Source organism: Pagrus major, chromosome 16, assembly GCF_040436345.1.
Source record: "Pagrus major chromosome 16, Pma_NU_1.0".
In the NCBI taxonomy this organism is placed as follows: domain Eukaryota; kingdom Metazoa; phylum Chordata; class Actinopteri; order Spariformes; family Sparidae; genus Pagrus; species Pagrus major.
In genome coordinates this window covers 14,061,260-14,341,874 of record NC_133230.1, presented here as the reverse complement: position 1 = coordinate 14,341,874, position 280,615 = coordinate 14,061,260, and the positions used below count along the sequence as shown (strand labels likewise).

Genomic DNA, 280,615 nt, shown 5'->3' with positions numbered 1-280,615 from the left:
TTTATTTTCTAAACAATGGCCCATCTGATTTGCATTCTGACAGAAAGTTTTTCTTGGAAATCCAGAATCACTCACTCACAGTCTTCACAGCGCATATAAAAGCCACAAAAGTAAGATAAGCCCTGTGCTATTTGCCTGTGACATGTTGTAACACTGATATCGCCTACAGCACTCAGCATCCGCTCGAACTCATGTCCTCGTTGTTAACACGCGCCAGAAGAAATGCAGTGAAATAGTTAAGCTATGGAGGCATTTAATGAGAATAAGTCGTCGGAAGTCGACCCCGGACTAAAGTTTTCCCGTATCCACCAACAAAACCAAAGTGACACAGCAGAGGCCACCCGCTTGACAAGGAAATTAATAGCAGAGGAGTGGTTCTCGCTGAGTGTCACCATGCCTCATAAGCCCGCATAATCCTCCCCACTGCCATTTGGTGGCACAACACTCGGGCTGGGTGAAGAGGCCATCCTCATTTTTTATCGGCCAATTAGCTCAGAAGAGGGGGACTAATTAGCAGGGCTGGCTGGGAGACAGGCCAGGATCCTGCGGTTGGCCAGCGCTCATCGTCGGAGTATGCTGGTGATGAAGAGGCCTGGGTGCTGTTCCAGAGGGCTGCTCCTGTCTTTGTGGCTATCGCACTTAATCCACAGCTAAGCAGTGTGTGTAGGAAAGTTTTGTTGACTGCGAGAAAATGCTAATTCTGAATTGTTTGTCTGTGGCTAGTTTGGTAATTTTACAGGTCATTTCCCCCAAATTAGAACAATAATCACCCCAGCATTATTTCATAATGATATTCTGCTATTTTTCAATAAGCGGTAATTAGACAACGTACATTTCCAGGAAACTTTGAACTGGTTTCTGTCTAACTTCCCCTCAGCAGGCCACTAAACTAAAGTGAGTAGCTTTAGTTTCTGTCCAACTTCCTCCCCAACTTCTGCAGGCCATGAACTGAAATACACTTTTTAACAATTTACATTCTCACCAATTCAACAATCAACAATCAGGCTCTTTCTGTCTCTCTTTCCTGTTATTTTCTAATGAACTGCTGACTCAAAATATAGAGTGACATTTAACTTTGGTTGGTGTGAAGACATTAATGTGAAGACGGTAATTAGCAATTTATGGTGACTAATTTTTGAAAAAATGACATTTAGGAAAATTGTGTTCCAAAGTTGGACTGAAGCTGAAGCAACCTTCTTTTTGTTGCATCTTTACGTTGGTAAAGGTCGTGGTTTGGCTTGAAATGCCTGTTTTGGGAGATGGTCCAACTTCCCTTGAAAAATACCAGGTTATAGTTGGCACAAAAACAGCACCAGGTGTCCTTAAAACCATCCAGTGGTGTGACTCAAACTGTGGTCGGCTGTTTGGCAGCCTTGTTGGCTTGTATCAACCTAACCTGACCTGCAGAAGTTGGACAGAAACTAATTGAGCTGCAACAACTTAGCGGTCTAGTGACAGTAAGTCAGACGGAAACAGGAAGTTTGAGGTTTCCTGGAAATGAATGCAGGAAATTACCAGCGGTTTATGAAACTGCATTGAAAATTGAAAAAATGTAAGAATTTTATTTTAGATTTCTTTGGGGTTAATTTCAATGAAATTTGAGGTAAATAATGTGATAACTTTGGGGTAATTTAAAGAAATTTCATTGTTATTGCTCAGTAATAACCACCTACTTATCAGGAAATGTGTGGACCTGTAAAAAGAAGTGTTACTACCATTTTTACACTCTATAACCGGCTCTACTAGCCTTTTATTCCTTCAAAGTTTCTTCGTAGCTCTGAACCCTGATGGAAAGGCCACACAACTGGCAAAGTTACCACCACTACATCTCCTTAGAGAATCTTGCTTTTGTTTATGCCTGAGGGACTTTGCTCTTAATTGCTTGCAACTCTAATGGGACTAATGTCTGGATGCTAAATGACACTTGAAACCAGAATTGTGTTAACCAGAGAAGATGGTGTAATCTGAATAGAGCTGTTCTCTTGAAAAATGCTCGTGTCTGTTTAATGCATTGCGGCGTTGCTCACATCATTAAGCATTTGTCTTGATTGCAGGTGAGGAAGAGAGAGGAGCTCGAGCAGAGACTGCAGTGTTAACTGCTGCACCATCAAAGGCACCATATACTCCCGGTTTATCCTCAATAAACCAGCTGTTTTGGAACATTTCGGCGCTGTGTGGTCTCTGCACGACGGCGGTGAAGACTGGGAGTCATTCCAGTGAGCTTCGCCTCTCTCCACTCCTTCATCCTTCCTTGTGTACACTTCTAATATTTCCACCCCAGAAAAATTCCCCTCTTCAATCACACTTTGGTCTCTCTCCTTCACAGGAGTGTAGCAGGTCTGAGTTGTGAGAGGATGAGAAATCCCAGCCAGCTGTGAAACCTTAAAAGCTGGACTGAGTGAGATTGTTATGTAAAACACCCCCTTTTAATCTGCCAAAATCAAACAGTTGGGTTTGATATATAGAGGAGCGGATCTGTGTGCTGTAGACCCTCCCTTTCTGCACAAATTAAATCCTGGTGTCAGGATGGGTGTGAGTAGGAAATTGCCCCACTTGTGGAGGTGGAAAAATACAGGAAATGACTAATTTTTGCACAGAAGGAAGAAGTAAGAAACACTCACAAGTTGTGCGATGATTAGTTTTCTATTACACACAACCGCACGTTGATGGCACTCCAATTTTTGTGGTACCTGTAGTTATATCTCCCAGTGCCAATATGAAGAGTTAGAGTTCAAATAAATAAAGAACTAGCAAGATTAAATAATCTCAATAATGCCCCAGTTTGTGGCTCTCACATATTACCTTTGCATTTGAGTCACAGAGCTAAGCGTTCAATTAATTTTGTATTTTGTTGCTTTGAAAAAGCGAGAGGGTCCTCTAACAGCACTTACCGCTGTTTTGAAGATATTTCCTGATTCCTCAAGGACACTTCAAACCGTCAGGATGAAAAAAATATTCTGTCTGTTATGCACTAAAAAAGATTTTAAACTGGTTTCCTAAGTTGTTTTTCCTCCTCCAAACAGAGACGGCGGCCAGACATCCTTGCTCAACACGAACTCAAATTAAAAAATGTATGATCGGTATTCAGTTCAACCGTCTACATTTTCAGACACAATAACGTGCAAATATTTTGTTTGTGTTTTATAAACAGAGCAAGGAGTTATGTCATCTCCAGCTTCCTGTGTTCGGAAATAAAGCTGCAACTTGATAAACAGGCTACAAAAAGAAGTCATTCTGTAGTGCAGCCATCCCAAAGGTTTCAATTAGTTTCAATGAGGCAAAACATCTTGTCGGCCTTCATGTGAAATCTAGAGGGGCATTTCTTTCACACACAGAACCGGGTTTTTAAATGAACAGGCCTCATTTTTATCTGTCGGCAGTGTTGTAAAAAGTTACCAAAAGTCATATTAAATGTTAAAATTCACACATATTAATAGCACTTGAGTAAAAGTCTTAAAATGTCTGATATTAAATGTAATTAAGTATCAAAAGTAATTTTCTGGCAATACATTTAGTTTAAGTATTAAAAGTACATCATGGTATAAAAGTCCCGATCTGATATTCATATTTATTTGTAAGTATAAAGTAGGAAAAAAATTGGAATATTCAAGTAAAGTACAAGTACCTCAAAATTGTACTTAAGTAAATGTACTTAGTTACATTCCATCACTGCCTGTCGGTTAGCATTGATGAGGCTCTGTATGTTGGCATTAACACTCGCTTGCCATTTAAAGATCCAGTGCATACGATTTGGTGGCATCTAGTGGTGTAGCTGCAGATTGCAACCAACTGTACACCCCTCGTCTCACCCTTCTCTACCTGGCCTTCTCTATAGGCAGTGTTGTCCGCTCTGGGCTACTGTAGAAACATAGAGGTGCACCATGATGGACTCTGTGGAAAAAGAACTGCTCCCTCCGTCGATATAAAAAGCTCATTCGAAGTCTCAGGTGATTATACACAGATTAAATCATAATTATGAATATTATCTTCCATTTCTACAGATTGATTAAAAGATAAGACCGTAACCAGCACCAGAAAACACAATAAGTTTAATGGTTCTTTGTCCTGACTGAGTAATCAAACCAGAGAGTTGTTGAAGTAAAGATCCGCATTACCTGTGGACTTGCTTTAGTTCTCCTGGCGCTGATATGAGCATGTGTAAAGCACTTCCCCTCAGTGATGGCAGGCAGCCACGATAAAGACTTGCAAATTCAGGCCATGGTAAACAAATACCCACGGCTGGAAGGTAATCTGTGGGTTCAGGGAGTTTCAGGAGAGAGGAAGACAAAACAGCCTTTGAGAGTCTTCAGGCTGCTGCTGATCAGTCGCTGATAAACTTCCCTGTGGATGATGTAACGAGCCGGGCTCCTGCAACGACAAAGGGCATGTGTGTGTGTGTGCCCAAAAAAATACTGTATCTCAGGGTGTGCGTTCGGGTCCGTGCACCTGGCTTGTGTATGCACTCGAGACTCTATTTTGTGGATGCGGTGTGACTACAGGTCGCAAATCCAATTGAGTTTACTCTTTTAAAGGCTTGTGAAGTTCCTCCTAAAACCTGAGAATAGAGTTGCTCTGATGTAGTGTGTAATCTCACCTGCACAGTCTCAGAGGGAGTGTGCTCTTTCTTTGCTGCTTTTATTTGGAAAATTCACAAAACAAGACAATGGTTTTCAAGTATTCATGGCCAATTTTTAGTCTCGTCACCTGCGCTGCTATTTCCCAATGCTAATTCCTGCAAACTTTGAGAGGTTAGGAGTTGAGAGAGGGACACAAATGAAAACATACTGTAATGAAATGCCGGTCAAAACACTGGCCGGGCCTCGACCCGAGGCAATGAATTAATTCCGTGTAGTTGTCTCTTCTCAAAGCTGACAACAACAAACGGTGCAATGACAAACAGGCCCAGAAGTTTAGCTGAAAGAGCAATGTGACTGATGCAGCCATGGCAAGTGAGTGGGAGTCAATCTGGACTTGGACTTTCTGTTCTCAGACTGCCAGCCTCATGGATTGCTTCAGGCTACTGAATGCTAAATGGTGTAGCCTTGGCTATCCTTTCAAAGTGCTGCTCACTCCGTGTGTGGGATGCCTAGTGATCTCCCCATTCTTTATTTATTTAAAGTGACCTTTCGACTCCCGAGCTGAGATTGCTTTGGGCAAACTGAGCTGGGTTTAAATGTTCGGGGGTGTGGGAGGGAGGCCATCGTTTGTTGCCAGGGCCCAGAGCGAGCGGCGCTGAAACTCTACAATTTCAACCCCAGAATTCTACTGGGAAGTGCCGGCTGGCAGGCAGCAGCAAATGAAGCGTTACAGGTTAGATGTGGTGATAGGTTTTTGTCCTCATTAAAAAAGAAATCCCTGCCACCGCTTCCTCATTTGTAATCCACCGCAATTCATTCGAGGTGGATTTTGATTTGAGGGGATTTGGATGGTGTAAGGCCACTGAAGCCAGGAGGGAAAAGAGTGTATCTTGTCGTCTCGTCTTACGCAAAGCCCTGAAAGAGCAACTTTACATACACTCTGTCCTCACCCACCTCACAAAACTTTGTGATTAACCCTTTCAGGAAGGAATTATTTAATCACAAAGTATGATTTTTGTTATGGTTTGTTTTCGACTCTTAAAGAAGTGAAAACCATGGCAATAACAATAATAATTTTGAAGGAGTTGCATAAATGTTGAAGAAGCTCCTCTCTCCCACAGAAAACACTGCTCCTGAAAAGCCTCATCAGTAGTCTCGCCTTTAATTCTGTAACTCTGTGACATCACCATGTCATACATTTGCATAATTTATGCCCAGCGGCTTGTTTGGCACGCAAGAATTGATTTAGCAGAGCCTGCTGGGTCAGGCATGTGAGAGCTGACCAATCAGAGGAGACTGGGTATTCAGTACATCCTACTTCGAGGTTTTGTGGAAATCAGTTCAGTTGTTTTTGGCTTTCGGGATTCGCCTCCGGAGATTTGGATACGGCGCTTCAACTTAAATGGTTAAAAATGGCTTACAAACATCCGTCCACTGTGGGCATCATAGTGTTGAAGACAAAACCTCCGTCCTGTCTGAACAGAACGAACGTACTCGTGCTCGTGAACACCTTCTCTTAAGCACACTTGCGGCTGAACGTGCCGCTCGCTGGAAACGTCGGCCCCACTTCAGGGAGCAGGAACATAATGAGTGTCAGTATCATTAAATCTACCGTGCTGATATTAAATCAGCATCAGTCAAAGGAGCTTCTGCCGGTATCATTGCTTCAGAAAGTGCTGATGCTGCTGTGGGACCTGCCGGCTACAGAACGATAGGATTTTGCATCCATTCAGAGATTCTCTAATTCCCTCAGGGACTATACTGCACAGTAATCCACTTAATTTACAATTACCCATGCAAGCCACACTCATATGGAATGATAAATGGACTCATGTAATCCCACTGATGGAGCTGGAGCATGGAAATTAGACCATATACACTATATATGGTCTGATCCCTATCCTTCCATCATTTGTCTTCATATATACAGCATGTTGTCACACAGATATGAACTGCTCACAGTTGACACGCACACACACGCACACATATTTACAAATATACTGTATATAAGCTGCACGTACCCTATGTATCTCCCCCTGTGCATACTATATGAGCCTCCTCCGTGTCTTTGAGGAGACGCAGGGGTAAAGCCTGGCTGTGCAGGGTGAATGTTAATGTTTTAACTCCCCTGCCAAAGATCAGAGCTCTGCCTGCTCTCTGCGGCCCTTTGAACTCTAACCCACTTCTCACTGTATCAACCTCTGTCCTCGCCACGTCTGTGCTGCTGGCTGCCGGGTGTTCGGTATCGAGAGAGGATTTCTTGGCATGAGGATTGTGAGATAGCCGCGCACAAGCGGCGGTTCTGTTCTTCTACCTGTGGCTCGAGTGTGTCCAAAAAGCCATTCTCAGGGCTGTTGGAGGGGCTGTACTCGGGCACAGGTGGTGCTTTGAGCGTCCAAATTCTGTTTAAGGAGAAGAAATTCAAATAATCTCATTGATATCTAGTCATGTTGCTCATTTTATATGTCTAAATATGTCGTAATTTGAAATGTGGTTTTCAGCTGCCTTTAAAAGGAGCATTATGTAGCTTTGGAGGAGAAATTCAGAATTTACAAAAAAGTAGAATTCTACAATATTAATGAGGTAATAATACAAACACTGCAATATTTATGTTTCCCATAACTGAATAAACAAGCTGTTCTCAGAGGAAAATAAGGTCCCCAGAACAGTGTTTGAAGCTAGAAAGGTGGCAGGGTCCGTCAACTGTAAACAAAGTAAAACAGCATGAAATTGTGTTGTCCTTTAAGGTCAGTTTGTTTATTCAGTCACGAAAACAAAGAGAGTTGTTTATTTAGTTTGTTTAGGCTTAAAAAAAAACACTTTCTCTTCCGATTAAAATATCTTGACACTGACATGCGTCTGGGGTCATCCTATCACGAGTTGACAGCTCTAATAACAGGTGTGAACACACCCGAGATACAATAAAAGACTCATTAATATCCCATCACAGATCAGACCCCATTTGGTGGAGGTCACATTCTTTTAGCAGTGTGTAAACAAACCATCTGGGACCACCTACTCAACTGACATCCACTGCACATCAATGGCATCATATCAAAGTGCAAAACAAGAAGATGATGAAGAAAAAGAAGTCACAGCAACAGACAAAAGGGCCTTTTGTGGATGATGTACATACTGTATGCTGTCTGACTGCCATTTGGGCCAAAGAGTCAAACTTGCAAGCTTCTTCTTCTTCCCTGCCTGAGACCTTTGTAGGCCAAACGGCACAGCTTGAGAGATGAGGCAAGACCACTGGCAGTAGCTCACACATGTCATCATTGGGATAGAGAGGAGCAGAGCTTAAAGCTGAAAAATTGATAAAATTACTAGTCAAAACCAAGTTACGATGAGGCAAGTGAACCTGCAGTGCTATGCTATTACTTTCATGGGAGCGGCATGTTTTTCTGTGCTCGCAAAGTAAACACAGTTTAACCTTGATAAAAGCACAAAGGTTTATATTTCTTATAGCAGCTGCTGTAGTGGATGACAATTTCTCTACTTTAGAAGTTACAGAAGCTACAGTCAGGATCTGACATGGCCGTGTTGGTGTTGCTCCTGGATCATCGTAGCAGCTGACCAATGGCTTTTTTGTTTTTGTTTTCATTTTTTTATTGCCACAGCTTTGTGACTGGAGGCCAGAAATACATACACATTGAAGAAGTTATCCTTTGCGAAAGCGTCTAACCATGTTTTCCTAAACCTTACCAAGTATCGTTGGTGCCCAAACCTACCTCAAGGAAAATAAAAAGTGTATAAAGTATCATCATCATCTGATCCAATCGGGATACAAACCACAGCTTTGTGAGTGGGAGTCTTACTTTGTTGCAGATGCTGACTCCTTCATAAGATGAAATGATGTTCCAGGAGCAACGGCAGTATGAGTCGCAAAAACTATGACATCACAGCAGTGTGATTGTTCAGTCAACATGAATTATGATGTTCTAGGAAAAACAACAACAGTGCAATATCAGACACAACATGCTGATGTTTAGCAGATATAATGCTTACCACATTCACTATCTAAGTTAAGGATATTAGCACGCTAGTATTTGCTAAATACTCTCTAAACACAAAGTACAGTTTTGGAGATATTTTGTCAGTATTGGACAAACTGAACATTTGACCTCATGATGGCTCTCAATGAAAAATTGAGCTAATAAATGAATTACATTACAACTTTATGAATGTTTTTGTTTGCTATTGATATCAGGGGTCATCAGAGTTACTACATTTCATCCTGATCCCTCCAATATTGTTTTTCTATTGTAAGAAATTTCACTTAAACCCACTAATGTCAGTCTCAGAAAAGTCCAGAGATCAACAAAGACAGAGGGCTTCGTCCTGCGTGGACCGCGACTGCCTGTACAAATATTCCTGGCAATCCATCCAGTAGTTGTTGTGATATTTGAGTCTGACAGACGGGTATTGTCCTCCCTCGAGCCACACTTTTTAATTCCTTCGCTGTGATTTCTTTCCCGCGTTTCCACTTTGTTTCCTCCATATTGCAGTTTTCAGTTTAAATCGATCTTTAACTCTCATCGTCTGTCATTTTCTGTGTTTCTGTTTCCATACAGCTTCCACCTCTGATTCCACTCGTTTGCTCTTACAATTCTCTCATTTTCCTTTCCCACACACATTTGATTGGCCCTTTTTTTTCAGTTTCTAGTCAAAGATACGCAAATCAATCTCCTTCTTTCACTTTTTAATCACTGTCTCTTGCTCCCGTGCTTGTTCTTTCTTTCTCTCTGACTTAGCCTCTTTGACCCTTTGACTCAGTCAATTGCGCTCCCTCTACCTCCGCACTGTCTCTGCTTTGATTCACACATTTTAATTGCCAATTTCCCCAACTCCGGAATTAATGAAATCTTTACCCAGACGGAGATTTATGAAGATTTAGGGAGATGGTAGAGGAATAAAGAGAGGGAAGCAGAAAACGACACAATATGCTTGTTTTTTTTTTGCTGAGAACAGATGTTGATAGCAATGATTACCCCATAGCCAAATAGCTCAATCACTCCTGACTAACAGGGAATAAATCACCCTCAACAAAAGCAAATGAGAAACACATTTTCCTCCCTCTGTTCCAAGTATCATTTGCCGTCCAAAGCCTTTGAGAGAGACGCTGTGAAGGAAACACAGCAGATCAAAGCCTTTTTCCCCCTCGCCCTCTCTCACAGCAGTCCTCACGCAGGAAGCGACAGATCTGGGTGATGAGTCGACGGCGGCGAAAATGATGCAGGGAGAAAGGTTAGAATGACATGTGAGGACATGTTATGACTGCTGCCTTGACTTGACAGTGCAGGGTTAATTATGGATGGCCTCCTCTGTTGGCAGGAGCTCAACACTAAGTCGCAGAGACGACTGAGGCTCGGCTGCCTTCTGGCGATGTGCGCTAGGTCTTCTTATGTTTTATTACTGCTGGAGGTTGCGTCGGAGTGGTGGAGCTCCACTTAGGATTTGAGACGAGCTTTCTGACATGAGCAGTTAACAACTGTTTTCAGCTGATGTTTTATGGCTGACCCATTTTACTCAAGGGTTATTAGCAATACACATCCTCTTGAGGACCACAGGGCCGATGTAACGACTTAACCAACCGGACTGAACAGAGGAGCCAGAGTCTTACAGGGGAACACCAAAATCCTCTTCCTTTGCTGGTTATAAGTGTATGTCTCGTCATGTCTCCTCCTCATGGTATTCTGGGTTGCTTTTTTGCGATCGATACAACCTCATGTCTCTGTCAGCATCCCTATCCCTAGCCAAGCACGCAGACTGGAATCCTTTCTACAACTGACTCATTTATTCAAAGTATCTCATTTGTTTAACCCGATCATAACATGAAATGTAACAATAATTAGTCTTTTTTATTTCTTGACAAGCAACAGGTTATCCCTCAACCAATCACATGGGTCGCCAGATAAGGTTGTTGAGTACAGGTTTCAGTCTCTGTACAGGCACGGTTGTGTCAAACCTGGCAACCTTGCTGTGATGACCCCTCTGAACACCGTCACTTGTCGTTTTTACGTTTCTTTTCATCTGCAGGTAAAAAAAAAGGCAAGATACAATGTGTTAGAAAGCGGTTTTGAGGGTATCGCGCTACAAAAGTAACCTGTCACAGTCAGTAATATATTACTGTAAGCAGTAATATAGTGTTATAACACATTTGTTATAGGATTTTGTCACTATTATTACAGTTACTGTAAGAATGGCTGCAGAGTCAACAAAAATCAATCTACTACTCACTGGATTTTTAACCTCATGACACAGTTTCCTAATGAGTTTATGGTCTCAGTGGCTAGTTTCAAGTCTTCTTCAATAAAACATGGTGTTCACTTTGTAAATTTTGGTCCCATTCACACTAAAATAGATGATAAAGCAGGGTACGCTTTAGGATGTGGCTATTTTACGATTTACAAGCAACAGTGTGTCCACCCCAGTCCAAATATGCTCACCTATGGCTTCAAAAACCAAGACGGCAACGGCCAGTATGCCCAACTTCAGGCTTTCAAAACAGTAGTAGGCCACAAACCAATGGCTGACATCCCGGTGGGTTTACCCTTTGGTTAAGTGACAGAGAAATGAGAACAGGCATTGATGGTGGACATTGATTTATAAAGAAGGAGATCAGGATGAATGAGAGCCCTTTTATTGCCATTTCCTCCCCTTTTCTTTACCCACACCCTACTGCGTACGTGCACACATATGTTGTGTGTCAAGTCAAGCCACATATGAATTTTTATAAACTTGCTCAAAGGAAAAAAGCAATTTCCTTCCTGTGCTTTATCTCATTCCACTCTGCTTTTCATTTTGCTGCTACATGTTCAATCAATCAGGGATGCCAGGCTGACATGGCTGGCACACAAGCTGAGCTGCATTGATTTCTTAAAGGATGCGAGGCTCTCTGTGGTTGCTAAATGTGCCTCCGAAGGATCTGTTGTGTTCTCACATCGTGGCCGGGGCACCGCGGTTTCATACACATTTGATTGCCCAGATGCCATAATAAGCTCGGTCGGGGCAAACAAGCACTCCGAAGCGGTTCACTCTGAAGTGTATCTATTTAAGAGACCTTTTTTCCGAGAGGTATGGATTGGAATAAAGTGATGTCAGCATGAAACAAAAGCTTGAAACATTTAGTCGATTTACTGTCCTGACCTGGCGAGGGGGAAAGTAGCTCAAGCCAGAAAAGTACTGGATTTGTCTCAATTGTCTACAGAGTGGGAAGTAATTTGCCTGCTGCGTCTATGTTTGGGGAAATGGGGGGTAGTTTTTGCTTTGTCATGGGGAATGCGATGATTCATGCTAAAAGAAGCCTAACATCTGGCCTCATTAATCATTTCTTTTCAAGTCTGGGTTTTCAGGGAATACTTTCCTCTTTTCATCACATTCTCTCTCTCTCTCTCCTTCCTTTCCTCTCTCTCTCTCGCCCATCTGCACTCCTTGTCATCTGTTGACATTCTGGCATGCCTCATCACCCATATCACTCCTCCCTCCTCATTTGCTCCCTAATTTGTTTAGATGGCAGAAGAAAAAGAGAGGGATGAGAATGAAAGAGACTAAGGTGTGGAAGGAGAGAGTGTGGGAAGAGAGGGGGGAGAAAGAAAAAAAGAAAAAGTACGGAGTTGTAAATCAAGTTCAATGAAATCCGTTTGCATGCCGTTTAACAGTTAGGGAGTTTCTCATTAGTCACTGAGCTCTGAGTGAATGCGGTGACACATCCACATAAATGCCACATGCTGCAGTGCCTGGGGCTCACCAACACTCTGATAAGAACAACATTTTCCATTCGCTGTGATGACAAAGCCCCCACACGCCACTCGTCAAACATTCACAGGGTTTTGGAAATCACTGCTCTCCAACCAAGTTCCCATGACCGCTGTCTTGTCAACTGACATGTTAGTTAGTCTTTATTACATTTTATTGCTCACTTGGCAATCCTCAGGGACTTGTTGTTCATGCTGTTGACAGATAGAGATTAACTGTGTGTAATGTCAGGAGTATTAAAACTGTGGATCTCATTCAAGAAACAGATCAGAACATGTCTTCTGTCAAATAAGGGCATTTCGATCAACTTAAACCTGGGAAACTGGCTTTTGAGTTGATGAAGATTTCCCATGGTCCCTCAATTGATGGAGTTCTCATGGAGATATAGTAGAGCCAAGTCCATGACAAACGCCATCAGCCAAATAAGACCATGAGTTGTTGTTGCAGACATAAACATTTAAACTCACAGTATGTCATTTCTGCCTCTAGGGTTCTTTTTTTATCAAAACAAAACAAAAAACGTTTGCCAAGTTGGGTGCAGAGCTCAACCCTCTGGAGGAATAAACATCTGGAGTCACATCAGATTCTGCTTTGATGCAGTGTGAGGAGAGCTCAGAGATTACTTTTAAACTTTTGGGATTAAAACATCGAGTTATCTTCACTCCTATTTATTAACCTGACTGCAGCAGCGACCAGCAGAGGTGACCTCCTTTGTCGGGTGTCGGTTATGTGCTGTAATGTGGACTGCTGACTGACTGGAGCTGGAGGGGAAATGTTACTTTACTTTCATGAACGTAACGTTACAGAGAGGAGAGGGGAAAAAGAAGAGGGATAACCGGGAATTCAGTGAGAGTTGACCTGAATTCAAACACACAAATACACACGCCGTCTATGTGTCGTTGCTTGCCAGCTTACGGCTAATGTACTGTCAAGTAATTTGGCTATTTGTGGCAAATACACACTCATAAATGATCCTGCGGTCAAAATCGCTTTGATGGTGGTGAACACACCATTAAAACACAAACCACTGCTGATAAAAAGCTACCTGACAGACTTAGAAACAAATATTCACAAATGAGGTAATGTTTTAGTTTTATTCACGTTAAGTTTAGTTGCATTTGCAGGCTAAACATTTTAATGCAGAGTTCAGTAATAGTGCACTTCAGGGGAAAAGAGAAGTCTGCCCTCCATTGCCGAGTTGCAAAACAACATGAAGCAGATAAACCAGTTCTGAAGAGGCTAAGTAATCATTACCAAAATTGTAAAAAGGGTTCTCAGTGTGGCATTATTTGGCAATTTTCCTTGGCAAAGGGAAACCGCAAGTTGCAAGTAAAAGCTCAGGAACACTTAGTGAGAAACAAATGTAAAACACAACACAACTCGAGAATTGCAATGCCGGCAGGAGAGAATCAACATCTGTTTGATGCAGTCGTGAGCACAGAAAAACGTACATTGTTGTCATTGAAAACACAAGTTCATAAAGACATTTAACCTGAAGTACGGAGGCAGAAACTTGGATAACAACCGATAAAGCAACGTCTGATAATGTAGTTTTGACACTCGTTCCTGCATCAGGTTTATGGCAGGAAAAAGCCAAATGGTGCTCTCAAACCACAGTCGTCTCCCAGATGTTTGCCAGATGGCAGCATGGAGAAGCATTCATCTACAGGGAGTCATAGGTCTGATGATCACTTTGTGTGCTTGTACAACAGCCAGAAAATATGCATGAGGCTGTTTTACGGAACCAGAAACAGAACCTCACGGTGCAAATAATACAGACAACAGCAACAAACTAAAACTGTTGTGGAGCTTTCCTTTGTATCACACAGCAACCTGCTGTCTTGACAAATCCCGCCAGGTCGCCAGGATAAAAGGTTGTCAAACCACTGATACATTCACATTTGTACATGTACTACTCTGACCAAAAGAGGTATTTTAAGCCCTGACATGATCTTTTCCTAACCCTAACCAAGTGTTTTTTGTACCTAAACCTAACCAGAGCACAAGCACAGCATTGTCATGAGATGTAATTGAAAACTGAACCTATAGAAACGTCAAGTTGCAACATAAAGAAATTTAAAGTTTAGACAAACAACACTGTGGTTTGTAGTATCGTACATTGCCAACCTTTATTCTGGCGATCATTTTGGCTTGCACGTGATCCTCATCACCAGATGGAGTTTTCTCATATTTCATGGAATATTCTCCAAAGCATTTAAAGACTGCTCGTCTACGTTGGCAGTTGAAAGCTCCAGAAGAGCTATTTTGATAAATGGACATTATGGTGAGGTTATGTGTTGGTGTAACTGGTGTTTTTCAAGGTCAAGGAGGATCTTTACTCAGAGATGATTCTCTCGAACACTGCCTCAATCAGTGAGACTCAGATCCAATAGCAATGAATCAATCTCTACGGAAAGCTCCACAGTCAGATTTGAAATGTAAAATCTTATGCAACCCTCAAAGAGCTGGACAATTTCCTTCTTGAAGAACCGTCCATTATCCACTAGACACAGCTCCAGACGTTAATAACAGCAATTCATAGTGGACCGCAAATATTCTCAGGAAAAAGCAAAGCTGATTGGATACTTTATATTCACATACTGTAAGATATCGCCATCATTTGTTTCCACATGTGACTAAAGCACATTCTTCATAAAACCTGCCTGCTCAAGTTATTTTCAAACTCGGTGCGAAGGCAATGCCGTCTGGCTGTCGTGTGATGTGGGAGAAAACAGTTTGAGTCTTCCATTGTGTGGCATATTTATACACTTACATTCAAAATGGCCTCTGAGCTTTCACAGAGGGTAGAATTTGCTTGTTTTCAAAAGCCTGGGCTTTCACAATGGCAACACGCATTGTTTGTGTAATACTTGAGTTTGTTTTATATATTTAAATATAGACCAAATGGAGTCAGCATCTATACAGTCCATTACACTGAAATTAATTCAAATCAAAGCAGAGAGCCAGGCACAAACATGCAAACACATATTCACACACACACACACAAGGACATGGAGTCATCCAATTAAGTGAATTTAATGCAATGTGCTGAACAATAGCCTGCGTCACAGACAAAGTGCTCTCGTTGAAGCCATTAGCACTTACATAACGGTGGTGTGTTTGCCAAGTTAAAACAAACCTCAGTTTGATGCTGCAGTGCAGCGCGTCAACCTCGATTTAAAGGAGCTGCATGTCACACGTGGATGCAAGAGTAAGCGATATCGTCAGGCACTGGCACACTAATGGCCTCTGCACTTGAGGTGATAAATTATGAGTTTGTTTACTTAGAGCTGGAGGATAGTTGTCTCTTCTGCAATTTAAAATGCATTTACAGCCATCTTAAAATCATGTTGAGTTCAGCAGTGAGTTAAAACAAGTCTTCAAATCAGTTAAAGATTAGGTCTTGACATGTTAAACAGCAGCTGTTAAACATTTTCAAACAACTCATGGAGTTGGCACTAGTTGAATAATCTAGCTAGTTGCAAGCAGCAGTTGTCACTTTAGCGGCCTGTACAAATGAGAAGCCTGCTTTTGTCTACTTCTGTCTGGCGCCAAGGACCCACTGTTTAAAAAATGACTAATAATTTCATGTGGTAATTTTGTCAGGGTGAGTATTTTAAACTGCATGTGTGCCATGCAGACATGCAAACCTCCACAGGCCTTGCAACAATAACTACAGGGCTTTTCACACTGCATATTGTTAGCCCAGGACTATCCTTCCACCTAGCCTAAAAGTTGACCTGGGGTTAACTTAGCCCCTTTTCCCACACAGATTGTTAACCCAGGCTTAACCTAGGCCCAGGGCTATATGATTCACTGCTACTAGCCCTGGGTTAAATGACCGAGCTAGTTAATTCAGTAGCACAAAGCACACAGCCCCTTCACGTAGTGCAATAACAAACATAACGTAACGTACGTTACTTAGGTAACATACGTATGTTTGTAACAGAAGTTACAGAAATAACAGTGATTTGAACACAAACCATGATGTTTTCCGAAAGCTAACCAAGTAGTTTTCTTACTTAAACCTAACCGGACTGTGACCGTACCATGAAGGACGATGTGGTATGTGTGTTGCTGTTACGCTGCAATGGACATGTTGTTTTGGAAAACTGTGCTATATGTCATTTATGTCGACTCTGACAAATGACCTATTCAGTCTTTTTAGTTACGAGGATGTTTTGAACAGAGCTGTGATGGCAGAAACACCCTCCGTTAGCAGCTAATGTTAGCACAAAGCACACAGCTCCTGAGCCAAGCTAATCCAATTAGCACAAAGCACACACCTACAGCATTAAGGAGTAACTGTCACACCAGGTCACCATTTTTTCTGACTGATATGTGTTCATGACGGCTATTTTGCTCGTGTTTATTGTTTTATCAGACTAAAAAAGCTAAGAGAGCTTGTTGAGCGTAGCGAGCTAGCTGCTAACACATCTCCCTGCTGGCCAGCAATAGCTATGGGTCTGTGTAGTTAGGCGAATGTACATGTTTTGAAGAAGTAGCTCTGAAGAGGCCCGAAGGGACTCAAACTTTAGCTTGCTCTTGCTGGGTTTTACAATCTTACCAACTCCGGCTTTAAGTCCGGCAAAAATAAGGACAAACTGTAGAGAACAGATGAAACCCCTGATTTACGAGCCAGTCAGAGAGCTTCTCTCAAACTGTGTCCTCCACCAATTCAACACTCAAGTACTCAAGAAGCTCAAGGACGATACATTAGCTCCCAACCTCTGACTGTTAGCTTGGTTTATCAGGGCCCAGAGACACACACATCAAACCCTGTCACAGCAATTTCTTGTGAATATTATCCAGCAGGCTATTTACTAAAGACTGAGGGTTGCTGATATCCAACCTCCAGCTGTTTCTTCCGTTCTCTGGCAGAACAAAAGGGGGTCTTCCCGCTGTAAATCACCTTAGTCCGCTGTAAACCTCTATGAAATTGGGGCTCATCCAAACCTGAACATTTGGTGTTGCCTTTTATCAAAATGCCAGATGAAAATGGGGGAGAGGAGGGGGTGAGAACCACCAACAGATAATATATAACGATGAAAGAGGAGAGTGGGGAGAAGAGCGGCAGTGAAGTTGGACAGAATTTATCTCCTACCAGTCGGGCCTGATTGTCTGAGCTGAGACCGGTGTACAGAGAAGAAGAGATGAAACAGTGAGAAATTATTGCAATTGTCATGTGAACGTCTTAACCAGGTTATCTTACCCCGATAAAGGTCAGAAGAAGAGTAAACAAGACTTAATTAAAAGAGCTGAGAATCTTGTCAGTGTCAAATTTCAAATATCTCTCACATATCATATCTCACTGTTACACTGTGACCTGTGTGGTCTGCCGTGTCTTCATCCTACATGTAATATATCTCAGATGAAGTGTTTGCAGAAGAATCTTCACAGTGAGGTCTGTGGGTTTTCTTTCAGTTCACCCAAAAACTTTAATTCAAATTCAAAGTCATTATCTACTCACCTCCACGCTGACGGAAAGTCTGGGGAAGTTTCTGGAGCTTCAGTGTTGCAGCATTCACCTAAATAGATGGGGACTTTTTCATTTTCATGCAGTTATATGGAGCCATTTTGGGTTTTCTTTCAGTTGTTCTTTACTTTTTAAAACAAGTCCCCATCTTGTAAACTGTATAAGGTGTATATTGCGATGAACTGCTCCTTAAGAAGGGCTTTTGCTATTTGATTTTATTGTATTTGCTTTGAAAATAAGTGAACAATCACCTGAACGGGACCAATTAAACCAGCAACATGATGAAACCCAAAAAAATCGACAATTGTGAATACAAACATGTTAAACTAGGATGGCTCTCAGTGGAGCGCAGATCTCCGCCAAGGCCCAACAGTCCCCTTTAATTAAATCGAGCCTAATCCAAAACCAAATAAAACATATTTCAATCCACTAGATACAGGTTTTTATTTGGATCTGATACCAGCCACCTAAATACATGAAGATCCATTCATCATCACCTGAGAAATGAATGAAAATGTCCACAAATGCCCTTTCTCGCAATGTTAAAGAAAGTGAGAAATAAAAAATGGATCTGGATGGATCAAAAACAAATCCCACATCTCCAACAAGCGGGCCCAGCCTTTTTTTTAACGAACTTGTTCTTCCTGTTCCAATCATTGGCGGTAATACTGTTACCCTGACATACAACAAAATAAAGTCCTGTTGCTATGAAACACGTGAAAGCACAAATGGGCATGCCAGGAAATCATGCAAGGCACATCGTTTTCAGGCGTTTGAGTGCCACACGATGTGGGGTCTGAAGGCGAGACAGCTGGACTTATTGTTCAAGACGCGTTGCAGAGCGCAGGGAAAAGGTCGTGCAGCCGCAGAGGACAGAGCGTGTCCATGTTTGCTCGGGTAACAGACGAGGAAGATGCTCCGTGCACTCACTTCTGTGCATGTGTCTCCTTATCTCACTTTTTAATATCAGACGTGTAACTTTATCCACAGTACGTTCGTCAGTGCAAGTCTACAGAAATTTCCTCATCTCTGTCTTTTTCCGTCTCCTCTCGCCGACCCCCTCCTCCTCGCCTCATTCTGCTCTGAGTTCGAGCTTGCCTGAACGGCTTGGCAGGTCTCGCTGTCGCACATTCCATCTACCAACAGCCCTGCAAACTCACATTTCAAGGATTTCCAAACTGATTAATCCCTGACAAATTGTCAGAATTGAGTAATGTAAGGCTCGCTCGAGGAATCTTGTCAACTCATGCAGTGGGATTCAAATTAAGGCTATTACGCATCCTTGCGGCACACGGCCCAGTGTGAGGAAGAGGTGTATGAAACGTGGAACTAATTCTTTTTTACCTCCGCTGGGAGCAAATTGAGGGGAAAGAAAAGACAGACGGGTCATGAAATGCTGCTTCTCGTGACCGTGTGCGTGACCAAAGCAGGTACAGCAAGAACGACGGAGAAACAAGAAGAAGAAGACAAACTGTATCATTGTTTGAGAGTTTATAGTGTGTGAGAGTGTGCGCCTAAGGCTGGAGCGGGGGGGGGGGGGGGGGGGGGATTCCACTGGGGGAAATGAATTTGAGGCTGGTGCTTGCACTAAATGAGGAAAAACAAACAAAAACATATTACGACTGACTGACGGTGGACTAATAAAGAGCAGCGCTGCACTGGAAGGGATGAGAGTGAAACAACTTATCGAGCATTTGTAGCAGTTTAATGACCCTGTCGTCTGAATTTAATACTCAGAGTCATCCGCGGGAAGGCAAACAAAATGCTAATTAAGGTGAAACTGTGGAATGGAATGTAAACTGAGCTTATTAATGGGGTCATATCTGATATTATTAACAAAAAAAACCTCAGCAGATTTGGAATAACAGGAGTTTCACTATAAAAACAGCAGGACTGTGCAGTCATCGTCGTGCCATTACTTCTCGCCAAAGCCAAAATCCACTTCCCCCAGCCGGGACATTTAAAGGCCAAAAGGGAGTCGATAAGAAGTTTCCACAAAGCTTATAACTTATAAAGCAGATAATTGACTTGTTAACTGTCACATTTTATGAAGGTTTTTATATCTGAATTTTAGAAATCCTAATAAAGAGACAATCTGCAAACTCAAGGCATAAGAGGGACTTCTGAAGACATGCATGTTAGAGACTTCTGAAGGCTCACCGCATTTGCAGCTATGAATGTTAATGTGCAGTCAGCAGCAATCAATAAAGTAAAATAATAATCAGTCTGGTGCCTGTGGCTGTCGCAGGCCTCTGATCAGCCCGTCCAATCCTTTCAGTTGGATCGTATGAAACGTTTGGATGGCCTGCCTGCTTTTCTACCTACAGCACGCACCTGCCTAAGGGTTTGGCTTGCCTAGCGCAGACTCATTGCTTCAGCTAAGCGAGCTAGTCGAACAACAATAGAAGAGAAAGTGCAGCCAAAATTTTACAAACACACCTGAGTTATAACTTTAGCCATGTTTGTTGTTTAAAGGTGCAATTCGTGATTTTATTTTAGTTGAAAACAAAGCAAAATTCACTAAAATGTTCAACAGAATGTAAAAAAAAATCACAGTGTTGACATCATCATGTCCCTGTGATCTGCTGCAGAAATATCTAAGTTAGCATGCTAACCAGCTAGCCCTGAGGCAACGCTCGACTGTGAGCTTCCACGCTGGACTGCTAGCTGCACGGCAAACTGAGCTTACTAGCTACAGTTAGTTGTCCGGGTGATATGCTGCCCCCTATGTGTTTCTTACATATTGCACATTTAAATTTACTATGATCATGTTCTGTGTTTTCTTACAGGAGGTAGTTGTGGTTAGCGATGACAATGCGGCGTGCTAACAATTAGGGTTGCTGCAGTGTCAGAATGTGCTGTGACTTTCTGTGCCGTACCGACGCTTCTCACAAGCCGCCGGTGCAGCGATCATTTCCACTTCTGATCTATGTCTCCATGTGCCGCAAGCAAATCTGGGAAGAGAGCAAACTAATGACCTGTAAAAGAAATGTCACTATTGTGTGTGATTGTGTATTTATTCCCCATATTAGTCAGTTGTGTCTGAAAAGAGAGCGGGAGGGACGGGCAGACACAAAGGAGAAAGGCCTCCCTGCAGATTATCACACAGCTCTGCGGTCCTTTGAACGTCATTCTTGCAGAAGCAGCACATGAAATGAGCTATAAATTGATGGTTATTACAGAGATCAGCCTTATGTGTGGATGAGAAAAGAGCAGAATTGACAGGCGCAGAGAAATGTGCTTCTGAATGTGGGCTGACCTGTGGCATTAGTGAGCTAGCGAAAAGCTTAAAAGACTAAATAATGACTGGGCAGCAACTCCTAAAAGAAAAAAACAAAAACACGTTTCCGCATTTCTGGAGCAGGAACATATTTTTGGAGCTGGTCAGGCGCCAGGTGCAGCGTCGCCCCGCTGTATCTCACAGTAAGTAAACTAAAAGTAAACTTCTACATATTTTGGGTACGTCAAGGTTTTGCCACCTAATGTTTAAGCAGGTACAACACGACCTACATGCAGTAAATAGAGCGCTTCTTTGTATCAGCAATTAATCAAAGTGAGTGCGAACAAAGTGCTGCTGTCCTGCGCACTCAGATAAAGGAAGGCACAAGTAATTATGATAGGTGCTGTATGCATACATCCCAGCCTGATATTCCCACCGAGGGTTTTTGTGTTAAGGTGGGAGGACGCTCACCTCTCCGTGCATTACAGCTCAACCTGAAGATAAAGGTTCATAAATAATGTTTCATCTTTATGTGTCTGTCTGTCATCCAGCCTACCTGCTCTCCTGGCTCAGCCTCAACACAAGTTACAGGTCCCAGCACCTGAAATGAATTCATCTCACCCGTGCTGCACTTATGTCACTGCACATTTCCTCTCTCACGGGCTTGTATGTTGCGTTATTGTTTCTCTTTGCTGTTTTTTCTTTTTTTATTCCGAGGCCTGATATGCCGTGGTGCGTTTGCACAAGTGTTGTCACAATGCATGAGGGTTGCTCAAAGTGAATGCGCGGGTGGGCGTGTGAAAAATGAATGCCATTTTGAATGCATGAATGCCGCTGTGTGCGAGTTATGTATCATCGAGAGGGGATGGCCTGAAATGTTGATCTAACCTCGTGCCCCAGCTGTTTTTCATTCCCTATTCAGTAGAGTTTAATATTGAGGGACTCAGCGCTGTCAAAACATATCACAGTCATGACGTATATTCTGGTACATTGTGCTCGGCTGAGGCACATTTTTCCATGTTGGAGGATATGTTGGGGGTAATATCGCTCGCGCTGGATGGATGAGTGGAAAGATCAGAGGTGTGTTCCTATCTAACTGAACAGATGGTCACTTCTTGTTTTCTCCTCTTGTTCCTGTTTCATTTTCCCCCGCTTCTTCCTCTTTCAATCATACGCAGCTTCTCGATTTCCAGTCAATAGAAAGTGGTGGCCAAACTTTTTTGAGTGGGCCGTATGCAGAAAAATTGAAGGAAACAATAGTGAATGTGGAGTTTAACACTGCAAAAACACTGCTTTTTCTGCTCTTAATCCATATTTTTGGCGTTGTTCTTAGCTGAGTTTATTCTGGCTGCTTCTGTATGTCTGTTTCCTTGATAGGTTTTAGTTTTTAGTGTTGTATTACAAGGACGGCAAACAATGCACATTGAATTGATTGCACTTTATTTTACCTCCATGAGTTGCTCCTCTCAAATAATCCAAAACATAAATAAAGTTTGACATTACAGTCGTGGAGTAGACATATGGACGTCTTTTGATTCTTGCATTTTCTCTGCAATTCTTCTTCTTCTCAGCTGAGATAATTTTTTTCATCGACTTTTAATCATTGTCGGTCAAGTAGTTGTTAAAAAAAACGGCAGTGACCTCTAGTGTTTAGTCTTAGAAGTGCAATTACAGAGCTCGCCAGCAGTTCAAGATGACAACGACAGCTAGTGTGTAAACTGGGACGTGCAATGTACATCCCCATGTTGAAATTTTACATTTCTTTAGGTTCGGTTTTCAATTTTATGCCATGACAATGGTGTCTGCTTCGGTTTTAGGCACAAAAAACACTTGTTTAGGGTTAGGAAAAGATCATGTTTTGGCCCAAAATATCAGTTTTGGTCATCGCAAACACAGCTGGAAATCTTCTTACCTGTAGCTCCACCTCCTGACATGAAAGTCACGTCATAAACATGTCATGAGAACATGATATGACATAGAAATGACAATCTAGTGTGTAAGAGTAACAACAGAAGATGCATTCTGGTAAGTTTGACAAGAAGGGTGGATGGCATACCAAATCGCCCACTGAAAACATCCAAACAGCCTAAATAGAACTTGAAAAATTGGTGGCGTTTCCCTTTAATTGAACCAACAGCATTTTAAGAATAAAGGTTTCAGCTCAAACACCAGAGTCAGCCCTGTCCAACTCAATGAAAAGTGTTAAAAAGGACAACAGAGTGTAAAACTGCATCACATCCTGACTCAGTTCTTTTCTATTTTGAACCGTTGCTCGGTAGCCAGCCGTACACTGACAAATGAGGCGAGTCGGACAGTCAGCATAAAAAAACCTCCGAGGTTCCAGCTCACCTCCGCTGTTCCCTGATCTACTCCCATTAACCTCCCTCCCTCCCTCAGCGGCTCGCGGCAGTCTTCGACCTCCGTGACATCAGCCACCCAGCGTTCCAGAAACCATGTCCTCATTTTCGGCTCCCCGATGCCTCGAACCACAACCTGTGAAACCGGTGCCTATAAGTCACTAATGTTTCCTCTGTGAGTTTGTGACTCAGTATAACTGTAATGGCGGCACATTTAACGTTAAGAGAATTATGTGCTCATTATATGAATTTTTGATTTTGAGAAAGCAGCAGGGAAAAAATATGCTGAAATATATCTTAATCTGGAGTAGTTAATGAACTGAAAATACAAAGCCTTGTAGCCATGAAATGCAAGGACACTACATTAAACATTAATCTGTGCCTTTTTCTGTTTAAGCATATTTAACACTAAACACTTTTTCTATCCCCACAATAAGAAATTTGTCCTGTTTCCAAAGCGAACTGCGGTTAATTTCTTCTTTTATCTGCGTACTTATTCACCACCCGCTGAAATGGAAATAGGAGAGTAATTCAAGAGCTGCTTAAACTCTGGGATAAAAAAACCTAATAATATTAGCTGATTAAGAATTTTAATGGACACAAGACATATGAAAGAGAAGTGCGTGTGACAATAAAAATAAGAAGCTCCAACTGATTGAGCCATACAGAGTGTTTCGGTTTCATTTGTCTGGAGTCTGTTCCTGAAGAGTTCAAGCCTATTGCCAGACATGAATGTTGATAATGGACCATTCTGCAAAACCCTGGACCTAACGTTCAATGACAACGTGTTTTAAAATAGTACATATGCATGCATTTATGATTAAATCTTTATAAAACTCACTCATTTAAATGATATCAAGGCTTAAGGTTATGCATAATTAGGTGCAAGGCTGTTTTCGAGTGAAAGCCATCCATTGTCTGCCATTCGGTGCGAGTAGCATTAAGTGGGGTTTAAGAGCTTGTTCGTTGAGCGCACGCTTGCAGGGTTGAACATACAGAAATGTAAGTACATGTAAAGTTTAAACATATCTGTGGTTCGCAGGAAAGTACAATGCGACCGTTTATTCTGGTGACTGAGTTGACGGACCCCACGTGTGTTATGAAGAATATGAAATTGAGCCGTGCAGAAAGTTTTTGTTTAGTTCAGCTCTGTTTTGAGAAACTTGTTCCCAAAAAGTTGATGAAAACCTGCCTTTCACACTCATCGTCTGTATGAAAGCGACACTACAGTTAAGTGAGAAAAAGCTTTTTTGTAATTTGAGTGAACAAACCCTTTAACAGCTACTTCCGGGCCTAATTCAATCCTGCACAAAACTACTTCCACTTCCGCCCTGTGACGGGCTTTTTCTGAAACTGCATCCCATCTCTTGCCTCCCATCCGATCCTGCGTGTCCTCCTGCTGTGTGCATGCATTTGTTCGGGGAGTTGTGTCTTGGTTGGCACCCAGGTCCCAGCTGTCGCAGTGGAGCGAATTTGCGCCAAGCCGGATACCCACGGGGCACACTGGAGCCAGAGGCTGCCAGCTGGCCCACCACTCTCCTCCCCACCTCCCCCAACCACTCACACACACACACACACACACAATCCTCCCTCTATCTCACACCCAAAAACTCCTCCATTGACCTCTCAAAACTTGCCCACCACCTCCTCCTCCTCAATACGCACATTTAGACACACTCAGGGTGGGCACACGCCCAAGTCTTGGCATGTCGGAGCTGTAAAGGCGACAGGAGTGTCAACAACATCACGCCGCTGCTACATAATCCTCCTCATCCTCCCCGAGCACGCCAGCGCAGACACACGGCCGCAATCAATAAATCAGTCCTCGCACTCAACACGTCTTAAGGAAAAAGAGGCGGGCGGGAGTGTTCACACCGCCGGGACAGAAAGTGATGTCATCCTTAATTCTGGTCGACTGTTTATTATAACCATGCCAGATGATAATAGCTGAGATTAAGTGGTCGATTTGGAGATAAATATGCAAGTGTAATGTGCGAGGGAGAATGTAGGCCAGTTAGACAATCGAGACATTTAGATGTGGCCGAGGGATAAGATGAGAGCGACTTTTGTTCCTTGATTTGTTGTTTATTCCCTGTTTTGTTGCCATAGATCCTAAACTGCACAGTCATATTGAAGCGGTTATTGTTCAGCGTTATTTCAGCCCACACATTATGCAAATCGCGCCCGAGCCAATCAGCTGCAGAGGCTCCACAGCGCTGGGTTCTCAGACTCAGAAGAATACTTGTCATCCTGCGTTACCGTGCTGGATGGTGGTGAGAAAACTGGATGTGTCTCGCCATGTTGGGTTTGGTGCGACTTCAGTCTCAGAGGTGTGGACGGGGTGTCATCTCCTTTGTTGCTTTGACTGCGAGGAACTGATGCCAGTTTGTGCCGGTGTTTGACTGTTCACACACACAGAGTCTCAAGTATGCACGCCTTGATGGAGAGACATTTATTCCTTTCATACCCACAAAAGGCACACAAACAGAGGCACAGACATACTAGTCACGCAGTCGAGCTCCAAGCGCAACGTCAGGTCAGTCGTTGCGGCCGTCATGCCAGGATCTGTTGACGTCAACACAGAAATGCCAAAATATAAACACGTTTGAGTTTATAAAATAAAAAGTTCATTTAGCAATATTTTCTACCCAACAAAGTTTTGTCAACACAGAGGTAAAATTACAAATCAACATGGTCGTCTTCCAACATTTTCAGGCTTGCATGTAAAAAAACAGGACTTTCTCGTCTCTCATTATCTACTCACCGGCATGCTGATGAAGTTTCGTAGCCCATAAACATTTCTGGAGCTTCACAGCAAAAACACTCAAAATTATACATGTTCTGAGTTTGACGACAAATACTCGTCCACGTTTGGCACAACTCCATCTGGGTCAACACACAGCCTGCAGGATGACAGGCCGAACCTTGTAAATGTTAATTTTCAGTGTAACGTCTGCTGTTTGTGTACCGCCCGATCCCACAGATGTGGATCGTGGTTTATAGATGAGTGAAGGATGACATCAGCCGTGTCTTTTGATGTGGGGTTGTATGAGGTACTTATCCCTAATCAGTGTGTGCAGTAGATGACCGTCACCTCTCCCTCTGTCTGAAGCAGCACGTTGCAGGAAGCAGAGCATTGTACTGCAACCTAAAAATATATATATATATATATTTTTGGCGCTTTACCTTGCTGTCAAACAGCCTTTTTCTTTGGCATTAAATTCCCTCTACCGTACAACGTCAATATTCCTACGCACAAGTGGAATGAACATATACAACCCCTCATCAGAACACCTGAACTACCTGAACATGAACGAGTTCCCAGTCGGCAATTTCAACTGGAACGCCCCCTGAGGTCAGATTTCCGACTCAGAAAGTCGGATGCACCTCACCAGCCCTGACATCGAAATCCAAGATGGCTCCTCCCATTATCAACAGCTGTCAAAACTGTTGATTATACTTTTTATTTGCACTTCTGTCTTGTTTGTACCTGTCTCAGACACAGTATGGTGCCACTTCTAGCTGTGAACACGTTGCTTCGATGTTAGACACCGGTTAATACGGTTGATAACGCTAACAATGATTAACAACTGCTAACCCGACTAGAACTGGTATTCTGAGTATTCCACGCAGTCAACACAGTATTTTTGGTTTGTACTTTTGCTTTTGTTCTTCAAGTTCTTGTGTCTTGTTTCCTGCCTTTTGTTGCTTCCATTTTGGATTTTGGATTTTTAGCTTTTGTTTTTAAAGCTCGCTTATGTTTAGTTGCTCGCCTGCCTGTGTGTCTGCGTTTGGGTCCCCTTTTTGAAACCGCGACATGTTTTTTTATAAATAGCAAATTCAAAGTTTGACTTCAAGACGGCACGAGGAAAAATTAATCAATCACCTTATTTACAGGTTATTTTTTGGCTCGGCTTTGGTGCTAGAACGATGTAACGCTCCTTCCCCCTTCGCTTCTGCTTAGGAAAGATTATCATTTGGTCACACAACAGAAAAATGTACACATGGGTTGTTTTAAGCATGCGAACAAATGATTATTCTGTAGGTTTTCTGTTGAATCTTGAATCAATCACGACAGACTTACCATCTTGTTTTCTGGACACAAATGTTGCGCAGCCCCAAGATTAGAGATCTATGACTATTAAAAACAAATCAGAAAAAAATCAAATGCATGAAGGGTGATCACATTTGTGTAACACTGTTTTGGAAAAACGATTGCCTAACAATTGTGAGAGTCTTTATCAGAAGATCTCTGGTTAACCAGAACCCACATACAAGGTTGCACAACAAGGTAGGAGGAATGTTTCTGTTTGTTCCAAACACCCATCTATTACCTGCAGCTGTCATGAATTTTGCATAAATAAACTGCGAGAAGGTTCAATTTTCTCCGAGAATAGATGCAAGCAGGCAGAACTGAAACACAATGAATGGATTACAAATTTCCCTCACGTCCTAGTTTCGTGTGGGCGGAGGTTTGCTGACCGTAAACGTCCCCTTTCTGTTGGCCATCGACCTGTAAGACAAATATGACCCGTGACAGACAAACTGCGTCTGTCTCAATAACAATTCTGGTAAAAGCGCGAGTCAGGACACTGATGTTAATCATTCACCGGGACAGAAATACCCTGACACAGACTATCCCCTGTCCAGGTGGGGAAATGGAGAATGAAAAGCCTCTAAATGAGTATTGACTCATACACACAGTGGATAAAAGTGAGGAGGCCATCAAACAGGCCCGTACTTTAAACCCCTCAGGATACCAGCGCCGCCACGCGTTTCACTCTCCCAGTGCTGTGCCAGAGTGAAAACAAAAAAAGACGATTTCTCACCAAAGGCAGCGTGTTACATCACTTCTTCTGTTCTGTCTTTTTGTTCTTTTTTTTTGTTTTTCTTTTCTCTTTTTTTCCACATGGTTATTAAGCCAGAGTGAAGCCATCAAGCCAGTCACTCACATACCAGACAGATCAAGGCCCAGCAGTGTGAAATGTGTCGGCCATTTTGGCTCTGTCAGAGCTGGTGGCACGCAGAGCAACTGCTCATTAGAAGGCGAGTGTGACAGAGCCTCTCTCCCCTTCACCAGACGGGTTCGACTTCCTCACCCAAACAGAGTGAAGGAGAGAGAAGAGGAGGGGAGGAGGGAGGAGGAGGGAGGAGGAAGGAGGCAGATGGCGGCGGCGAATGAAAGAGTAGGGAAAGCAGGAGCGGGAGGAAGGCTGGAGGGGGAGTGAAAGTGGAAAGAGAGGGAGAGACAGAGCGCGAGAGAGGGCAGGGGAGAGGAAACGTGCCGGCGGATATCATTAGGGTCGGGAGCAGGGCTGTTTAACGAGCGAGCTCACAGCACCCCTCCATCCTCGGTGGCGCCTGCTGGCTGGAGGCCCCCAGGTTCTGGCTCCGCAGTAGGGGCTCCTGCCTGTTCCATCACCGCCGAACACGGGGGGGAGCTGAGGGTGGAGATTTATTTTCTCTCACTACCTGTGGAGCAAGCAGCACATTTGCACAGACACATGCACAGACTCAGAAAACAACCCGAGAAACATTCGCTCAGGATCTCGCTCACACACACACACACAGCCTCGGGGAGGAGAGGTTTACCGCATGCGCTCTTCCCTCTTTTTTGCTCCTGTCAGAGGTATAATTGACTCAGCCTGACACATAAACATAGTGGTAATAACTCCGGCTTCCCCTTGAAATCGAGTGGCAGCGCACACAGCTGTGCGAGGCGCTGGGAAAAGTCACCGGGCAGCGGGCGCCTGCTAGCTTGTAGCATCCCTGCCGTGGCCTGTTCAACTGTGTGACTGCGTCGCCGCCATGGGAGGCTGACCAGACAACATTTGCCTGTAGAGCCATTTCGTGTTTGAATACGTCAGAGGAAAGAAATGGAAAATGGAAATCACAAGGCTGAGAGGTTACGTGGGTTTCACAAGTGACACAGGCAGAATCGCCAGCATAAATGCTAAGGTTAGGTTTAGGCACAAAAACCTCTTGGTTAGGGTTAGGTTAACATCATGTTTTGGCTACAAAAACCTGTTTTTGTCGCCACAAACAAGGCTGGAGATGTCCTGATTTACTGTCAAAAATATCTGACTTATCTATATTTCGTCATTAATCTCTGTCACTGGCTCGGCAGCCTTGTCACCGCCTGCAGCTCCACCACCATCCCCTCCACCTCCCGACATAAAAGTCAGGAAATAAACATGCAATGTGAAAACTGCAAACATTTTATCTCGGTGATAAGAGCAGGGACTCTTAAAAATAAAAATAAATAATAGCTGTTAAGATAAATTAAAATCCACAAATGTGTTGGCACCACGGAGAAAATAATAAATAGATATAAAGCTTCACAAAAATATGACACCTACTAATTGGTTGCACTGATGAGTCTAAACACTGCATATTATCTCCTTATTAAGATGTTTCCTATTTGTCTCTGCAATTAAATCCAGCTGCTCGGTGCGGTTATAACATTTTTTTTTTATAAAGGATAAATCTTGTGATAGTCTGCATGTTTCTAGTTATCAAGAAATCAGACGACTAAAGGCCAAAAACTAACAAGTATAGTTAACAACCCTTTACATATCCTATTACTCTGTGCTGTTGACCTCCTCTGTAGTCAAAAACAATTAAAAACACATTAATGAGTCACACTGTTGACTGCACTGGCTGACCTGTTGCTAGGGGCTGTAGTTTATTCGGCTCCTCTGCTGTAAATACTCATTAACCAAATTCACAGCTTAAAAATTAACAATTTGCTCCTATTTGAGTCACATTTCATGAAAACACCAGGGTCAGGCCAAACTTAACCCTTTTAATTAAACTTTATATTTGAGACTCCCTTATATAAACTTACCTGCATCTTTAGCAAGAAACAAAAACGAGACAGGGAAGACGGAAGGTGCTGACAGACAGGCTGACATGTTTTGATCTTTTCATGGTAGCAGCACAGAGAAATTTCACACAAACACGGGTAAAAAAGCTTTGCAGGATAACAGAACATTCAATGTCCTGGTTTCTTTTAGCTAGGCCTTTATTTACTGGCATTAACGGCACATGTGCATGAATAAAAACAGTTTATTTACAGATCCAGCAGACATGGAGCAACATTATCATTCATTAGTCGTGTTTCTGGCCACCTTGCGAATGTAAGCGCAACGTTCACTCTGCTTTCAATTTCAGAACACATCCAGTAGCCTCTGAAGACCATTTAGCCTCTGGGGGCCAATGTTTTAGTGTTTATATCCTTATATATAGCTTAGCCTTATACTACTATGACTACAAACAGGCTGAAAAAGACTTCCAATATCCAATCTTTTTTATTGCCTGTAGATTCTGGATTCAGGATTTCCACTTTTAGTTTTGTTTTGGTCTCCACCAACTTAAAAATATGTACTATATATCCACTTTGTTCCCCAGCTTATACTTTCTTAATCCGCTATTTATTTGCCCGCTAATACAGGCACAGTGGCGCAGTGGTTCACACTGTCACATCAAGATTCAATTCCTGGCTGGGGCAGGGCCTTTCTGTGTTGGGTTTGCATGTTCTCCCTGTGCTTGCGTGGGTTTCTTTCCCCCCACCATCAAAACATGTGTACTGGAGATTAATTCTCCAGTCAGTGCCCTTAACCAAGGTACTAGCTTAGATCTGGAGTTGTTCCCTGGGGGCCGTACGTTGGCTACCCCCTAGGGTGACCAGACGTCCTGAAAAATTCAGCAATGCAATGTCCCGATCCACGAATCCACTGCTCGTCCGGGATGGTTTAAATGCAGAGAACCAGTTTCACTTCATGTTGTACATTTGATCTTGTTCTTCTTCTTCTTTGGTGCTGCACAGTAAAGGAGTATATTAATGAGAACTTCAAGAAAAACCTGCCTGCTCTTGCTGGGAACTGTCGATGAGAGCAGTGAGAGCGAACCAAAACATTAAATTTGCAAAAAAGGTTAACTGAAAGACACCAAAATGCTCCGCAGAGCTGAGGAAAACTGCTGACTTGGTTATTAATTATCGGTAGGTTTGTCTATCCAAGCGAATACTTTCAGATCTGACCCTCTGCATTTATATATAAATATTGATTCGTGCAGCTTTAGGAGAAGCTGAACTGAATGTAAAGGTTTTCGGATGAAACTTTGCCAGTTTTCTGACCCACTGCTCTCGCTCTGTGTGCACACTGCGGTTGTCCAATTGATTCGATTTCGCAGTCTTCTTATTTGACCTGAAAAAGACCCCTTAAACTTTGAAAGGTTGCCACAGTAAATCAGTGTAACGGAAGTGTGCATTATCCCCTGCAGTGCTGACACTGGTCGTGGCAAAGCTGGCAAGATAAAACCCCTTAAAAAAAAAAAAAAAAGTGGCCACAGAGCGGGGACTGGGAGTTCACGACCGGATGGATGTCGGCTCGATCTGCACTGAATCAACACCCAGCGAAGGTTGATAAGAAGGCTTAAACCCCTCGGCCGGCGAAAGACACTCTCCTGATGCCAACTTACATGCGTGTAAAGAAACGCTATGTACATTCAGCGTGGAGAGATAACGGCACACACAGCCCTCTGAGATCCCAGATGATCCCCGGCAAAATAAGCGACATCAATTGCTATGAAAGGTTTTCATATCAGTCATTTTGACAGGATCAGTGAGAGACGGATGAAGTGGGAGAGGATGGGTTTTAGATGAAAGACAAAGAGGGACAAAAAGCGAAAGAGATCAAAAAGAAGAGAGAGGAGAAAAGTTAAATAAAAGCTTAAAAATGAAAGCGAGAGGAGAAAACAGCGGGGATGGGCGGAGGGGGGTAAGAGCATGAGAAAAACAATTTTGACACAAACCACTGGCTGAAAACAACACGTAGTGAGAAATCAAACAAGATAAGAGAAGGGGAGAGATAAGACGGAGGCAGAGACAAGGCGGGCGTGAGAAAGTGAGGGAAACTTTTCTTTGGTAAAGCTTTAGCGCTGAAGGAGGCTTCGTTCCTACGACAATAAAAGATGAAGGAAAGCAGATGTGATAACCCTCGCTGCTCCGTGTGATACAGTGTCAAGCACACTGGCAAACAGTCGCGGTGTGTGGCCAGAGCCCCCCTATCTGAGTACCAGTGCTCATCCTGACACTCCAAAGGGGCTCAGCGTGTGCACCGTCTAAGATGTTTAATTCATACAGCCGCCTGCTTGTGCTCGACATGAATGTGTGACGGAGGAGGATGGGAATGCGGAGAGTTATGCGCAGCAAGCCGGGGCTGCTGAGGATGATGCAGAGACACAAGAGAGGGAGGGAGGGCTATGTAAATATAGAGAAGGAAAGAGGTAAAAGCCAGTGAATGAAGAAGAAGAAGAGAGGAATGAAAGAAGGTGATGGAAAGAGGAGATGTAGAATGAGTGGTAGGTGGAATTAGAGCAGCAAAACAGAAAGAGAGAGAAGATTCAGGACGGGGAAAGGTGCGAAAGAGTGGAGGGAAATTTCGCAGACACACACAAAGACATAAAAAAACCTGTGGAGATCTCATCCAGGCGGGCGGTGGGAGCCCAGAGTGCTGAGGGTGTGTGTTGCAGGTCTCACGAGGGGCAGGCCGGGGACTGAGCGCTAGCGATTTTCTGTCATATCTCTCTTTCTCTTCATCCCTCACGCCTGTTATCCTCCTCCTCCTCCTCCTCCTCCTCCTCCTCCTCCTCCTCCTCCTCCTCCTCCTCATGCCTCACCCCAACCTCGCCACTGCAGCACGTGTAGAAGCAAAACGTACTACAGTATGTGTGGTGTTTGTAGGCATCAATTTCAATTCAATCGATTTCATTGTGGGATTTGATAGTTGGCCTCAATGTGAGTTTCTCTAAATTCAGAAGCTTTGACTTTGAGAGACAAACACGATTTTAACCTACATTTTAACATAATGTACTTTTTAGTTGACTAAGTGCTGTCAAAACTGTATAAATGGTGGCTGTATTAAAGGTGCAGTATGTAAGAATTTTAGTTTGAAACATTCGAAAAATAAAGTTTTGACATTATGTTAAAGATGTATTGTAGATTATCTACTGAAATTATCATGCTAACCAGTTAACCTCTTTCTCCCAGTGGTAAAAAAAATCCTGTGCTAGTGGGTTAAAGACCAACTTTCTGGCTAGCTGCACTGCTAACTGAGCTAACATGCTAAAAAGTAGCTAAAGTCGTAAAGAGAACATGATTAGCACATGGAATGAATGTATATTGTTTGAAATATGAGTTCAAGAGGTAGTCAACTCTTACATATTGCACCTTTAACTGTTTGAAAAAATCCCTTTCACCTGTGTCTTTCTGCCTCTAGCATATCTTGCCTTTCTAGCTAGTTCTTGTTACTGATCTTAGTATTAATGAATTCATTATTAAAGGTATAGTTCAACAGTTTGCTGTAATACTTATTATCTTGATACCAGAATCATGTCTGTCCTTTCAATAAAAAGCTGAAGTGAGCAGGTTCTTAGCTTAGCATACGTTGGGAAACAGCTAGCCTGACTCTGTTCAAAGGAACAGAGTCAGACTATCTGCTTTTCAGAAACTTGAAAACTCACTGATACTTGTTTCACGTTGGACAATAACCCACTAACATCTGGCTTTTGTCAAATGACTCTGCAGTAGTCCGGGATGTTTATCTGATTGGCAGTGATGGAAATCTTACACCGTGGTGGACACGCTAACTGTTGCCCGTTTGTCTGCAGTTATGCTATGACAGACGTTGGCATGTTAATAGGTTTCCATCTGTCTCTGTTCAAGCAGCGTTCAAACATCATTCAGTTTCTTGAGCTTGACAGAGTGACTGAAGTAAAAAAATTTTTTTTTTAAAAAGTAACCACCGTAACATTTCCACAGCCTTTATACTGTTTTCTACTGTTCCCTGTTTTTCTGGCCCAATCGTGGCATCAAACGTGTCACACCAGGAGAAAAAATTAGATGTTATTTCTTAGTCTTAGTCTTAGACTTTAGTTTTGCCAGGCTAGCCATTTTCCCTGCTTCCCTTCCTTATGCTAAGATAAGCTAGCCCACCCCTTGCTCTGGCTGTACTGAACGGACAGACACGTGAGTGGTATCAATCTTATTTAACTCTCAGCAAGAAAGAAAAGAAGAGCTCAAATTCTCAACTGTTACTTTAACATCATTGTACATTTTCCTTGCAGCAGAAAGTAAATACACCAGAAGACATGTTGCAGAACAAAAACACATTAAACACACACAAATTAACATAACCTTCCCTCCTAAAAAACAAAAATATCAAAAACAAACTAAAGCCCTAGAATTAGAGGGCGGACATTTTGAATTAACAGCCTTGAACAAAACATGTTTGCATTTGTTGCTTTAAATTCAGGGCAGTGTAAACGACAGTTTCATATGTTTGGCTGATTTTTTGAAACATTAGTTAGTCCTTATACACAGAAATGAAGTCTGAGGTGAAGAACGCCACGTCACGGCCAAACAGAGACGACTTCTGCTGCCGCTGCTGCTGTCTGTGGGAAGGTGGAAAACCAACAGCGGCATTTCAGCTCTGTAAATGCTCGCCATGCGTTCGTCATGTCACTGTGAATACACAAAAGCCCAAAAAGTGTGAGCACTCGCAGTCCTCTACAACTGCGATCTGCAGCGTCTCCTGCAGGGTCCCGAGGTCCCTGACGGAGGCTGCTGCGTGCAAACCGAAGGAGACCTGACCCCGAAACTGCAGCTCTCCCACCACAACATCTGTCACATCTGTGCGGTAAATCTTTTTTTTTTTTTGAAAATCTACATCTGCTGCGTGTGAGGAGATGTACACACACATCAGTGTGCGCAGCAACGAAAAGAACAAACAGAACACACGGCGAACACATTTTACATGAAGATTAATCTGTTTATTATATATATACTCATCATGATATCAATATCATCATTAATATCCATCATTAGGCACCTTATATGTAGATAGACTGGGAGTAGAGACTTGGTCTGCATGCCTGTTGGTTACAAAAACACTCAGAACAGAATCGAAACATGCTGTCAACACGGCAGAAACTAAACCCTTCGATTTGTAGCCTCCTGTTTAGATTGTGTTCGAGGCGTCGCTCGCGTGTATGCTTCAACACTTGTTTATGCATAACTAATGAGAAACCTGTGAGCGGCTGTGCCTGTGTTTACTGTTAATTTGTTGAGAAATGTGTGTGTACATAGTGTCACCGTGTGTGTGTGTGCGAGTCCTTTTTTTTTCTGGGTTTGTGTGCATTTCTTCGTGCGTGCCAGCATGTGTGAACAGTTCTTGTGCAATAACGTTGTGTGAGGGTTCAGTCTGCCGTTGTGAAACTGTGCGCTGTGTATCAGCATCTATGAGTGTGTGCCAAACCTCTTACAGGTTTCTCTGAGCCAGTCCGGGCAAGTCCTCGGACATTTTGGCACGGTTGCCAGATCTTGAGCTGGTTAAACCTGGATGTCAGGGTAAGAAATACAGTGGAAAGTTTCCCTCATGCCCCTGGAGGGAAATCTATTCCCTCACTTCCCTACCTGCAAGCCAGGAGCGAGCACACACTCTGGAGAGAAGCAATAAAGAATCAATATTTTACTGCCTACACCCAGGGTTATTACAGTGCTGCAGCCAGGGATATGGATCACTAAAACACACTGCTACATTTGTTAGTTTATAGCCTGCATGTAAATGGAGGTCTTGACCCGAAGTTTAGACTGTCTGCATGAAATTTGAGAAATTTTAATTTCAAAGAGGCTTAGAGTACAGCACTTTCAATAATCCTTAACAGGCACACTAGAGTGCAGACCTGCAAATTTAGCTTGAATACAGACGCTACTTTCTTTACAGGGCCACAATCAAAAATATGATGAAATTCAATGCAAGTGGTTCATATACTGTGAGATCACAAGAAGTCAGCCTTGTGTCTCTGTTCCCTCCGGATTTTAAGAATGCATGGTCCTTAGTTTTGTCAGGCTCTTTTGTGCACGTCTTAATGCTTCAGACCATATCCGAGCAAAACTTTAGGATTTAACCAAAAAGAAATAGTTTGACATTTTGTGAAGTATGCTCTTTATCCGTCTTGCCAAAAGTAAGATGAGAAGAAATATACCTGTCTGCTGAATCTGAAGCTTGACCTAGCATAGAGGCTGGACACAGAGGGAAACAGTTAGCCCGGCCCCGTCTAAAAGGTAACAAACCCGCCTTTCCGCACCACTAAAGCTCACTTATGAACATGTCATATCTCATTTGTTCGTCAGTTTTTGTACAGCTTTAGCTGTGGTGGTGGGCAGATTTTGTTACCTTTAGACAGAGCATGTATAAACCAGTTTGACTTTATGTCATCTACATATTGTGTTGCAGAGATATCTACTGAAGCAATCACTCCCCTGGTGCTCCAAGCTCCCAGCCCAGACCGCTAGCTGCATGGCTAACTAAGCTAACTAGCAAGGACAGCTACAGTTAGCAGCAGTTAGCCGTTACTTTGGGGATATTGCTGCACTGTATTTGTTTTGAGAATGAATTTGACAGGCAGCAAATTCCTACATATTGCACCTTTATAAGAACATAAGAGCCTGACAAAACCAAAGGTACTCCCCTGGTTTCCAGTCTTTATGCTAAGCTAAGCTAACATGAGAGTAGTATCAATCTTCTCATCTCAGTGTGTTTTCAAGTGTTTTCCCCAACTTGCCAAACTCGTCCTTTGATGCCACTTGGAGGTTATATAACAATATCATCATCAATATCAGCTCATTTTATTGATGAAAATAGTTAATGATGTCCTGCTCAGGGCCGTTTGCATAAATTTAACGAGATCTCAAACTCACCAACCTTTCGCCAATTCCCCACCCATATCTGAAATCGAGGGAGTGGACGAATCCCAAACTTGACGGACGCTCCAGCTCCTCTCCTCCCTCCTGTGGCCTTGACAGACATGGACACGGCATCGGCACCCGACCGTGAAATAGCCACTTGTGTTTTAGCCCGAACAACTCCATCCCTATGTGACTGTCAGCACACACTAAACACACACACACACACGCACTCACACTACTCCTCGAGGCATTTGTAATCCTGCCGGACCGACTGTATGTCCTGAAGAACTGATCAATACTATTCAATCTGCTCGCAGGTCTTTGCCGCATTAGGCTACAGCTGCTATCCAAACAATGAATGGCTGGACACAGAGGGGCCTCGTGTACAAATGAAATCCCATTAAAACGCAATGGCTCTCAGGGGCCGACGCTGACCCCATGTCCCCCCCCCCCCATCCCCCCGTGATCCGCTACTTTATGCTCCACCTGATTGACAGCTCCCGTCCAGGAGAGGAAAGATGTTGTTACCATGACAACAGCTCATGCTACACCGGCGTGGATGCGAGCTTTTGATAAATATCACTCCAGAAATCAGCGGCTGATAGTAACAGGTCGTTATATACTGGCTACAGGGTTTTTATAATGTATTTACACTCACAGACGTGGCGGAGGAGATGACGATGATCCGAGTTTACAGCGGTGTTGTTTCGTGACGGACACATGTGCTTTTGAAGTGCAGTTAAAATACCTATAATATCAACAGTGAGAGGCCATTATTCACATTGACAGAGATTGGAGTTTCTCATCAGAGATAAATAGAGTACAGTGTTATCTTCCTAATAGGCTGACGGACAACATTTCCATGATGAGCTTTTTTTTTTTTTTTTTTTTGCGCACAGCACATCTCCTTTCTACACTATTTTCAATATATCTCATCTAAAAATAGTTTAAAGCAGACAGAGCAATAAAGAGTCGGCGATACAGAGGGGAGGAAATGAAAAAAGGCTCTCCTTTTGTTATCCGTGATTTCTTCTCTTCTTTTTCTCTCCTCATTAGCGCTGAAGAATTTCAAGTCGGAGTCTCTCTCCATTTGCTTTTCCTGCTCCTTTTCTTCTTCTTTGTTTTTTTTTTTTTTTTACACTCCAGCCACTCCCTTTCCCTTTGCTTCAGTTTACCTACTGGCAGCTTTTAGGGACACCGAGGGAATTTCCTTCACGCAGTTCATCCCCCTCTCTCTCAGGTTCTGCTTCATCTCCCTCAGATTGCTTTTTCGCAACGACGTCGTTCATTTCGCGGCAGCCAACTTAACCGTACCTAATGTGATGCCAGGTTCGGTGTTTATTCCCCGACTAACTGTTGGTTGTTTTCACAGTGAAGTTCTCTCTCAGTCTATCCTGAGAGAGCGATCCACAGTATGGAGAGTTGAGGAGGGATACGGACACGTCGCCGTTTACAGGATCTATGCACAGAATGAGAGAGAGAAAGAGAGAGAGAGCACAAAAACACATGTGGTTGGTGTAAAATGTCTCCTTTTTGCAGATATGGAGGAAGAACACGGGTAGAGGAGGTGTATACTGTGGTAGTGGTCTTGTGGACAGTCATTAAGCAGCCACTACTTAAAGTCTCAGTGCACCACAAGAGTGCTCATGGGAGAAAATACACATTTGAGGGCTACGATGAAGGAGCTAACATGCCACAAACAGACCAAGAAGTGGATTATAGGTGTCACTCTGTACGGTGAGGGTTCCCTAAGAGCACATCAGCGCACACACACACAGGAAACCACAAGGCAATGGCGAGAGATCGTCTTCGTGTTTAAATGCTTTTAGGAAACCCAGCCAAGCAAGTGTTTAACTCTGGGTAGATGATGGTGAGAAGGGCTTGGCTTTCCGAGGGAGAGGGAGAGGGAGTGGGAGTCGTAGCGTGAGAGCTCTGGTGGAAGTTTGGCGGCAAAGGTCAGAAATGACGGCTGTAACGGAAAATATTGGTCAGATTCCAGGAAGCGGTGAGGAATTGTTTGGACAGCGAGAGGAGAGACGGCGAGTCACAACTCGTGGGAGCGTCGCAGGAGTGGCTGGGAAAGAAGAAGGAGAATGAGTTTTTTTTTTTGTTGTTTGTTTCCGGATCTGTCTTTGGAGGAGGACGGAGACCGAAGGTGTGAGACGGAGAGATGACAAAGAAGTCCTGGTGGATGTCGGCAAAGGAGGTGGGCGACCGCGTCCTTCCTGCTCTGTCCGGCTACGGTGAAGACGGAGTGCACTCCAGAGAGGCTGCGGACAAAACAAAAGAACAGAAGATTGGAAAAAGTTAATAAGAGACAGATAGAGGAAAAAACACTCCTGTAGGAAAAAAAAGGGAAGAGGTTGAGAGAAATGGCAAGAAAGAGAAAAATAAAACACAAGAGCAAAAAAACAATGACGACCATCACAGGAAGAGCGGGAAGATGGGGGGGGCGGGGTGCAAAATGAAACCGAGCGGAGTGACGTAGATGAGAGAGGAAATTAAGAAGTTGAGATCAAACAGGGGGAAAAAAAGAGAGAAAGGGCCGAGATAACAAGCATGGGCACAGTGAGGCATAAAAATGGATCGGGGGGGTGGAATTAGAAAAATAGAAGAGAGAGGGGGGGAGAGATAAGAGAGACAGGATAAAAGAGAGTGAGAGGGGGAGGACGAATAAGAAGAGGAGAGACATAATTATAAAATGGCACGAGAAAATCAATGTGGTGAGCGTCATTGTGCTTGCAGGCGCCGTACAAAGGGAGGTGGAGAGCAGCAGTGTGTCCATCAAACAGCACCACCACATGTCGGTGTCACACACACACACACACGCACACACACGCACACACACACACAGAGGCATTTCAAATGCAGAGTGAAGACAAGGAGGATGAGTCAGGCAGATGAAGCGGAGAGAGACAAGTGACATTTAGAGCTCAGTCGGAGCATGTGATGACAAGGCACAAAGATACATGCCAGCGCCGACTCTGACAACAGCTTGAGTGTGTGTGTGTGTGTGTGTGTGTGTGTGTGGGGGTAAGTGATCGTGTGTGTGTGTGGAAGCAGAGCTTGGTGTAAGGAAACAGATTTTTTGATTTTGTATGTCTTTTTCTATATGGCTGAGGGCAGTCAGCCAACGCAGAGCCCAGGATTCATGTTAATATTTTGAAACTTGGGGCCAAAGTAAAAAGATGTAGTCAGAAAAAGTCTGCAGATACACTTTTTTTTTTTTACTCTTTACTTTATATTTGTGGTGGAAAAAGTATCCAGATCATTTCCCAGAGAGCTTTTCTCAGTTGAAAAGACGCTTAAAAAACGGTCACTGATTAAAAAGTGAAAGTTTTTCCACCAAGTTGCATGCGGCTTCTCACTCAGTCTCTAAAATAACATTTGCCTCTTTTTTTTGCACTTTGGCGAGGAGAATAAAAGCAAATCCCGCAATAACAAATGCTCGATCGATGGACGGCTGCTCCACTTGTTGTGCCGTCTACAATCCTACTGCGTGAAGCCTCATATTTACTTCTGCAGCTTGTGCACAAATCCCAGTTCGCACTAGTCAGAGCTGTTTGTGTGATGTTTTGTTGACCCATCCATCCAACACTACTTCCTCTCTTTTATTTTTACCATCATTCTTCATTTGCTCGTCATAATGGATGTGGATGCTACAAGTCCTCGTCACTTGGACATAAATGTATGTTTTTGGGTACTGTAGCTATAGCTTTCAGGTAAATGTAGTAGTGTAAATGTACCCCATGACAGGGTTTAGAGGGTCTTTGTCTCCGCAACACGGGACACGGGCCATATTTCAAAGGTAAAACATCATATTTGAGAATCTGTTAGCTAACGTTAGCATTCAACTACTTTCCTACGATATCGTGCAACACCACCAAACAGTAATGTTAGCTAGGAAGAGACTGAAGGCTACCATTAGCTGTTGTCTAATGGAAGCTTACAGGTTATCAAATGTGTTGGTTTTCGACTATCCATTGTTTTTTTTACTGTTACTGCACTACGTTTGATCGTCTCACCCTGAGCGTGACATCGGAGGAAAATGGCCGCCGTGTGAATAAGGTCTTATAGAAAATAATAAACAGGACACAGAGACAGAGAGTTAGCGAAATAAGCAGCGACACCTCTTGTCTTATGGCAACTCGGAGGTGACACAGCACTTGATTGTGCTCTGTGTTGAGGCGTCTTAAATCACAATGCTACAGTGATACAGGGCTTAGAGCTTGATGACTGTCAGCCAATCAGTGCTCTAATATGTATTTAAATAAAGAAAGATTCTCCCTCTAAAATGTGGTGGAATTGACGTATAAAGCAGCATAAAAATGAAATATATGGTCATATACCTCCAAATTGTACTGAAGTACAGTACATTAATACATGTAATTAGTCACATTCCACCTTGGCTCGGCTGTTATTACACACACACACACACACACACACACACACACACACACACACACATACAGCCATGCAAATTCAACCGCGTAATATTCATCATCATTATTGGCAAACACGGCGATACATCAAGCTATTTCTGCTGAGAAGCATGTAAACACCATGTCAGCCCACACACGCACACACACACGCACACCATGTTAACTGTATTAGTGCCAGGGCTTATCAGTGCAGCGGGACCACACACCACAAAGGGCTGAAATTCATTACAGTCGTAGGAGGGCCTTGACGAGCTGTCAGCATGTTCGAAAGAATCTTCAAACCCCCCCCCCCTCATCTCTCTGTCATCGACAATGGTGAGAATACTCAGAGCTCGGATACCCGTCTCCTCTCACACACACACGTACACAGTACACGTGTGCACACACACACACACACACGAGTAGTCTCCTGGTCGACGTCTTCATTTCAAGGGTAGTTTGAACACGCAGCCACACATACACACCGACACAATAACGCAGAAAAGTGTTCTGAGTTTTAATTTCATGGGTAGTTTACAGTGACTCTCTCCATCACACACTTGCACACACATGTACACACACTATTCTGAGGTAGTGCAGAATGGAGAGCAGGCCCGGAGGTGCAGTTCAATGACATACTCTGTATTTCCAATTTATGCCCGCGTCACTACACTACACTTCACACACACGCACACACAAACACACCTAACACTGTGCGTCTGGGGTAGTTTGCCGTTATGGCTGTGGTTACATCGATAGGAAAACATTTTCGGATGATCAAGGAGATTATTATTGCCATAAAACAATGCCGAACAATAAAACCCTGGATGCCTTCACAACCTTTATGTGAACATATTTTCCAATCTGGTTGAACAGTTAAGTAGCAGAGTGAGAAAAAACAGGAAAGGGAAAAAGGAGGAGTACGATCATCCTTCAGCGGGCGACGTCTCAGTCTTCAAGGACGGAAAAGGGCAAATTACTCGGGAAAAATCTTTTCTTTAGCGTAATTACTATAATCTGCCAAACCTAAATTAAACAGACCAGTGTGCGAATGCCTCACTGACATGGAGTGTGGAGTGTGTGTGTGCTGCAGCGTCTGACAGAGAATTACAATTTCCAATGTTTTAGTGGTGTGTAATTGTGTGTGTGTGTGTTAATGAGAGGCACAGAGCAGTCGGTTTGTCTCCAGTTATTAAACTAACCAATTACAAAGCCCACTCATCACGTTTACGTCGCAAACAAAGGGAGAGTTGATCTATTATTAATGTACTGTTCCGCAGTGTAATTCACACATGGATTTGGTCTCATGCGTTCACACATGAATGCACGCACATCACACCCACACATGCACACAAATAATGCTCCTTGCAGCAGCTCGCTCTCCCTGTGCCACCGGTACGAATGATGAATGCGATTTGCCGGCATTAACAGATGAGCGGCTTTTCAGAGACAGGTAGTAAAATGTCTGGATCATCAAAATCTCTCTCTTCCTGCCATGCTTCACTCCTGTCTCCATATCTCTTTCTCTCCCCCCTCTCTGTTCATGGCTCTCGCCCATGCATTTGTAATCAAGACCTGTCTCGCTTGTTTAAACTGAGCACAGCTCAGCGTGCAGCCACATATGCCTCCCGCTCTGCCGTGCGCCATGTCTCGTAGTAAAAAAAACGTGCACGGAGACTAATTTGCACTGATTCTGTCCATCCAGCTTTGAAGTATCGCTAATGTAGGCTGGATCCAGGCTTTACCTGGTGGAGTATCCCTGACAGGTTGGCTGATGGAAACCTTCAGATGTAGCTTTTAAAGGATAAGACTGCCAATACGCTACATTTTTCTTTCTTGTACACAAATGCCATGAAGAAAACCCTAACCAACATGCTAGTTGCAGCATTATGACCTTTTAAAATGGGGCATTTAATACATTTTATTGCTATTAGAATCTATTCAATGTGTCTTTAAAGGTGCACTATTTAGTTTTGGGGAAGACATTTTAACCAAAAGAGAAAGATCTTTATTGACAGATTTTTTAAAGGCTTTATAGGACAACACAATTTCAATACTGTGTTACTTTGTTTATATTTGGCAGACCCTGCCACATATATATATATATGTACACTGATCAGCCACAACATTAAAACCACTGACAGGTGACGTGAATAATCTTGATCATCTCATCACAATGCGATGTTCTGCTGGGAAACCTTGGGTGCTGGCATTCATGTGAATGCCACTTGACACGCACCACCCATCCAAACACTGTTGTGGACCAAGTACAGCCCCTCATCACAACAACACTACCTGATGGCAGTGGCTTCCCAGCAGGACAATGTGCCCTGACACACCGCAAACACTGCTCAGGAACAGCTCGAGGAACACAATAAAGGGCCCAAGGTGTTGACCGGGCCTCCAAATTCTGCAGATCCCAATCTGATCAAGCATCTGTAAGACGTACAGGAGCAGGTCTGATCCATGGAGGCCCCACCCCCCAACATACAGGACCCAGAGGATCCACTATAAAACGCCCTGGTGCCAGACGCCACAGGACACCCTCAGAGGTCTTAAGTCCATGTCTTGACAGGTCAGAGCTGTTTTGGCTGCACAAGGGGAACCTTTACAATATTAGGCAGGTGGTCATAATGTTATGCCTGATCAGTGTATATATATATATATATATATATATATATACATATATATATATATATATATATATATATATATATATATATATATATATATATATATATATATATATATATAAATTGTGAGGTATGAAATGATTCAACATGAACATAGAGATAGCGGCATGGATGTGAAGATGCAAAGGCAGCCAAGGTCAAAAGTAAGTAGCATACGAATCAATACAAGAAACTGCATTAAAGGCATGAATAAGAACATTTATATAACACTTATAACATGACATCAGTGACCTGCATTTGATAATGATTATGTTGGTTGTTGAAGGTTAGCTTTTATATGTCAATGCATGTTTATATTTTTGTATGACTCACACTCTTATAAAAGTACGTTTAACATGGCTGTGGTCTCGACATTGATGACTTATCAACAAGCCATGATGGATGCTTGATATTCTTGTATATATTGATTTACATAAAAGAAGCATTGGGAAACTATTTGACCTGAAATTTGCAGCTTCAATGTCATTTTGATGGTACACTGAAAAAGGAGAATGGTAACTCTGTCATTCTCACGCTGCACCCTGTTCTTCCACTATGTAACTGGGCCACAACGGCTTTTGGCACAGCGTCACAATCCACCACTACTGGATCATATTTTATGGTCTTCCACTTGATAACGTCTGGCTGCTACGCCTCACCTCTCTGTGATTTATGGAATTTCCCAATAGACAGACGGCTTTACTTACTAAAGTAATGGCGAACCCCTGCCAACCATAGCAGTTAGCGGTGCTGTTAGCTGACTCTGTCCAAACCGGACTGGGAGCTCGGAGCACTGAGGGAGGGTTGGTGTTTACACTTAACACCAACATGCCGGGGCGAGATTTTCAGGCCCAGAGCAGGGAAATACCAATTCTTTCAAGGTGTTGCTTCAAATGCACAATATGTAATTAATGCTGCAAGGGGGAAAAAAACAAAAGAGCTTGACCTTCTGGAGGCATAAACACCCACGATCAGATTCTGCTCTGATTAACATCTCTTTACTGACCAGAGGAGCTGCTCTGAGATTACTTTTTAACTTCTGGGATTCAAAAGTGGATTTATCTTCACTCCTATTTATCAACCTGACTGCAGCAGCGGTTCCTCGGAGGCGACCTCCTTTGTTGGGTGTTTATGTTCTGTAATGTTGACCGCTGACTGGAGCTAGAGGGGAAATCCACTTTACTTTGGGAACATAACGTTATAGAGAGGAGAGGGGAAAAGAAGGGAGAACCAGAGTCTCTGGTGAGTGCTGAGTTCAGTTGTTGACCTGAATGTAAACACACAGATAGGTACAGACGCTCTGTGTGTCGTTGCCGGCTAGCTTACGACTAAATTACAGTTAAGCAATCCAGCTGTTAATCCAGCAGGTAATGTTTTACTTTTATCACGTTACATTTAGCTGCATTCATGGACTTCCTTCCTCAAGTCTTAGCAACAGGTGACCAAATGACATCATCATAACCTTGACTAAACTTGTGGATTGTTCTGGGTTTGAACATTGTTGGAAAAATTTGGAATAATGTAAATACTCAACTAAAAAAAATACAATATAGAACAAAGGTGTAGTTGTTTTTAATCATTTTAATGCAGAATTCGTGCCTAAATTAAATCTTGAAGACTGCTGTCCGTCCGACTAAAAGGTGTCCAGCACAAACCATAGTTGTTGAAACTGAGGGTTTATTGAAACATACACTCACACGTACTGAACGTACGCACATGCCCGATATATGTAGAGTTTTGAGCCTCTGTGCTGCTCAGATAAGGTTTACAGAGCCTTGTCTCCCAGTGTGTGTTCAAAATAGGTCATCTTATTCTGCGACTCCAAGCAAGCACGCCTGCTTCTGTTCCCTGCCCTGATTTTCGACAACATAAACAACTGATGGGAAGTTCCCCCCCCTCTCTCCCTCTCCTCCATCTATCTCTTTAAAGCGGAGCTCCTCATCAGCGAAACCCAGTGAGGTTAAGTAAATAAGTCTATTTTATGCAGAGCGAGAGACAGTGGAATGGTGGTTTCTCAAAGTGCTTGTATTTTTGGTATTCTAACTTAGATTTGTTTGTTATTGTGCTTTTTCCAGTGCCACCTGCCACCACCGACACACACGCTGACACACACACATTTCCCACACACACACACACACACACACACACACACACACACACACACACACACACGTACACAGACCTTGCCTCCATGCTTCCTTTACTTGCTCAGCGGGGGACTGTCAAACTGAGCTCAGTACCGTTTCTTTACTGCGCTGCTCTATCATGCAGGATATCTCTCCTGACACAGAGCTGTCACGGCCTTCAGGGCTTAAAGATGGCAATGCAAAGGAGCAAAAAGTGGAACAGTAAAAACAAGCCACTCATTTATTCCAGTGCATGTATGCTGATGTCTGCATGTATCTATATTTGTATGGGCGTCTTAGTGGGTAAAAAGCATGGTCTACGTGTGGAGATCTGGCAGGTACGCCTTGAGATGATTCATGGTGTTGAACAAGGAAGCACAACACCCCTGGTTTCACTATGATGCCATTACTGGTGAGATTTGCCCGAGGCTTAAGTAACATCTGTGGCGGTAACTGGTTTGAAAACATGGCAGAGGTCAGAGTATTTCATCACGATATATTACAAGGAGTAGCTGTGACACAACATTTATATCACAGCTCTGAAAAGAAAGTTTATGAAGTTTATTCTAACTCAAACTTTTGCAAAGTCGAGAGATTTGTTAAGGGAGTCTGGGGACTTTCTCCACGGGGGGGACGAAGTAGTCGCGTATATTGGTTACTTTTTACTTTTTGTGAAATTTGACACGTTTCTCATTAATAACACGGCGTCTTCTTTCATAAATTCATTGTAAATAAACAGGTGCTGGATGTTGGATGGACTTTAAACTTAAAAGCAGTCTGGCTGGTACTGCACTGACACCTTTCACATGGAAATGAACAACTTCTCTTTTGCATATAATGAGGGAATTACAAGAAGGGACAGATGATTCAGAATTTGCCGTTACTGTTTCACAGGGTTTTTTTTCTGAAGTTCCTCTTCACTCAACAACTCTCAAAATTACGCGACTCCTCAGGAAGTCTGTGGATATTCCGGTGGTGAGATTGGCTGAGAGGGACGGCGTGTTCACAGACTTCTGCTGCTAACATCAGAGAGCCCAAACATGTAATTTACATTGCAATGAATCACATAGAAATCAGACAGCGTGTAATCCATTCTGCCTGTTGTTGTGGCTTCTTCTTCTTGATTCGCAGAGGATGTCAGATGAGCAGGAGGTCCTTCAGTGTGGCCCAGGACACACGGCTAACAGACCACCTCTGAGTGTGGTCTGAGTGATCGGATCTCAAATGCGTCCTAAATGCGTCTTGAGGGGAATTAACACCTGTGCTCAGGACGCACCAGGTCTGAATGGGGCCTGAGACGGAAAAAAAATATGAACTACCCTCAGCTCTCAGGTCCCTGCTGACACTAGCACCTGAGCAATGGGACACAGTCGAGAACTACGCCATCATTAACCTTGTGAAACCTCAGCCCGCGGTGGTGATTAACGACATCCCATTATGTGCTATTAAACAGCAGCAGAGGAGGGTCTCCTCTCCCATACCAAAACAGCACAATACCGCCAAAGGAACAATGGCTTCTTAGAGAAACTTTCCCTGGAACTGACAACACTCTCCCACAGGGACCAGAGTATAGAAAAATGCAGGCCTTAACATTACACATCCGCTATGAAAGATTTGTTCGCAAGTTGCAGAATGACCCACTGTGGCCTAATATCCTCTGACTGCTGCTTCTTTTGCGTGCCACTTACATGTTTCCCCTCCCTGTCTTGTTCAAAGGCCTGTTATTGTTTATTACAATAGAAGTCGACGGAGTCCCCACAGAGGGCTCAGTGATAAGCAAAATACTCTGACACAGAAAGGAGGCTTTTACCATATGAAAGGCAAGGGAGAAAAGAAAAGAGAAAAACGAAGAGAGAGGGGAACGGGAAACGGATAAAGCGAGAAAATACAGAGAGATGTCGGGAGTGGAGGATGTGTGAGAGAAGGAGAGGGAGAGAGGGAAGAGAGGCCGGGGCGGGAGGGGAGGGGAAGATAAAGGCAGAGCTGTATTCCCTGATGTGGCTGCTGTGTGCTGGCTCTTCGCAGCTCCTGCTCCAAGGATTACTGCATTTACACTTCAGCTTAAAAATAGCCCCCGTGATAATTTATTTAGCTGGAGCACACCATCCAGCATTGTGTTCCAGGAGAATAGTTTTTTTTTTTTCTTCTCGCCAGAGCCTCTATGAGATTCGTCCTCTCTCCCTCTCTCTCACTATATTTTAGCTGTGATATTCTCTTCCTCTTAGTATCTCTTTCTCTTAATCTCCCACTCCCTAAGAAACTTCTCTCTCTCTCTCTCTCCCTCCCAAGAAAGAAAACAACAAATAAACAAGTGGCTATGTTTAGCTGCACAAACCTGGCAGCTGGTTTTACTCCTGTCATAATCTTATTTGCGCGGCTAAATTGGTTACATGAACCTCTGATATCTTTTGACTCAGCCCAACAGTCCACAACGCTTATCCCTAAACATCCTGTCGCAATGTTGCTGATATTTTCCCGGGGTTAAAGTTTGCACAGACAGCAAATAATAAAAAAACGACGAAGATGTTGTCATGATAGTAATCTCTTTATAACAATAATCCAGTCACCCCAATCTGCCAGCAGATGCATAAAAATCTGTGTGTGTGTTCACAACTAAAAATAAAAGCACAAAGACAGAAATATGCACCCATTCTTGTCTGTCATATTTATAGAGCTGTTTGTATTCATGGTTCTGTTGTGAATATAAATGTGAAGCTGGCTCAGGCTCAGGGGATTCATCACTTCTTATTCCACCACAGGTATGTTAAAAATGACTTTTCCTGCATGACTCACTTCAACAGTTTGCCATGGATGTGTGCACGACCGGCCTGTTCTCCCTCCCAACGAGTCAAAGAAGGCAGCCAGTGGCCTGACACTTCTAAGTCTCCCTCCGGAGACCAGGGTTCACGTTCTGTTAGTTACCAGAGTTAACACTGATTTGTTTTAACGTTACTTTAAATAAATAAGTCAACTTATGTAAATGACGGTACTTACATTACTTACATTACGTTATGTGACGTGACTTACAGAACTTGTCTTATGTTACGTAAGTTACAATGAGTGATGGTAGTCATTTTAACCAAAAGCATGATCTTTTCCTACTCCTAACCAAGTAGTTCTGGTGCCTAAACCCAACCAAGTAGTTTTGGAGCCTATTTGCATAAATACATTTGTAGTGTATGTTTAACCTGCTTACGCCAACAATGTTAACACATTAAGACGTGGAGTTGCTTTGAAATTCTCCACGCGACATGAGCGATATTAGCATTACCACACCACTCCAGATTTCTGGACAAGCTCTAGAGCCAATGATGTACAGCACAAGTGAAGAAAGCAAGTCTATTACCACAGTGCTGTTCAGTTTGCCCTTGGGATATGCTTGTTGAGTGTACTTTGAGCATACTTGAAGGAAAAGATCCCCCTTAAGTCGCTCAGCTGATACGACCGACTATCAAGGCTGGAACAGGGGCATGTTCAAAGTCAACAGCACTTAAAAATAAGATATGAGAGGCCTTCAAAGAGCACAGACAAAAAGGCTCGGTTGCTATTTTGGAAGCGAGTGCTTCAGTAGCCGAGGTTAAAGGGGATCATCAGTCTTCGTGGCACAGCGAATCTCATTTTCCGCAGAAATGTGATGACTCGACAGTAGGGAGGACAGCAGTGATGTTAGACGGTGGGTGCAGGGGAAGTGGGGCTCACAATATAGAAAGGATGGCAATGTTTTCCACTCAGCATTTTCTCTTTTCTGTCCGTCTCACTTTCTGTGTCTCTCACAACAGCAACCCTGAAAGCTGTTGGTGAATAATGATGACCTCACATGGCGCCATGGCTCACAAACACTGACAACTTTTATTTCCCTTTGCGAGCGTAGTAATGGGATCTTATTTCTCTGTATCAGGTTTCTGCTCTTCTGCCAACTGTGAGCAGTTCTGTGGTGAGAGGGCGGCACTGCATGTTGCCTTCTGTCCAAAACTCTGGGATCATTCGTCACAAAGTTAGTGGCAGGGGAACAAAGATGCTTTCTGGAGCCACTATGTGATTTGATTTGCCAAAAAAGTGATGTGCTATTTTAACTCGTTTTAAATACTGTACACTCATTTAGATCTGACACTGTTTGCAGCACTGCCATCTCCCCTCAGGTACTGTGGCTAAGCATGTCAAGCTCTACATGGCACACACAGCGCGGCGTTTTCAATGATATCTGTAGGAGATTAACCACTTTAAATTCGTAATCATATTTTAGACAAGATTCTCATTTCCAGCTAGCAGTAGCTGAAATCACTCTCTGGTTTTATTTGTTGTAGCTTGTTAGCTCCTCAAGCTCTACAAGGTTTAAGTTTCGGGTTTTGGTGCCCGTTCAAGGAGACGATGCCACTAACACGACTGTTGGCTGTGTAGATTTTATAATAACGCATGTCCACAGTCTTATATTTCATTAGTTTCATGACAAACTGTGACTTATTGACTCGGAAAATTATCTTTTTAAATTCACTGACACCATATGTGTAGCTCATGGCACAATTCAAGCGGAGTCAAAGGACTTATCATACGTATTTTTTCCAAAATAAGGTCTCATGGTGGTCGACCGGAGAGGGCATGACTTCTGCTTCTCTATGGTAGCAAAAAATCCACAGAAGAGGATCAAAAAACACCTTGAGGAAGAATCTAATAAAACATATAAGCTGGAGAACAAGGAGGGCTGGCAGTGAGGGTGGGCATTGAACTGAATAACTCGTTTTAGACTAATGAAGCTGTTTTGGATTCATTATGCTGGTAGACAAACAGTCTGAAAACAATCTAATCTGGGTTGTTTTGAGGCGACAGCAAAAAGACATGATGGAAAAAAATCACTCGCTGCAATTTAAAATGTATTTCGCAGTTTAACCATTTTTATTGAATGTATTTGCAAACCTTTACAGATGCGAACACTGTGCCGCTTTTATGAAACAATTAAATGACTCGTGCAGAATTATCATAAACAAACTCCCGGGAATGAAAACCCACGACACCGTCTTTGTGTTTTCCTCAATTTCCATTTAATCTGACTCGTGCATCCGTTCTGTCCCTGAAGGCACCGTTGCCACTGATGGCATCACAATCCTCTTTCACTCAGCGTCAACTTAAAGAAGCAGCTTCGGCAGTCGGATGCATTATTGACAATAAATGTTCCTCTCAATCTAACCTGTGAAAGAGACGCATTACAGAAGTGATGTTTGAGTTGTATCTGAGCTGACACTGTGTACGCTCAGAAGAGAAACTTGGGTTTATCACAGCGACATAAGCAATCACCAAGAAAAAGAAAATTTCATTTTCCTCTCTGCTGAAAACTTTTGGAAACACTTTAATTCCCCATGAGTGGCTCTGGGATTTCAACTTTAAGCTAATTTTCTTCTCTGGTAATTCAATAAGAAGTCAATTCAATAAACAATTGGTTCCGCCAGTGCATTTAAGCTTGTCACACTTGTTCAAGTGTTTGTGAGTTTGAGCGTGGAAATGCTCCCGTGTATGCATGCAGTATGTGCATGTGTTCAGGCACAGCTCTGAGTGTGTTTGCTGTGTGGGTGTTGTGAGAAAGAAAGATCGCCTTCTTCGAGATTGATTGCAAATGTTTTTTTGTACAAATGTAGGCACACCTTAATTTATTCTGGTCTGTGCTTGAGCCATTAAAATGCACGATTATGAGACACTTGTTACATGAATAATGCAGAAACGTGTTGATAATTTTCACATTCCTGCCGCCTAAACATTATTTAAAGCTACTCGCACATCTACAAGGCACGAAACCCGAGGACCTCAATCTGCGGTGTCATCGTAAAGACGGTCTTGAGTCGCTCTGTGAGGTAAATATTTGTGTATATGCTTATTTTTTCTTGAGATGAAGGTACATTTGATCACTTGAAGAGATAAAACTGATTGGATGTAAACTCTCATTGTGGTTTATGGAAAGCTTTAACCTCGGATAAACTTGGCATCTGTGATGAAACCGTTTCATCTACCTTTTCTGTGGCTTCTCCATTGATTCCCCACAAAGCATTTGAACAGCACCCAGAGAGCAGGAGCAAACTTGTTGCATCCAATTGGTGTGGGAGGAGTGTGCAATACAGATAATGATAGCAACAGCATAGTAACTGCAATAGAGTGAGTATCTCCAGGCAAATAAGGGCAGCATTATTTCCCTGACTCAATAGACACGATGTTTTGTGGCTGCAGTGCCACAAGATATGTTGTCTATTGTCGGTGGGTGGGGGGGGGATGAGTAATTGGACTCTCTTGTAAAGTTTCCCCAAGTACGATTGCTGAATGTCAGCACAATATGCTGAATCTAGAAAAATGCTTTTGCCCTTAAAGCCGCTCCAAATCAATATTTGTTATATAAACAATGAAAAATGAGAATGTGTAATGTGAAAGGGTCTGTTTGTAGTGACAAACCCACAGATAATTATTATCTGACTCTGCAGTTCCCTTCGGTTAGAAGGAGCGTTTTAGAGTCTTTCAGCTCAGTGTTTTGTTTTCGCCTGTGTTTCTCAGGGAATAATGCACAGATCTTAATAAAAAAAGAAAATCAGGCATATTAAGGTGGCTGGCATCTATGAGAGAGTGCAAACTATATACATTACCAGCTAGAAAATCTGAATTATATTCATCAGGTGGCCAGAAAAAATGACCCCGATATAAAAGCTAATGTTGCTCTGTCTGCTGAAAATGCAAATTCATAAAGACATTTGCCGTAACAAGGTTATACAGTGGTGAAATGTCAGTGTGGTATTTTAAATACAGAATTATATTCTGAGCATCAAAGTGAGACTTTTACCAGTAAAGGTAAGTGGAATAAGGGAGATAGTTCAATATTATGAATCACCAACTTTCAGTAAAATCATACTGTGACGAAGTAACATTTTATTATTTATTCATTGCTTTTCAAAATTCTCTTCCAAATTATCAAAAGAAGTGAAATTAAAAAGCAACAACATTTGATTTTCAAATTAAAAAAGTTTGTTAATGAAAAAAAATTGTAATCCATTCCAAATTAGTATTTTGCTTTTATAATTTATGAGTTTATAATTGTTAATTTTAAAGTTGCTGCTGATGTTGATAATATTTTGTAAACATTTAATATTTCGTAGTGATCTATAAACATTATTTGGATGGACATTATGAAGTTGCAACTGATGTTTTTAAACCTTTACAATTGCTTAATAAATGGTTTATAAAGCATTTCATTATTTGTTAACAGTTAAATAAATATTAACTCAAGTTCAATTAACTATATTTGTACCAATTATTAATTAAGCCATATTGTGATATATATTATGTTGATATCAGAAAACTATTATTAGTATAACACAATATGATACATATTCGTAAATATTAATTTATAGAAACTATATAAGTTGTTATAACAGCTTCTGTTATAACATCGAACTGACTAGACTGTGTGAGACCATGAATCATCCTAAAGAACAGAGGTGAACAATGGCAAAATACAGCCTCCAGCAAACTTTCTATCTTTTAATATTTTATTTATGTAACATCTGGAAAAAAGCTGTTGCAAAATGCCAACTCTTCCCTCCTCACTGGAGTACAGGCTTATCTTTCATACAGTGGCAGCCAGCGTACAGTCCTCATGTGCTGACACTGAAAATCTTCCTCCCGGTCCCTCACACCCTCGCTACGCTTCAAACGAAAACCACCCGAAGTGATAGTGTATTCTGTGCGTGCCGCCCGCCCCTGCTGACTCTGTAGCATTAAACGTGTATTTACCAGCTGGGGGTCTGAATACATGACGAGGCTCCCGGATTCCCAGCAGGATCATACCTGCCACCGCTACACCGCATCGCCCTTGAGCTAGACACCTTAACCTTAGCACAGCACACAGTCGAGCACGCATCGCATCAAGAGGGCTGTGTGTAAATGGATATAATGTTAGTGTCAAGGTGTGTAGGTCCCAGTGGATACAGAGGGGGCATCTGCAGGCAACGGAGGAACCATATGATGAATATTTATCATCATATGTGCTCTAGATCTCGGGGGAGACTCTGGAGATGGTAGTTAAGTATTACCTAGAGGGAATCTACTATATACATTCATTAGCCATCGATAGTGTCGTATCTGCTGCTGCAACAGGCTGCCATGTCCCAGCATGCCCTCTAGCCAGAGCTTCACATGTGCGTGTGTGCATGTGTGATAACAGTGTTCCCTGCTGTGCGACAGGATAGCGATGCTAGTACGGTGTGTGTCTTTGATGACACACACTCTCCTGTGCCTACCTGTAGCTCTATAATACATCTGGGTCAACACGCATTGGTAACACAGAGGGAGGTTAATGTGAAGCAGATAGTGTGTCTACCTCTCTGCTGGCAAACATCAGCGTTGTTTGCGAGATGCATTAGGCACACAGTCAGCGAACGACGCGAGCTGCAGCATCCATTTGGAGATTGTTTTCAGACATCTGACACACTTGAGATGCGATCTGTTTGGATTGCCTGATACTTGAAGAACTTCAGAATTGGGAGTGCCTCTTGAAATCAAGCACGCTCTTTTTTTTCCCACTGAATCTTAATGCCTCATCATGTCTTTTAGCTTGAATCTTAGGGTGTGTGACACGTTAAGCTGAGCAGCTGAGCATTTTTTAGCTTTTTTATCAGGACGTTAAGTTGTTCACATTATTAAATTAAAAAAGTACTTTATCAGCGTTTCATCACGTTCACATTACATGTTTATGACCTGACTGTCCTATCAGGAGGAGGAGAGGATGGTGGTGGAGTTACAGCTGCCAAGCAAGTGAGCACAGTTCAAGGCTCTGCTTCAACATTTTTACTGCAAGTCTGAAGCCACTGAATATTTCACTGTTTTTTTATCACTGATGTTTTATATATCCTTCCCGCTCCTGTTTATTTGTTGTTATTCATCTTGATTCTTTTCTTTCTCTATTATTTTACTGTTTTACTGTCGTCTATCATTTTTGCCAGACATGTTTGCACTTGTTCGGGCTCGATCGTGTCTTTATTGTTATTACCTTGGTTGTGACCATATCTGTGTCATTTCTAGCCTGAATGAATGTGAATTCAGGGCATTGCTGTAATGCTCTGTCAATTTTCAACAGAACAAACAGTGGTTAAATGAATCAAAAAGACCTTGGGGCAACATCAATCTGAGTTTGTGGTGAGAAAAAACAGGTGTTTTTGCCTTGGAATATCTCCAGCCTTGTCCGTGGCAACCAAAACGGGTATTTTATGCCAAAACATGATCTTTTTCGAACTCTGATGAAGTGTTTTTTGTGGCTGAAACTAGCCAGATAATAGGCACAGCATTGTCTTAACATGAAATAGAAAACTGAACCTAAAGAAACGTAAAGTTGCAACATTAAGAAATGGTTTACATAATCGCACATTGCCAACATTTATTCTGGCGACTGAGTTGCACCGATACAATCTTGTGTCAGACAGTTCAATAATCTCCGTATGCAATGCTATAGGAGCAGTTTAGTACAATAAGAGTTGCAGTAAAGAGCTCTGCATGACCTAAAACACACATTTGACCTATTAAAGGTGCACAGATTCCCTTTTAAATGGGGTTACTGTGGAAGTTTTCCTCTACAGACAAAAGCAGAACTGTAGTAGAACAGATTACTGTAGTAAGTGTTACATGAGTACACTACACACAGGCTGGACTCAAGTGCTCCTGCCTGATTCTTCCTGCGTGGAGTGAGTGAGACGGTTATTATATTCATCTGTCCTCCATGCTACAGTAAGGCTTGAATAGATAACTGCAGTCAAGTTGTGTGGTGCAGTCTGCTGGTGTAGGAGTAAAAAAACGACCGCCGGATGCCAAAGTACTCGAATGCAAATGTGTGGCAGCAATTTTTATTTTAAACCAGGACCGGTCTCTTTGGGAAGTGAAAGTGAAGAGAGGGAACATTTGCACAAATGATGACTAATCGTCAAAGCCTTCTTCGCGCACGCCCCGCAAATAAACGTGTCACCTGTTTACACCGCCTACTTGACACTGAGTAATCGCACAGTGAGAGACATCTGCCATGTTACTGGATGGCGCCGTCGCCTCCTACATCCATCCCAGCCAATTGGGAGGGAGGAACTGAGTGCCACAGGAAGTACTGAGGATAGGAGTGACCCCTGTAACACCACGGGAAGCATCAGATGTTGCACAAAGCTTTTTTTCTGGCAAGCAAGTGAACAATTATGTGGTGTTTCTTTGCAGCTGATATCAACAATCCATCCTTCTTTATTTCAGCGCCTTTAGAGGCAAGATAAGCAACATTGCCCTAAATAGTTCTCCTCATCTTGGCTGCGAATGTTATTGTAGTGAAATGTCAGGTATAAGCCCTTCCAGCCACGCAGGAGAACACCTGCTATGGGCCCAAATAATGTACTAACTGTTTGCCAAGTAGAAAGAGGAGGAAGAAAAAGAGGAGACAGGAGGGCTTTGGAGAGAAAAACAACATCAGGACAAAAGAAACAGTGCAAAACAGACAGATGGAAGCAAGGGTGGATTGGAAGGACCCAGAGACATGAGGTGAAAGAAAGTATGGATTGAACAAACTATTAAAGGACGGAGGCAAAGTGGGAGGCATACAAAGCATCAGAACAAGAGAGCGGACTCAGTATAGCATTTGAAAATTAGTTGAGCTAATATGTGTGCCAGATGGTTGGGGTAAAATTAAACAACAAACTGAACGCCGAAGACAATCAAAGGAATGTTCCTCAATATATTCGTTGCATATTTCTGCATGCTGTCGCAGTAAAACTCCACCCAGGTTAAAATAAAGCCTGAATAATTTACTGTGCCGTTTGACTGAGGCTTGCAGGAGAGAGTAAGCTCTATCAATTGGATCGGATGAAATGCAGGTTGGCTGGATAAGAGCCAGAACTCTGATGAAGGGCTATCATACATCCTTCTGTTAACAACCCGGGCTTTTCTGCTTCTCCAAGTGGAAGGGCAAGTCTGCGGAAAGCTGCCTGAAGTACTGACAGAAATGCAAATCATTTTTCTTTTTTTCTAAAGCACCCACTGTATGATAATCGCTCCTCTCCACAAGAAATGAGGTGATTTTAGAAAACCTCAGGATTCTAATTGCTAACCTGAGGAGGAAGGTAACTAAATTACAGTGGCCAGGAGCAGACGAGAGACGAGAAGAATAGTTTTTTCTTCCATTTTTATTCGTGTTCACTGATTTTCTTTTTCCCATTGTCATTAAAACTCAGCATTGGTCGCATTCTGGCCATATCTCTAAAAATGATAATAACTGGACTGGATAGTCTTGTTAGTATGGTTCTCAAAAGTGAGGTCAGAGTTTAAAATAACACCTAGGTTCTTGATAAGGGACCAAGAGAAGGCTGGATACTAGAATGCAGATTGTCAGGACCAATGAAATATCCAAAACATATCATTTCAACCACAAGGAAAATTTTAATGATATCTTTTCAACATTCACCGTTGACATCAAAGTAGCATCTTTACAAGGTTCAAAATGAAAGTTTATAAGCCGTCATTTTCGACATCTTTTCAGCTTCAATTACAGGCTGTCCAAGGTTGGACGACCAAAACATGGTGTTCAATAAAACCAATTTTAGCAAAGGCATTGTGCTTGCTTGTGGGTGACTGTGCCAAATTCTTTCATTCGGTTTGGTGAATGTTTTACAAAGAATCCAAACTTTTCAAAAAACATTTTTTTAAAAAAAAAAGTTTTTAAAAAACTGCAGAATCTGATGTCAATTTTGTTTCTTTTTGTCATCTAACCTTGGAAAAATAACTCATCCGATAAAGGTTTGTTGAGCAAAACATGGTACTCAGTGAGTCTGATCGTGAATGAAGACTCAGTTAATCATTAAGGACTTTTGAATTCAATTATTATGATTAAAGTAGTAAAGCTGAAGAGGTACCCTGGTAGGAGGCTTACCTTGTTTAGTGTCTGCCCCTTTTACCGAGGTTAAGGTTGGAGGTTTGATTTTTGTTGAAGTGATTCCAAGACAAACTTAATAAAAACTTTAATTTTGTACCACAAGAAGATGTCCTTCATTCTGTAATTGAAGTTGAAAAGATGACGTTGTAGAAACTTTCATTTTGAGCCCTGTAAGGATATCGCTTTGACGTCAGTAGTGAAGGTTAAAAAGGCATTTGGAGAAGACGTCACAAAACTGGATGTCTTTTTAATGTTCGAGAAAAGACCTTGAATTGATGTCTTTTAGATATGTTTTGCTCTGTGGGATGTGGCAAAGTGACTAAAAACTGGTCCCAGTATCGATCCCTGGGGGACTCCAACAAACGATTAATTATAGTCCAACGTTCACCCTTCGTTTAGCTCTGTTTTGGTCTCCACCATCTCCTGAGAAAAATATCTTATATTTAAATTGCTAAATGCATCACTATCTTCATCAGCAACATGCTAACTTTTTCTGTTCAGGCTGTTACACCGAAACAATGAGCTGAAAGATGCTAACAGGCTCTGTTATTAAGCTGAAGGGAAGAGCGTCGGGTGATAATTCTTTGTGGTTTCGTCACCATGAAGGCACCCGTCATTTGACCCATTGCTAATATAAAGTGCAGCTTTAATCAATTATTTCTTCTTCAAGTTGGAATTATGTTCATATGGAAAAATGTAAATATGTACTTCCTAGATGCATAGGTGTCTTACAGATATGGGGACTCGAGTTTGCGACTTGGACTCGAGTCGCACTTAAGTCGCTCACTCAGTGACTTTAGACTCGACATGAGACTCGCCCTCAAAAGACTGATGGCAAAGCAAAACATCTCAGAGAAAAGCGTGGTTTTGATGGGTTTCACTCAACACAAACATTTCTTTCAGGAATAAAAGTCAGCTGATGTTTACTGTTAAACAACACAGCCAACTGTATCCACAAAATGTTCTGTTCTGTAAGAAAAGGACATCAGATAGCCAATAACTCCAAAAATATTTCATCATGAGTTTTATATTCATGCAAGGAATCATTTTTGTCACACAAAGAGATTTTTGTCCACAAATGGTAGATATCTCTTTCTGAACAAAACTGTTCATGTCTTAGTATCACCAGTTTATGGACTTGCAATATATTTCAGGTAATTTGGCAGCAATAGTGTTTTGCATTTAGCTACTGTAGCTGTGTATTTATGTTGCAAAGCAAAATACAGTTATTAATTTAAAGGAAAGCTTTCATTGTGTTTCAATAGCCAGTTTAAAGTGATCATATACCAAACAACTAATCAGTGCTGATAATACTCTATGCTAATAGATAAAGGATAAACATGAGCATCTCTGGTTATATAATATCAGACTTATATAAGTGACTTATTCTAAGAATTCCACTAATGTGAAGGAAAAAGGTTCGTAAACAAAGTTAATTACCTTGATATTTTTAATTAGTGGGGATTAGAGAATCGTGATGTGATTCAAAAGCAAAGCAAATCTAATTTGGATGTTTAAGGTGCTTTAATGCTGCGGTGTTATATAATTACACCATGTAATTCACACTGCTACTTACGAGGAATGGAAAAAGTTAAAGCGTTTTGCACTCACTCAGCTCACCGTGTGTACGTCAGCGAGTTAAAATGTTTGTGTTGATAAGCACTTGAAAACACGAGTGTGCATGTGTGTGCGACTGAGATCCACGAGGGGCTCAGTATGAAAGGCACCGAGCTAACAACATATGCTTGAATGCCTCTTTAAATGAATCATCTGTCTCAGTGAAAAAGGGACATGGCACATAAGCGAAATCTTCTTGGCCTCCTCTCGGCACGCGCAGAAGTAAAGACAATTGTGTGCTAAACCCACTGCCGTTAAACAAAAAGATTTCATTCTTCATTACCGGCGGAGGAGAAAATTAGTTTGTCTCCGTGGATGAGCGGTTGCGGGGCGAGCAGGTAGCGCACGAACCACCTTGCACCTCATTCAGACAACCACATAACCAGAACGGCTTCAGAAATCAAGCTGAATAACACGCCGATCCTACACAGAGCAAGGCCATCGCTGGCGAGCTAACTGTGATTCAGCCTGTTAGTCAGTTAGGGGGAGTTGATGGAGAAATAAGCATTACAGCCCTCGCCTCTTTATCTCCTTGTTCCGTTTAAGACTGCACCCGTGTGATTGATGGCTGAACGCAGGCCTCGATTCGTAGGAGGTGAAAAAGAGGGGAGTTACAATGCCTGACAAAACAGGAACAAAGGAAGAGGAGATGTAGATAGAATGGAGGAGGAAGGAGGAGATGTGGAGATCCATTGTTAATCCTCTGCAAAGACGGGCTGACATTTGTTGGCGCATTAACAGTACATATATGGTCTTTGTAGAGATTACTCAGTGGCATTCTTCCAACGCAAAGTTACTCATTTTTACCATTTTACAGTCTGTCAAGAGCCGCTCATATTTAAAATGATTACAGCTTACATTTAAGGCCGACCCGAATGCTCAGATGCTTTGAAGCTTCGTTCGTTGCCATGCCAATCAATGCCAAAATCTGCATTCCTATGCTTCCTGTTATTGTTCCAGATTGTGTCTCGACATTTTGTCTATAGAGTCTTGAAGACATGTAAGAAATCTTGAGCTAGCACAGAAGTTAATGCACATGCATAGTGTGTAGTCAGGGTCGGGTAGTCAGGGATTAATTTGGTTCATGTCATTGGTCGAAATCATAACAATTTTCGATTAAGTCTTCAGAATTGTGAACCTGTTTTCATGATAATTATCGGGGCAGTATGACGTCTTGGAGTCTCAGAATTTTAATATTTACTTTATTAATGAGGTAATAATACAAACTCAGAAATATTTTTGCTTTTCCATAGCTGAATAAACAATCTGTCAGAGGAAAATAAGGTCCCCTGTTTGAAGCTAGAAAGGTGGCAGGGTCCGCCAAATATAAACAAAGTCAAACAGTATGAAACTCTGTTGTCCTTTAAGGTAAGTTTGTTTATTCAGTTTACTCAGTCATGACAAACAAAGAGTTTGTTTAGGCATAAAAAAATCTGTCAAAGAAGGTCTTTGTCTTTTGACAAAAATGTCTACTGGATTTCATTTTTTAAAGTCATGTTTTATGGATAATAAAAGTGTTTTATTCCTTCTTTTCCACAATGGAAATGGAGGATTGACACATTGAGTGAGTGCTCCCCTTGTGCTATGAGAGCAAAGTTCTCCATGTGGCCTTGATTTAAAACACAAAAACACATAAGAAACAGCCTCCCTCGTGTTACGGGATACACTGAATACACCTGTAGTTTGTGCCAGTATGCTTTTTAAGGGTAATCTGATTTGACCAACTGTAAACGCTGAAGCTGCAAAGTGCATTTTATTACCACCGGCAAGGAGGTTACTGTATGTATCACCCGTTTCAGTTTGTTGGTTGGTTTGTCAGCAGGATCACATAAACTACTGAACAGATTTTCATGAAACTTGGATGGAGGACAGGTCTCGGAGTTAAAGACCACATTAACTTTTGGTTCGGATGTGGATAAAGGGAACGATCCAGGAATTCTTTTAAGTCAAATTTGATGTGGATCCTCAGAGATTATTCTTCCACAGCAAAATGGAGATTATGGTTAAGCAATTATGGGTAGTTAAAACATTTAAAGTGATACAGGGCTATTGAGTTTGACATTGGATTAGTCTTGATTGGGCTTCGGAGAAGGTATGCACTCTACTGGGTGCCATTGTAGTTTGCACTGAAAATGTTTTGAGATGTTTAAAGAGAAAACAGAATATTTGTGGAAGTCAAATTATTGCGGTTGCATCCATTTTTTAGTCCACGGTGCAATATTTTCAATAATTGATTTTAATGTAATCCAAAAGTATTTCGATTAGATTACATTTGCATCACTAATTCCAAAAATTGCCGTGCCAAACCATGCGTGTATTTGCAGAAAGAAATAGTAGACGAATAATTTGCAGGAACCATCCGAAATAAAGTTGTGTATATTTTCTGTTTCCCTCAGGGCCTCTCCCTGCCCCGAAACAAGTGTCACTGCTGCAGGAGATAAAAGTCTTATAACTCCTAAAATAGAGGAATGAACTTGTCAGAGGAGACTGCTGCTTTGGCTTATAACTTCACGTTCAATGTCATCAGTTGTTCTCCTCCTCCGTCCCCTTCAAATTCTGTTTGCACTTCCTATTTCCCCCAGCTCTTGTTTTTTTTTTACCCACACTCCAGCTGCTATGTCATCATCTTATTTCCTTTCTCTGTTTCCTCTCGTTTTCCTACCCTAACGCCTCCCCCTCCTCCTCCTCTCCTCTCCCTGGGGTCTGCGGTGTGTTTAAGACGAGTAGCTGGCAGGTAATTACTGTCACCGCCTAAAGATCTTAATCATGGTGTAGATGTGATAGAGTCACAAGCTGAGGTGAGCGTTTGAGGATCACTTACGGCACACTTCTCGCAGCAGAATCAACTGTGAACACTCGTAAGATTGTGTACACAAATTTCTGTGTGGGGTTTTTTTTTTTTGGCGTCGACAAGCACACACACACACACGCATACACAATTAACGTGCACTCCGCTCGAACCCGCAATTACAGAAGCAGCCACTTCAGGCAATTTGAAGGCAGTCGCGATAAACCGAGGTGTTTACATCATCAGAACGGCGCTGCACTCGCAGGAGAAAAGAAGAGAGGAAATTAGTGTCGTTCATCTCATGTCAAGATTAAGGAGCGCTGACTTGAGTAAACTCCGTCTTTTCATGTGATATTGATGGAGCCCTTCTCTCGGGTTTACTCACGGCACGTTATCATGTGTAAACAAGTGAAGTAGGGGGAAGTCGCTGCATGCTAAGAAACAAGGGATGTGCTCCGGCTCGGCAAAGAGAGGAAAAGAGGTAAAAAGCGAGTAAGCAAGTTCTCCTCTGTGCAGCAGCGTGGAAAACTAGAGCAGACAAACTGCGGACGAATGTATGTTCACATCACCTGAGAGTCGGTACGAACACTGCCAGAAAATATCAAGGATGTTCAATGTTTTCTGCTTGGTTGCAAAGTATTAGCACCATTAAACATCGCTTGATGGAACAACGCTTTGGATTCTTGTCTTTTCGTCCCTCTCAGCTCTAAAAACTCACAGTGCTTTGTTCCACTGTCACACCGGACTGATGCTGCCTCTTTTTTTAATGCACAACTGCAATCCTACTGTATGACAGCAAACAGTGCCGGTCTCATTGTATAAAAAAAAAAAAAGTGATTAATGTGCCTTGTGCAAACTGCTTTCTTCAGCAATTTGAGCCACGTAGGTTTCATCAGCAGGTGGTATTTGCTTCGTAGTCATAGATCAGTAGATGTTCAAATTTCCATTTTTTTCCAAGCACTTTAAAAGCCATCACGGGCGAGAAGGCGCAGAAATGTGAACGTCTATAATTCCATGACAAACAGCGGGCAAACGCCAGCTGCTTACGAAGATCATGCAGCGTGATCAAAAGCTCAACAACAGCCACTCAAAGGACTTAGAGGTAAGACTGTTTCGTGAACTTGCTTGCTACCCGGCAGCCATCTTGGCAACGTCCCTGGGCAGTTATTTTGGGGCTAACAAGAACAGGCCCCTGTCTAAATGAATGGGGAGAGAGCCCTAACTTCACTTTCACCGGGACATTAAAAAACTGTTTCAAAAGACTGGTGACTTTAGCGCAAAGTAGTCTGACATGAATCTCGACTGTGCTCAGTCTCAATATAATTGGCTGATATGTGTTTTGCAGTTCAGCTGTGATAAAGCAGAGCGTTGGCTTTTAGGGGAAAGGGACGGGATATGTTTTAATCACCCGCCATCTCTGGCACTACAGACATTTCAATTAAAAATGCTAGAAGTGGTTTGTCTCCCTTCTTATAATGGCTCTGCCAACATTTAAGGTGCTATATGTAAGAATTGCCATTAGCAGGTTAGCTCAGGTAGCCATGCAGCTAGTGGTTCAGACTGGGAGCTCAGGGAGTGCTTGTCCTTACACTGCTGGTAGGATTTTTGGACCAGGATGGGCCAAGGCTAGCTGATTAGCATGCTCACTTCAATAGATATCGCTGCAACACATTACATAGACATCATAATGTCAAGACTGCTACTCTGTCACATTCTGTTGTTAATTTTAGTACATTTTTGAACATTTTCAACTAAAACGCTTACATATCGCCCCTTTAAAGCAACATTATGTCACTTTTTCACCTTAATGTAAGAGCTTCAAGATCATGTTGATGGTACAGTGTCTTGTAATCAGGTGAATGGTGTGTCTGTCACTTGTTTCTGCACCATGTAACTTCAGTGAGAGGGTAGGATCACCACGTTACATGTTTACTTCAACATACACGTTTTCAACACATTACATGACTCTTACAGACCTTGGATTTGGATTTAAGAGACTGGTCTTGCACTTGCGCCCCACAAAATGCCAATTTCTACATAATGTTGCCTCAACTTAAAAGGCAGATTTTTATTTTGCCTATTTACAAATCCAAGAAATGCAGAGAAACATGAGCATTCATTGGCAGTCTGCTTTTGGTCTCTACCAACTCCTGAGGGAAATATCTGTCTCTTTAGCTGCCTAACGCTCCACTGTGTTCACCAGCCAGCCAATGACTTAGTCCCATTGTCGTTTCGTGCCTGGCAGGTGGCGTACGTTGGGTCTTTAAAGCTTTTGCCTGCTGTGGCTGAAAACAACAATGTGCAACTCACTGTAGAAGTGATCAGCCTTTGTGTGTTTGTCACTGTTAGCAAGCTCTTTCACATTACACATAGTCATTTGATCCATCATTATTATAAAAATATCAATTATGGCCTCTTTATTATGTGGAGATATCTGTCCTTGTGTTGTTGATCTTGTATTATATTAACATCTATTATGACTGAATATGAATCAGGTAGCATGTCTCTGCTCTTAGAAAGTACAAATTCAGAAACATGTTAATCATAACTTTAATAAACCCTAACAAAAGCTTTAAAGCAAACCTTGAAACCTGGGTCAAAACTGCTGCGCGCTGAGACGTAACCCGTTTACGTCTTCGTGCACGGCTGTAAACATTAGACTTAGACATTAGGTTTAGTTTATGACCTCGGGAGAGGAACCGACTCAGCACTGCTGCCATGTAAGAGCCATACAAGCTCTCAGCCTAAGTACATTTATTCCCCAGGAGGTGCTGAGCTGATGCCGCACGACAGCGACATTCTGTACCCTCTCTGAGGAATAAGCCGGTAAAAATGAGATGCCACTATGATTAATAACCAGAAAAGCGTATGCACACATCCGACTTGAGGTGGCAACAATATGGACGCCGCCAAGCGCACGGTGACAGAGTTTAGCAATTTCTGTTCCGCGGGTGCAGTCGTGCACATCGCGTGGTGGCCATTTTCTTTAAATTGTCATTTTCAGCAGGAGCGTGCAGTATATATAGGTATTCCTGGAGTCCCAGCAATCATGCACCTTCTTCCAAAACACTGCAATCAGGGCGTATTTAGAAATTCGTGCAGTTATTCAGTGTATCTATTTCCATTCGTGTGTGTGTGTGTGTGGTGCCTGCCCGCCTCCTTCACTATTTCCCATCAGGCAGTGTGTGCTGTCAGGCGGTGTTGTATATCGTGGAGCCATTCGATCAGTCACAGGGAATAGAGTGTGTGTCTGTAGCGTGGTGGATGGCCACCACTCCTCTCCCAGGAGCCAGTTCACTTTAATTGAAGCTCCAGTGAAACACAAGCCGGAGCAGTACAGTGCCTCACACAGCACTGTTATCTCCAGCATCTCGCTCCCCCACAGAAATGGAATTAGACTGACAGCCACTGGCCAGCAGAGCCGCAGTGTGACAAACACACACAAAGAAATAGATGCACACACACACACACACACACACTTGTAATAAAATACATTCTCCAAACAAATAAATACACACACTAAACAGCACATACACAGTGACAGAGACAAGAGTGGCCAACACACACACACACACACACACACACACACACACACACACACACACACACACACACACACACACAGTGCGATAGAGTGGCTGTGGCTCTCCATCAACTGAGAAATCTCATATTGGTCTGCTTTATATTGGCCGGAGCTGCTGCAAAGGAGAGAGAGAGACGGAGCGGGCGTGAAAGGAAGGAGACGATGGGAAATGGGAGGATCAATGGAAGGAGAGTGAGTGATGAGAACGGGAGAGGAGAGCAGAAACGGAGGTGAGAAAAAAGAAAGAAAAAAAACGTTCGAGACAAGGAGAGACACGTCGAGGATGGTAGAGATGAAGAGAGCCGGAGCAGAGGGCGGGCGTGTGAACAGAAAATTAATAGTTAAACCTCTTTGTGGTTTTCACTCTTCAAACCGGGTTAAGGCTGAAGGTTAGGAGCTAATCATTGTTTAAGTCTGTTAACCATGAAAGCTGGGCGCGATGATTTCACACACAGCATAAATTATTAAATAAATAAACCTGTCAACTCTCAGGAAGAAGCTTAAACCAGATGTGTGATTTCCTGTCTTCCTGTCTGACATGTACAGAGGTAGCCACGAGTCGGACCAAGTAATAACTTGTTAACTGAGTATATTTAAAAAATGTATCCTACATACATTAATGATGATAGTAAGGAGCAGCCGCGTAGCCGAGGGTGTGTCCTGATGTGCCCGTGCCATCTAAACCTAAAGCTGACACGCCCAACAAATTCATCAGAAACACCAGTTAGCAGCAAATTTCTTATTTCTTACACTTACACGTGAAAAAATAGACTAACAGAGACTTCGGAGATGAGAGGTCATTACTGCGATAGATATCAAAACAAAGCTGGAGAAAGAGAAACTGATAACGGCAGTCAAAAAAAGAGCCGTCTGACGGAAAACACCAAGGCTGAGGATGCTCCGGCCGAGGTCCCGGGACACAATACTGCTGTACCTGTTAACATTACAGATCTGTAAGCAACGGATGAATGTGAGCATGTTTAGTGAGTAGACAACTCACCATTCGACATCGCTGCAACAGTTGTGCTCGCCTCCACCACCTTATTTCTATTAACTATCACGTCACCCAGCAACAGGGCACAAAACCAGCACCCTGCTCATCAATGCTATGTATAAAACTGAGAACAGGCAAATGCTCTAAGTAATGTTTTAATGAGAATGATTTGAAGAATCGCATTAGGAAAGGCTGATGGGAAATGGGAAATCCCTTTCTTTCCTTTTTGGAAGTGGCGGACGTTTAACTCCCAAGACTGATCACCTATCGCTCTAAAAGTATAGACGAAAAGTAGCAGCAAATTAAATCAGTCTCTTAATTGACCTGATGCAACTTCTTACCATTCATGCATTGAAACAAGCAGATGTCAAATTTCCACATTGTTTGTCACCGTTTGAGGTTGGACAGGCGCCCTTTTAATTATGTCATCTTGTTGCGCCCTCTTCTTCTGCAGCGGACTAATGGTTATCTGACCGTAACGGCGCCACCTACTGCTCATCTTTATGAACCAACACCTGCAAGTGCGTAGAAGCGAGCAGTGATCGGCCTTTTCTTTTCACAATCTTTTTCGACAGCTTCTCAAATGTGTTGATTTGATGCCTTTCTCTCTTTTATACGATTATAAATTGATTTTTTTTTTAAATCCTGCATTGTTGAACAAACAAAACAAGCAATGTGAAGACGTCTTTGTGTGCGCTCTTGGAAATTCAGCGTTTTTACCAGTTTTCTGACATTTAGACTAAATGGTTAAGTCAATTATTTAAAAAAGGAACCAATTGTCACAGTTTTCTCCCACAGACACATCACTGTCCAATGATTTGCTGAAGGAAATGTGGATGAAGTAGAACAGTGAGTGAATGAGGAGCCCTCTTCATTGTTATGACACCGATAGCAACAGTATCTCCAAATATTTCAGAAGGTTTAACAGTGTGGGCAGTTTTTGGCTGACGGTAGACATGCTCCAGTTGATTTGCAATGCCTTTTGATTTTTTACACCACCAACAGCAATACAAAGAAGCATTGAATTATTAATTATTAATTAGCCTCCGAAGCCTCTGGCATTTCCCTTGTTCCACACCACGATCTGAGCCTCTTGCGAGGCAAGGTCACATGGTGCGGGCGGTGGTAACATTCCGATAGTGTGTTTCATCACCCTTCCCCCGAATTTAAAATTTCAGATGGTTCACTAATGTATTCCCACCATTAAGGCTTGCATAATGAGCAACGCTGTTTAGCATGCGGTAAACACCTGCTCGGCCCCCAAATCACATTTCACTCTTTCTCGTCGTCAGCAAGTCTTCCAGTGGAGGGTGTAGGAGTTGCTCTGTAGAGGACAGGGGGAGCAAGATGGTGCTATTTGTATTCAGCTAATCCTCCGGTACAGTGCTGCAGAGGGTAATGGGGGTTAACAGGACTTTCACTTAAACACACGCTGAGCTCCTAGCTCTCAGTGAGTTTCTTAGAGGCCAGAGAAAGGTGTGCCGCCAGGTACAAACCCCTCCATCGACCTGCTCACCCAAGCCTGCCTCTGCTCCCCTGATGGGGTTATGAAGGTGGGGGTGGGTGGGCAGAGGAGAGGACTGAAGATGATGGTGAGTGAAGTTGCAGTGCTGGTGGTAAGCTGACATACACAAGATTGAGGTGTTGCTTTGTTTACTTAAAGGGGAATTCTGGCATTTTTAAACCTGGGCCCTGTATTTACATGTTGTGGTGTGTAAATGTTTCACGCTTACCAGAACTTTTGGAATCGATCCAGTAGATCTTCTCAGCTGGCTGGCAGCCACGACACGGCTTTAAAAGCTGCAGTGTAATCCTTTGGGTCAACTCCGACTTGTCACTGACAGGCTGAAGTTGTTATTCTTACATTACAGAAACGATTCAGACAGAATTAGACCTTTTTGTTAAATCGTGAGATCTGTTTCGTCTCCTTCAAGGAGAGGTCTCGCTCTGAAATCTGGCGAGAGGTGAGTGGTTAAATTTCTTGCCTCATCAGGATTGTCAAAATCGGTTAAATAGTCGGACGTGACTTCGAAAATGTTGGCAGTTCCCTTCCATCGTCGTCTTCCTGCAACAAGTCACATCTGGCGGGATTTCGGAGCGAGACTCTCCTTGAACAAGACTTACGGAGACAAACGGATCTTATAATAATAAACAAAAAGGTCCATCTCTGAAGGAATTGTTCCCATAATGTTGTCAACACTTGGAATAACGACCTCAGCCGGTCTGTGGCAGAAATAAGCACTTTTAACGGATGTAACTTTAATTGTTGGAGGTTTAAAAATACCTGAATTCCCCTTTAAGGATCTTCGTACTCCTTCCACCTCCGCTCACATGTGCTCCTTGGTGGTTCCCCCTCCTATTCATTAACTACATATATTTACCAAGTGAGTTATTCATCCATTAGTTATCTATCCATCCATCCATTTTCCATATCCTGTCCATAGCTGCAGAGAACTTGCACTGGGCAATAGGAGTTTTACATCTTGGATGGGTAACCAGGCAAAACACATTCACACACTCATACCTACAGACACAGGGAAGAAGAAGAAGAGGGAGAGAATAATTTCCATTGAGTTTATAATTTTTTTGCAGCATATAGTAATATGTACACCGTGCACACATTACTTTGCCAGAGATTAAAACCAAGATATTATTTAAATGAAGCACTACTGAACCTCTCCCTGTAAATTATTGATTCTGAATGTATAGAACTCGGCGCCCTAAATCATATATTAGTCTTACATTTGCACATCCCATTTACTGATCATGCTTTGGCTTTACATTATGAATTCATTGAGTTGGGGGAAAAGATCTGACCTGAGGCTTGCGGTACAGCCATAAGGCCCATAAAGAGAATATCATCTCTTGGAGAACATGAACTCTTAGTGCTATCGCCGACGCCATCGCGCTATATTATTTTTATTCACGTTGTCAGTGTAGTAAAGATTCTTATAGTCTCTTATATAATGGGAGGACTGTAAAATATCATCATAATATCCATGTTAATAAGTGGCTCAGCTACAGTTTATTGCACTGTTAAAAGTAAGGCACGATAACAAAAAATTACATCTCAGGCAAGTTATTTGAAATTTTCCGATCACGTACTAATTGTGAATGCGTCCCGTCTTTTATATGAAATTTCTTTGCAGTGTTGAAATTCTTTTTAAGGTCCTTCATTCACAGTAAGTGGTTAAGATCACAATAGAAGGAGAAGAGGGAGGTCATTTCTCAAATTACTTTTAAAACCATGTGGGAAAGAAAGGTGGAGCAGTAAGAATGAATACTGCTCTTCAACCGACGACTAAGGTCGCAGCCTCCAATGTTTGCCTTCATTCATCTTGCTGAAGTGTGCTTGAGCAAAACAGTGAATCCCTGTTCGCTGCTATTCCTCATGTGACCCTGAACTCTAGGAGCACTGGGACATCTTTTTCCAATTGTGGACATATTTCTGTTGTTTTGTCACCAATAATACAACCCACCGCTTTATTGTTGACATTTATGTTATTTCTCCTTTGTTAGTAGATCCAGTCTTTGATGTTAATGCTTGGTTTGCTCTGCGTTGTTCTTGTTTCATCCACGCTATGATTGCATTTTATTTCTTATTTTATTATAATTCAATGATGCCCCCAGAAAGATATAATAGCAACCATGTTTTAAAACCCTAATGGAGATAAAAAATAAAAAAACTTTTGCAAATGTTTTCACTAAACCCTACCCTTGGGTTAGCCAATCGCTCAGTCATACCACAATTTAACAACCGTAACCAGGCATTGGACTGTAAAGCTTTTTAATCATGTGGAATCATTGAAAGACTTTGGTTACCCCTGAAAAACCAAAAACACGTTGATAACTGTAAGGAATCGATTAAACAATCTGTTTAAAACGAAAACGTCACGGCCTAAAAATACTTTTTCCCATAAGCTTACATTGCGAAAGAAGCGTCTGTAAGACGGCGGATGATTTTTTTTCATGACTCGTTTCACTGTCATAACTTTAGCCATTCGGTCCAATACATTTGGAAAGTCTAGAAGAGCAGCACGATTAAATCATTTCATCCCCATTCAAGTTAGCCAGGCGCTAAACAGGAAGCTAAGTCTCTAGTGTGCACGCTCTGTGGGCCCCACAACACGGAAAAATATGTATTTTTATCGAACCATTTTGGCTTCATGGGCCACTGAGCAGCTTTCATAGGAATGAACTGGGCTCCGTCTCCATGGCTGTGTCCAGATATAATGAAACGTCCTTGGTTATTTCTGCCGGCAAACTTGATGGTTGCTGGTAGGAAATGTTTTGAAATTGTTTACCTATGTCTGAAATCAAGGAGCCATTGTTTAAAAAATTCTAATAATCTTGGGTGGTAAATCTGTCTCTGTGCTGTGTGAGGAGCATTGAGTCTGAGAGGCACAGGAAGAAGAAAGAAAAGAGAAAGAAGACTGGAACAAACTTGCTGAATGATATACAAATGTATATTTAGTAGTGTTTATAGTATCTTCCACTTGAGGGTCTATCTGTGATGGATAAGGTTGTAAAAATGCCTTTACTCCAGATTCACTCCTCTGATGTGCTTGATCGCTCTGACTGTGAAAAGGTAAAGTGAGGACGTTAACAGACTACACATCATCAAGGAGCCCGAGAGAATAGTAAGACTCTTAAATATAACATGCGCTGCGGACATTCATTAAAATGAGAGCGATGTCAAAAGAATAGGGTAACCAATATGACTCGCAGGCAGGAAAGGTTGATTTCAAAGCGTCGGAGGCTTCAAAGAGAGATATACTGTGAAAAAGGTTCGTTGAAAAAGGTCTAATCAACAAAGTACTCAGAGAGAAGCACACTGTATGGGAAGACCGGTCCATCTATCCCTCTGTAAATGAAGAAAAGAGAGTACGCCTATTTCTCTTATAACCACAGACTGCACAATACGAGGGAAGAACCAGTATCTCAGATGAATGGCATGATATTTCAAAGAGACTGAACTCCCCATATGGAGCGTTTTATTCTTACTTTCCGCCACCAAGAATGCTGACACCGCCTAAATCCTGCAGGTCTACTCCCTTGTGCTTCATGAGCCGAATTCATCTTCTTCACTACTCCTTTTCTATCTGTGTTGTGGTGAAACCCTTGAGGTGCACAAAAGATACTCACATGTCTCGCTATTTCCCGAAAGAGTCGGTGAAACCACCCACAGATACTTCATCTGCTGTCGAAAAACGTCGCGATAATCTTGAGAGGTTACATTTAAGAATTCAACAGCACAAAATTATGAGCATTTTAAGGTAAAGCAGTACCGGTGAAAGTCATTTTGGTTGCATGGATCAGTGACGACTGAGTGACTTTTCATCTATTAGCCTGTAAGTTTGACAGAACTGGAGTTAATTTCATGAGTACTTCAACACAGAGAGCGAACATTGCAAGTCAAAAAAAGTGACTTCTTTCAGAACGAGATTGACTTTGATTGCTGAGCATCAACTACTTGTGTTTTACAAAATGGATGTCAGCTCATTATAATGGCAGATCTGTTGATTGCCTATTTGGTTTGCCATCACCCTCGAATGTATCTCAAAGGACACAAAATCATAAAAACAATGTGACAAAGGTGACTTGAAATGAGACTGCTGTGTGAGATTTTCCGACGACAGAACTGAAGCCGTTACATCCATCTCTGCTCTCTTCGAATCCACCATTGAATCATTTTACCTCACATGTGCATTGCTTTTCTACCGCTGCCTCGATCGTTTAGTTTGTTGGGGCTTTGGTGTTTTAAGGTATCAACACATCTCAACGAACCCGATGGACTGAAGTCCCGGGACAGCCAGCTGAGATGAAACTGGTGAATGTGACCTCTCTCTGTACCGGTCAGTAAGCCAGTCCGTTGCATTGTGATGATATACTTAACGCGACAAATGTAACTTCCTGGGGAAAGACAGTTGATTGTTGAGTCTCATCCTCAGGCTGTCCAATACTGACGCTTGCAGTCGGCGTCCGACCCGAGCTGCCAACCCAAAGCATCAGCATTTAACCATCTGGGGATGAGACTCAACAATCAACTGTCTTTCTCCAGGAAGTTAGTTTTGTTACTTTGCATCATTTAACTCGTATGTGTAGAATAGGGTCTCCTCGGTCTTAATACATAAACATGCATCTCTCCGTCTTCCTCATTAGAAGCCCTTTGCCATTTTGTTTTAAGAATAAAAGCTCTTTAAACACACTTTTAAATCAAGTAGCCTCCTGATTTATTCATCGATTAAAGAGCTCTACCAGAACAGTCTCTCTCTGGGCTCATTTATAAATGAAGATAACGCTGTTAAAAAAACAACCTTCCTGCATCAACCTGAACCTTTACTGAACTTTTGTTTCTCATCGCAAGACAAGACGGCACTTTGTCAGTGTCTCTTCAAAAGCTGCTCTTTTCTCTCCTCAGACTCCGCCCTGTATAAGGTCACCAGTGAGCTTTTCAAAAGGTGGTTTGGAGGTAAAGGTCACCTTTTCAAAAAGCAAACCCTCCACACCTCAGACAAGAAGATGAGCCCTTCAGTCACGTTCTGTGTCGTCTCTACCGGACTCTGGAGAGTCAACATATTCTTACTGTTTGCCCGCTCCACCCGGTGTCACAGCCTTTCTTTTCAATAAGTCAGTTTTAATTCCATTTTTGGTACTTTTCTATAAAATCAGGTTCTAGCTGGATACACGCATCCACAGAAATAGCAAGGGATCCGCGCTCAATATCTTTGTCAGATAGTATTGTAATTGTGTGGGGCTAAGGTGGCGGGAGCACAGCGCCTTGGTTTGGATATTGCCTGGTTAGATTTCCCTCGAGCCTGATGCAGTTTAAGTAGTCTCTCTAGGTCTCTCTCTCTTGCATCTGTATGTCCCGTCCTTGCTCTTCAGCTGTCTCTCTGACTTTCTTTCTTTAGCTGTCTCACATTCTGCAGAAAAAACGTGTCCCGCCTCCTTCTGTCACACATCAGATGGAACATTATTAACCTGAGAAAATGAATGTGTTAACGCACATGCAGGAAACAGATCTCCCTGTACGTGTCTGCTCTTTTGACTTACTTTCGCAGCAACAGCAGGTGATTCGATTGTGGAGGAAGCTTGTCATTGATTACAAGAGGTACATTAAATAGGAGAGGCTGCATCACAATCAGTGCGTTACAGGAGGGAGGTGATAAAGAACATCTCTCTGTGTTGTCAGTGGAGGGGAGGTTGCAGAAACGAGGATAGATTGTCCATTGGTTAGTAGATCGCAGATGGCATCATTAGTTTGGACGGATAGGAACCAAAAAAGTGAAAAATGCTAAAATTGGTTGCCAAATATAGGCTACTTGGGAGTCCCGCACAAGTAAAGTCTATGTGTGGGAAACACTGGGTTAGCTTAGCTTAGTTTAGCATAAGCTGGGTGATATGGCCTTAAATTACAAGTGCAATATATTAAGCTTATATCACTAATTCGACATCATAAATACAACGGCTGGGCGACAAAATCAAATATCGCAATATTTGTGACCACATACCTCTATATCGATATTGCAACAATATTGTACAGATAACACTGATGGTACATTCACAAAATATTAGCACCATGACTACGTGGATAAAGGCAATTATTAGAACAAGTCGAACTGTCTGGCAAGATCATAAAATGACATCACTTTACTGTAATGCAGCATTTTAAACCAGGAAAAGACACCACTTATGCCATATCATGATATAACGATGAAAACATCTAGGACGACATACAGTATTAGCCTCATATTACGATAACGATATAATATCGACATACTGCTCGGCCCTAGCTTAGCATAAAGACTGGAGACGGGGAAACAGCTCGCTTGCCTTGAAAGCAGGCACCAAAACCCACCAACCAGCTACTCTAAAGCTCACTATATCTCATTTGTTTAGTTAGTACAAAAAACTACACTACACTGAACGCCCAACCATTTACCTCATCTCCTCCCCAAGAGCTTCTGTGGCGTTTTAACAGTGTCGAACCACTTTCACCTTTGCGCGGACGTTCATTATACACGCGGCCGTCAGAGGTTCAATGTCGGGGAAAAAAAATGTAAACATTTGAACAAATGACCCCTGCCGTCTTTGTTTCTGAAAAGGACAATCTTGCGTTAGAGACATCAGATAAACGCTCCCCCTTATTACAGTCTTGTAATGACATGTCAGATTGAACCGACGAGGTAGACCCCATGGCAACACGAAACAGAAGGAAGTGGCAGAGATCAACAAGACACGTGGTGCAAAGAAGAAAAGGGCGAGATGTTCATTGTGCGAAGGTTATGAAGCAGGCAGTAGTAATCTGGTCCAGGGATGATAATGTCAGAACTTTAATCACTCCCTTTTTACACCTTCCTATCTCACTTTCTTTGTCCATTTCCTGGTGGTTCTCCCTCTCTACCTCCCTCCTCTCTCCCTCCTCTCTCTGCCTGTTCATTCACACTTGGCTGGAAAAGCGAACGGCTGTGCCTTAATTCTCCCGCTGCAGCCCGGACGAGCCTGCTGGAGACACAGGGCCATTTTAGGAAATAGGATTAAGGGGGAAGAAGTTCAAAAGTACAGGAGAGGAGTTAGACAGCGAGTGACAGTGAGCACAGAGAGAGGGATTATGAAAAAGAGATGGAATGTGTGGGAAGGAGTCCGACACGTCATCTCATGTTCTGCTCCAGAAGGTGAAACACGTGCAAAGATCGGAGAGTCAGACAGATCGGCTTTAAGTGCCATCTCTGTGTACGGTCTGGGCTGTAAATATGGAGGTGATGAATAAGTCAGCGTTGTTGGCTGCTAGTCAGAATTAAAGTATGCAGCTGCATTCTTGAATTTTAACAGAGGCCGGATATTTGAAAAGGTCACTTGTTGATGGACCTCACGCTTCCATCCGACGAAGGGCTGCAAGTAAGGAAAAATCTAGCTAATGCATCTTTACGGCATCTCTAAAAGGTTGTGGATGATGGTTTGTAGTTTGAGGGCTTGTGTGTGTGTGTGCATGTGTGTAAATGCACGTATAAATGACGACCTCCTGTCATAAAATGGTCCATTGTGATGAACTTTGAAGCATCTGTCTGACATTTGCCCAGCGTTCCCCAATGCACTGGCAAACAAGGATGGATAGCATCCTGAGAGGCGAACATAATAACAGCTGATGACTATCATCTCTCTTGGTGTTGTGTGAGAGATGTGTCTTCCTTGTTGTGTAATTTGTCACACGACTGTGTTTTCTCTTTCTGAGGAAGGGCACCGAAAAGAGTTCGGGTCTAACTCATCAATAATGAGAAAATGTCTGTAGATTGTCTCAAAATTGAAAGTGAGGCCATATCATTAAATGCTCAGAGCTTCATTAAAAAAACTCATTCGAGTATAGAAATAATGGAGATGACGGCTAAAGACGCAATCAGAACAATAATTGTGTTTATCTTTAACCTTTCGCTCGCAAAGATGAAAACTAAATAAGAAATCTGTGTCCTTAAAATGAGGAAATTTGGACTTTTCAATGATCTGTAACAGCTTCTCTGTCCGTCGGCGATCATTATAATTCTTGAAATTGATTCTTCCAACAACTGATGATCATTTCTTCTTCTTCTCCTCTCTGTTGCTTCATGTAATCAATATGTTGGCAGGATGTAATCACCTTCCTTCCTCCTTCCTTTTAAGACAATCTATTGTTGGTATACACAGATAGATACAGACAAGTTAAGGTCCAATTCTAAATTGAAGATTCTGGATTTTCTGAGCCAGATACTGACATCGTTATGATAACGATACATCAGCTGACATCATTTTTTTTTAAACATAAGGAAACAGTCAACATACTGCTTGTCACTGCTCTCTGGTGGACAAACGTAATGGTGGCCTCAAACCTAGTTTCACATTTCTGTCGTGCCTTTTCTTGTTATTTATCGTCCAACATATACATACTGACAATACATATACATATCGATATCTGAAATAAGTCTCTAGACTGTGTTTCATCCCCCGAAAAATCAGCCCAGGCGCCCGGATAAAATGTCGGCACTTAACGACTCTGCAAACCACATTTCTACGTATCATAGGCTTGACATTTCTACAAAAATTGTGTCAGGTCACGTTCACATTTCATGTTTATGACCTTTACACGTAGAGGTGGAGGGGATGGAGGTGAAGTTACGGGCTGCCAAGCCAACGACCACAGTTCAAGACTGCGTTCCAGCATTTGTAAGTGGGAAACAACTGGATGTTTTTTAAAGGGAGAGCTCTGCAGAATTTGTGGCAACAAAAAACTCACATGTAAACGAGAAGTCGGTACATCTTCTGCTGTGTTAGAAACAGGTATGTTAAGCCGAAATCTGAACTTTTCTAAACCCTAACCAAGTGGTTTTGTGCTTAAACCTAACCAAAGCATACGCACAACAATGTCACAACAAAAAATAGAAATTCTTCAGAAATGTGAAGTTGCAACATATCAACATTTATTCTGGTGACTGCGACCTGCCAGTCATCTCTCCTTATAACAGCAACAACCACTGCAAAACAGTCAAAGCATGACGTAGCTGCATGTTCGTGTTTATTTTAAGAAAAGCTTTTGGAGGCTGGTGCTGCTTGCCTCGACATACATTGTCTCACTAGACATGTGGTACTGAATCCCAGCAATGGAGGCAAATGAGTGGTTAGCAAGACTAAATGGCAATACTTGACAAAAAAACCAAAAGTTTTCTTTGATATCATTGCATAATTTTCTCGTGCACCTTCATCAGCTGCAGCATCTGAGCAAACCAGCCACTGTGTGCAGAGCAGAGCAATGATAATATCTCCTGCAGCTACCGTCGTCAGATAAGCAATTGCACTGACACTGCACATTTTAATTTTGAAGAACAATAAACCTGCCTCTAAATCTCACCTTTTAATAACCTGGCAAATTATGGCAGAGAGAATCATAACCAGCTCCTCAGTCCAATACTTTAATTACACCAGCCTTGCTGTTAGAAACTCCCAGAGGACACACATGAGAGGCAAAATGAAGCCTGTGACTAGACGGGACTCATCGGTGAGGTGTCTAAGAATAGAAGCAGTGATGTAAAATATGCTGGATTGTTGGGCCCATGTTTATCAGATGTGGATGTCATTAAATTTAAGTATTCACATACATAAATTTACAACCTCCTGTCAGGAGCATAAAATTGACGAGGAATCCTCTGAAGCAGCACCATCACAAACCAGAGGCGCTGTGCTGATTTAAATCCCGAAACGTCTTGATTTAGCAATGCATGAGAGAGGAGACCCATACAATATTTCTCCGAATCTTCACATCCAAATGAATTTTATCTTCCACAGACTAAAATAGGTTCACTAATCCTTGAAGAGTACCCTGGGTTCTTTCATTTTCCCCTGTATCTTTTAAAACTTCTTTGTACATGCCACTCAGACAGTGTGTTTTCAAAGATTATGAAAAAGGGCACACTCTGCTGCTAAAGGCTAACTAGTGACAAACAGAAGCTGTGTGCATACACACACACTGAGCAACCACATCGACAGTGGATTCATCTTGTTTAAGTGGTGCAAAAAGTGCCTTGAATACAATACTGTTGCGAGAAACTTTTCCAGCGGTAGCAGGAAGCATTTTCAAGCAAAAAAGGCACCAATTGACAGACAGAGTTAGCGATTAGCTGGTGAAGATAGTGGAGTATTTAGCAGCAAAGAGCCAGATATTTCCCCCAGGAGTTTGTAGGGACCAAAAACAGAACTAAAAGAAGAGTGGATTTTGGACTTTCATTTGCCAGGAGGCCAAACATGAATCCATATGAATGCTAATGTGTTTAGGATTAAGAGGGTATGTGGCAGAAATGGAATGATATATCTATAACCATGTTTTCATTAGTGTATAATCACCTGAAACTAAGAATTGTTGTGTTTCTCGCTACCTGAGAATTAACATTAATCTAACATCGTGTGGCCCAAAGAGCGTGTTCACTAAAGACTTCTCCTGGCTGAGCTAGCTAAGCTTATTTCCGTTTCAGCCCCTGGCTAAGTGGTAAAAAATTCTAGACTTTCTAAATGTTATGGGATTATTATTGGCTTCAAAGCCTGGCGCTCCTCCTCGGGGGATTTGTCTGCCATGTTTCTCCAGTAGCCTATAGACACACCAAACACTGGCTCTAAAAAGGACCAGTCATGTTTATTTCCCCCACAATTTTAGCTGCATATGGAAAGGTGAGACGAGGGGTATGCAGTTGGTTGCAATCTGCAACAAAACAGCTACGGTAGATGCCACTAAATCCAAACTGTGGCATTCTTCAGTTGAAAAATTTTGTTAAAGGTGTGCCTTGTAAAACAGGCCTACATGGTTGTGATGGTGGAGAAGCACACAGAATGGACACTGAATGCAGAATATAGCTTTAATTTATTAAGTTAAAAACGCCTCGGGGGCCTTTAAACTAAATCTAAATTTAGACAAAATGTAAATCGTTATTCCCCCTCTGAGAGGCTTGATATCACGCCATGATTAAGATGCTAAAGGAAACCAGGTCAGTGATCCCAGATTAACATTCTTATTCTGGGAAACCGAAGGCATCGTCCTGTGGGTCCACAGTCCAAATGAGTATGCACAGATCAACACTGACTCACTCACTCCTACTTGTACGATACCTTCCTTCTGACACGTTTATGCAGTTCGTGTGTGACAGGGAGGCAAGGTACCGCTGCTGCAGAACAACCTTTAGCTCCGAGAGGGTTAGCGAGTGAGGTGTAGGCGTGAAATATATGAGATGCAGCGGTGAAGTTTGTGCAGAACATTTAGCAAACAGTGCGCCTCGTATCCCAATCAATATGAAACTTGCACAGGTCAAACTGATGTCAGGAGATATTTATAAAAACAGACCAGCAGAGAAACCTGTGCTGTTAATTCCCATAAAACAAATCCAACCGGGAAACTAGTGTGTGATGTGGTAACTGTTGGATAAGAGGCCGTGATATCCTTCTTTGCTATGATTATGGGTACTTTGATGATGCTGTTCCTATTGCCCTCTCAGGTATTACTGCTGTAGTCAAACACGAGAACCAGAATGTCCCATAAAAGATCACACAGCGGCTGTATCCTCAGAAGGGCGGCCTCCTCTCCGCTGGGAAGTGGTTAAGTAGCAATCTGTGCTATGTCTGTCAGAGTCAAGCAGGCAGAGTTAGAGTTAAAGGCACTCAAAAGTGAACTACATCCAAGTCACTGCGGTAATGGGCAAATAAAACTCTGAAGCAAAAACAGGAGTTCTTGCGAATGTTTTCAGGCTCTTGGGTGAAATCACACAGATGAGAAAAAAACAGAGCGAGCGCTCGCCTAATATTTCAACTTTTGATTTAATGTGTGCATAATGAAAAATAATATGTCTCTCATAAATATCTGCTGGGTAGATTTGGTGTCATGTGCCCCAAGTGTGCACTGTATCATGATATTGCCGTGCCAGGGTAGTAAATGGCTGGCATAGCCGAGCATGGCCTGCCTGCCTCATTCCGCTTCTTATGGTTTCTCAGCGCCCATTTTATAGTGGCAGCACTTAAAACACTGACGTGCCATAATTCTGCACTTTCTGCAGCCAAAAGCCGTAACGCTGATAGTATAGAAAAGGTGGAGGTGGAGATGGAGCTGAGGAAAATGTGTAAAGAACCAGGGAGGTGACAAAGGCTGTGTGTGTGCGAGCGTAAATTCACGTGTGTTGTACATTTGTTTTACAACCAAATGCCTTTGTTATGAGTCACTGCCTGAGGCGGAACAAATTACTGTAAATGGAACTATTAGCGAAACATGGAGGGTGAAAGGAGGAATTCAAATTAAAGTGTTGCTCGCTAGCCACTTACTTTCTCTCCATCTGCATAATTATGGTTAGGACACCAAGCAGTCATGTGTGTGTTTATGGATCCGGGAGTGTGTGTGTGTGTGCGTGTGCACGTTCAAACTGAATATCAGAGGTCACAGAGGTTTCCTTTGATACGCCAAGGTTATAAACACCGACCGCGTTTCCCCCCATAATCAGCGCACACGCAACGATCTGTTTTAATTACAAAGAGCTGGTGTACATGACAGATGAGCAAAGGAGAGGGGGTCGTCTATACACACACCACTCTATACTGTTTGTTCATCCACATGCACATGCACACTCACACACACACACACACAGATGCTGGGAACTAAAAGCAGTGACCGTATTCAAGTTGGAAAATTACAACTGTACTAAAACAGTCACAGGTGGCCGTACCATTAGATGCTGGCTCATTAAAGAGTCACCGGGTGTGTGCACACGTCGGCAGTGTGTTCGTGCACGCCTGTGATGATTTTACTCAAAGCTAAATGACTCTCTTTCTTGTTTCGACAGTCAAATTGACCTCTCACCTGTATTTCTAAACGGCTAATGCGCTACGCTGAGACACTAGACGCTTTGATGTTCACAATACCGCCGCCTGCAACACCTCCGCTGCCACCGTGTACGATATATTGAAGCTGAACGCAATGCAAAAGCACACATTCGCTGAAAGGAACGGCAGCTATAGCTGTGCAGATGTGTGTTTTCTTCAGGGATTATGAAGAATAATGCATACACGTGTGTTTATCTGTAAAGCACCTGCAGAGAGAGGGTGCCTGTAAAAATGAGCACACATATAGAGTTTGATTCGGACACACATGATTCAGTCGAAGCTGCAGCGTAGAATGGAGAGAACTCAAGACAGGAAGGAAAAGAGGAGTATACAGTATATCAATACTACTCTGCATTGGTGGGAGCATACATTTCTGCTTGCTCCTGCTGAACTGACAACTTTATGGTCCGCTGGTTTGACACCGAAAGTCAATCATTCTAATGGAGAATGTTTTGATTGGCAGTGGCGGATTGGCCGTTGGTTCTGCTGACTCATGGCTGAAAAATGTTTTGGGTTTCTCTAAACTTCATCAGAATTAGAGCGGAAGCAATTTGTTGATTTATGTATTAGTATTCCAAAGGGAAATGAATTGACCATAATTTGATAATCAAAATTGTTTAAGTCATTTATGAAGTAGAAATGCAAAACATTCTCAAATTTGAGGCTACGCTCCATTTCTCTGTTTTATATATTTGTAAATTGAATGTCCTTTAAGTGGTTGGTTGGATAGTTAGTCAGCAGTGGTGGAAGGCATTAAAGTGGCGATCCCACAGTGTAGAAATGCTTTGTCACAATTCTGCATTTAAAGTTTGGCAGATGTAACAGACGGGAGCGGAGGGACAGACGCTGGACTAACAAGCGACCCTGTTAGCGTTAACCTGCAGACAGCTGCTGGAGCTGTCATGTCCGGGGGAGACAGCCGTGAGCAAAGCCCGGAGCATTAACACCCACAGATGAGGAGAGCACAGATTTTTTTTAGAAGACTAAACCCATTTGACAATTTTTATACTAATAAAATCATAAAATATATAATCAACAAATAAATTGCCAGTGAAAATAACTTTTTACTGCAGTCTTAGTTATTTTTCTGTGACTTTGTGCTATTCAAACTAAGTCCCAAGGTCATGGTGTATTGTTTCTTTTTCCAACTGAACTTAATGTGTTGTTCCTTTTATAATGTGATTGTGTAAACGTGTCAGCATTGTGAAAAGTACTATATGAATAAAATGTATTATTACTATAATTATTGAGTCAAAATTGTGTCAATATCTGTATTTTCATTAACAGAATATGATGCAGAAGAGGCAAAAAAAAACCCTTTTCCGGACAGTCCTTGAAGCTGCGGTAAGAAGGCTGTAAATGTCGGGTATTCCTGCCCATCCCAACCTACCACACTCCTCTGAAGTGCATGTTACCATCTGTGCATTTCATAATTAAGCTTAACTGATGCACTGTGACCATGTTCACATTTTTATTTCCAGAATGTGCTATATGTCAGGTTTTAATGTCACGTCACAGAGTTATGCATGCGAGGCTGCGGTAAAAACACATTTCCACATGAGGAATTATACACCTACAACTACATCACTGCTAGATTGGCGCTGTTATTTAGCATCGGCTCGCTTGTCTCCAAAAGACCACAGCATAGGTAGGCACATTAGTCATAGAGTAAACTTCATTATTTACTGTTTCTTAATATAGAGGAATGCAGCCTCAGGTATGAGCTGAGTGAAACAATAAATCAAGGTGTCAGCCAGCAATGGGAAACACTAGGCGTCCCTCATTAGCTGCAGCAGGAGTAGCGGCTGGCAGACTTGTGCTGCATCAGGACCAGGCCATCCTGGGGTCAGTCTGGAGGATAATCAAAAGCTGTAATTATATCAGGAATGTCCCTCAAGCACAGCGACTGGCAGGGGCAAAAGATCGCTGACCACAGACAAAGACAATGAGACAGAGAAGAGAGAGGGATAGAAAAAAAAATGGAGTAAAGTTAACATGAAAGAGAAAAAATAGTCTCGAGGAAGCACAGATTCTCGAGCCGCTGCTGGAGAAAAGGGCTGCTTCTTGTAATAATGAAACAGCAATGTGGGAGGAAGAGAAGGACAAAAGTGGAGAGACAATGAAACATGAGACATTGACATGTAAATAGACAAAACAGACACAAACTAGCTGTGAAAAGAAAATCAAGAGAGAGAGGGAGAGACAAGGGGACCAGCTTGGCATCTGTAGCTGGCGTATGAAAGAGGGATGGGGGCTGGGGGGGTGGAGGAAGATCAATCATGTGGAATAGCAAAAAGACCTTTCAACAAACTGCCTTTAATCTTCTGACAATGCAACAAACTGGTCCTGATGTGAAACTTCTTCCTGAGGAGCAGGGGCCCCTGCCTCTAATAACTCCCCTCTGTGAACAAGCTAAATCTTTAATGGAGGGCAAGTTCAGCCCAAAACTTCTCTCCCATAGCACGCACATAAAACGCAGGGGCAGGAGGCATGGGAAAGTTAAAAGCAAACACTACCTGTTCGGAAACGCATGTGATTTCATATATTATTCTGTTCTCACATCCAAACATATAGGGCACCTACCTACACACACATGCAGACACTTACAAGTATCATCAACACAAACAAAATGGATCTGTGTGGAGAATTATGTGAGCTATTTACAAAAAAGCCTAATTTATATTTCATCCCTAAGGCAACTGTTCCCTCTAAATATTTATTAAGTAATTAAAATAAAAGTTAAAAAGCCTCTGAAGCTTGAGATCCTGTGGCGCTGTTGCGGGTATAAAACCACAGTTCAGTTACAAGCAGTGCCATTTCAAACTATATTTGGGGAGTAAAGTATCAATCATGGGGTCAATTAACGTTTTGCTGGCAGCTAATGCTACCTTAGTTTAGCGTGCTAATATTTGGTCATTAGAAGGAAACACAAAGTTTAGCTAAGGCTAATGGGATGCTGTATTTGGTCATTAATAACTTAAGTAACATGTAGGTCTACGCAAAATTTCAAATTTCATTGTCACAAATGCATTTAACAGTTTGAGTCGGCACCAAAGTTTTTGGGATTGGAGCTGTGGAAAATTTCAGGAGGATAGCGTACTAGCTCTCATCATCTGTCATGGTTACCGCTCATTTGTCCTTATTTGTCAATCATCCATCATCAGAAATGTATAAAATACATGCGAAAGACAAATGCCCATATAAAAAGAAGCTCTGACAGAGGCAAAGGAGTGATATATTAGAAAAAAATAATGACAAGGTTTGGGTTAGCTAACTGACTGCTAACAGTCGGCTAATCCTGTATAAGCCTATTTGATCAGCCAGTATCTCACATAATGAAAGCCTTGACATTATCCTAGCTTTGTGTCTGACTGTATACAGCAACATTTTGTTTTCAGTCTGATTCAGTGTACAATGTTTTGTGCGCTGTATTCATTTGATGCTTATGCAAACTGAACATTTCCTATTGCTGCAGCTTCACATTAAAAGTATTTAACTGACAAAGCTCGAGTTACCTTTTGTCACAAAGAACTCTACTGCAATTGATTATCAAAAAAGCGTCTACAGTGCAAAACAACGGCCCTTTTCAGCATTTGTTGACAGCAAATCAGTTTGACATATGTCTAGGAGCAGTTTTATACAGTCTTTGGGAGTCATGGACCAAGAAGTAGCCGTTTGACAGGCTGCACACCTCCAACTTCTCAGTGATGTAACTAACTCCTTTCCCTCATTAATGTTATCAGGTTTCCTGCTAGCCATCATCTTGTCGGACAACTCTCTCTACATTTCACATGTTGAGTGAAATGTGCCTCCTCCCGACTACCACAGCAAATCTACACATATCATGATATAACCTACTGTACATAACTAACAAAACTGCTGGCCAGTTTAAATTGATACGGGGTCCTGCCTGCTGGGAATGGTAGAAAATGGTCAGAAAATGGGCTAGACCAGGGTCAGCAGCAGGCAAATACTCCATCATCACACGTCCTCTTATTGACCGATTCAATTTCTACTCTCTCCATTCGTATGTCTGGTATATTGCTGTGTACTGCGCTTCAGACCACTCTGTTGCCTTTGCTCAATAAAATGTCGAGCATGAGTCATCCAGAACATACTGTTATTTCTCTGTCAAATTTAATAGCTTTCATCATGACCCAACACACAGCGGGCACAGTACTGTGCAATGTTCAGGAATGAGTACCTGCACTGAGGGTGTGCTTTAAAACAACAAGCACCGCTTCGCAGAACTTTCACCACGAGTTAAAAACAAACGATTACAGAAAACTTTTTTTCACGTTTAAAAAAAAATTAAAAATTATGAAGTCACCCACTTGGCACTGAGACAAGCAGACAATAACTTTTAATTACTGACAGTTCGGGGGGGGGGGAATGCGACAAGAGGGAAACAGATAGGCTGACATTTTGGCAGGCAATCAAGCATAAAAAGACTAATGGCACCAATTACAACTGATGTGGGGTGGGTTGATCTGTGTTTCTTATGCAAGGCTTGCTTTTGATTTTTAATTTTTCTCCAATTGTATTTTACAGTGAGTCACTGCCATGTCTTTTCAGTGAATGTGAGAGAGGAGCAATTAGGGTGTACAAGAGTACAATCACATTAATTAGAATTGAAGTATTCCTTGGGAGCAACAGGGCAGCTTTGCTGATAATTTGCCCATATAGAAACAGATTAAGGCGCTGAGCACTTGCCCTAAAAATGTGCTGTACAGTGTTGTACAGTCTCAAAGCAAATATATTCAATAAAATAATACACATTTACGTAAACATGTACAGAAATAAAGGCAAGTTGCAGACAAGATACAAGTTTCTTAAAGGTTTCCTCAAGTTGTAGAGTATTTTCCATGTTCTCTTGATCCATTTTTTTTCAGTAATCGGTTGACAAATGCCCTTGTTCTTTTCAGTCCAGAACCAATTGCAAGCACCGCCTTTTTAAATACTGTGTGTCACTTTTGTGGTAATAACAATTTCAACCCAAAGTCATTAACAGCTCCCCATCAATCATGTCTGCCCCCAAAGTGAGAGATGTTACAATAATAATGGATGATCAGGTGTGGCGCCGCGCTGTTGCAGCGTACACCGCCATAAATCCTCCGTACACAAACCATGATCCCGGACTAGCGTAATATACATCATTTCCTTTTATGTACCTACTCGTTGCACCCCATTTCCCTCAAAATGTCCTTGGTAGCCCAGTCTCTTTTTTTGCTCAACACGTTTCTCTCGCTCTCCTTTATGCATCCTGAAATGATTCAGTGAATAAATATTCTTTTTATGTCTGTCACTCTTGCTCCTGACTTAGATGGCTATGTCTGATTGATGGTCACAAAAACATACAGCAATAAACTGCAAAGGAGGAAGTCTTTTATTAGTTAAGCACTAGAAAACTGAACTTTTGATACGAAGATCTGAAATGTGAATTTACCCGTACACTCATGGGCTCTTTTCAAATATATTTTCAGTGTCATTACAATATTTCCAATGTGAATGCATCTCCTTGATGCACTGCTGCCTGCCACAACAGTGTCAAGGAAGTTTTTATGAAAGAGCAGAACATTGAATAGAAATACTACATCCTTTAACACCAGATGAAGAAACTTGCAGCTATTAACCTGAGAAAAATTCCATATAATTTGTTGAAGGTCTCAAGAGATAATATAACATATCGGTTAATATGGTTAATAATATAAATACAAGTTCATGCATTTAATCACAAAAACCTCATTTAAAAGGTCCCATTTTGTAGATTATTACATTATATAGATATTTTGATGCCTTTTTGATCATCAATCAGGTGTAGCTGCTATGAAAATATTGTAAAATTATCAAAACGCTCAATGAATGAAGGAACACATATGGCACTGATTCAGAAACTGTGCTTTCAAACAAGCCGTCGGGAGTTTTGTGAGGTTGTGATGTCACAACTATACAGTCATCGACGTCAGCCATGTCCTTAGCACAGCAGAGCTGATGAAAAAACACAGCCTGCTCAGGCTTTTGAATGCTGACCAATCAGAGCAGACTGGGCGTTAAAGAGACAGGCACCAAAATGGAGCGGTCAGACTGAGGGTGAAAGCATATTAATATTTTCTAGTACAAACCCAAAATAAACAGGAAAACCAGCATAATATGGCACCTTTAAGTCTAGTCTATTAAGTTCATAAACATAAATATGAAAAACAAAGGTCCTTATTTGTCCATTGTAATATAAATAATAACATAAATAAATGAATGTTCTGACCCAGGACTACTCAGTCTACAAAAAGTGTCTCCAGGACCAAGAATGTGAGCCAGTGATGTAAAGTGTGGGGGTGGGCATGCCCCTATTTCTGGCTCCCTTGCTCAGACTGTGCCCATCTTCCACCTCTGCCTTTATTTTGATTTAAACTCCACACCTGTGTAAGGTTGTTATCTCTCTTCTCCGACACCTGACATAATCTCTTCTCTTCGATTTGCCCTCTCTTTCACTGTGCTTTGCATGCTCTGGGCAAAATAAAATGATAAAATAGACTCGAGCTCATTTTGTGAGTCAACATGTTGACTTCCGACCCATGGCTCCTCAGTAGTCATTACTACATTATTACATTTGTATGCAGTACAACTGGGTCGGACCACACCTGACTTTACACTTGCATGGTTGTGATCCTATCACCTTAACAAAACACCTGTTCACTGACTAACAATCGTAAAACAGGTAATTGAGTTCTAAACACAAACTACGCTGGAACCTTACATAACTGTGCCATTATCTTATTTTCAATCGCAAGTACCAGGGAACAGTGCTATATTAACACATCCAGGTGTCTGTTCTCATGATGCATTAACTGATACGCTCATAACGGTTGCCCTGGCAACGGAGTGGGCAAAACAACTTCTCGAGTGCCATATTTCTCTTCTCCATTACACGTACGTAGAGTAAGTCTGGAGCCAGTGCTCCGGCATGTTTATGGGGTAATGGCCAGTCTCAGAGTACCGTAAGTGTCCTACGGCTATTGATCCAGGTTGGTAAGACCATGAGCGAATGCTGGGAAGCTGAAGGCGTGTGCCCAGGAGTCTGGCCTGTCCGCGCCGTCTGGGCTCCTGGATGTCCGGAGGTGGTCAGGGAGGCTGGAGACGGCAGCAGACTGAGTGGAACCGGCTGTGCTGCCGGGCGACCAATACAATGACTTTTTAATGGCTTCTCATTTCACTATAAACTAATGAATGTGGCTGTGTGCAGTGAAACCTTACCCGCTGCTTCTGGCTTGAAAAGGCATAAAAGAGCAAACTACTGAGCGCTTGGGTTTCATCGACCAGCAGGGTCGTTTTTGTTTCATAGAGTTCAGGTTGTGATTTCACACCAACATAACATTTCTGCAAGATGCACGAACTTCATTAAGTTTACATGACTGACGGGATCCTGACTCTGCCGAGACCCGCCCTTTGTGGCCCGAGATCACATCTATACAAAAAGCATATTGACGGTTAAGCTCTCTGCAAACTTCCCCTTTATAACAATCACATTCTAGGGCTACAGTAGTGCCTCAAACCCGACTGGACATCTGGCAGCCAAGGACTCTCCGGAGACTCTGGCAAAAGAGCAGAAGATTTCATGTGATGTCAGTGGACCTGTCAAAGCAATCTGTTTTCCTCTGCCATGGGTCAGAGGCCAGATCACTGAGTACTCATACACACTCACACACAAAACAGAGTGCCGGTACTTCGCCTCGAGCTATTCCACCTGTGCACCTTCTCCTTCCTCTGCCTCTGTTTATCTTTTTTGATTATCTCCCTTTTTTCATGTTCATTTCCCCCTCACACCGCCCTGAATTCTGCCCGCGCCCTCTTTGCTTCAGCTTCATTAAGAGATCTGCACTGGTTGTTCATACTCGGCTGCATCCTGCTCTAGTGTCCTTGAGAGGCAGAGTTGGAGGTAAGAGTGGGTTTTCGTTGTATTCCTGCATCCCTCTTTTGCTTCTCCCTGGGTAGAACTAGATGAAATGCGCTATGGCTAACCTTGACGTTGCTCGACTCCCTCTCTGCTGTTTTACGCGCTGAAAAAAAAAGGAGAAAATGGCCGACTGGCAGTCCAGTGTGAAAGCGTTTGGAGAGAGGAGAAAGTCTGTAATTGGGGGCCCTGAGCAGGGAGTCTTCACTTCATGTCAGGGAGAATTATAGCTTGAGGATATAAAAAGTATTTGTTGGGGAGAGGGGGGGGATTCTTTTCAATACGGCACATTAGTTATGCTCATTTTCCTTTCTCCTTCCTGCCTTTCTTATTTCACAAATACAACTGGACTCCATTTACTGATTGAATGAACGCCTTCCCAGCTACAGGGCGCCTGCTCTACCTTCATTATTAAGACCAGTTTCAATTAATTCCTTAACCAAAGGAGCCTTTGCCTGCACAACAGGGGCTGCAATTACTCTTTGTATTTCATAACATTATCACCATCAGAGGTGGGTAGCTGTATTGTGGATGTCTGCATTTAGGCTTTGAGACCCTGAGAGACCCACAGCGTTAATGAGAAAGGTTAGGGCGCACGGTGTCATCTGAGCAGCGAGGCCATTTGCTCCTTAATGACATTTCCTTTCTGAGAATGAGCCCATATTAGCTCCTAACGTGGAGAGAGTCACCCAAGGCATCCACATTGTATTCATATTCAAAAAAGAGTAAAAAATGAAACTGCTGCAGACTTTATTAAATGTGATATTACTGTACACCTTATATATCTGCATGGATAAGGGGAAAAAAAAAACATTATTCAGTTTGTCAGACACAGGTATTCACTTTGTCTTCACCTTAATCACATCTTTCAGGCACGGAGCCATAGATGGAGTCTCCGAGGGAGGAATCTCACTGACAGGAAATTATGAAAAAGAATTAATTTGACCTTCGCTTGCAGCAAGGAAAAGAGAGAAAAAGAAAGATGGAGAGGGAGAGAGGACGAGGAGAGGAGGGGCGACAGACGGGGAGGGTGGATAGAAGGAGTCGAGGGAGTTTTAAGGAGGAAGTGCCCCCACAGAGGGCAGGATCCTGAGGAGAGAACTGGGATAATGAGAGCTCTCAGCTCCCCACACACTGGAGCAAGACATCTGATTCAATGAAAAGCCCACAGGAAGGACAGTAGTCACCCTGAGCTCCTTAAGTCTTCAGAGTGAATGGTTTCAATAAAGACTTTGGGGTGGGAAAGATTCTCTTTTACTCATGATGGCCAGGTTTGCTCAGGAAATGTGGGACTTCCTTCACTAAAGACCCCGGCCGGTCGACACAGCCTGGTGAAAGTGTTGTTTTTATCTAACAGCAGATCAGATGTATTATAAAAACTGTTAGAGCTACTGTTTATGTGAGACTTGCTCCTTGAGACTTCCTCCTTTTGTGCCGTTATGGTTTCTTAATGGGAAAGGCTGTGAAGAGTTGTAGATATGATCAGATATGATGCCTTTGTACATTTCTAGGTTTCGATCTTTGGCCTTAATAAAGTCAGAGATACTAGAGGCGTTGTTTGTGGTAAAAGTTATTCTAAGCCAAATTTTGTTAATTTAATTTGAAAAGCAGTTTCCACTAAAACCTCACACATTTCAGGTACAAGTTGGATTACTGTTCAATGATAGGCTATCATATTTGAGACCTTCAGTTGTATTTTTTTGTATCTTTTTCTTTTAAGCCAAACAAAGTCTACAAATGTATCTTTTCTCAATATTTTGTATCGTTTGCATCCAATATTTCTTGATTTTCAAACAGAACTGGTTCTCCTGAAAAAGAAATTGTGCAGTACATTTATATTTGAAGCTAATACAAAGGGTCAGATCAGTGCGAGTTTATTGGCTGGGCTGCAGGCAAGTAGGATCAGATGGGACGTGTTTTCAGATCTATTTAGGGCAACTTTCAGATGTCCAAATAAACTGGACGGGAGCCAAGTGTTTGCTACTGCCACCGCCAACCGTCAAGCATAAAAACTTGGTCTCCAAGGTCTTACACCAACCTCAAAATCTGGTATCTATTGCTGAAATAGCTGTTTGTAGTCTGGGATCCAGACAAATTTGCAAGCTCATGTTTTATTTGTCACGGTCATTTGTCTGATAGGGAGGACAGGACTCGAGGAATCAGCTGGGAAAAACAGCATGTAGAACCAGAATTAAGGGTGAACTTCAACTAGTGTTGGTGATTGTTTGAAAAGTCGAAAGACTAACCAAGATAGTTTCATTGAATTTTATTTTATTGTTGATTGGATGATGTGTGTTTTACAAAATTGTTATATTTCAATGGAGTCTGGCGGCTCAGTGCTCTGATTGTTTGGAGGTCTATCCAATTTCACCCAGAGGCATTTTGGTCCGTGCCTGTCGGTTATCAAAAATGAACCGAGGGGTTGAGAGTAATTCATGTTTTCAAATTGGTATGGCAATGCCAGGCTAGGGCTGTTTGTGGGTTTGGCTAAGCATGCCAGTTATGAAGTGTAAACACATAAATTGGAGATATGTAATTTTTAAAGAGCGACTTTAAAAAGGTACAATTTGTGGGAAAGTTTATTTCTGAGTTTTATTCCCAACTTGTCAAATACCAACGCTTTGGGATGGCGACCGATGCAACCTTCAATCCCACAGCCTCAAAAATCAACTTTCTTAAAATTTTGAAGGACAACTAAAAATTTATTTTGCTGACCTTCACTGGTTTGACACTGTGACATCTCTTTTCGGCGTGGTGAAAGCAAAAAGATCTATCGAACAGGTACAGGATAGGTAGTTCAACGGATCCTGCACAGGCTCGCAGGGCGCCTTGCTTCTTCTGAGGCAAGCTGACAATGTCCTTTCTTCAGGCCTGTTAAAAGTTATTGATTCGGCTGCTTGTTATCCCACAACCACCCGACTGTAAAATGAAGTGTTAATCTACCAGCTGGAGAAAAAAAACACGGAACCCGCCAGTGTGCAACTCTTGCCTTTATTTGTGCTTCGCTCAGTGAAGTTTCTCTAGTCACTCAAGATCCTCATGTCAGCAAACGCTCCATGTTGAACTAGTTAGAAATGGTGGAGAAAAAAAGACAGAGGAGGACATCCTGTTCAGTGAAGCTCTCTGACTGAAGAGATTTCCTTTATGAAGCCGTGAGCGGAGGGAGATAATTCATTAAGGTGCCCGGAGCAAAGGAACCGAGCTCTACTAAAGCACAACAGGAAAGCTTCCTTCATTTACTGCCCCGGGGCCACAAAAGCGTTTTTTTGAACTTTTTCACTCTGGGACCTGAATAAAGAAATTGAGACGATTGTATCTGAGATTCAGGCTCAGAAAAACGGTTGTAGCTCTTGTTGTCTGGCAGCATTTTTTAATCAGGAACAACACCAACACTGAAGGAATCTTTAACTTGGATTGAAGCAAACAAAACTTCTCACCAACTTTAAACAAATGTTACAATCCTGCCGGACAATAACAGGCACTAACAGACAAAGTGAAGGAAAGCGAAACTGTGAAGCATCTAGGTCTAATTTCTTCCAAAGTTGTCTTCGTCTCCTCTTTTAAATGAGACTCTGTTACAGTAAATGAAGCATAAACAGCGGGCCTGTGTCTACATTCACAGATTAGCACTATGTACTCAGAAAGCCACTTTCGTACAGCTCTGTCAGCTGTGTAATTCAAGTTTCTTTTAAGAGTGATGATTTCACAAGCCAGTAATAGCATATTTACTGGCATAGGGCTGTTATTGAAAACTCTGAAATGGTTATAAGCATGAAATTGAATACAGAATAGAGTAAAATTAGATTTTTTTGTGGAGGGGGGGAGAAACACGTCAGCTTCACGGCTTTCGATCACTGTATTAGAGTTAATTCAGAGATTCGGCGAGTTCGCCAGAGGATTTTACACACAACTATCTGAAGGTTTTAAATGCCATTATCGAGAAAACAACCTAATTAATCAGAACGTTCTCATTCCCTCTTTCCCTTTGTCTCAGAGTTTGACTTTTTAAGCTGTCAGAGGGGTTAATATGAAGCAATAAGTCACCAGAAGTGAGACAGATGCTCGAGTTTAAAACCCTGCCCTCCACATTGTCTCAGGTACAGAAAGATCTTTGTTTGTTTCTATGGATACAAACATTAAAAGCTAAATATAAACTGCGCAACGGGCATGTCTGTCTGAGACGCCGACGTTTACAAGAAAAAACACAACGCCTCGACTAGACAGGAGCTGTTGCAACTAAACCTGTATCATGTTCTGATATCACTTCATAAAACTCTGTTTTATTAGTTTTCTTCTATATATTGATCTTTTATTAAATGTCCTTCCTTTTCATATTTTACTTGTTTTCTAATATGTGTTGACATTTTATAAAAGCTTTCTCTATTGATTTTATCTTTACTTTTCATTTCCTCCCTTTCGAAGCACGGCTGAACTTGACCCAAACTCTTCAATACAAAACATCTTACCGTTAAAGGTGCAGTCACCAATTCTCATCAGTCCACTAGACTTTTTTGTCAAGATCAGTGATTATCTCCTCACGGTCTGCTACCTGTCCCTTCAACAATAAAAAAAAAGCTGTATTCCAGCCAATCAGCAGCAGGGAAAAGTCACACTCCAACCTCTGTCTGTTCTTTTGCTTCTGCGATAGTAAACAACAGATTTACAGACGTCTCTGTTATAATGATACTCCGTGGGGAAAATGCTTTTTGGGCCACAGGGGAATATTTTGTTGTAATACCATGGGTGGCCACTGGGCAAAATTGGAAGTAAGGCTGAGCAGCAACTTTGTATGCATGTCTATTGTACTGTATGTACACTCAAGCCTTAAAACTGCATTCTTCCAGATGACCAGCATGGGAGCAACTCCATTGGTTGCAAAAAGGAGTCAGATTGTATGTAAGCTTATGAGAAAATGACCCTACTTCTCACTTGCTTTATTACCTCAATCATTTATATACAATCTTAAAATTGGAAAGTTAAGGACGGAAAGACACAAATTTATATTTTCACTTAGTTTAAACGTGTGCGCAGGATGAAACTCTCTCTCTCAGTTTATTGTCATTGAACTGTTATCACGCCACGCCTCACTACCTCAGCTTCAGTTCTTAAATTCGACAAGCACTCACACTTCATGCAGCAGTTGGGCAAAGAGTGCAGAGTTGAGAAAGGAAGCAAAGTTTGAACTCTTTATTAAGCTCTCCCTTTTTTCACGCTTCACGCAACACGACGTAGCAGTGAGAGAGAAACGTCGGAACCGAGTGCCCTTTTTGCTTTGCGCCCCGCACAGACTCCAAAGTGCCACTATCTGTCCGTCCACTCAAAACTCTGAAGGCCGCTGTTGTTGTTGTTGTTTGGGTATCACTTTGTGTTTGGAGTGCCTCAGTCCCTTCTCTGTTGACTGTAAGCAATAAGTGATGAGCCCTCACCCTCCACCGTCCCCATGGCAAAGAGAGAGAGAGAGGGAGGGAGAGAGAGAGGGGAAATCTAATTATTTCCCTCCCATGGCCCAGCAAGCCTTAAAGGTTAATCACTGTCCGTCTAGCTAATTCTGTCTGGGTACACTGCAGTAATTACAACACCTCGCCCGCTCTCCTGCCTTTCTCTCTATTGTGTACCTCGCTCGCTCCAGCGCTCTCCTGTGCACCCTCTCTCTTCATAGACAGTGTATGTCTCTCTCTCTCTTTCTCTGTATCTCACCATGTCCATCCTTCTATATAGATGGTCCACCTCTCTCTCTTATCTTCTTCGTCTCCATTAACCATACATTTACATATTTGTACATTATATTTATATATATATGTTTTATCATCCTGTAATAAGACTGATATCGTGACACTTTAATCTGTTGTTGCTTTTTGCTGATAGACAAACATGGAGGGAGCGCTGAGTTCAGACTAACGCAGTGATGAGACTAATCTGCCGTTTCGTTCATTCAGCCTGACACTGTGTTGGTGTGCCGCTTTCCTGTTTGAAGGGTGGGGCCATTTTGTTTTGTTTTGTCCCAACAGTCCCACCAATGTCACTGAAAGCAGTCGATTTTCTGTCAGTCGACTTCCAACGGCCTGCAGAACTGTGTCAGTGTCATCAACGACAGCGGTCTCCTGGGTGAAAAGTCACGCCTCTGACCTCCTCCCTGTGTGGACCTTTCTTGCTCTTTGTACTACTTCACCCGACTTCCTCCTTTGCAGCTGTAGTAGTGACTGGTCACTAGAGGTCGCTGCCTAACAAGACACGTAAATATGGGTTGTAATAAGCTGCTTTCACAGTTGAACTATATGGTTGTTTAGGATTGTTGGTAAACATATTTTGTTCGTCATTGATCGTATTCTGATTTTACTTATGTTCAACGCAGCGTCACAACTTTATCAGGATATGGATTGTACTCTTTTTATGCTTTTGTGCGGCCAATTTTTTGTCACTATTTTTTTTACGGATGTAGCTAAGTGGCTACCCGGCTATGGAGAGAGTCAAAATCATTGATACCCGACAAACTGGAGACGTGTGAGGTCTGTTTACCTCCTGTCTTGATATTTTCAAGTTAACATACATTTCCACGATGCTTATCCCATCAGTTCTATCAGATTCACTACTTTTGTTAAACGGTTATAACTCACCAATTTATTCCACTTAGACTGTAACCCTGTGTCACATTTAATGTCTTCCAGTGGCTCAAATGGCATTAAAGCCTGCTAGACTTTTAATGTGAAAACATCTGCAGGAAGTTGCATTTTACTGATGAAGACAAAACCCCAGCGAAGTCGAGAAGTTGGAAAAAATAATGGATAAAAACAATACTTTTGTGAAGAAGGAAAACTCTCTCTCTCTGTGTTACGCTCATGGAATAAATGTCTTTAGTTCATTCAGGAAACTCAGCCATTATTTGAATCCCACACCTCCAGTTCTATAGAAGAGTTATATTTAGATATTTCATAGATATAGAGATGTTTTTGCCTCCCGTCAAATTTCAGAGGGAGGAGGCTTTCCTTTTCTCACCTCTTCTCTGTCTTACACTGCTTTTCTCATCCTGCCTTCTTGTCACCTATTGTCTCCCCCTCTCCCCACTCTTCTCACCATCCCTCCACCTTCTCGTCTTTCTCTCCATCATCTCAGCACCGCTCCCTGCTGCCTTCTCACTTCATTTCTCTCGCTGGCTCGGCTCCTCACTGGTTACAGCTGTATTCCCCTCCAGCAACAGCTCGAGGAAGTGCGTCTTTGGGCCCGCAAAACACTCCAACATCGCTTCTCCTTACAGTTTCTCCCTCCCTGCCAAAAGCATTACCAGAAGCAACAGCTTATTGGGGACTCAAAATACTTCTGTTTCCTTCTCCGCCTTTTCCTCGCTGTCCCAATTTCCTCACCATGCCATCAGTACTTTTAGCGATACAGCTGCTAAATACAGGAAAAATAATGGTTATGTTGAAGCAAAAAACATCAAATAAACAAGATATTTCTGCTCGTTATTCCTTACAAGACCCTATCATCACTCACACCAATTTGTTTTTACTCCCTGTGATGAGTTGAAAACATGTACACCCAATTTTCTCAACTAAAAATGGAAAAAAGACTCCACCTCTACACCTTCTCTCTTTTATTTCCTCATTCCCTACGTCATCCACCGAGTTTTAGTCTGTTCTGTCCCTCTGTCCGTTCTCTCCGAGGCCCAGAAGGCTCATCCAACAGGCTGCTTCCTGCTGAGGCCAGCAGCCAGTAGCTGCTAAGGATGGTGGGTTGTCGCCTCTCATATCATCAGTACCGAGGAGACAGAGGAGAGGAGAGGAGAGGAGTGGAAGAGTGGCGAAGATGAGACAGAAAGCATGAGGAGGGAAGGGACGGGAGGCTGCGAGTAGCCCTTAGCAAAGCATCATCACTCAGCTAAACTCTCTCCGTCTTTCTCTTTTTATTCTCCACTTGCTAGGGGACCCAAACAGCAGCGGGGGGATGGCCGCTGCTTTATTACCCTCCAAATGTTTTCCAAGAATTTTCGAGGAGTGACAAAGATCCCTAGAATTTGTTTCTCGGCCCCCGCGGCAGAGCCCCGCTCGACAGTCTGTGGGCAGGCGGGTGCTGATGGAAGTGGTGGCGGTGGTGCGAAGTGCTGCTCGTAGCGGATGATGGAGGAGGGCAGCTGCTAGAATGTGCTGAGGAAGAGACAAGGGAAGCTAAGAATCACGGGGCGAGATGTAGAAAGCGAGAAGCGGCCGGCTGTTGTTATAAAACACGCTACAGAGGACGCAACGTGCAAAGTGAGAAGCGAATTTTGAGTAGAGAGCAGAGAAATGAGGTTACAGCAACAAACTGCAGGGTGCCACAGTGTGCATGTAGGAAAAGATGATACAGGAAGGAGGACGGGGGTCTGTTTTGTAACAGAAAACAGCAGAGTTGAATGTTGGTGGAGCGAATGACTTGCGTCTTTGATGAAAGGACAAATTAGTAGAGGTAATATATATATAAATATATATATATATATATATAAATATATATATATATATAAATATATATATATATATAAATATATATATATATATATATAAATATATATATATATATATATAAATATATATATATATATATATAAATATATATATATATATATATATATATATATATATATATATATATATATATATATATATATATAGTGCCTCGTGTGAATATATGGCATGTTAAATTTTTGATCATTATGGTTTGGATTTCTACTGACAGACAGAGGTGGAAAGTAATTGGGTACATTTACTCAAACGCTGCACTTATTTTCACTTTTGAGGCACTTAAATGCACAGTATGTTATTTTCAAAACAAAACAAAAGATGCAAGAAGCGAGGGATCATGGGAGTTGTTGTCTTCAATGTCAAACGACCACCACTGCAGATGAAAATCTGTCTGATGGAAACATTCACTGACGATTTACAATTTTAATCATTTTATGTTTAGTCACATGTGCCAACATCCTTCCTCACTCTCCGAATTTCTCCCCGGATGTTACAGCGACAGGTGACCAAATGAAATGTAGCGTTACCTTGATAAAATGATGGATTTTTCTGGGTTTAACACTGTTGTAAACACAACTCAACACAATATAACAAAGTCTTTTAGACATTTTAATGCAGAAATGTTACATGTTACGTCTTTAAGTATTCCCACATTAGGAAATAATGTCAATTTTTATCTAACTACATTTATTTAACAGGTGTAGCTACTAGTTACTTTTCAAAGGAAGATTTTAAATACAAAACAAGACGATCACCTTCTAAAATATGATGCTTCATTACAGATGTTCATACTAACAGCATTAGGAAACATAAAACAGCTTGATGTAATAATAATATTGATCCAATAACATAATAATATTACACTGAGAGGGGCCCCTCTGCATTGTAACTAGGGGGGTTTTAATAGAATATTCTTCAAACATAATAAACTGCTCATCTCTGCTTACAGTTACACATTACACAGCTCTGTTTCCTTTTTAAAGTATTAGTCTCAAAGCATTGCTTACAAAATCTTGAAGGTATTTGTTCTTCTGTCGACGTGCCAGCACTGATTATCCTCGTGCTTGCGTTGGAGTGAAATAGCACCTACACATATTGTGCAGATGAGTGTCTTGGATAGTCTCTAGACTCTACAGATATCCTGAAACATGAAACACCTTCACAGCTCAACATTCTGAATAATCACTTCCCACCCTGGTGCAGGTAAGGAAAGTGGTTGAACTTAAAGGCGCCCATGTTGAGTCTTTAACCACTCATAGTGCTGTGGTGCAATGATTTGCATGTGGACAAATGTAAAAATAACGACCCTCAAAATGGCAGCCACCAGGAAGCGACATTGGCTTATACACACGAAATATGAGGGGCCACAAGCTTGGTGACATAGTGACTAATCGCAGCGCTTGTTAGCTGACAAGCTACATGGGCTAACTAGCCTGCTCCTATAATTTATCTCTATTTTCTCTGCGCATTATTTATTCCAATAAAACAGTGGTGTACAGAACAAATTTGTGTGCCGAAGTTTAACTTTCAAGTTCGCGCAGATTCATTTTCTCGGGCGAATCCTCTGATACCGGCAATTCCATTGGAATAAATTACATTTTTTAAATTTCTGTGTTTTAAATCCTTAAGGCGTCTTCAGGCCATAAAGCTGTCTGTGTTCATTTTAAACCAGAAGATACCAAATGAGAAAATTAGTGCATAACTCTTGTGGTTGCATAATCATTTTTGATTCATCACTTTACTGCCAGCTTTAAAACATGCAGTGATTGCCATGACTACAGATGGCATGCACATAAATGCTGCACAGTAAATGGTTTGAACATTTATCAGAGTGTGAGATGTCGCTCTCCTTGTGAAGAATCTTTACCCGGGAGACAAACAGAAACAGCATGTGCTCTAAAAACCTGTCGTGTTTGCAAGCTTGTGTGAGCAAATTATATAGTGAATGAAACAAACTAGCGTTGTTTTATATATGCTATGGTAGAAAATGGGTGAAAACGTTAGATTTCTACCTTGTGTGAGAAGTTGAAGGGTCCTGACTTCCTCCCGGACGCGGAGCTGCAGGACCTGCTGCAGGATGTGCTGCCTCTGGGCTTCCTGCATGATGCCCATTCTTTCCAGCTTTCTGTCTGTCAATCTCATCAGAGCCCGCCCTAAACAAAAAAATAAATAAATAAATGAAAACAAGGGTAAAGGTTGAGGGCCAGAAGGAGCCGGATCCCAGTGGGAATTCAATATGCACAGCTGGAGACACTCTAAAAGGGTTCGGATAAAGCATTTATGTCAGTGGAAGAACAGGGAACCAACACAAACAAACATGGCCGCACATTACAGCCACGCAAAATGCGCTTGGTATGAGCGTTTCAAGGTTGCTCCTGACATAGAGACTGTTTGTGAATGCCTTTTTCTATTATGTGAAATTTCCATCAAGCCGAGCACAACTCAATGTGAAGCACATTCTTCTAAAACACGGCACACGTTTTATATAAAAATCAGTAGTGTACATCCCCTGAGCAGGAATCCCTCACAGCTCCTTACTTAATTGCAAATCCTTGTATAAAATCCATAATTTAATCATCCAATCAGTTTCTATGAGGCAGGGATTTGGGCTGCTGGTAGAAGGCGAGCAGAGTGTGGTGTAATTATCAACGCTTGTTATGAGTGCCTTTGTAACATGTGGGGTGGTAAGCAGATAGGATGATAATTCAGGGTAATTACGAGGCATTAGGATAGACCCCGAGAGCTCGCTTTGCTCCTCTGCCCCGATGGCTGCCCGGGCAAGGGCTCTTATTGGTTCAGAACCAAGGGAAAGATCAGTCCTGGTAGGCTCATGAAAGTAAGTCCTTCACATTCTTCATCCTCGTTCTCATTTTTAAGATCATTAGAGTGAAATAAAATCTTTAAATTCTTTCTCTTATTCAACACCCTTTCAAAACAATTTCACGTATCTCGACTTGTTTGGACGATCTATCGCGGGTCGTTAGGGCACGCAGAGCCCCACGCCGCAACTTTGCTGCCACTGTACAAAAGGGAGTCGTTGGGAAAAAGGTAAGTACCCTTAAACGTTAGTGGTATAACCTGCAAACGACTGCGTTAGGCCAATTTTCTCCCGCCTTAACTAAAAGAAGCTCTTCGCACGGCGCTACAGTCAGTTGGGGGTAGAATGCCGAACACAGTTAAGATGCTTCATGGCAAAATGGTAGTGAAAGTACCCATTACATAAACACTCGGGAGCTAAGTAGCGCCATAAAGGCTCAGAAGTGAGGGGAGCATATTAAACGGGAAGATGGAAAGGACAAAGATTAGTGAGGTGGAAAGAGAAAGTGGACTGATGAATCAAAGGCGAGGCGGAGGGCGGGAACATTGGGGGAGAGGTGAGAAAGAGGTGAGGGAGACGTACAAATTGACAGAAGAAAAAACAGCGTGCGCATAATGCATGCTGTTATGAGTCTATAAATATTGACCAACCATCACTTGGCACCTCATCCTATAACCAAAGATAGATTGGCATGGCAACAGAGGTTCGCTTTTTCTCTACTTCAGTAATGTCTATCCTAAATAACGGCAGATACAAGAGATGAAACACGGCTGTCTGACCAGGAGATAAACAGGTGGTTCATGCTAATCTTTATATTGCAGAGATTTCCTAGTGAGGCGTTCACATGTTCTCCTCACCTTGTTAAAACCAAATATGCAAAAGAGTATTGAAGGGATAATCCTTCCCTTTGCTACAACCTCAAGCTTGATGAAGAACAAATATATTCCTTTGGTCAAAAAAAGGAAAAAAACAGTTTGTTACTCTACATTGCCTTTAGGTTAAAGGTCATATTGACCTTTATTTTTATGTAGATAAATCGTTACCAAAAAGAAAATCTCCAAAGCTTGTAGAAAGGTGCAGAATCTTTTCCTAAAAATGGTGTTGGGTCCCAAATAATTGTTTATTTATTATTAAATAATTGAGGCCAAACGTTATCTTTAAACATGTGGCTAATTCCAGCAGCCAGCCAGTTCAAGATAAATTCATGTTCACGGTAATTTATTTGTCCTTATACAACACACGGTTGCAAAACGAAAAGAAAGTTTGTAACTCCTTCATGCTACACAGAACATTTATAACTTTCACAGTTATTTATATACATGCTGTATACTCATAAACACAGCGTGCATTCTTTGAATTTGCATCAGGCATGTAAACAGCAGCAACAAGATGGTGAAGCTAATGTATTTGGCATCTTCATATTAAAAGTTTGATATCAGGTAAACACTGTCTATACACTTGGACTGCGCGTGAGCACCAAGCATCAATGATGTAAACACTTCTATGACGGCTTGCAACACAGTTGTGAAGTAACTTAAACAATATTAAAGTTTCTTATCTGAGCTATTAAAAAAGGCCCAGGCCTCCAGGACCCCAAACAGAACCTTCCAGTTATGATTGAAAACAGCTTATTACAAGTATTTAGTACAAGTTTTCCCGTGGATGTTTTAAAACATCAGGCTTGATAACTTGAACTAGGAAGTGTATTAATGTGGGCAGGTGTAGTACTGAGTAGGCCTGAAATATGAGAAGCTCGCCGATGAGTGCGAACAAACTGCCAGTTCTCGGCGGTGGATGCCAAAGCGCTGCTCCTTCCGGTCGACGAGGCAGTATCAGCAGGGTGGAACAGCTTCTGAAAGGAGTCCAAGCTTTCATTCTCTCGCCCTGCAGTTCTGAGCCATTGGCTTCAACAATCCCACCAAGCCTCAGCTGGGAATTTTTCAAACCACAATTAATACACTGAGCAGTGTAGCATGGCCATGAGGAGAGGAAGAGGAGGAGGAGGAGGAGGAGGGGGAGGACAGCTGAGGAAATTGGTCAGAGGAAATAAATGAGGTAAGAGAGGACGGGATGGTTGAAGAAAAGCTGACTATCTGGAAGTTATAGGAAAAGTAGTGCACTGGCTGTAAAAGGCATCACACATGCGGAGGTGATGAGAAAAATGTCAAAAAGATCACGACTGGTCCGTGAGGTGGTGCAGACAAAATATTATGTCAGCTTGCTGTTGTGCTGCATGGTTAATATACTGGTGTCCGACACTGTGACAGAGTGTGGCCTCAGTTCATTTGGCAGGTCGACACAAAAAGACGACAGCAAAAAGAAGCGGCGGCAGAAAATCATTAACTCTTGACCCAAAACATATATTTTACCCAGTCGCACACAGCGACAGTGTTATCCACCCCTCGCTTAACAGGAAGGAGCATCTAGTTTGGAGCTTGTGTATAATCATCGTCTTTGAAGGCAACACATCCACTTACTCTCTTCTGTGGTCCTGTCACCATAAAGCTTCTTTTATGACAGAATATTGATTGGATCCACATTTCTCTTTCTTCTCTGACACCTGACAGAGTCTTCAATGCTGCCTCTCTTTCACTGTTATTCATTTAAATGTTTGGCACTTTTAGCAAATTCTTCACATTTGGGCAAAATGAAATGATAAAAAGACTTTATTGTCCCAGTGGGAAATCACAGTGTCATCGGTATAAAATCACAGCAAAACAACAGACACAAATGTGTTCATCAACAACCTATATGCAAATAGCTCACCAATATGTGAGAAGTTCACCCAATTATCTTGCTCCTACCATCATTTAAGGGGAGTCTGGGACTGTAACCTAGTATCATGACAAACTGTAAAAGACTGTTCCACCATATCAGTGTCAGATTCTGCCTTGCCTTGGACTGCTCTTTGGTTCAATCCCATTCCCAAATTTGTACCCCTGGTCCTTGTTTTTGAGTCCCTCCTTGGCAGTTATAAGGCGTAGTGGTTGAAATCTCCCCCAATGAAATAGGACAACCCGTCCAGACCCTCATCCGTCATCAAGTTTGACGTCAAATACGTTTATGTGAAAGGACAGGAACGGACATTTCCAGTGTGCCATCTTCAGTTCTGGTGATTTCACTTGCGTTACTCTAGCAATCCTGGTGTTACCACGATGCCATTTGCCATTTATCTGATGGAGATAGCTAGCTAGCCAGTTAGCTACAGAGACAGGAGCAAATGACTAGTGATTGTTGATGCTTGTTATAAAGAAAAGGATCATAAAACACTGAAACAACAGAGAGCTCTCATAACCCTCGGTTTGTGGTGTGGCTCTGAAAAACCTCCATCCGACAACCATGTAGTCCTAACACTTCATCCTATACCCCTCTAACGTTGACAAGCCTCCGTTGAAAGTGTTTTCTAGTTCCTTAACTGAGTCAGTTGCCACTGTCTGTTGGTTTCATACTTTCAGTCTGAAAAACAAAACACTTCTGGGAAACAGTTGGCACTCAAAAGTCACTGGTGTCAATTTAAATAATGTCTTTGCCACTCTCCCTGAAAGCTCAGCGCCGTCTTTACAGGGAGTACAACCTGCTGTGGCAAAAACAGATGCGTGAGGTTCTTTTTAAATAAAATGTGCTTTTATTGCCAGCTGCAACAGGGTGTCCACTGGTTACTGGTAACTGATAATGACAACAGTGATCTTTTTTTTTGTATTAGTTCTTGCTTTTATCCATTTCTGTATTTTTTTTTTTGTCTTTATTATTGAACGCCGTCTGTAATTTGCCCCCCGGGGACATTAAAAGCTTTATTCTACTGCACTCTAATTATTAATCGAGCCCCAGAAACTCTGATTCATTATGGTGCTTCATTGCTGCTAAAATTACATTGTGTTATTTAGATGAATTCATTCGCAACTTCTGATCGATATATACCCTGTAGTGTTTTTAATCAGGCACTGTGGTGATAAAGACTCCGTCTGGACTCAAACAGAGGATATTGTGATGATAATGTTCTTTATTTTGGAGGCTTTCTGGTGTGTTTAGGAGAGTCTGTTTCCGTCAGCCTTTCTCACATCTTCTCTTTTTCAGCATGTCATCAGCTCCATCGCAGACTCTCTTTTTAGACATTTTAAAATGTGCATAAAAACAAGTGGGTGGAAATCTACTGTCCTGTCTATAGGCTTTCCCCACATATCAAAACACTGTAGCCAGCTTCCCTCTTCCTCTCCAGTTATTTATACAGACAGCTTCTTGACTACTATACTTTTCTGCCCCCCTGGATTGAGATAAATAATTTCTTCCTCTCTTTCTGTGAGGGTGTTTGTGGATCCAAACTCCCAGGAAGCTGCTTCTGCCTTCACTAAACTCTTAAAATATTTCTTCTTCTTCTTCTCACCTATTTCCTCGATTCTGGCAGTTACCTGCAGCTCATTTCTCTCTGATTCACATCCAAGAATATGTAGCTCATCAGACGTGAGCTATATTTTAACTAGTAAAGATCAGAGTCACTGCTCTGAATGCGTTTTTTGGCGCACATGTGTACACACATGCTTTACAGAAACGCGCTGATGTGCGTACACACACAAACACATTGTCCCTGGGAATTAGATTAATGAGTGGAGGGTGAGCAGCAGCAGTGTTGGGCTGCAGCAGTAATCTACAGCTATAGCTTGGCACGTCAACCGCAGCTTTGATGAATGGGAGCTTAGAGTGCATCTGTGCACACACACACAAACACACACACATATATAAGCATGTATAAACTGGGATGCATTCGCCAACTGGTCATATACACACACGATGCATATACACAAACACACTGATCCTGTGGGAGTTCATTTTGAGCTAAAACGCCACACTAATTGTGACCTTGTGTGGGGCAGAAAATATCACAGTTTCACAGTTTCATGGTATAGTGTATTACACAATTATTATTACTAGTAGCTCCAAAAACATAGGGAGCTGCATGTTACAATAGCAACCGACAACTGCTCCCTTTTGCTCATTATCCTTGGCTGAGGCCAGCTACTTTAGCGAATTAGCTCATTAGCTTAGTTAGCCGTGGAGCCAGTGGCCTTAAAGTTTGTCCGCTGATTTTCAGCTGCTCCGACCAAGACTATAACTTCAGGGACTACAACACACGGCAGGCAAGAAGTGATAGAGTCAATTATTGTACATCTTACTCAGTGATTTGAGGATTTATTTTGATCAAACCAGAGACGATTATGCAGAGACAATGACTGTTACGGTGAGTTAACGAGGGAATCAAGCTCGGTAAAAGAGAAAAACTTGAATTCAGTTGTATTTTTCAGTTTAGTAGGGAGAACAGAAGTAAGAGTATTTAATTTCTTGATATTTTGTGGGTTTATTTTGTTCAGTTTTACTCCATTAGCTGGCATACTGTATATCTGCTAGCTGTAGCTGCAGGGGGATATCAGACTATCTCCTCTTGCCGGTACGAAGCTTTGTAGCTAGCTGGATAGCACGCTAATTCTCTCAAGAATAGTCTCTCAACATAACACAATACAGTCTAAATGTCTAAACTGATGCTTCTTCACACCCTGTTGATGATGTTAGGACATTTTTTCTAAAATTCTGGACATATGTTGCAAATTGCAACTTTAAATTAATGAAAACAAAAGGTTTTTTTAATTTTTTTTGGCTGAACAATGCTTTAATTTTAATTTTACCAAATACTTTGTCCTGACAAACTTGATACCAACTTGAAATATATATATTTTTGATAACACTGATATGGTAGAATTCGATACCAAGTGACGACTGGAGCACAAAAGCAGCAAAAATGAACTCTTTTCCCTCAGACTTCAAAAAATCCCTCTTTACAGCCCCGACATGTTTCAGCAGCTGTGTGATGCGGTGCAAGAATGTACTCTATGACTACATCTCCTCAGGTAAATCTTCCACACCGGTCACACACATTTCTCAAAATCTCCCACGCAGCTGTGTGCCCATATGTGTGTCCTCTGGGGATGAATGTCACTGAGCTGCATCTGGCGAGCCGCACTCCAAACCTGCACTACACTCTGTCAAGCGCAGAATAACAAGTGATGTGAGTGTTGAGCGCTGGGTAATAAGTGTACTTTTTGCTGCCATATGCGATAGGATCCCCACTCAAGAAGAAAAGCGGCATCACAGCTTTTGGATTCGACTAGCTGACGATAACAAAACACGGACTGTAGCAGCAGCAGCGGAAGCACCGGGCAGATTCTTCACTGGTGTTCGCTGTGATGTGGCGCAGCTTGAAGTCCCTTACAGTAAATGGTGACTGATTGTCTCAGTCACAGAGTTGCTTGTAGCCCTGCAGCTAAAAGGCTACTGCAGCCGCTAAGCACCTGTGATCCGATGCTAATGCTATTCCTGACTGCAGGAGAGGAGGCCAGTTATGATCCTGGAGAGAACGCGGCTCAGTCTAAGTAATGAAACTAGTCCAGACATCCAGGGAGACACACAAACACACACCCACACACGGATAATAAGCTGCCTCGATTCCTCCACTTGTCACAGCAGCAGTAGCCGCATGCTGATTTCACCACTACTGATCTATTTCAGTTTGCTGATCATTATAGCGCACCTCTGTTGGTTAGCCTCAGCTAACAACCTGTAGACGGCTCGCTGGGAGCTCACTAACGCCGTGGAGTCCATATAAATGACTGAAATCACTGTGAGGTTTGCTGTAGAGCTAACTAGCTGTCCTGAGCTAAACAGAGCACTCTGACTTTTCTGTGGTTATTATGGAGGGACTGCAGGCTGAGATTTAAGACAGCTTACATCCTGTCATATCTTGTTGTATTATTATTACAGGTTATTTTTTATATGATGATATAGGTTAGATGATATGATGATGTTCATGTTATTGTTGAAAACTCCTGTGCCCTGGGGTTCCCTGGTGCATTTTTGTTGCCTTAATTGAATTTTAACTGGTTTTAAATGTTGTTCTAATGAACTTCTTTGCCTCGTGTGATACACTTTCAGTTGCCTCAAAGTCTGGAATGTGCTATACTGTTAAATCTTGTTTGCGTTATATTATTTCATCACTGAAAATGTACAAAAAAATTGTTATTTAAGTTTTTGTATTTACACATATGAAGATGGAAGTCTTGTATAATGGATAAGAGTGGGACACAATTGATGTCCAAGCACATCAGTTTGAATTGTTTTTGCACACACTTGCCATTTGGTGATAAATATTATCAGATGATAACCCTCCAGCAATTAAGCGATGCACTTCCATAAAATTCAAGAATTTGTATATGGATTAAAAACAAATGTTTATAATCAGTGCAAGAAATATCCTGATTTTACGCTTCACCCCAGTAGTATGGGGTCAATTTCATGCCAAAACTTAACAAATTAAACTGATTTATACCAAAATCAGTGATTTAAGTTATAGTTGTGTTTTTGTACAGTAGGGCTGCATTGAATGTCGAAAAAATTATCAATTATTTTGACATATTGCGATATGATTAGTCGAAATGATAATTTTTGCATCACAATTTCTGAAAAAACTATTAATATGTTGATGATGTGACATTTTACTTTAATAAAAAAAGAAAAAAAACATTGCTGCTCTTTGCGATTTGAATATTGCACTTGGTCATTTTACAATCTTTATTATATTTTGATTAATTGTGCAACTCTAGTGATCAGTGAGGCCCATCCCCGAGAAACATTCTGCCATGGTTGCATCTATCATCTACCGTCAGTACCGTCTACCGTACATTTTAGTAAAGGCAGTGCACCGTAACACTATATATACACTATAAAGCATTATCAATGAAAAATATTTTTTGTGTTTTGTATTTGCACACCCCATTGTGTTTGTTGGTGAACGGCAGGGGCATTTGTAAAGATGTTTTTGTTTGTTTGTCGAGTTTTGACAGAATATAAGCTCCACCTAGTTAAACCCCAAAACACAAACAACTCCCTGATGAAACGCAGTAGTTATTTTTTAAGATCCTCTCTGCCTGCTAAATGCCCCTCATTCAAACTTCTGTGATTGCACAACTTCCAGTTCGGAACGCTGGATCATCATCCTCATCCAGCCCTAATTGTAAGTCATGAAATAAATAAACATCTCAGCCTATCTATATAAACTTAATAAGGGCATGCAGCTTGAGCTCTGAGGGCAACGTGGACGCAGTAATTGTCATGCAGGTACATCATCAAGCTTTAGTTACAGCGTCTGTGTGGGAATGAGCAGCAAAATAAACCACACACGTGCCTACGGGCTTCACTGAGGCGCTGCCTGGTCTCAGCCTTTTCCTGTGTCCTGAAGGGAGCTGGTGAAAGCTGTTGGGAGGCACTCAGCACAGTGTGATTACTGTGATTGAGGCTGTAATCACATGACCACATATCGGTCACGAGATGGGTCGTCTTTGACTAAATCTGTAATTTTCTTGCTATGATCATTACAGCAGCCTCACTGGGGACAAGAGCTGTAATGACATGAATATCAAGAGTGCATTATTCTATTTTCTGGCGTCATGTGATTACTATGATGGCTTATCAGGGTCATTGTAGGTAAAATAAAGCTGAAGAGCCAGATGAAGGGGGTAATATTCCTAGAAAAAAAACCCTCCTGAGATTAAAGCGGTACATTTTCAAGAAAAATACTCAAATGTTCTCTGAGATTATAAAGTCATAAATTTGGGAGAAACAACTTTCTCTCACCGTCGAATCATATCGAGTATCTGGACTTTGAAGAGACATTGACGTGAATCAGAAGAAAACAACATAGTGATTTGGAGGAATTTCTTCAAAGTGATATGAAGACGTGGAATCTGGGATAAAATCATGAATATTTCCTTGAATTGCAAAGTATAAATTTGATTCGATCTTTCACTGCAGGCATAAAATATTAACAAACATGTTAATACGTGATGTATTAAACCCCCCCACCCAGTTTTATCATGAATTTGTGACTTTAATTTCTCAAGTTTATAATCTCAGTTAATACTCAGGTTTTTTGCTTGATTTACCACCTCAATCTGAGACCATAATAAAGTTTTTCCTGTAAATTTACAACTTTAATCTCGGAAATTTCTTGTTTTGTCTGGGAATATTGGCTATATTCCGACTATATAATATCCGGCTCAGCGTTTTTTTTTAAACCCACAATGGCCCCTATTATTACGCTGTCTTAGATTACAGCGGTTGACAGATGTTAGAAAAAGGGAATAACATAGAGAGAGCTAGAATTACAGCATCCCAGTTAAATGCCTCCGCACATTGGTCAAGTTGCTGTTCCAGTGCTGTGGACGTGTTTTGCAGAATATTATGATGTCACAGCACATTTAACCTCGGACCTTTGGTTATCAAATTCGTATCAGTTCATCCTTGAGTCATGGTGGGCATTCGTACCAAATTTGAAAAAAAATAATCCCTAAAGGCATCCTTGAGACATGGCGTTGACGAGAATGGGACGGACAACCCAAAAATATGTCGCCAGTACGGTAAAAATGTGATATATTATAGTATCTTTGTTCATCATCTGCAGCATCAGTACACAAGTGAAACTAACAGCGCGTGCTTCATACTGAGCCAAACATTCTTATCTAACTGCTCTGCTGCATGTCGCTCAGTCCCTGAAGATTAATCTCCAAACTCTCCATATGGAAAAGCAAGGACGACATTTCCAAAACATGCAATTGGCAGAAAAGTAATTAATTTTAAATTACACATCACCATATAATCATCTCGCCGATGGCATCATTAACCACGATTCCTTCTGTCTGTGGATCAAATTGTCCCCCAAACAGCTCATCAGCAGCGAGCTGTTCGAATTTCCCGTTCGGAAATTACACAAAACAATGGCCACCAGTGGAGCTGTTCTGTGGCCCGCGAGTTGACACGCAGCCATGTTAGTGCATTCCAGTCATTCACTATACGCCTGTTCCTCTATTACACAGCAGCGCTTTTATGACAGCAGTCTGTGGCGCCGGCAGAATTCATTGTCTCATCGCTCAAGTGCTGTTTAGGCCTGTTGCCGGTTGTCCTCGTCTGGTTTTAAAACAGCGTTTGTCACCTTTCGTCCTGTATTTTTTTTCCTTGGCTCATCAAATATACATTTCATACCCAGTGTGAGGCCTTCCAGTGGATGAGGAGATCACGACCGCAGCGACACGGCCTGTTGTTATTTTTAAAAGTGGCGAGTTGATGGATCCGGCGAACCAGAGGGGGTTGAACTCTTCGCTTTAAGAGAACTGAAGTGGTACAGTGTGAGCCACTCTTCATTAAACCGCTAATATTACAGGCTATTAATTATTCAGAGTAAGGCCTTATGACACTATACATCAGTGGATATTATGAAGCTGGTTATTCATTTATCTGGAGTATTCCTGCGTGAGGAAAAACAGGCTAAATGATGGATGATAGGAGGAGTGGTATCCTCCAGGTCCCAATCCACACTGCACTGCTGTCTCGATTTTTTCTCAGACCTACTGAATCTCCGAATGTTGTTTTGTGTCTCGTTCAGTCTGAGTTGGTCGTATGTGGGAGGGACAAGGTGGCTTTTATAAGTCTGTGTCCAGGGATCCTTTGACTTTATCTGTCAGTGTCCGAGGGCTATTTCACGTTGTTAATTTGGCATTCATTTATAGCACTGAATAATGAAAATGAAATATAACAGTAGCTCTGGTTATACGGACAATATTCTTCAATGTCATTGAAATCATTCTGATTGGTGGCTCCAAGGGAGCTGTTTACATGGACGCTAAATAAAGCAATCTGATGAGATGTGCGTTTATATTTCCCGAGCATTTAATCAGAATAGAGCTTATTTGCCACGTACGAAGCAGTCCTGCCTGCTGTGAAGCATCTAATCTGCCAAAAAAAATATAAAAGAAGAAGAAGAACGAGAAGTTTGGTTTACAACTTAATTGGGAAAATTCAATTTATTAATTTGCTTCGCCTTTTAGTACAATTTTCAAGACAACATGTCCTGGAAACGATATTTTCGTTCCTGGTTTGGGATGGTGGTGGAGATGCAGTGAGGAGAGAAGGCTGCCAAGCTGGTGACCACAGTTTGAGGCTGTGATTCAACATTTTCAAGTGTGAAACCGCTGAATATTTTTTTAAAGAGACCTTGGGACCATCTCCAGCTGCGTTTGTGGCATCGAAACAACTGATATTTTTGACAGGAAGTCAAAATATCTCCAGTTGCGTCTGTGGCTACAAGCTGGTGTTTTCAACAAGACCTTGGGTACTTTTCACAAGGGTTTTTATGTGGTGAACAAAATCAGGTATTTTAAAAGGAGCAATATGTGAGAGTTTTATTGGAAAGCATTTAAAAATTGACTAAAGTGATCAACAGAATGTGAAAATACAGCATTTTTGAGGTAATGACACCTATTTATTGTGTTAGATGGCTAGATGCACGGCTTACCGAGCTTACTAGCCAACAGTCGCTTTAGTTAACAGCAGTTAGCGGTTACTCTGGTGATATGCTGCCCCCTTTTTGTTTGGAGTTTGAGTTAGACTGCTGGCAAATTCTTACATACTGCACCTTTAAGCTAAAGTATCACCTTTTCCTAACCCTAACCAAGGGGTTTTTGTGCCTTACCCAGCCAGAGTGCAGCGATGTCATAAGATAAAATTAAACCTAAAGACATGTAAAGTTTCAACAATAATATATTAAAGACTTTTACAAACACCATTGATGTATAAACCATCTGTTTACAGGTCGACCGTTCTGTATGTTGTAAACTGCTTTATAATGACTTATAAGGAGCCAGTATGCAACAAATATGCACGCTAATGAGCAACTGTTTAATGGTAAATATGTGTACACTTATACAAAGTGTTACCAGTGTAACTATTTATAATCTACAGCTTGTTGTTGCCAAGAACCAGCCCTGTAAATGTGAGTCTTTACACATTGGGAAGTTTCTTCAGCCAGCCTCTACAGCTGCATCTAATTCGGCTTTTTTTTATGCTTTCAGAGAGCCTCTAAATTTCCTCATTGTGATGTAATGATCTTCTCTGACAGAAGATATAACTTAATCGTGACTCACCCTCCTCGCTTCCACCCTCTTACTTTTGATTACCTATGTCATCACACCTTCTGCACTGATTACATCTAAGGTATCGGAAATTGTGTGTTTAACTAATTTATCGTGGCGAGCTACTCCTCTCACCAAAAGAGCTTCGTCCTCGTAATTACAACAGATTAGGGACTAATATCTAATTATGGCGTAATATGCTTTAATGCATTTTTAATGGCAGCTGGGTGTTAAAGTCAAATTCGGCGCTGTCTCTGTTGGGGGGGGTGGGAGGTGAAGATTGAGGGAGGGAAAGGGTTTCTTGGCAGTGGAGGCTGCAGGGAGGATGGGAAACATTGATTTCTTTGGCTGAGGTTACAGGAGCCTAGCAGGGAGGCAGCTGCTGCATACTGAAGTCATTCGACGTTAAAAATGTTGCACCAGCCCCAGATACGCAGTAAAACGCATTTCCCTCGCCGCTGTTTTATGTCAGAGGAGGGAGGACACAAATGCCTGTTTGAATTATGATCTGGAATAGACTGTTTACTGATTTGCTACTTTATGAAGGGATGACTACATTGCCGAGACAAGTGAGATTGAGTGCCGCTGGCAGCTGAAAAGAGGGTTGAGTGTTTTGTTATGGATGGATTGGACAGAAAATACAGTAAAGGAAAGCTACGGTCTGGAGAATCCAATGTGCTGAAAAACAAAAATCAGGCCTATTCATGCAGACACACACACACAAACACACGCCCAATCTTCAAGGGTCAGAGCTAGCGTATTAAAAGCACACTGAGCAAATATTCTCAGATGCACGCCTGCATGCACTTCTAAATGTATTCACACTCACTGTTTGTTTGTCTACACATGATTGTTTTCCACAACAATATTCCATTCATCATTTGTTTCCTCCCTTGTTTATGCTAATAGGGCGTAGAAACAGAAAAAAAAAAATATCTGCATAATATTTCAAAGATTGATTGGGATGCAAATTGCCTTGTGAGCCCAATTGGTGTGGCTTGGCCTGTTTTAATTGGGTTCTGTTAATTAATGCTCGATGTGAAGACAAACTGAATTACTCGCAGGTTTTGCGCATGTCATTATCTCCTAATTGTGCCAGTAGGAAAGCCTGCATGTGTGTGTGTGTGTGTATGCGTGCGCCCTATGCGCATGCATATTTGGTTAACCCTCTCTTCTCCTGTGTGATCCTGTAAAAAATCATTAAAGCCTAACAACAAACACAGGTCGTTAAGCTAATATAGCATTAGGAAGCTAAGATCTAATGTTCTAATCATGGCGAGACTAATAAGAGAAAATGTATTTACAGGTTATGACTGGATGCTTTCGACTTGAATGTTATTTATGAGATATGGACCTTATCAGAGATTTCTACCAAATTAATGACTGGATGATTGCACTTGACATGACTTCTCTTTTATGTAATCACAAACACTGCACAGATGTGATAAGAGCAGCGTCCTCTTTGTCTTTGTGTCTTGTAATTAATCTGAATTGTTACTGCAACAGAAATTATTTTGTGCACGAGATCTGAGTTAATAATCTGCAAAAAAAAGACTCATGTTTCACAAGGTAGAAGTGAGCAAACAAAGGAAAAACACAGGCTACATGAATAACAAACAAAACACAGGTGTACATGGAAAAAGGGCAGGAAAAAGACAAAGACAGGAAGTGCAAACACAAGGAGTGATTCCAATGAAATACAGGTGTACACAGAAAGAGGCAAAGAGAGGAAGTAGCATCACAGGGACTGATTAACTAATGAAACATAGGTGTACACAGAAAAAGGTTGGGGAAAAAGACAGTGCAAGTGCAATGTAAAAAAAATACACACAAGGAGAGGCCTTCAAAATAAAACAGGAAAATCGCAAAACTAAACTCAGGGCCATGACATATACGACAGATGGACCAACAAAGATGTCCTCGGGCCTCATTTATAGAACAGACTTACGGCTGATTTTAATCTAAGTATAAACCACGTCTAAGTGGTTATTTATAAAACTTTACTCCGACGTGAAAATGATCTTTTCTCTAAGCAAACTTTAGACTTGACTCAAGTGATTTATTAGTTATCGCTGCAGTGTTTGTACTGTACCTTGAATGAAAAGAAAACAACATTTTCCAAAATGCTTCTACTTGAAGATGGATCCAAAATGCAGCAGCGGTTCAGCGGACATGCAATGAACTGTGGGTTATCTTCTGTACCCTGTGCTGCTGATGAGATATATGTGCAACTTGAGATTCATATTTTCGCACCATTAAACAGAGGATGCTAAATCTCAAAACCCTCCATGCAAACATATAACAGTCAGAATGCATCAAAGGCTAAAACGGGAGCGTGAGTCATTACGCCACTCATCATGACCGCCGAGCGATTCATCCTGCCAGCCAGTCAGTGAGTCGAGGAGGTCCTCGACAGCAACAAATAAACATATTAATGTGATCAGTCGTGCTCTGAGAGCTAGAGAGCACTGCAATTAACGGTCGTCTGTTACTATGCGGACCGGAGTGTCGTTAGCGCCGGGGTGACCTTGAGGAGCCTCGTTAGGGGAGTGATTGACGTGGCAACTGTTGTCAGTGGCAACTCTGACAGTGGGGAGGGAGGGATGGACAGACGGGTGAGCCGGGTGGCAGGGCTGCAGGTGGCAGACAGCGGGTGCAGGGTGCACCTGGTTACGCTGTTGTGAATGAGATCTGGCGTCATCGTGATGAGAGAAGACAATTGCAGCAGAGTTATAAGGAGCAGAGGAGCAGTGTTGCGAGTTTTAATTGGAAACGGATGTGAAAAGATTGTTCAGTGCTTCATGTGTGACTGTTTCTATGGTCAGAGTTGTTGATGATTCTGTTAGAATAGCTCATTTCCACTACAAGAGCGTTCTAGAAGTAGAAAACTTTGGAGGAGCTTGTTTCCACAGCAGGGACCAAGGTCTAAATTACGTTCCAGGTGGGTAGTCCTTTCCAAGGTACTTGTACTTTTCAACGAAAATGAGTGTGGATTGGCTTCTCAGGCAATTTCCAACAACTCAAGGATCAACCACTAATCACCTAGCGACAGCAATGGCACAAATCCACACAGAGTTTATTTCGATTGCTTCTTCCGTGACGTACACTGTTCAGGTCAGTGCGAGTGTGAAATAGTACCTGTGATGTCGTGCTGTTTGAAGGAGTCGCTGTAGATCTGGTGTTGATTGGGACAATGTTTCTTCAGCCACTTGCACACGTCCTGTTGAGTCCACAGGGCCACCGGCTTGGACAGCTTCACATATCCCGGCTGAGAGGAACCAGAAATGAGATGTCAGAAACACACAGAATCAACACACTACTGACGCAGTTATATAAATCCTTCTTTTTACAAGCTTGGTGAACTTTGGCTCTGTTTTTCCAGTTTAGAGATCTCTTCTGTCTGTGCATGTATTATTGAAGCTGGGGGAATTGTTGGTGAACTACCATTTTCACACTTTGGTTAGAGCATACCATCTGGACTTGACTTTCCACTTGACTGATTTTGTTGTATAATACATATCATATATACATACTGGCTGCTGTGTGACCTTTTCCCCCTCAAGGACCAATTAATTATTAATCATTTAAAGTGAAATGAATACAAAAATAAGACATTTATAGAAAGCTGAAGAGAAACTGTACAGTTCAATTAACCTTGTATGTTTTGCATCCACACCTCACTATTTATTCACCTTACAGTATCTTTCAAAAATGACTCATGTGCTCACATTTTACAGTTTAAATCCACTTTTTACAATATGGTTGCTCTTACTGACTGTAAATACAGAACACTGTTCACCATAAAGGTACCCTGGGAGGCTGTAAATGTTTTTGTTTGCATTTAGTTTCTCTCCTGAAATGGTACTGTATCCTCACAAACGTGTAGAAATGTAGGAAAAAGTCCTCTTTTGAATGTTTTGAAACCTGCATTATTTAGAGCAGCTTTTATTGACAGATTGCTGCCTTTAATGGTGCAACACCATCACAAAATCTCTTTTTTCAAACTAGTGCAAAACAACGCTGTCTAAAATCATCATAAAAATGAGACAAGACTGGAGCTTTGCCTTATACAGAGGAGGCTGAATCCAGCAGACTGGCTCCTCTTCTGTGGGATTTGTGTCCTGGTTTTTGTATTTTTGCTGGTGTTATTTTCTCAATAAATCTTTTAGTCTATAAAATCAGAAAAATGCCCATCACAGTTTCCCGGAGCCCGAGGTGACACCTTCAAATGTCTTGTTCTTTCCTCCAAAGGTCTTTCTATTGATTGTCAATAATGGATAAAACAGTAACTGTACAGGGAAAGGAATTTCAGTTTTTATGAAACAACACTCGTCCAGGTAACAACACATCCATCTGCCCAAACAAACACAAACACAGAGCTGACCACAGAGGAGGTATTCTAAATTATGGATGGACAAAATTAAAATTATAAACAACAATAGAGGGAAAATATCTGTAACAGAAAAATATAGTCAATAAATAAGAAATAAGGTGGCTAAAGGTAGCTACTCAGTGGGTTTTTCAAAAATGGAGGCACCGCACTTGAAATGTACTGTAACGAGGATTCGTCCAGGACATAATGTCTCTGATCCACTGTGTGTGGGAAGGAGAGGCAGACTCCTTTCACTTAGGTTAGATAACTTGACAAGCCGGTAAAGAAGTAAAAGCAAACCTGTTCATGCTTCGGCAAATCCAAGTCAAAGGCTGAAATGGCAGTCAAGGGATTTGGCTCAATTTGATGGTGAAGCGTTTCTAAAATAGTTTCAAAGACTGGTGCCTTAAAGGAACATTTCCACTGGGATACATTCGAGATCATTTGGTTTCAGATATGTAGATAGAATGGACAGCTTTAAACATGTGATATGTAAGAGTTCTGCATTAAAATGTCTAAAAACAGCTAGACCTTTGTTATGTACTGTATGTTGTGGAGTTGTGGACTTACATTATCCCAAACAATGTTTAAACCCAAGCAAAGCTGGCAAATTAGCGTAGATAACCTACAAAACTAAATATTGCTTTCAGAAAGCTTTTCATCAGAAATGGAGACTGTTTAATAGTCTGTGTTTTGACCAGGGGATCGTTTGTGTTTATTTGCCCCAAACAGCCAGATTACTAACAAGCAACCACAGGCACCTATGGGAGTTTGTGTGGGCTGAATTCAGGTCAATCACTAAACTCAGCACTCACCAGGGACTCTGGTTCTCTCTCTTATTACCCCTCTCCTCTCTGTAACGTTACATACATGAAGTGAAGTACATTTCCCCTCCAGCTCCAGGCAACCGTCAACATTACAAAACATAAACACCCGACAACGGAGGTCATCTACGCGGATCCCTGCTACAGTCAGGTCTATAAACAGGAGTGCAGATAAATCCACTTTTTAATCCCCAAAGTTAAAGAGTAATCTCTGAGATCTCCTCCCGCCATTAAAAGGCTCTGTATTGGACTACAGTTTGATGGGACTGTGGGTGTTTATACCTCCAGAAGTGACCAGCTCTGATCAGCAATGACCCGCCCGGCCCTCCCCACACAACACTCGGCAGACTTTTTTGTTTTGTTTTGATAGACAGGAGACCCCTAGCAACAGAAGAGAATATTGTGCATCTAAAGTAAGAAAAAGCGTATGTCATGGACTCTAGCCGATCACGGATTAAGTCCCATGTTTCAGGGATTCAGGGAATTATTGCTGAGCTTTAGATGAAAACAATACACGGGGAGGCTAATCAAGTATCTACTTCGCAGATGTGGTCAAAAACACCTGTAGTACCAAGTACTGTAGTTGTAACCACTGTGAACAGAGTGAAGCTCTGACATTTATTAGAGGTTGTATTAAATTACACGCTATAGCACATACACACACACACGTGTGCACTTTTCTGTACTTCTGCACTGCACTGTACTCTTGCTGCAGGATGCCACTCTACTTTAAATCCTTCAGCGCAGTCGCCTGCCAAAGGATCGCTCTTGAAAGTGCTGGCAATGCTTCTGATTTTGATTGAGGGGGCTACTAAAATTACAAACAGAGAGAGGTGATTAAAATTTCACATCCACTCCCTTCCACTTCAGCCTGCTCTCCGGCTGCCGTATGGTGTGGCATAGCAATGGAGGCCTCTTCTCTTCTCCACCCAGAGAAGGCAGAATAACAGGTACTGGCAGCATTTTCTCTGTTTTGCCTCCTCGCTCCGACCCCCTCCTCTCTGTCTCTCATCTCTCCCCTGTATTCAATCTCGCTCTGTCCCTGTCAGATCTATCACATTGTCTTTCTCACTTCCTCTCCCCACATACTGGTGCTCTCATCTCTCCTGTCTCCCTCTCACCTGTTTCTTATTATATGCTCCTACCTCACTCTCTCCTTTCGCTCGCCACGGCTCCTTCCCACTCACTCTATATCTGGCATCCCAGAGAGAGAGAGAGAAATTTGGGGAAGATGTACATGATGCTTTTGGCATGCGGGCTTACATCCCCTGCAGGTAGGCGAGGTGACAGACAGCCAGAGCGGGCAGGTAGGCAGGTAGGCAGGTAGGGCACGGGTCTTAATGCGACCGCTCTGCAGCCTGAGTGGAGAGATGCTGAATCTGCAGGGAGGGGAGGGAACGACATCGCGGGGAAGAAACCACATTAACCATTAAACACAGCTCGACTCAATGCTAATTAACCCTGACTCGGAGCCTGAGGCGACAAAAGAGAGAGGGAGGCCCGGATGCAGAAGGAGTGCAGGGAAGGACAGTGTGTGTTGAAAGCATGTGAGGAGGGAGAGTTTGGAAGGACGACTGGACTGACGGATGAGGCAGCAAGCAGAGGAAAGAAAAAAAAAGAAGCCAGTGGACTCACAGGAGACTCTCTCATTTTTCCATGAACCCATTTGTGAGTCAATGGCCATCTGTGTTTTACATTCTGCACTGATTTAGCCCGTAGCTGTGTTCCCGGGGCCGGTACAATAGGTGAGCTGGTGCCTTCCTGACTGCCAGCCAGCCAACACAGCCAAAAGGGCGGAGAGAAAACAGCAGAAAGAGAGACGGAAAACAGGAGCACAATCATGCTCAAAGAGCTGCGTTCAAGAGACTCCGGGCCAATTAGAGATTTGAGTGACAGCGGAGGGGTGAGAGGAGAAGCCTGCTTTATTTCCAACTGCAATACGCCTGGGAACGGGCGCACACACATACATGTACATGGGCACCACCCACATGAGGAAAAACATGAATGCAATGCAAAAAACCATCCGATTGTCACTTGAGCCGACACGCATTCAGTGTGTCGCCGTAGTCCTTGGCTTTTAATTGATAACCGAAAGCCAAGTGCAGCTCCCAGTATTCTTCACGTTACCTTAGCAACAGTGCAAGGACGACCTCAAAAAAATAAAAAAAATAAAAAAAATTAAAAGACGAGGAATAAAGCCTTCGGGGAGAAAAACGCACAACCCGAACGTGAACCAGAAGAGTGCGGAATAAACATCCACGCATTAGCGACCACAGTGGAAAACTTAACATAATGAAGCATGTAATCGCGCTAACGCTGATAAGCATTTAAAGATCCAATATGAATGTGCTCGGCTGAATTAATCAAGAGGCAATCACATGATGGCCCCCTTTGTGAAGACAGTATTGGAATACAAAGAGAGCCGGGAATTAAAAAGCTCTCAGAGACAAACAGCATGTGGCTCAGAGGGTGAATGTGGCTGGTTTTGTATTATCGTTTCTCTTGTGTCAGGATTTTCATTTTGGCTCCAAGATTGCTGATTGCAGGGTCAAACAGCTTCACACTCAATTAAAAATCTTGACTCAGGCAGCAATTAGCGCATATAATGACATTGTTTGGTCAATAATCTCCTGCATTTAGTATTAAACTGACCACAATGACGTTGGTTAATGCCAAATGGACTCCTAGTTTTTGTTTACTTCACAGAAATAACTCAGACTGAGCCTCAGCCCTGGATATTTCCCCTGACAAAAGAAGTGGGCAGAGTTCATTTATTGAGCAAAATGCGTACAAGGGCAAAACAAATACTCGATCGCTCTTTGACAGCGCGAGAGCTGTTACTTTTTGTTCAGAACCATTACGGCTGTCTGGCAGCCTTCATTAGGAGCGATACTGTTTGTCAGATGAAACATGGCTGTGTTTGGAACGAGGCAGTCCCAAATCGTTGTCCAATCAGGTTTAGAAATACAATTTGAGACGACGGACTGCAAAGTCCATCAGAACAAGGCGGACAGCTCAGTTTCCGACATAATGACTTAAAGGGAGCTCCATTTTAAGGAGATTGGAGGTGTAATGTGTCTCTAATCAGGCAGTAGTTAGCGAACTAGATGTATTTGCTGTTATTATTGGCCTATTACAGACATATAGGTATCGGCGATGTAATATATAATAATAATTGAGATAATGATGCAGAAAAAAGATGTCTGGGATCATTTATAGTTATTAAATTCTTGTTGTTTCAGTCTGATCGTTAAACTGTAGAATATATACTGGAAGTTTTTACTTCCTATTATTGGTATCGGCCCCAGAAATCGAATATCAGTCTTTAATAATATCGCTGACTTAAGCAGTATTCCTTATTACACTTACAACCTCCAGTAAAAATAAGTTTTATTTCAAAGACTGTCTTAAATACCAGCCGGGAGTAGAGGAAGTCTAGTAAAAGTCGTCAAAGACCGAATCAAAGCAGAGTGAAAGTGGCGATGCAGGAGAAACTGGAGGTTCTGCCATTAATAGAAGGAGAAAGCATATCAATTTTGTTCAATTCAGTTCAAAGTGGCATTAAAAGGATGGAGAGAGACGTTTACATCGCCAGAGCAAGTGTGAAATATCATCGATCACATCACTGTGATTCAGTGATGTGATACTGAGAGTTGAAGTTATAAAGACAAGTGATACACAGCGTGATGATCTATGTTGGTAAAGCTTAACTTTAACCCCTATTTTGCTTTCATTAGCTGCATATAAACATATAATAAACTGTTTATATCACATCATAGTGTAGTTAAAGAAGCTAATTGTTTATTGGTGTACAGTATTTTCAACAACTGTTATCATGTCTTTAGTTACTTGTTAATAAAGTAGCATCTGGATATCGACGCTTCCTGGACAAATACCAAATCAATAAACAATTAAAGACCTTTTGGCTGCTTACAATTACATAATAGTGTTTTAAAATATACTTTTTTAATAGTCATATACTGCTTATGGTAGCAGTATGTATAATAACCATTGTTAAAAAATGGTAAATGTATAGTTAATAAAACTTTATGTAATAGTTAATTCACTGTTTATAAACGATGTCATCTTTATAAACCATTTATTGTAAAGTTGCAACTGATGTTTATAAAACTTTGAAATAGTTTAATAAATTGTTTTTGAAACATTTAACTCAAGTGTAATTAAGTATAAATTTACCACTCATTAATGATGGTTATCATTAAGTGTCATTCATGAAAGTAGCACCTGGTTATTGAACGCTTACATCATAAACACAAGAACTTATAGTTGCTTACAATAACACTATAGTGTTTTCTAAACCATTTATTCAGTTATTTAATGTTTATAAACTGCTTATAAATGTGAAACAGCAGTGATGGAATGTAACCAAGTATATTTACTCAAGTACTGTATTTAAGCACAACTTTGAGCTACTTGTACTTGAGTATTACCAGTTTCTGCTACTTTATACTTTCACTACATCTTGGAGGTAAATTTTGTACTTTTTTACCCACTACAGTTATTTGATAACTTTAGTTACGAGTTACTTTGCAGATTATATGCCGCATCAGAGCAGCATGTAAGTAGAATAATCAGAAAAATGCTGAATATCTGATCCAATAATCGACCCATAGTGTATATATGCATACATGTACAATTTACTTTTACTTTTGACAGTTAAGTGCATGTATTGCCAGAAAAATAGTTGTATTTTATATTATATATATATATATATATATATATATATATATATATATATATATACATATATATATATATTTAAAATAATTTACTTTAAGATGACATCTTTACTTTTACTCAAGTATGACTTTTGGGTACTTTTCACAACACTGCTGCTCCTGACTCACCAGTATGTATAATTATAATAACTTTCCTCCATTTATTTAACACTTAAGAAAACCAGAGAACCTGTGAGGCTGCATCAGACTGTGATCCTCTCTGTGTACACTGGACTTGCTGACATCACACCAGTGTGATCCACTGTTACACACTACCCTCTAGTGTCACAACTCAACACTGCAGCCACTTCTTTTTCGAGTGTGACTGGACAGAAAAGTACTGAGGAGGAGGAGGGAGGAGGAGGAGGAGGAGGAGGAGGAGGGCCGCTGCCATTAGTGTCATGTTGACTGAGTGAATGGCTGTTTGAGACACGGAGCCCTGTGTCATCGGCCCTATCTCCACTGCACAGCTAATTAACAGCTCTGGCATGCTCTCTCTCACTTTCCTTTCTCTCTGCCTCGCTCCATTTCTCTCGGCCAAAGTTGGCAGGAGATGAAAATTCCCTGTATTAATTAATCTGTTACATACAGGAGCGGGGATGAAACCGAGATATGTCTGCGAGTGTGTGTGTGTGTGTGTGTGTGTGTGTGTGTGTGTGTGTGTGTGTGTGTGTCCAGAGAGCTGACACGCTATACCGGATGCATTAATAAGCCCTCATAAGGAACCTTTGTTAACAGGCAGAACCAACTTTTACTCTGGCACATCAAAGAGAGTACACAAGGCCCCTGAACGGTGCGCGACCTTGGGATTCGGCAGGGTCCATAAAGCATCGTGGGGTGTGTTAACACTAAACAAGATATATTCACCTTGGGCTTGATATCGATTACGGCTGAGATGAGCTGATTTGCTATGGATGTTACAGCCATCCACTGCGTCTAAATGGCTGTTTTATGCCTCATGTTTAATCTGGGGCTAAGCCTCGGCTCCATTACAAATGGAGCCAGGGAGCAGCTTCGGTCTAATATTCAAAACTGAACGGTGCTGCTGTGATGAACTGAAATGACCTGTCGTATTCTCTTCTATGTACTCTACCGAGGCCTGGATTTATTATGTCTGCGCATTTATTCAGAGCTAATTGAGGCATTACGAAATAGATATGAGATTTAATGCGTCTGATTTTCCCTAAAAATAAAGAAAAACTTGGAACAAAACTTGACATAGTAACAAAAGAAGCTTTTTCTCAGCGAACTGTACCGACAAGAAGTTAAGTTTCTCACCCTGCAGGGAAATTTTTTAGATTACAGATCGATCATGTTGTCAGACCTTAATGCTTCTTTGCGTTTCACCAAAGTGGGTGCATAGCAGCGAGTGTTAAAAATCTGGCACTTTCGAGGCCAGATGTTGTTTGCTTAATGTTTGATCAGATAGTTCAAAGTAATGGTTTGGTGCACGGAGAGGGAAAAAAGTCTGAAAAGCTCAAAACTGCAGCAATGCTTTCAGTGTTTCCTCTGGCCTTCACCAACACATTCCAAAGAACATTTCTCAAAGTCCGATCTTTGCTGGAGTTTTGACCTCTTCAGGTACCAGTCAAAACAAGATTTTGTCAGTTTAAGATATTTTTTTTGGTCCTATTTTGTAGAAAAAACATGTTTCAGGTGTCAAACTCTGGTTCTTCCAAAAATGAAATTATCTGAACATTTCTGGAGCCTCACAGCAAAACAGCGCTGCAGCATTCTTTGAAATAACTGAAGTCAATGTGGACTTTTTTTTATAAAACATAAGGAAGCAATAGGAAAATCTATATATATATATATATATATATATATATATATATATATATATATATATATATATATATATATATATATATATATATATATAAAAATGGCTCCATGCAGCTCATCCAGCATAATCCAAGTCTCCGGATCTTCGCTGTAGCCGCTAAGCTAAAGGCATTAGCGTGCACCATGTCTGAAGTGGTTGGACAAGCTTGAATCAAGGGTGTAAATAATGTCTTGCGGGGCATCGGGAGACTTGGATTATGCAAACCGTATGGAGCCATTTTATATTTTATGTCTTTTCCTGATCTTATCTTATGTTTTAAAACAAGTCCCCATTTACTTCAGTTGTTTCGAAGAATGCTGCAATGCAATTTTGCTTTGGGGTGAGCAGATAAAGACTACATTTTCATTTTCAGGGCAAAGCGTCATTGCAAGAGCACACAGAACACCTGAGTTTGATACCTGAAACATGTTTTTCTACAAAATAGTGCCAAAAAATGGGACTGTCTCAACTCCAGAAATGTTTTGTGGACTACAAAACGTCACCTGACTTGCCATTAGCATTGAGGCGAGTAGATAATGACTGAATTTTCATTTTCGGGTGAAGTTACTCTTAAAAATCTGGCTGACGATTTGATTTATGCCTCAGCAAGCAAGATAAACATATCTTATTTTGTGTCTTTTATCCTTTAGGCACATATACAGTGCAAGATACTGTATTACTACATCAGTTTTAAGAGTGAGCATATCATCAAAATCCCACATGCAACAACAATACGTACAAACAAAAATACAATAAAGAAATCTAAAGTTCAAATCATCTTAATTGTACTAATTGCTCCTGTTATACGCCAAATACTCATTAAACGTCATGTTGAACTTGGGGGTAAATGTCCAAGGATTAGCCGTACATACGGTAGCTACTAAAGCAACACCATAGGAGACGGTGTGTGTTCGGACCTCCGATCAAATCTGAGGGATCTCTGTCAGAATCACGCCCAGCCCACATAACATCTAACTGCTGTTGACTTTAATTGCTAACAGTGAAGTTAATATGCTGCAAACCTCCCATCTAGCTCCTAATGAAGCTCAAACCCTGTAAGTATTAATACATACCATTTGGCCCGTGGCTGTGTTGCATGATAGAACAGATTACCATTCTATGTAATTATAGTCTTTATGCAGTTATTGACCGACTGAATTTCCCCCAAAGAGAGAAACTAATTCTTAACTGCATTCCTGAGACACAACGCGGAGACTGAAAGCTCAGACGGTTAAATTATTTCTGCGAATACAAGAACGCCCTCCAGGTCTCTAATGCAGTTCAGAGACTCAGCTGCAGCTTCATTACATGATGATGCCCACAAAACCCACAGAGCACAGATAGTATGTTAGGGATACTTTATATACACCGCGTATTAAATTGCATTTGCAGCACAAGAACAGACATCTTGGCTGTGTATGTTTGCACTAATTGAACCCAGACCTGTCCGTCTGTCTGTCAGTCTGTCTGGCATTTCAAAAAGCTCATCCAGGATGCACACAGAGGACTACATCTGACTCTAAAGTGCTTCCACTTGCTCTGATTGACAGCTGATTACTGCAGATTTTATACAGAGAAAAGAGAATATGAGAGTGCGTGCGTCTCCTCCCACTGTCCCAACCTCGGTCTATTTCTGGAGAGGAAGTAACGCTGCATAGCTGATGATGGATCCTTTGATCTATTATCAGAAACACAGAGGAAGAGTTGAAACGCAGCCTGAAACAAAAAGCTCGTCTTTTCTTGTTTATTCCCCGTTAAAGTCTTTGTACTGAAGTGCTGGATGTATGGAACATAGGGGATTCTTTCACGAAGGTGGGGGTTTGATTTGTTGCCAGTTTACGGCACTGGGATGTTTTTCGTGCACAAACTGTGATTTGAGCACGAATACAATCATTTCAGTTCAAAGTTAATGTGTTATTAAAGCAATATAACCACTTCAATGAAACCAGGACATCAACATTAATTTCTTGTGACAATAAGGAAACATGAAAATGAAAATTAGACTCAAACTCAATGTTTAGGTATAGGTGTCACTACGTTAACTCTCATTATTTAGCATGTTAGCATCACTGTTAGCAGCAACAGTTGCTGCACTTAACATAAAGTACAACAGAGGATGTGTTCTGCAGGTTTTTGGGCATAAACTGAAGTATGAAATTCACAATTTTCAGTCAATTAGTTGGTTTTATTGCCAGCAACGTCACTGTTCTGCTGCCCCCAAGTGGCCAAAATAAACAAATTAAAGCTTTAAAATCTCTAATTATCACAAACGTCATTACTGTATAAATAAAACTGTAGTAAAACTATATCTGTAGTCTCCCCTGAAATATTTTGTCACAGAGGTGGTTTGGTCTGAGGCTGCATTTTCAGTAACTCGGACGCTGAATGATCACAAAAATATTATAGGAACACTACAGGTAGCAGTGTGTCTCTATCATCCTCTAACTCCTCTGCTACCTGTCACCTTGATCGTGAAGGTGACACCACAGTATATAGGCTACAACCAGGACAGTCCTGCATGTGCCCAGGACAAAATTATCGCCAAAGGCCCCTCCAGTGTATTATTTTAGAGTAAGAAGGACCTGCCATGACCGAGGGCCCAGGACTGCTGACCCTGTGTTCCCAACTCGATATAGATTTGACTATTTATAATACATAGTTTAGGGAATATTATAGATCCAAGACGAAACTGTCAGAAAGGTGAGACTGAGTGGAAAAGGCACAATTACAAACCTGTCTGCTACTTCAGCCCAACAGACATATATATTTCAGAGCAATGATCAGGGTCATAGATTCTAACCTCCACCAACAGTCAGATTAAAGATCAATGAGTCAGGCAGGCAGACAAACTCCTTTGCCCTTGCACTCTCTCTACTACTGATATTACATTTCTGACCCGTTTTCTTAATGCGATCTCTTTTTATATCTCTTGTCAGGAACTTGAAAATGTTTGTCTTTGATGCCCCCAAGTGGCACCATCACAAAAGACACTCCAGGGGATGGACACTTGGATGAAGGGACTGGATTATCAGATTTTTCTACAAACTGACATCAGAATAACTTGGAAGATACAGTTATAAAATCTACATTTCGAGGCCTTCTGGATAAAACAGATGCCTCTTACCCGTGTCAGCTCGGACTCAGAGACGGAGCGGTGTGGCGGTGAACGTCGCTGGTACATGGGGGGGCTGACGTCCTGGTAGCTCGGGCTGTCGTCGTCCAGCAGCACAGCCCCGGCGTCCACCGACTCCTCCTCTTCCTCCAGGTGTGACGTCATGTCTTCCGGACACATCTGGTGGTCGATGCCATTCTGGCTCAGGTTACAGTGAACAGCTGGATGGAGGAAATAAACGACTGGATGAGCAGCATATTACGACTAAATTAGTACTTAGTATGTATAACATTTATGTATCCAGAGGTATTTAGTCTCTAATCACTCTGGTTGTTGTAGGAATGTAAAAAAGTTGTACTTTACTGCATAAATGCTTAAATATAAGTGCTTCTCAGTCTGTTTGGCTTCCAAAATAAAACTGTATGATCTGCTTAATAGTATCCCAAATAAATTCTTGAAGGATTTAAAGGGTTTTTCAACTGCTTTATAATTTTATGTTACTGGATCTACTGATGATATTTTCATCTGCGAGCATGTTGAGTCACCCCCGAGTCCTCCCACGCTGAATGCTATGCTGCAGAAATGCCACTAGATGGCAGCAGATGATACAGAAAGGGTGAGTAGCTGTTGAAGCAGACTCATAATTTAATACTACCTACCAATACCAGACTGTCTGTAATCCATCCATACATTTTATGGATCAAATACTGACATTTTGGGTTGGCAGCTCGGGTCGGACGGGAAACCCAAAAAGTTAATCTGGAGTTGAGACTCTAAAATTAGCTATCTTTTACAGGAAGTCCCATTTTGTTGCTTTCAACTGGTATTACTGCCAATTTCAAATTTGGAAACGTAACTTTAATTTTTGACATTCTTCCTGTTATAAATAAAAAGATGAATTCATGAGCAACTAGAATGGTGATAAAATGGTAGAGTGCATACTTCCGCCAAGGCCCAACTGTCCCCTTTAATTCAATCAAGCCTAATTCAATATCAAACTCTAAATTTTAAACCACCCACAACTGCTTAACCATAATTTAAGATCACCAGATCAAGGTTCTGTCAAACTGTACGCACTCATAGTTACATGCTACCTCAAAACGCCTGATATTTAGCATTAAATTCCCTGAGAAATTAATGAAAATGTCAAAAAACATCTCTTAAACTTGCAATGTTAAAGACAGAAAAAATTCTGCCCCTTTATCCACATCGGCACCAAAAGTTACTGGGGTCTATTCTGAGCCAAGACCCATCCTCCATCCAAGTTTAGTGGAAATCCATTCAGTAGTTTTTGTGTAATCCTGGTTACAAACCAACCAACCAACAAACGGACATACTCTCCAAGACCTGTAAACACACTTTTATGAGAAACCTTCACTTTAAGGGAAACTTGAATGTGTGTCACTGATGTTTATAAAGCTGTCTCCCCACTGTTAACTGTTAGCTATGATAGCGTCCACCAACATCACACTCAAAACTCTTGTAAATTTAGCATTCAGACTTCCTTCTTTGAGCAATTTGTCACTTTTCCAGTGTCAACACATATTTATTCAAAACCCAGAATTAGCATGCAGAAAGGACTCGGGACACAGCTTGACTTTCCACCAGACATGCATCAAATTCAGGACACACGAATACAAATTAAATACGGCGTGTTTGCATAGATTTTGCGGATGTTTGAGTTGTATAATGGAGTTCTCGACCTTGTGCCTTGCTTGTAAGCCGAGATTGATAACCGAGCTCTACGGAGCAGGTTTTTATCTTCAGCCAGAGGGAGGCATCCGTTCAGTGACTGCTGCTAATAAACTGAGCCACAATGAGAGATCAACATTTCACAGCCATGAAATCCGAGTAAAACTCTTCCTTGTTGTGACAAATTGGCAGCCAAGTTCAAATCTCAAGCAGAGGAATTTAAAATAAGGATAGGCTTTAAATCCACTGAGCCATTTCCTATCCAGGTACGGGTGATTATGTTTCAGTGGAGCTCGCAGGAGATGAAGGACAGAAGTCACATATAAGCAGCAATTTCGTCTAGTAAACTCGCATTGTACCTCTTTTCCTCCATGAAGTGATTATTTTTAGTTGTGTTTGTCATACAAAGTGTCAGGCCCAGGCACTATTTTTGTCTCATCAGCCAGTTAACAGGCACAGAAGCGACAGCTAGCAGTGAGTTGTGAGGTGTCACTGAAATAGGCCATTTGTCATCGTGCAGTCTGCCCGCTCGTTCTAAAAAACACCAGCAGGCAGCTCATTTTTGTGGCGCGGGGAGACAAAGACCCTTTTCATCACACCTGAAGGCTGCCTCGCCTTCTGTAGATTAAAGGTCAGAGGAACGTTTTTCAAAGCATCTCGCTACTCGAATGAATCGAAAGCGAGTGAGCGAGAGCGAACTAGAAACAGAACAGAACATCACCGTCGCATACGGAGGTGAACACCCATTGACAGACATTAATGTTGTAAGAAAACAATTTCATCTCAATGATGGGTAACGTGTTGTGCAAATGGCTTCAAATACATGTTCGAATGGAACAAATTGCCGTTGGCTGGGATTAAAAAGATGGCAGCCGTATATCGGTCAAACAATCTGTTTTCTGGCAGGCCCCGCAAGTCCAGGAAAACAGCCAATCAGGGACTTATGTCAGGCCACAGTTGCCGAGAAATTACAGCCACTTTATATGATGGGAAACAAGACAATAACAGCAACAACATCTGTGCTGTCGTTCCAAATAACAGGACTGTGACAGCTACCGTAGGTGGTCCTGTCCTCTGTACAAACAGTCAATACGATTCGGCGAACAGACTGCATTTATTCAAAGCACACCTCGATGAGAAAACGTCCTCCGCCGTGACCTTAAATCACACCCTCACCCCTCTCGGAGCTGTATTGAAAATGGCTCAGGCCTAATTTAAAAAACACTTCTCTGCACCTCCCATTGATTATTCCGGGGATGCATGAGCATACGTACTGTCAGAGAGCACTGAACCCTGCACAGGTTTCTGTTGGACGATTCAAATTAAAAATGGGGGAATTGATGCTTCTGGACGCATTGCAAGTGGCGCGTGTCAAACTGGCCAAAACAAAAAAATCGAAAGTGAAATACAACGATGGGAGTTTTACAGTTTATGTTACCTTATACTTCTACTACCATATACCCTTCAGCGTCCAATGCTCTATTAATGTTTCCTTCAACATATCTACTAAATGTTTCTGATTTAGGTGGATCATGAAAAAACATTACTTGTCCCATGTTGATGAAGGTTCTCAGTCATCCAGCTCATGGTAATTCTAAGATAAAAGCCTGCAACTCTTGGTGAGGAGAGGTGAAACGTCTTCAAGAAACTGAAACACGTCCAGTTGCCTACGATACAGCACTCAGAATTACTCGTCTCACAAACTTCTTAAATATTTAATACATACAACAGCAGCTACAGTTAGCAGCAGTTAGCAGTTACTCTGGGTATCCCCACACTATGCTGCCCCCTATTTGTTTGGAGTATCAGTTTGACAGGTGGCCAGTTCTTACTTATTGTACCTTTAACCAATCACAGTTGTCTTGGGCGGCGCTAAACCTGCTTCAAAATAGCGTTGGCCGAACTTGTTTTGCACGTGGGGAGGCGAGCCCTGACATTAAAATGGCTAAATCACTGCAAAAGAAAAGATAACAGCTGCTAGCTTGTTCGTACACTTATCACTTAGCATTATGCTAATACTCTCTAGGATTATTATTATGATGATTATTATTTTTCTGCAGAACGAGCACTTTTTGCTTATAATACTTCTGCACTTCCATTTAACTAAGGTTGTGGATGCAAGACTTTTTCTCGGGAGTGTTTTCACAGTGTATTACTGTAACCTGAGATCTGTTTTGATTCATCCTGAATGCAGAATTGATCCTGAAAGTTTGTTCTCCAGAGTTGAAAAGCATCAGAATGACACTGACTCACTGGTCTAAAGGCGGACGGACTGATCACAGCGCATTATCGTGTAAAGTGACACATCACAAACATGGCAGAGCTGCACACCTGCTTCTGTTTTGATCTCTGATCAGAGACCCACAGGTCTTGAGATGCCCCATTTGCAAACACACAGACAGAATATACATGAGCAGGCCATGTTTTAAACAAAGACGACTTGAGATGCGTAGCACGAAGCATTGCTCCCTCTCACTGCCTCTTTATTCCTCTCTCCTCGCCTCCCCAGCCCCGCTCTCTCCCCTCCCCTCCTCCTCACCCCGACTCGATTCATGACTGCTGTGCAACAACTCTGGAGCTGAAATGAATTATACATCCCTCTGCTAAAAGCATCTAAACAATGGTACAAGCAGACTAAAGGGCTAGAAGGACTGAACGATGACAAGATGATGAGAGGGGTTAGGGAAGCGGGTGCAACAGCGCACGCAGAGGGAGGACAGTTGTGTTTCTCTCCATCCTTTTAAGGGAGGACGGGTGGGCGGATAGGGGGCTATGAGATACAGAAAATGCTTTTTTTTAACGGCAACAGTTACTATAAATAGCACCATTACATACTCTTTTCCCTGACATGCGCTGTGTGAGCATGGGTGAGGGAAGAGAGATAGATGAGGGAGCATGTCTGCCTCCTTTCTTCCCCTCTCCCTTTTTTTTTTTTTTTTTTTTTCTCTCTCAATGAGATTCAGTAAAACAAAGGGGAGATGAGGGGAAGGAAATGAATGGGGCACACGCAGAAGTGTTAAAGAGCAGCTCCATCCCTGCACGGCTAAATGCATTCCTATTATTGAGAGGAAGCTTAAGAAAAGAATTGGATTAGTCTTACGTAACGCTGTTGCTCTTAATTATTGTACAGGCAGCAATTACCAACCAGTCCGATTTTTATAAAACACCAGTCGACAAGAACACTGTGTATGTGTTTGTGTGTGGTGGAGCGTATAATCAGAATATACTGCTTAGTCATTATAATCTTGTATTATTAGACGGAGATGAAACTATATCCAGACACATTTTCAACGTCTCTGTTACCAAGACCACATCTTAACCAGCTATCAGGACTTTCTGTGCTACGTTAGCTTTCGCCCAAACAGCTGGAAGTTTTATAAACCTTTATATATCGGCAGGGAAGGGTTAGCGATTACTTTTTGAGAGATGCAATTGCGATATGAGTCACAAATTAGTGTTAATGATGGTTTTGGCATTTCGTTCTCACTTAATAAAATAGAAAAATGATGACGTAGTTTTTGCTGGGGTCTGCACCAAACACGTAGGTTCTCTCACGTCTGGAGAAGATGATTTGTCGGCCCGGAGATCTCTGTAGGACCTCCTTATAATAATATGTTGTGACACATTTCACCTTCATCATAAAGTTGCAGCTCCTGTGATTCAGATATTGCACTTTGATATTGATTTTGACTATATTTGGATCATATGTTCAGTCGTAATGCCCACAATCAGCTCTCACCCTGGAGACGGTGCATATGGAGTTTCCATAAGAAAATCAGCTGGATCATAATGTTGAGCAGAATCCTGATAATATAATTTCAATACTCCACATCATCTACAGTATCTTAGTCTGCACGCTGCCATCTGTAGATGTCATTTTGCCAGCGTGAACATGGTTTAGACTCTGAAAATGGCTGGAGCATGCAGAGCATAAAGCAGACTTTTTGACTCACATAATAAATTATGAAATGATTAAAAACTAAAGTCTTTCATCTGAAATTCTTTCTCTCTCTGGTAGTTTCAAGTTCCAGTGCGATTACTGTCATTACTGATGAATCTGCACTCCATTTCATTACTTAATTAAGCATTTAGTCACCAGAAAATAGTGAAACATGCCCGTCACACTGTTCCAGACTCCTTGTTGATGCCTTAAAAATGTCTTGTTCTGTCCAATTAACTAGTGAACTGAGTGAATTACTATAAGATAAAACGCAACAAGGATAAGCTGCAACAAAGAGAGTTGTTGGTAATTTTGCTTAAAAAATGACTCGAGCAAATAATCGCTCATCAAAATAATCGACTGATGGTTTCAGCTTTAGACACTCTTGAGACAGTGGTGGAAAAAGAAAGACAAAGTTCTTGTTTTCACTTTTTGGACTTTTCTCTAGTCTTGGTCTAGGATCATTTTAACCTTTGAACAATTATTTAAATAAAAGCATGTGAGAAGTTAGGCCGCTGGTTTAATAATAAACAATTGGTTGTATTTTATAAACTCATGTTCTGTTAAATACAAAAAATAAATCCAATGACATGCTTATTTCTATGAGGATATCATTGGTCATTATTTGTTGAATATGATTCCATACATATCAGCTGAGTATCTCGGTTGCAGTCTGACGTTCATGTTCGCTCTGTTATTTAAAAGACAAGTTGTAAAGTGTCAAGTTTGAGACTGGCCAAGTGATTCTCTCAACTGAACATTAAATAGGGTTAACAGTGGAAGGGAAATTATTTATATTCAGTTATTTTGGGCTGATATCTCTCCCTATCTTCCCATAAAATTGCACCAATGGCAGAAACCCAGTTGAAAGAAAATGCCTGTAACAAGCTGGGGCGAGGGGAGAAGCCAAACGGCGTTTTTCTGTGCTGACTCCAGAGGCTGTGTTTCACAGCCCGAGCTGGTTCAAAGTGAAACCAGTAGTGGGTCCATAATCAAAAGTGAAGTTTGCTCTGTGTGGGCGCTCAGGCTTGTAGTGATCTCTTTCTCTTTGGCTGACTCTCAAAGTGGAGCAGAATGAATTGTTTGTGAATAGAATCAACTGTGTGACCCAGAAACAAAGCCTGGAGATAGAGGCCGGGGTAAGCCGGGCCAGATGACCGTGGAGATTGTACCAACTCTGCACTGCAGCTACGAGACCTTTGTTCTTTTGGCTGCTTCCAGGACGTTTAGCGAAAAAGGTGAAGCTAATAACAATCGGTTAATCGGCATGTGCACGGGACAGGAAGGACGTGTGGGTGCATTCATCCCCAAACCAACTGTGCCAACAGATGCTCTTGGGAATTTGAAGAGGTGGACTGGCACCAAAACTGGCAGGATTTAGGCAAAATGACATTTCAGTCATCCGCGCAGCTGTTAGTCTTTTTGTATGTTAGCAGTGGCTTGGAGCTGAATCACAAATCAGTGCGACACTCAAAATAACTAAGCAGTTCAGCAATGAATGTGTGGATTGGCACATATTTTTCACAGAGCCGGTCAGCTTCCTCCATCTGTCATCTCTCTCTCCAATCAGCTAACACACACTCATGCATGCACAGGCACACACGCACATATTTGCATGCGTCCCCTATGATTTCCATGCATGTGCATACGGAGACAAAGACGCATGCACAAGCTGCAGAAACGCCTCCCTACAGTAACGCTGCATGCACTGCTGATTCTCACCCAGACTGCTCTGGGAAAGCGAACAAACCTGGTGAATCTACACGGGTTGTCAATTGAGTCCATCGTCTGCTCTCCAGATTAGAATAAATGTGAGAAAGTGTGTGTGAAAGTGTGAATGTGTGAGGAGACTGCGCCTGAGGACCTCGACAAGAGTATCTCCATCAGTGGGGGGAAGACGACACAGTCAGATCCTTGTTACACGCTTACAAAAGTACTAATTAGAATATCTTTGAAGGGTAGAGAGAGACAGGGAGAGAAGCACATCGCCCGCAGGATCGGATGTTTTTGGACAGGAGCCTGTAGGACGAGCTCGCTGCTCAGTCAGATTAAATTCAGGAGAAAGAGGAAATGTGTGTGGATGATCTCTTCTTTCTGGTTTATTCTTTTTCAAAGCATTTTTTTTTAGAAGAAAAGTCTCTCATGCAGTCTTAGTTTGTCTCATGATTGATTTGCTAAATAGCACTGTCTTCGGCGAATATCAGCAACAGCTGAACACTTGCATCATTAGGGCCGGGTATCAAATCTCAATATGTTTTAGAAGTGATCAAATATGTGCATAGCGATGAGTGAAAACTGTGTGCCAAAGTGCCAAACGCTGGCATCAGATGTCCGCTCAGATTTGTAATCTTGTTGACTTAACTTTAATGAGATAATTCCTGAATTAAATATGAAATGTTGCTAATTTTAAACTGCTTTGTGGGCAGAGTTCCATCACGGCTGCTTGTGTTGAGAGAAAAATAACATTTGAGAAATTTGGCATTTCTGATAATTGATTACGATCTTTTTGTGTGACAGATGCCAGTTGGAAACACATGATGTGTTGAGCGGATGCACGTCTTTTCGTACAATTTAGTTTTCATTAGTGAATTAATGCCATACACGCACCTACAGCCGGTCAGACTGCAACAACTGAAGAGGGTGGTGTGTTTACTGGGGAAACTACAGGTCACAGTCCCCTGTATCAGCGTAGAGTACAAGCCGGAAAATTCTCCCTTTTGAGGAGAGGCTGTCAAGTGATGCATGAGTGTGAGTTTTGACGTTTTGACAAATTACATTATTTACAAAAAGTTCTGTCATCGCTTTTCCGGCATCTTCAATCACACAGTCAGTGGTGCTGCTGGACAAACACTCTTTTGCATAGCAGAGTTTTTTGTGACAGTAATGAAAGCTATTTTAAATACCCTGGAGTACTGTATTATCGTATTACTGCCCAATCCTAGTGGTGACATAAAGTGGGTGTTTTTGACGAGAGGTCGGGACATTTCTAGTTGGGTGCCTGGTGATGAAAGTGGGTGTTTTAAGCCAAAAAATGATCTTTTCCAAACCCTTACCAAGTGGTTTTTGTGCCCAGTGTTGGCACTAAGTTATGCTCAGCTCAGAGAGAGAGCCTTTTTATTTTATATTCAAGTGCTTCCTGAAAACAAACAAAACTGAAGTGTCATTCTTTCAACAACATGTTGAAAGTTTACCTAAAGCTGATTCTAAGTGTCAGACCGAATAGGTGTTGCTGCTTTCACAGGAACGAGAGCACATGGTTACATAAGCCCGCTAGGTATTCCGCTCCAGGCCTCACATGGTTTAGGTGTTTCTGTTTCAAACTCTGAAATAAGTAGGGCGTGAGACCGTTAACCTGACGGATCCGCGAGTCACTGCTGCAACGTTAAATGTGTGAGCCAGATCTGCAACCTGATCAAAGAGGCACAGGTGAGCTCAGGTAACGTTCACTGAACACAACACGCAGTGAGTCAGCTCTGCCGTCGCTGGATTTAAAAGCATTCATCTGAACTAATTTGTCCCACTGTACGTGTTATTAGTGGGCTGATTGAAATACAAAATAATGGGCTTTCTGTATTTTTTATTTAACTGTTAGCTTTGTCTTGGTTTCAAGCTTAGCATGTCGGCATGGAAGGGTTAAATTCAAGACTGTTGCATAAGTGTAGCCTGGTGATATATATCTAATGATCCATAACTAACAAGACATGGCATCTGGAGGAATTCTTGTCAAGTTCCTTTTAGGCTTAGTGGCTTTGACGCATTCATTAACGCACACAAAGCCTGCACAAGAGACTCACTAGTCTGAGCTGCCTGAGAATAGAGACACAAGTGAAAACCTGCACAATTACTGGTTGACTAAAATACAATAACACAGTGGGGCAGCATGTAATTAACACAAGAAACACATAAGAGCAGCCTTAAAGCATTGTTTTATACCCATTTTTCTTTACTCATATATGCTTATGAGTTAGTTATCTGTTAATATGTCAGCTGCAGAGACAATAAGGTTTGCCTGCATGACTAACTATCAAAGTGAAGTCATGTAACAAGTTATCCAGCCAACGAGACTCTCTGTGGGGCTTTTAATTCACCCTGACATCCTATCAAAAGTTAACTGTGCTCAAACTTCACAGACTGCCCTCTCCAACCCCGGGGCTGGATCAGCTCTGACTGGTTGGTCCTGTGTCAAGCAGGCGCAGATGTGCTCGGCTTTGAACATTTCTCAGCTGCGGAGAGGGGCGAGGGAGGGATAAGAAGCAAAAGGAAAAAGGAGGGAGGGGATGAGAAGTGAGAGAGGGTGGGAAAGAAGAAAAGTTGTAGGGGGAAGAGAGAGAGAGAGAGAAAGTGAGACTGAGAAAGACAGACAAACTGAGTCAGAGAAGATGGGAGCAAAAAGACGGAGTGAAATGACCCACTTTTACAGCACAAACACACATGAGCTAAATATAACCGCGGTTCACTTTGGCTCGCCGTGAAGCATGTATCCCAGGCATGGAGCTGTTAACGTGCTCTGCTTCAAAGGCAGACAGTAAAAGGGGCGGCAAAAATAGATTGTTTTAATTTAGAGCCGAGTAACATCTATAAATATTTGATAAGAGACACAAACTTCCTCTTTCTGGCAACCGCAACAGGAACTACTGCAGATGAAGGGGAAAGTTTAGGATTTCACCGGGTCTCCACAGTAAGACAATATGTTACACGTCTCTTTAACCTTTCACCTTCTCGAAGTTTGATTTGCCAACTTTCACAGACTTCTGTTCAATAAATACGATCAGACCAAACTATCTCAATGTCAGCACTGATGTAAAGGAATTACAGTATCAGCATGGAGGTGCTGCACAAGTATGTGCAACGTCACATCATAAGATGCACAAGAAGCCACTTTTGACTTTCTGACTTTGCTGATTTGAAATGTTAAATAATTCAGCATCTGCATTTCCTGTTTGTGACATATAAAACCTCACTACATCAATACAGCAGCTCAGTCAGCAGGATAAAATGTTGGCAGTTAAGGTCTCTGCAAACCACCGATACAGTTACATTTGTAAAAGTGTCATGTTCAGTACGATATTGACATTTCTGCAAATTATGTCATATCACGTTCGCATTGAGTGTTTATGACCCGACTGTCATATCTGATTTGGAGGGAACGGTGGTGGAGTTACAGGTGAGAAAGCTGCCAAGCCAGTGACTACAGTTCGAGACTGCGTTTCAACATTTGTAAGCATGAGATCACTGGGTCATTTTAAGGAGACTTGGAGAATTTCCAGCCGTGTTTGTGGCGACAAAAAACAGGTATATTAGCCAAAATATAGAATAAAATCTCTTCCTAACCCTAACCAAGTGGTTTTAGTGCCTAAACCTAACCAGACCATAAACACAGCGTTGTCACAACATACAACAGAAAACTAAACAAAAAGAAATGTAAAGTTTCAACATATTCATGCTTTGCAGAAATATCCAGTGCCATCATTCATTCTGGTGATTGTTTTTAAAAAATGATTATAACTATTATCTTGCAAGTAAGTTCTGGTGCACTTTGCAACTAACGGAGAATCTCTAGAAGTCTGCACAAGTTCACTCGAGGCCCCTTGTGGACTTAACTGTGGTTAACTGAGGATTTACTCAGGCTCTCATGGATTTCCCCAGGAACAGCCCCATTAAGTCCGTGAGTCAGACATTTAGATTCAGCCTTTATTTACCTGCTCTTTTCCCTGCGAGATCGTCTACGATGCCATTCAGCTTTGGCAGTCCGGCTGTCTTCCTCCTGCCTGGTCTGACTCATCATGACCTTTCGGGTGTCTTTGTGGACTTTTAACCGTCCTGCTTTGCCCTTTTTGTGCCGACTGCCTGTCTGTTGTTGCTGAAGTCGGTTTTTATTTTGACCGCCGACACGGTGAACTCTTAAGTTCACTTTTTAGTTAACTTTTTGGCCTCTGAGTCATGCATTTGAGTCCTGAAAGTGTTTTACTAAACCATTACAAGAAACTATGAATACAAACATTACGATTGAGCTCTTAAGTGATTCAAGTGATTAAATTAGTCCTGTTTTAATTAGCTGTAATCTGCTGCCAGCGGATCTCTCGAAACACACGAATACTAACAATTACAATTAACCCTTTTCAATCTGCGCTTTTCAGTCTTTCTCGGCTGCTGTCCAGCTGTTTTCAGACATCTGCAGCACAGCTGTAGGTGGCAAACAAAACTTGATATAAGATTTCTGCATCACAACTTGACATGGAGTACATTTCCTACCTGAATGACCTTCTAAACCCCCTAAAACAGCGTATGCATACATTTCCCAATATACAAGTAAGCATTACTGTTGTCTAAAATTAGATACTGCATGAGCTCCACCCTTTAAAATGTCAGAAGAACAAGCTCTGCAGCACCATTCCACATAATGACTGCCTTCACCTGACCCCCTCCATCTGTGCCCACTCAGTGACACACAAACCATCGCAGATCTGCAGCTTCAATCAGTCAGCAGAACAGAGCCCAGAGAAACTCCACGGTCATCAGGGACCGGAGCTGACAAGCCGCCAAGTCTCTGCACTCGACACAGCAGGGGTGCCAAATGATGCAGAATATTCACAAAAAAAAGCACAAAGGTCGTCGTTTGTGAGAGAGAAAAGAGGGCTGGAAGTGATTTACAACGCTGACACGATCGATGAATGACTGGAGCGATATTTATCTCCTCCCCTGAGTTTAATCTGCCCGACGCTCATACTTCACGGAGGTCGATAAAGCTACAGTGTACTGTAGATTTTGTTCTGCCCTGTTTGGTGACACAGACAAGGACCCACGCTGTCAGCCGGGTTAATGTTGCAGTGCATTAAAGGCCTGAATAGAGGTCGATGCGACAGAGAACTCGCATAAAACAAAGACGAGTCCTCTCGCCATTTAGCCGTCGCTCATCTGCATATTCATCAGATCTAAATGCGGAACAATCTACACCGTTTCCCTCTTTCATCGCTCTGCTTCAGCATGTGCAAGTGTGTCAAGTGCAGAAAGTGGCTTACAGTTGGAGTTGATAGAGCCGTGGCACAACACATCCCGAGGCTACAGGTGACACTTTCACACACCGAGTGAGAGATCTTAGCGCAGGTGCAGCATGAATATGGAAATGACTACAATCCCCAATGTGTTCTCCACCTGGCTGTGCTTATATAAGCTAACAATATCAGAAGAGAATGTAGTTTTCCAGATCAAGTACTAATTACTTCAAACTTACTTGGACTGTCTTCATTGGTGCTGTCTTGGGTTAACCATTGGGGAGGGGGGAGAAGAAATGTAGGTAATGTTAGATGACGTCAAGGTGAGAAGAGACTCTGCATGCTCCGACTGAGTGCATCTTTGCCCCTTCCCTGCAGGCGTTCAAATATATTTTCAACTCTTCAGCACAAAGCACATAGTCGCACTCATTTTTTCTATTAATTACATTTGATGACCTTGTTTTGTGCACACAGTCCCGCTCCACAGGGGCACCCAGCTGAGAGCCAGAGCAACAAAAAACCCCACTGTGAACATTAATAATTTAAATAATAATATAAGCTATAAAAGGCTAAGTTAATTCAGCCCAAACTTTCATTTGGGAGGGTATAAAACCCCGACAAATGGCGCCTATGACTGAGGGATAGTTTGAGGCATTTTGGGAAATATGCTTGTTTGCTTTCTTGCTTATCTTAGCTTAGCCTAAAGATGAGCTAGCCTGGCTCTGACAGAGGTGCTGATACAGTTACAGGTAACAAGAGCTAACATGACTTTTATATCTACTTAAAAGTCATATGTTACACTTGTGTTCGTAACCATTAGAGCCAAACATGCTTGTATTTTGAGTTAAGAGCACATGCCCATCTATAGCTTCTACAGTTCAGGAATATAGGACTACATACTGTAAGACCCATTGTGCACCTTTAAGGGGCATTAAGTCTACTGTGTAGCAGCTACCTTGGTCAGGTGTTGTTGGGTTTGTGTTTAGAAATATTTTGTTCATGTTTCTATGTTTAGAAATCTTTTGAACAAATGTGTACTGCTTTTATTTTGTAAAAAATATTTCTTAAAATGTATAACAATTGTATTAATTGTCATTTTTTTATGGTTTACTGACTTACATAAGCTTTTAGCTTAGGTTGTAAAGATTGTAGAGATATGAAGATATTTGAAGATAGTCCAAAAAATGACATTACAATCAGCATAAATACCAATGTAGGCATGGGGGACCATTTCTATTGCAGGGTTCCAATTAAGCAACTTATTTAGTCTATATAATGTTATAAAATAGTAAGAAAAAAAGAAATTGCTCGCCATTTATGCATATTGTCTTCTCGTTCAGTGAAAAGGCAGGGTCTGGTATCGAATTGTCGAATCGCATTGACTCGAAACTCGCCGATTCCTGATTCAGCATTCCTGATACTGGTATCGTTATGGGAATAAGCCTAATTAAAATCTGACTCAAGATGACACATTCAGATGTCTTGGTTTGTCCAAAACCAAAATATATTCAGCTTCAGTTTCACAACAGATGTTTAAAAACCAGCAATTATTCACACGAGAAGCTTAAAACCGGAACACTTTTTGCATTTTTGCTTTAAAAAACGACAGGCCTTGTTCACAGACGACGTTATCACATTTCACAGTCTGCAATGAAAGGAGGCTCATTGTTTCAGGTCCATTCTTTGATACAGCGCCACGCCAAACAAGAAAACATATAAAACAGAAGTGACAAAAGCTTAGTCTTGCATTACTCTCAACATCTGATTTATTGCTCTGTGGTTCTGTTTCGCTGCCTTGACTCAGCTTTTTTTTTTCACTGGGCATTTCACTGGTGCGAGTGGAACTGAACGAGTCCATTCCCACAAATTCTGCTTGAAAACAAAGTGTCAGTCAGGTTAATCCACCTGGGCACCGCACTCTGTTCTCTCCAGCTGACAGTCAGACACAGCGATGCAAGCTGAGCCCGGCTGAAGCGCTCAGGCCGGAGACAGATCCGATAGAATTGTAATGAGTAGCCTCCTGACGTTTGCTCGACAGATCCTCTCTCAGGTGCGAGGGAGGAGAAGTGTGTCGATGAGACTCTAATGTGTGAATGCTGGAGGACAACTCTGTGCCCAACACGACTTGTTTTTTCCATCTTTTTATTTTCTGCTTAGCTCTCATTCGAAATTCCACGCGGCAGCACTTTAGCGTGTTGCATCAAACATGGCCGTCGGTCCACCCGAGGGAGGATTACACAACGCTGCTCTCCTGTGACATTTCAAACATCTTCTGTCATCTTAATCCCATTTCCTGCTGAGTAAGGTCGGGGCGACGCTCCTTCACCGCTGCGACTCCTGATTAACTCGACTAAAGATGTAATCCTATTCCACCGACTCAAATAAACATGTTTATTCTACTAATTCTATTCCTGGGCCAGATCCCGGGGACGGATTTGAAATGAGTTTTCTGAATGGGTGCACAGGCAGGCGGAGCAGGGCAGGACATATCAAGGAGGCTTGACGCAAGGATGCAAGAGAGAAGGAGTGAAATGAACAGCCTCAGCCACGGGGGTAAACACTGCTGTGGCTGGACACTGGCTCCACTTCTTGCCTCTTTTCCACGACTGTATGCACATGTATACGCATCCGTCGCTTGCCTGAATGAAACATAGCTCTTCATTCTCGCCCTGAGGTCGTGTCGCCCTCTTATAGCCTGCCTGATATGACATTCTGCTGCTGGAGACCTTCCCTGTTTGTTTATACGCTGTCAGCTGTCCAATAAAGGTGAGAATCCACAAGCAGTTTTGCTTAAAATAGCGCCGCATCATAAAAAATGGGCGCGCATGAGTGTGCTGCGATGTATTCCCCTTTGAGGCAACTTTGGAAAGTTATCACAGCAGGCATAATTTGCTCTTTTCAAATAAAACAGTAGAATTAACATAATGCCACACTGTTCATGCTGCAAGGTAATCTACTGGCAATTTAGGCTTATTTGAGTGCCCCGCCAAGTGCTTTCCCGGATGACTTTGGATTGTAAAAAAGATGAAGTCAGGTTCAAGTTGCCGTCTATCTCTGTACCCCTGCTGTGCCAAAGTGCTGGTCTCGCTGGAATCGATGAGTAGGATGCTGAAGTTTTGACATAATGCTACCGGCGGTCTTAAGATGTCGGTATGCTCCGTCAGAACTGCTGACGCACATCTTCCTGTTGTCAAAGTTCCCACAGAGGAGGAAATTGAGCAAAGGTTTGAACTTGCGTCTCTACCTTTCTTTTTTCTCTGTTCAATTTTCACATGTGCAGACACTTTCCAGATTGCAAAAACTGTACCAGACATGGTCATCCGGCTCACATGCCACGTGGAATGATGGCACTTAGGCGGTCCACTCCTGTTTGCCAGAGATTTGGGCCTGTTCTGGTTTATTCAGGTCTCTTTTGGCTGACATCAGGTCACGCTATGGCCTGCTTGTGGCTCAGATCTGGCAAACAGGAGCGGACCACCCAAGCGACATCATTCCACTCAGTATGTGGGCAGGATGAATGTGTCTGGTGTGTGCCAAGGGCCACAAAAATGTTGCAATCTGGGTATGAATGTCTCCATGAGAAACTCATGGTTTCATTTCGGAGAGCTACACTGTGATTATAAAAAACAATTATCGATGCATCTCAACGCAACTTGCTTAAAGTCTTGAGCAAGTCTCATTGCAAGGCATTTTTTCTTGGGCAAGTCAAGTCACAGGTTGTGTCAAGCCTAGTCCTTACTTAAGGTGAGTCACTCCCTGCCAAGATGCTTTAGTCTTACCTGCAGTATCTGATCTTTTGAAAGACAAAAGACAAGACAAGGTACTAGTCCCTGTGTAATAATGAAATTATTGCCTGATTCATCTAACCTGTTCAAAAAGTAGGACAATGAATTGAATCTGTATGACATAAGAGTTTATTTGTTTTCTTTAATTCTGCTCAATCAACCAAATATTTCCTCCCCATCACAATTAAACAGTGAAATCCTGCCAGTCTACAAAAGCTAAACTGAAAACATAAAAAATGAACACATACATTCAAGTCACAAGTCTTTAACTTCCAAGTCTCGGGTCATTTGTTTTCTATCAAGACAAGTTGAAAGTCATCAAAACAGTGACGAGTCAACTCGAGTCCGAGCTGAACAAACGTTCAATCATCAAGTCGTGACTTTGTCCATGTCAGTTGCTATGAGACAACAGCACTTGAGACCATGATGTCTCTGACTGTAATGAGGACTCGAGGCAGAATGATCACCAGAAGCCTCGACTGCTGTGCCTATTTAACACAATTAAAATGATATTAATCTGTGTGTGTGTTTGTGGTTTGTTGTGTCTTCCGAGCGCGAGCACAGAAACTGATGACGTATCCCATCTCAAAGAGGGCATCAGACTTCCTGTCCGACATGATGTAACCATCCCCGAGGCTCTTGTCTCTGGTCTTACACCTCTTGCAGAAGAGTTGTGTCATAGAGAACCAAACATTTTTCAGAACCAGCAGAACATCTTCGTCAAGCGTTTAATCTCTGGGCTAGACTCTCACAAGATCATGCAATGAGGTATTCATTTTTCACAAACACAAAAAGCTGCTTTGCAAAGAGGAAAATGCTCCTTAAGAATTTGAAGTAAAAGCAGCCATTATTGAATTTTCAGATTATTTATAGAACCTGATTAAATTGTTCCCTGGAGTGTAAATTGAAACGCTTGCCAGCTCAAAGTATTATCAGTACAGAGCTCTGCAGAAGGTTGTGGGGTTTGTTGTCGTCTTGCACACGGCTAAGTGAAAGCGCCTTCCAAAGGAACGCTCGAAAATTGGGTAAGCACTCTCCAAAGTGCCGGTTTCTCAAAGAGCTTATTGTCTTCTCATGTGTTATAAATGATTAAATAGTTGACCTATATTCTCTGTCTTCGAGGGGTTGGTGGAGCACTGGAACAGAAAACAGTGACACTGCAGAGTTGTTGTGATTTCCCTCAAACGTCACATCTTAAATTACAAGTGATGGTGCTGCAGTGAGCTCTGTCCGGTCCGCAGGGACAGATTTGCTCGTACCGCATGAGAAATAAAACAAAAGCAGCTTTAATTAGATCCAGGACTTTTTTTTTTTTTTTTAGCAAACTGTGGCAAATTTAGAAATGGGGATCGGTTTGCACTGTGGGAAAACTGTGAGTATCATCCTAGAGGGAACAGAACTGAGATAGGATGATACTCGACATGCATATACATACATGCCAGTGTAATAGATTCATTGTAAGAGTAACTAACATTTCTTTCAACTCATCAATTAATCATTTATTCTACAAATAGCATTAAAAAAAAGAAGATAATTTTGCTTTTTTTGCTCCCAAAAGAATAGTCGTAAACCTCTTGGCTTTTAATTGAATAATATAATTTCACTTGATGAAAAAATTATTTCATTGCCCAAACAGTCACTACTTTACAATCCATCCATCCAGAACAGACACACAGCGAGTCGACCAATCAGTGCCCTCTGGGGAACTGCTTGCAGCTACAGGTGTGGTTTAGGTGTGACAACCGGTGAGAGAAGCAACTGTTCATTGGAAAACAACAATGGTGGCTCATGAACAGGTAAAGGCAAAAATGCTGGACAGTCGGTATGGAAAAGATGTTTTTGCTCTTCTCTCTTTCTCTCTCTTTTCATCATAAGCTTGAGTTTGGTTAGGTTTAGGAAAACAATGTGGTTTGGCTCAAAATAACTACATTACTTATTTTAACTTAAGTCGCGTACGTTCACAACTGAAGGTACATAACTTCCCGCTGATACTCCCTTTAACTCTGAACATGAACTGCAGTCTCGTAGATAAAAGTCCTGTGCTTGTTTGACCCAAACATCCATCCCCAACCTCCTCCATATGCTCTTTAAACTACTTAGCCTGACTTCCTCCTTTGCTGCCGCCATAATTACTTTGGCCACTAGAGGTCGCCACCGAACAAGAAACGTAAATATGAAACATAATAAGCTGCTTTCACAGTTGTTCTATATGGTCGTTTTTATGATGAGGACCACCTGGATAGACAGATGGTTCACCCAATCACCTGCCAAGCATTTTTTGAAGGTGCCTGCTCTTTTCCAAATAATTTCTAAAGGTTTCTCCAGATGGTTCTGTGCAACAAACTATCCCAGGTCAGTCTTTACTTTCCTATCAAAGACTGAATAACTCAATTTCAGAACCAAATCCAAATGATATGGTTAGATGATGGTCCTATCACTGCTGGTAAAGGTCCAGATTCTTCACTCAAGTATCGGTACAACACAATACTCTGTTACAAGTCAAAGTTATTCATTCAAAATCCACCCAAAGTAAAAGTACAGAAGTATTAGCAGAAACAAACTTGCTTCTTAAGGTATCAAAAATGGACTTTTGCTGAAAATTGGCCTGTGTGATTGAAATACTATTAAATATAACATCATTGGGTTGTTAATACTGATGCAATCGTCGCTCATCACGAGTCGGGGCCCCTTAAAAGATTCACAAGATAAAGCTGAGGGGCTGTGAGACGATTAATGGAGCAAAAGAGAAAGTTCTGCTCCACAAATTTAAACGCATTTGGACTTTGATCAAGGATCATTTGACCTCTTCTGGCCATGAACAGCTATTTAAATGAAACCATCTGAGAAGTTTAGAGGAGAAATATTGCTTTGATGAAACTTTTAACAACTCAGACGTCTGAAACGTGACAAGAGGCCTCAATCAGGCAGGGTTGTGTATTTGAGAAGCTCAAAAAATGCTTTGGAAGTATATTCTGAATGTGGGAAGTCACCTCTTTTCCTCTGAAATGTAAACACCCAGATAAAGTACACTGAAACTATATTTTAAGGCTGTACTTGAGTGAATGTACTTAGTAACTTTCCAAGTCTGACTTTAATCCTACTGTCCTCCGCGAGGCAGAGCCATATCATCACAGTCTTCAAGGAGAAACTATTTCAAAGTATTGTATATCAGCCACGGGACAGGATGTTTCGGCTGCTCCGGCAGAATCGGATCCGACCTTGAGTGTTTGGAAGCGCAGGTTTTTCTCCCTAATTCTGTCAGACATATTAGTTATAGCGGCTCCGGTGGATGGGGACGTGACTCATATAATTCATCTCCGTCAGTGACACAGGTCGGTGAATCACGGCTGAATGCACCGAGGTGTCCTATGGCTAGCTGCTTGAACTGCTCCAGTCACAAATTGTATTGATGCTTGCTTTTCAAAAAAGAAGAAGAAGAAGAAACAAAAAACGGTCTTCTACTCCTGAAATGCATTTAACTATCTCTGGTATCTCACAGCAATCGAATAGTTTTGTAAAATATGTAAAACTGTTACATGAGAATGATATAATTTGGGAATTTCATGCTCGTTGAGGGGATGAAGCACATTTCATCCATAACCAATTACATCTAGCTGAAAGATGCTGTTAAAATATTCATCTGTGGGTAAGAAAAGACCAGAAAAAGGATAAAGAAGCAGAAGAAAACTGGTGAAACCATTCAGCTCGGAACAAAGTGTGCATCTGCAGGCAGCCTCAGCAGCCGCCTTTCTCTTTACTGCTTTGAAAGGCGAATCTCGAGAGATGCATGAATGAAACCATACAGGCTGATGTGCTGCTGCTGCTGCTGCTGTGCTCTCTGTATACCATTACAGAAGTATTACATTTCGAGCTCTGAGGCAGGTGGCAATGTCTTTACACCTGTGGGTCAGCTGTCAGAAGACATTTCTTGATCTTAGGAGGCACGAATAGAGAAGCTGTTTAGAGCTTTCAGGTGATCCTTGAGTACAAATATCTGATTTGCTTTTTACTGTGAGTTACAGCCTGGTGAGACAAGAATGATGGCTGTGATCCAGGAGTTCAGAGGTAGAAATGTTGCACTAAAACCAGTAGATTGCTGCTTCACATGTGTCTATTTTTGGGTCCTTACCATGAGAAAATATGCAGAACTAAGGATCACTCCCTGCGTGCGGCACTTCCTGTGCTTTCAGTGCAAATATTGGCATAAAAAGTCCACTTTCATAAATCTCACAAGAGGAACAAGAGGAACAGGAGAGCCAGTTTCAGGTCAACATGTGGACATTGTATGGGAAACGTCCTGTAAGCCTGTCAGAGATGAATAACCTGATCTAGACGAAGTATGCAGGAGTGCCACGGGCTCATACCAGCCATACCTGCATGGGCAAACGCACACCGGCCTGCGCTGGGAAAGCGTTTTAATGGGAGAGAGCCAGCATGCATGTGACACTCCATCCCCTCCACCCCTCCTTCAAACATACCTCTCATCGGATTCTGGATCCACAAGATGCCTCCGATAAGGTGAGGAGATTGGCCGAGCATCCCGGGTCACTGGCCGTCACTGTCACCCTTTTTATCTCCCCTCACCTCCGAAATGTCTGGAGCTCCTTCTCTGCCAGTCAAGAGGAGGACTTCACCCGGTCCACATGTCACACCACCTGCTGCCAGATGAGCAGCCTTAAAACCTGACTGGTTCTCGGGGCGCACACACGGTGCTCTGTTGCGCAACAACCCGCTGGATATTCCCAGTAAAAATTAATTTCCCAGATTATAAAAATCTATCCCGTGCGCCTCACACCGGGGATGATTACGCTTCTCGGTCGCAGACCTGTTAACCAGTCTCCAATCGCAGCGCGCACACACACAGCAGCAGCAGCAGCAGCAGCGATATATATACAGAAAGAGGCTGCGCGTTAACACGGGTCTTTATGGTGTGTGATCATGTACCAAGACCAAGAACAGTGTGATAAAAAAGGAGAACATGAGCAGGACAGCGTACGTAATGCGGAGAGAGCAGAGGCTGCACCATCACCCAATCACAGCCTCTCACAGTTGACCCGACAGTGTCTGGGTTGAGCACATTCAGCACCAACACACAGCTCCCCACAGTCTCATCATGTCAGCTGTAAACTCCTCAGTCTGGTGTCTGTTAAACAGCAGATGAACACACAGGTTGATGCGCTCTTACCTTCCACAGCCATCGTGCCGCTCCACAGATCTGGGCATCACTCGCGCAAAAAGAAAAAAGGGGGAGCCAGGCGAGAATGTAAAAGTCAGCGCTCCCTCATTGTACCTTGTTTGGCGTGTTATCATCACTTTGCTGCGGGCGAGCCGGAGCGCACAGCTGCTGCCGCGCCTCAAAGGATCCTGGGAAGTGTAGGCTCAGCGCTTTCTGGAAGAGGGAGGGGAAGGAAGGGCACGTTTCAGATGTTTTTGCAGAGAAGGCAGGAAATATATGTAAATTAGCAATTATTTGGAGAAAATGTCAGAAAACTTGTAATTAAAAAAAAAAATCTTAAAGATGTAATATGTAACATTTCTGCATTAAAGGTGCGCTATGTAGTGTTGGGGCAGACATTTTAATCCAGGAGAAAGATCTTTTCTATGCATAAACAAACTAAATAAACAAACTGTCTTTGTTTTCATGACTGAATAAACAAACTGACCTTAAAGGACGACACAGTTTCATACTGTTTTACCTCGTTTATATTTGGCGGACCCTGCCACCTTTCTACATGTGGCTCCAAACAGTGTTCTGGGGACCTTATTTTTGACCTTTGTTGACTTGTGTCCCTAATGTTTCCAAACAATACTCCACCACAGAGAAATCTGGCCATGGAGGTTATGTTTTCACCCGTGTCCGCTTGTTTGTTTTGTTGGTTAGTTGGTTTGTTGTCAGGGTTACACAAAAACTGCTGAACAGATTTACACAAAACTTGAACTGAGGATGAGTCTCGGCCCAGAATAGACTCCCCTAACTTTACAATATGTAGACTGATCAATTTAGAGTTAAGTGTGTATAGTATAGTATAGGGTGGTGACCTTGATGCCATGCAACCGTGATTGCTTATCGCCTAATGTTACGCTTCAAAAATTGTAAAAGTGGTGTTTATCTGTGAAGAACAAAATGTGTAAGCATCACAGTCTTGTGTTTCTGCAATAATCCAAAACCCAATAGAAAAATACAACAAGCTTTTGAAACGGGAACAAGGAAACCTAACTTCTGTGTTAGCCTGCAAAAATATCACCCCTGCAGCACTCTGTAGCAAGGGGATGATTGAAAGGGCGTGTCCACTGTCCCAACCGTTATGGTAAGAAGGAAAAATTCAAAGCATTTTGAAACAGAAGCTGCAGCTGGAAAGTGAGATTTCATATTAAAGCCATCACTGCTTAGCTAGCGGGTTGAAGGGCTGCTCATCTTCCTGGATCTGATGCAGCATTGAGTAGTCTGTAGGGGAGTTGAGAGGAGGTGCTGTGACAGTCTAGCACCTCCACTGGCCTCACTCCTAACAGGGTTATAGTTGAAATCAAGGTGACAACAACACTGGCAGCACCTCTGTTCATGTCCACGGGGCAGAACATAAAGCCAAGAAGCCTGTCCGCCACACAACCATAGATTCAGCTTTGTGCGCTCCACTGGTGCAAGCAATAAAACAGCAGCTTATTTATAGAACGGCTGCGTCCAAATGTGCATACCATAATTATCAGGTTGTCAGACTGACAGCTAGGGTAAAGATTTGTTAATCCTCTTTGGTATGCTAATTAAACAGAGCTGTTTTAACATGACACACCTACTATACCCCCTGGAGACGTGAGACATACAGTAGCATATGCAGTGTGTTGTTACTCATTGTGTCAAGGGAAGGATGGAGGAAAAGATGAAAACATCGATTCTGTAACATGTTTTCTGTCAGCCAAGTGGAAACGTATGATCTGGAAATATATGGAAATTAGCGCCTATTTTATAGATAGCACACTATGTAGTTTTGGAAAAGACATTCAAACCCAGAATTTTAATATTTAAAATATTAAGGAGGTTATAATACAAACTCAGCAATACACTCCTCAAAATGAGTTAGAGATATTGAGATATTTTAGTGTTTGTTCTGTGACATATCTGAAACTTTATTGTATACCCATGCACATGTATATATGCACCCATAACCCAATATACCCAACTAATTCTGAGTAATGTATTTATTTTCTCCATAACTGCATTAACAAGCTGTTCTCAGAGGAAAATAAGGCCTCCAGAACACTGTTTGAAGCTGGGACGGTGGCAGGGTCCGCCAAATATAAACAGTATGAAATTGTGTTTTGTTTTCAGTTTGTTTATTCAGTTTATTCAGTCAGAAAATGAAGAAATTCTGTTTTTTGATATCTGTAAGTTACATTTTTAACTCTATCGACCTGTGGAACTTTTCCTTCTGTCTGTCAATGCTGCACATGAACATATTGTACATAATAAGCTGTACCACACAAGAAAAAGGACTCTGGTCATGAGGTTATTTAGTTAAAGTGAAAGTAGAAGAAGCATGAAGCATGAAGCATCTGCAAGTTAGTTAACAACAATATCTCTGAGACAGGACATGCAGTACAGGTATTACAGGACAAAACACGCAGGGCCCAGCCTCTCTGTCTGCATGGTATTTGGTTGTGACCTTTCCATCTCAGATATCCTTGTCTGATAAATCAGATAATGCATGTGACTGTATGAGGAAGTGTGTCATTTGCGGCACATTTGTTGTGCTTAACACGAATCAGCTTCAACAGGCGTGGCTGTCGGTCTGCGCTGTCTTCTTCCTGATCTCTTCTTTTGTTCTAACCTCTGCTTAGAAGGTACATGAGGGGTTTCCCCGGCATCTTCTTCATCTTCCTGCTTGTCGTGATTTTTTGCAGTCACTGTGTGAGTCATGAGTTCTGGTATACTTAAAATAGATTAATGGGAGAAAAACAACCAAACAAAGGGTAGAAATGAAAAGAAAGTTATGGAATTTATGGGGAAAAGTTGCGGTTGTCTGTGAGCACACATATCGTGCAATCTGTGAAAAAGTCAGTAAAGCAATTTACTTCTAATCGGTCACCAGAACACATGATTTTTTGGGTCATTTCCATACAATGTGAAAGTCCATGAAGATAGAAGGTACATTAGTAATTCATCCAAGAAAAACTTCAAACAATGGATGCCTGAGGAAAATGTTTACTTCCTGCTGAGAGTGATTTTGGTGACCTCAGGTCATCCCTGTGGAGAATCCCCAAACTAATATCACACTCTTACTTTGACATATTGATCATAGTAACAAGGAAAAAATCTTTTTTTTAAGAGTTTCTATTTATAGAGGGGTTGGCAGCCTTAATGGCAAAAACACAAAATGACATTTAAAGATTAATTAAAGGTATACTTCTGGGAAATAAGCTTTTTTGCCACAACCAGGAGACAATTAGTGTAACTGAAGCCTTGAAGCAGGGGGACACAGCTAGCCTGGTTGCTAAAAAATATACTATATCTATATACTATATATATATGTAAAAATAAAGAAAGAAAGAAAGAAAGAAAGAAAGGAGTTATGGTTTTACAAGCATTACTTTAAGAGTTAATGAGCTGGGTGGAGTGACTTCCTGGACTTCTGTGAGATCCCTGGAACCTGGACAAAATACATTAAAAATAACTATACTTATAACTTCACGTCAAACCAAATGCTAAGCTAAGCTAATCACCTCAAGCTTATCAGACAGTATTATCAATCTTCTCATAGAATTCTCATTAAAAAAAAGGTGACGGTGTGTTTGTGAAAATTTTAAACGCGCAGAGCAGTCACCTCCAGTTAAAGCCTCTGAGACACACCGGTAGCAATTTTAAGTTGTGTGTTTCCTGGTGTGACGTAGACTGTCTGGAGCTGCTCCAACTGCACATGTCCAAAGTGAAAGTAATGCATATCATAAACAGGTAAATTTCCGCCAGCAGGGGGTGCCAAAAATACCGGAAAATAACATAAAAATCTTGTAAGAACAGTAGCTTTTTTACTTAAAATACAGGTTTTAGCTTTAATTTTAAATTAGATCTTGTTTATTTTTTGAATCAAGGATATTTATACATATAAAACAATGAAATTACCTTGGTTGAACACTGCTATAATACAAAAAATCTGGCTTAAAATTGAAGAGGAGTGCTGTTAGTAGTTGGGTTTGATTGTATAATTTTATGTGAAAAATCTTGTATATTTAAGAAGCATTTAATGTAATACAATTACAGTTTCTGTTAATTTTCACAGATTTAAAGTAATTTATTAATGTGCAGGGACTTCTAATGAGAAGAGAAAAACTTGATTCACTGATTTTCATGACTGAATAAACAAACTGTCATCAAAGGACAGCAAAACTTTTATATTGTGTTACTTGTATTGGCAGCCGTCTAACTTCACACAGCGTTCTGGGGACCTTATTACCATCTGAGGACATCTTTTTTATTGATAGCGCACCTTTAAATCGAATTGTAGTATTAAACTTGTATGTAACATTTTCATGGTTATTTACAGATTTCCCATTTTATTTTACATTTGACATGTAATTTCACAGTCTATTTTTGGTAATGTTATGGGCATGGCTGTGTATTTACAAAATACAGGGAAAATCTGTAAAACGAACAGGAAAAATACGTACATTTTAGATTTTTTTGAACACGGTGATGTGGGCAGTTTTGATTTGCAAGACATTAATTTTTAATAAACATCTAACCTCTTACATGTTTCAAACAAGGACAAGAGCACCGCGTACACAAATGTACAGGTAAAATGAAGAAATGAAACCGATTCAGATCAAAGTTACACATCATAAAAGAATTATACAGTACATGTGTTTGTGAAAGCATTTTCTTCTGTAATCCTATGCTCATACATACTGTGCATGAAAATCAAACAAAGACAGACACTTTGACAAACATGTTTTCAGCAAAATGCATTAAAGCTCAGCTGCTTAGCAGGAGATGGTTCAATTTTGGGACATAAAAGGTTAAGAAACGAACAAAATGCACAACTGAACTGAACTCAGTGCTCCGTGCTGTTAGGTGTACCGACGACAGCCCAGTGTGCTGCGATGGAGGTGATGGCTCCATGGACCCGGCCGCTGATGAAGCGCAGCTCAGCGTCGGGGTGGGTGGGATACATGTTGAAGGAGAAGCCTGAGGGGTGGCCTGCATGCAGCGTGCGGCCCCTGCTAGTTGTAAACACCACCGACTGCACGTAATGGTTATACTTCCCAGAGACTTCGATGATGGCTTCACCATCAAAAAGCTCCATCTCCTTGAACGCGCCGTATTTGCGACCAACGGCCGCGGACCAGATGGCGCCGTAGCGGAACTGGAAACTGAGGACGGGAAAAAGACGCTAATGGTGTAATAATCATAGTGACATAATCAATGTCATCAAAGTTCAGCCACTGTTTAAACACGAAGTCTGGTGCCATTCTACATTTTTCTTTTTAATAATCGGAAAAAGCAAAAACACCAACAAATTGATCCTTCAAAGTATTGTTTGTGTAGCCAAAAATGTATTAAGTAATGTGTGATGAACTAATATGTCAGATATTTACCCGTAGACGAGGTTGCCAGTGTTCTCCCACACTCGGACGGCTGTGATCCTGCCGTCTCCTGTGAGACTGTACGGAACGCCACTTCCTGATCCCACCGCTGCGGAGAAGGAGTACTGAAGCTGAGCTGGAAGTAAGAGAGAAACAAACATTTATGAACTTTTTGTGCAGTCTTCACCAACATGCAGCTGTATTTAAACATAAACAATAAACATTGCATATAGGAGAAGAGTGTGACAAGCTCATATTACACACATACATCCTCAAAGTGTAAAAATACTCGTCCTGCATGTCACGTCTCATTTAAGTATCAAGTATACAGCGTACTTAAAGTACCAAAAGTACTCGTAATGCAGGATGGCCCTGTTCAGAATAATACATATTATGTTATTGGATTATAATTAGAAAATCGTGTAAAACATCAATAATATTATAGCTGGTCTTGGCGTAGCAAATCTTGCTTACTTATATATTACCGGGTGGCTCAATCCACCATAATACATTCTGATTGGCTGTAGAGTGTCAGTTCAATCCTGTGACACCTATCGAACTACTAAAGAAGCTCAAGTGAAACTGTTTGTTCACATTTATAAATAAATTCAAATCTGCAAAAGCTATTTAAAAAATGTAGGTGAGTAAAAAATACAAAGTATAAAGTACAACTTAGTGTACAATGGAATCACTCAATTAAAGTACAAGTACCTTAAATTTTATGTAATGGTATACTAAGCTGTAATTATCCTGCTTGAAGTGTGTGGCGGTGTCTGTATCTGCAGACACCTGCTATCTTCCTGTATTTTTCTATTTCTTAGTATTTTGTTGTGTTCAGGACATTTTTGGGTTTAAGTGTCTGGAGAAACACAGCTGATTGTTGAGTCTTATTCCTCGGTTGTCATGCATCGATGCTTCCTGTTGGTGGCTTGCCAGTTTTGGTTTGTGGTGGCCGAACGACCGTTTATTTATCAACCTTGGAATGAGACTCCTCAATTAAATTTCTCGAGAATCACTTACTGCACATTCAAAGGTCCACTTTGGAATAAGGTTGATTTTTGAGTCAAATACAGTGTTTCTTTCTTTAAAAACTTTCTTATAAAATGGACCTTTAAATGGCGAAAAGTGTACAGATATCGACAAATCCTGCATAGTGTGCTTTTAAGTACAATACTCGAATAGATGTTTTAAGTTACTTTACTCTACTGAAAGTTACTAAAATCTTTAAAAAAAACAAAAAACATGCATTGCATCTGCATAAGAGTGCTTTAAAATTGTCGGTACATCTCTTGACCACACACTTGACTCATAGTAGAGAATACAGTACATAGACACTTACAGGCAGCTAAAGTGGAGTATGCAAGAAGAACAAAGACTGCAGCATAAAGCATTCTGTGAAAAAAGAGAGAACAGTTTTTATTCACGGCATCTCATTTTTAATAATTATCATAGACTGTTGGACAAATACTAATTCACTCTCACCTGTCTGATTTGATGTTTTCTCTGCGATCAGAAGAAACCTTCAGCGGGTGAGACAGAAAATGTAAAACGATTCAGCTAGTTTTGATTTCCCAAATAATGTCTAAATATCTAGGATAGATACTGTAGAAGTCAACTGGAGGTCAAACGAATAGGAAGAAACAGCAAAATTATACTTACAGTTCAGGTGTGCATTTGAGTTACTGAAGCATCAGAAGTCTACTGAAGTCGACCTGCAGTGTTCAGTTTATTTATACTGTGGTGCTGCTGATGTGCCTTCCCTAACTTTTTATTATTACTTCCTTTAAGCTAAGACGTAGCGTGTAGGTGGATGGCGTTGACGGTATGTCAGGTATTTTTTACCAGCCTTCATCTTTATCATCTGTTACCGGATTAAAATGTGATAAAACCAGTCTGACCTCTATGTACCCATTAATGGTGTGTAACCCTTTTAAAAATGTTTGAAATCTGCATTGATTTTGGCTTCTGGTCTCCGTCATTATTACATAATTGTTTTGTTTTTTTAAAAAAATGTTTCTTCTATCACTTCATTTTCTGGCTAATGTCATGGTATTCTGTGCTTATCGATTTTTATTGTTACTCTAGTTGCAATAAACCAGTGTGGATAACTAACAGGTGAAAGTTTTTCTAATAAATAAAGACAACCACTGAATCTTAATGGGAAATAACCAGTGCAACCTTGTGCCAACTTTCTTCCTTAAGAAATTTAAACTGGTCTTGGTTGTGTGGTCAATGGGATCACAGGTGTCCCATTCCTCGGACTCAGCAGCAGAAAATGAGATGAGATCTTTCTGCATAAGGAAGCAAATGTATTGTCAGTTCTTGCGTGACCGATTGTGCTCAGTAATCTTGCAGGAAGTGACAACTGGACATACTGAAAATGTGTGACGTTACCACTTGATGGGATTTTTTTAATGATCTGTGCATACCTCGTCTTGCCTGACATAACTTGTGAGTGTTCCTGACTCTTTCACGAAACCAGCTGAAGGGGAAATTCCTCAGATGTATTTTGAACCAGCTGTGTGTGATAATCAAATAAAACTGCAATCAAACAGACATTAGACAGCATGGTGCTCCACATTACTGCTTATTCTGATCTGAATAGCGTGTATATAAAACGAGAGACTAAAAACAATACCGATACCATTTTTTGATGATCCAAAAAACATCTATGGTCACGATGAAAAGGTGTTCCAACACTGGCTTCAAAAGTGAAAGATTTTTCTCCAGTTATTTGATTAGACATTCAAATTTAAACAATATTTCACAGGGATTTGCAACACTGGCTTCAACTGAGTGATTTGAAAAATGACGAGAGGATAAAAGGCGCCTTCATAGCAAATCCTGCAATAATATTTCACTGCAGGGGTCAAGAAGCGATTTGTTAACCTATCAACTGGAGGACAGGCACTCTACCTGTTCCACCCCAACAGTCACATACACTTCACTTCAGATTTATTTCTTGAGCTGGCGCCCTTCGCTCAACAAGTCCCAGTTGTGAGTGCTTAAAGCTGTAATGCTCTGAGTATTTGTTCATGCGCTTTACAGCAGTGAGCACAATGTCTATTTTGCATAGGTATATAAAAATGGTTTCAAAAAGCATCTTCAATTTAAGCCCAGTCGACAAAAAAAAGATTTATTTTTTTATTAAAAAATGGACTTTTACAGCCATGTTTGTGCCGACCAAATCAGGTGCAGTGTTTTGAGCCAAAACATGATTATTTCCGAACCCTAACCAAGTGGTTTTTAGGGCCTAAACCTAACCAGACCATAAGCACAGTGTTGTCACAACCTAAAATAGAAAACTGAACCTAAAGAAATGTGAAGTCGCAACATAAACAAACGTACAGTTTAAGTATATCTGTGGTTTGCTGAAACATACACAACGTTTTTTGCCGATTGCCTAATTTCTCAAACACTGAAAATATCCAACCACTGCTTCTATGTGGCTCTACAAACTCAATAACTGGATGTGAAAAGGAAAGTTTTCCTTTTCCCCCCCAGACAGCCACAGTCACTCTTTACATTAATCATAACAGGCTCAGTCTAACAGGCCATGAGACTTAAAAGTGCTGTGGTCTGCTCTGTTCCTCTGCATTGTGCCTGGTACAGTATAATGAATGCTGAGCCGCAGCTCTTCAGGCAATGAAACCCTATCTGTGTTTGAGTTACTGCGCTGCGCTACACTGCAGAGCTGCTGGTTATTTGGTACATTAACACATAATCAAGTATCTCATTAATATAAGCCGCAAAGAAAGTGCAAAAGAGACACATAGGAGAATCTGCAGGCAACTCTCAATGGAAACTTAAGCAGCCGAAAGCTAGAGCGCTATCTCCCCCGAGCTCCTGGATTAAAACTTTAAAGTCTTTGGAGATTTCTCAAAACATGTGCATGACAGCTACAACTCAATACCCACAACACTGACATAAAGAGTCTTCAAGTATCTACAAAAATAGCAGCAATCCATTCCTCGAATAATCCACACCGACACATCCGAGAAGCTTTGTAGTCTCCATATTCCTTTGATATTGTTCTGCAAGTGTCCAGTGAATAGACCCAGGTCAAATTGGATTTTAAATCCTTTTCTTAGCCCTGCTTGATAAAGACTGAGGTTATCTCACAAGATCAGCCATGTAGCTGTAAGAGGATTTCCAGTACAACTTTGACCCAGGTGTTAACATCACACCAGCAGAGTAATAATCACTCCGTCATCCTGGCCCTGCCAAAGCATCTCCCCTTCGAACGCCACCTTCCCGTGTTTCCTGGCTCTCATCAGAATCCCCACCACCTTGTCAGAGATCCGGACGTATCTGTCGAACAGCTCTCCGAACGTGATGCGGGTCTTTCCGTCTGCGTCCGGATCGGCCATGGTCCTGATCACGTAACACATGTCGGCTATCTCGCGGTGGATGTGTTGCTCGGCGCGTTTGGCTCTCTCCGCTGTTTGGGTGCCCTCCTTGGGCCGTCCGTAACCCTCTTGGCCCTTCTGGAGGCGGAGGGACATGGAGTAGTCATAGTCGAAATACTCACTGAAGGGGTTTAGTTTCTGGTTTACGGTGTGCTCTGAGGCCCAGTTCTGCCAGCGGCTCTTGAGGTTTCCCACAGCGCTGTATTTCTTGGAGAGAGCGTTGATCTTGTTGGCGTCCTCAGCTTCCTTTTTGTAACTGCGGGGGATGTAAGATCATATTACAGATAAATAAAAAATACACTGAGTATCTGTTTTGATCCTGCAAGGGGCAAGGGGAGTTGTAAATATGCAGCAGTAAGCAGTTGTTGCTTGTTGGTCTTAAGGGTAAATGCAGACCTAATAGACAGGTTATCAACGTGAAAACTTGAAAACGTGAAAAGGCTCATCATCACTAGAAACCTCCCTGTTAGCTCAAACTGCAAAATTAGCTGTTAGCATCAAGCAAGGGCCTGGTGAGAAAGAAAGAAAAAAGGGATCTCATAAGGCAAAACAGCTGACTGTTACTATGTGTTTATGGCTGTTGAATGAAGACATTGCAAAAGCTTGTCAGGCTCTACGAACAGCTGGTAGCAGAACATCATTGTGACATCATGTTTCATATTTCAGAAGTCTTTTTCCTTCTATCCTATGTGGTTGATAATATTTATCAAATCCTAAGTCCTGTATCATAGGCAACTGGACGTTTCTCGGCGACGTTTCACTTCTCATCCAAGAGGCTCATTCAGTTCTAACTAACTGGAGGGGAGTTGCAGGCTTTTAAACTCTCTGTGGGAATGTCCTTGCAGAGTCGTTAAGGACATGTGTGAACTCTGAGTTTCAGAGAATCAGATTAATCCATCTATGTCAAACTGGAACGACCGTCTTTGAACCGAAGAGGTGACCTACGACACTACCTATCACTCGCCTACAATGCAGCACTGAGTTCCCTCCCCAGACAGCTTAACAACCATTCACACCTGGGCTCACGTAGCCCTAGCAACCCACATGAAGGCAGGTTGGGTCAACAACCCACAAGTGGCCCTAACAACTCTGAAACTCAGAGCTCACACGTGTCCTTAACTGTGCGATTATGTTAAAGTCATATAACGTCAGTACAAATATTCAAACAATCCTGGCCTTCTGCATTTTGTCAAAGCTACTTTTAGCTCCCCAACCAACATTTACTATACATCTACGCTTAAGATTGATTCTCGACTGTTAAATGTCTCACCTCAATATCCTGCTTCAAAAAGAGATATCAGATTGAGAAAGACACTGTTACATCTGACAACTTCCTCTCTTTACTTGACATGTACTCACATTGGCACAGTGGGTCTTTTAATCTTCACCGATGATACAGAGTCTTCATCCGACTCTTCTTGTTCTGTTTCTTTTAAAGAGCCTGTCCTGTGTGTTCGAGCATCCTCTATGTCCAATCCCTCCTTCTTTGCCTCGGGGTGTCCACTGTCATCTTTATCACCACCACAGGTGTGTCCCTCTCCTGTTCCTGCTCCCTCTTTTCCAAGCTTCTGCTCCTTCTCCACCTGCTTCCAGCTTTTGGTCAGAGATGACACCATGTTGGAGCATTTCCTGCGGCGTGTAGGCGAGCTTTTCTTCTTCAGAAGCCGGTCAATATCCTCATCTGACGGTAGAGACTCCCTCTTGATCTTCTCGGTCAGGAGCCCAACACCAGCACCTTTCTCCTGGACCCCGCTGGTCACCGTCTTCACCACTTGCTTCACCTTGATGCGAGATTCAACCGGTGGCTCGGCTGAGGTCTTAGGCTCCTCCGTCTTGGATGCAACTAGGGTCTCCTTGTGAGGAGTTGAGATCTTTTTAGCCTCTCCAGAGTTGATGACATGACTTTGGGAGGTTTCTGTTGGTTTGGTCCGAGCGGGAGGAGGCTTCTTTGGGACCCACTTCTTTAAAGGTTCCTCTGTTGGTCCTCCCAATGAAGATGGAGCCCAGCCACTGGGTTCACTGGCCTGCTTCTTCTCATTATCCGTCACCCACTGCTGCCAGCTGCTCGTCAGGCCGCACACCATGCTGATAGTGCGGAGCTTCTTAATGTTCTTGTTGGTGGATGGTTTCCTTTGGGGAGCTTGTCCGGCCTGTTTGTCAGACATAATTATGAGTATTATTGTGTCAATTCAGGCACAATTAATCCCGCTAAGTGATCTTCCTTAACAGCTGTCAGATTAGCTTGATCATATTAATCTTCTCTCCACTAAAATCTTAGTTTTCTGGAACTTTCTCTCTCTCTGTTGCTCCCTAACCACACGCCTGCAGCTACAGCTCTAAAATAGGGAGAGCAACCCTTAACATGACCGTGGAAAGTATTCGAGTCATCCCAGGCTACCAACCTGATCGTCTTTCCCTGACACTGGTCACCCCAACGGACTCATATTTCATCACAGATTGTGGAGCATGTAACTAGAGGTAAACAGGGCAGTAGACCAGGGGGTGCTGAGCTTAATCAGCAAGTGTACTGACACAAATACCATGTAAGACTTACCACTGCTCAGTATCCCCCATAAACAGATACAGAAAATCTCAGAGAAAAATGCAAATATAGGCTTATTAGACAACCTCTTAGCAATCAAGGGAAATGTATTTACAATTAGTCAGCTCAGTTGTTTTTCTAGACTTTATAAAGACACCTACATGTTTAACGTAAGTGAAGAGGACTTTGTACGCTGGGAGATAAAGTAATGATCTTAAGCTAAAGCTAGTAAAGCTACATTTGAACCTGTTATTTTGACTTGTTACCAAAGTGGCTACCATTAATATTTACATAGTCTGGCTTCAGATATAAAATTGGCAATACAACGTTAAAAAAAAAACAATGGTGGATACTCAAATCTTTTACTTCAACTGGCAATAGACAACTTTTTGCTTTGGCTTATTATTCTGAAGTAAATACCGATTGCATGTAGTAATAGCTAGGAAAAATAACACCTGCCATGTATTGTTTTGTTATGAACCTGACTTTAACTATGCTAATCATTCTGCCACCAGGAACGATTCTTCTTGTGAAAATTAAGGACGAAATTGTGCAACAAAAACAAGCAGAGGCATTGTTTTCCCCGGTCGCTGTCTCCAGGTAACAGTGGAACAACTGGAGTATCTGTGGAAACTGGAGAGCGCAGGTGTTTCCTCTTACCACTGGGACTTCAGGTGGTTCAAAACCTGCTTACTTTTTAATACGACTGAGTGTTTTACTCTACCGTTTTCATAGCGCTATGATCAGGTTTTTTTTTTTTAGCGGTAGCAGTGGCCGCGTTGCTAACACTGTCTTTGCAACAGCAGCGCCAACATTAATACCACAGGGAAACACAAGGAGGGGTGACTGTTGAAAAGTTCCTTTTTCCACTTTAAGTAAAAGTAACAATACGACACTAAAATACAAGTAAAAATCCTACTTTTGAGATTATACTTTAAGTAAAAGTGCATTAGTATAAGCAACAACGTGCCCATTATAGCCTACAGCTACTGTATATATTAAGCGCTATTAGTAGAATGTTATTGCTGATGCATTAACACTGTCACAACGGGTTGAGGTAGATCATTTAAGCACTTCTATAAATGGTTGGGTACTGTTATCTACATCAATGCATCTTATTTAACAGGTTGATCATATGCTTTATATGTTAAAACTAATAAATATAGTTGTCCCTATGGCTGTACTTCAGGACAGTACTTGAGCAAATTTACTTTTAAGTCGTTCCTGTTGTCAGGTTTGACATTAAATATTGCAAAGTTTTCAAACGGAGAAGGGAATTAGTAAATTATATGACGTCCAATTGCCCACAATAATTTTTACCGAGATGCAGAGAAAACAAAGTAAGACAACCTAATTTTTATTTCTCTGACACTTACAGTCTAAAATTCTTCCGTTACACTTAAAAATCTGAAAAAACCTGTGTAGTTCAGTGTATTTGCTGCTGTCACTTCGTACTGATCCTCAAGGGGATGCAGCCAAGGCTTCACCAGAGAGTATCACACATGCAAGGAGACACTTAATCGGAGGTGTGAAAGGAAACAGCTAACTTCTGACCAGGAAAGAATGTGATACCTGGGGAGACAACGATCTCCTGCTTACGCATGAAGCGGTTTAGTCTTGCAATGCAGCTGGTAGTGAGATCACAAATCACCCACACATTAAGAGATCCTGACATTAACGCAAATAACATCAACACTATACAATTTTTCAATCTGTGCCTTGACAGAGGCGTTTAGTGCTGTTTTTAAGAGCTGCGCTTTATATGAAGATACATGATGTAGATTTATGTGTGTTGGTTTTTCATGATAGCGTTTGCAGGGGCGGGTTATTTATAAATAGAACTTGGCACACACACATGCACACAGACATGAAGTTGCAGCTGTTGGCAGTCTGTCATGGAGAGTGGAAGTGACTCATCGAGATGTCTTCTCAAACCAAGTCAGAGTGATGATATATACAGATTCACATGCTGGTCTGAGAGGAGGGTCAGTGCTCCACCACAAGGACAAACAGGATCATTACAGTTTCAGGTTCGGCATGAAAACACATGGAAAAACATGGTAACACACAAACAACAGCGTGCAGCTGTAAGGAAAACAGAACAAGAACAGAAGTCAGAGAATCGCAGTGTTTATCAGAAGTTAAAAGACTGTTGTTTTCTCGTTGGAAGGACAAACAACAGGATAAATCATCCCTCTTTCACACGATCATAATGAGTATTTGTTTATCAGGAAGTATAATGAGAAAATAGACTTGATTTCTCAGTCATCACTCATATACAGTATTAAATAGAGGTTCAGTTTGACAGATTGAGCCAATAAAAGGTAAAAAGTCTGTTTTATTAACTATTTAATGTGAGGGTGGCCGTTCACCAGTAGAGGCTGCTATGGTGTCACTGTTGGAGCACTGCAACACTCCGTGAACACATCTCTTCAGCTCTCTATTTCATGTTTTCACTCAGTATACAAACATGTAAATCTTTATACGTATGAATCTGCAACACCCTGATAATGTATACCACAGTTACTTACATAGTATTAAAGAAAATAATCTAATGTGAATCCATTTTTGATTAAAACCGCACCTTATAGAGTGAAAAGTAGAGAATATGAAGCTCTGAGATGCTTCTTCTACACAGATTCACACAGAAAAGAGGGAAAAATTTGCACAAAGATACCAAAACACACAAAACCGGTCTTCAGATGTTTTTCATTCTGCATCCAAAAAGAAGCTGCAGGTGGGAAAAGGCCACTCCGATGATTTTGGCCAAATAGACCGGGTGGTCGATAGACCCCACTTCAGGCAGAGGAGGTCCGGCTGTGGAGAGAATGCACCTGTGCTTCCTGCTGCTTATCAACATCTGCCGCTGCTGCTTGTGTTTACCTTCCACTGCTTGTCCTGAGATTGTTTTATTTGGCCGTCCTTATTGCAGTGCATTAATTGCTCAGGAATGTATCTGAGGATCTCTCGCCGCTGCTCCGACCTCTGCGTGATGCTGGTTTGTGTTATGCTTTGGGGCGTCCTTGCACATAATTGGAATCCTGTTGTTAAAAGAGATGCTCATTGCTATCATCTTGATTGCAGCGGTAGCTTGAATTAAGTCAGAGTTTATTTGCAGGAACCGGTTCCAATAACTAGATGAAGCAGCTGTAACCAGATTCAGAGGATGTTTTCCACTTGATGATTTAATGTGTCTTCACTTCCAGACGAATCAACAATATCATCTGTATGTCAAACATGTGGCTCATGACAAATTATCGGAAATAAATACACAAAAAAACAGATTTGATCCAGCAGCAGGGTTTTTTGCGTTTTTCCACAATGGAATGGTGACCTCGACAAAGAAGCCAGCCGCACAAATCTGTCCTGGCCCCGGAAACGTAAACCAAGATGTAATCCACTAATACTTCCTTCCGAAGAGGCTGTATGTTATTGTTTGGCTGTACCACTTGGCCCCGATGAATAAAGATGGGAAAGACAGTAAATTAAAGTGAGCTCAATACAGGGGTCAGCGAGGGCCGGCCTGGAGGAAGCTTCGATCGTCCCCTGCAGAGGAACCGACAGGATGACAGAGAGTGCTGCCGGAGCCAGACGACTCATTACAGGCTGAAGGGAGCAGTGGCTCCCTGGTTTGGATTCATGTGACAGGTTTCATGGCGATGTTTTACATGACGAAGAGGATGGGAGCAGAAGAGGAAGGAATATGATAAAAGATAAAACAGGAGCTCTTTGGTGTGGCCAGTGTTTACAGTTGTAGAGGCTTTAAGAGAGGCTGTTTTATGTTAGAGATGTTTTTTTCTGTGTCACTGATAACTGCTAATGGCCTTCAGTAACAAGGAGCATCTACAGCCATGCTGATGGCTCTGCGAGGCTGGACTTAGGCAAAGTGGTGCTTTGTCCTCAGTTCTCCCGCTAGCATGCTAATATGCTCATGATCACAATGCTGATATTAAGAGGATACAGTATCATTACAAGGTACATTTATTGTCTTTTTTTAAAAATATGAGGGTATAAAACAAAACAAAACTATGTTGTAGTCCTTTGTGGTACGCCTATTTTATAAAATGGAGCGTTGATGATGAAGTATATATAGTATATAGTATAGTATCCTTCGGTCCTCTTGTGTTATGCGTACAGTGTTCACGTTTCAGTTAGCAATTTAATATTTGCTAATAAGTAATCAAGCTTTAGCGACTCATGGGATTCAGTTACATCCGGTAACTGCTATTTTAGACACATTTTAAACATTGTGAAATGGTCACAGTAGTCCAAAACTACGGAGCCCCAGCAGGGTCACATGGTAGAAAAGAACTGGATGCAGAAATCCATGGGAACGGATTTGTAAACCGTGGCTACGGATTCACAATCCATGCGTGTGGATTTTGCCTTCTTCGGTTCTTCAGCGAATGGACTTGCCTTGCGTGGACCGCGATGACCACATCCTCACAGTAACACAGATTTAACTAATATTAAGTGAAATATTTGGCGGATGCGGTCAACATCAGAATGCTCCTTGGGGAATGCATGCATGCATGTTAGAAAAAACTAAATGGATTGCAAAACCGCGCGCTTGGACTGCGAATCCGTTCCCATGGATTTCCACATCCAGTTTTTTTCTACCATGAGACCCTAGAGGGGCTCAAAACTACTTGGTTAGGTTCAGGAAAAAAATGAAAGGTTGGATTGATTGACTGATTAAGCGAGTCTCACAACTCACTTGTTGCCAAAACCCTCAAAGTGACCATCAGTCACCGTGAGGGTTAATAACGACTCCTAGCCTCAGATTTTCTCACGATATTTCAGATATTTGCTGTGTTTGAAGACTTCTTGCCACTTTTAAACATAATTGTACAGGAGTGTATCTAAATTACAATATACATTCTCCTCACTCTCCATTTTCAAGACATTTTGAAGTCATCTGTGAAGCTTGGTCAGCTGTTTTCTTTGGATTTGATCAGAGTGTAATGGGCAGTTAGTTCAAAAACACATTCTGAGGGAACTGCCAACATTACAATATTTCCTGTTGTTGGGGAATGTTTGATTGGTGTGCCGTGGGCTTTAGCGCCTCAGCCTAGCCAGACTGCAAACATTCTTAGTCCAGGACTAATTTCACTGATACGCTGCGACTTACATGTTGTTTTGGGAGTCCTTGGCAATCAACCTATCGATTTGTTCAGGTATGAGGCTGTGTGGAATGAAAAGGGTCTCCTGGAAAAAGCTAAATTGTCCTCGGTTATTAAATGTAAATGAATATGAATTTGCTTTCTAAAGGTATTACAAGACAAGTGTGTCGGAGTAGTTAGTTCCTTTTTTTCTCCTTTAATGTTGATGTTTGTTGTTGCAAGCCAGTTCTGTTCTTTATTTCGAGAGATATTGTGATTTTGTTATATTTTAGTTGCAGTTTTCACAACTACAAGATAAAACACTAAGGAAGACTTTCATTTGCATTCATCCTCTGTATTTCAGCGATATTGAATGTGTTAGTAAAACATATGGGCTATTTGTTTTGAGACATGCTCTTGTTACCAGAGATCTTATAAAAACATGTTGCCTTTGGCTCGAATCTCTTCAGTCAGCAATCACACATCATTACCTCTGACCGCCGCAGCCTCTGGAGCAATAATTGGCCACACACTTCTCACTTGTTACATCAACTTTTATAATGTTACCGACACTGAGCTCCGAAATCAAAAGCCCAAATTAGGAACGGCGCATTCATTCCTCCACTGTTTCTTTATCCAACGTACTACTTTCTGACCTCGATACCGGTTTCCCGTGTTTTCTTTGCTAAGTTTCCAGCAGCTCACAGGAATAGACAAATGAAATAACACTTAATTTTAGGAATTAAACAAACAAGCAAATGCTCCTTAGCCTGAACTTCCCAGGATGTTTGAACATGACTAAAAAGCCTCCTTCGGATCCAGTTTGCCCGATTCAACCGAAAACATTTGAAATTTCAGGCTGCTACTTTTAAGCTCTTTTCATCCAACTAAGAAGCCTTTATGCTGTTATCAGTTTGAACGGCTCTTGCCGGGGCCTGCAGCCTTTCTTCGCTTCACACCCTCTGTGTACACCGAGTGTCATTCTCACTCCCACAGACCATCAATCATATCAAGCTCCTTCTCAGTTTTTCTAGATGAGGGAGTCCCTCACCTCGACTCACGTTTACATTCTTATTCTACTCCATTTATTTTCCTACACCGCAGGACTTTCTACTCAAAACCAGCAGTACACAATCCTGAATTACTTTATAATTACTAACATAACAGTCTGAAGGGTTTTTCTGCCGACATTTGGACCGAATATTGCTTACTCTGATAACCAATATCTGGAAATGGCAACTATTCTCGTAATAATAGTGAAGAAACTAGGTGATAAGAGTTGGCCTTTGGTAGTCTTGAGAAATCAGAGATCAGATAACTTTGGGATTCTACGTTGGAACTGGATTTTGTGTCAGTTTGATATAAAGCTCTGCACATATGAAGTAAACTGATTTTTTCAGTGAACAACACCAAATCTTAACCCTCTGCAGGGACCACACAGAGGGTTTGGGAGACTATAATGTATACTGCGGTGAAAAACTTGCATTGATGTCAGCATACTGTAATGATTTCAGATTGACTTATATATGCCCTTTTAAGCACCATGCTCTCTGTCGTGGCAGCTTTTTAAAATGCCATCAGTGGTTTGATACAGATGATTTCCTTAGTTGGCGGTCTTAGTAATCGCCTCGCAACATGAAAGCATTTAAGACTTGGTCATTAATTTAAACACGGGCCAAATCGTGTCACTGTCACAGAAAGCCAAAACATGGGGCTTTCTTCTCCCCTCACCATGGGGAAGCCATGCAGCGAGCTAAACGTACTTCTAATGAAGGTTCAAGACGACGGTTGGCCTTTATAAGTCTTTACTGGAGGCACTTCTGAAAGTGAAAACAGTAACAGTAAAACTCAATAAATTCAATTATAGTGATTGCAAATCAGATGAGATACAGGAAACGCAATGACAAGAAAACTGGATTTAAAAAGCGGCTTTAATGCTGAATTCATGCAATGTAAAGAAAACCTGACATTATTTCAGCTAATTTGGCTGCATTAAACTGGAAATATACAACTTTTTTTTATCATTGTGAAGAAAATACTGATTGCACTGTGTAATCCGGTCTACCACAACAAAACGAGCCTGGTGGAATTATGGTACAAAGAAGTGCGTTTGCTGTTGCAAAACCAAAACAGGAAGTGGCATCGTTTTCCCCGGTCACTATCCCCAGGTGACAGTGGAACAACTGGAATAACTGTGGAAACTCTACACTGAAATGTGGCTTCAAAGCCCGGTGCTCTTCCTGGGGGCTTGAGTTAAATTCAGGGGTGAAAGTCTTAGATTGAGACTTTATGATGCATTCAGGTGCACTTCTGTCAGCCCCTGTTGTGCACTCTGGTCACCGCTGTTGATCTGTTTCCTGTGTCTTCTCTGCTTACCTTGTAATGCCAGTAATTTCACATGTAATATAATAGCTGTAATGGTTTGTGCTGGTGCAGATTTCTTCCTACTGGATTAAAAATATTGGAATCAAGCACACATTCTAATGTCATTGTTTAATCAAATCTGATATGAAGTGAATGAGCTAAAGACAGATGCTCTATTTTTACTTTCACTTCCTTCCTCAATGTTTCCTCAATGTTTCCATTCATTTCCATGTGAGCAGGCGGTCTCTTTAGGGAATTGAATGGTCCTGACTGTTCATACTGCAGGTACTGTACTCTATACAATATCTGATTTGGTCGGTGTCCAACACTGACTGTCTGCGTGAAGCTCGGACCTCCATCCTCCGCTGGGAGTCCCATCGCCTCTCCGGACCTCAGCTCCTCCTCAGTTAACAGGAAAGGATCCATTTTCGTCCGAGCGTCCTTGCTGGAGATGTAAGGAGCTGGTGTGCGTACGTGCGTTTGTGGAGATGACACGTGAAACATCCTGAGCGTCCGCTGGAGACAAAAGTACCCTCTGTTTAGAAGTGGTTCTCTGCACCTCCTGTCCTCACACCAACAAAGGTGTTTGCCAGCTTGTGCGGACTCTCTTCACACTCCACTGCTTCAGACTCTCTATAGACCGCATTCCGGTCAGGGTGTCGGGTCAGTGCAGGCGCTGAAGGACACGCAGCGGTTTGCGGGCTGCAGTAATTTGTTTAACCTTTGATTAGGCCCAGGAATGTCAACTATGAAGAGACACTATAAGTCCCGACAGCATCGTTTGACACTTTGGCAATCTGTCATTGCCACTTGCAAGCAAGCGAGCGAGTCACCACTCGAGACAATGGCCACTCCACCGCCCGGGCAGAGAGGGAGCTTTTATGTTTGCACCATCTGGTTTGGGCCTGAAAGAGGCGGAAGAAAGCATGTGTGTCTATCTGTGGGATTTATCTCATGTCTTTCTGTGCAGTAAGCCTCCTTTGCACAACATACAGTGTAGCATTCGTATCGGAAGATTTGAACTGATCCCGAAGATGTTATCAAGAAAGGAAGCTTTTTGAAGTTAGAAAAAACGTCCTTCATGCTTCAAAAAAAGACGTAACGAGGGCCAAACTTTGGGAGCCTGGCCTTAAACCTGCGTCTATCATCACATCAATTTGGCACACAAAGCCCAGCCTAAACGCAGATTGAGAACATTAGTGCATCACATGCTCTTTTTTATTTAATCTAGCAACACAACACTGACCACATGTTACAAAAGATGTTTAAATAAAAATCTGCAAATCTGGAATTTAATGAGGTAAAAGCAGAGTTATCAAAGGCACATTTCTGCAGGGTTATTATCCTAACTTTCACGTCTTATGCTCAACTTCAAAACATCATCGTACTTCTGGCAGAGTGAAAACAGAAAAAGAAGAGCTTTCCTCAGGAAGGCTGCACCACGCACACACATATTATATTGTACAATTTTAGTATGCTAATAAACATGTCAATTGTAGTTTTACAAGTTCCAGATACACTTTATCTTCTCGCCACATGTACCTTTAGTAAATACTCCGCACCAGATTCTGTTGTCGTAAGCTGGAAGTTATGAAATACTTGTTCACACGGATCACTTGGTGGAATCATTCATTTCATGCTTCATATCCAGCTCCAGCTCCTTCCCCCGCCCCCCCCAAAGCTGCATTGATGAGAAACAGCAACAGGCTGGATTCTGAGGCTGTGTCACGTTGATGTCTGTGAAAAATGTTTTGGATGTAACTTGTCTGAATAATCTGCTCTTTGTCTTACTGTAAGAGGTTAGAATCTGATAATACTGACAGGACCGGTCATGAAGTTTAATTATGTCCTCTTCAAAATTCTTCTTTGTCAGTTTTGTACATGTGGGACACCAACCTAAAGGGACAGTTCAACCCTAAATCAAAAACAGATATTTTTCCTCTTACCTGTAGTGCTGTTTATAATGTTTTGGAGTTGCTGAGTCTTGGAGATATTGGCCGTATAGATGTCTGGCTTCTCTTGAATATAATGGAAATTGACGGCACTTGGATTGTGGTGTTCAAAGCGACAAAAAACACATTTGTAAGACTCAGCAGTAATGTTTCCTCCAGAAATCATGACCTGTGGTTCTACAAACGGATGATAGGCACGTGTTCTTGACAGCTCGAGATGTGAGCATTAATGGTGTCCTCCTGAGAGGAGCTGTAACTTTAGCTAGTGTAGCTTCGTTTGAGCACGTCTGCCATCTTGGACAGCTAGGTAAGACAACGCCGCTGGGACAAACCACATGCAGAACTGCAGCAAGACCAGTTTCTGTATGATTATGATGACATTTGCAAATGATTATTTTGGTGCGTCCTTGCCTGTTGTAGCTAGCATAGCATGTTTTTCGATGTTCATATTGTTTTTATTGTTACTTTACGAGCATCTTGACAAAATGTACTTTATTTATAATTTTCATGTCTACAAAGCCCCTTTGAAAGAACTGAATTGAAAAAATGCTAAGCTACGACAGGAAATCAGGCACTGCTGTCTGAGATAATCATTAAAAAATGAAATCATGATCATTTAGTAACTTCACAGAATTTCTGGTTTTACTGCAGTTTCGCATGAGGCTTGTCCCAGTGGTGTTGCCGTACCTAGCCGTCCAAGGTGGCAGACGTCTTCACGCATGCCTTTCTCAGATCTGGCAGGAGGCTAGCTAACTAAACTAGTTAACGTTACAGAGGAGGAAGTCATTAATGTTTACATCTTGCGCTGTCACAAGCATGAGTCTCTTGTCCACGTGTAGATGTTGTAGATTAACTGTCAAAAAAAGACGGATGCGCTTCTCAGATGAGGCAGCCACTCACATCAGGTAGTGACAGATGCATGCTTCCTGCTGCGTGGTGATATGGTTGGAGGGTGTAGTTCAGTAGAAAGAAAAAAGTTCCTACTGGAAACTGCGAGCATAGGTCATGATTTCTGGAAAGAGATGTCGCTACTTTACAAATGTATTTTTGTTGGTGCTTTGAGCACCACAATCCAAGTGCTATCATTATAGCCATTATAAGTGAGAGAAGACAGACATCTCACCAACAGCACAAGGGTGAAGCAGAAAAATGTGTATTTCAATTTTGGGGTGAACTGTCCCTTTAATATAAGCTTGTACATATTTGTGAAAATGGAAGGATCATGATGAACTACTTCATCATTACACTCAGTAATATATTTATCTGTGTGTATTTTTTTAAAATATGCATTACTTGTGTATGCAAATGTGCATTTTCTTCCCCCAGGCGTACCGAGCTGTAACGGTTATGTATCACCTATTATACGCTGCTGAATTAATGTCCTTGTTTTTCATGTTGAGCAGAGGTAAGGTGATCACTCACAATCTGAACCTTGGCAGCTATTAGTCGTTTCTCGGCCAACTACAAAAGCAAATGTATCTCAGTCCAGAATCTAATCCAATAACCTCACATCTTGAACTCTAAAAATAATCACACTCTGTCAAGACAGCTCGTGTGTAATTGCCAGCAAATATAAGTGACCCTTACCTATTACCAAACACTTGCATTGCAAGGTCATTTTGAAACTGAGCGTGTGTTTTATACATAATGCAGACAGAAATTCAGTATACACTGTACAGTACAAAAGACATCTCACTTTGGATAATGTATACAGTTGGGATAACAAAAATAATACTAAAAACACAATCAATATATAATACAATCGTAATATTTGTGGGCTGCGTTCTGTGAGCAACAGTTTAATAAAAAAAAAAGCCACATTTCTCATTCGTCTCCTTGGAGCGGACCAGATTAGCTCTGTCCTGCAGTTTAAGAGTCAGTGCTGCTCTGGTATAGCTGCTTTACATTCAGAAGAGTTCAAGTCCTCCATATTGTTACAACGCAGCTCCCCAAGAAAACTGTGGTTTGACATCGTGCTTGAATTCTCATAGAAGTTGAAATGCAAATTGTAGGCATGATGATAACGCGCCTGTACGCATTTGTCCTTAAATAAGGCCAAGTTCCTGTTTGAGAACAGAAATCAGTTCAGGTGGATCATGCCACGCACTGTCTTCCTCCCCATGGCTGCTTTTCGGTTCATTGTGGGAGAATAGGTTGCAACAGCAGCGGCAGTTTCTCTGGGGAACAACAAGGTTGAATAAAAGATTCATTAGGTGACTCCCGCGGCCTGCGAAATGAGATGAGACAAGAGGATAAAATACGAAGCGTCCCTCTAATGTGCTACATAGCCGTTTGGAAGTTGAAAGTTCGGACGTTCAAAGGACTAGGAGAAGTCCAAGGGGCGGATCATCATGACGGTGGCTCGTAGCGAGTAGCTGGGGCCCTTGAAGTAGTGCCACTTGATACCGTTCAACTTCCCTATGTGTTGTCCTTGGGTGAAGTACATGCCGTTAAGGTTGGACGGGCCACAGGCATCAAACCACCAACCTGCAGAGAGAAAGGACAAGGGCATAAACATTTGAATTTGGACATCAATTATAGAGTTAGGTGATAAAGTATTCCTATTATGTTCAGGTGTAGATAAAGTCACACGTCCTTGGTAAAGGTTGAAAGTTTCCCATGGCCTCTTCCACAGGGGCACGGCAGTAGCTCAGACACCATTTCACCGCTATCTGCTCAATGTGTTACTGTCACTGGGTTCACTGGCATGCCAGTACCTGTTGCTGAACACATCGGTACCTCTTTCTATTTAAAGCAAAGGGTGCATGTGCATGAGCTCCAGCCCTGTGAATGGCATGGGAAACTTTTATTCTACTGCCAAGGTGATACATTTCATGATTTCCTTCACGTACAGTGCATCTGGTATTTAGAGGAAAGGTGGATGTGCTTACACTCAGAGCAGTTGTTTTATTATTAAAGCCAATAAAGCATTCCCACTCTATACTCAGGCCTTAGGTCATTGAAGACTACAGTATTAAATGCATCAGCAGTTAAGTACAGAGAGGCAGCCAACTTTTATTATATTGTAATCTTTTTTGATATATACAACTAAATGTAAAGGACTCTGAGCTGCTATATATGTGTATATATGAACAACACATCCTCATACCTAAAAGACTAAATAGCAATAACCTAAAACTTCTTGTTCAGGTTACAACACCGAAACTACTTGTTTAGGCCCCAAAACTACTTGATTAGGTTTAGACCCTAAAACTACTTGGTTAGGTTTAGGAAAAGATCATGTATGGGTTAAAATAAGTATTTTAGTTACGTAAGTAGTAACATAGTAGTAAGTCATGTAATGTATGTGTTATAAGTTAAGTATATTACTTCAAAACAAGTCAATGTTGACTTAATGTTAATGTCAAGTTGTCATAACAAAGAACATCTTAAACAATGTCAACTTTGGATTAAAAGTGACATAATGGACAAATGGACAGTCATAAACATTCATAAAGAATCAATATTGGTTTCATGTTATGGCTGTGATGGTGTCATGTCTGTCTTATGTCTGTTATTATTATTACAAGCATAAGTATCCGATAACAGATATTTACTGACCATTACATTTATTCCATCCTACTAATCTGGCAAGTCTTATATCTGATATAGTTTACACACCCTCAATGATACAGTCAGATATAGAACATATGCGAGGAATGGCATGTGTCAGTCACACAGCCACAAATGGCAGCACCTCTCCTCTCTCTCCTCTCAGACCTGAATACCACGCGGCCGACAGTATGACATTTCACAAGACCTGTCAGTAATCAGGCTCGATGTTCCACCCTTGTTGCTGGCATGGATCACACATGTGAATTTCCATTTGATTGCTACTTCATCATAAGACACATACGCAGCATAGCACTGAAACTGGGGGACACCTCCTTACATTTCCGCGGCTGCATATAATTTCAGGATGCTGGTGCCAGTGGGAATCAAATGTGAAATTGCACTTGATCTGCGCTGATTTTTTTTACATTTAAATTTAATGAGAAATGACCCTCGAGCTCTTTCAGAGGCGCCTGCTGCACTTGATATCTTTGTAAATGGACCGAAGATGTGGAAGGTTAAAGCTGCTATAGTCAATATTTTCAAATTGCAAACCCACTGGCAGTTTTGGCACCTTGCAAAATCCTACTTTGACTCCAAATACCTTTTTAGTTATATACATTTTTTTTTTACTTTGCCCCTCTTATCTATATTTTATCATTTATATAATTATTTTTATGTGTCCCACCAATTTCCCATGTTTCACAGCAGTAGGTTTACATTTTTCTGAACACCCAAGACACCCTAAGGATAGTTTGATGCAGTTTGATAACAGCATGTCACAAAATGTGTGTTGTGCAACCTGCTGTTTTCTTATATATTTCCCCTTAAACTGCGATACTGAATACAGCGAACACATCCTTCTTGCCATCCCTCATTTGTTGATAAACTGCAGACCACACAACCGCCGACACCCACATAAACATTCAGCGTGCACAGCAGCAATCCTTTGGGATTTATGATCAGTATGCTCTCCGTTTCCAGACCAGAGATTTTTACTGACTTGTAAAAACAGCGGCGATGTCTTCTATTGAAAAAGAAATCTCGCCTTGTGCAGTTTGTTCTCATGATAGAGGGATCCCCCCCTTACCTCCTACTGTCAGTGCCTTAACCCTACTGTATGTTCTGGAGCTGGGTAAATATATACATTACAGTATGTGTGTGTCCACATTATATTTTCCTCTGTGTTCTTGACACGGCATGCTGCATTGTCCTCATAAATGTAGCAGAGAAGTATGTTCCTCTTGTATAGTCCAGACACTTACATCATTTGGTGTCAGCCCTGCTCTTGTAAATGCAGGGAATAAATCAAATGATATACTGAACATACTATAGCTATCCCAGAGCTGGGGTCAGACCAGCCTTGACTCAGGCTACATGTTGTCATGCCTTTCCTTTGTGGTTGGCCATAGGCAGGCTATGAATCAGATCGGGGCAGGGGTGTTGATCAGTGATCAGATGCCAGTTCCCTTTAACCCACTGCATTCACAATGACCTAAGAGGTAATGTTGATCTCAAATCTGCACTTAGAAATGCTTGATTAGTACCAGGTCAGGGCTGCACAGCAATAGAGCTGCCATGAGGTGACAGCGAGGGTCACCGGGCTCCACTTACACAGCAGGAGAAGCAGAGTCATTTTAAATCTCTCTGACACTTGGTGCCGCGCCCAGGGATTTTTATAAGGCACTTGTTTCCAACCACAGCGCAACTGGGGAGGGATGTAGAATATAAGCTAATAGGTGCAGATAGATGTATAAGTGGCCACGTTAGCCTATTGCATGTGTTGCAAGAGTAGGTTGTGATCATAATGACCTGAACTAATGACTGGGCAATGAACATTGTGGGGTTGGTCGTAAAGCCAATCAGAGAAAACTGCTTTTGGGATAGTTACATCATGCCATTGTGTATTCAATTCAGAAGAAAATGCTTAAAGGATCAATCCGATTTATGACTTCTTGGGCCTTTTATTCTAGTTTAATCCATGATTTGTAATGGTAATAATAACATGGTATTCCCCGTGTCATTTGCTGGAATCTGAAAGTAAGAGGACATCGCCGTGGAGAAGTCTGATGGGGTAAGAAAAACAAGAACTTGGACGAGGCAGGCAGGCTAGCTAAACTTATTTGGATGATAAGAAAATGAAGGCCAACGGTGAAATTATAATGTAAAGCTGCTCTAGTCGGTATTTTTTACATTCACAGTGGATCAGAAGACTATATATCATGTAAAAGCTGTCATTGGTTGTGACAAACCTACAGAGAATATCACCTGACTCTATAGACCCCTCAGTTTTATGGGACTTACTAGCATCTTTAAGTTAAAGCTCTGATAAACTGACTAGACTCTTCCTAACCAGCATCAAATAGTAGACAAAGTTATCGACTAGCTAGTCTTGCATAGCCAGCTACAGGTCTAGGCCTTGGTGAACCCATTACCATTCTGGTATAGGGGAATAAACACTTTGTCTTGTAATATCATGGTATAAACTAATGGGAATCCTTAGACGCTAATAGACATATCACAATAGTCTTTGGTGGTGTTAATTTCAGGATGTAGCAATGGTGTCCTTGCAGATAGCTGAAATAGTCAGCCAATGGCAGGCTGATACGCAAGTCCTACTTCATGCGAGTCAGAAAAGCGATTTACTGGTGAACATAGTGGAGCATTAAGCAGCTAAACAGCTGGTGGAGACCAAAAATAGAGTTAAAAGTGAAGAGAATATTGGACCTGTATTTATCAGGCAACCAGAGATACAAGTCATCTGATTGTCTGATCACTCATTTTTCTGTCTGTGTTCTTGACGTGTTCCCTGATCTTAGCAATTACTTTGGTGAGTGCAGTGTTATCGTAACAGATATAATTTATAGTGGAAAAACAAAACCAATACTCAAGTTTTATGGTGAATATGTCACTGTAATGCATTGTTTGGCTTCACTTACCGCCCGTGAGCATGAGTGCACACTTGCACATGCAGTTGTCATTGTCCATGTCCTTGGTGCTGAAGTCTGCTCCGTGGATTACTAGACTGCTCTGTCTGCCTGCAGTCCCACTGTGGCTTTTCAGGAACAGCCTGAAACACATCAAGGAGGGGGAAGAGGAGGGAGTCAGGACATGGAAACACATCAGGAAGAGGAACGGGGGGAGAGGAGTACGGTGGAGTGAGCAGTACAAGTAATAAAGACAGCGAGAAGACATAACATGCTGCAAGAAATGTCCCCCCGAGAGATCTTTATTTTCTTGTTGTGATTGAGTACATGTAGAACACCTGGAACAACATTAACGCGGCAGAGAGAATATAAGATAAAGAGGCAGCGTATGAAAGAAATACAGATGGAAAGTGAGGGAGAGGAAAGAGCATGTAGTGTAAGGAATGTCTGGGAATCACATTTCCATCTGAAGGCCTACAGTACGTTAATTTACACCACAACAACAAAGAAGTCATAAAATACTGCCCTGTAACAGCTACGCACAGTGAAAGAGCAACAAGCAACCTGTTAAACCTATTATCCATCCAACGCTGGATGACAGGTATTTCCCCTCGTCTTGTCTCCTTGTGTTTAAGCACATTGTTCCTGCTGTTCGTTCCTTTTCATGATGACACATTCCTTTCACGAAACTGATGCGATTTTGAACATATGATACTGCATTTCTGCTGCCAGTGCATATATATCTTTTGCCATTTATCAGAGATTTTATATTTGAAAAGCATGTAAGAGCGCTGCAGGCAATAACTGCAGAGTGCATACCGTGCAGAACCTACAATATATCAGTCCTCTTAGGTCCAGCCAAACTGAACATGTTGAATGTATAACAATCACCACTGGTAGGAGATTCAAGCTGCTGGATAGAGATTGAAGCTGCGATCGGCATACAGGAGGCAACTCACTTTAACATTGTTGAAGGGAAGATTTGTTGTTTTGTTTGAATTGCCACTAGGGGGCTATCTATCAAAAAAGAATAAAAAAGGCATTTGCAAGTGTTTTGTGGGGAGGTCCATGCGGAGCAGATGAGTTGAGTGCAGAGCCAGACCTTCTGGAGGTAATAAACACCCAGAGTCACACTGGATGCTGCTCTGATATGGAGCCATTTACCAACTCAGAGATTACTTTTATCTTCACTCCTGTTTATCAACCCGACTGTAGCAGCGATCCGGGGAGGTGACCTCCACTGGCAGGTGTTGATGTACGCTAATGTTGACTGCTTGCTTACTTTACTTGATGAACATACATGTCACAGAGAGGAGAGGGGGAACAAGAAGGGGGAACTGGAGTCTCTGGTGAGTGCTGAATTTAGTGAGTTGACCTGAATTCAAACACACAGACACACAAACCCTGCCGTCATCCGTCTGGCATTGTCGAAGCTCTAGTTCAGGAAAAACTAAAATGATATGTGTCTTTTCTAACTTTTTCTTTTTCGAAGCGCTATTACCTTTTAATTGTTGAGTCATGGTGTCTATACCTGGTTATGTTACTCAATTCCTCCTCGACTCCAAAAAAGTTACGGCATTATTTTCTGTGCAAATGAGGACTTTTTTCTGCAATATAATATGCTGAAAATTTGTCACAGATAAAACATATTCTACAGAAAGCCCATGCTATTGTTAATGCATAGTGGATGCAGATATACAGGTCTGTATAAACTGAATAGTTGTGCTTTAATTTACTAAACAGCTGTTGAGCATCAACTGGTCATTTTCCATCCAATGTAAGGTGACAAGACAGACAGTATTAATATTTCATATGACAACAAACAGCAAGTCTATAGGTCTGATAAGTCGCCACTCCCAAGCTGAATTCCATCACGCACTCAGTGTTCAAAGCACAAATTTAAAACTAATATAAAGCTTGGAAGCATATTTCCTCAGGGTGTGTCCCACTGTGAACTCACTCGTCGTGTGATGGGGAATTGCTGCATGCGGCTCTGACAATTCCTTCATCCTTCTGACAGCTCTATCATTACCATCAGAACACGCCTTCCCGTCATCTGCCGCAACAAACACTAAAAGTCTTTTGTTTCTCTCACGCTCTCTCAGCTTTTGCTTTCTCCCAACAGAAGAGATCTCAGCACCATGCCAATGAGGTTCATTCTCACCGAAAGCAATTTCCTGAGTTCATTTCTGGACAACAGGGGACCAAGGGCGTGTAGTGAACCTTGCACCCAGTTTGGGTTTCTTTTCCGATGAGAATGTAACAAATACAAAATATTTCATGCTTTGAGTCGATGCTGAACACCTCCAGCGTTAGTGAGGCTTCGAGGCATCAGGTTGAACATCTCAAAGAAAGAGACGGGTCGACTCCCCAGGAGAGAAAGTCATTTAACGTGAAAGACTTCTGTATTTGGACAGCTGTGTAAATGCAGTGCAGGTCACTGTGGGGAATTCACAAAGCCACTAAACCAATACGTGTAAGCCTACAATGTAAGGGTGAGTCATGTGTCTAATCAGTGGCACCAAATGACCACTAGACATGGGCAAGTTTGGATAAGAGCCTGTGAGTATATTATAAGCACTTGCGTGTGCGTATATCTTCCTGCGAACAGTACGTCATCTGTGACACATGCTGAAGTATTAACCATTGTCTTCAAGGCAACAGATGTCTTTAGATGTAATTCCCAGTCAAGAGTAAACAGTGCTGCTCCACTTACGAGTAGCATGACTTCTATCAGCTAATTCCCGATTCTGAGGAATAAAACATGCAGTGTCAAGGATGGGGTCTGCTACCGCTCTGATAAAGACCAGACTTCGCTGCACATCCACTCTCCATTTTCCAAAGCTCTTACGACCTCTGTTGCGCGGACGAATCGCCAAGGCACATCATCAACAGGGATTTTAAGCATGACACTTTGACAGGGTGCTTTAAATAGTCAGCGGCTGTGTTTACCGGGGTCGCCGCATATATTTACCAGACCAACAATCCCCAGCTCAGCTGACATCTGCAGTTTTTCCTGCCTGGATCCATTATGCACTCGGATGATAAGTGGGATAATCCAAAGATGGGTAAAGTAATGAACTCAAGAGGAAGAGATGCTTTTCCTGAGGCCTGTTTTCTAAGAATGAGAGGGGAAAAGACAGAGAGATTGACAGAGAGAGTCTAGTAATTCATGTTGATTAAAATGTATCAGGGGAAAGACATCCGCTCGGACAGATCTGGGACGTAACAGGCAATGCGTGATCATCTAGTGGTTCCAGTTAAAGTAAATTTGTATTGCGATTGGTCAAGGCTTATTATTAACCAAAATATTGAGCTATGAGGGATATAATTTAGGTTTACTTGATGACAGGGAGGCTGGTGTCCTGCCATCTTATTCTTCTCCATTCTTCTCCATTTGTTTGTGATCTTTAGTCATATTTAGAAAATTGAAGTAGCAACAGTGCATGTCATCATTTAACCCAAACTACAAAGATACAGTATATCTTTTCATTTGCCCTTGGTGGTTTATTGTCATGCAGTTTGGTTTTATCTACTCAGATTTTGAGACATCTGCTGATCACAAATACCTGTCAAGTCAATATGACTTGGTGGAGTCATTACAGACAGACAGTTAACACAGAATTGGGCACTGAATTCATTCAAACAAAAACAGGGGGCAGTAAATCCCCAGAGTAACCGCTAACTGCGACTGCCGTTAGCTAGTAAGCTAAGTTAACTGGCAGCTAGCAGTCGTATTAGGGGAGTGTTCTTGACATACAAACTGGCTAGGGGTTAGCCGGTTAGCATGCTAACTTTATTAGAAATCACTGTAGCAGAATACACAGTCTGTATTGTATACGCTTTGGATGCAAATGTCTCTGATGGAGATACGTCAAACAATGGACAAATAAAACCAAAACTATTCACATTACTAAAACACCATTTGGGTACGCGAGGGGAGAAAATGTGTGTGTATGTGTGTGATTTGGGTAAACCACCAACGGCTTAACGCTCCGGCTTTGATGCAGATTCAGTTTCAGTCATAATGAGTCTATGCTCTGGAGTATTACAGCTGCAAGCTGTGTACGTGGGAAATGAGTTGTTGCAGGGTCAGGTGAGGAATCAGATATGTTTATCTGAGAGCGCTTCCAAGTAAAACTAGGTTTCCAGGATTTTAGCACTGTATCTTAGGCACACTGTTATCAAACATTATAAAAATATTAAGACCTTTTTTTTTTTTACAGGCTTCACACATCATGTGTATTACAAACACAAGCTTTTGTTGCATAAGACGTGCCACAAAATGCTGAGCTACTTAGGGCTTTTTTCCCCCTAAAGCGCCTTAAAAAAGTTAAGCAAACATAAATAAGCCATCATATTTAAATGCACTCAAATTGATCACATGGACTTCTTCCAAATATGCGTCCCACTCTCCCAACACACAGCAGAGGATGTGTTGGATCGCAGCGGAGCTGGCTGGGATTGGCGCGAGGCCTCAGATTCGCTAACGTGTCGCCTGTTTGCAGTCTTTATCTGACACATCCCATTTCACAACGTTACTCCGAACAGAGGATATTGCTGTCATACTGAAACTCTATGAGGAAATTTCTCTGGAAGGGTTAGTGAAAGGCCGTTAAACAATGTGTCTCATGGAATCTCTGCTACCCTGTACAAAGTTCAAGCCGTTCTTTGAAGAGTACGGGAGAAATCAAACACTGAGATAGTATGAGCAATTTCTGTAATGTGCATCAAATCTTTATTGAGGCTCGGAGGAAAGTGGTCGCAGCCCTTTTTTTAACAATCATCTATTGACTGACAGCTACGCTTGTTTTCTTTCATCTCCATACATGAAGGTGACAACCCAGCCGGCTGAGGGTCCAGCGCGTGCTGTTACACACCTGGAAGTCATTAGCCTCCTGAACTGCAGTCTGATTGGCCCATTGCAAAGGTTAATCACCCCGACCAATGGTTCGCTTCCTACTGCCGGGCCACAGAGGTGTCTGGCTGGCTGAGACCCGCTTGGCTGCTCTCCTGCCACTGGGTGTCAAATAGCTCCATTGAGACACATGTACACATGATGGAAACATTATGCACAGGTTAGCTACAGTGCATTCATGTAGATTGATAATACATGCAATGTTTTCTGCAGTAAAGCTACTGGCTGAGAAGTGTTTCTCAAACTTTTTACATCAGAAAGTATTAGACTCTTCATGTACCGTCATTATGACTCAAGTCAAGTCATGTCTCCTTACTGTTCTGTGCTGTTGCTAACGTTAGCAAGTTCTGTGAATGCTACAGTGGTGCTGCTTAAGTAGCCACTAGCACTTATGCTAGAGTCAATGTTGTCAACTGGGATATTCTCCTCCTGCGACGTACTGCTCATCCTGATAGTTCCCGTTGGAAGCAAAGTTTTTAGTGTTTTTGAAATTTTCATTTTTACCTTCCTTGACTCCCTTAATTTCTGTTTGCTCACAGTTTGAGTTTAGCTCGCTACTGATCGTCATATGTGCGGGACAAGCATGAATATGACTAGGTAGCAGGCTGAAACAAAAAATATTACAGAAAAAATGACGATACTTGACTCAGCAAGATAATCTTTACAGAGAAATACCACTTTAATGATTTTTGAGCATAAAATGCAATCGCCAGAATGATAAAAGTGAGTGTCTGTGTTCAGAATAATGGTGTTTAATGTTCCCTGACAACCTCTTTAGTCTCATCAACCACCCTTTTAAAGACGCTTAAGCTTTCGTAAAAACACAAGTGGGGTTTCTACTGACTTATTTATGTTGTAGAACAAAATGGTTGGTGTCAACCACAGACTTCAGGCATATAATCGAAAACCAATTCAAAAATTATTTCTGGGTTTAAGGACTCATTCCAGTGGCACTTTCATTTGCAAACCATTGGAAATTAAAATCGTTTATAAGCATGAAAAAAAAAACTCTTGACTTGGACATTTGGCATGAGAATTTCCACTTAAGGGACTTTTCACTTTTTTGGAGTATTCAAATGTATTGAAGGACAGTAGTAGTCAGTAGTTGGAGTCTGTTTAGTTGGCACAGATATGGATCTGTTGATGTTTGAGTTCAGTAGCAGGTATGACTGCATCCATATCACCTTTAGTAAGCAGATCCATCTCTGTGAAAACTGAGCAAACCTCACCTACTCATGAAGACCATGTGGTGTGGTTGAAAGCTCTGGACAAAGCTGGAAGATGGACCTTGAGTTAGGATTGTTTTGTGTGTGATCAGTAATTTATTTATTTATTTTAATTTACCTGGATTTTTAGTTGATTAATTTGACAAGGTGACAGAGTATGGAGTCATAGAAGTGCCATAATGAGACAAATTTAAAAAAATGTGTTTTCAAAAAATGTACTTTGGCTTATATTATGGCTTTCCTATGACTCCATAGTAGAGAGCTGAACAATCAACTGTACATTGTGTCGAATTTAAAAGGCCATATCAGAGCTTTGATTACTGATAAACTTTAAATACACAACAGATTTTTCATTTCTAACGAGTCCTGCTGCTGATTCTGTTGCAGCCTCCGATGCTTCGTCTCCGTATCACTGGAAACTGTGGAACCCGATGCTTGCAGGGATGAGATTCAAGTAGACATAACTTGAGATATCCAAGATTATCTCAGTGTGAGTCTTGGAAAATGGAAGGGTCACCATGTTTTGGAACCCACATCTCTGCCAATATCTTTTCTAAATCCTCACATGAAACACATCTAAACGAGGTCTATCTGATTCCACGGGGAGATCGGGGCCATTACCATATGGAGAAATCACTGGATTTAAGAACTTGGCTGTACGAACTGAGAAGGATATTGAATAAAGATGTAATGGCTCGTTCAAAAATAAACATATAAGTCTTTTCTTCCAGCAGGGAGGCACACTGAAAGTACATACCGTACGATCATTTTTTTTTTTTTTTTTTAAATCGGTAAACCTCAACTTGTGTCTGTGCATATATTTAACTACTGTGAACGTGTACCTTACACAATTTTAGTATTTATGGTTCTGTCTCGCGCCCAGCGTACCGCACATCTTTGCATGCGTATTAGTGTTTGAGGTGCATTAAACAGACATTACTCAGACGTTAACTGACCTACATTCCTCTGTGGTAGTTACATGAAAATTTAAATACAGACATTATCAGGCTAAAGTTGAGCAAAGGGTTTTGGAAATCTTAGACAAATCTTACATGTAATGAATTTAATAGAAAGTTATTGGAAAATATGATAATAAGATATATGATTTGTTTATGGTTTAAGTCCACTTGGGTGCAAAATGAGTAGGACATGGCATCCCACATACGAAAAGGTTTTCTATTTCATGAAAATCTTATTGGCTTGCACTTCTTTTCTTGCCTGATTAATGGAAGTTTACTTTGGAATTAGAAAATGTCTCCAGTATACTCATCAAATAATCTGCACAGGGATTTACAATATTCACCAGGCGCCAGAGCTTTGGCTGGTAATGTTTTCAGTTTGTGTGTCTGTGTGTGTCATCATGGCAAAATGGCATCCTGGACACATCTTTTGTGGTGGGAACTCACACAGAAGTGGTTTTGAGTAAACACCGAGCTGTTTACATGTCTTTCTGTGGACAGATTTTTGTCAGCACAATAAAGTCACAACTGTGATACAGTCATGAAAGTTGTGTACAGGCGTGTAGTTGGGATTAAAATGAAGGCTAAGTGGCTAAATGGCAATGATCGGAGCAAGGGACTAAGGAGGTAGGAAGTAGGAAAGGGGACACTTTGTCTAGTGCAGCTGGTATAGCTGCTATTGTTTCCACCTTGTCTGTCTGTCTGTCTGTGGATGGATTTTTGTCAGCACAACTGTGTCACAACCGAGCAAGATGCAGTTACGAAACTTAACAGATGGGCATGGTCCGAGCAAAGGGGCCCCGCTTGCTTTACATCCATATTTGTGTATATATAGTGGGAACTACCACAGAAGCAGTTCGGGGGTATTTCGCCAGGTGTTTATGTCTATCTGTCTGTCTGTGGAAAGATTTTGTAAACACAAGCACTAGAGCTGTGCAAGATGCAGCACCAGTCCAGACAGGTGTGCAGCTGAGATCAAAATAAAGCCTTAGTTTTGGTGTGATCCGACCCATAAGTACAGTTCTCATGTAATAATGTAGTAATGAGAAGTCACGGGTCGGAACATGAACAGCTTGATTGGTGTCGTGCCGGACTGATCCTTTCACAAGATGGTCTCTAGTTAAAATGTTGTACTTACTGAGCTGTACTGCAACACTAAAATACTTTTCAGGGCAAACTCAACTCTTGAATCAACTATGAACATTATTTAGGAGAACAATTATACTAAGTGCCACTTTATTTTTCCAACCCCTGTGTGAGTCGGCCATTAAAACATGATTACGTATATTTATTGTACAGCTCTGAAGTAACCCACCGGAGGGCTCGCCAAAATTCGGTATGTTTGCATGCTTCGAGTTTACTCATTATTTTCACCTTTCCATGCTTTTGCAACAATAATTGTCTTTTCTGTTATTGTCAAATACATCTGTGTGCAAAACAATATTGTTTTATGCTTAATTCTGTTCAGTTAGCCATAAAGAAATCACACCTCTCCCTTAGTGAACTGCAGGAAGCTCCGTTTCCTTGATTCTTAACGAACCACTTTTAGGTTTGTAACAAAACAAAACAAAAATTCAATATCCACCACTACATCATTGTATACTTCACTTGGTCTCTGCTGGCTGACAGATATAATAATCTTTGGTGTTTATTTATTTAAAAAGCCTCTGTCAAAAATGGCATCATGGAAAAATGTTAGAAAGCCACCTATAAATCAAAAAAACGTCTTAGCAACCAGGCCATTCTCAACAGTCCGTGTTTATCTGCGTGACACTGTTTATCTGAGCTGGCATTGTGTATCATTTATTTCAGTTTGCGGCTTTGTCATTTTAAGTTACGTAATTTAGTTTTCGTGTAATGTCTATTTTTCTTCATTCGTTGTCATAATTTCCCTCTGACTCACCTCTGCTTCACTTTTTCTTTTTTCTTTTAATTAGCATTTTTATGTCTCTTTGCTTGACTTTTACTTTACCCCTCCTGTTGCTATTGATATGTAGACACATAGCCTATTTTTTTCCCCCGCAATGAACCTCTGATAAATGAGGGCGATTAGCTGGATGTGTTGATCCGATGGCTATCGTTACAACAATATTTGCAGGTCATCAAATTATATTTTTATTATTTTGCTTTCTGCAACCAACGCTATATCATCGCAACCAAATTAGCTCTGATGATAGGGGGACTTTCTACAGTTGTTTATAAAGACAGTAACCTCGGCAATTATGGTGACCCCACTCACAACGAGGAAAAAAGCTGAAAGAGCTCATTTCACAATATTATTATGAGGTTGTGGTTCAGTGGGAACTTTGTTGCTCTGGTCAGCTCAAATGTACCACTCACAGTGTTGTCCATAAGATTTGTTCATTTAACATAAAAAAAAAACCCTGCTGGTGTCAGCTTACACTGTGCAGATGTAGCTGATGATTTGATTTCTTCTTTTATTCGGTTTCTGTTGCAGTGATGTAGTCGTCCTGATCTGCCCCTGCTCTCAAGTTTTATTTGCAAGACCAGTGCATTGTAGATATTTTCTGTTTTCCAAACCGCACTGAAGGAAAAAAGTTCAAGTCTTGGAGCCAGAGGTGCATGAATAGGCTTTGGCAAAGTTTATAGTTAAACCAAATATTGTATATATTTTCATTTTACATTAATCTGCACTTCATTTTATATATTAATCTAGTATTTGTTTGGTATATATAATGTCAGAAATTTGAGAAAAATACCCATCATAACTTTACAAAGACCAAGTTGAGTCATTCAAATTTTCTGTTTAGTCTTACCAGCAGTCCAAAAAGCAAACATATTCAGTTTGTTGATATACAAGGGGAAAAAAATACAACATTTAAATTTGAGAAACTGGAGCAACCTTAATAAACAACTTAAAGGATAAGTTGACCCTGTCATCATCTCACCTCTATCCCAATGGAAAGTTGGGGGAAGTTCCTTAGTCCAAAAAACATTTCTGGAGATCGTCCGACCCAAAAAATGGTCGAGCTAGGGGACGCATTTCAGATGGGGTGCTCAGCAACCAAGCAGCTGGAGTGAAGACTTCATGTGTAAATAATGTCTTTTCTTATCAATTGGGGATTTGAGCTACCGGAGACTTAGATTATGTTTGAAGAGCTGTATGGAGCCATGTTTTCTTTTCCCCCATTGCTTTTTGCATGTCTAAAACAAGTCCCAATCTAATTCAGCTGTTTAGGAGAATGCTGCAATGCTGTTTTGGGTAAACCTTTCCTTTAAATAACCGGCCAATAAACAAAACTATAGTGTTAGATCTCAATTTTGGTGAAAGCCCTTCAACTTAACAGTGTTTGACTGCATGAACTCAGCTGTGTTAACAAGCTGTAATCAGTTGTCACCTTATCAGTTATGATTCATGGAAGCAAACTCTCTGAGGCCAGGATTGGCTGTGTGAAAAAGGCCTTCAACACAGGCAGAAACTGTAATATACAAATGGTACTGACAGAGAAAAATAATGTTTTTCTAAGTATCGCTGAATTGAGGGAAAACTGATGTTTATTGATGCTTAAATGGGTTTCCTGGAACCTTAAGCACACACATCATAACCATCTAGATATCTGTTTTTGAGATTTACCCCTTTATTGTACTGAATGAAGACACATTGCATAAATATGACATTGATTCCCTGTATATTATTTCATTTCTAAAAGATTATGACCCAACATTTCACAAATGAATAATTGCACACCTCCCTCCCTCTCTGCAAGTTGAGTAATTCCCATTTCACAGCATACTGTGCTGTATGTATATGTATTAAAACAAAGAAGCTGGCAGCAAGACAAACATTTCCTGGCTGCTGTGCTCAATATTGTTCATGATGAATGGCGAGTCGTGCGTGTTGTTAGATCAGCACTATTCAGTTATTCTACCCGGTTTCCAAGTAGTGTTTTTCTGCTCCTGGCCTTGTTTATGTGCTTTTTGTTCTGACAGCCTGTGTGTATGAGATACAGAGAGAGAGAGAGAGACTGTACCATATGAGGTCTTGATAAATGTTTGTCTGACTCACACTGACGCAGACTGTATTCCAGTAAACCACCGCGGATGACAGAAAATAAACCCAAAACCAACTCAAAAGACAAGCCATATCGCTTACAGCTATCTCTTCGGTTTCACAGCAATAAATGCCATTTGGACAACTTGTCATAGATTGTTTGACATTTAAAAGCAGAGAGGTGCCAAAGCAGAAACAACAAGAGTATGTGGCAGCCGCGGTTTGTTTGTGGGCCAGGCCATCTGGTTTGTTTTGGCCCGTGTTTCAGAGTAGCGATGTGTGATTATCATACCGCAACTATTTTTCAAGAACAGATCTATTTATAGAGATCAGCGTGTTGATTCGACTCCTAAACAGTGTGAGCCTGCATCCAAAACAGCCTGGAAGGGTCAGGGGTGTCCTTTGCCATGTCTCAGTGGGACGAAAACAAAATTATTGCTTCCCTAATTCGAAAAGGACAAAAGTTCAAGCATGGGGTGTTGAGAATAAAGTGTAAAAGGGTGATATAAAAGCAAATATAAACTTATGAGATAGTGTCTGTGGTGAGAAAGTGAGAAAGTGACATGAGGAGTTGGATGGTGTTTTCTTAAAGATATAATATGTAGGAATTCTGGATCTAACAACAATTTGTGCACTTACATCATCCCAATGTTTCCAACAATGTTCAAACCCAGAGAAATCCACAAGTTTGTCCAAGCTAACGGTGCGTTTCATGTGGTCGCCTGTCGCTGTTTCCTGGACAGGGAAGTCGGCATACGAGACAAAACTTAACGGCAATAACATTTTAAAACATTACCTCATCTGTGAACATCTGTGCCTGAGTCACATCAGAGAGATTTTCTTCAGCAATGGTGGTTGTTTAATGGTAGCGCAGCGAGTCTGACGGCAGGAACTTCTGTGTTTATTCGTGTTTCTCATGCAGTGTTTATCTGCCCAACACAGCCAGTTGACTTCACTGTATACTAGCCGTAAGCTAACGTTAGTGAGCAATGGCACACAAGGAGGGTGTGTGTGTGTGTGTGTGTGTGTCAAAGAAAAAAGCCAGAAAAGCCTGAAAACGGAGGACAACTCCGGGTATTGCTGCTGCAGTCGGGTCAGTAAACAGGAGTGAAGATGAATCTGAATCTGGTTCCGGATCAGAGCAGAATACAAAATGACTTGAGGGTCTGGCACTCTTGCCCCCACTCCACCCGGCCCTCCATGCACCACACAGCAAACATCTCTTGGTTGAATCTCCAGAACTACAAATTTACAGGCCTGAACTTCACATTTTTGTGCCTGTACATTCAAACCAGAGCCATTAATAAAGACTAAAGGTAACCAGAGTTTCTCTCTGTCCTCACATTGCCGTTACACAAAACTTCAACTTTGCGTTAAATTCAAAACAATGTGATCTTTTCTGCTTGATTGAAATCCATTTCTCCTCAGAGAAAACCCCAGAGCCAACTCCAGGTATAAGCTGCTCAAGACGTAAACCTCGTAAAAGTGAAACCCCTGTCGAGATTAGATATGGCAACAAGCCTAACGGCCCCCCGCTGTGGGGAAACACTTGAAACTTGTAATCTCTTCTAGAGCTTCCAAGGAATAGAATGGCTGAGTTGAAGGCTTTTAAGTCACAGGATCCCGCTCCTTATTTCGTCTTTCAAAAGCTGAACCAAAGACATTTCGCAACTAAAGGGACCTCTTATCAGCGCGAACCAGCCATCCAGTGAAAACTGCAGAATTGGAGATGTCAGACCTTCTCTTCTAAAGCCAGCGATTGCTTGGAACTCGGTGGAATTTGCAGTAGTTTTCCACATCTGAGAGGGCCAAGCATCTGCCATAGTTTGAGGCCTGTTATCATTAACCCCCTCAAAAGAAAACAGAAACCTTCGCCCCCACATCACACGAGGACAAAATGTCGATCAGAGAAGAAGTTTGCAAGAAGGAGACGATGACAAGCGATACATTTGGTTTGGAAGGAATTTGCAATGAGAAAAACGTAACGCCATAGACTTACATAATGGGATCGACTTGATTGAGGCGTCTGGAAAGCTCCCAGTTACTGGCCATACTTCGCCATTATCTTGACACCCTGGAACATTTTGTCTTTCTATTGAGGTATGATTTCCTTATATAATTTCTTTCCTCCTTCCTTCCTTCCATTAGTGACACATGTTAAAGACACAGTTTCACAATCTTCTATATGCAGCGATAGAGGCAAGCAAAAACAAAAAGACTTGTCTAGACAGGAGGCATTTCAGTCACGTTTCCAGTCATCCATCTCACGCACGTCTGATAGAACAAATATGCTTCTAATCATTACAGCTGTCTACATAGGGAGCAAACTCCCGCTATCGGCGTGTAACCACAACCTGACACATATTTTTATGCGTCAAGACTCTTTTCTTCTGTTTTACACGGATCAACAATGATTGTGTTGTGCTCTGAGCCAAAACACGAACTCCACATAATACAGTTTGAATGCATCCCGTGGAGACACTGAAAGCTTCTGTTGCTCTCACTACACAGGCTGTGAAGACCTTGTGTCAAAATCTACAGCTACGCTAGCAGCTCTGTGAGTCAAGCGCTTTGAGCAAAACGCTAACAAAACAGCCATGCTAATGTGGTCACCAAGAACAGCTGAGTCTGATGGGACTGTCATTAGGTTTGCAGGTATGTCTTGAAGGATATGTTCACACAAAAATTTTAATTTCCGTCATTATCTACTCAGCCTCATGCCGATGGAAAGTCAGCCAAAGCTCTGTAGTCCACAAAACATTTGTGGAGCTTCACAGCAAAACAGCATTTCAGCACTCTCCTTAAAAACTGAAGTAGATGGGGACCGAAAAAAAAACAAAAAACCATGAAATGGTTCCATACAAGTTGTCTGGTGTAATCCAGTTATCCGAAATTGATTTTTAAAACACAATATTTACACCTTTTTAGAGCCAAATCTTCACTCTTTCGGAAGTGGGTGGACAACTCGACTGTGCGTAGTAAACAAGGTCTTTTGAAATCAAGTTGGCATCTCAGGATTTTGGATTTTGCCAGATGTCTGGAGCCATTTTAAATTTGGATAGATTGTTTTCTTTGTTTCTTGTTTGTTTCTGTTTTGTTTTTTAACAAGTCACCACCTGCTTCTGTTTTGTAGGAGATTGCCGCTGTTTTGCTGTAAAGCTCCAAAGAACGTTTGATGGACTGAATTTTCATTTAACGTTTTCCTTTGAGGAAACTTAAGAAGGCTAACTTCCCTTGCCAAGTTCCTGTCAACTTTAACAGAGGAGCAATAGAAAACATTCTGACTGGGAACATCACAAACTGGCACGGTTTGTGCACCCAACCCAGCCACAGTCTGATATCTACCGCTGCCATCTGGCAAGAGATACTGCCGTACCACCAGACTATGGAGCAGCTTGAAACCTGAATCTCGCATGACATTTTTTTACCTAATGTCATATTAAAGGTTAATGGATCACCAGAGTTCCTTTAATTTATCCTGAAGGGGACATGAATGGCCGATTCATCCAACAGTGATTGATATATTTCACTCTGGACCAACATTGCCATCGATGCAATGCTACTAGCGTGGCTAAAAATTATTGGTTCAATCATTTGCAGCTTCATCCGTTTATTCGTATTTCAGCCTGATGTCTGCATCACTTTAACATGTGGTGCAAATATGACACCGCAGTTAAAAAAAAAACAATTATCCCCCTCTTTGTCCAAATGAGCGGCATTACCTGTAGTTTTGTTTCTCACTGCCGATTTGGAAGCGGTCGTAAAGTGAGAAAGCCTGGTGTCCATCCCAATCCGTCAGCTCTACACGGAGGGCATACTGCCTCTGGCTGGTCAACTGGTAAACATACTCGTTCCCCAACCAGTGCTCTGCGGTCATGCTCCCAAAGCCCTAAAGCAAAGAAAAGAAAAACAGTGTAATCAGTGTGGAAATAGCCCTGATAATCCTTTTTGTAAATCATAGACCAGAGATTGTTCACTGCTATGTCCTCTCTTTTTCCTAGAATGATAAAATCTTAACACCAGAGGATTGTGGAATGGATGGGAAGGAATTTTCTCATTTATTTATTGAATTATTTTTCGTCAATCAGAAATAAGATCAGAACAAACGGTTCCTCAAATAAATAATGTGGCTGTTTATCCAGCATTCAAAGCATCCCAGCGTTCTTTCTCATTTCTCCTGACATCACTGAAGAAGCCGCGTACATTACTTCGATTGTATATTAATATACTTTTTAAGTTTTAAGTGTACTTTTAGCTTGATCCTGCACGTGTAAAGACTTACCTACCCAAAGTGCCTAAATTGGTACCAGCTGAAATAGACACACACCCTTTTCCATTTCTGTCTTCCACTCAAGTAACACATGTTAAACTCATTATTAAAGACTTCTTTCCCAAAACATATACTACACGCACGGACACTCCTTCAAACAACTGCGAAAGTTCGCATTTGATCAGAGTGGCTCCCGGTCACAGGCAAAGTGCTTCTGACAGCAGCAAGAGCGGTAGATTGCAGAGGGGAATATCGCAGAGCGGGATGACATTACAGCTCTGACAGGATAGTCTGGACCGCTCCATTAAAGATTGGGAAAGAGGGGGGGCAGGAGGAGAGGCAAAGTCAGAGAGAAAGTCTGTGTTTGTGCTAAAGCGTGTGTGGTGATGAGAAGTGGGGAAGGAGGGAAAGTAAATATGGGGCATTCCTCGGGCCTTAGGCATGTCCTGCCGAGTGGGTGGAAGAGAAAGTGACTGGGGCCCATTACAGCTTCTTTTCTCCCTTTCTCCGTCTCTATATTTGATCTCATGATGAGATGTTCCCCTCTGACTGGCTTTCAAGTTTGATCCAATGCCTCCTACTGTGACTGCGGTTTATCTCAAGAAACTCTGGCTGGAGAAAAGGATTGGACTAGAGTTCTGTTGACAGCTTTCTTTTGTATAGTTCCGGTGCCTCCCGATCCTTCACACGCAAACCTGATCTACATCACTCAGATCAAGAAAAGATGAGGAGATTGTTAGTCATATTGTTGGACCGAAAGCTCGGTTTGCATTTCAGTTACACTTGCTGAAATCACTTTTGTCGGGGGAAAAAGTAATTGGAAACGTTGACCGCTGTTCATGTCAGGAGCTGTTGTAAATTAAGACGAGTGTCCGATGCAACAATGGTTCCCAACCTTTTCTTGTCTGACTCACAACCGTATCGGATGAACTGATGAGTATCTTTCATCAGCACCAGCTTTCATATTCTGATGAATGGATTGCAAACGGACAGTTATTTAACAATGCTAATTCTATAACAGTCGCTACAGTTACAATAATCGTTTCATACAATTCATAGGTAATCGGTTGTTCAAGTCTGCATTCATAAACAGGGGTTTCCCTGCCTATCTGACGTGCACTTTTGTATTATTGGCTGTCACATTTGTTTAAAGCGCTGACAAAACCGCAAAGCCTTTTACGCTAACGCCAGAACGATTGTTCCTTTAATCAACTCTTTGTAACTTAAGCCTATTTTTTAACCGCCGGTACTTGACAGATCATTTTAGAAAACAGAAAATCGAGTGAAACTGTAGATTCGACAAACACTGACTCCTGATCCAGCGGCATCTCATTACTCACTTCCAGCCAATGTTGGAAATAATAGGACGGTTAGCTCATCTCCGAGCCCTCGTTCTTAACCACAGGGCTTTGGCTTTGCCATCAGCAATATATAACTGTTTGAATGACACAAAACCAATGCTATTTTCAAGTCCGGTGCCCTTCTGTCCTTTTCTGTCTCGTTTGTTTGTCATTACTTTTAGCTAAATATTCCAACTGTTATCACTTTAAGCTAACTTCTTCAGCTATTATTACTTTTAGCTAACTATTTCAACTGTTATCCAAAACTTTTAGCTAACTTTGTCAACTGCTATTACTTTAAGCTAACGATTTTAACTGTTATCCATCACTTTTAGCTAACTATTTCAACTTTGATCCAATAGCAAATTATTTTTGTCCATAAGGTTCGTTATAGCTAACTGTTGCTGTAAAGCTGTAATCTATTACCTTGAGCTTACTACCAGCTGTTATTCATTACTTTAAGCTAACTATTTTAACAGATCATTACCTTTTTGCAAACATTCATTACTTTCAGCCAACAATTTTATCTGTTTATTTATGCTCTAAGCTAACAATTTCTGCAGCTCAGTGAAGGGGAGCCGTTGCTCTACAAGCACCATTTTCACATACTGATAAGATGAATGTGAGAGTTGTGAATATCATTTTCAAGGTCTCCTGTGATGTGTGGTCCACCGGTAATGTAATTACAAACATGAGATGGTCTTAAGATTACACTTTAATGTTTGCAATAGATCCCTGTTGCCGAGATTCTCTCCATGGTTTCACAAAGAAACAGCATCTCAGCTTTGACTGAAAGATTTACAAATCCTCCCGGAGCACTAAATGTGAGAGCACAAGGCTTCGGAGACCAAGAATGACTAAATTAATAACACAATAAAACGCCATTTATCACCTCTAGTCTTTTCAAGGAGAATAACGGTAATACTAAGCTGTTAGATCAGCACTGGAAATGTCAGCCAAGGTCCATTAGTGTGCCCTCATGTACTGTAATGCACTCCATGCTCTCTATAACACCTGTTCAAAGCTGGATGGTTTCCATATCTGTCTCACTGGTGCTTACAGTGCTTTTTAGTTCACATACTATCATTATTTTCTTTTTCTCCTTTGTCTTTTGTGCTCTCTTTCTCTATCATTTTCATACATTTCACCAGCGTTCACTCCCAGTTATGTGCTTTCATTTGATTTAACTCTGGAGTTCTCAGTCTTTAAACTGGTAAATCGTACATCAAAGGGCAGCCGAGAGAGGGGAAATAATTAAACTGGAAACACAAAGCAGATTACGGTGGATTGAACGAGCACACGAGCAGTCGGTTTGACAATAAACTGACTGCTAGAGAAAGTTATACACAGGTGAATTACACGGCAAACACAAGCAGTGCAACGTCCAGCAATAATAAATCCAATTTCCCGTCTAAACACGGCTCAGGTTGTAAATGTTAACACTCCCATTGCAAATATGCAAAGATTTCCACCTTGATGACAAACAGATGAAACAGCTGGCACTCACACGACGGAGACTAAACAAATTTATGTTTTTACATTTAGGTAATAATTTCCTGCTGGAAAAGAGGAAGAATAACAGCACGCCACCGAAGCCTCGGCTGAGCAGCGAGTCCCACACACCCGAGACGATGTCGCTATTAAATAAAACGACGGAGGAGCTTTTTGCTGAGGAGGAATCATATCTTGCTGAAGCGTTCCAAATGGTCTTGGATCATTCAGTCTGGCCTCTTAGTTTTCATCATGTTCAATCGAGGCCAAAACACACACTCCATTTGTCATCATCCCTCTTCGGAAGTGTGTTTTTGGAACAGGATGTTTTGCTCATCACAGTTTCGTAATTTATGCTTAATGGATATGAATGTGTGTTTCCTCCCTTTCTGTCTGCGTGTTGACTCACTGTCTTGTCTTTAGAGGGACCACCATTATCATCTTTCTCTTAATGGATATGGATGCGTGTCTGTATGTAGGGCAAGTGACCGCGCGCACGCATTTGTCTTCGTCTCACCGTCTTGTACTCCTTCCACGTTCTCTGGAAGTCCACACTGCCGTCCTCTCGCCGCTGGATGACCGTCCATCCACCGCCGGCTGTTTCCATGTTGCAATACACCTACACAATTGAAAAAGGAGGGTGGGAAAACACATGTATGAAGGTAATGGATCACTAATAGCACCCATAGGTATTTGGTCAGGATTCAGAAGATGTAATTCAACTGGAAACTAAGCTTCCAACATTCAGCGGGACTCTCAGCGGCATTAACAAACAATGAAGGGTCAATCATTTGGTTTCAGACACTCCTTTTCCCAGCTTTCATGATGAATCATCTTTGGGAATGCGACGTATCTGTGTCCTCCTCAAACTCAATCAGCGTCCCCTTATCCCTCACCAGCTCCCCAGAGATGTTCCTCATCAGACGGCCTCAATCCGGCAGGATCAAAGTGGAGGTCCTGGGTGTAATGTGGCCCTTAACCTTGGACCTCAGCGTGTGTAAGCTGATAATGCAAGGCTGGTTGCTCTATCTGCAGTGTTGCTCTTTGTTTTGAGGAGGAGACCCCTGGGTGGAGTGGAGAAGGTCTCGCACCTCAGCCGGCCCACACAGCTGAACACACATGAACACAGCCTGGGTATAATTAAGGAAGTACCCTTGACAGAATCATTTTCCCTCTACACCAGCTCATCATTCATGCTGGACATGCACAAATGCACACACGTACAAACGCTGCTGACTTTTAAAGTTGATATGATATAAAAGTGTCTTTTTGGCAATAAAATCAGTACAGCACAGTGTGTTTTTTTTGTACCAACTGACGATCTCATTAGTTGTATTTTTATTCTGCGTGCGCTGGCTCCAAAAATAGTCTAACAAGCATAGTTGACCAGCTATGGGGTTTGGTTGCATTGTCCCGTTTCTGACTTGAGATAAACCTAAGCTACTTCCTGATTCCATGTTGGTCAACGTCACAATTGAAATTGTGGGGAAACCCGAGGAGTGCTGAGGGAAAGATCCCAGGTCCCATGAATGTTAGACGGCTAACACTAGCTAAACCTTCCTTCTTTGAGCTTCCGATGACTCAAATGACCGAATTTTCAATTTTATGTTGTGACATGATGTGGTCTGGTTAGGTTAAGGCACAAAAAACACTCGGTTGGGGTTAGGAAAACATCATGTTTTGCTTTGGTTGCCACAAACACGGCTGAAAATTGTTCTGGGGTCTCTTAAAAAGTATACAGTGGTTTCACACTTACAAATACTGATATTACAAAAATATCCAGGCTACCTAGCTTCCACTCAGAAAACGAGACCTTGTTAGCTACACTAAGCTTAGCTGCTCACTTCCTGAGAGGAATATAAACTTATCTTAACATTTAGTCCTCCTAAACGCTGAATGTTAGTAATCAGAGGTTTGATTTCACAAAATCCTCTTTTGAAGAATGGAAAAAGCCGCAAATGCTACTGATATAGTTTCCTTCAGATCTTTGCTATTAGCCCAGCAGCACCAAGGTTGAGTTTGAGAGACAGTAATCAACACCCATTAACCTTCTGCTAATCTCCAAACTTTTTTAAATCATCACTCCCATTAATCAGGATCATGTAAGCATAGCGTTTCAGGTTGAGAACACACACACATTTATGCACACACTCACAATTGTCACCATCCTCAGCGTCTTGTTTCACGTCCAGTTTCACACTTCACCCCCTCACAAAGCTGCCAAGAGTATTTTCAGCTCTTAATATTCCTGCAGCAGCTAGCACCCATCATTCACACTCATCAGTCCAGCGGTGGCTCGGGGTCTTTTTTCGCTCACTCAAAGAAAACGCACCAAAGCCTGTAAACCCACTATGATATAAGAGCGGCCTAGAAGTGATGCAATGGCAGCTATTTTCACATTACAGTGAAGTGCTGGCTGTAAGAGTTTGCGGCTTCATACCTTTTTGGTCTCCTGAGGGTTGATCTGGATGGTGTAGACTCCGTTCTTATGGATGCCGGCCTGGTAGAGGTCGGCGCAGTCGCGGAACTTCTTCTCTTCATCCATGACCTTTGTGCTATTGGGCACAACTGTGGGAATGGAAGAAATAATGGAAACTTGTGTGACAATATTTCAGAATAACAATCTTTGAAGACAAATCAAACACAGGCAAAGCTACTTGCAGCTCTGGAGCATATTACAAGTTGTGATCTTCATTTCTTAGAATCCAGAAGCTCTATAGATAGACAGATATCTGCAACTGAATGAAGAGTCTGTTCAAGAAGGTATCAGGAGCTTTTCTGTTTGTAGTCCCTTCGGCTATCATGACGACAATTTAGCTTTTTATTAGATTTTTTAAATGAGTCATCTCTAAACCCATTGGCCTTGTTCCAAGTTGCTAATTTCACTTTCAACAATAGCAGAAAAGAGAAAGTCTGGTGCTGGATATCAATCCATGTGCTATCTACACCGGCTACTAGCCCCCAAGAAATTTGCCATCGCCCCCAGAGGCTAAATTCGGATCAGATGATAGCTGATCTGTAGCTCTTACGTAAAAGGAATAGTTTGGTATTTTGGGAAGTATGCTTTTTCACTGTCTTGCTAAGAGTAAGATAAGAAGATAAATACAGCTCTCATGTGTATAAGTTAAGTTTAAAACTGGGGCAAGGAGGTTATTAACTTAGCTTAGCTTAGCAGAAAGACTGGAAGTAGGGTGAAACAGCTAGTTTGGCTGCCTCCAGAGTCCAAAAAATATGACTTCCAGCACACGTTTTATCTAATTTGTTTTACTTGTACACAAAGAGAAATTTCAGAAGCGACAAGTTGTGGTTTTACTAAATGTTCCTTTCTTTTTTTCCTTTCTTTTTTTATGCTAAGCTAAGTTAATAACCTCCCGCCTCAAGCTTAAGTTCATTAGCGCACTGTGATGAGAGTGGTTTCAACCTCTTCTTGTACAAAAATGTCAAACTATGACGATGCCAGTGAAAATTCATGTAGTGTGTAGTGTCTGTGTTGCTATCTGCACCAGTCTTTTTGATATTTGAGGCACCAAAGTCCAAAAAAGAAAGTTTTAAACGGCCCACACCACATTTTGTTGCCACATATCCCAGCTGTCTGTCAGAAACATGAGAGGCACAAATCTGGACTTGGACTAACAGGATGCCAAAACTCAGGTGTTGGTGCTACAATATTTTGTGATGAATGAAGGGACCAAATAAACACCTGATACACCAGACACAGACACAACAGCGCTGTTAAAAAAGAAAAGAAAAGTTCATGCTGTTAAGAATTGTTACCCTTTAAACAACCTCTTGTGTCAGACAAGTATGGAAATCATCAGTTCTATAATGTTTTACGAAATCAGAAATTTCAAACAAACCCTGAACAGGTCACTTTATCATATTTCGGGTCTGTGCATCTCAGAGGAGGAAATATAAAAGGGGTCTGAGGCAGAAGCTGATTGGTGAGGTCTCACTGTGAGTATCTTGTAACGGCCAGATAAAATCTGAGGGCGACTAACTTATTAGCAAGAGAAAAGTAGTTCATCGCCTGGATGATCTCCAAACTCCGAGAGAAGGCCCTTAGACTTTTGACAGACCAGCTGCATCCATTTCCATCTGTAGATAATTATGGCGGCACTATTTTGAAACCAAGCAAGGGGCTAAGGACAAAATACTACAAGCTATAAATTTCAAGTTCCTGTTATAACAAGTGGTTTATATTTACCTTCCGAGCCCTTGTTATATTGATGGAAATTCCTTCCGTTTTTCCTTTTTTTCCCTCTCCCCACTTTCTTCCTCCCTTTTCTCCTCCCATACGAGGGGGTTCATCTCAGTTTTCACACCATTGTTTTTTATTGTTGAGTCAAAGAAGAAGTCAGGGAAAAGTGAAATGTGTCAGCGATCTTTAGCCTTCGCTTTGATCCCACCCCTAACTTCCCCGGTGGAAGCAGTCTGCTTATTTGGGTGTACTATCTGAGCATTTTGACAAAGTATTGAGTGTCAGCGACAAGAATCTCCTGCTGCGACAGGTTGACAGAGCGGGCCCTCGCACTCCAGACTCTAATACAACAAAGAGCCGCCCTGTCAGGCGGTAATTTACCCCAAGCCGGCAGACAGCGGGGCACATTGTAGAGGCCAGGGAGATCATTGTCAGAGGGGAACTTTCTGGTATTCGATCTGTAACCGTGCGGACGATTATTTCACAATCGCCCTCGAGATCTCCCTCGGTGGAAGAAGAGTGGCTGCCGCGGGACTCGATGCTACAGTTTAGGAGCGGCTCCCCTTGAACAGCTTGCTGCCCAGCTCTACAAATATTATTTATGTCCTAATATTTATTTACAGAAAAATATTTTGTGGTTCAGTGGGGACTCATATTCAGTAGGGGGTTCATGTGAAAAGATCAGCAGGGCTTGGGTGTTTGCATAAATCAGTACCCTTGCCAAATGAGCCCAAATAGTCGAACTAAAGAGAGTGAATAATGGCGCTAAATGGACTGCCACAGACATCACAGCTCCCATGTGAATATAATCAGTCTTTAAATGCCACTCAGAGTTTAAGTGATTCCATACTAAATCCAATGAATTTCTCTGGTGTATTCATATACGGAGGATGCAAAGCGCTATAAAATAATAGCAGTTCATTCCCACAGTACATTTTACAACAATGATGTGTAGGCTGCTTAACATCTGAGGAGGATTATGGCTGCTGTGTGAACATTTCTGGGTAATGTGTCCCAAGACTGAGATACAAACTATGTCCTAACTCCTTTTTCTTTAACATACGGCTGGGTAAAGATCAGACTTTTTGAACTATACATTTTGTAGGAATCACATGAATTGTTTATTATGGTTTTTAACAACTTATCAAGGAACATATAAGGGAAATATAGCTGTAGAACGTTTTTTTAATTGGTTTCCATACAGTAACTGCTCCTTGTAATTCACACATTACACTTTTATTGTAGTATTTCAGCAACTCAGTGCACTTAATTAAGTCCACCTTAAATCAAAATGTGTTTTTCTTCTTGTGGATAATGTATGTGAAGAGCTGTTTTCACATTTATTGGTGAAATTTTCTCTGCGCTCACTAGAAAATCTGATTTTAAGAGGCGGGCCTACGAGCATGATTTGTGACATCACAAATAGTTTGGCAGCCAATCCTGGTCCAATGTTTAGCAGACACACACTGAGAACGGACTTCACAGTGAAGTGGGAGACATCCTGTGAAAAATATCTGCATATATTCTGGAAGTTTTAGGAAGAAAAAGAATAGATGTTTAAGTTGACTTTACCATAAAAAAGTTAGGAAACCCAATAGTATTGTTTAGTAGATAATTAGTATGTATAATTACTACATTTTGTGCAAAAACAGTCCGTCACACATTAGAAAACTCTGTTGTATACCTTCATATTGTGTGGAGGGGATCTTTAATGTGTTTAAATTGACTAAACTGAGGCAGCTGAGGAAAATCCTGTGTTTTGTACACTATAAATCTGACTGAGGAAACCTTTTACCTCAAAACTACCGAGTAAAGTAGACCAATCACTTGAAGTTGTTAAGTAGCTTGTACAACTTAAATTTAAGAGTCTACTTTACTTGGTCATTATGAGGTAATCCATTTCCTGACTTGTTTAAACCAAAAGTCAACTTTTCAAAATTTACACTGTAAACGCAAGCAAACATCCCATCGTCCTTCCAGTAAAAACAACAAAACATTTCCTGGGTCTGATAAAAACGAAAGTCACCAGTCACTGTTAGTGAGCAAATACGCTTCTTTTAAACATAACTGACGAAGCAGACTAGAAAACATAGAGTATTCATGTAGTGTAGGAGATTTTCACTCTTGCAATCCCACTGTATACTATCTATACACAGAGCTGTAGCCACGCTGGCTAAATGCAATAAATTAACTCACCAACTCTGACTGCGATCTACTGCCTTAATAAATGGCTTTAAAACATATTGCTCCATTTAAGACTTGTGTGCAAAAGCTGCATATAATGAAATAGTCCTGTTCCCTCAGCGAAAATAAATGCGAATGGTACCCATTACTTTTAAGGAAGGTCGCTGAGGTGACTCACAATAACTGCACACTTAACAAGGTCTTTGCAACAATAGGTGTCAACTCATTCTGCTGGTCAGTGAAGCATAAAAATAATCATGTGCAGCACTTAAAACTTTTGGTCTGGATTGTGAAGGGACGTCTAATGAAGTGGTTTACCACACTGTCGTGTCGGGGTGTTATAACACGCAAATGGCTTTTTTTAAAAAGCTTTCCATGGAACGTTGAAATAATTTCACTCTGAGTAAGCAGCTGTAAAAGTGAAGAATATCGTTCATTTTGTGGGATGATAGAACATTGTAAAATTTAATCATATTTGGCAGCGAGCTTTTTTTTGGATTGTTCCAAATCTTGGGTCAATTACTGCTAATAACAGCGCAAGGCTCATTGCACCCTAATGAGGTTTGGGTAATGATTACAACCTAAACAAGAGCTCCACTGTTGCATCTGGCCACATCAAAAAATCAACTCAACTAGTGCACTGCAAAGGTTGAAAACTCACTGAAACTTTAATTGTAGGAAAAGCAGTACTTGGACAAATGGAAAAAATGCACATTAAAGGATAAGCTCACCTAAAAGATGAAAATTCAGTCATTATATACTCATGATGGAAAGTTGGGTGAAGTCCGCTAAACATTTCTGGAGCTTGGAAGCAAATCATTGTTGCAGCATTCACTTGAGCAGTTGAAGCAGCTGGGGAATTGTTTTAAACATTAAAGAAAACAACCGGAAATATCATAAAATGGATCTATACATCTCGTCCGGTGAAATCCAGAAGTCTCCAGAAGTCCGGCGATCCAATATTGACTTGAAGAGACATTATTTAAACCCTTGATGAGCTTGTAAGCTAACACTTTTAGCTCAGCAGCTGGTGAAGACTTCGGCTTTGAAAAGGATGTAAATAATGTTTTCAAATCAATTTGGGATTTCGGGCTTCTGGAAACTTGGATTACACTGGACGAACTGTATGGGGACATTTTATGTTTGTTTTACTGTTTTAAAACAAGCCCCAGTCTACTTCAGTTGTTTTGGAGGATGCTGTTAAGCTGTGAAGCTTCAAAAATGATTCGTGGACTATGAACAGTCACCGGACTTTCCATCAGCATGGGGGTGAGTAGACAATGACTAAATATTCCTTGTTGGGTGAACTTTTCCTTTAATGGAGCTTTAGTGATAAATCTCCCCTTTCTGAGTATTTTCATCTTCCCAAAGTGGATTTGAGTCCGGGAAAGGCTCAGCTTCCAAAACAACGCCTAATGCAGGCAGACGCCACTCCATGGCATGACATGCTAACCCTTTCCTCAAATAAAAACACTAATCCATTTCCCAAACAAACAGAAGCCCTCCCCTCAACATAGCAAAAAAGAGGCTCTGCTGCTTCTGTGGAAAACAGGGGCAGTGTGTCAGACGATCGGTGAGATCTACCTTCTCCTTCACCTCCTCTGGACAGGGCTTCCCCCAGGAGCTATTACAGTTTGACTTATTCGGGCTGGGGTGAAGAAAGGGGGAGACCTCTGACCTGCACGCCCGCGTCAACCTTCAACACTGCCATGGAAGAGGAAAGGACCAACCACAGAGCAGCAGCGGCCACGTTTCATTTCTATCGCCTCTCATTAAGGCAGCCACCAATCACAGACGGGGGGGATGGGCTGCGATACCCTGCTCTACTGACCCCACAGTCACAAAACAGGCATAAGATACAGATAATTTAGTCAGACTTGGTAGATTATGAAGCAAGTCGCATCAGGACAAACTCAGATCTCAACAAGAAGAATTCAGAGATGATACATAAAGACCAGACAGGCCTACATGGTCTTAAAAGACCTCTGGTAATTAAATGTAACACACACAAATCCAGACTAAACAGTCCGAGAGCAAGCAGAGCCCGGCGTGACCTTTTGCTGCACGGAACATTAAAATCAGCATGATAAATACAAAGCATGTGTTAATCATGTGCAGTAGTTATCCACTCATGATTCCTACATCCCTTCATACCCCTGTTGTTTCTTGTCAGGTGGGAAACTTCTGGGAAGCTCTATGAGGGTCATGGGGCGTCTCCGCAGGAAATCCACAACCAATCCCCTGACACAGACGTTGCTCTCAAATCTCCTGTGACCAATGGGATTTAAGGCCGATGTTAGGATCAAGTGGGTTTGGTTGTTCAAATGGCTGAGAAAGGGGTAAATGAGTTCACTAAGTTGGACCGAACAGGAGAGGTTGCATTGCTGTCGGGTCAAACGCAGGGCCAAAAGGGAAATCCCTGGTCTCGTATTAACCGGGGGGAGAAGCTCTGAGGAATAAAGTAAGCCTATTACTTCATAGCCAGAGTCATGTTTGACATCTCAACGAAGCCGTGTGCACAGACTTTATAAAGTTAAAGCGTGAAAAGTGATTGTTGGGGGGAAAAAAAGAGCACCATGCTGCTTTATGAGAGGCACCAAAGCTCTTTAACAGGAGCACACCGGGTTACAATAAGAACCATGTTTCTCTCTTCATGCTGCTCTCAATGATGCAGAATTTAATAGCCTGTGCATCCCTGTGTCTCTCGGTATGGGGCAAGGTTTATACAAGTGGTGTCATCATAATTTCATGAGGATTGTGAACTCAAAAAAGCTGCAGCTGTAACATCTGACCAGAGGAAGTAAGTAATCCAAAACAAGTTGAGTGTAGCGCCTCGCTGTTTAAGCGTCACGCAGCCAATCCACAAACTTTTGTTCTGCACATTGTGGTTTGGCACGGGTCAGCAGGCATTTTCTTGGGTGAGGGTCAACGCTGTTTGGGATGGACAATATTTGGAGCAAGGAATAACCAACCAAAGGATGACTGACTGACGTGTTTTCCTCCCCTGAAACATAACATAAACTTTTCCTCGCCTGGTTGGACCAAGCCAGCACACGGAGGATGTTCTTGATTTTGCTTCATGGTTTCTAAGTGAATCAGGAATAAATGTTTACAGCCATGCTACAGCTCTGTGAGGCTGACCTCAGCTCACAATGACGATGCCAACATGCTAGAAAACAGTGTTGTTTAGAAAATGTTTACCTTCTTCACCACCTTTGGAAATGGGGTTAGCAGGCTTAGCATTTCCTGATAAACACCTGCACAAAGTACAGCTGGAGCTGAAGGGATTTGAGATTAAAAATTTGATTTGATAATGGCACTAAGTGAAATGGGATCAAAAAAGTTCACTCTTAGGGCGACATCAATATTTTTACCAAACGGCAACCTCCAGGGCTAAAATAATAAAGCTGACGCAGAAGTGCCAAAAACTGCAGTTCCCCAAATGGCCACTTGAGGCTCCAAAAGTGAGTCAATCCCCAAACACCCCTATATTAACACGCCAAACTGTACAGCAGAAATAAACACATTCACAGCTCGGTAAAAAAAAAAATGGCTTTGGGTCTCTACAATTGTTTTTATCCCGTTCGAATTGTGCCATTAATTAGCCTACACATATATTTGTCAATTTAAAGATAATTTTCAATGCAAGACAATCAATGTTGTCAAAGTATAAGATTGTGAAAGTACGTAATTAGAAAGACTACACACCCAACTGTTGTGTCAGCTACGTCGTCTCATTTACACTCAAAGAAAACCTTGTAGAGCCAGTCCCGTTTATTAGCTAGCTGACAAAACAAACTCTCCTTTCCCATAACTGCATCTGTCAATACGCACGGTCTTCTTACTTTTTTTTATATCCAACTCACTCGTTGCCTCAACTCCACCCAGGCTCCATTTCCTTGTCACCACAATGAGTTTCAAAATGGATTTTGTGAAACCCATGGGTGACATCACGGAGAGTAGTATTATGTTTTTTTTATGGTCTATGAGTCTATGTCTCAATCTAATAGTTGCGGAGACATTTCACTCAAAACCACAAATGTCAACCCCATGGTGATGCTGAAAGAAAAGTCAGGGGGTCATCAGCGTCAGGAAGCTCCATCCGATGGGGACCAGGAATTTCTGTGCAGAATTACTTCACAGTCCATTTGACAGATGTCAGATCAACAGACGCACTGACTCTGGAGCCATATTACTAGCATAGCCAAACATACAACAGCTATAACGGCATTGTACCTACACCTAAAGACTTGCAGTTGGTAAATCACAGTCTATGTCCTTATTGTCTGTGATTTCTTGGCACTTCGTTCAACTTTCAAACACAGCCTTGCTTGTAGTTGTCATCATCTAAATCATTCCTGGTATCTCACTGATTGGTCCAACAATATATTGTCAAAGCTATCAGACTTAGTTATACATTTGCTTCAACTCCTAATAGGTTGTGACTTTCTTCTTCTCCATCATCAGCACCATACACATGCCAGAGGGTGCGCTCTTATGTGATAGCTATTGTGTAAATCTTTGATTTGCTGAAACAGTTCCAAGCCTCTCAGGATGTAAGATGTAATTCCAGTGTGCTTACCTCCATCTTTGGAGCAGAGGTTGAGCAGGTTATGGACGGTGTCCATCATCTCCTGCTGCTGTCTCTGCAGGGCCGTGCTGTTTCCCGTGGCCCGGCTCAGCTGGGCTTCGAGTTCTCTGATAACCCCGCTCTGACTCCCCACCAGGGTCTGGAGACTCCCCTTCTCCTGCTTCAGCGTCTCCAGCTCTTCACGGTGTCGCACCTCCATTTCTAACATCTTCTGCTCCAGGAGGCTGAGGAACAGGAGAAAAGGTCAGGAAGAGTTTGTTATGGAGGATGGAGAAGTTGTTAATGATCGTCATTCCTTCAGGGCATCCAAAACTGCTGGACTGCGTTTTGTTTTCACAGATTAAATGGATTGAATATTGTTTTCCAATTTTTGTTATGATGTTGACCAACGAGTGAGCCTACTGCTTATGTAATGTGTAACTTTTTCACTGAATAAGGGCTAGCAGAATAAATCTAAATTAATAAATTCCTCCACTTTCTGACATTTTTACATCCTGCTGTTGGACACTGACGGACACGGCGAGTAATCACAACGTGTTCCCTTCACTTCAAAACTATTTCTCTGTGAGCAATATGGGAACACAAACACGAAAAGCTCCCGTGAGACCGAAATAAAAATAATGATGTCTGTAGGTCTGGTTGCTATGTGTTCCCCGAACAACATATGCTTCATCATGCTCATTGCAAACTCATCTGAGGTAAATGACTAAGCCCTTTCAGTATAAACATTACCGCCGTATAATCTAATGCCTGGAAGATGATATAAGCTGACATCGAATTTATTAGCTAATCATGTTTCCCTCCAGATTCGATAAAAGACGTCAAAATTGCTGAAGCTTGTGGAGATTGCCCTCAGAAATCCATCTCCGTAAGCCTCCACAATAACTTGAAAGTCTGAATCACCGGAGACCACGCTTTAAAACGGTGTTATTTTTTTCTCAAAGTGATTGCATGGAGTCCCAATGGATGCTGCAATAAGAGATGTGAACCGAACCCATTTAAAAACTACATCATCAAGACAATCCCAGAGGACCAATCACCGATTCGGAGACATGAAAATGTATCCAAAAGCCACATTTTAATCGCCTGATTTTGCAACAAACGCTCAGTGGTCCAGCGTGGAAAGCGTATAGCCCCGTGGATTTGAGACTGATTTACTGAGCATCCCAGAAAATACGAGCTTCCTTTTATGCTCTTGTGTACACAACTGGCTCTGGAAAAATGGTCAGTGAGAGCTGGTAGCAAGCTTTTGATTTTGTTTACACAATCCCGCAGAGAACGGCAGGACTTAGAGTGAAAACCGTTTCTGCACGGACAGGATCATCTTTATTTTCTTCAGTCTGGCTTTGTCCAATTTGCCGCAGTATGGATGCCTTCATGAATATGTGTTTTCTTTTGTTTGCTTTAAGTCTTGTCTGTTTACCTGTTCTTGTCATGCAGCTTGCTGATCTCATTGGTCTGGACCATTAACTCTTTCTCCAACTTGTTAGTGGAAAGAGAATTTTCCAGCAGCTGGATCTCGAGCCTGGATGTCTGATTCAGAACCTGCCGTGATAAGGAACACAGATATACAGCATAAAAACATAATAAAGACTATATCATGCCTCTTAAACACCGTGTAAGCTGCAGTAATGAAAGCTAATACCATGCACCAAACTCTGCAGAGAAGCCAAAAACTGAGGGCAGTATTTATGGCTTCCGAGACAATGGAGGAAAAAAAAACACTCCTCATATAAACCATCAACTTTGTTTTCATTTTGTCAAGTGTTCACCCACACATGGTAACACTTAGGAGATGTTCATCTCTGCTATGATTATCTTTTTTCTTCTTTGCAAACAGTTATCTTTTTTAGTGCTCTAGCAAAAATGACCCACCGCTAACTTCACAACTTTCCATCACCTCCTCCTCCTCAAACTCCTTCATTTAAACACTATAAAGGAAGCCGGGCCAAACAACTCAAAGGAGGGGAAAGGCATTTATATAGCATCGGTATTGTCCTTGGCCAATCCTCTGTAACCTTTCTGGGGCAGTTGAACATGGAATAGTTGGGTTAATGGAGCATAGGATGGATGCTCTCAGTGCATGAGAAAGAGAAAGACATAAAAAAGAGTGGGGCACATTTACATTTTACGGGTTTGAGAACATTAGCGTGAGTGTGTTTAAAGAGGCGTTACCTGTGTCTCGACGTCAGTTAGCTTGCGTGTCTGTTCCGCCGTCTGAGAAAGAAGGTTGGTGCCCATTTCCAACATGGCTGCCGTGTGGTTGTGGACGGCGCTCTGCTGCAGTTGAGCCATCTCTGTCTTCATGCTCTCTTTGATGTAGTTCTCGATCTGCACCAAGGAAACCATCGCAGAAAAACTGATTAGACATAGAAGTCGAGAGATAGTGTGGCTGCTATTGAGTGATAATATTTAAAAACAACAAATTATCATGCATCCTTTGAAACACAATTTTTCAGTTTGCCTTCAAATTAGTGTCCAAAGCCAAGACATTGTAACTCAGATGCCATATTAGCATGAGATACAACCAAGTGTAAACCTACAGTGACATCACAACCATTTTGAAGTCTTGAATTTGGCATTATGGCCATTGCCATCATGGTTTTTTGTAGGCAGAAGTGACCGTATTTGGACAACAGGGTGGAGGTGGTTATTAAACTGATTTGATCTGACTCAGAACCCAAAGACAAGCCTTGGTAGCAACTTGTCAATCGCAAAGTAGCCACGCCCTGAGGACTTTTAAGAAGCGATTGAGACCATAAACTTGTGAGGAAACCATTTACTAAGATAATAAATCAAGTGAGAAGTAGGGTCATTTTCTCATAAGCTTATATAAAATCAGACTTCTTTTGGAAACTGGGTCATTCCCTGCTGGCCATTAGAAAGAGCGCAGGCTTGAGGCATTTCTGCATTGGCTTCACTTTTCAGACCAGAAAGCTCCATATATTATATACAATCAATGGATATAACTGGTTCCACTGGCCTCGTATTGGATTAAACTGATTTACGGCTCTTTGCTGTGATCACAGTACGGTTTAATTGTGTGGAAAGATATTTTATAACTGAAATTAGGCAGCTCGCAACTCTAAGAAACATATCTATAAATAATCTAACAGGCATTGTTTTTGTCCCCAATAGTAAAAGCCGGTTTAATCAAGACATGAGAACTTCAAACTAGTTTTTTGATCAACCTTCCTTTGATCACACAATCGAATGGGCACAAACAAACATATTTTTTTCCATCATTTGAGTTGAACTCAAGTGAAGAATTGGTTTAGTGAATATAGGCACAGCCAGATGTAGGTGGTTAGCTTGGGTTGGAAGAGATGAACAGATATTCACTGAAGCTTGTCTGGAAAGAACTTTCATCCTTATCTCCAAGCAATGACAAGAGGGAGACGGAGGTTTATGTCGGATAAGATTTCTCTTATGGACTAACTGTGGACCATCTGTGCATTGTGCTTTGATTCTTAATTTTATTTTCCTCACAGTTAAATATTAATGCAGTAGTCCCCCCCCCCTTTCCTTTTGCTGAGGCTGAGGTAGATAGGTTGAGCCAGCGCTTCTAAGTCTTGCTTACTTTCTTTTACTTTCTTTTTTGAGTACAATCTTTCTAATATTAGATTAGATTATTAGATAAAGAGAGGCTTATCTGTGTATGGTTAGAGCCATGCTTTTGTTGTACAAATAAATCCAACTTGATTGGATTTTAAGTGTCCACTTGTTCGTCTGGTTGCTCTCAAGTCTGAACACATGCTGAGATGATTCAATAATCGGCCGGTGGGGAGATTCTCATCCACTCCATCTTTAAAAGATTTCGTCCGAGTTTAGCTTTGGCTCCTCAGTGGTCTGTAACAGCCATGTTTCAAGGACGCGTCGGCCAAGACAAATCACTGTCAAACGGCACAACATCACCAGTGTTGGTGTCCTTAGCAACAGTTCCCATCCTGTGGTGTAGCTGAGGGCAGAATTGAGTACTCACACTCGAAGGAGAGGAAAGAGGAAGACAAAGTACCTTCAACTAGCCATAACACTAACTTGTCATTAATGCTTATTTGGGTTAAATTTACACAAGTCATTAAAGGCTTGGTAAGATCTCCCATATTTCAGGGCCAAACCTTGACATTTGCATGTTGTTGTATGCGCACAATTTACATTTGATCTAACGATTAGATCAGTGAATGAATAGGTTGACCAAATCAAACCACACAAAGAAGGTTAAACACTATACAAAGTGAATATATATTGGTTTTGGACCCGTGCTCGTGACCGTTAAGTTTCTAAAACTAACAGAAGAATCAATCTATCTGCATGTTGACGCAATAAAATCTTGAAAAAATCTATACTGTAGATATTCCTACTTGCAGGAAAAGAATGGTCATTTTTCTGTTTTTATAAAAAAAAAAAAAAAATGATGAATTGCAACATTTCAATCAATCTCAGGCCAATAGATAATGAAACAGTCAGAGCAGAGATGGATCACTTTGCTCCTCAACAGAAACAGCCAGTTCTCGGCCATTTGCACAGGTCTGCCAAGACGAATTAGCTTTTGAATGTAATATCCTTTCTTGGCAACGATATTAAAGTGAAATGTAACATTTTTTCGGGCTGGATTTCAGGCATAATACAGCTTCCCCTAACTGTGAACTACATAAGGCTGATATAAGTGTCACTTTCCACATAACCTCCAATGGTCTGGCCCGAGGAATTGGAAAGAAAACAGTGAGTCTGGAATCCACGGAGCTCCAGTAATGATGGATTACTCTGCCTGATAATGAACCATAGCAGATGACGGTGTTTGGAAATGGTTTTCAGTCAATATAGAATTGTAAAATCTCTGATCTCTGCAGATGGTGCAGAATGTTTTTACTTCGAAAACTTCCATTTTAACCTCACTGTCTCATACATCTCACAACACCACAGGACAGCGATAGGCTGCACAGTGTAAGTCACCTTGAGAGAAAAGGTATCGAGGGGGACAGATGGCTGATAGAAACTTAAGCCCAGCGATCACTTCATGGTTTGTCTCGTAGGGAATGTGGCTGACTCATGGCTGGATCAAGTGGGGGTCATAAATGGAAAGTACCAAGGAGAAACAAGATTACACAAACACGCCCAATCATGTAAAATCACCACTCGGAACACCGTAAAATAGGTCCATGTGGGTGTTGGGTTATTTAGATGGTTTTCTAACCTCGACTCCAGAGATACGCTCCGCTGTTCCAGTCGGCGACTACTAATCGTAGCTATTGTCAGCAGTGAAAGCAAATACTTGCTTTTACTGCCAGAACTGAAATGCAAATTTGCATCAGTTGGGATTGAGATGGTGAAATAAATATGAGTGCATGATGAGCTTGCAAAGGTTGTGCGGCTATATTTTCTACTGAGATGTGAGGTTCTCACGCCAGCGACTGATTTTCTCCATTGAATCTTAACCATTTTTAGTTGACCTTAAACTGGAACCAGTTTATTTCATTTCGTGGTGCGGTTTTCTGCATTTTCATCAAGAGATAGAGTCAAAAAGCCAATGAAATGACAGAAGCAAGTGGTAGTTTTTCCTGATACTCGTAAATTCTTGTCACGGCTGGGATTTTGAGACTGGAAACAGGTTCCAGACCAGTTACCTTGGCTTAAAAGGCTTTGTGGTTTGGTACACTTTTACATGGAGACCAACTCAGGGTTGAAAAGAAAAAAAAAAGACTCTTTAAAGAGTAAGTCCACCAATTGTATATAGTAAAGTGTGTTTACAGGTCTTGGGGAGTACAACTGCATTTGTGGGAAAAAACAGTAGTTTAATGCCTACAGAGGAAGCTGCATGTAATCGGATAAATTGCCTCCAGTGATGTCATTCACTGGCTAAATTGCATTGTGGGTAATGTAGGCACTGAGTTTTGAAAGGCGGTCCACTGGTCTAGCATCGCACTCCTATAACACCTGTTAGACTCATGGCAGTTTAAAGGTGCAATATGTACTGTGAGAAGTTTAGTTGACAAAATTAAAAACTTAGTTACATAATGTGAAGAAATAACAGTTTTGTTGTTAAGACGGCTATATATTGTTACAGAGATATGTAAACACTAACACTGCCTGGCTGCTCTGTGCCGCTAGCTGCATGGCTAACTAAGCTAACTAGCTAATGGCAGCTAGAGATAGCAGCAGGTAGCAGTAATTCTGGTGCCCCCCATTCAGCCCCCTATTGGTTTTGAGTATGAATGCACAAGGTGGCAAATTCTTACATACTGCACCTTCATCAAAATCTTTTTCCTTTTCAAAACCTGGCGCCTACGTTTCCGACAATGCAACTTAAACACTAAGTGACATGAATTTATTAAATTACATGCAGCTTTAGGCTTTATACTACTGTTTTTATGTATGCAGTAATACTCCCATCTGTTAACCTGTTACCCTTTGGCTATACAGCCGGATGCAGCTATTTAAGTATGAGGAATATCTTTAGATTAGAACAATATGCAGAAAACTCAAAACAGACAGAAAGGGGTCACATTATCTTGAAAATGCTTCAAAGCAGGACCCTTAACTTAACACTGTGGCCATAAGTGAAAACTATGATATGGTGCTAAATACCTATGGTAACAATAGCACAAGTGGAGAGGAGTCGTAAAGTCTGTAGTGTCCGTTATACAGTAATATTTACCTAAAGTTTGCTAACATTAGCCACCATAAGCCCCCGGGTCATACCAGACCAAATATGGCTGCAGCTGCAAAACCCTCGAGTGTATTGAAGCGAGGAACGGTTTTATTGCTTCTAAATTCAACTTTTCACTTGTTAAAGAAAGAACGTTTCTCAAGTTATAGTCTGACCTTAAAACTTCAAGTTGAAAACTTTCTCAACTACCCGCTGAGTGAACATCTCACACCTTAAAAAAGAGACAGGAAACAAGATGAAACTCCAATTTCGTCAAAATAAAGATAAATCCGTTTTTAGATACATTCCAGAGGGTGCAATAACACCGGGCTGCTTTTAAAACGACTAAATCTAGACTCTGGTTTCACAAAATCACTGTTTGCAAAGTGAGAGTCACATAAACACACGTTTATGTTTCCCTAAGTGCTACTTTACACCGAGGCATAAAGGTTTTAAGGTGGTGTGTTTGGCACAGTCTGGCTTCGTGAGTTCCCGAGGACCGCCTGCCTGTGTCTTTACTAATGATGCTGCCATTAGTACCTTAACTGCACCCTCACAATGCAGCATGTACAGACGGGTCCGTTTAGACATTTTATGAGGTACAATTGGCTATTATTCACTCAAGCTACTTTAGGCTGTCTAGAACATAAGAGACGAGCTGGAGAACATAAAGCAGGATGCCGATTTAAAGAGCAAAGGAGCTCTTCATCATGGACAGGGACAAGTGTTTAGGTTACTGAATCAACTGAGCAGCATGTACACATTGTCATGGAAGGGATCGCTGGCAAAAAGCTACAAAATCCATCAGATGACATCCCCAACACGCAAATTCTGTACATTATCAAGGCAGAGCTGCTAAATTGACATCCCGTTAAGAGCCAAGAACAGGATAATCCCTCAAGATGATACTCCCTGCTATCATCGTTACACATTATTGCGAATGTTTACCACTTTTCTGACATTCCCCATTTAGCCGTTCCAAAAGGGGGTCTTGATCTTTTTTTCTAAACAGCAGCAGTGGTGGTGCTGAGAGACACTGTGAGAGTTAGAAAAACGTGAGTCTGGACTGTATAAAACACTTAAAGCTCAAGCTCTGTCACATCTCGGCTTATCTCTGGCTCTGTGTGTGTGTTGGGGAGGTGATGGTGATGGTGTTACTGGGACGGTCTGGCTTCTGGGATGCATCCCTTACGCTCGGGCCTGGATCCATTTCAGACCACTTTAATGGACAAGAGCATCGGGGGGCTGTTACCCACCGCCACCCACCCCCAAAAAGCAGCCCCTCCAGGTTGGGACCAACGCCAGCACATACACTTACGCCTTCTTATCGCCCACCGACAATGAAGGGTGAAGTTGACACACCTCTTTTAAACCTGGGCCTCTATTTCACTCCAGCAGGGCTTTAGGAGGTGTTGCCTTGACTCACTGCCCTGTCACTCGTCAGCATTGTGTAACAAAGATATGGGAACCCTGTGAATGTATTTTAGAAAGCTGTCTTACTCAGTCACTGGCTTGCTTGTTTTAAATCCACCTTGAAACAGCTCTAAGGCTCTCTGTCTTACACTCTGTCAAGATTAGGTGAGTAACAACTCCTTTCTTAGACCTCTTTGACCTTTGTGCCGGTGGCCAACATCCAGGCTTTTACTCAATTGCTGCCACATTTTTTCTCCTCTCATAGGATGTCGTGAGAGAGAGTGTTCATCAGACAGATGAAAATCCAAACAGATGTCCCCCATGTTTTAGTGGACAAAATAGCAGCTGAGGCTTGACAATGAATTGTGGGTTTGATCAACTGACCATTCCCCAAATAATTCTCCAAACAGAAAGTTTCTAATCACAGTTTGGCAATCGTACACAACCAGACACACTGAGAAATGTTTCGATTTTCGCAATAAGTGGTGTAACACAGGACAGCATCTCCTCGATTTTGGCCTTTTCAAAACCACATGTGCAAAAGCGGAAAAAGGAATGGATTTAACATGTGTTCATCTGGTTTAAAGTATGCCCCAATTATTAGCATAAACTGCTTACTGCCTACAGTAAGCGAACTTTACTTGCAAGCCCAGGGGTGTCACTAACTGCGTGACATTAGTTTATTAATGTCACGCAGTCCCTTATAGGCACATCTTGCCACTTTGCAGCCATCTTGGCAACACCCCTCGATGGTTATTCTGGGACAACAAGACCAGGCCCCTATCCAAATGAATGGGGAGAGAGCCATAACTTCACATGGTTTCACAACAGCTCATCCCACCAGTTTTAGAGTTTGATGTCTAATGTGTGATGTGTGGTAATACTGTGTATTAGCATGATATCCCTCTTTTCCGTGCTTATTAGTCCATCCGCATCCGCACCAAATCGGTTGCAACTGTCGGGAATCTCAACTGTGCGCACACGTCAGCATTGAGTAGTATTTCCCCACTGTGTGGAAACCGGCTCTGCGTGCTATCAGCATTTAAGCTTTGAAACGTTAGCAGTTTTCCCTCCAGGCTTTTATATTGCAATAATAAAGTGAGACATATATTGTGTGAAAATAGAAAGTATGCAAGCTAAGCAGCCAAGCAGACGATGAAATAAGAGGCTGATCTTACATTTTACCTCGTCATAGCTGCTGCTAGGGCTAGCACTACACTGCGAAACAAGATAAGATAAGCTTTAGCTAGTGTTTTAGCATGACTGGTGCATATTTTCAGACCTTTTTATCTCAAGATTCTTGATTTTAAAATCAGTTTGAAACATTACAATGTAAGAGAAGCACTGTTTTCAAGGGACTCATTAAGCTAACGTTAGCTTTAACCTGTTTTCCTCTTACCTCTTTCATCTAATAAATAATAATCAATGTTTGCCAGCAAGAAAAGACAAGCCATCTTTATTTTTTTACTCCTGTCTGAAATCAAGGATCCAACACTTTAAAATAAAAAAAAAAGAAACAATTTAAATATAGGGTAGAAACAGGGGTCTGCAGTGAGGTGGGTGGTCCAGGCCCGGCCTCATTTCTTTTGCTCTTTCTTAATGCTGTTGAAGCAGGACGTTCCTGACTGCTATCTAAAAAAGAAACCAGCTGCTGCCAGTACACAGCACTCTAAGACTCTTTTTTCCTCTCCTTTTGCATTTTCCCTCTCTTCTTTTTTCCCCTTTTGTCTTTCTGTCAAGATGCTATTGTGTTGACGTCCATCGCGTTTCAGCTGTGCATTTCCAGAGAAATAATGAGCCCTGTGTACACAACCCGAAAGCAAACCAACTGTTCCTCCGTATAAATCATGGGGTAAATCATTGCACTCACTTGGAGGTGCCCAAAATCGTTTGGCAGGTTCAGAGGCACACCATTTTCCACGCTTCAAAGGTTTTCTGTCACAACGGCTTGTCAACAGGGCAGGCTATAAAAGAACGTGAGAATATTTAGCCAATATTTGAGTAAGGGTTAGAGTTGATTTGTTGATTTTTTCTATGCAAAAACAAATCAGACCATCTAACCTAATGGCAAATAGTATAAGCCAAATTGATTTTCCATGGGTTTTCTTGTTTTTGTCAAATATGTGTGATCTGCAATTGGCCATGTAAATCATTAATCAGTGTTGAGAGTTAAAATAAACCTATAAACGCCTAATTTACTTTAAGTTACAACACTCGAAAACCACAATGAAATAACAAGGCTTGGTTTCAAGAAAGTCGGAGTAAAATCTGAAGAACATTGTGATAAATCATGATTCTGAAACACAAATTGGCAGAAATGTGGCTCCACTTGAGTCAAATTTGAGATTTAAATGTTTATTGAGATGAGGTCAACGACCCAAAAATGTAAAAGCCCTTAAAAGCCCTGAGAAATGAAAACAGACTAGATGTACTGTTTCTGTTTTTAGTTTCCTTTGGGAAAATAAATGACTATTTGAAAACATTCATCTGCTTTTACTGTTACAATCATCACTTTTTCCCTCTGACAAATTTCACATTTGCTGTCCGTTTAGCTTTCTCTTTTATAAAGACTAATGTACCATCACTGTCTGAAGTCACATTACTTGAACGTAGCTTTTTAAATCAAGAACTCTGACAGTGTTGCGTCTACAAGACATACCTTCGGTGATTAACTATGAGCCTCGGACCAAGATGAATCAGAGGAGGTCATCTGTACGTCTGTAAAATGCAAGATAAAAGCCAATTCATCTCAAAAGTCAAATGAGGTACACAAATCAGGTCCTGACATTGTGTTATGAGAAGGATGAACTTTCTCTTAGCATCAAAAATAGTCGGAAACTCTGGGAACTTGAATTCTGAAGCAGTGTGCAGTGTGAGCACATCCAACAGAAATGTTTGCTCTTCTTATATTGATATTGGTACGGTGATGCAGACACTTGCTTGTTTTTATGACCAAAATTCTCTCCGGAAATGAATTTCTCAGAGTTGGTCTCGACTTCTGACCAGAGTCCAGGAGCAGCAAATATACCTCAGGTCATTGATTGCATTTTTGAACATTGATTTACACTATATCCAACTCAGTTTAAATGTTATAATGTTCCCCATCTTTATTGAACTATTCAGTTCCATTAATAGTAATTGACTCTTTGTCACCGTTTCTCCTTCAGCGGCTTCCTTATACAAATTCAAGCCGGCAATGCAGTTTAGCTCCCAGCCTATAGTATATTGTGAAGCCTTCATTCTCATCCCACTACTATTACTCATCACACTCCCTCACGTGTGAGTTCAAATAAATTAAAGCCCGCAATTCAGTTTAGCTTCAGCTTTTCAAATAACCTTAAAATATTCCACATCTTTCATACAGGATTGACAGTATTCCCATTTTAAAAGCCAGCAATTCAGTTTAGCTTCAGCTTTTCCAATAACCTGAAAATATTTCATATTTCTTTCATACATGATTGGTGTTATGCCACTTTTTAGAGCCAGCAAGGCAGTTTAGCACCAACCTTTAAACAGCCAGCATTCACAACTGTAGTTTCAGAAATTACCTGAAATGTAATGAAAGTGATGAAAATGGTTTTAAAGAAGCATACAAAGAAGCATGAAAATTTATATCATACAGGGTGTTAGCCAGAGCAAACCTCCAACCTCCCCAGGTCCTGTTGTCCCAGATTGACAGAATCAACTCTGTTAGCAGGCTTCTTATTTTTAGACTTCATAAGCTGTCTATAAGCCGTTAGCTTAGCAGCTAACAGTGAGCCTGGGTGCTGTCAGCAGAATCAATTGAGATATAACCTCAGCTCTTGTTGATAACTGCTTACCATCGTCGTTTGTCATTGAAAATGAAAAACCTACAGCAGTCATCAGTCACTATAATCCCAATTTGAATGTAATGATTAGATTAATGAAAAAGTCATTTAAGTCATTCCAAAAATATACCCTGAAGTTGACTTATCAGTTAGAATATCAGTAAGTAGCACAGTTAGTTAGTTCCTCATTATTCTCATTTCTTTGGCTTAATCAAAACACAAAAAGTTATGTGTCCATTATGTCTAATAACAAGTCTTGTAACGCCTCACTGGATGTACAGCTTTCATCATATTGCTTCTTGCCTCCCTTGAAGGGAGCAGAAACTCCCTCGAGAAGTAACAGTCATACTGTATATTTCTTTCATGTTTGACTAATACCTCAAAACAGATCACAATTTTCTCATTTCTCAATGAAAATAAATACATTGCATGCATTGCAACATAAGCATGCATGTATATTTTCAAAAATCCTCCAGTTACAATCCTGCTCTCTAATGTAAAAATGGGCCCAAAATTACCCCAATTAATTATGCGTATCTGGCCGTATGGGAGAGGAAGTACTTGCATTCACCCAAGACATGGGAATGCGTAACGAAAACCAAACAACCAAACAAACTCGGACCTGCTCATTCATCCAGAGGTCTTGTAGTGCCAGCAGAGGGGCAGTCTGTACTTATTGTGACGCAAGTTGTCCAACATGGGAATCTATCCTCGGGGAACGATGGCTTTTTTGTGTCAGCGCTACAGGCCACAGGTCAGTCTGGCCCTTTTTTAATGAAACACAGGGATACTTCAAAACCAGCATCCCACGGAGGAGGCATTTTACATCCAAATATTTGAGATAGCATTCCGGGTGTACCCTCTAAACATCACAGCAGGGGATTCCTCTGCCAAAAAGCTGTAGAAGTCGATGCGAGAGGACGTGTTGTTTTAAGGCCAGCCATGACAGAAACACTAGTACGCACACTGCTGTATGTTAAACCTCCTAGCCGGGCAACACTTCAGGGGAAAAAATGGCTCCAGTGTTCCAGTTTGTGTGCCAGCTCTACTATCTATCAAGCCGGTTGTCTCTTCTAATCAAAATGAATGGGAATTTAATGACAGGGGCTGTTTCCTTCAACGTCACATTCGTGTTTATCTTTCATCCTAACATCCCATTAAGCGAGGACTGCAGAGTTTATAAACCGTGGCTGCAGTCGTCCAGGGTTACAATCACCACACGGCTTTACATTTTTTCTCACTTTCTCTTTCTGCGGCTCTTTATATCTCTCTATCTCCCCTATGTTTCACTCCCTCCCTTCTTTTTTATAGTCTCTGCTTTTGCTTTGCTTTGCTTCTATCACCAAAGACGGACTGACGCTATCTCACCGCGTCCAGATTAGATTACTTACGAGTCTCTTTCCACTCTTCCCCTGTTGCTTTTGCTAGTGCCGAACACACCCTGGGCTATATATCATATCGCAGGCTGCGTGAGGCGCTTTTAAGTACGGTGATACATTAAGGCAGTATAGTGTGTGTGTGTTTCCCCTGAGTGATGCCGAACTGACACACAATCTAAACAAAAGAGATGAGCAGGAAGACGGGGTGCAGTAGCCCGACTAACATCTCCACATGGAGCGGCTTCGGTCTGACCTGCGGTTTACCACGGCTGTTGGAGAGGAGGGGAAATAGATGCTGGTGTTAATGATAATGTGCGGCTCACGGCCACTTCTGTATCACTGCCTACAGCAACATTAGAAACATTTGCTGCTGCCTGACCTCCAGCTTATGATGGATGAAAGTGCAGATAACGCGCCTGTTTTCTGTGTCTTTATTGTCTGTTGCTCTTTCTAGAAAAGCTGCAGGATAAATGAGTTTGTGAGTCATGCATCTAAAATTAGTTGAAACAAACATGGCCATCTGACAGCACAATTTGTTCGGCTTTCATTTTTTTGGATAAAGATGCTAAATAAGAGGGAAGAAAAGAGATGGAAGATTTGGAAATGCGTGGATGACACACAGCCTGTTCACTGTCCTTTCATGTGCTCAGGTTTCTGTTTAGTTTTGCATTTCTAGGAATGAAGTGCGCAAGATGTACGTATAAACACAGTCGCGACAACGGATGGTTTAAATGATCAAAACCAGCGCAATTAAACTGGGATCATTATGTTCAGACAACAAAGCAAAACATCCTAGCGCATCGGACAGGAATTCCCGCAGACCTTACAACATCAGCCGGGCTCACTGAAGAATCAAAGCCACCGAACACAAACAGTCTTACAAGCTCGTCCTGTAGTCCTATTTGCCTCAGGAGGTAGAATAGAATTTCCATGTTTTGTGCTTTAATACACATCAGCTTTGGTTGGAAAAATGTAGTTTACTTTCCAATTTCAGTATCAGGATCAGTTTGGTGGAGCTTTGGATGTCCAGAGTTTGAGGACCATGTTGGCTAAATGGACCTTGGAGTGAGACTGTTTTTGTCAACTACTGTTTTTGAGGTGAAGAATCAATCTGTACGTGATTAAGAAGTCCTCATGGTGCTCTGAAAAAATGGAAATCTATATCTACAGCTTAATGAAAACCTAGCAAACTACGACTGTTCAAGGTCATGCGATAAAGATCATGGATACTTGACCCAAACCATCTGAGCCAGGTTCAAAGACAAAGATTTAGAGATGATGTTCGGGTTTGGGTATATATACATATATATATATACATATATATATGGTCTGTACAGGGCTTTAGCTGAGGTCGGCTTTCGAGTCTGGTTCGGACGGAGATAAAAGAACCTGGACTCTGTCGGGTTAGGACAGAAAAATGTAGCTTGAAAGCTCCAGAACCGCCAAAAAATGGACCTTGAGGTTAGATTGTTTTGTCAACTGTTCAACAGTTCATCTGTATACTTCTCTTCAAGCAAAAAAAATTGTGTAGGTACACTCGCTGTTGACTTAAGGACATAAATCAAGACAGGAAGTCACCCGGACATTGTTCAGAAATTCTTTGGTTTGACATAACTGTTACTAATATGTCTTGTGCTATTTTAAACATCATGCATCACTATGATGTACGAATCTTCGTTCATAATAAGAGTGCTGTTTGACAGTCACTGAGAAAATGTCACAGCCTCTCCTCTGTCCGGGCCTCACCTCATGACTGTATCCGGTCCAGAGAACTAACATCACGTTTGATCCTTTACAGGCCATCAGTTAAGCTGAGGGTCATTTCATCCAAACACAGACTCACATGTACGTCAAACACTGTCATGCACTTACACACATGGAGAAATAGACATTAGTGTGACACAGATTCGTAACACACACTCAGACCTCTGGAGGATTAGCCTCCCCATCTCAGAACTGCTGCAAACATGCCAATTTAAATAAACATCAAGAACCATTTGTATTTTTGTTTTAAACCCAGACCAAAAAGCACATCCATCTATTCAATCACTGACAGATTTATAAGCGGGTTCCTGTTGGGTCACCGCACAGCAGCAGCAGTTTAGGACTAGTCTGGTCGGCTACTGCGATACACTTGTACTTTGCGGAAATACAAAGACTATTCTTGTGATGGTAAAAGAACTTCGGTCTGGAACATTCTTGCATTCACTCTGTCTAAAAGCACATTTCATGACACCATTTGAGGTCAACCAGCCTCGTCACACATAATTGTTTGCTGCAGTCGTGTTTAACTGGTTTTGTCATTTAGGGTGTGCAGCATGCCCCTGCAGAGGCTGAACAGCCGTGAATGCCAAACCCGACAATCAGCACATACTGCCATAAAAGGTTTTACCTTGCAACTAAATGGTAAAACAACAAATTAAACGTTGAAGTGTTAAACACAAACAGAAAAGTCATTTATGTGGCTCAAAATTTGTGATCAACTCGTCTGATAGACTGGATCAGCACTGGGAACAATTCTGATGTTGAAGCTGCCCTCAAAGGATTATCACCCGACTCCAAGTTGCCATCAGTTCTGAGGACCATTTCAGCACCTTTCAGGCAAGTGTTTTGGTTTTAAAGTCAGAAACTTTTTGATTCAGTCTCACTGCTCTTACCAGTACCGTTTTCAGCACACAGCAGGCAGCTGTTGTCAAAAACCTTTCTCAGAAACCCATCGTAAGGTACCTCTCCAGGACCAAACAGCAGACAGACAATCTTTTCTATTAAAGTAAGTATTAAGTATTCTGGCCTAATATATTTTGAAGTAATTTAACAAGTCAGTTCCAACAAATGCTGAAAATTGGTTTTGCCTTGTATCACTGTGCATTCACAGGGTCTTTTGTGGTGCAGCCACTTTGTTCACCATATTCAGACATGTTCAAATCCTGCAAATAGTGGCTTTAAAATCCACACTAAAAACATTATTAGCAAGTCTCATATCTCGCGCCAAGATAAGAAGTGATTTGTTCCAGCATTGTGTTATCTTACTTGTTGAAAAAATGGTCAGAATCCAGGTTTTATACAATAAGGTGTACTGATTTTGAATTTAAAAAACAAAACAAAACAAATACATCACCGGCGTACCCCGAGTTTGTGTATCAAAATCAGGAACATCAGGAAAATGTGGGATTGCTGCATCTGAATCTCCATCAAAGCGTGAAACACACAAAGCACAGCAGGTGTTTTCCATCAGCTAATCACCTGCACTGACATCACTGACTGGGGTCTCACCTAAAGCGCAACGAGCTGGAAAGACAGAAGAAAAGAAATGTGTTGAAAGGTCAAAAATGTGATAGCTTTATGAGGGCTTTCGACTTGCACTGCACTATGTTTTGTGGGTGTTATTTTCAAACGGTGGGGGATACGTCTGCAGTCTGTGTGCCAACTCCAGCCCTGGTATTGTGTGGAATGTGAGAAGCCTGGCTCCGGTCCCGGACAGGGAAAACACAGCTCTGGACAGGGTTAGGAGTGTGTTTTCAAAACAGATTTTAGGGTGTGTGTATAACCGTGTGCATGCGCCGCAATATCTTTTTTTTAAAAATATTTGTGAACATGTGCGTGCGTGTGTGCACAGGCTGGTGTCACACCAATCACAGCACTTAACCGATAAGCCGAGACCCGACACGCTCGATTGTCCAAACCACCCACAGAAAACAGAGACAGGGTATAATCAGCCTGCCGTTCTGCAGTTCCAGACTGTCTCCCATCTAGACGTGTGTGTCTCAAATCGCAAGTTAATAAATCACATGATAATCACCCTCACCAGGACAGAAAAAGATTAAATAAATAGTGAGGTAATTCCCCAATGTGACACGGAGGTTTAAGAGTTAATGGCTCCTATCGCACCACCTCAAGAACAACAGGGCCAATCATTAGTCATTTGAGGATCTATTCGGCACAATACTCTTTTTTTTCACCTTTACCTGCTTCCTGTCATCAGTTTTCCACAACTCTGACTGATTCTACAGCCCTTTTCTTATATCCACGCTGTACTCTTTTAATTTTTTAACGCCATCAAATACAGCCTACAGATTTGTGTTTAAAATTGGTCCTCCTGTTGTAACAAATTTTAAATGCACAATTCTGCAGCTAGGTCATAGCTTTGGGTCAGGTGCAGAGCCAGACCTTCTGGAGGTATAAACACCTGGAGTCACATCAGATTCTGCTCTGATCCAGAGCCGTTTACCGATGGGAGGAGAGCTCAGAAATGACTATTTAACTTTTCGAATTGAAAAGTGGATTTATCTTCACTCCTGTTTATCAACCTGACTGCAGCAGTGATCCGCGGAGGTGACCTCCGTTGTCGGGGTGTTCACTGTAATGTTGACTGCTGACTGGAGCTGAAGGGGAAATGTACGTCATGAGTGCTGAAGTACTCGAGAGTTGACCTGAATTTATGTTGCTCGCGGCTAATGTATAGTGAAGAAGCTAATCTGGCTGTTTGGGGCTAATAAACACTGAATAAACAAACCATTGCTGATATAAAACAATCTGATGTGACTCAGGCACAAATGTTCAAGTCAAAAGTTGACATTTTTCTGCATTCTCCAGCCCTCAAACATCTCTTTCAACCATCTGATTGTGATTCTTTTTGTTTCTTCAATCCGAAACCATAGCAACACTCAGTCCACCAGGCTCAGCTCCAAGAAAGGTGAAACGGCTCCGTCCTCTGGAACCTCTGGAAGGCTCCCCAGCGTTGACAGACAAAGACATCCTCTCAAAAAGCAACATCTGTCGGAGAGCGTCAAAGAGACGCTGCGGGGAGAGAAGGCCCCAGAGGCAGCATGTGGGGAGGCTTCAGGAATGTTTCTCCCCTTTTTGCAGACTTTACAATATTAGCTTTGGGATTCATAATTGTCACATACAAGGGGATCAAACAAGTAAACTTCAAAATTGGATGAACTTAAAATAAGGGAAGTAGCGAGTATTACAACTTGCAGTGCATTCTGATTTTTCATTCTCCTGTACCGTGCCAGAACCAGCAATACGAGACATGCATGTTTTCCCAGCGCTATCTTTTCTTGGAAGTTAAGCAGCTATAAAAAACCTGACTGACACGTTATTGTAAATTCACACTGTGTGGAAGTCCTGCGGTATCCAGCTTGAATTCTCCAACACGGGTGTTTTTCAATGCCATTTCAGTTCCCCCGACCTTCATCAAACCTTGATTTACAAGCCCTCAACCTAAATGAACCTGAGGCCTGCAGCAAAATAAATAGCAGCAGATACGGGTGAGTAATATTATCATCCGTTCTGTTTATCAAGAGTCATTATAAAACAAAAATACAACAAAGATAACAGAAGGTTCTGCGACCGAAACAAGTTCAAACACAGTTGTGATTTGCTGCGGGCTGTGATAACACCACATTACTTCCCCGCTAACTGCGCACTCAGATTGACTACAGTGTCTAATGTTTCGCTCTATCTAAGCCATTACTATCTCATATTTGGCTCATAATCACTCAACCTTAGCAGTGGTAGAGATACAGCCACGAACCTTGTGCTTTTGGCAAGTCATCTGACCATAACTTACACTCTCAGTACTAATGACTTCCACTTGGCTGCCCAAAATAATATTATTTATACTCTTTCCTTTGAAAAAAAAAAAGGCTTTTGCTCTTGTTTCAGCCATTTTAGAATAACATACCCAAATGCCACAGTTGAATAAAATATCTAAATGTAATTTCCAGAGCTGAGTAACACACTGCAGAGCACTCACATCCATAATATGTTAAAGCTGCTATATTATCAGTTAACTATGAAGTTAATCACAACTCTACTGATAGTTTTAGCATCTTTCAGCTGATTGTTTTGGTTTAACCACATGCAGAAATTGTAATGTACATTAGAATCAGGTATCACGCAGGATTATATGTAATTCACATGTGAAAATGTGAATTTCTTATGTGGAAATTTACATTTATTTTTGTGAAAAAGTCCTGTGGAATTGTCCAGCTCAGTTCAGTTGCTCAGACAATGAGTAAAAATGTGGGGTTCAAGTGTGAAGAAGCAAATTTAAAGTGGTTTCAAATTCAAATCCACATTTATGAAAAAAAGCCAGTCGACGTTTCATGTTAACAATCAATCAAATGACCACAACATGAAAGTGGTGAGATGTAATCCACACGGGAAACAAGCTAGTAACAAATAAATGTATGTTATTCACATGCGGAAATGTAAAATTCTCATATGGGAGTTTTTATTTCATGAAAAAAGCTTGTGGAAATGTCCAGGTCACATGTGACCTTACTTTATTTTCACATATTACATTTTCAGTTCACGTATGAAAATAGGCATTAACATGTAAAAATGTGGAATTTACATGTGAAGAAGCAAATTTCACGATTTGAAATTCAAATCCATAAATATAAATGTATTTAATTCACGTGACAACGTAAATTCAAATGGGTACATTTTCATTTATATGTGAAAAAAGACAATGTTACATTTGACATTATTTTGTTTTCACATTTTAGAAATTTTAGTTCACATGTGAAAATGTGGAATTCACATGTGAACAAGCACATTTCATGTGATTAAAAGTTTTAATCCGCATGTGAAAAAAAGCCATGTGAAATTTTCATTTACATGCAAAAACAGACAATGTCACATGTTAAAATTTTTGTTCACATGTGCCGATAGCTTATCATATGTGAAAATGTGGAATTCATGCGTAAAGAAGAACATTACACATGATTTCAAATTTGAATCTCTGTTAAAAAATCCCGTCACATATGAATGTATTTAATTCACATGTGGCTTTATTTTTACCTTCACACGTTAAAATTTGAGTTCACATGTATAAAGGCAGACTTCTCATATGACATTTCCATAAGGGATATCGATGTTTAAAGCTTTTTTGGCTGCCTTCAAACGTCCAAAAAACAATTAATCCAGGTTTCAACGGATCACTTCCCTACCTGAGTGACACACTGCAGAGCACCCACATTCACAAAACCTCCGGTAACCAAATGAAGAAAAATTAGCGCCATTACGCGGAGTGAATATACTCGAGGGGGAATGGAAACACAAACCTATCAGTGGAAGCTCTCAATTTATTTCACAGATGCATCAGCGGGTGCCAAGCTACACGTTAGCTACAATGTTTTCAGAAGGAATATCATAAATCGCGTTTAGCCAAATGTATAACCTTGTAATTAAAACAAAATAAATCCCCTCCAAAGTACCCACCAGAGAGTGATTCACTGAAATGACTGATGGAAAAGGAGCCACATGCTTGCTTTATAGCTGTAGTTAGGTAAACTAGACAGATTCAAGAAACACACTTAAATTACCAAGAAATTTCCTTCTTCATTTATTGAGCTTTAAAGATAAATATGTGTACAATACATACATGTCTGCGCAATATCAAACTTCAAGCAGGTTTGGGGTGACTGGCTGCACTGAAATATGATTTCTGGAAAAAAGAGGGTCTCAAAACAAAGTGGCTTGCCATATTGAGCGTGACAAAACTGCTTAATGCCCCTTTTCCTGAAAATCAGGAACATTAACTATGTTGGTCTCCATTTTCACATCCATGCGGAATTACTGTGGCATGGCTGTAATGTTTTCCCCTATTCCCATGACACGCTAAGCAGAAAGCTGTGTTTCCCTTTCGCTCTCAGTCATAGCGCAAGTGCACCCAGGACAACTTTTCTGGAAGCTGTTATTGTAGTGTCCTTCAGCAATTTCCATGGTTTCCTTTTTATAAGTTTGGGGGTCAGGAAGGAAGCGCTTTTTATTCCTCTGAGCATTTCATAGCCTCTCTGCATCGTCCGATTGTTAGTCTTGGCCCGCATTATCAGTGAAAATAAACTCTCATAGAGGCAGTCACCCCTAAAATAGATAGGTTTCTCCTTGGATCCCCAGACATGCTGTGTGGCCCTCTGATAGCATTAAGTAGAGAAACATATTCACCCTTTCCCCGATGAACTCCCAGTATGGAAGGGAAACAAGCTTCTGCCCACATGTCCCCATATCCTTTTAAACCACTGTTTGTGCAGCACAGTCATGTTCGTCTAGAGGCAGAATGATGGGAATTTCACAGGGATAAAACACTGCTGATAGACCCCCCCCCCTCCCTTTGTTCAACAGCTTAGTTTGGCACAGGGCGCCCTTCTCAAGAAACACAGCTTTTAACCACTTTCTACTGTCTCCACCAGGAGGGAAAGGAGAAGATCTATTACCTTCACTCCCGAGAACAGAGCCAAATTTGGCTCGCTGAGCTTCTCTCTGTGCCAAATTTTCATTGTCCTTGAAATAGTGGAGATGTAGAAAGGATGTTCTCAGAACGTGCAGTGAGCGTTTCATCTACTTTCTACTCAATGCAACCTTTTCTTCATCTTAAATGACCCATCCTTTCTTATATTTCCAACAAGAGACTGATCCTCATTGACTCTCAGCTCTCTCAAAGCCCAGCAGCTACAGTAACTGGCAAATGGAAACAAAGACATGTTGCAGCACTCCGTTCATCAGTCCACTTTCTGTCAGCCAGAGGAGCTTTGTATTAAAACTCAGTTGTTGCTTGGTACTGCCCGAAATGTGTCAAAAACTGGTAAGTACCGAAAGCCGATATCTCAGGCTTGTATTTCTTAAATTGTCTTAACATTTCCGGCAATTTCACCAATTTTAGACGGTGATTTATCTTTCGTCTCGAGACATTTCAGAAAACCTTTTTATTCCTTGAAGTGAGGTACTGAAACTGATATCAATAACTAAAACTCAGGTATGGCATCAGTACAAGTAATTCAAGATTCTATTCAGTGCCTGTGTTGTTAGACATGTTGGGAAATTGACTTATTTGCTCTGTTGTTAAGAGGTAGATGAGAAAATTGACAGCACTCTCAAGGCTTGGCGCTAAATATTAAGCAAGAGCGAGGAGACAGTTAGCTTGAGAGAGGGGGAAACAGCTAGCCTGTCTCTGAGGTAACACATAACTCACAAATGAACACTTTATATATTATTTATTTTGTCCATACAATAACGAGAGTGTGAAAAACATCAAGTTGCGGTTTATTGATTGGGAGCAGTAGCTTCCTGGAGTCTCAACTAGTAAACATCATAGCAACGACAAGGAAGTTAAGCTAGAAGTCTCTTTCCTTCAGCTTCATATTTAACAGACACCTGGTTCCTGGCTCAGACAGATCCTATCTATCCTCAAGATGCAACTGTCCTGGTTGTTCCAAAGTTTTAAAAGACCAAAGTTTAGAGTTGTGTTGTCAAGACGTCTCCTAGACTTTGGAACAACCGGCCTAAAGGCACCTTTAAAGTGGGTGCTAATAGCCATCTTTCAAGTTTATTGCTTACCACACTGTGTGAGATGGGTCTAATAGGGCAATCTGCAATCTGTGTCAGACTGTACAATATCCAATTTGAGATGCGCCACATGGCGCAACGAATGCCTCCTGAATGGTAGTGCGGTGATTTATACAGAAACAACAATCTGCTCCAATCTTGAGAAAACGTTGAACAACAATAAGACTGGCATTTCTGTAACCTGACTGGTACCTCCATGATCTTTTCTGGTCTGTTGCTAAGATGGTCAACATGAAATCCAGATTTTGATTTTGAAATACAGATTTTGCTAAATGTGTTTGAGGTAAATGTTGTTAGCGTTAGCATAAGTTAATTCACGTCATTTCATGTTCTATTCCGACTGATTGGTCGGTAAACACGGGTTGCAGCAGCAGTCACATCATGGATTTTTAGACCTAAAATTCTGACCGTCTGAATTGTGGCGCAACCGGTTTTTGGTCCATGAAGCTGTCTCAGAGTACAATCTAATAATCTGCTAATTCATTTCTCCAACCTTCAACTACTTTTGTCTGGGGCAGCCAAAAGTCACACAGCATGGACCGATCAGTTTTCTGCAGCTTGTTGTCTTGCTTTAAATCTTATTCTTGCAAAACACCAAGTAAGTACCGATAAGGAAAATGCTCCCTATCGAAAGGTTAGTTATTGTTTTATATGTGACGTAGCTTGCCTTCTGCTGCATTTTCTCCCTGAGATCAGAGCCACGCTCATCCGAGGCTCCTCGCCTTGCAGGCAGGCCAGGGATGTAATCCTTGGACAAACACGAGCCACCTTTGACTGGTCAGGAATGTTATCAGGGTCCATATACTCTACCCTGGGTTGAGGAAGGAAAGATCTCAGACTTAAAATGCTTCCCCAACAGCTGTTTGCTGCATCACTCTCTCCGTCTACCCCCCACACTGGACTGAGCGCCCAGGCACGGGGGTTACTATCTGGAATGGCCTCCTCCGTCCGCCTCTTTCATCAAGGCTGGCTGGAGCAACATCAGGGCGAGCTCTTGCTTAGACAAGCAGTAAAAACGCTGGCGTGATTAAGATAGATAGACTGGCCAGGACACTTAATCTTCTGTCCAATGAAAAATGTTAACTGCATCCTGATGTTCCCCCCCATGTGGCGCAATTAGGCTGAATTACCACTGTGTGTTTAAGTGTCCCCTCTGAAACGCCGACTCCAATTCCTTTCTTGTGCTAATCTTGCTTGTTACATGTGTTTTTCTGTAGTTTAATATGCGTTTCAATGGCATGCATCCATTGACTTTAACTTAATTCTTTTCATTACACATTTTCAAATATAATCCAATAAACTTTATGCAATAAAATGTTCTCAATATTAGATTTTGTGGTCCTGCAAAAACTCCAAATTGTCACAAGAGAAGCCTGATAGTATCAGTGGTGATGGCAGACGTTTTCACTGGCTCCCCTTTTTTTAACATCTGAGGAGAAAGTCGCTGTAGAGGTCTCATTAGTCAAACCTTCAGTCTACCAACGCTGCCGTTCTGTTTTCATAGTATCACTTGTACTATCACAGACGGATGAGGTCCACTGAGCAAAGATAAAGCCGGTGTTATTTCACCCCTGGCCTTTCTTGACACATGGAACGCTTTTGGGAGCCGTACGGAAACACACACAGGTTTTCAGACTGGACTGGAGTCTGACTCAGATGGTGGATTGGTGTGGAAGGTCATCAGAAAAAAGATGTAGTATGTAGTAAGTCCCATTTGTAAGAATTCCCAACTCGTCAAATACTGACGCTTTGGGATTGTAGGTCCGGTGGGCCGCCGTCACAAAGTTTCAGTATTTGAGGAGTTGGGAATGAGGAACTGGACCTTTAAAGAGATGAAGGTATATTGGTGTAAGGGGTGTGCAATCTGACCATTTAAGATTGTGATTGATCTTGAACGCATCCACGATCTATTTTATAGGAGAAATCGTAGAGATTGCCGTATTTAGCAAATCTGCGCTATGTGAACAAACCAATGCAGTGATGTAGTCAAATAGACGGCTATGCTTAGGGGCCCTTAATTGGGTGATATATAGAGCCTTTTAGTCCCTGTGTCAGGATTACGTAAAGGAAAAAACTGGAGGGTTCACCTCAGGGCAGTAACAGACCCCAAAATGTCAGCTTGTTGTGTTGTTGGGCGCAAAAATCGTAATGGCTCCAAAATGAAATACGGTTGACACTTTCATTTATGAGATGTAGCTTAGCTACTTACCCAGCCATGCAATTGCAGTTCTCCGTCGAGATGTAGCTGTTCGCTCTATTCACAGTAACCCAAGCCAAACTAAAAGCCAGGCTAGGCAGAACTTTGGTTTGAAAATCGGGAAAAAGTTTGCAATTTAGATCCAAGATCGCAGTTAAGATTAAATATATTGTGATATTATTTTTTTGGCCTGATTGCCCTCTGATGTGAAGAGGTTTTGCAGCTTTTTGGGGCTATCTTGCTCTTCTTAACCTTTATATCCACCATAAACAGTAAATTCCTCCTCTAATCTGAGATAAAGTCAGTCATATATATCATATATCATAAGTTGATATAATATTTCAGACATATTTGTGGTTTAGTGAAAGTTGTGGGTGAAGTCGCCTCCAACACTTCACCTCCCTAATTACAAACTCAGTCATCATCTAGCTGTAACACACTGTGACCAACACCATGTTAATTGATGAAGAATGACCATTTCCTCCAACCTGAGGAGTGAAAAGTTTACTTTCTGAGAGTAAATGAAAAGCAGGCACAAAGCAGAGTAACCCAGACATTTTTTTTTGGGAGGGGGACATGTTGACTGCTAATGAACAGACTCGGGGTATATTGATGAAGTAATCCATCAAATCCATCAGGTGTTATCTGTGCACGAATTTGATTTGTGCTGCGCGTTTTGCAGACGACAAACTATTAGCTTCGTGCAATTAATCACAGGTTCGAGCTGCTAATCTTATTTGAGAAGGATAATATTGTGGAAAGTCGAGGAGCTGGAGAGCCGGTCGTGCCGAATTTGGAGGTTTGTTTATTTGATTCATGTATTCATTTCGGCGAGATAGTCTCGCTCTCTTTGGAGACACAAAGTCTCAAAGCTTAGAAAAGCAGAGTGCCTGCCAAGCTGTATCAGCTGTATCAGAGATGGCCTCAGAATTTGCAACTCATTAACATTACATTGGAACCATATTTGTGCATATTAAACACTTCAGTGGCTCTATAAATAAATTGTAATGTGGATTGTTTAAATAAGAGGTATGCATATCAAATCAGCTCATTAACAATGATGATTGTAGGAAAATCAATTTCAGATTTTTGTTTTTATGCAAGTCTGAGTTTTCAAGTTCTACTCGCACGTCCTTGACTTGAATAAATAAATAAAGGCAGCATTCTCTTTCTCTGTCTTTTCCTCCTCCAAGTGTCTCCGGGGACTCTCTCTGACTTCCTGCCATTAAAGAGACAGCCCACTGGAGAACAGGGGGTGACTGACATATAACTACCTCTGCTCTATGACCGACGCGCTGCGCAACTCAACCGGACATCTGTGGAATTTACTCAAAGGGTCATTTACCAGGAAGAAGCCGAGAGAAAGTCGGAAAGACGGAGACCCAACAGTCCATGATGTCCTCGGAGGGCAGCTGTGTCACATCCAGAACAAAAAGTTCAATTCTGATAACATACACAGTTACATAACAGCATAGCAGAGGTATTATAGATTGTGTTGCTTATTCTTGCTTTTGTCAGTTTATAGAGAAGATACCACTCTGTAATCCTTCCAGTCCTTCTGTGTGCATGCTTTCCATGTTGTCGCTGACATTGCGGACATCTCGTTGTGAAACTGGTCGCACAGCCTCGCACAGAAAAAAACAAATCCTCCACATCTAAAGCACATAAACCCTCCTTCTGACAAACACTTTGCCAAACAACGTGTCGGCCAGGAGAAAACAGCAAACACATCCCAGATTTAGTCTGAGAGCCTCATCCAGAAACCAAAACAAGTTATCTTGAGAAGCCGCAAACAGACACTCTGTGGAGACCACACACCCGACGGAAACACAAATATCTCAACAAATATGGCACAAGAGCGCGACCACTTCAGAAGACATCCGCTCTTGTGCGGGGCTGTGAAACATGCGAGACACAACATTTCAAACATGGATCTGATTTTAAAAAACTCCATTGCATTCCTACTTTTAGCAGCAAAATAAACAGCCGATACTTCTGCAGGATCATTCTGATTCCTTACCTTCTGTAGCCACTGGGTATAATTCTCCATAATGTGCTCGAGCTGCTGGATCTTCTGGCTGGGAAACTCTGGCTCAGGTGGCGGAGCGTCCCTCTGGAGAGAGTTGGCGTTCTGCTGCGTGCTACCGGCTTTCGCCTCCCTGCAGGAGCCCCCTCTGGCTCCATCTCCCTCAGGTAGGATGAACGTGTAGGTGCACTGGCCATGTTGGATCTTATGAAAGCGTCTGTTGCTGTAATTAGTATTGCCACTACTTCCGCCACTGCTGCTGCTACTGCTGCTGCTGCTGCTGCTGCCGCCACCTGTGCTGCTGGTGCTGCTGCTATCCGTCCCTCTCCTCTGCTCCCCTCCTCCGCAGCTCACAATCACCAGAAGTGCTGCCAGAGAGAGCAAGTGGTGGTCGAAGTTGCACCACAGCATCATATCAACCTGGGGTAAAAGTTACAGGTGGGGTAAGTTCTTGGAGATGCTCCTTCTACGTTTGGTTGGATGTTCCCTTTAAAGCTGGATCAGACTACGGTGCAGGACACCGTCAGCCTGGAACATGCGCCATCCATCCTCACATTGGACCTCCAGCATCGAAAGCAACTGCTGCTCTGAGCACTCACACATGCTACGTTTTCCAAAGCCCCTTTAAGTTTTGGTCCTGGCAGCAAAAGTTGCACACATCTCCTGCCGAGTGACAAGTCGATTATAAGACTTGGTGTTCCTCCAGTGAGTCAGAGCCAGAGGCGGACTGTGCGCTTGCATTGATCAATCTGTTGAATTTAAAATAGGTGCCGGGTGAGCTGGGATCATGTCGTCAGACCTCCCCTGGTCTCTCTGCCTTCCCTTCCTCCTCTGCTCTCTGACTTAACGACCGGAGAGAGTGAGAGAGAGAGACGCTCACTCTGAAGAACAGTTCCAAGCTTCCAGCACACTCTGCGCCTGCCCCTCGCAGAGCCTGCACAAGAATGTGTGCACGGACAAGTGTGTGTATGTGTGTGTATGTGTATGTGTGTGTGTGTGTGAGCCTGGCAGAAAAGGGACCCCAGCACAGAGGATGTGCTTAGACTGTGAGGATCAGTTTACAGGCGCTCTGTCTGCAGACTCATGCGGTTGACCTGCCTTTTTGCCTGTGTGTTGACACAAAGACTTTCTAATCTATCTGCCCCTCAGACACTACTCCACTCCCTTCTATACTGTATAGTGACAGGTGCTATTTTACAAGTAGGCACGAGGGAGGTGTGTTTTCTAGAGGTGTTTATAGTCTTATTCTCAGCTTTTTATCTGTCCCACGACAAGGAAAAACTATCCTCCTTGCAAGTGAGATCTTTATAGAGGCAATCTTTTTGTGTCCATCCTGCTTTTGGTGAAGGGGGAGGTCTTATATATCATATCAACACCAGTTTTGGACATGATCTTATAGCTGTTAAATGATCATGTATTAATTAGTAGCCTCTCTATGCCAGAGTGTCCCATTCCCACGCTGGATTCATATGGTACTTGAGTCACAGGAAATGATGCATGTACATGCTGAACAAAATTAGGGAGACCAGAGTCGGTTGCGCACATTGCAGCAAATTTGGCTGCATTTATTTTGAGTGGGTCCACTTAAAGCGACAGCAATTTCAACTGAGGGATCAATAGCAGTGGACTTTGAGACGACCATTGCCCATGGCATCTTTTGACCATCCAACCTGACCAAACAGACTGCCCCAAGGAGGGGAAGAGGGAGATCCAGGATGAAAGTCATGCTAGACCAGCTTGGATTTAAGGCTGTTCCTGGCTAATCACTGGTTGCAAGAAAATGAAATGGACAGCCTGGGGCAATGGGAAATCAGAAACTGTTGTGCTTACAGCAGACAGGAGGACTCTGTGTTTACGTCATTGATGCTTGGTGCTCAAATACAATCAAAGTGGATGTGTTTCAAAGACGTTGAATTTTTCTGGGTGCGCCGTCCATATTATCATCACCATCTTGTTGCTGCTGTTTATATTCACCCTGACGCATATTCAGAAGAAGAATGCACCACATCCTTATGTATATATGTCAATAAATAACTGTCTATATGTTCTGTTTGTAGCATCTCCAACTGAGAGACTCTAGTGACATCACTTGAGGCAATTTATCAGATTTCACATAGCTCCCTCTGGAGCCAAAAAAGGCTTTATCCAACTTCTTGAGACTTTGACACGTAAAAATTCACTGTAAGAGTTAAATCAATTTGAGCGTGTGACGCTGCACAGACTGCAAAAGGTTCTGTCGATAAGATTTATTGTCCATCTTTCATCCATCCACTATATCTCCATTACATGCAGATGTCTCTATCTTCATGTATTTTATATACAGTACGTCTCTATCAAACACACCCTCTGCTGTTATGTTTTCAAGAAAACAAAAGTGAAATCCAAGAATGAGCGGGGTGAGAAGGAATGTGTCCTCTTCATTAGGCCAGACGGAGGAGCAGAGTGAGGAAACCCAGCGCTGAAAGGCTCTGGGTCAAAAGTCACGTCCTTGTTATGGACAGTCCATTTTAAAATCTCTGATTCAGGGAGACACAGCTGTCCGAAATTCTGGCCAGACTTCAACATTCCTCTTAAGTCCAAAAACATTCAGAGCTGTGCAACGGTGCATGTGCTCGAGAGTGCATGTCACTGCCTCTATGTGTGTGATATATATGCGAGATGTTCGTTGTGCACACGTATTTCGTGTGCTTTCTTGTTATTCTGTATGTGTCTGCGCGATCCTGCATGTGTGTGTGTTTGATAGAGGGTGTGTATTCAGTGATAGCAGAGGGCTACAGAGAGTTGGGCCCTCTGTGTGGGAGCAGAGGGGCGGTGTGAACGACTTGCATGGAGGAGACCCGAGATAACAAACCCCTTGAATAACCCAGACTGGCCAAGACACAAAGCATGTGCAAATATCTCTTGGAGTGCTTGTCTTTGGTTGACGTACTATACTGGTGTCCTAAAAATCTGGGCGCCAGTTACTGTGTCCAAGGGAAACTAAGTGGGAGATAATCGGCACCTCTGGGCAACCTTGACTGTGCAAAATTAAAGCTACACATCACTTCTGTGAACAGAAAACACACTGATGTATTAGAGAAATCAGGAGGGTAGATGTTTCATCTAATCCGCTGTGAACGATAAATGGACCTGTTTGCTAAACCCTCTCCCCAAAGCAGCAATTATTCCATCACAGTTAGGTACAGTAGGCGGTTAAAGCTTTGGATTTCTTCACATCTCACATCAGACTTTCCAAAACCAGAAGTCTTAGGGTGAATTAAAAAACTTTATTTCCTCTAAGCTGCTGGTTAGCGTGTCTAGCCAACAAGCCAGCGTCAGTGTTACCTCCAAGGCCAAGCACCATTTTGTTCTTACACTGCTATTTCAGAGTTTGGCATAATGTACCAGATCTGTCCTGCTCTTTATTTAGTTAAGCCTTTCCAAAACCAAAAACACAACAAAGAAAAGAGGACTGAATTAAACAATGTTATTCTCTGCTCTGACCTCGCACCATAGTTCCAAGATGTACATCATTAAATAATTAGCAGCCAGTCCTCATCAGAAAAACAACCTTATAGGTCGATTGTGAAAGCATCTCATAAAGACTTATATTTCCGTTTCTTGTTGGGAGGCGACCTCTAGTGACTGAAGCAATTATTACAGCAGCAAAGGAGGAAGTCAGGTGGAGTACTATAAAGAGTGATAAAGCCTGCATAGGCAGGAGGTCGGGGATGACTGGTTGGGTCAAAAAACCACAAGACTCTCACCCAGGAGACCGCTTCGTGTCCAGTGTGAAACTAAAAGTCAACAGTAAGTTATCTTAACCTACTAATGTAGTAAATACTCACGTTACTTATGTATATAACATGTTTTCCCAATCTAATCCAAAGCATGAAAATACAGCAATGGTTCGGTATGCGGGTCGCTGGTTTGCTGCAGTCACTCGTTTTGGGAACAATGATATATTAAGCTAATGCTAGCTGCTCTGTCAACTTTTCATGTATGTATCAATCAAGACACCTTTTTTCTTTTTTTTAAAATAAATTCATGTTTTATAATGAAACAGCTGGAAACATTAAAAGAAATTCAACCGACTCACAGAGCTAGAGCGGACAAAGTCTGCTGTTTACAGTTGTCATTTTAGTCGACAGAATTGACAGTCGCTGCCCAAAAATAGAGAGGCTGTTTATTCTTTGTGTCAAATCAGAGGCTTTTCAAGTGGTTAATCTGATACCGGTTGCCATTGTAAACTACATGACATGAAATAACCGCAGAAACCTTTACAGGCGTACTAAGTAATTAGAGGGAACTTTTTTTAGCGATCAGCCAAATCTGCGTGGGCGTATTAAGTCAGCTAGATGAAGAAAGTTGGTATTTAATACCAAATTGTGGTAAAAATCAACATTCTCATATTCTCATATTTTGCTGTGCAGACAGCTTTACCTTGTCTTAGTTGAACAAGCAGCAGAGCTTGTGAAGAAACACAAGCTGTTTATATTTATGATACGAGTGGTGTAATGTCAGATCTGTATTCTTATTGGAATGTAAACTTATTGAGAAAATAAACCCAGTTTTCAAAGCTATCAGAGTACAGTAACTTGCTAACCCTCGAGGTCCCATGCTGTCTGTCCTGTACTTCCTGTCCCACACATACATTTAATGCAGTTTGGTAAAATGATCATTTTGCGGGTGACAGTCAAGCTCAGTGCGGGTCATGTCAGCTGTAAGAGGCCTTGAGGCGGCTGGCCGTCATGGGAATCTGGTTAATGTTTTACTTGTGAAAAGTTTGGGAGGACGTTTTGTATAATTCAACATCAATCTGAATGACACTGCCTTCCGCATGTAATCTAAAATTGAATGCATGATGTGGGAACATGCAAGATCAGAGTTCTTTTTTTCCATCTCTCCTCGTTTGACCTGGTGTTTTTTTTCCAGAATTAGTTGCAGATTAGTCAAAGAAGCAATTTCCACTGGGGAATGGGGATTATTTTTCACATAACTTTTACAGTTTCAGCTTGATTTACTGACTAAAATATGTTTTGACTGTATCTTCTTACTTTCCAGTAACTGTGATCCAAATGAAAGGAGTTCTGAAATGATAAAAATGTTACAAATGCTCGCTTTCACTTAATATCATGTGCTCATGGCAGTGAGGTGTAAAGCAATAGTATTTGCATTGTAGACTTGCATTGTATATATATATATATATATATATATATAGGAATACCTTAAAGTCATATCAAATATTTGTATTCACTGTTTGGCTTCTCAAAAGTGTGTGATACCAGAATCTACTGTTTGATCTCCTGTCCCTGGCCAGGACACAAAGAAACTCACTCTCTGTGAGTTATAAATGCAGTTGTCACTGGATGTAAAAGGCAAAAGCGTTCCGTTTGACTCCACAGACAAACCTCAGCAACTCATTCAGACGTGCTTGAATAGCTTCAGGACTCTCAGTGTTTGCCTGGTCCTTTTAACCAAGAAAATTTGAATTTGATTAAACGGTTGCATGAGCCAGCCAAAACACTGATGGCACCTTTTCTTTCGCCCCTAAGCTTCACCGTTCGTCATGGTGATGGTGATTAAAGTACACACACACACACACACACACACACACACACACACACACACACACACACACACACACACTCAAACACAGTGTCATGGTAATGCCAAACCAGTGCCAGCATCTATAGCATTGAGTCATCAGCGAAGGGACCCATTTGCAAGTGCTAATGCCGGTCACTCCAGTGTATTATTCTCCTGTTTCGAGTTCTGGGTGGACCTGTCATATTCTGAGTTCCTCCTGAAAGATCCACAGTCCGGTCTGCCAGGGCCTCGAGGGACTTTAATCTCACACACAATAGCCTCGTTAGCATTTAATCGAGTGATGACTTCACTGTTCACACTCAGTGGCTCAAAGGCTGTTGGAGTGGATGTGCATGTGTAGGGAGTAGAGTTACACATGGTGGCTTATTCTCTCAAGCCACTTGAACAACTTTGCAAAAAGCCTACAGAAGTATGAGCTCAAATTTTTAAGCCTTCTTACAGAAATCCTTTTGGAAAATTATACTAAAGGTTCAACCTCCGGCCGTTTCCTATTAGAAACAAACTGGAAAGAATTAAGAACAGAAGGAGACACTCAGCTCAGTATGGAGATAAACAGTGGCCCAGCTAAAGTTAAATAAGTGAAGAAAATCTAACATTTTTGCTGAAATATCCTTTTTTGGTTCAGTGCTAGCTGCATCGCTCTAGGACTGCTAATTTCAGTCTGTCAGTCAGCTCACCATTTAAGCCAAGACTGAAATATCCCATCAGCTATTGTTATGAAATTTGGTGCACACACTCATATAGATATTGTAGTTCTCTTCTTATGTAGCGCCATCATCAGGTCAAAATGTTAATTCGGCCAACACTTTGGTTTATGACCCTGTACTTGCAAATCCTGCTGTGCTGTGTTTTTAGTGCCTATTAGGGCTAATATTAGCATTCTAAATTAAGATGGTAAACATTACCCCTGCTGCATTACACAACAGTGTGTTAGCCATGTCATTGTGAGCAATGTTAGCATGCTACATTAGCACTTAGCGCAAAGCAACACTTTGTCCAACACCCAGCTTTCAGTAGCTGCATCAAGCTGCATAGAGCAGATTGAGCAAGGCAAGAAGTCAGACACAGGAACGGCATAGAGCGCCCTGCCAATTTTCAAAATAAAACACCCCGTGCAGACTTGGAGCTAGAGCAGACTACAGCATAGTAAAGTCAGAAATATTAACTACGTAGCATACTCACCCATGGTAGAAGCACAAAAATCAAGGTAAAACAATGAAATAATCACAATCAAAAACATCAGGCAGGCATGGTGTGATATGAAGCCACGTGGAGGACGTAACAAAACAGCATCGCACACACGAGGTCGCAGAGACATACCCAGGAGAATATAGCAGTAATGCAGCACTTCAGTCAACGTTGGAGGTCGGATTTTCCTCATTGAACTGTCCAACATCTGACCTCAAAGCGTTCCAGGTGCAGGATGCCAAAAGTGGACAAAAACTTGGCCGACCGAAACAAAATGATGTCTCTTTGGCAAGTGTACACACAAGTGAACCCTCAGTAGTACAAATATAAGCAAAATGGAGGAAGAAAAATGACACATGAGGTAACTGACGCCATTATACATTTAATTTTATGGCAATTTTATACTTGGACGCCTCCATTGCTTCCATTGTTGTGTGAGATCAGACATGCTCCCTCATGAAGTTGAGGGAGATGGATTATAAGTCTAAATGAGGAATTCCAAAAAACTTGAGGTCCGAGTTGTCTGGAACGCAGCTTTGCAGTGTTGCTGACATGGTTTTAGACGAGTATTGCTATCCTCTGTGTGCTAAAAAACAATACAAGCATAAACATGCAGGACAAAGAGCCGTGAAGTTTGGCGCATAACCATCAATTGAGGCTCAGAATGAATTCTGCAGCAGCAGCAGATGATTTGATGGATTTCCTAAACAACCCATTGTGACACGTGCCTGCCTGCAGCAATGATGTCATCAGGGTGAGACCGCTGCAAGAGTGACACCGCAGAACCATTAGCACAAGGTGGCTGTCATTCTTCGTTATCCCCTCGGGCCCCGAAGTCTGCGCTCACCACAGGCATGGCCTCTATCTCCTGTCAAAGCAGCCACGGCCAATCCTCGTCCCACCTCAATCCCTCCCATCCTCGACTCATGAGGCAAAGTTCAGGCCGAGGTGAACGGAAAAGTAAAGAGGTTTTCTGTCCGTCAGTATGATGTTAAATCTTTTATTCCAGTCCTTAATTGAAGGAGCAGGTTATTAACTCACAATGCTTGTCCAACAATGTGAGCAAGAGACAGGGAAGGGAAGAGTTCAGATAAAGGTCCACGGTCAAGGTAATCACTCTCCTGTTGGTCGAACAGTTGGAGGTATGACACCATGGTTGCACTACAAAATAAATGTCAAAACATGCACAAACAATAGAAACAGACAAAGGGAAGGAGAAAATAAAAAAGGAAAGACCGCTTTGCTCAAATTCTCCAGTTTAGGCCTCCAACAACTTTTGCGGTTTAGACCCCGAGTTTGTTTAGCCTTCTCCAATTCATCATAAAGCTAAATCAATTTCAAAGTTCAACTTGATGTGTATATTTCTTTAGATGTGCTGTATATTATTGTGTACTGTATGGTACTGATCCCATCCAATGTGCCCCTTTTCCAACTTCTCACTCTTATGCTTCCAAAGGCTGATCATGAGCTGTGCATTCTAGTTTAGTTTGTTTCTATTGTTTACGGTGGGATAACTTTTCTGCAAATCAATGCAGATCAAATTTGTCACAATCAGCTTTGTATGATGTCACATGAACCCTGCTTTCTATTCGCAATCAAAAGCAACCCCACGGGAAAACAAGTGCACAAACAAAGTTGACCTTTGCTGCTGCAATGTTTGGTTGTTGCAAAGGTCGGGAGAGGTTTTGGCTCGACTCGGGGTATCTGCAGTGGTACTCTGGGTATGCTACTCTCTGTTCTGACACTAATCTATGGAGCTGAGTAAACACTGAACAATGTTGCACTGCAGAACACAAAAACACAGAGAGGTGCAAAAATAACAGTCGATGTGCTGTAGAGACACACTCAGTAGACACGTTGCTCAATTAGTCTCTCCAAGGAGGCTTCAGAGCCCAGCTGCAGCTCACCTGGAGTTCAGCTCAGTCACAGGGTTTACAGTTTACACTTTGTGCCCTTTCCACAGTAAATGGGGCACAAATTAGCAGGACAAACTGTTTTAGTGTATTTCCGTTTGGAACACACACATTTGTGATTTTTGTGTGACTTTAAAGTGGAAACAGACAACTTTTGCCTCTGAGTGTTTCCAAGTGGTATTACCCAGATAGCACACATACTGTATGTTTTTGCAAATGTTGGTCCAATTAATAGAAGTTATGTTGGCAAGACAGTGATATGTAGAGTGTTGGCTAATTGGTAAGACGTCTTCAAGAATTTAGCATTTGGACGTAAAAGTGTTTGGATGATGAAGCCAAGCTGCACCTTCAAGCGGTGTTACATAGTCTCTTTAACGGTTGGTGCCATTGTTGCAAAGACAACTGGATCGCCTCCCGCTTTCCCTAGAGTCAGAACTACCAACAACACAGGACAAAGCGAGAATTTATTAATTAATTTAGTCTATAATGGAGGCTGGCAGCCTGGCATCATTTCTAGCTGGTGCCAGGCTGCCAGCTGTCACTCTACAAGCACGACTATACCAACAGTCAGCCTTTACTTTCCTGGAAGATCTTGTGCCTGGCTACATCTCGCAAACATCTTTTACTTCACAATGATACGTTACAGCAAAAAAGTTGTCCGTTGCCAGTCTAAAGAAAAAACCTTAAATCCGGCAATTGCGACTCTGTGGCTTGTGTTAACTTCGCCCTCGGCAATTTTGTAACAGAGATTTGGAGAAAACAACGAATCGCATAAAAGAACATATGTCGGGGCAAGCTGCACAAGCATCCTACAGCTTTTCAAGTCAACATTATATTTTTAATGAATAATTTCAAACACTCTTCTCTGAGTCCAAGTGAATGTAAACAGTAAACAAGTCCTTATTGTCTAGAATCTCTACAAGAGAGGTGGCGAATGTAAAGTTAATGTGAAGTCACAAAGGTCACATTTATAGGAAATACACCAGGTTGAAATATAACAGAATTTCTATTTTACTGTCTTCTAGCAAGCCGACTCTAATTCTAGTCTGAATGTTGTGTTGTTCAATATGAGCTCCTTTTGTTGGGCTGTCAGGAGTAAAAGTTCTGTGTCTGTATGTTTGTGGGAATAATTTCTTTTGTACTGTTTTAATAATTTCAAGCTCTGTTCCCAGCTTGAGTCAGGAACTACAGGGCCCTCACCCATCACATTCCTCAGCCTTTAGCCAATATTCTCTACGTCCACCTTCTTCTGCCACATCAGATAAAGGGAAATTTAACATAGCAGACAGTGCGATGACACCTGATACAAGCTGATGACCGCTGATTTCGCTTTACATATGCAGAGGGTTGCACAATCAGATATCGGTCATAAACAGAAACATGCTCTCTGTTAGTCGGACTGTGACTATCACACAGTGATCTCGCCCTTGGGTTTGTCAGCGCTCCAAAGCTGTATCAAACATTGTTACCTGATTCCAGCATGGATGTGAGGCAGCTTTAATTAGCGGTAACTAATTTAGCCCCAGCTACTTGGACCACTGTTTGACATTAATCATGATGTCACTGATGGAGACCCTTTCTGCTGGCTTCAGAGCGTCATACATCAGAGGAGACGCGGTAAGCTGAGCTATACGTTCTTACTTAGTCTGCTAATTTTACCGCTGGCAAGCGTTGTTTGCCCTCTTCATCTTAATGTGCAGCCAGCTTTGCTGCCATTTGTCATGTTGTATTTTCTCCGGCGGTAATGGGGCCAGTCGATCCTCCTAACACAAGGAAAAAAAGAGCATGACATCAGCGCGCGGTTATTTTCTTTGACTTAACCTGCCTGTGGAATCAACAACATATATTGAGTCGCTTTGTAGGTGTGCGTCGCATGAGATCATACATGTGAGAGCAATAAATATGTTCACTTAGGCTCCTTGCCTTTGTTCTGTTCGATTGCGGGGTTGCCTATCACATTCAATGACTCACACGCAGGAAGTACAGCAGTGTTGAAAATGGATGTCACACACAATTTGCCACACAGAAACTCCCCGTGTTTCACAGTCCTCCCTTTTCTTTTTCTTTCTTTCAAGCCAAGACGAATGAGGAGGGCACTGCGTCAACCTCAGAGCCGTCTCCCCTTAGCCGACTCCTTACGTACTCTATGAAGTATGGAGGCTGAGGAATCTGATAAGACGCCTGGTGAACAAGGCTTCACTGTCCACCCCACCTACACCTTCTCACAGCTCTGTTTGTGAATATCCCGAGGTATGACACAGCCAACACCGCACAGAGCCGGGTTTTGTGGATTCTGTCAAAATGGTAATCCTTTAATGGACAGACGGTTATTTTGCTGAGAGCCAAAGAATGCTCACAAAGTCTTTGCAGTGTCAGGTGGTGGATAATATAGAGACTCTTGAGAGAAGACGGATCGCCACGATACCGCTATTGAGGCAACATCCATCTTCAACCCCGCGTTATCTCGAAGTGATGGAGCGATAAAAACTTAACGCAGCTTACTCGCGGCAAACACAGCAGAAAAATACCAGTTTGATTTATGAAATTCCAGAAAAAATGGGTTAAGGTTCCCGTAAAACTGTGTGAGTAAATGCTGCTGAAGGTCTGTGAAATTTATCACCAATTGTTTAAAGAATGTTCATGAAGAAACATGCACAGCGGTAAAATTTATGTCAGCCAGCATGCTGCAGTTAGTCACAAAAGGTGCCAACGTGGCTTTGGCTCACAGAAAAGATCACTTGCCATAAATTTAGCTGTCTGTAAGCATCAAACAGCTTGTGTCTTCTTAACATATTTGTTTTTTTGTTATTTTTTAATCCCATGGCAGGGCAATTAGCAACAAATATTACATAAATCAATCCTTTTAAGCTTCGGCAGTTGTCATTTTTCATGTGTTGAAGACAGAAATATTTGCTTTGAAAAAAACAAGCTGAAATCAACTGCATATGGCCACCAAGCCCCACGGGACCAATCATGTTCACGTCAATCTCTCTTTCATGGTCTCAGACACAAACAGAAGCATCTGCATCTGTTTACCATCTCCCCTCATCTGTTTCTGGTCAAATACAACGGAGATGGGTTATCCACCAGAACATGTGGAGTGCCGCAGGGCTCAATTCTGGGACCAATTATATTTTCTTTATGTATTTCTCTATGGTTACATAATATGCAGGCACGGCGTTGCAGTTAGATTTTATGCTATTGAGACTGTTGATATTCCTTCCTGTGAAGCCCAACAGCCAAAGTGATCTGTCTCATCTATCTGAAAGTCCAACAGATATGAAATGAAGAAAAAATATAGTGGTCTCAGTGGTCAAATGAATGTGCAGGCAAATATGAAGCAATAGTTTGGCTATGTCTTTGTCCCTAATTGGAAAAACCACACTAACAAGCTTGTCCGGTTATTTTTCAATCATCTAACAAATATTTCAACGATTAGATCACTTCAGTGTGCGATGGTTGTCATACACAGCTTAATTTCTATGACGCTGGACTACTGCAATAGTCTTTCAAACACAATAAGTTTTTTTTCCAATGTACATTTGAGAGACGGGCGTGTAGGAAAATGAAATCATGCAAGAGAAAACACTGAATTCATGCACACTTTTAAGACCGACGAAGGTCTATGACTGACACCTTGTATTTCTTAAAAACTTATGGCTGAGGGTCTGCAGAAATTCAACTACAAACAAACAAAATTAACTTTTTTAACTTTTAACAGTTAAAACAACAGAAGAAATACTTCACAGGCTTCAACTGCAGCTGCTAGACTTTTACATAGAGTTGGGAGAGTACAGATACAGTTATATACTACCTCAATGCCATATGCAAAAAAAGACAAGAGAAATAAGATGAATTATATTTCATGTTGATATACAAGTGTTGTTTTCTGTGAGAATACTCACTTTTGTATTCATGTATTTGGCATGGTTACAGATTAGTATGTCATTTCTTATTTTAAAACTGTCATCTTGTTGTAATCCCCCTTTTTATTGAGTGTATCTGTAATCTAATTACATATTTTTTTTCTGTATCTTTAACTGAATACATTTACTGTACCACTGCTGTTAGCACCACTGCGGTTGCTTCCAATTTGTTGTAGGATTGATTTTATTGAGCACTATTTCATATTTCATATGTGCAACCTGAAATACTGCTGGCTTGTTACTTTATTTCCAATTTGCCTGTTAATAATTGTACATTTTAAAGTTCATTAGGTTCTACACTCTTATGACATAATACTTTTACTGTTTTAATATTCTACTTTATTGTTTTGTGTACGGTTAAGCACTTTGCAGTGTTCTGTGTTAACCTTTTCTAGATTTAATTATGAGTAAAGTTTTCTGTGTGTAGGATTTCGTCAGCGTTAGAAGAGGTGGGTGGGACTTTCATTCTGTCTCTTTCTCTCCCGCCCTCTTTTCTTTCACATAATATGTTCTGTTTTTAATTTCCCCGTCTATATGTCTGCTGAATCTGAATCACCTGATGACAACACAAAGTGACTCTCATATTTTCATTCTCTGCAGCCCTGACATTAATCAGCCACTTCCTTGTTCCTCGTTGATGGTAGATAGCGATACGACTCAGTGTTGGGTTGCCAGTTGAATCCGTCATCTAGCTGGTTCATCTGTACACTTGATCGAAAAATGCAGCCTGTAAATTCATTTTGGTGTTTGCTGCCAACAAATACAGAATATATAGTGGCTTTGTTAACTCATAACTTTGTTAAAGGCCTCAGTAATGCAGCCTGCAATTGTTTTACATTTTCTTCTTATTTAATAGTAGTAGTTTGATGTGTATCGCCGTTGTTATTTCTTTAAGAAACAAAAATAAAATCATTTTTCATCAAAAGGGAAGCAGGTGGTCTGCTGCACAATGTGCTGTCACCACCTCAGACTCATTGACTCACCTCAGGTTACACTATTTGATGAATGCAACGCACTGTGAAAATATTTTTATATGAAACACGTATTTCCATATTTTCATACGCAGAAGTCTCATCAAGTCTTCGGTTCACATGATGAAGAAATGTCACCGCACTGGAGCAAAAATACACTGGGTTTAAAAAGACTAGGAATAAACACAGCTTTTGACATTTTCCTCGTTTTCACATCATGTCATACACTCCCGCAGTAACTTGAAGACAATATAGTGTTTCGCTGTTGTTTACTCACAGCCTTTCGCCACAGTGTCGACCCCACCGCGTTACCACAGAGTTTTTTTCTTCTTTTGTCTGCTGCCTGTATTGTGACTGTGAAGCAAGTTCACTGCGGCCAAGCTGAAGCAAAAAATAGACACCTCGACCCCAAAACTGGGTTAAAAATATCAACAACAAAACAAATAGAATCAAGTCTGTTTTCAAACACTTCACAGTTTGAGAAGGACGTGAGTCACAAGCTGATCTGCCTCAAAAAGGACACGTTCTGTAGCTCTCCATTGAGATTCAACACAAACCATTAAACTGTAAAGATAGCAAGATATTTACGTGCTCTTACCATTTAGGGTGGTTCTCTTCTTTTTTTTTGCAATATCAGCTGCTGACCACACATTTGAGCTGCGATAACGTTGCAGTGATTTTCTTGCTGACTGGTGCCAAACATGCTACTGTGCCAAAATATGATTTACAACACTCTTGAAGGATATGTTTTGAGCTTATAAGATCATATTTTTATGACAACCATATGGAAATCGGCACCCAACAGATATGACCACATCCCCACTAACACATAAAGTCAAATGTCACCGAGCCAAAGCAATTAATTTCTAGTCTTTTGCTGCAGGGTTGATTTTTTTTGCAGCCTCGGAGTCAGTGAGCGCATGGGATCATGTGTAACGTCACACCGATACGGATAAATAAATAACACGTATCGCCGATGTTGATAGCACCTCTCGCTTTGTTTGACAGGACCCTCTGATAACCGGAGACATTTTTAGACTTAAATCAGGGCGACAGGGAGAGAAAAAAGAGAAAGTGAAGTGAGAATTTCCACCTAGGGAAAGCAGAGAGGCTTTTTCTGCGGCCTGTGAGGCATCATTGCGTCAGTGTCTGGCGACGCTTGCCTCAGCCATTAGAAACACAATGAGGTCAAGGGAGTGAGTGACAGAGCGGAGCGTGGACCTTTAACACCTTACAGAAAGCGGGCCTATTAGCTGCCTATTAAGGCTCAAATAGCACACGAGCACGTCTAACATGTCTCACTGCAAACTGGCAGCTATTCACCTGGTGATTCGGGCGGGTGTGTTTCAGTGATCTGTCAGAAACATTGACCGTGCTACAAACCAGACCTTCACGTCCCCGTCCCCCCTCCCGCCACACACACACACACACTTCTTTACATGGTGAAAGACTCGAAGTTCCTTTAGTTGCTGATCAGAAACAAATGTCTCATGAAACTGTCAGCATTGATGAATTGATTCCTCTAAATCAGAGTAATTTGTCCTCACACGACTGATAATTTGACCTGGTCAGGAAACCGGTTCGAAGGTGGAGAAGTGGTTATAAACTTGGCCGTGCTATGTATATGTTTACCAGAGGTCTGTCACATCAAATAAAGCCAGAAGCGCACCAATGGTTTACATCATGTCACTTTGTTGTATGGGTCAGCAGGCCAACACTAAACACAATCAATGACTGGCCTTCTCGCCTCGCCTCCAGGACACACCGGCGAGGGTCCTTAGCGCTTATTTGAGTACTGTGTCTATGAAGTTGTCATGCACTAAAGCCGCTATTACCAAGTAAAAATAAATGGAGGCTAATTTAGCAAATGGGGAAAGAAAGCACCGCCACATGGTACATGACCCCGGTGACACCGAGGTCTGACCAACTTGCTGATCTCTCTGGTTCTGTTTGTTTCTCCTGGTGGTCTAACAGTTGACAGAAGTGGAGCCTGGAGGTGCAGAGAGCTTCCCATTCATCTTAGATTGGCAGAAAGCTGGGGCTCAATCCTTGCAATCTCTACCTTAAGAGCCAACCCGAGTGAAGTAGTATTTATAAGTTCTGCACCTCTGAAAGATCTTCCAAAGCTTGGATTAAGCTAAAGATAGCGGTAATTATTTAAACTGTGTCATTCTGTCATTCAAAAGTATTGTTTTCTCAGATGCAGTGGCGGACGCAGAATGTTTGAGGGGCTGGGGCAAAAACAATTTAAAGGGCACCAGCTGTATGCGGCGGGGCACCAGTGTGCAAAAAGGGCCCTGATTGGGCAGCCTAAAGGAGCTTCACTGCGTCTTCTCCACTGGAAAGGCACCCTATATGGGACTTTATCATGTTTTATCTACCATAGGTGCATCCAATAGGGCACTTTTGCAGAGTTTTTCTGCTCTCATGCACCTCTCTTCTCTCAGTCAGTAAGTTGAGACACACACATCGGTAGTGTATTCAAAGCTGGTTTCTAAACTAAATGTGTTTTTAAAGTATGTATCTCCTTTTAAAGGGAAGCAAAGAAAAAGAGAACGCATGTGTGTGACACAGAGTATGAAGTTTACAGTACAGCTATAGCTCTGAACATAGCAGTCCAGTGCGTGTACAGTTTAGGCTATTTGTCAGTGAATAATGATACAATCCTCAAGACCCAAGCCGAGCTGCGTCCTGCTTCCCACATGCTGATCAAGGTGATTGGGTAAGCCACAGAGGCTCACTTAAGGTAGACCGATCTTTATTGGAACCAGTGGCTTCTCCGACCAACAACCCATAATAAGAGTCTCTTATGACCAACAAGTAGTATGTTCCATGGTTGTGAATGGATGAGACGGGGGCTAAGAAGATTGAACAACTTGGTGTTATCGTGCGTATACCATGGCCCCTTACCAAAATCATGCCATATGTATGCCTCCTCAAATAAAAAATACATAGGTATCTGATTATATGGCTAAAACCTTCCAGCCAATTAGATTCAGGAATTCTCAGTGGCCATGGTAAAACAAGGTATTAGATTGGGATTCATGTGGGACATTTACAAAAACAAACAAACAAACAAAAAGTTTGGCTGGCTTTGGTGTGGTTTGGTGATGTCTTAATAGAGCTCTGACTTCGATTTCTATCTGGGATACATTTGCAGAGCTCTGCAGGGTGACGGCAGGTGGTGGGGAGCCAACAGATTGATGTACAGCATGTCAGTTAGTGTTGAAAGATGAAGAAGATTTAATATGCTGCAGTCTAAATGTGGGACTGAAGATGTTCTTGGGTGTGGATGGGAATAAGGTTTCTTCTTCGGCGCTGCTGATCTCAAAGAAAATTCCAGAGCTGTCTTTTTAATATCGTAGAGCTGTAACTCTGACGCAGAACAATCGATCGAGTGTTGTGCTTTTTGTTTTTGGGAGGAAGAAATGACTGGTGTCACGTCCTACTGAATTTCTGCATGCAATGTAAAATATTTCACAGGTTTTCTTCCGTCCCTTTCAAGCCTCTCTTACATTTGGTAGTGTACGTTAAATTTGATGCAAGTCTATGGCTGGGAATGATTGTTTCCATAACCAAAGCTGAAGAAACATTTTCTATTATCCTAAAGAAATTTCGAATAACTGCACCTTTTCATACATTTATTTCATAAGTCACTTAAGGACGCGGGGAATCAGAGAGTCCGTCACAAACTGCAACTGCACATTTTTTTGTTTAAAACACAGAAATATTCCTCAACTGAGAATAATCACATTATTTGGCCATACAACACTTGTCATAAGTCTTCTTAATGAGGGCAAATTCCAGGATTTCTACAGTCTATCTGAGAACACAGAACACATATGCATCCACCCAAACCCTCCAAATAGATAATTAACAACGAATGTCTGGGGCAGAACCTCTATCGCACCACGCCACACAGGACACTGGAAACCAGCCAGCCTTTCAACGCCACATCGAACCCATACTGCTTTTAACATGCTAGCTCCTTTTGGGTTTTTGTTTTAGCCTTTTTTCCTCCTCGCTGCTTCCCGTGCCATGGTGAGTGAGATGTTTTGTGCTAAGCACCTTCATATGCCGTGCTGCGGTTGCCAGAAAAGCACTCGATGCATGGAGGTCGGCCCAGAGTGATGGCCTCTGTAGGTCGTATTAAAAAGACCAGAGTTGGCCTGTCAATACCACTTTGCGGGTCTTACAAGCACCTTTCCTCCACTGGATGTCCAAACAGAAGAGGTGGAGGAAGATAGGTGTAAATCTCCAAGTTCCTAGTGATGACTGTAGTGCTGCGCAGATGCTATAGCGGGGTGGGCCAACTTTAGAGGGTGATGACCCAGCTCTTTGGCAAAACCACACACGGACGCCTCCTAAGATCGTAAATCAGCCGTGCTTTCTACCTTTGATACCGTATATGCTTTTGATTTCAAGTTCATCTGGGGATTACAGCATGAAAAAACAATGATTTAATTGCAGGGTTACTTGCAATAGTTTTCTTTAAAAGGGACTTTATTGAATGACTCACTGTCTTGTCAGTGTGTACCTTTGTGGGATTTTAACCTCAAGAAAGGCCGGGCAGAGATAAAGTTACGATGGAGCTCTTGACCTCTGACAAATCATGCGGTCGTCACTTTGATTTAAAAAGAGCAAATCCATAAACCAGAGGAAAATAAAGAAGACAAAAGCCTGACGGATCCTAGCTCTGTCCACTTTGGCTCCTCAGGCTCATGCATGCAGCTTCTCAGTCAAAATTTTTAAAGTTGGTTTCTGGGAAACTGGCGCGCTGCAGTCAGTATTGTGCAAGTTACGAAAACATCTAAAATGAGTAAAGGCTAAACATTCACTTCACAGAAAGAGGTGAAAAGCTACAGATATTGTGTAAAGCTTTGTTAGATCACGCTTGGAATTTTGTATTTCTACATGCCATGGAAAATATGCGTAAAGGGTTTTTGGTGCAAATGTAGAGCTGCGTGTTGGTATTCGCAGGTTGTTATATTTTATAATTGTAGCCATAACCAACAATGACTGCTCACCTTTCCCTGTGACTGCTACTTAGGTCCAAACTTAGATCCTCTTCAATCATATTTTACTGTTTCTGTTCAGTGTCATTTCTTGTGAGGAAAAATAAATCTGTCATATTTTTGTGGCTTTGGCCCTATGACCCTATAAGATTTTATGGCATTTGACTCATTAGAAGAGGTTTTTCCTTTAAAGGAAAATCATCTGGTCGTGCCACGAATATAATACAAGGTAACGTTTTCTACCTACCTCTAATTGGTACTTCATTGGATGTTAAGTTGAAGCATGGATGACTAAGAACATTCACAGACACGTAGTTGAAGCTGGATTGTTCACATGCATTCAATCCATGAGTCATTAAATAAGACTGCAGTCGCAGGTTAAACCATTCAGTGACAACCTGCCATCCTCTTTGCACCCTTTTCTTAATTATGGCTATGGTTTGGCACATTGGTTATCACAGTTCTGCAGTGGATTCATCATTATAACTCCTGACTTTTCCTCTGGTGACAACATGTGGTTAATATTTGTGGTTCTGAATGTCTCAGCAGCTATTGAATAAATTGCATTTCATTTGGTGTGCACGGCCCGTAACCTTTTAAATAGCACTATAATTAGTTTAACATTCGTCCTCGACTTTGGTTAACGACTTAATAATTGTAGCACTAATGATAATCCCATAAGTCTTTGGCCCAATCACAATACAACCCTTGCACCTACCACTTAGCCTTACCCCTTCGTTTCGCACGTTCACGCCTAGGTGTGGGGTGTCACGATCCTTGTTGAGCAGGATATGGTGACACTTCACCATTTGGGCTAAATTATGCAAATCTCTGCATTTGACATCGTCGTATATCGCACTGCGAGTGACAGAAAAAGACGCTTTGAAATATGATGTGAGCGTCCAGAGCGTCATGACTGAGGCGCCATCTGTAGAAATTTCAAACCATCTCCAAATGTGGTTTGGATCCAGTTTGCAAAAATTGCATTTCATGTGGTTTTTTGTTGTCCACACCTCGTAAAATCAACCTCTAAGCCCCAGCAGTTTTGCATAAGAACCCTTTGTGAAGAAGGTGAAGGGCAAACAGATAAAGAGCAGCGAGGACGAGGCTGGGAAAAGCAACCAGCGTCCAATCTGTAAGAAAGGGTAGCCAAGGGTCACAGACCCATAAATAACACCAACAGAGGAATATACAGAAGGGCACAATAAGCACATTGGACAGGTGTCCACAACTTAGTTCCACTTATTGAATTATCTTCGTCTACTCCAGTCCAGTCAGCCACCGAGAACATGCACACAAATGTACGAGCTGTAGCCTCATTTGTCCTCACGACAAGGGTAGCCTGAAGTTTGTTTCATAATGACGACCAAAACTCAACACAACCACTCAAGCAAACTAACAAAAGGCGCTGTAAGGACACTGCTGCGCTTGCAGAGCCTGTGGGTTTATAACTGCCCAAACAAATGCAAACAAGACTGTCCATGAAGTTGTGATTGTTTGTCTAAACCCCCAAATATATAGAGTAAGATGTGGAAATGTCTTGCACCAGTTGTCTCATTAGCTCTGCCCCAGGGCAAAATATTTGCAGGATTTATTTTTGATATCCGTCCCTCTAACACAAACCACATCGAGACGTACACATGCACAGGAGGTGGGCGACATGAGGATGAGCTCTCAGGCTGGAAGTCGACACTAAAAGTCCAAGATTTGGCCTCGGATGGTGTTATAAGAGAGAGAGAGGAAATAAGTCTAAAAATAAAGATGTGAAACTCAGTTGGCGCTGGTGCTCCCTTTCTCCAAGTATGTAACATCTGAAAATAATATATTTCTATTATAGCACTGTCTTGAGTAGAAGAGTGACATATTCTCAGTAAATCCAAAAGAGCAACAAAAGTAATACAAATTATTCAGAAGAAATTGGCATCAAAAGACAGCTGGCGAAGAAAAAGACTAATGCTAATGCTGACTCACATTAAAATTTAAAACCTGGAAGATCTTTATCTTTGTTCAATGAGTCCACTGCAGTCTAATCCAATAACTCAGGTTCCAGCAGAGAAAAAAGAATCACTGATTGATAACAGCAAGTTCACAGCTTTTCATGATTCAGCACGTAAAGACAGTTGAACCTCGGGTCAGCGTTAATAATGTCAAAGGTAGATGGTGAAACGGGTGAAACATTTTCATTTTTCTATTGAATTTTGTAGAAAAAATGTCCAATGCTTTAAAAAATCCAGAGGAAACTTTCGGTTAAAGGACCTTTTTCTTGTTTTTTAAAGTTCTCGTGCTGATGTACGAGTTGCGTCGGCTAAAAATGGATCACAGTTTTAAATATATCCACCTAAAATATCCAGTTTTACACAATTGTAAAATGACTGCACTAAATAGACTCATCATGCTCACCCATGTGTTTGAGAGTGTATCTGTGTGTTTACTTGTAACTAAGTTCCCTGAAAGTGAGGGCAGTGTTTTACTGATGTGGTGTGTGGTGACTAGCACCCTCTTGTGATATCACCACAGCCTCGCTGTCACCTTGGAACTGGATAAACTGCCAGATGCAATCCAGCTTCTGCCTGGAAACTGAGAACTGTGGTCCAGCGCTGGCACTGCTGCCAGGCTATTTGTACTTTGCTGTGGTGATAATGAGCAGCCTCAGTGGCGCTGTGGGCAAACTGTGATTATAGAGGGAACAACCTTTATCTCAAAGGCAAAATAGACGTCCCAGATAAGGGACTTGATTCGGCTTGATTTATTTTTTTCTTTTCTATTCTGTTAAGGATGAGCATTCAGAATATTCAACTAAAGTAGCAATGCCACACTGTAAAGCCATAACCTGGGATGTTAGAGCTGGTTGAGGTAAAGCTAATTTTACATACTTCATGTGCTGTTTTATTAACTGAGGTTTTGTATCAACAATCGTAATGTGAACATAACCAGCAACTGAGAAAACTGCGTTTTCTTTTTGTAAAATAATCAAGTACAAGTTTGTCAGATTTGTACTCAAACGCAGCTCTTGGTTTTTAAACTCGAATTACTTTAGTTTAATTAATCAAAAGAAAGTATTTGAAATATGTCACTCGTTTCTTTTCCTTTTCTCACTCAGTCTCTCTCACAACAGTGCTTTTTGAACAACTTCTAAGCCTTGACACACACGTTACATCTTCTGTATGAAGAGGATATGTCGTGCTTTAACAAGCTGCCAGTCTGCAGTGACTGCGTGACGTCCCGTCCTCACAGTTAAGCTGCAACTACGATCAAAGCCAAGTTATTCTTGAATGCAGCCTTACCAGCCAGCTAAGAAGACGTAAGACACAGCAGGTTATATTTTCTATTTCTCATCACAACGCTGTATTATGGATTGGATATGGCTAGAAAAGCAACATGTTCTAGCCTAAAGTATCTATTTTAGTCGCCACAAAAATAGCTGGAGATGGTCTGAATCCTCACGAAAAAAGCCAGTTTTGGTCGCCATTTGGTAGGTTTTGGGCGGCTGGAGATGTCCCCACTGACTCGAATCGCAGTCGCCCGTTCTGCAGCCTTGTAGCTTGTAATAAAGACACCACCTTCCCCTTCACGTCTGGATGTGACAGTCAGCTGTTTTCCACCAGTGTTTTCTATTATTTTCTATTTGTATTGTGTTTCCATGCATGCATTTGTGCTCACAATCAAAAGGAGTGTAAAGGCTTGGCCTATTCAACTATAAAGACCCCCTCCCCAATTGAGGCCCGGTGTCACTGAGGTGACGGGAGATCATCCCCACACACTGTCATGAGTATGGAAGAACAACTCTGTTAATTGTGTTTCATATCTGCTAAAAGGTGTCAGGACAGAGCAGCATGACTGTCTTTACATTCTCTTACACCCTCTATTTTTACCGACCACTGACAGCTGTGCGCTGCAGCAGATCTGGGCAGCACATGGAAGCTATTCAGACAGGTCGGAAACAACCGGATGCCAAAAACCTGTATCCACTCTGATCCCACCACAACAGATTAATTGATTCTCAAATATTGATATAGTCCCGGTTTTATGCCTCGTGTAAAAGCAAGGCCAGTGGAACCCCTCGACTACGTCCTCATCGGTTTGAATTTCACCTGGGGGACTTGGGAACTAATTTCTCAATGGTTACAATAAAAATAAAGTAAATAAAAAACACACCATCAGCCATCATGTTTCATTAAGACAGGCTTCCTTTTTATTTCCCCAAATAATAGACTTCAATGACCAATTTATCTTAATTTATCTAGGAAGTTACGTTGTGCTAACAGACCACCCTTCTGTGTGTGTTGCTTTGGGATGTCCGCGTTTATCTGTAATTATACAATCGCTTTTACAGCTGCTTGGTATTATGCTCAATTTGTTGCACAAGCCTTGATACGAGCCCACTGCACGATGCCACACTCCACCTACGAAATGATGTATTTGATTTGGCATCTGGATGCACACAACTGTCCGCTTGACATCTCTAATGTGACAGAGACAGCTGAACTCACGCCAACGAGCCCGATGAGTGTCAGCGTGATCGATGAAAAGAGGTTTAGCAAAAGATTTTCGCTCTAATTGCAGAACGGTCCCATGGTCTCGACCAACGCGTTGTGTGTCTGTGTGTGTGTGTGTGTGTGTGCGCGCGCATGTAACCATGAGTAAATGTGATTAATCTGAAAACCAACACGCTCCCTTGAGTAGCCCTTAATAAATCTGACCTCAATTTAGCGGTTTAGTCCAGAGAGCTGCTTCATTTCATTTCAGTGTTGTGCTTTATTCCCTCTTCTCTTTGACCACACATACCTGAGCTACGTCTGGCTGTGAGCTGCTTTCCAAGCATATTATTGCCACGTCTCTCTCGAGTGTCCCATACATGGCTGGAGAGATGGCATCTGTGTTGAAAAGATATTTCTGCCCTGGCAGATGAATGGGCTCTTTGTGCGACCGCCGCAGAAACCTGCGTTCTGCAGAGTGTCTCGAAAAGTGCTGCTCATGTCCTTATCTGAAAACGGACAGAAAACAAGTTCCAGACCTTTCCAGGAAAAGTGTGCTATCTTAGATCTTGTAGGTGATTTGTCATCCACTTTGAAGGCCACTTTTAAATTCTGGCGTCGTGTTTTTAAAATGTTGTCATTGTGACGCACACTGAAGAAAGTTGCAAATTACATTTTCATTAGCGTTGGTTTGGTTTAAAAAATCAGATGGCTTGCAGTGATAGGGCTGCATGTAAAGTTTCCCATTATTAAAAGCCCGTGTTGAGCGTCACTTTAAGAGCCTCTTGAGTACATATAATACTCAACATTTACAATTCACTGTCCTGTTTTGCTTTGGGGATTCAGCTTTGTTTTAGACTGAAAAATTCAGCTTTCATCAAAGCATTAAACTTCATAAATCTTTGCTTTCAGCGCTGGCAGCCAAAGTGAAGCAACAGCACTTTGACTCCATTTGCACCTCTGAAAGTGCATTCAAGCCTCCCAATGATAAGTACATTACAGTAAGTACTAAAAAGGCTTTGGAGCTGTAATAAAGTGAGCAGTTAAATCTTGACATAGAAATGAAGTCAGAGCACATAACTCTTGTTGATTATTCTGATATTAAACTAAAGTTCCATTGAGTGTGATCGGACTTTTGAAAATGACCACTTCTGTTGACAAAAGTGATGAAAAGACTGTCTTTGGCAATTATTAAACTTATAACACATTCATAATATCATGGATTTCTATGGTTGAGGATATGCGCTCTGAATCCTCTTGGATCGTGGGCCCATAGCTTTTGTTTTTTGCTTTTGTTTATTGAAAAATGATAATATATCAGTCAGCTACAGCAGCTACAAATGTGTTTCCTTTTTTCCACTGATTAAAACTGTTAAAATGGGTACATTTAATTTTGGTCTTTAACTCTTTTTGTCTTCACTTGGTAGATCACTGGCGAGACCCAATGGGCTGTGCCGGGTTTGGACAAAAAAAATTAGAAATGATGTCCAAAATCAGGTCGGGTTCAGTCAACAGATCATCGTAATGTATGTAAAATTAAATGACATCTGAAATCACTCAGAGGCTGGCGCACAAGTGGCTCAGGAGAGAGGAGAAAGTAGAGAGAGTGTCTACATGATCGCTCATTGGCTGTTGTAGGCTCTAGGGTGGGCATATCAGCTGCAATTTAATCATAAATACTGTGTTTTGGACTAAATCTGTCTCAGAAATGGATCTTACAGACAGTTTTTGTTGGAGTTTGATGCACTACTGATACACTCAGACGTTTTAACTTCATACATGTTTGTTAGCTTGTTTGTTTGTGTCTGTGTTGGGGCTATATGTCTTCCTGTTAAGTGCTGGGGTTTGAACGCAACACAGAGGCTATTTCTTACTTTCCAGGTGGCAAACATTCATTAATTCAGCTTACAATAACAGCGTAAGGCTTGAGTCGGGTTTTAAAGGTCCCATATTATGAAAAACACGTTTTCTCTGGTCTCTACATATATAAACTGGTCCTCCCTGAGCCTAACCAACTCCCAGAATGAGGAAAGCAAACGAGTCCTGCATGGTCTCTGCAAAAAAACAAACACACCCGGTGTAGTGCCGAGAAGAGACTGCTTGCCGAAAAACGACTGCCCCCGACGTGAACGCGCATCAGTTCAGAGGAAGTGGGCGTAGGTCTACTACGGGTCAGCTGGCAGACGCAGCACCGAGAGAAATGTTTTTTTTACTATGCAGTCCTGTAGCCCAAGTGAAGAGCTACGGAAAAAGAACGGCGCAGATAAAAAAAGTAACCTGATGTTTCCATAATGTAGGCTAGTTGTCAACAATTGATGAGGGTAGATGCTTTACCTTGCCACTTTTATTGTTGTTGTTGTTGTTGTTATCGTTATTGCAATGTACACCGCTTTGATCTATACATAAAGTCATAATTCAATATCCCTGTTTCAGTGATTTTATAACGAGGATTAGGAAATCAATGCAGAAAAGAATGCAGGAGTGTTTCCACGTCACATTAGATAGCAATCATATAACACATACTGAGAAATTAGTAAGTGCTATCAGAGGTGGGTAATAACGATTTACATTTACTTCATTACATTTACTTAAGTAACTTTTTGGATAACTTGTACTTTTAAGAGCATAATTATGAATACAATAATGCAGTATATATAGAACTGTAGGCTAACTGTAACGGATTGCCTTTACATTCTGCATAACATTCTCTGTGTTTGCCAGGTGCATGTACAGTGAATTTGGTCAATATCACTGTGTCACTGTGCAGTCACTTTTCAGCAGGGCCTGCCGAAAAGTGACTGCACCCTGTAACTCTGGATTGCAAGGAGTGATATTGACCAAATTCACTGTACATGCACCTGGTTTCCTCTACTATTAATGCTGAAAAGACAGAGAATGTAACCCCTCCCAATCAAGAGTTACAGGGTGCAGTCACTTTTCGGCAGGGCCTGCCAAAAAGTGACTGCACCCTGTAACTCTGGATTGCAAGGAGTGATATTGACCAAATTCACTGTACATGCACCTGGTTTCCTCTACTATTAATGCTGAAAAGACAGAGAATGTAACCCCTCCCAATCCAGAGTTACAGGGTGCAGTCACTTTTCGGCAGGCCCTGCCGAAAAGTGACTGCACCCTGTAAGTCCTTATTGCAAAGGAGTGATATTGACCAAATTCACTGTACATGCACCTGGTTTCCTCTACTATTAATGAAGAAAAGACAGAGAATGTAACCCCTCCCAATCCAGAGTTACAGGGTGCAGTCACTTTTCGGCAGGGCCTGCCGAAAAGTGACTGCACCCTGTAAGTCCTTATTGCAAGGAGTGATATTGACCAAATTCACTGTACATGCACCTGGTTTCCTCTACTATTAATGCTGAAAAGACAGAGAATGTAACCCCTCCCAATCCAGAGTTACAGGGTGCAGTCACTTTTCGGCAGGGCCTGCCGAAAAGTGACTGCACCCTGTAAGTCCTTATTGCAAGGAGTGATATTGACCAAATTCACTGTACATGCACCTGGTTTCCTCTACTATTAATGCTGAAAAGACAGAGAATGTAACCCCTCCCAATCCAGAGTTACAGGGTGCAGTCACTTTTCGGCAGGCCCTGCCGAAAAGTGACTGCACAGTGACACAGTGATATTGACCAAATTCACTGTACATGCACCTGCAAACACAGAGAATGTTATGCAGAATGTAAAGGCAATCCGTTACAGTTAGCCTACAGTTCTATATATACTGCATTATTGTATTCATAATTATGCTCTTAAAAGTACAAGTTATCCAAAAAGTTACTTAAGTAAATGTAATGAAGTAAATGTAAATCGTTATTACCCACCTCTGATAGCACTTACTAATTTCTCAGTATGTGTTATATGATTGCTATCTAATGTGACGTGGAAACACTCCTGCATTCTTTTCTGCATTGATTTCCTAATCCTCGTTATAAAATCACTGAAACAGGGATATTGAATTATGACTAACTAATTATGATATTGAATTAGGGCTACAGGACTGCACAGTAAAAAAAACATTTCTCTCGGTGCTGCGTCTGCCAGCTGACCCGTAGTAGACCTACGCCCACTTCCTCTGAACTGATGCGCGTTCCCGTCGGGGGCAGTCTCTTCTCGGCACTACACCCCCTCTCCCCGGAGATATCCGAGAGGGGGGCGTTCATCCCCGAGGTGAAGGTCGGTGTGTCCGGCGGTAAGCTAGCAGTGTTTCGCAATGTCGTCGCTCAGAGCTAGACACGCAAATTGCTCTGTTGTTGGTTGTAAACATCAACATAAGTGCCTATATTGTGTCCCAGCTACAGAAGAACAGAAGAGACAGTGGTTGCGTTTCATTTTTAATGACAACGTGCCGTTTGTGTGTGCTAACCGTACAAAGCTCGACACTGACCCTCGTAAAAGGAAAAGTCCCAACCATACGGGACCCAGCAACTGCACCCGAGCCACAGGTGAGTGTCGCCACGTGTTGATAGTATTTACAGTTGCCTACGAGTATGGTGACGTCAGCTTGAAATTGGCTAACTAGTTAGCTCCGCTTCGGTCCGCTATGCAGCGGCGTTTGAAGCGAGTTTAATGTTAATAATATTACGGTTGTCACAGTGAAAAGTCTGGAAATGTGTGCAGACTGGAGACAGAGACTATGCGAACAGTGTCAAAGAGTTTGGAGACTGTGTTGGAGACAAACACAGCTTTCGCTAGCTGTTTTTAGAGGTTACCTGTTGCAGGTCAGTGGGGGATGGGAGCCGGGTGGTTGTGTTGGGGAGTCCTGCTGCAGCCGCAGAGTCTGTATTTTTCTGAGCCTCTCCTTCTGGGTCCGATTCTGGGTCAAACTGGTACGGTTGAACGACAGCATCTCGGCGAGCCATAGCGATACATCCACCGTAAACATTAGCACATGCTACCGCTAGCGTCAGCGGCATCCTCTCCCTGAGAGGGGCGCGAAGAAGGACGGAGCTCATTAGCATTAAAGGTGCAGGCACAGAAACAGCCTGCTCTCACCTGAGCTCACCTGAGCGACTTTTAGACAGCTGATATTCAGGACCACGGATGGGTTTGGGGCAATACATTTCAAATACAGTGTTGGACCTCTGACAGCTGTGTGAAATTGATGAAAAACAGTATAATATGGGACCTTTAATGTGGAAAAAAAATATAAAACGCCTTTCGAATCAGGTCGGTCAGGTAGGTCTCACAGTGTTGCTACTGTGGATCACAGTGAAGATGCAGACAGGAAATGTGTGTAGAGAGAGTTCGTGACCATAACAGACCACAAGGGCACCAGGACACACTTCGTACAAATGAAAATACAGAGAGCACACTCGCTTCCCAGTTCACCTCTGAAGGAAGCCCCGTATCAGAGAGTCACATTCAACCTTTAAACTGCACTCTCAGCCCTGTGACAGGAATGCAGAGGCAGATAGACAGATCAATGGCACGTTTTACAGGAGCTCTGCCACCACTTGACACTGTAATAGCTCCATCCGCACAGCAGCACTTGTAGAAAATACTGCAAAGCTTTTCCGATAAGGACCGGGATGGACGAAGTCTAATTTTCTCCCCTGGGGATGAATATCTTTTCACTGAACAGCATAGCTTAATGGGGCCTAAAGAACTGCTGATTTAGGCTTCTTTGAACAATGCACGAGTGTCTTGGAATATATTACTGAACGGTTTCTGCAGCTCATAATCGGCTGATAATGATTTGTGATGTGCAGCGTAAGTACGTGAGAGACGGCCCGTACACAGCACATTCTTCTCTTAATAAGTGTTGATCTTGAAGATTGGAGTGTCGTTCGTCCTCTCACAGAGCTGATGAGGGTGTGAGGCAGCAGCTAGAAATGCTGGCGCATTGCTGACTTTTAACACTTTTGTTATAAATTAACATTGACAATTTGGTTGTGTGTATGTGTTTTGAAAAAGAGAGAGGTGAAACTCGGGGTTTCATGCTCATTCAATCATTGACTCCATATCTGTCATCACCCACGGAAACACTGCAGCTATAAAACACGGCATCCAAAAGTACCACTGACCCACACCAACCCCACCGCTGGAGATCGAGTGTACATGTTAGATATACATAGCTGATAAATCCATTACGGATGAATGGGAAACACATAGTCTTAAGGGTAAAGATACAAGAAAATGCAGACTTTTTGACTGGGAGTTTCACAGAATTTCAGTTTTTGGGTGAAAAAAATTATGACAAATCTCCAGCCATCAATCAACTCTTGGACTATTGTATTGGATTAGTCGACGACTACTAAAATTAAGTTGTCGAGTATGTTTAGCACAAAAAAAAAAGTTCAGCCTCGATAGTAATACTGTACAATCTCACTGATTATTTTCAGGAAAAGTTCCACATTCTGGAAAAATGTTTTTATTTGCTTTCTTGCCGAGAGTTAGCTGGGAACAGCTTAGCTTAGCATTAAGACCATTAAGACTGAAAACGGGAAACCGTTGTTAACCCAAGGTTAATTAATTAATAATAGGTTAATTCATTATAAATTAGTGGACAGAGTGGATTTTCTTGGACAGAGCCAGGCTAGCTGTTACCCACTGTTTCCAACCTTTGAGCTAGGCTAAGCTAACATCCCTTTCCTCTCATTTCATTTTTATCATAGGCTACCGATATGAATAATTTTAACTAACACTAACTTACTAAATGTAGTGAAGTTACGTCATGTGGGTAATGTAACAGTAGTTCTGTACGTGACCTAGGTAGGTTTTTAAGTGAAGTTCGGTATGTAACAGTTATTTTTACCCAAACCACAGTGGTTTCTTGCCTTAATCCAAACAAACAACGAGCGCTATCTGATTTCTTTTATTGCCACTGATAATAACCGCTTTAAAACCACTTACCAGTTCACTTTTCTCTGTGGTCAAGTGGGTTTACGTGCAGTCAGCAGGCCCAATTAGTTCACACCTTCTTTCACTTTACAATAAGCAGTGGTTTTCAATGGGGAACAGATTTTTGTGATAGCATCTGTTTGACTGGATGTGGACCTCGACTGCTGCAGTAGGTCAGCTGTAGTGTGTTAGGTCGATAGGCTGCATGATCATGATTAGAAGCACCGTTCCCTCCCTCCAGAGATTACTGATTAGAGAATTAGAGAAACGTATGAGACAGAGGACTGTCACTATTTTCAAATGATGTAATGGTTGCAGGGCCAAACTATCGCACTTTAACGGCATTGCGTGTGTGTTGGGTGTGGTTGGTGGGTGAGCATTAGCGATGGATGTAGGCACCAGAACAAGAGTGAACGTCAGAGGTAACTTAAGCCTGCCGTGTCCAGGAACCCTAATTCATCAGTTTCCAGGCACACGACTGACAGGAGGTCAGGAGGGTGTCGCTGTGTGTGTGTGTGTGTGTGTGTGTGTGTGTGTGTGTGTGTGTGTGTGTGTGTGTGTGTGTGTGTGTGTGTGAGAAGGGATGGTTGAGGAAACGGACCAGACAACTGATAGTGGTGCACAGGGAAGACAAGGACTACTTTAACTCCGAGCCATGGTTGAGCTGGGAGATAAACTCAGTCGGGTGAATGTGTGTGAACATTAGCTTGCTTCCAGTCTTTTATGCTATGCTAGGCTAATTAACAGCCTAGCTCCACTATGCACAAACAGTGGAGTGCTATCAATCTTCTCATCTAAGTCTCTGCAGTTAGCATCACCCTGGTTCCCTCAATAAAAAGCCTATGGGATTTTAGATGGCAAACAATTATTATGAAACCTAAAATTGTTTTAAGAGTTAGTGGGCCCTTTTGGATCCTTTCATGACCCAGAGCCCACGAAGTGACCCAGCTTTTCCCCCTGTGTCGGAGGGTTGAACACCAGGAGCACTGATTCGATCCATAGTTGATAAAAACTTTCTTTTTTTTTTTTTAAACCACTTCAAAGGGGCAATTTCTCAGATATGGCCAGAATTTCAGTGTTACATGTTTTGTTCAGCAAGATAATCTCCACAAATGAACACCACCTTTGTGATTTTCTGATTTCAGTCAGTTAGCGGTAACTGCTGATATTCTGCCCCCTATTTGTTTGGAGTATAATTTCATTATATTATATGTTATTGTTACTTTTTCTGTATATTAAACATTCACCATTTATTTTACTACTTGTGTAAACATAGTAGTTCTAGTTTCTAGTTTCTGTGTATTTGTTGAGCTTCGTCATCCTTGTTTTTAGCTGTCTATTTCTGTTTTTTACTGTAAATTTTCTTTGAACTGTGTGTAAGTACGTTAAGAGCAACTGAAAACCGCAGCCAAATTCCTTGTATGTTTACATTTTTGGATTCTGATTCACATTTTCCTTGCTGTAGACTTCATAGTTAGTATACTTGGAGATATTAATCCTAATTTCCCTGCCATCAAAGGTTGCCATTTGTTTAGTTTTGTTAAGCGTGAAATGCAGCTTTCACCACACTTTCATATTACCTTAAGTACTGTGGAAAATCTCGCACCACTGACATGAATTTTGCTCTATCAAAGTTTTTAGTTACATGACTGTTTAATTCCGCCTCTTTTCTGAGCATTAGATGCCAATTACCGTTGACAGCTGAGGTAATAAATGGAAGTCTTTCCTGGGGGATAACATCAAAAACAGCTCGCTATGTCACAGTTAGTTAAAGGAAACACATTAAGGCAAGCAAAAAACAAAAAAACTAATTACACACAGCATGAGCTGTGCGGCTAAATGATGCCAGGATCATCCTTTATGCAGTTTAAAAAGATCTTGCAGTAACTGTGCATGACTGCTCCTTTCCCCTGAGTCTGTGTCTGTTCTCCTAATGACTAAAGGAGGCATTATGCAAATGTGAGGGAATCTAATCTGAAGTTAACGGCGTCTGAGTGCTCTGAGGCCTGGATCAAAGGAGTCTGTGTACTCCAGCTATGGCCCAACAAACCCTTCGGGGCAGGTGGGTCATGAAGGCCTCTGATAGCCAATGCCCCTGGGTCGGGACTGGGACGAGGAAAGTATTTATTAGGCCTTGCTTAATCTACACAGAGAGACAGAAGAGAATGCTGCTGGTATCAGGGGAAAAGCCTTGGAGGAAACTCAGTGAAAGTCAGCAAAAGGGAAAAGCTGGAATGTTTGATTTCTTTTAGTTATTGCGGGAATTGGGTTACGATCGTCATTCACCAGCTGGCCCACCAACGCTACAGCAGCCCATAAAAGCAGTCAAGTCAATAAATCATCCATCTGCGTGCCTTATCTTTTCCCCCTCTCTGTGTGTCTCCGTCATCTGTTTGGGAAATCCACAGAAAAAAAGGATCATAGACGTGAATTGTAAATTGTTGCAGTGGGAATATCATCATCTTGAATGCAACATTCAGAGACGAGGCTGTGATTTATGATTTATCTGAGCTGCGGAAGAGATTAAAAATAGGATATGGGCTTACACAGGGGTATATTTGACATCAGATTTATGTTGGAGAGATTCTTCATTCAGGTAATGAGCAGTAATGGGGTTATACATGTGCTTTATTTAGCCTTTAGAGAGTTCAATGTAAAAAGGAAAAACATTGACTTTAGATGTTGTTGAGTGAGTGTGAAACAATAAATGAAATTGTGGTTAAATATCCAGAAGTGTGGTGAAATTAATAGAATGCAAAACTAAATACATAATCTATAATTTTAATATTATTCCCACCATGACATATTGTTGTACATGTAGGTCGAGGTTTGTTGAAGTCTTACAAAAAGATTATGAGGGCAAAATTAAAGCATGACTGCCACCTGTTGGGCATGAAAAGTAAAAACCACTGTATAGTAGTCATCCCTCCACTCATCACACCAGAGCTTGGTTTGCTTTTTTAGCAAACACACCGCGCTCACACACACACACGCAGCTCCTCCATGAATCATGTCAAACTATCATGAATAAACCGACAACACAATCAATTTTTCATCTTGCCAAGTTCAGTAAAATTTGTAGGGCGGTATAATGGTTGAGCGAGGGTGTCTGTGTTTGAGCGAGAAAGCGGGTTTATGATCAGTGGGCACACACACACACACACACACACACACAGCTGTGAACTGTGTCATAGCTTAGGGAGTTAAGTCCCAGACATGCTGTCTAGAGGACGGCTCATCACTCAGCAGCCCAGGGGGCTATGCTGCTGGGTGTGTGTTGTAAATGTGGGGCTATTAGGGGCATTAACTTTTTGTGCAAGTGTGTATATATGTGTGCATGTGCATAGGAAGTGTGTATGTGTGTGTATAGAAAAGAGTATGTGTTGGACGTTATGAGAAGTCGCTGCATTGTTGTGGGATTTATGCGTTAATATCTTTTCTATTCTTATGCCAAGATGCATTCATGTACGCAAACCTCATATATTTGAATTACACCTGTGTGTGTGTGTGTGTGTGTGTGTGTGTGTGTGTGTTTGTTTGTATGTACAGAATATAAATATAAATTTCTCCACAGGGCAGGAAGAATCCAAACACTCCATCTCCTTATGTTGTTTATAGGAGGAAGCGACTGCATTATTGAGGGATTTACCGTTGCCTCACAAATATCCTACCTACTTACTCAGAAGCCCAGCAGTATTAGGACAGTTTGTTTTGGCTCTGTGATTCTGCACACTGGATTTGAAGTGGAAGGATCTCTTTGAGGATAAACGATGGCTCTCAGCTCTAATTTTATGGTCTTCAAAATCCACCTCTGATCAAGTGTAGCCATTTTTATACATCTTTCCAAAGGGCACAACATTGTTCACCCAATATGGTTGTGAACACATTTAAATGGCCTTAAATCTTAAACCTGCAATAACAATATTAATTTGGTCACTTGGGGTCAGTGGAAAGAAGCTGTAACCACACAGTACTGACATAATATCATCTATTAAGTTGATATTATAAAACAGTTGCTCATTTATGCAGCAGACAGGAAGCAACGTTAAGATTCGTTAGGAGTTGTGTTCTTGTTCCTAGCTTTGTTTTAGGTCTCCAACTCTCTTCACGCCTGTACGTTCCCCAGCTACAGTCGCGAGGGTTGTCTTTCTGTGGTTCGGTGCTGGGCAGGTAGCAATGTCACTGTAAAACTATAAAGCTAAGGCAGATCAGCAGCCTGATGATGATTACATGTGGGTTCAACAGTGTGAGCGTCCCCTTGAACATACAAGTAGTCACTGGATCCAGGGCTGCTGATAGTCTTGCCCATGCCTGCGACAAAATGGACCCTCTTATGACCCAGGGCCCCAAAAAGCCCTCCCATGTTGGCAGGGGGAACACCAGGAACACTGATTGGATCTGAAGTTAGCACGCTAACCAGCTAGCTCAGTGACATCCTGTGCACTTTGTACAAAAAAAAGGCAATAGTCAAAATGCCTGCATGGTTTTAGCTGGAAAAGAGGCAGCAAGTTAGCTGTCAAATAATCACACTTCATTCAAATGCGACATAAACTAAAGAAAAATCACCAAAACAGTCATAGTGTGTCTTTCCAAAATCACAGAAACTCACCACAAAATAAATCACTGCATATGATGTGAAAATATTCCAGCTCTACATGCCATTTTTGCCTGTTGCTGATGCTCGACACTCTCTCCCTCACATGTCTGCCACGTCTTCTCGTCCCCGGAGTCATTGTCTGTAAATCGCCTCCATACTGTATGCCCTGTCTTGGTCCCAGGAGCCATGTTCAGTCCCAGAGTCCCAGCCTGTTCCAGTTGTGCTCACTGACAAGCCGATTGACTCCACCTGTAATCCAAAGTTAACTGCAGCTCGTCGCTACAGCCAAAGCTAGCTACAGCAAAGAGTAGGAAACCCAGTATAGTGAGCAGCAGCAAGCAGTTATGCTAACTATGCTCTATAGTTTTGGAGCTACCGTTGAATTCTGGCCATTTCTTACACATTATACCTTTTAAAGACAACACTTTAATTGTACAGGCTTTGTTATAATTGAAATCCATGTGTTGGACTCCAGTACAACCAGTACAACAGCAGGTTTGCACAAAATCTACATACTGAATTAATTACTGTCTCTTAAGCATCTTGATTAGAGTTTTGTCAAATAAAACATCTTTCAACAAGTAAGCATGCATTGCATTTAAAATATGATTCGAGTTTTCTTTATTTACAACATATATTATATATATATGTGTTTATATGAGACAAATAAATTAATCCAAGGTCAAGACTAACAGACTATTTAATCCAGTGTCTGTGTATCCAAAGAGAGTCTACTGGGTTTCGAGGTCAGAGTTGCTACAGAGGATTAGGTTGTCACTGTTAAGTCCAATAATGATAGATTGTCTAGGTTTTACCAGTACACACGTCCAAATGCACTCACTGCACTCACTCACACACTGTTCCTATTCTCCCTTCATGTCCCAGCAGAATTGAAGGAAAATGCGTTTCACTTCACTCCTGAGGGAGAGAGGTTGGTCTCTGGTTTGTTTGTTTATGTCCTGTAGTCATGTGAGGCTGCACCACAGAGAGGTGGTGGTGGTGGTGGTGGTGGAGATGTTTAGGCTGCCTGTGTCCTGTCTAACCTTCTGTAGGGTGGAGCTGAGGCCCAGAAGGACCCCAAATATCCCTTGGTGGATTGTTGGACACAAACCAGACGGAGGGAGGGTTTGTGTTTGAGTATATATATTGGCGTATGTATTATAGATGTGTCTGAAGATGTGATTTTTTTTCCCATTATACAGCTTTACCACTAGATGGCAGTAGAGTATTTAACATAAAAACTTTAATATTCATCCTCATCTGTGTACACATGCACAGATAAGGACATACACAGCGGTATAAGCTCAAGATGTTAACAACATATGGGCTGTTTTATCCTCGTGTCATAAATAAAACAGCATCTATCAGATGGTTTTGTGCTTGCATTCATTTTTGGAGGGGGACAAATATGCATCACATTAAAATGCAAAGTAATAGCAAAAAGCATCTGCATATAAAAAGCTTTTTTTTTTTTTTTTTTTTTTTCTTTTGCGTTTGATGTTCCCAAGGACAGTAGGTGAGTGGGTGAAAATACCGAGGTGAAGCCGGGAGGAGAGTTGCATTTTATTTACCCGTTTCTGAGGCACAATGGGTGAGAGAATAAATCTATACCCACCCTCCAGCAATGTGACCGTGAATAAAACGTCCCATTTTACTATTTCGGAGGAGAAGGAACTCAATAGTCTAATGTTACACCCTTGTACCTCGGCTGTATAGAGGCCCTGGCCTCTTCTGTTATGGGTTTTATAAATGCCAAACCTGAAACGTGATATCTGAATAGGTGACTGAAAGTTAATGTGAACTCGCCTCACCATACACACACCCTTTGGGCCTGATATTTCAGTGTGAGACATAAAGCATTCACAGCAGGCTTAGCAAGGTGACAGTAGTGAAACTGATATATGTTTTCTGCTTTGTCGCCGAGCAACTATTAAAAACAGCACTGTTTTATATCTATACAGATATATCTTATACAACATAGACAGAGAGAGTAGAAAAAGTCTGCCACAATGTACATGGTAGGGTGCTGACCTATGAGGAAAGCAGAATCTACAGAAGCAATGAAATTTAGAAATAATGATTTAAAGTTTTCAAGCTGGGAGGCAAACTGCCTGTGTCTGAGCTGCAAAATGTGTTGTACAATGAATTAATGAGGAAATTAAGCTTGTCTTAGTTCGGGTAAAGGGAGAAACTTGAATTCAGAAGGTCTGTATTTTTCTGTTTAGCAAGAAGTTTATTTTGTTACTAGTTAAATGCCAGCTACTCGGCTATTTTAATCAGCTTTGGCATTCGTTTAGCTAGCTTCTAAATTAAAGTGGACTTAGCTACTCTGTAATTTAGTTATGTGCAAAAACTAACAGTAAATGTGGACTTCTAACAAGATTTTCTACAAGTAAGTTTAGGTTAGGTTTTAGCCAAGGCTAGCTATGGCTATTCTCATCAGCTAGCTTATGTGTGATTTATCTTAAAGCTAAATATTTTCACATCTTACTTGATGAATTGAGGATTTATTTAATATAATAGTAAAAATATCCCTTTTTCTTGACATTTCATGGGTTTAATTTGTTAAATGCTAGCTTCACAGCTATTTTTAGTTAGCTTTGGCATTCTTATAGCTAGACTCTCTATCAAAAGTGGATTTAGCAACTTTCCCAGTTAATGGAGGTTTTATGACAAGTGTTTGTGAGGTAAATTTAGTTAAAGTTTTAGCTAAGGCTAGCTGTGGTATAGCTCTAATTGACCAAAGTCAGAGTGACTGCAACTATAATCCTACTTCAACAGATTGAGTAAGTTAAGTATACAGACTGTCCAAACTTTTCATCAACATTAAACTTTATCTAGTCCACCTGCTAAGTTTGGAGTAGGGAGGAGGGAGACTGAAGAGGCTTGTGTATAAACATGCGTTCTGCACATTCCCAACATTCAGACCCCCTCTCCACCCACTTCTCCACCCCCAGATTTTTGTTTTGGACCTGGGATCCTGTGATGCTCTGCCAGTGGCACCCGGGCCGTCGAGCGCTGCTCAAATATTTGAGCTCAGAGGGAGCCAAGTTGACTTAGCGTGCAGCGCGGCGTTCCTGGAGCTTTGATAGGATGCCTGTGCCGAGCCCGGGCCGCACTGAGCCCCTCTTGTGCCTCGCTCCGTCTTGTGTCTGGCGGGTTTGAAAACAGACAGGCTGGGGCTGAGGGGCAGACGGCCACATGAGAGAGGACTGAGGTTTCCCCACCGTCAGAGACAGACACTGGCACGGTGCTTCTGCTATCCTGAGCTGTTGACTGGCGGAGATCAAAGTGTTCTGGTCAACAGGTTTGGTGGGTAGCAGAGAAGGTGGGTTTCTTCAGGGTAACTCCGCTGAATTATTTTTTCACCCTGTCCTTATTATACGATAACCGAGACTAACAGGACTCACAAGGATGCTTCTTTACGGTTTATAACCCGACAGTCAGCTCTGTTCTGTATGCAAGGACATGAGACACTTATGGTATTTATATAATGTTTACACTTATTGTCTTTGCACAAACAATATACCCTTGTTGCCTTTACATTCTGTCATTATATCTGTGTCTCATGTACATACATGAATGGATAGATATATACACATGCACTTTATTCCTGCTGTCTTATTCTATTCTGTATACTGTTTTTGTTTTTATTTATTTATACTAATATTATTATTATGATTATTAGAGTCTCTAAGCAAAATAATTTCCATATTCCTGTACAACCGGAGTGACAATAAACATCTTGAATCTTGACATTCAATACAGGACCTGCAGTGCTGCATTGTAGGTGTTTTTTTTTAGTTTTTGTTGGTTCAATTCAGTTCGGATCATTTCCAAAGACAGCCGAAGTTCAGCTCAATACAAAGCGGCGTTGAAATAGTTCTTAAAAATCAATTTAGCGTGTTTCCCTAAACAGTAATTACACGATGAGTTCAAACCAGTTGGATACACAGAAAACAATCCTAAGTATGAGGTCAGCAGGGGGGTAAGCGATTGTTGTTCGACGTGTAACTCTATAGTTAGTAGAAGCTGCGCCTCGGGCTAATCTGCTGCCTTTAGTTCCTTTCTTGCAGCCTTGTCAATTATCCTCCTCGTCAGAAGACTGTTCGTTTCTTACCGTCCCTTAAGTTGATCTTTTTGTTGTCTGCCTCTTAAACGGCACATCAAAAGGTTTCAGCTTGGTTATGGCATGTTGTGATGCGTGCCGAGGTGACAGGACTCCTTCCTGCTTTAACGCTCGGATGAATAATTTACATTCCGAGATGAGAGACAAACGAGGATTTAATAAATTAATATTTGAAAATCAATCATGAACGTTTTCTCCCGCTTGGCTTTTCGGATGGTGAAAAATCAGGCGAACGCATTTGACAGAGCGACAAGAGTGGATCTGAGAGGCTGTAGAGACATGACAGAGAACAGCGATGATAACAGAGTGTATACACGCCGGCGAAATCTCCTGAACAATAACAAGACAGAGAGGCTAAGCGGGCATAGCCTGGAGAATGAAATTCAATGAATACCTATGAAAGGGTTTGATTTTCTCTGAGAACCAAATCCATCTTGCTCGGAGTGTAGGTTAAATAGGGGGTGTTTGCAGTCCAAGGAAATTCCCATGGTAGACTAGAACCCTGTTGTTTCCATGAGAAAGAGGAAACCGGGCCTACGCAGATACAGCCGAGAAACTGCAGCCCACGGGCCTGTGTGAGCTGGAGGTCGTCCAGCTGAGACGAGTTCTGACAATGAGAGATCTGCCGAACGATCGGCGCGCATGTGACTACCCACGGAGCAAAAGGCAACGCTTCCCTTCTTCTCTTTCCTCTTTTGTTTCAGTTATCTCGGAGCAAAGAGTCAGCACGGAGAAGTACACAGAATCCTCCTTTCCACCATTTTTTCCCAGCGTTTTAGCCTGTCACATCTGATTTAGTGAAAAGATGTTGACGTTTGGCTGCAGGGTGAGTTGAAGGTTCCACTTGTCCGTCTCCAAATCAATTTTCACCTCCGGATGAACTCCCGTGTCCTCCTTTGACATTTTCCTGTTTTTATGCAAAAGACCTTCATGCTCATTCCCCTCTTCTCCTCCTCAGATGATCATGATGTGCGAGATATCTCTATTTTCCCTCCCTCTTCTATATCCTTTATGTAAAGTCATATTCAGCCAAGGTAAATGACGATGATGAGTTCAATTTGGCCGCGCTGACACCTCTCACTGCATTAAACATCCAAAAGGATCGACTTCCTCTGGAATTAGTAGTGGCAAGATTGTGTGTTTTAAATTCTGTTGCATCACTTCATCTGCAGATATGCGTATCTCTTATGTCAAATACAATTTCACATCACATCTTCTCCACTCTGAAGGGACCCTTTTGCTTCCATTTTGCTGTAGGCCTTCACTCTTTACATTTTATGTGGTCGATGTGCGTGCCAAAACTTGAAATAGCCTCATCAGTATTGATCCTCTACAGCCGGGGCAGCCCAACGTGGTGCCCACCGGCCAAAGTTGGCCCGCCGTGAGATTTGATGTGGCTCGCCAGATGTTTAGAGAGGAAAAAAAATCACTGCTCTTCAAGTAGAAATCACTGGTCATGCTCTTGAAATATGTTTCCTAATTATGAATTATTTTTCATAGTTTGAGCATGGTGGGCAGAGTGACCCTTTGTACAGGAAGTCAGTCGAGTAAACTTAAGCCCTGATGTCTGCTAACTAAAGAAAGTCGGGACACCAGTGGCTAATGTTGGCCAAAGTAGCTTTTCTCCTCTTTTGGTAGAAGCTAACCACCTCCCCTCACCTCCGGTCTCTGTCTCTAGCTAACGGGCTGGTCTATTAAAGCAACATGAAATAACAGCTTCAAAATAGTTTTGATGGTTTACTCACTTGTTATAGGGTGAATCACTTGTTTCGGTGCAAGTGGATCATATTTTATTTAAAAAATGTCCTCAGGTTTTCCCTCTGATGTCCTGAAAGCAACATGTAACTGCTGCCAACTGTAGCTGCGAGTGAATTGGCCGAAGAGGATCTTGACAAGGACGTTAAGAACTTTGGCAAGCTTGGCTAAATAAAAGGCTACAGACAGACACCAAGCTGGACTTGTTGTTGCTGAATAGCAAGTAATATTAGCTATCTTGGCAAAACTGCCTGAGCGTGCATGTTAACTTCCAGACATATCAAGATGTAACATTATTATGAAGTTTTGTTTGGAGTTAACACGCGTAATGTTAATGTCCCAATACATCTAACAAATTCTCACAGAAATGGATTGAAATTGATTAAATAGCTATGTTTTATGTATTTCTGTGTCTGACAACAGCAACAGAAACGTGTAAATGAGAAGATGCAACTAATTGAGCTGTATTACAACACAGTAAGTGGTCAGAGAGCGGAGGAAGCTAACTCATCAAAGGTTAAACATGCCGCAGAGCGACCATTTTACATAAATTAATGTTGTTTTTGTCAAACATCACAAGCTTGAAATAATGATTTAGTCTTGCTCTCTGTCAGATGTTGGCAGAGACACACAGTTTTGTTGTTTGCTATCCAAAAAGAGGGCAAAGGAGAAGAGTTTTACACAAGTGTAGCTCAGACGTAGACTCAGTAATGTGTTACTGCCAGGCACTGATCTTCTAATGCTTCTAATAACTCCAGCAGAGACACTTTAGCAACACACAAGGGTTATGGTATTTGTAAAAATCACATCGAATGTGGAGCTTCCCGCTGAAGGGTGCACTTCAGGGCATTTTGACTGACTTATTAGATCCGTTTAGGGCAATTTCCCTCAGCACACATTACAGCGGATGGACTGCTTTCCCAGAATTGTAAGCACTGGGCTCTATCAATGCCAGCCACTCACAGACACAGCGCAGGGATTAATTTCACCCTTTAAAGTTTGACTGACATTAAGTAAGTTTCATTAATTGTCCTTCATTGCAGTTTAATTTTCATAAAACTGCAAAACTCCCGACTCAAACCATTAGTTCGATTTACTCACCTTCCTCTAATATGGCCCGCGAGCACACACACACATACCCGAGCATGCACACACATTCACAACGCTGTGTCCAGTTCCATGACAGTTAGGAGCTTAATTTGCATTTTTAATTAAGCAGTGCTTAATGGGGATACAAGGCCCACATATTGGTGTGGTATTTAATGGTGTGGAGGCAATCAGAGAGATGACTGTTAATTACAGATACACAGTCTGATTGCTTTCCGCTTTCTAATGAATTGTCTGCCAGGATAAATGGCTTTGATCTAATGGACGTGGTCCCGATGAACCCAGCGGACCACCAGCTGAAGTTTACTCTTGGCCATTGGGAAAATCATTTCAGAATATGGTTGAAGATTATTTTAGATCTTAATTATTTGAAGGAGCTCTGTAGAGATGGGTTCAATCTGCAACAATGGAAGTCGCGCAGGATGTCATCGCCATCAGAAGTAGTCGTGTCTGTTGCGAACGGCGAAGCGAATTGACAAAATGCTGTGTCAAGTGGGTGGATTTAAGGGGGGGATAGTCTGATTTCAGTCCAGTAGATGCCAGTTGTTGTTTCTGCCACTGACGAGCTGAGGTTGCTACTCTAAAGTATATGACAACATTACGGAAATTATTTCTACGATGATGATGATGACTTTTTTGTCAAAGGGGCTCTGTGGAACTGCTGTGTTGTGGTGGAAGCCAGTTGCTACTTTATGTTAGCGGACCGCATTTCTAAACTGATGCTAGCTACTGTTGCTCTCTGTTAGTTGGCCGGTGAGAGGCACTGCGACGTGAACAGGAGCATTAAACAACTAAAACAAATCATGCACGGGCCTGTATAGGCAACCGAGAGCGACGGGAAGGCCTAATTTTTCACGTCATGTTTCAATCTGCTCACATATGGCCAATAAAAAAGTGATCAATTCATTGCTTCAAATTGTCAAACATGTCTCGTTCAAGGAGAAATCTCATGAGAGGTAGGTTGTTGCAGGAAGATGGCGAGTTAAGCGTCGGAGAGATGACTTTGTAGTGAACCTCGAGTAACTGCCAGCAAGAACGAGCCATGTGTTTGTGGTTACAAAAAGGAATCTTAGTCTCCAACAAAAGGTCTAATTCTGTAGGAATCGTTGCCGTTATCTCGGTGGCAAAAACATCAGTGTAACTTTGATGGTCAGACACTTGAGACGATCCTCTGAAATATTAGTTTGAAGCATGAAGGTCTCCTCCCCAGAAAAAGATGGATGAAAGGGTAAGAGAGTTCTGTAAAAGTGATAATATTATAACATCCATCCTGTTTGCTATACAGAAATGATACAGGCTGTAATTGCCAATCCTCCACTCTCATTCAAATTGTAATACTTAATCATTATAGCTAAGATAAGACATTGGAGGTATAATTTGTAATATATGCACCAACAGGAACCAAGTGCAGCAGACGGGATGTTATACCTCGTGTGATATAAGTAAATACTACATTATTACATTATTTAACATTTGAATAAGATGTACATCCTCAGAATTGCAATTATTATTATTATTATTATTATTATTATTATTATTATTATTATTATTATAGACACACAGTTTAGCAGTCCATACTCACTTTCATTCAATGCCACATGGCCTTGGGGGGCTCTGTAGACGTGCACAGATTTAGAGGAATGTGGTTTGTTTTGAAAAGTACCAAAGTCCACAGAGTAATGGCTGTTTCATTTCCTTTCATTTTTGATCTAAAAAGGTTGGCTGTATTCGGTGCAGTTGGGGTCTAGACTTTACTAACATCAGACCTCAAATTTCCCACAGTATGCTGAAAAAACCACCACTGTGTGCTGCCGATCCCAAGACGCAGCTCATCCCCCCCCTCCGAGCTTTTTCTGGGTGAAGATGACATTGAAAGCAGAATAAAAGTACCAATTTTTTTTTTAGGTCATTTGCGGCTCTGTTGTCTGTGAGACGGGGCAGGTATTCCTCACTAAAAGCTCATCCTTTATATCTCCATTTCCAGCAGCATACAGCGATTTCCTGTGTAACAAACAGGAGATGAGGAAATCGGGCAGGACGACCTCGCGAGGACGCAGTAAACAAGTACATTCACACACATTTAGTCACAGTGACGAGGTCAGGATGATCTGACATACAGGAAGCTGTGTTGAGTGGATGTCATTGGCATGTTTCGCATTCATACACACATTCTCATTCACATAGTGAGCTAAAGGTAATATTACCCTCCAAAGTGAGCCTTGAGTGAATCAAAAAAATAAAGCATACAGCTGAGTCGATATTGCTCTTTGGCCCTTTTCATCATTTTTCCTCCTTTACAAACAAGTATGAGCAGCACTCACATGAATACGCAGCACACACACACACACACACACACACACAGAAGTACAACTTCCAACAAGCACGTCCCTCTGCTCTTGTTAAAAATGCATGAGTGCTGTATCCCATTTGGATAGTGGAAAGAGAGTGGCAAGGCAGTGCAGGGGTGGGATGGGGTAACGTGACATCGTCGAAGAAATGTCGGTCTCAAACGGCTTCTCAAATAGCTCAGAGGGGGATGGAATGAAATTAGGATCACGGAGGAAAGAAAGCCTCGGTGGCTTATTTAAAAAGGAGGAGAAAAGGAAAAAGAGATGCAATTATCATTAACGAGCGCGTCAGGTGGAGAACGCCGCGGCGAATATGCGTCGTTAGGGAGCGCTAAAGAAAAAAGCAGCCAATCAGGACGGGAAAGTTGATTTCTGGGACAGAGAAGGATCAAGGAATTATAAATTAAAGCCGGTGGAGATTTCATGCTGAGCAGATGATCAGCTGTTATTCACACTGAAATGAGCCCAAAAGAAAAATGTTCTTGTGCTCTTCAGTGATGTGATTCAAGATTTCACTGACTCTGCAGCCCTTTGGTTGACTCGGCTGTTGTGAGATTAACATTCAGGTCAGTAAACTGGGAGTCTCTCCATTAGACAGAGAGTCAGTCACATCTCTTTTTTCATCGTCAGCAAATCCCATGAAAATAGCAAAACTAATTACTGCATGAATTGATCCTACTATGAGCTGTAGACAAAGCTTGATATAGCTTATTTCACCCCAAGTGTTTCAAAAATGACTGATTGACTGGAACATATATATTTTTTTATTCAAGAACAAGACAATTACATTTTCACAATGTCATTAAGTTCTTTTTTTAGAACCAATCGGCATATTAAATGCTGGGAACGGTCATTGATAACCATGGATGTTGAAACTTTACATTTCCTTCAGTTCAATTTTCTATATATATTGTGGCAAGACTGTTCTTATGGTCCGGTTAGGTTAAGGAACAAAACCACTTGGTTAGGGTTCGGAAAAGATCTTTTACCTGTTGGTCGGCACAATCATGGCTAGAGATCGTCTCGACGTCGCCCTAAAAGTATCCTCTGGTGTCACTCTTACAAATGTTGAAACAGTCTCTGACTATGGCCACTGGTTTGACAGCCTTGACGCAACAGTCAGGTCATAAACGTGTAATGTGAACACGATATCATCGAATGGTTCGGGGTATAATTCTCAACTTCTTGCCTCTTGCCTGTTCACGCTCAGCTCTATGCGTTGTGTAGCCGACAGGCAAGCGCAAAAGAAAAGCGCACGTTTCAGCTGGAAGCAGAAAAAACTAATTTTAAACATTATGAAAGACTTGGATATCAACAGGTGTTTGGATCTGCTGAAATATCGCAAAGCCAACCTTTTCATAAAAGGTCATTGAACGAATGAAATTGGGAGGCTGCGTATGTTAATCTATGAAAGCATGGCTGCAATTAAATAGGGATATTAGGAGATCTTTACCAGCTGCAACAGTGCTGGCTTATGTTGTTTTGACTATGTGAGCCTTTGTGTGTGTGTGTTTGTGTCATCACAGCAAAATGTCTTATAAATATATCTTTCTGTGTGTGGACAGATTCTGCCAGTGTGATAGCGTCACAACCGTGCAAGATGCAGTCAGGAAAGGTGCGCAGCTGAGATTAATATGAAGTCTGAGCTTAAAGATGGACACGGTCAGAGTAAGGGGGTCAAAATTAGGCAGGAGGCCCCCCTCACACTTTGATGCAGGCGTGAAACTTCACACGTGTGTCGTTGAGATTGAAAAGAAGGTCAAGTTCGAAGATGGGTTCGGTCCGACGTCAACATGGCGACGGGCTCACAGCAGGTGTGATCCCATTGCAAGAACATTGTCCATGTTAACAGCTTAGACGGAGTCTTCTTCAGAATTGTATGTGTTGTCACTGTAACGCAGGCTTCTGCAGAGAGGGTTGCATTATGGGTTGTTTGTAGAAAGTTCAGTATATTTCAACCTGTGTATTTTCCATATAAGTGGCTATTATGACTCAGTGGGTATGTCTCTTTCTAGATGCAATAAAACAATGCAGATACTGAGACAACTACAACTACTTTCTGTATTTACTTACGATTAGACTCAGATACAAGCATTTGAAATCATTCGTGTTTCAAATACACTGTAATTACCCTTTAATGTTGCCGAGTTTCTTCAAGTCACTGTAAAGTGTTAATGAAGCCAGGTTTAACTTGAAGCTTCTGATGGCTTCAGTGATGTATTTTGCTGTCACGGAAGAAATTATTTCCTGATGTTTTGGTCCATGTCTGCAGAAAATTGCCTCTAAAGTAATACACGGACTGGGGACCGAATCATCCATCAATCAGAGAGGAATTACCGCTGTCACTGAATGTCACGAGGAGCTAAAAAATCAGTCTGAAAAATGCCAATTGCAGCTTCATAAAGTCAAACAGCTGCAGGAAAGCCTACTTGTAACCTGTTTTCATGCATGTTCAGTAAGTTTGAATGGGCTTGGGACAGCTTTCTTCTTCTCAGACGTGTATTTGACGTAGCTTTCTTAAAAAGCTGTCTCCGATGGGAAACTTACACCTGATGTTTTGCTTGTCTTGATCCGCTGGCAATTATTCTCCATGCTTTCAATGAAAGTCACATAACATCAGAGTTGTTAAACCAGAGTGGTGCGGAGGCGTATGATTTGTCATAGTAAATGAAGCCAGCTGGGTCCTCCTGAGATTTGATGCTTCACATTAACTTTCTCTACACCCACTGACAGTCTTGAGTGAGGACCTGAGCAGTGGCAGGTCTCTGTTTGAAAGCCCCTAACTTGAAAGAAGTGTTGGCTGCGGCCCATGTGTCCTGACATGTAGCTGGCTGGCAGGCCGGCTCAGAGATGGACCCCGCAGCTCGCGAAAGACATGACTCGGCCTACGCCTCGGTTTGCACAGCCTCCGAGCACGTTTCTTTCTTCAGGGTTGCCAAGGTAACCCCAGGGCTGGGAGAAAAACATCCCACTTACTGTCTACACAGCTGAGAGACAGGAAAGAGAGAGAAAAAAGTGACAGCGAGAGACTAAGCAGACCAGTCTAAGTATACTATGATTTAGGTACATTGAGTGTGTTTATCACAGTGGTATGTGGTGCTGTTTATTTCCAGTCGGGCCCTGCGTGGTTTT

General features: G+C 41.7%; 4 protein-coding genes and 1 long non-coding RNA gene across 6 annotated transcripts; all 5 read right to left on the bottom strand.

Moving 5' to 3' along the window:
* Positions 1 to 25,296: 25,296 nt before the first annotated feature.
* On the bottom strand, positions 25,297 to 27,802 carry LOC141010919 (uncharacterized). Its single transcript, XR_012180208.1, has 4 exons — positions 27,723 to 27,802; positions 27,473 to 27,526; positions 27,275 to 27,344; positions 25,297 to 25,953 (listed from the first exon to the last, which is right to left on the bottom strand). It is a non-coding gene; the product is annotated as an uncharacterized lncRNA (long non-coding RNA).
* A 9,260-nt stretch (positions 27,803 to 37,062) lies between these two features.
* Positions 37,063 to 149,453, bottom strand: samd12 (sterile alpha motif domain containing 12). Of its 2 annotated transcripts, none has more exons than XM_073483955.1 (5): positions 149,365 to 149,453; positions 127,783 to 127,991; positions 116,037 to 116,166; positions 100,088 to 100,228; positions 37,063 to 39,408 (listed from the first exon to the last, which is right to left on the bottom strand). In XM_073483955.1, the coding sequence occupies exons 1-5, from the start codon at positions 149,375 to 149,377 to the stop codon at positions 39,377 to 39,379; spliced, it is 525 nt and encodes a 174-aa protein (XP_073340056.1). In that variant the 5' UTR covers positions 149,378 to 149,453; the 3' UTR covers positions 37,063 to 39,376. The 2 variants fall into 2 exon arrangements, with proteins under 2 accessions (XP_073340056.1, XP_073340055.1); XM_073483954.1 differs by lacking the exon at positions 149,365 to 149,453 and adding an exon at positions 148,658 to 148,807.
* Positions 149,454 to 150,559: 1,106 nt separating this feature from the next.
* Positions 150,560 to 156,603, bottom strand: LOC141010270 (zymogen granule membrane protein 16-like). Its single transcript, XM_073483146.1, has 4 exons — positions 156,594 to 156,603; positions 154,764 to 154,887; positions 154,246 to 154,538; positions 150,560 to 150,624 (listed from the first exon to the last, which is right to left on the bottom strand). The coding sequence occupies exons 1-4, from the start codon at positions 156,601 to 156,603 to the stop codon at positions 150,560 to 150,562; spliced, it is 492 nt and encodes a 163-aa protein (XP_073339247.1).
* A 2,329-nt stretch (positions 156,604 to 158,932) lies between these two features.
* On the bottom strand, positions 158,933 to 161,325 carry abrab (actin binding Rho activating protein b). Its single transcript, XM_073482753.1, has 2 exons — positions 160,520 to 161,325; positions 158,933 to 159,416 (listed from the first exon to the last, which is right to left on the bottom strand). The coding sequence occupies exons 1-2, from the start codon at positions 161,323 to 161,325 to the stop codon at positions 158,933 to 158,935; spliced, it is 1,290 nt and encodes a 429-aa protein (XP_073338854.1).
* Positions 161,326 to 172,276: 10,951 nt separating this feature from the next.
* Positions 172,277 to 234,385, bottom strand: angpt1 (angiopoietin 1). The gene is made up of 9 exons (XM_073482737.1): positions 233,610 to 234,385; positions 208,964 to 209,119; positions 208,212 to 208,333; positions 206,780 to 207,012; positions 198,256 to 198,383; positions 196,333 to 196,434; positions 192,437 to 192,603; positions 177,612 to 177,742; positions 172,277 to 173,607 (listed from the first exon to the last, which is right to left on the bottom strand). The coding sequence occupies exons 1-9, from the start codon at positions 234,027 to 234,029 to the stop codon at positions 173,444 to 173,446; spliced, it is 1,623 nt and encodes a 540-aa protein (XP_073338838.1). The 5' UTR covers positions 234,030 to 234,385; the 3' UTR covers positions 172,277 to 173,443.
* Between the last annotated feature and the right edge of the window lie 46,230 nt (positions 234,386 to 280,615).

Bases quoted from the DNA above. Each gene is read 5' to 3' on its own strand.
- samd12 (XM_073483954.1), bottom strand. From the start codon at position 148,718: ATGCTCGGCCAATCTCCTCACCTTATCGGAGGCATCTTGTGGATCCAG. The intron at 127,992-148,657 runs GTATGTTTGAAG...TCCTCCATCCAG, and splicing joins GATCCAGAATCCGATGAGAG to CTGTTCACTGTAACCTGAGC. The intron at 100,229-116,036 runs GTACTATTTCAC...TTTTTTGTTTAG, and splicing joins CAAACAGCACGACATCACAG to GGCGGGCTCTGATGAGATTG.
- LOC141010270 (XM_073483146.1), bottom strand. The intron at 154,539-154,763 runs GTAAATATCTGA...TCCCGTCCTCAG, and splicing joins ACTGGCAACCTCGTCTACGG to TTTCCAGTTCCGCTACGGCG. The intron at 150,625-154,245 runs GTACACCTAACA...ACTCCCCTACAG, and splicing joins AGCACACTGGGCTGTCGTCG to ACTACTCAATGCTGCATCAG.
- abrab (XM_073482753.1), bottom strand. From the start codon at position 161,325: ATGTCTGACAAACAGGCCGGACAAGCTCCCCAAAGGAAACCATCCACC. The intron at 159,417-160,519 runs GTGAGTACATGT...CATCCCCCGCAG, and splicing joins AAAAGACCCACTGTGCCAAT to TTACAAAAAGGAAGCTGAGG.
- angpt1 (XM_073482737.1), bottom strand. From the start codon at position 234,029: ATGATGCTGTGGTGCAACTTCGACCACCACTTGCTCTCTCTGGCAGCA. The intron at 177,743-192,436 runs GTAATGCCGCTC...GATGTGTTTCAG, and splicing joins AGTGAGAAACAAAACTACAG to GCTGTTCCTGAAAAGCCACA. The intron at 173,608-177,611 runs GTAAGTGAAGCC...TTCTCTCTGCAG, and splicing joins TGCACTCATGCTCACGGGCG to GTTGGTGGTTTGATGCCTGT.